The 231,946-nt window shown below is 33.3% G+C and overlaps 15 protein-coding genes and 4 non-coding genes across 28 annotated transcripts; 9 read left to right on the top strand and 10 right to left on the bottom strand.

Annotated features, from left to right (window-relative positions):
- Window positions 1-5,866: 5,866 nt before the first annotated feature.
- Window positions 5,867-37,453, bottom strand: LOC144853696 (sorting nexin-27-like). The gene is made up of 12 exons (XM_078711473.1): window positions 37,201-37,453; window positions 31,217-31,448; window positions 30,174-30,366; window positions 28,080-28,156; window positions 23,353-23,460; window positions 22,392-22,467; window positions 17,796-17,956; window positions 12,970-13,059; window positions 12,066-12,215; window positions 9,462-9,590; window positions 7,208-7,314; window positions 5,867-6,677 (listed from the first exon to the last, which is right to left on the bottom strand). Exons 1-11 carry the CDS (start codon window positions 37,428-37,430, stop codon window positions 7,213-7,215), a joined length of 1,548 nt encoding a protein of 515 aa, XP_078567599.1. The 5' UTR covers window positions 37,431-37,453; the 3' UTR covers window positions 5,867-6,677; window positions 7,208-7,212.
- Window positions 37,454-38,883: 1,430 nt separating this feature from the next.
- Window positions 38,884-43,077, top strand: LOC144854895 (uncharacterized). Of its 2 annotated transcripts, none has more exons than XM_078712910.1 (7): window positions 38,884-39,006; window positions 39,588-39,803; window positions 39,933-40,001; window positions 40,403-40,487; window positions 40,711-40,811; window positions 41,738-41,867; window positions 42,281-43,077. In XM_078712910.1, the coding sequence occupies exons 1-7, from the start codon at window positions 38,995-38,997 to the stop codon at window positions 42,385-42,387; spliced, it is 720 nt and encodes a 239-aa protein (XP_078569036.1). In that variant the 5' UTR covers window positions 38,884-38,994; the 3' UTR covers window positions 42,388-43,077. The 2 variants fall into 2 exon arrangements, with proteins under 2 accessions (XP_078569036.1, XP_078569035.1); XM_078712909.1 differs by having other exon boundaries at window positions 38,945-39,042.
- Window positions 43,078-43,083: 6 nt separating this feature from the next.
- On the bottom strand, window positions 43,084-46,186 carry LOC144854902 (ARL14 effector protein-like). The gene is made up of 4 exons (XM_078712918.1): window positions 46,055-46,186; window positions 44,930-45,063; window positions 43,923-44,358; window positions 43,084-43,509 (listed from the first exon to the last, which is right to left on the bottom strand). Exons 1-3 carry the CDS (start codon window positions 46,184-46,186, stop codon window positions 44,142-44,144), a joined length of 483 nt encoding a protein of 160 aa, XP_078569044.1. The 3' UTR covers window positions 43,084-43,509; window positions 43,923-44,141.
- Window positions 46,187-46,395: 209 nt separating this feature from the next.
- Window positions 46,396-52,008, top strand: LOC144853649 (ATP synthase F(1) complex subunit alpha, mitochondrial-like). Its single transcript, XM_078711394.1, has 11 exons — window positions 46,396-46,518; window positions 47,633-47,714; window positions 48,038-48,207; window positions 48,425-48,598; window positions 48,705-48,871; window positions 49,174-49,322; window positions 49,542-49,693; window positions 49,999-50,223; window positions 50,447-50,554; window positions 50,978-51,122; window positions 51,432-52,008. Exons 1-11 carry the CDS (start codon window positions 46,459-46,461, stop codon window positions 51,662-51,664), a joined length of 1,665 nt encoding a protein of 554 aa, XP_078567520.1. The 5' UTR covers window positions 46,396-46,458; the 3' UTR covers window positions 51,665-52,008.
- A 1,049-nt stretch (window positions 52,009-53,057) lies between these two features.
- On the bottom strand, window positions 53,058-65,202 carry LOC144854886 (putative ATP-dependent RNA helicase DDX59). The gene is made up of 15 exons (XM_078712892.1): window positions 65,101-65,202; window positions 61,820-62,342; window positions 60,883-61,065; window positions 60,180-60,255; window positions 59,666-59,785; window positions 59,041-59,187; window positions 58,442-58,524; window positions 58,158-58,206; window positions 57,894-57,970; window positions 57,398-57,526; window positions 57,109-57,212; window positions 56,908-56,974; window positions 54,501-54,698; window positions 53,608-53,828; window positions 53,058-53,203 (listed from the first exon to the last, which is right to left on the bottom strand). Exons 2-15 carry the CDS (start codon window positions 62,333-62,335, stop codon window positions 53,152-53,154), a joined length of 2,022 nt encoding a protein of 673 aa, XP_078569018.1. The 5' UTR covers window positions 62,336-62,342; window positions 65,101-65,202; the 3' UTR covers window positions 53,058-53,151.
- A 1,278-nt stretch (window positions 65,203-66,480) lies between these two features.
- Window positions 66,481-80,216, top strand: LOC144854888 (uncharacterized). 7 transcript variants are annotated; one of them, XM_078712899.1, is made up of 10 exons: window positions 66,481-66,884; window positions 69,060-69,114; window positions 69,575-69,786; window positions 69,859-70,124; window positions 70,284-70,333; window positions 70,426-70,728; window positions 71,358-71,404; window positions 74,119-74,164; window positions 74,678-74,710; window positions 78,045-80,216. In XM_078712899.1, exons 1-10 carry the CDS (start codon window positions 66,510-66,512, stop codon window positions 78,230-78,232), a joined length of 1,575 nt encoding a protein of 524 aa, XP_078569025.1. In that variant the 5' UTR covers window positions 66,481-66,509; the 3' UTR covers window positions 78,233-80,216. The 7 variants fall into 7 exon arrangements, with proteins under 7 accessions (XP_078569025.1, XP_078569024.1, XP_078569023.1 ...); XM_078712898.1 differs by having other exon boundaries at window positions 69,841-70,124; XM_078712897.1 differs by having other exon boundaries at window positions 69,823-70,124.
- A 574-nt stretch (window positions 80,217-80,790) lies between these two features.
- Window positions 80,791-85,614, bottom strand: LOC144853708 (5-taurinomethyluridine-[tRNA] synthase subunit GTPB3, mitochondrial-like). Its single transcript, XM_078711487.1, has 8 exons — window positions 85,291-85,614; window positions 84,830-84,965; window positions 84,391-84,544; window positions 83,951-84,023; window positions 83,399-83,542; window positions 82,639-82,804; window positions 81,754-82,101; window positions 80,791-81,297 (listed from the first exon to the last, which is right to left on the bottom strand). Exons 1-8 carry the CDS (start codon window positions 85,535-85,537, stop codon window positions 81,072-81,074), a joined length of 1,494 nt encoding a protein of 497 aa, XP_078567613.1. The 5' UTR covers window positions 85,538-85,614; the 3' UTR covers window positions 80,791-81,071.
- Window positions 85,615-86,997: 1,383 nt separating this feature from the next.
- Window positions 86,998-89,290, top strand: LOC144854897 (uncharacterized). The gene is made up of 2 exons (XM_078712912.1): window positions 86,998-87,632; window positions 87,922-89,290. Exons 1-2 carry the CDS (start codon window positions 87,218-87,220, stop codon window positions 88,203-88,205), a joined length of 699 nt encoding a protein of 232 aa, XP_078569038.1. The 5' UTR covers window positions 86,998-87,217; the 3' UTR covers window positions 88,206-89,290.
- A 2,067-nt stretch (window positions 89,291-91,357) lies between these two features.
- LOC144853650 (uncharacterized) lies at window positions 91,358-103,732 on the top strand. Of its 2 annotated transcripts, none has more exons than XM_078711395.1 (10): window positions 91,358-91,492; window positions 92,385-92,426; window positions 93,669-93,866; window positions 94,285-94,350; window positions 94,813-95,346; window positions 95,858-95,923; window positions 96,309-96,350; window positions 97,994-98,047; window positions 98,384-98,425; window positions 99,606-103,732. In XM_078711395.1, exons 2-10 carry the CDS (start codon window positions 92,408-92,410, stop codon window positions 102,845-102,847), a joined length of 4,263 nt encoding a protein of 1,420 aa, XP_078567521.1. In that variant the 5' UTR covers window positions 91,358-91,492; window positions 92,385-92,407; the 3' UTR covers window positions 102,848-103,732. The 2 variants fall into 2 exon arrangements, with proteins under 2 accessions (XP_078567521.1, XP_078567522.1); XM_078711396.1 differs by lacking the exon at window positions 91,358-91,492 and having other exon boundaries at window positions 92,208-92,426; window positions 99,606-102,223; window positions 102,764-103,732.
- Window positions 103,733-104,487: 755 nt separating this feature from the next.
- Trnap-cgg (transfer RNA proline (anticodon CGG)) lies at window positions 104,488-104,559 on the bottom strand. The gene has a single exon. It is a non-coding gene; the product is annotated as a tRNA-Pro (tRNA).
- A 349-nt stretch (window positions 104,560-104,908) lies between these two features.
- On the bottom strand, window positions 104,909-104,986 carry Trnap-cgg (transfer RNA proline (anticodon CGG)). Its single transcript has one exon. It is a non-coding gene; the product is annotated as a tRNA-Pro (tRNA).
- Window positions 104,987-110,584: 5,598 nt separating this feature from the next.
- Window positions 110,585-111,913, bottom strand: LOC144853488 (uncharacterized protein F54H12.2-like). Its single transcript, XM_078711184.1, has one exon. It carries the CDS (start codon window positions 111,911-111,913, stop codon window positions 110,585-110,587), a length of 1,329 nt encoding a protein of 442 aa, XP_078567310.1.
- Window positions 111,914-124,045: 12,132 nt separating this feature from the next.
- Window positions 124,046-131,316, top strand: LOC144854887 (programmed cell death protein 7-like). Its single transcript, XM_078712893.1, has 10 exons — window positions 124,046-124,189; window positions 124,871-125,820; window positions 126,217-126,357; window positions 126,882-126,971; window positions 127,131-127,262; window positions 127,834-127,972; window positions 128,356-128,468; window positions 128,558-128,678; window positions 130,080-130,164; window positions 130,255-131,316. The coding sequence occupies exons 1-10, from the start codon at window positions 124,186-124,188 to the stop codon at window positions 130,376-130,378; spliced, it is 1,899 nt and encodes a 632-aa protein (XP_078569019.1). The 5' UTR covers window positions 124,046-124,185; the 3' UTR covers window positions 130,379-131,316.
- LOC144854891 (DDB1- and CUL4-associated factor 12-like) lies at window positions 131,117-139,603 on the bottom strand. The gene is made up of 8 exons (XM_078712905.1): window positions 139,404-139,603; window positions 138,552-138,656; window positions 137,809-138,047; window positions 136,331-136,649; window positions 135,511-135,668; window positions 133,921-134,143; window positions 133,491-133,648; window positions 131,117-132,319 (listed from the first exon to the last, which is right to left on the bottom strand). The coding sequence occupies exons 3-8, from the start codon at window positions 138,007-138,009 to the stop codon at window positions 132,164-132,166; spliced, it is 1,215 nt and encodes a 404-aa protein (XP_078569031.1). The 5' UTR covers window positions 138,010-138,047; window positions 138,552-138,656; window positions 139,404-139,603; the 3' UTR covers window positions 131,117-132,163.
- Window positions 139,604-140,717: 1,114 nt separating this feature from the next.
- LOC144854446 (polyubiquitin-C) lies at window positions 140,718-146,290 on the top strand. Its single transcript, XM_078712408.1, has 2 exons — window positions 140,718-140,843; window positions 143,789-146,290. The coding sequence occupies exon 2, from the start codon at window positions 143,799-143,801 to the stop codon at window positions 146,082-146,084; it is 2,286 nt and encodes a 761-aa protein (XP_078568534.1). The 5' UTR covers window positions 140,718-140,843; window positions 143,789-143,798; the 3' UTR covers window positions 146,085-146,290.
- An 896-nt stretch (window positions 146,291-147,186) lies between these two features.
- Window positions 147,187-147,259, bottom strand: Trnav-cac (transfer RNA valine (anticodon CAC)). The gene has a single exon. It is a non-coding gene; the product is annotated as a tRNA-Val (tRNA).
- Window positions 147,260-147,339: 80 nt separating this feature from the next.
- LOC144854877 (chromodomain-helicase-DNA-binding protein 1-like) lies at window positions 147,340-184,202 on the top strand. 2 transcript variants are annotated; one of them, XM_078712879.1, is made up of 38 exons: window positions 147,340-147,418; window positions 148,138-148,511; window positions 155,000-155,390; window positions 155,876-155,959; window positions 156,377-156,447; window positions 156,926-157,047; window positions 158,083-158,209; window positions 159,124-159,251; window positions 159,584-159,809; window positions 160,473-160,573; window positions 161,164-161,336; window positions 161,861-161,985; window positions 162,587-162,803; window positions 163,521-163,607; window positions 163,863-164,053; window positions 164,626-164,814; window positions 165,097-165,241; window positions 165,512-165,664; window positions 166,354-166,425; window positions 167,687-167,836; window positions 168,287-168,435; window positions 168,909-169,005; window positions 169,758-169,847; window positions 170,096-170,263; window positions 170,634-170,818; window positions 171,050-171,091; window positions 171,565-171,707; window positions 172,664-172,790; window positions 173,392-173,542; window positions 173,812-173,925; window positions 174,042-174,338; window positions 174,784-174,918; window positions 175,566-175,744; window positions 176,023-176,134; window positions 176,640-176,761; window positions 177,185-177,307; window positions 179,118-179,219; window positions 179,622-184,202. In XM_078712879.1, exons 2-38 carry the CDS (start codon window positions 148,441-148,443, stop codon window positions 179,905-179,907), a joined length of 5,445 nt encoding a protein of 1,814 aa, XP_078569005.1. In that variant the 5' UTR covers window positions 147,340-147,418; window positions 148,138-148,440; the 3' UTR covers window positions 179,908-184,202. The 2 variants fall into 2 exon arrangements, with proteins under 2 accessions (XP_078569005.1, XP_078569006.1); XM_078712880.1 differs by lacking the exon at window positions 177,185-177,307.
- Window positions 184,203-208,912: 24,710 nt separating this feature from the next.
- On the bottom strand, window positions 208,913-212,976 carry LOC144854903 (centromere protein X-like). Its single transcript, XM_078712919.1, has 5 exons — window positions 212,919-212,976; window positions 212,228-212,279; window positions 211,145-211,198; window positions 210,750-210,838; window positions 208,913-210,338 (listed from the first exon to the last, which is right to left on the bottom strand). Exons 1-5 carry the CDS (start codon window positions 212,955-212,957, stop codon window positions 210,324-210,326), a joined length of 249 nt encoding a protein of 82 aa, XP_078569045.1. The 5' UTR covers window positions 212,958-212,976; the 3' UTR covers window positions 208,913-210,323.
- Window positions 212,977-213,285: 309 nt separating this feature from the next.
- Trnas-aga (transfer RNA serine (anticodon AGA)) lies at window positions 213,286-213,367 on the top strand. Its single transcript has one exon. It is a non-coding gene; the product is annotated as a tRNA-Ser (tRNA).
- The last annotated feature ends 18,579 nt before the right edge of the window (window positions 213,368-231,946 follow it).

Here is a 231,946-nt window from a genome sequence, read left to right as displayed (position 1 = left end):
AAATATATACATCGATCACACCCCTATCAAACAAGTTGAAAGCACATCATTTCTTGGTGTTCAAATAGACAACAAATTAAACTGGAAGCTTCATATAGCTAAAATCTCCAATAATATCTCCAAAACCATTGGTGTACTAAATAAACTGAAATCTACATTACCTCCTAAAATCATCACTTCTTTGTACAACACACTCATCTTGCCTCACCTCTTCTATTGTAACACTGTCTGGGCAGCAACAGATTCAAAGCATCAAACTCTTTGTCCATGGCTTAGTACTGAAACAACTAAACTTGACAGACTATTCAAACTCCAAAAGAAGGCAGTCCGTATATGTACCCAATCAAATTATCTCTCTCATACTAAACCACTTTTCCATGATCTAAACACCCTAAATATCTTTGACATAAACAAATTACAGACAGCCCTTTTCATGTATCGACTTTCCAATAACACACTTCCTAATACCTTAAAAAGATTTTTTCAAAAATATAACGAGCTTCACAAATATAATACCCGAAATTCAAACAAATACGTCCAATCTAACCTAAATCGAAACTCTTCCCGAAATTCAATTATCCACACAGGCCCCTTAATATGGAACTCCCTTAACAAGTCTTTATTTGATTATAGTTTCATCATATTTAAATCAAAATACAAAAAATACCTAATATCAAAATACAAACCAACTTAATATTTCACCTAAATTTTGACCTATTTCAAACACCTCTTTTACCCTTATTTATTTGTTTGTTTGTCTTGTCTTCGTCCATACTTGGTCTCTTGCGTAGTGTATGTACTGTCTGTAACCCCTGTTTGTCTCTGTCTATGAACATTGATCCAAATTTTTTTATACAACTTTTTTCCTGGTGGAACCTGTCGTAAAGCTCTTGGAGCTTATTTGTGTTTTCTCCAGATACAATGCATTTATATTAACTTGATTCATATTTTGTCAACATATTTTGAAATTTGCTTTGTATAAATAAAATGAATGAATGAATGAAAAAACAACAAAACTAGCTTTAATCCATGGCAATTTCCGACTCTTTCCAATAAATGGCTCTGTGATTGCAGTGCTACGCGTGCGCGTTTAGTTTGTACTGCGATTCTCTATAGTAATGCATTGTTTTTACATTTTGTTGTTTAAAATCATGTTCGCAGTAACTTTATAGTTTCGTTATTATCTTAACAAAAACCTTTAAACAAATTGATTGTTTTGATATTAAATTCGATATTTAAAGCCTTGTGAAAGTTATACATTTTTTTAAAGAAAATGACTCGACTCCATACTCTACATAAGCATAGTTGGACACAAACATGGCCGGCGTGCACCCCATATGTGACTTACTAAAATCCGTGAACGCAATGCCGTAATTCTTTAATATGGCTCTGTGACGACTGACGGTATTTCTAGAGAACAACACAGTACTGTGCTGTACTTTATATAAAGAAAAACACTAACTTTCAACTCCTCAAAATTTATGTGACAATTATTTGCTTTTATTATCACTATTGGGCTGTTGATCCTAATCAACTGATATAATCACGGTATACATACCTCTTTACAGAATAATAATAAAATATACAGTAGTTAGTTTATAATGAACATACATTTCTACCAAACTGAATGTGCAACTTTATTTTATCTTCACTGCTCAACCAAGGCAGTCTAACAGGATACTGAGCTCTGGAGATCAAAGGGTTCAACTTTGGCTGCGAATGATCAGTTCAACGATCAACGTCCCCGTAAATTAACAGACATTGCCACCGCGGAGAATGTGTACATAGTATAACCAGAGAGTTATTAACTTCCTGGTATAACAGTACTGTGGAATTTGTCGCAGCCAGACATACTGTAAAGGACTGTTACGAGTTCCAATCTTGGCAAGGCGAGCTATAGTGTCCTGTCTGTAGTATTAGATTGCCTTGGCAAGGCGAGCTTAGTGTCCTGTAGTATTAGATTGCCTTGGCTCACCTAAACTCGTATCTCATAAGTCATACTGTACCCACTTTTCTGTAAATAAACAGTTTGTTTTTAATTATTTTGAATTAATTACAAAATATAAATGCAATCAAGAATGTGTTATTACACAATACATGGCTGAATATTCTACGCTGCATTATCGCAAAGGTGCAGCACAAAATAGGTAACAAGCACTGCACGGATAAATTGGCATATCTACACATCCAACCCATATGTTAATTAAAAAGTCTTCGTCTTTTTTTAGTCCACCCGTTGGGCTCACAAAAATATTTGTGAGCTCAAGTATTATACGTATGAAACGCTATATGTCCCAAAATTAATTAATATGAACCATGTGAAATATTAACTTTACATGAGAAAATTCAAAGTACAGCTACTAAAAAACCACTATATTTTGTTTAATAAGTTGCTTATACTGAGAAAGGTATCAAACATAACAATTTATTTGTTTCGATTTTGTTGACACCATTTCTTTTTATTTTCATATATTCATGTGCAAATTCAAAGTTACGTTATATTTGTTACAGTACACATAACTTTGAATATTTAGTATAATTATGAATTTTAAAATTGTCAATGCGTGAATGTGACCCACACAATTAACTCTACAGGGGTGAGAAAACATTTTTAAATAATACTACAAAAGTTATTTTCGATTTTCTTCAATTGAGTATTTGAAAGATACAATACAAAATATGCCTGTTCCACATAATAAATGTTTACTTAAAATAATTTGAAAAACAATATAGTAATCTATCTTAACTATAATAATACAATATACAACAATTAAATCTAATATATATGCATTTTAATATTTGGGATTACTATCTATGAAGGAATGTGAAAATATTTACTATTTACAAAAAAAATGTTTCATTTTGAGAGAAAAAAAAAACATTTTACAACCACAACAATGATGAAGTATTTTGAGGTAAAGTACTAATTTTGTACTTAACAAACAAGCTAACTTTAATTACGGTAATGTTAATTAATGTTAATTAATCTATATTATTCAAATTCATTTTCTGTAGAGCACAACGGTTTCCAAAGCGAATACGCCAAACAAATCAAATTCTAAAGCTCTGTCTACAGTATCAAACTTTATGTGACAAAAAAATATATGGACATGATGTCATATCACTACCATATTTGGGCATATCACTACCATATCTGGGCACATCACATTTGTTTTTGTCTAACTAGTTTGATAGTGTAGACAGTGTTTTAGATGCTAATGTTTTCAAATAGCATTGCGATATTTGTTGTTGTTTAGAAAACAAGATGGCGTCTGCTGTTTAGAAACAAGATGGCGTCTGTTGTTTAGAAACAAGATGGCGTCTGTTGTTTAGAAACAAGATGGCTCCTGTTGTTTAGAAACAAGATGGCGCCTGCAAGACATTTGGCCAAACTCTATTATCAATCTGAATCAAACAAGGTTCATCTGATTCAAAACATATTAGCACCCACTTTAAAAAGCATCAAAATATGTATTACTGTTCAACTTAACATTATATGTACGATTATTTAAAAATTATTTAATGAATATTACCTCAAAGGAACACTGAACAGTCAAAGAATACATCAAGTACATATTTGTAAATAGTAATTTTCTATAAACCAATTGTTTCTATAGTAGAAATTATCATTTCCAAATTATCAATAGATCTATATTATAACATGAAAGAAATAGGAATACTATAAAAAATATGACTTTAACACTGATTAAAGCTCTGTCTACACTATCAAATTTTATGTGAAAAAAAAAGGGATGTCCATATATGGACTTGTTGAGGTCATATCACTACCATATTTGGGCACATCATAATTTTTTTGTCGAACTAGTTTGATAGTGTACAGAGCTTACACTTATGCATATTCAGCTATTTATTAGTAAATGTGTATGCATTCACCAATCTTAAATCTTCTAATTTGTAAATAATTTTAAAATTCCTAATTGATAAATATCCACAAAGTAAAAAAAAAACCTGCCTGCAGTCTTTTTCAAAGCAGAATCAATCAATCAGAATCACAGAATTTATCGTGATTACAATGATTAGAAATATTAAGCTCTGTCTACACTTTATGTGGCAAAAAAAAGTGATGTGCCCATACCGTATATAGACATGATGATGTCATATCACTATTACATATTTGGGTATATCACTACCATATTTGGGTACATCACACTTTTTTTGTCTAGTTTGATAGTGTAGACAAAGCTTAATTAAAAGCACAAAATACATCACAAATGCAAATATAACTATACATAAAAAATTATGAGTTGAATAAACACCATTGGTGTTTATAAATATATTATAGTTATGCGTATATTGTTTGGCGCCCTCTATTCTGTAGAAATCCTAACAGCCAAATAATATTATAAATATTTAATTGTTGGGAGTACTTGAGCAGTTTAATTAATAAGCTACACATTAAAAGTTCAATGATGGTGTTTTTTTGATATGCAAACGCTTTATCGTATTACCACTAGGTATTAAGTCGTTTTCACCATCAACATCATACAGTGGAACAAATTGCGAACATTCAACATCGACCAAGTTTCCAGTTAAGCTTGAGGACAAATATAAATACCTTTACCTTTAAGCATAATTTCAGAATGTAAGATCTCCATTGAGATACAACTATACATAAAATATAGTTTCTATCAGAATATATATTAATTAGTTTACTGCAGTAGGTATATAACTATATTTGAATTTAGTATGATCCTCTACTTCGCCAAAGTAAGAATATGTGAGATCAGCATTTTGAAATATATATGATATGATAGATTGAGGTTCTTTGCTAGAAGTATTAATTGAATAATCAGTTACATACCACCTTAGTGGGTAAATAAAACACATTTGTTGTTTTAAAATCTTCAAATAAATTTGTTAATATTCCTGTTACCCCGCGTGACATATCCAACATGTTTCAGAATTTTAGCAGTCCGGTATTCAATGACAGCCATGTACATTATGACTGTTCATGAAAAATGTGTGGCCTAGGCTATACATGATTATATGAATATAGTCTAAAATTAAGAAGGTGGTATAATGCTACCTGATCCGATACAGCAAAAGGCTATAACTACTGCATAATGACAACACACATATATTTAATCACTGCAATGCCTTTAAACAGAATAACATATAAAATACAATTCGTATCATTTATAAGGGAATCTATTATAGGTACTTGGAATGGCAGTCAATCTTACAGGGTGAATATATCATATATTATGTATCTAACTGAAAATATAATCTATTTCTAACTAATAAAGATTTCTATAAATGTACAAGAATTATGAAGATGATTTCAACATAGTTTAAAATTTACAAATTTTACTAAAGTATATACTTAAGGCAATTGATACATTCAACTGTACCCTCAATAGAAGCATACTGCTTTAAAAAAAAATTATTATTTCAAAACGCAAAAGCTACGCCCAATTTGAGTTGTTGTTATTAGGTGTTTCATATGCTAATAAAGTGATTATTTATAAAGCTGTGTTTACAGAAGGGATGTAATTGTTACAGACTTTTCCCTAAAGCTTCCCATAAAATAGTACCAAGAGGAAATAAGACATGGTATATAATATGAAACAAACTATCACCAATGGCAAAGATCACTTAAGCCTGTTTTCCTAACGTCGACGCTATCGTTAACAATAATCGGCGATCTTCTACGTAAACATTGAAATGTTAACGATTTACAGGAAAAGGTACTCGCTATCATTATCATTTCAACTTGATAGTTTTCAAACGATCGTCGTTGGACTGTTAACGATCAACGACGATAGCGTCGACAGGAAGACAGGCTTTATATAATGGCGGTATACTGTACAATTTAGACTGATTGATTAATGACTATAAAAATTCACCTGCATTTAAAGATGTATTGTCCCTTTGACCAATTCCAAAAAAATAAAAAATAACAGATTTCGAAAAAAGGTGGGTCATTTTGAAGTATCATAATAGTTATTAACTCTCACCAAAAATTTGTCGAAAAAAAAATCATTTAACTGAAATACAGACGTTTTTTTGTTAAAAAAATAACTCTGACTTCCAGTCAAAGTTTTCGATCAAAACATACCCCATAATTAAACGCGCTTGTTTGGCTACTCTGTATGCATAATCATAAAACTTCCTCACAATCTGTGTGAAAATACCTTCTCAACTGTGACGAGTTGTAAACAATCCTAATTAGCATATGCATAATGCGTACTCGTGGTTTGAAATCTTTGTTTACTTTCGCTCGCGACGATTTTCCAGACGAAAAGTAATCAAACTAATTTACCTGTTAATTACGTAAACTTGTTGCTTTTGGCTCGAATTTTCGACTTAAAGTGAATAATTTTAATATTACTTTGATATGGCCAATTTAAATTTAGAATATTTTGACCTTCATTTTTTTGTGTTTCAAGGGACAATACATCTTTAAATTATAAAATTAACATTAATAAAACCTCAATAATAAAAATTAGTCTAAATGACGATTTAAATGGTGATCTAAATAACCGTCATGTCAGCTTTAGCGAAACCTCAATTCCCCCAGCATCACAATACTTAAATGTGCATGTGTGTGTAGTGGAACAAACTTGTGCACTCAAGCAGAACATCTTCTTGATGTATGCCGTATACCACAGGTACTTGGTAGCAATACAAGATGGTTACAAATTGTATGGCTTTAACTGAAAAAAATTGAAACATAATGGTGATATCCCAGACATGGTATTGAATCTTTTAACATTCAAAGCACAGATCAAAGTTTCACAATAATTGAGTGACCTCCCAGATCCTGCTAAAGGTCTTTTCTTCTGATTATTTTTGATAAAAATGCATAATATTCCAAGTTTAGGTTCTATTACAAAACAGTCACCAGCATATGTCACACTTGGACTGTGACTGACAAACACATTGTTTTCTATAGATGCTGATGCCCAAGATTTTCAAATAGAAACTGTTTAAGAGGCATATTGATAAAACTACAGTACCCTCTATGGTTTGGGCTTTTCTCAACATTTTTTCAACCCCAGTAAAATATTCTTTATTGAAGATTATTGTGGTGACCAAGCTGTAAGTGTTATAGTGGTAATACATTAGTAAATTTGCTACTAAAAACCCAGAATTAGGTCACACTGGGTCAGGTCAATCTATGAACACAAGAAGACGTATATTAAAAACAAAAATCAATGGAAAATATAACATCAATTTATCTTACCTGTTTTAATCATTTTCATGCCCATTTTCCGAATGGTTATTAGTACCTTGATTTGAGATTTTTCGTTCCTTTAGCACCCGCTCAAAACATTCTTGCATAAACATAAACTGAAAGGATAGAAAGTATCATCATTTATATCATAAAATTATTATATCATTTTTATATTTTTCCAGGAGCATTAGACAGTAGGGCAAAACAGCAATTTTAAATTTAGAGAATAACAAGTTGATATGCGCTGTGCTACAGTTATAAAGTCCTCTCGTCCGCTTGCTTATGACCAGTAAAATAAAACAGAGGGCGCACCTGCAAATCTCTCACAATTTCTGACTGGTTTTATCCAGTCAATAATTCAGACAATTACAGATAATATAGCCCTTCTTGGTGCCAGTAAAATTAAACAATAACATTAAAGAGAGCTCTTTTGTCTTATTTCTGGTTATATTTCATGCAGCATCCTAATGATACACTACATGCATATTGTATTGCATTGGGTGATAAGGCGCTGGAGTATGTTGATCATTTTACGTACTTAGGCCATATTTTAACTTTGAATCTAAGAGATGAGGCAGATATAAAACGCCAATATAGATCTCTATGTATTAGAGGTAATGTTTTATGTAGGAAATTTTCATACTGCTCCTTCAGGTCATATTGTATTAACATGTACTGTTCTCCTTTATGGTCTAATCATTTTTAAAAAGATATCAACCGACTTAAAGTTTGTTATAATGATGCTTTCCGTTGTTGAGACAACCCAGATTTGTTAGTGCGAGGAATTTGTTTGTGGAAAACAATATTCCATCATTTTATGAATATTTGAGGATTTCGACTTACCGATTTCTTACAAGAATAATGAAAAGCGAAAACAGAATATTAATTTGTATTATAAATATTTGTTGATGGATTCAAACATGTACTACAAATGGAGAGAGGCATTATATACCAATAGATAAAAGTTTTGGTCCTCTCTCCTTCATCTTTTTTTTTGTAATTTATTATACCATATGGAAAATTGTCTGAAATAAAAGTTGAATTGAATTGAATTGAATAATACATAAATGACTGAAGTTGAAATATTCCTTCATGTGAGCATGTGGAGCTCCCCTTGGTCTATATTGCGCTTCCAAGCACAGAGACATATAAATGTGACAAAATCTGATATATGATATCATAGTGCTGGAAATGTATAACTGAAGTTGTTATACATAAATTACATTTAAATTACTTATATAAAATGTGTCAGATTTTGACTATTGCTAATTACTTTAACACTCTCTTATTTCTGTCTAAAACTGTTTCCAATTAATAATTTTGATACTGTGAAATTAGCTATATTAAATGAACAAATGAGCTTGTTATTCATATTTGCATTGCTGAAATTGGTTGTAGAAATTGCAAAAAAAAGAACACATCCAACCAAAACATGGTTTTATAATTATTATATTTAGTTCAGTTGGCTAAAGGCCAATTCAGACAGCATCGTACAACAAAGCTCGACAAAACGTCTTGACTCGTCAATGCTGTCTGAGTTGAATCACGACGAGACGAGTCTTCTTGAGATGTAGTTTTTAGGTTGTCGTTTTTTAAACTTGTTTAATTTTCTCCTGACAAAGTTGCCCTTAAAACAGCATATAACCTATCAACTCCACTTATAGAAATTATAGACTAATTCAAATAATAATAATTATAAAAATTGTATTAAAAATCTTTTAAATTTCATTTTTGCAGTATAAATAAACCAATTAATCAAAAACACCATACTCATATGATTCAAAAGCTTTATCACTGAAACAATAAATGTCAAAATAAATCAAACATCCCAATAAAAAGCTGGGTATTTGAAAATTGAATCATAAGCCCGGATTTCTTTTAATGTTCTATAAAACAAATTGTTGTAAGCACAATATCGTGGCGCAGTGTGTTGGATGTTGGATTACTGATCGTGAGATGAGATCTTGGTTCGAGTTCAACTCTTGCCGCATTGCTTCCAAGTTTCAAGTATCCTTAGGCAAGAAGAAACTTTACTTACTCTCCACCCAGGTGTTATAAAATGGGTACCCAGCTAGGTCAAGACACAAATTTGCTAGCTGCATGGGAGGTATATGTTTTGTACATGTCTGATCCAAAAAAATTACCAGGGTAGTAATGTGAAGCACTTAGAAGCATTGTGCAATCAGTGCTATATAAGAACAAATATTATTATTATTTAGTTTTAACATTTTCATTCAATTTATTCATATTCGAGTGCACTTACATATTGTGTGTGAACTCTGACCCATCTTGGCTTCTTTCCTTTCTTCTCATATTCAAATAAAAAAGCCATACCTTCCTCATCATTCTCAAACTGTTTTATTTCATCCCATTTGAATGTTGGTACTTGCTCCTAACAAGAATAAGTAAAATATATTGTTTAAAACATGAACAATCTTTATCTGTATTATTATATTTTTGTGCAAAGAAGCCTATTATTAATGATCAATGTCTGTATTAACCATTCACAACAGGCTAAGTGAATACGACTTAATGGAAATTCTTAAATCTTTATTGACTAAGTAATATTAGTCAAATACTTAATTTAAGGGAAATATCTCAATTAACTGTGATTAGTGAATAACTGTGATTAGTGAACCAGAGAATAAATTCAGATATATAATAAAATCATGGTACAGTAGGTGAACTAAATCTTCAAAACTTTTGCAAATACACAGATAGTGAAAAAAGATACAGTTGCTTGAATATAAGTGGTAAAGACTGAAAAAGAAATATGATTGAATTTGAATTGAACATTATTATAAGTTGAATAAACAACATAGTGTAGAATAAGTGTCAGTGTTGACCAACTGATACAATTGAACAACGTTTCAGTACTACAGTAAAGTATACGAAAGTCAAATTGTTATTGTTACTCATGTAACAATACCTAAATACACCCTTAGTAAAATGAATTCGTCCAAAAATATGGAACAGTTTACCAATTAATATTAAATCGGCACCAACTATGTCCTTTAAGGTTAGATACAAATCTCATTTCTTTTCATAAAAACTGTATTATATTTAATTAAGTTTCTCTTTTGCATATTTTGATTAAGACAGGACCACAATGTAAAACAGATGCACTGTTATCTGATTGTTTTATCCTGTATAAATATATTATTATTATTATTATTATTATTATTATTATTATTATTATTATTGTAATTTATAACTTAAAGACATTTAAAACGCAAGCAAACCATTGTTGTTTTTAAACACTAAATTTTAGTCTTACATTTATATTAATTACCCACTTACGTATTTCTCAGTAGCGTTAGATTTTAATAACCTCCTAAATCCGACTTATGCCAAAGGGAATACATAAAGAAATAATCCAGAGATTTGCATGCAATTCTCAAGAAACAGTAAATCACTATTAAATAAGCAGCTTATGAAGAAGCATGGCTGCATGGATGTGTATTCTGTTGATATGTAAGCAGCACTCGTGAATAAGCATGTTCTATTCAATATGCAGCACTGGTGAATAAGCAGGTTCTATTCAATAAGCAGCACTGGTGAATAAGCATGTTCTATTTAATATGCAGCACTGGTGAATAAGCATGTTCTATTCAATGAGCAGCACTGGTGAATAAGCATGTTCTATTCAATAAGCAGGACTGGTGAAAAAATTCTATTCAATATGCAGCACTTGTTAATAAACATGTTCTATTCAATGAGTAGCACTGGTGAATAAACATGTTCTATTCAATAAGCAGCACTGGTGAATAAGCATGTTCTATTCAATGAGCAGCACTGGTGAATAAGCATGTTCTATTCAATATGCAGCACTGGTGAATAAGCATATTCTATTCAATATGCAGCACTGGTGAATAAGAATGTTCTATTCAATATGCAGCACTGGTCAATAAGCATGTTCTATTCAATATGCAGCACTGGTAAATAAGCATGTTCTATTCAATAAGCAGCACTGGTGAATAAGCATGTTCTATTCAATAAGCAGCACTGGTGAATAAGAATGTTCTATTCAATATGCAGCACTGGTAAATAAGCATGTTCTATTCAATAAGCAGCACTGGTGAATGAGCATGTTCTATTCAATATGCAGCACTGGTAAATAAGCATGTTCTATTCAATATGCAGCACTGGTAAATAAGCAGGTTCTATTCAATAAGCAGCACTGGTGAATGAGCATGTTCTATTCAATATGCAGCACTGGTCAATAAGCATGTTCTATTCAATATGCAGCACTGGTCAATAAGGCATGTTCTATTCAATATACAGCACTGGTGAATAAGCATGTTCTATTCAATAAGCAGCACTGGTGAATGAGCATGTTCTATTCAATATGCAGCACTGGTCAATAAGCATGTTCTATTCAATATGCACTTTTTCATAGTAGATTTTATAAGTAATTAGATGATTTGCCCTACTCTGACGTAATTTGTACTTTATACTAAGTACATTTGAGAATACTTGCGAAAAAATTAACAAGTAGTTCTCGGGTGGAACTCGAACCCACGACCTCCAGATCACTAGCCTGGCATAGTATCTTAGTATAAAGTACAAATTACGTCAGAGTAGGGCAAAACATCTAATTACTCAACTCCCTGACGCAAAACTACAAAAGATTTTATAAGGTTTTTTTATATTGGTTTTCTTGTTAATATTCTTTCATCATTAATCATTTATATTTTTTGGCAGTACGTAACTAATAAAACGGCTATGTTGACTGTATATGATTTTACGCTCTAGCAAACACAGGATATTCGTCGTCCTCCCCAAATCGTTGTGTTTCGTAAAGTCCCTATTAGGTGATGGAAAAAGACTAGAAAGGTATTGTAGTATCCTCTAGATATGTACTTACTTCAATAACACCTTCTTCAGTACAAGCCTGTAACCGGAATGTTTCAAGGTTGATAATCGGTACAACATGTCCACTCTTACGGGCATCACATGGGCAATGCGGGAATGCCAGATCCCCATAGCCTTTACATTGCCTCACAACTTTTAAATACTAATAAAAACATCAAAAATGGTTTCACTATTAATTATTTGTATACAATGTGAAAGGAAAGTACCATGGGTTGAGTGTGGAATCTACACTATCGTATGTTTCATTTCATTAATTGTTGACAAAAATGTCTGAGGCTTCTAAAGAATTAAAAACAACTCTATAGCTTGCAAGCCAGAAGTCCCAGCTTAAAATTTATGACAGTACATAGTTTAAAAATAAGGTAAGCGTTTCGATCTTTATTTAATCATCATCAGGAATCAACAATAATTCTAAAGACAGACAATTATTACAGTACTGCACATACAATATAGTATACATGAGATTAAACAATTAGATAAATTTCAAATAATTCAATTAGGTAAATAGAAACAATTAAATCTCACACATAACTATACATGATGTTGAGGACAAAAAGCTTGTTCAGTAATTTAAATTGGTTTTAAATTATATGTATTATTATTCAAGTTCAGCAATGTTCTGAAACATTGGGAAAATTTCTTGCGTGGTATGGAATTGTGGAAAACATTTACAACAAGAGACATGACAATTTAAAATTGGAAGGTTATACAATCAATTACTATAATTTAGATATTTTGCAAAATCTAACACAGAAAAGACAATGCTTGAGGGTGTTATACTTTAGAGTTGCTTCAAGGGGTCATTTACTAAATAGAAATTATTCTACTTTACTATAAATCTGACAAAATAAGAACAAAAATATGACAATTGACACTTACTTTAATTACACACATACCTGTAGTTTTTGATCTTTTTCTTGAAATTGTTTTAGTTCACTTAACCTATCTTCTGGATCAATTCTTTCTTTACTAACATCATCTATGGCCTTTAAAGATAAAATAAAATATCATTAAAGATCATATATTACCTGTCTAATTGGCTGTCTAATTTATTTGCAGAAAAAAAGCCATGTTATGAATTTGTCAGATCTAGAACAACAACATCTATTTATTAATTAATATTGGCTTGGTGGTTTAACAAGCTTGCAAGCAAGTTCAATAGTTCAAACTATCGCATCACGATTTTTCTTTCAAACCAACACTATATGCCAATTAAAGTCTATTAATATTCATATTATATAGGCCTACAATTTATTTGTTTTTGCTTTTAACTGCCTACAGTATCTCTGTTGAATGAGGTAAATAAAATACAGTAAAATTAACCCAACAAAGCGCTGCCTTAAAAGGGGTGTTCCCTCCATAATGTATTTCCCCTCGATCATTTCACAAGTTTCCCCCAAATATGATGGGGGGGAGAGGTTTCTACTGTAATGAAGATTTCAATATTATACTGTCCAGTAGGTGTTGAAGTAATAAAATAAAATAAATTTAAATTATTACTAAATATGTCAGCATATCTGAAATTTCAAATAAAATAAATGATTATTTAATATGCAGTGTTTAAATTAATAATGTATTATTAAAAAGGTTTTAACGATTATCTTTCAGGTCACAAGGTGACCTACCTCCATACTTAAATACTGTGTTTCATTTCGTCTCATTAAGATTACGTCAAGTTGTTATGTTCGCGGCCTAATTGTACGTGATACGTGCACAGACATGATGCACGGTAGATCTTCATTACATAGCACGTAAAGAGACAGGCAGGAGAAGCCATTAATATTTCAGAAAATTGTGTGTAGCAGGCAATTCACACTAAATAACACTGTACATGCCTAAACTCTATTCTATGCTAAAAACCCATTGATTACGCTTCATTTTAGTAACATAATAAATGTGTTTATGATTAAATTTTGAAGATGTAAAGGTCAACTTCTTGATCGTTAGTTTTTATCACTATTTAAGTAAAAGTAAAAACCCTGTATTAACAATAAACTACAGATGAATATTTTTTTCAGTGATATTTGTAATTATTGAATATTACTAATAGTCAGTGAATGAATATCAATACTGAATTATATATTTGATGTAATCATCAGGTTAAACAAATATTTTTGGTAATTCCCATTTTACTATATAATAGTAATATAATTAAATACATAATGTGCAATTAAATAAATAATGTACAACCAGTTATATATGAAACTGAGATGATGAGTTTGGAATAAGTACTATTTTGATTTATTTGATCATTATTGAATTGAATATGTGGTGTAGAAAAATACATATTTAATTTCCTCTGACAATGAATTGATATTTTACACATTGCTTATTAATATTAATAAACAATATATTCATATTAAAAAAGCCGATACACTGTAGATCAGAACATTTTTAATAGTATCCGTGTAATTTTATATAATATTAATCATTTTTGTACAAATTCAGAATTTTTCATGGTGCAATGTATTTTTTTATATGATTGAATAAAAAATATACCAAATATATCCACTTACAAATATCTATTGCATTCTCTTAAGATTGATTGCATAGGAATAGTAATATTATTCTAAATGCCAAGGTCCAAAAACATAAGACGGACAAAATAATGAGACGTTCTCAGAGGAAATGAGAAAGGCTATAGAAGTATATAAAAAATAATGAAGACATCTTTTTATTAGTCATATATTATGATTCCTTTTCAAATCTTTTTATGCCCAAATGATTTTACACAATGAATATCAGTACATCACTATTCAAAAAGAGTCTCCCTCCTAGTGTTCTGCAATGTGACCGACACACTTTTAAATCGAGAACCCTTAAATATAATATATTTTTACTAACCCTACTCTAAATCTTCATGACAGAGTCTATTCTTTAGATAAATATTACCAGTTTGATAAGGGTCCTCATTTATTTTATCCCTTTTTTAATATCTTAAGTCGAGCAAAGACAATGATAAATGCCAGTCCAGCTCATACAGTAGCAACAAGCTATTTTAAAATGCGCAGAATTTTAGTAGGCTAGTAAAACCAACTAGCACAAATCTTTTTCCAATACTCACTGAAATTCGTAATTATTGCTTTAATATAGTACACATACAAAGAGGCCTACCTAGTGTACCCTTGCGTTTGATTGATTTTGAAACTATCACATGTCATTATTTTCTCTTTTTTTTAATGATGCTCAACTTATTGTAAATATTTTGAAAATGTTGTTTAGGCTCATGGACGAGGCTTTCGCGTGTTTGGTTCATTGACGAGGCTTTCGCGTGTTAGGCTCATGGACAAGGCGCAATGAAAGATTAACCTCTAGTGTGTGCCTGCTCTACCATGCAGCTAAATTCTGAGCCATTTTAATGGGCCTAACCTTCAAGATGGAAGTAGCAGTCTAATTAAATTAATTAAAAAATAAATTCTTTAATATCCTAGCCAACTATTTTATTTAACTTGGCTGTCTCATAGAATAGAACAATGTATTAAACTTGACTTATGATTCAGGTCCAGGGGCCTATGTCAATAACTTTCATGTAACAGACGATAAAAGAATCATGAAATATTCTCCCCATTCAACTCATTATGTACATGCGTAGTGTATAACATTTATGGTCCCTCTTCTCAATGTGAATAATTTTTTTTACTTGTATTTGAATTGAAATATTTTATTTATACTGGGCGACGTCTTCAGTCAAAGACTGGTCTCCCAGAGGGTAAAGTTATGATCAGTGGCTGTGATGTACTAATACACCGGGGTAATCCCCTACTCGTCTCGAAAGATATACTAGGTTCTTTAAAGTGCACACGAGCTAGTGGACCTACGGTTTATAGTCCTTATCCGGGAAGACTCATTCTACTACCAGAACCATGGAGTGAGTGAGCCTCGAACCCCTGCCGATGTTATGGCTACGTAATTACGGTTCCACTATCTTAACCGCTCAGCCACTCCCACAATAATGTTTAGTAAATTGTCCTTTAATGTAAAGCACTCATATAATTCAGCATCAGCTGCCAATTGCTACTTTCTATACCAGAATAAAATAAAATAAATAAACCATCTTTTATAAAAATGTGAACGATCGACCTGTTTTTTTTCGGGCTTAGAATCTAATTATACAACTAAAAAACTTTACATGGTCAATGTGTGAATTAGATATTAAAAATGCTCAAATTATAAAACTAGCAAAAGAAAGGAAATAGATACTTAGCTGATCATGATTTTTATACTTTCCTATACTTTAAAGATGAACATAAAACGGTTCAAATGTTTCTGTATCTATAAATATACAACATAATTAAGTTTTTGCAAATCCTAGCTTTAAGCTAAGATTAAGAACGACTTAGCTGTCTTAATTCTAAGTAGGAAAGAAGATATTATGGAGTAATGTAATCTAAATCCTATCAGATTTTTCAAAGTATGACGTAAACTTTAACCTTATTATCAAACATCATACTTGCAAACTATAGCCCTACTATAACGTGAAAATGGTTTTAATAAATGCATGCAATATTTCAAACATATTTTAAAACCAGTATCTGCAGTCCCCATTATGCAGTTCAGGATGGAATACGAAAACTTTTAAGAATCTGATTCTACCCTGAGCGGAATTCCGCTCAATCGACCGCTCCTCGTTCTGTGTACACAGTCATAATAGAAATAACATAGATTCTATTTTTTTGGTTTTTACTTACCATTACCACTTGTCTGTGTAAATTGGCCTTAAGAGTAATATCAATAATAATAAGTTGGATATTTGAGAAATAATTTTAAATAATTGTGCAAAATAAGGTGAAAGGTCACCGACATGTACCGAGATGAAACAAAACACTGGGGTAACTCACTACTCTAGGAAGATGGACTGGATGGCTATCTGTTTTTCACCTTAATTGATATTATCAAAGAATATATATCACAAGAATGAGTATTCTGCGATTTTTGCATTAGAAATTTATAACAGACAGTGATGAGCGCGGATGTATACAGACTAAATAAGACTTGATTTATTAGATATTATACTATGTATTATATATGTCACATTAAATAGAATTATGATAATATATTTTGCAATTGTAAAACATTTTATAATACATATTTAATAACAAACTAGTGTACATTCACTTTACAGAAAATTATTTACTACCATGCTAAATTAGTTCACAAAAAAGAATTACTCAGCACGGCCTATTCTTTACCATTGCCGCGTACTAATCTACGCCCGTTAAATTAAGTATTGTTTTTATGATATAAATTAGTATAAAATACATGTTATTAATAGGATACAATGTTAAATTTCATTAACATTTATTTGTTTCACCAGAAACAAGTTAAATATAGAAATATTAATAAACTATCCTTCGTGGAAACGCGTAAACACCAACACGCCCGGTAGCGCTATCGTAGCGCCCGGTTGACGAAGCGAACTGTTTATACAACAGTTTTTACTACATAAATTGCATGAAACGAACAAGTAAATATCCAAACGGCATTTAACATGATGTTGGCATGAAAATACTACCGGTGGTCCAACCTTATATTAGTGTAACCGTCACAAAAAGTTGTATACATCCTCACTTATGGCGGCACCCTACCACATGGACAATATTACTGTTAAAGGGAAAATCGCGGATTACTCATTCTTGTGATATATATTCTTTGATATTTAAACAATGCTAGTTGACAAAATGATGCGTGAGCAGCTAGGCTTGAGGTTATTGTAGAAACTTACCTGCCAATATAGGAAATCCATTGCTATTGCATCGTGATTAAGAAACAGTTCTTGTTGAGGAGAGAATACCCACTTTCTAAGGCATATTCCAACCGAGCTTGTCGATGAATAGTTCTGGATCTGAATATTGTGGGGGAATTCTGTCGGACTTAACTTGCGTTCTGAAAACGAAAACAAATTGCATAGGATTATCATAACAATAACATCTAAAAGCCACAAGGAATTATGTAATTATTATAAGCCATCATTTATAAGTAAATACCACAGACATTTCACCACAAAGGTATTAATCATGCCTACGTAATACAATATTTTGTTGCCTTTGCTTTCTCTTTTAGAAATTGTTAATACTGTTATATTATAACAAATAACCTACTTGGCTGGGAATGACATGTTTAATTTGGCTTGTACCAACGTTTTTAGACCTGTTTTGCCCTAATTACCTAATTAAAGCTTGTTAAAATTTCCATTTTTTATTTGGCAATACCTATACATATATCGTCAGAAAGGGATATAATTAAAACCAACTAAAAATTGCCATACATATGCTACATTATAATATAGAATTATATTTTTTTCTGCACTAAAAAAATGACATAAGATAAAATTTATACAATACAATACGTACATGAATTGTGAAAATTGTGATACGACACTTAACGATAAAATGCAATCTACTTGTGTAGCTAGTAATTTATGATCTTTGACAAAAGTAGTTATTACTTTGTTGAAATAATTGTTGAATAAGGGAAACAAAAAACCTTACTATTATAGTAAATAGTAAATTTTATTTTTATATATCATTTCCAAAAACACAAAAGGCCACCAGCTGTGGCTACAATACAAAAAAAGGTTCTCAAAATGTATCATTGTTCAAAGAACAAAAATTACGAAGGAGGTTGTAATTAATTATTGTTTATATTAAATGTTTCCTTCTAATATAATTGCAAAAGAAGACAGAATATTAAATCAAGTAGTGCATAGCAAGTTGGTTTCTATTATCTATAATTCATACAATGTATTACCATTTCAGTAACATTCATTTATCTGCATGATTTGACTACTGTATATTATTATTATGTAGCATGACACACTGTATTCATTCAATGACAGATAAAAGACTCTGTGTAACTAAAGCATAAGTATACTACCACAGTTTAATAAAAAAAATGTAAAACAATACACAAGGCATACATGATAGAATACAGTCTTAGGTACTGTAGCTCTCATTCTCAATGTGTAGAGCTCTTCATTCAGACATGTTACCTCTACCATGTATCAAAAAGAAATGATGATGGCAGGGTTCATGTACTATTATCTGATAGGGGTGTTTGATAAAATTGTTTTAGCTATCTTCTCGGAGAGAATAGGCTAATGTCGGTTTATCCAGGTAAGCTAGGCACGAATTAGACGATAGGACAGTCAACATACTTGTAGTAACAGACTTGTACAAAAAACATTGGTACTGTACTTACGTACTTACAGGGAAACATACGTTTAATTATACTGGCTGTTCACATTAATTGTTCAGTAAGTAGTCAGTACAAATTAATGCATTAATTCCTCATACATTTTTAAGGAACTTATATTAAAGGAAATTAGCATTACCATTCAATATATATTACCAATTACAAAGATAGAACATATAGTGACACTTGTAATAGTCTGTATGTTCTCTTCTATTAAGAAGTGTACAAAGCTGGATTATCAAGCCTACGGTACATTTCTTTCCACTGGCCTATTAAAAAATACATTTTTAGCTCTCACTATGACATTCTGATTGTTTGTATACAGTATATCTTAAAGATATATTGTACCTATAATGTAATATTTTGTTTAAATGTTTTTGTTGAATATGCCATTTTAATGTCACAACAAAATTGGATCAAAAAAAAAATTATTTATCTGAAAAACTGTAATTTAAAACAAAAAATAGTGACATTGGCTGGAATTTATTTTGTCTTTTTAAGTATTAAAAACATTTTTTTTAGTTCTTAGTAATTAACTTTACTAAAAGTGTGAAATGGCCTAGTTAAAGTCTTTATTTATTAATCTTCATTTTTCATGTGTTTTGGGGACACTTACAATAAATTAAATTCTTTTGCAAATAACAAATGTTCGCTTGGATCTCTAAACTGTGTCCTATACAGTAAGTGTGTATACAATAATGATGTAATGACTTTACACGTAATCAATTCATTTTGTCATAACATATTAAAGGAGGCAGAATATGTTGATTAGCTACTTTAAACACCTTTTTGTCAGTTCACATATTTTGAATCTATTAATAATGTAAATTTCACTTTAAAATATTAATACAAAATATTCATAATTTTTTACAGCATTTGGCAACTACCATTGCTACGCTCGCGCTAACCGCTCGCCAATTCGCCAATGGCGACTGGAGTCTCCATTTGGCGAAAATAATTATTGCCTCGTTCGCCAAATTGGCGAAAATACATTTCCAAGCCTAGGCCTAGCCTGGTCAGCGTGACTTCTTATGCGAGTGAGAATTCGCCACACTTCGGTACTTTCTGACTCGGGTACACTTTTTACCACCACAGCATTTTATGTGACGACGTCACGATCGCCGTGTTTATTTTTTTAGTTCTGTTTAAACATGCGCAGAGCGTGCCTCGATGACGTTTTAATGACACACAGTTAATGTGATTGGTTCGTGGCCGGCCTTCGTCGACGTGATGATGAGCGAATAAAAGGGGAAGTCCCTATTCTTCGACGTAGAAAATGAACTTCGAGAAGAAAAATGTAAACAGAAACATGTGGACGAATACTTCCGTAAACGAGGCTGTTCTGTTATTTAAAAAGTAAAAGTAATTACCTCAATTGTATAATGTTAACATGTTTAATTTTATTTCCCTTTCGATTATTCTAACCGAAAGTTGCGCTTAAATTGAATAGCTAAGAAACAGCGTATACTACAACGGCAACCCTGGCCAAAGCGCGTTTCGGCCGCCTACATAGAATGGGTTACGGCCGCTGCATAGCAAATTCAAAGCTTCTTAAATTTCTGCGGTACATTTCTTCCTAACGTACTTGTTTTATATAATAGATTGATAAATATTCCACTTATTAAATAATTTAATAAATCGGTAAAATTGACGTTTCGAAGCAAATATTCCATGATGAGAGGCGACATTTTTCGACATGCCTCGTGTGCGGCGAAGACTAGTTCAGAAAATGGAACAGTCCACTGCGGGGGTTATCCAATCATTAATTAACGCGCTAATACATGCATACCATGCACATTGCCTGGGCGACGGTAATTTAGTAATAAGCGGAGAACTGAATCCCCCGTAAGGAAAATGGTAAACACTGATAGTTATGGTAGGGATTATTTTTTTCAGTGGTTGGTCTTGTTGGCTTCTTCGCACGAGGTCCACGCAAAGTCAAATAAAACGATGTGGTTTATCAAACAGAAATATAAATTAGCTTTAATTCAATACTAAATTAGCCAGATTTTGATAATGAGAAAGACTCAAAAATTCAATTTTTATCGTTAAAATTGACATATGAGGCGGATGAACATAATAATAATAACCGATTTACATATCAAAATAAAGAGTATTTAAAGCCTGATAACATGCAACAAAAATTACTCCACCACCTATTATGGACCTCGTGCGATCGGGTGCGAAAATGGGTAGGTGTTTTCCAAAGTTATTTTTAGCGCGCGGATTTCGGCTCGCCGGCTTTTGTACCTCATTTTTAACTCGCGTTTTCTATTAAAATATTTAATAAACATAGATTAAAAATATATAAAAATAATCCCTTAAACAAGATCTTTCCAGGCATATAATTTTTATTCTCATGGGTACATAAGAAATAGTATATTTTTAACTTCAAAGACACGTCACTTTTTGAAATTTCACGAACGTGTTAAAATCGCGGTAACGAAAATTGGGATACCTAATAATAATATAAATGTAAAAGAAGTCACAAATAACAAACAAATACATGCATTATTTATTAAATAAACATTTTTGCGAATTTTTATGTTTTTTTTTAATTTGGCTAAAGGATTTTCAATTTGGCTAATGTTTTTCAAAACCTTTCGCCATTTTGGCGAACGAAAATTTGACCTTAGCGCGAGCGTAGCATTGTTTAATTCAAAAGTTGGTAAAGGTGGCTACTGAATTCATTCTGAATGTAGGGAATGAACTGTAAGGAGCTCATTGTATTAAGCATCAACATTTTGTGGTAGGGTGGCCAGTTCCATGCCGCCTTATCCTCCTCGGTGTTTTTCAACCAGGTATGCATTTACAGCCAAGTGGACTGGCCAGGGTTGTTTTTATCAGGAACGGTTCTTTCTGTGTCCTAACCACTTGGCTACCCAGTCCATAAATAGTTTTTTAAAAAATGGGAGAAATGTTGGTCTTTAAAACCATGCAAATAGTCATTAAAATAGTTTCACAATTTTGTCATCCAGGTAAGCATAATACAGTGCACAACCAAACGCCCCCCCCCCCACGAATTTTCCAGTTTTGTGTGTTTTCAGAGCAGTTAACAGGTGAACACGCCTTCAACAAAAATTCCTGTAAAAATAAATCTAGAAATATACACAAGGAATCCACTTACCAAAGTCATCTTTGACAACGTACAAGGCAAAATAATTGGCAGCTTCTTCACTCATTTCTAGTTGAAAAACAACCATCTGAAATATTATATATAAAAAATGTTTATAAATACAGTCAACATAAACAGAAACCATCAAGCATATATATTGTTGTGTATCAAAATGTTTCAAAAGTTAAAGGGTGTCCTTTAATGACATACACATTATGCAATGGCCAAAAGGTTTTGCCAATTGTGGGATATGCCTATACCATTACCAAATCAGAAATGTTAACAGCTCACACCCATTAGACCTTGGATGGGCACAATCTGAAAACATACACATTCGTGGAAACTTATACAGTACTTTTTTTATAAAAAAAAAAATAGCAGAATACAATAATTATATCAAGCGTTATATAAAAATCATAACTTTCATCTAATAATCTAATCATGGAATTATGAAGAGCTTTCCATCTGTAGTGCTAATACATAATCACTTGAATTATTCTTTGGCAGAATTTCATCAACATTTTTGTAATGTGTATTTTAATACATACTTAGAGTTCAGAACATTCCTATGTAGTAATTTTGAATCTCATTTGTGATACTCATAAATTTATTTTGTTACTCAATTGTGACATTCCTATGTCACTCATGACACTCATCTGTGACACTCATTTGTGACACCCCTTTGTGACACCCATTTGTGACACTTAAAATTTATTTTCTCACTTATTTGTGACATTTCTTTGTCACTCATTTGTGACACTCATTTGTGACACTTAAAATTTATTTTCTCAGTCATTTGTGACATTCCTTTGTCACTCATTTGTGACATTCCTTTGTCACTCATTTGTGACACTCAATTGCGACACTCAATTACGACACTCAATTGCGACACTCAATTGCGGCACTCAATTTAACACTCATTTGTGTATGGTACTTACATAAATCACATTCATTATCAATTTCTGATTCTCACCTGATAAACATCCTCTGTGGTATTATTTTTTCTAATTTTCACGATTATGCTTTTACGATTTGGAAGAAGAATCCTCATGTCCACTTCGCTAACTGGTTGCTTTTTACTCTATAATAAAAATCATAAATTATAAACCACTCAAATGTTAAATGTTCTTTTACACTATCAAACTTTATGTGACAAAAAAATGTGATGTGCCCATATATGGACATGATGCTGTAATATCACTACCATATTTTGTCATATCACTTTTTTCAAACTAGTCTGGTAGAGTGTAACTGGTACTGGGCAATTCCATGCAAACCTGACATGACACCAACATTTTCATATTCATTCTATCTTCACAATTTTGGTGTCTAATTAAAGCTGAAAATCTATATTTTCAAGATCTAAATTCAGATTTTAAAATTTCAAATAATATCCTCAATAAATATTGATTAAAATCATAAATATATTTTTTCACAGAATTTGATAAAAATTTACAATTAAGAATCACAAAAATAAAATAGCCATAAGCTTGTAATTATAATAAAATCTAGTTTAATATGGTCACATGGGTTACTATGAACATATATTTACCATTCAAATTTTCTTTTGCCTCATTTCATATTCATTAATATGCGAAAATATGAATGCTAATATTACATCAATTAGTTACCGGAAAACATAAAAAAGTTAGGTTTTCAGAAAAAATTGAGATGTTTAAAAAACAAAACTTTACATTTCTAGCAAGTTTTAGTAGGGGTAGCTAGTGAGGTTATTTTAATTTTTTTATTTACGTTTATTAATAAGTTATTGCCATATTAAATATATCAATTAGTTACCCAACCAGTAACTAATTGACAGTAACATGTTGACAAGTGTTAATTTGTATTTGTTCAACACTAGTAAGTTGTAATAAACTATTTATTGAAAGAATGTTTTAGATAATACACTCTCAAAGTTGTTTATATAATTCTATGCCTTTTCATTGCACATGCTATTATTATGCAAATGATCAGTTTCTTATTTGGCACTCATTACCCATCCCGTTATCGGGATTTTCATCGGGATTCACGAAAAATCAGGATTTTTGGTCGGGAATTTCGGTCGAAAATATTGGGATCCCGGACGTCCCAATCTTTTGAAAATCCTGATTACCCATCCCGTAACGCGATTTTCATCGGGATTCACAAAAATTCGGTATTCCCGGGATAATGCTAAATAATGATACAAAACGAACAGGATTTTTAACCGGGATATCGGTCGAGATCCCGCCAAGAATCCCGATCGATATCCCAGCCATCAACATCCACACCTTCATTTGAACTGAAACATCCTCCCAAGTGTGATGACTTTATCCTAATCGAGTACGAGACAGATAGCAATAGAATTTTAAAATATGTTGCGCTGATAACTGAGATGCACAATCATGAGATATATGTTACACATCTGCGCAAAAGCGATCGTGCAGGGAAAGTATTTATTGCTAAAGATGTAACAGACAAATTTACCAGCACCATTTATGGATAACAGAGAAAAATACCACTTTGACAATGCTATCCCTGAAGCAAACTAAGCAAAAACAATAACAATCCATTGACAATTTAGATTACGTAAAGATCGACTTTTAAATATTGCTGTCATGTTTTATGCTATAGTGTACTCACTTGTTAGGTAACATTGAGTCTGACATGACAAAATTGAGTATAATGTAAACTTAATTTGTTTGTATACCTACAGTACTCTTTAATGGTGCATATACAAATAAAATATAATTAAATATTTTCTCATAATTACAGATAAATATATTTCTTTTCTCGAAAAAATATTTGTCAATTAATTACCGTCAATTAGTTACCATAATATTTTGTCATAATATCATCATATTTTTTTAATTAAATCAATTATTTTGAAAGAAAACATATCTAATGAATACCATAACCATTGGTTAAACTTAAAATTTTCAGACTTTCAGATTTTTTACGAATTTATAATATTGTCTTATATGAAATTGGTAAAATTTAATATCATTTTAGACGTGTTTCAGTTCATTTACTATATATTGTTGTATGTTATAGTTTGATATACTTTTGTTTTGATATATTTTTTAAGTTATCTTTAAAATATGTATTTAGACATTAAAAAAATGCCTAAATCAGTTACACATTACTTCAACTTTTCCAGTCTCAATTAGTTACCATCAATTAGTTACCGGAATCATGTCTATAAATATCATCATATTTTTATGACAACTCAATTTTTTTTCAAATCAAAGGTATTGCATTCATTGTTATACCCTATGGATTCAAATCAATACCATATTAATAACATTAGGCCTCTAAATTCACAGAGTTTTTATAAAATGTACAATAGCTACAAATGCAATGTCGGATTTGCCTCAATTAGTTACCGCACATATTAATATCATTTTTTTAATAATAGAAATTGTTAAAAAAGAAAAAAAGTCACTCTGTATACTTATAATGCTATTTGTTATCACAATATTATATTTGTTTGAGGATATTTATAAAAGTACTGATGGTACATGTGTTTGAAAATTCAAATTTGTGTCAGAATATCAATTAGTTACCGTGGAATTGCCCTACTACATACAGTAATGTAGTATTATTGTACTTTAAACAGTAACCTGTATTGCTACAGTAATTGGTTCAATTCCATGACAGTGTTCTTACTGTATTTGCTCAGTCAACTTTCATATAATGCAAACTATACACAACGGTATAACTCATATTACATCTACATGTGTCAGGGCATCATTTATAAGGAGCGCCTGCGCGACCGCGCTCCTCAACAGGCTTCGAGGAGAGCAATTTATCGTGCTCCTTAATTTTCAAAATAGAGCCTAGCTTTTGACAGTGTTGATTTTTCTGTCAAGAGGCCTAAAAACACGTGGATTTTTAAAAGTTAAAACCAATCTAGGCCTAGGCTAATAATATATAAGCTAAGTTATAAAGCTACAAGCCTAATGGCAGTCCCTCGTTTTTAAGGATCGCGAGCGCGATCGCAATCAACAACCTTCGAAAAGGAGAGCAATTCATCGCGCTCCATCTCACAGTGCGAGGTACCAACAAAGGGGATTCCCCTGCCTGCGCGCATTCAAGGGCGAGTTTACTTCATCGCCTCATAGTGCAACCAGTACGGTGTCATAGAAACACCTCCTTTACAGGAAGATCATGTCCCAACCAATAATTTTTCCCTTTATGTTTTTATGGAACGAGTTAATAAAATATATTTAATTTTAAAAGGAAACATTAATATAGGAGGCCTAAATATAATGTTTATTATTTAAAAAAGCTTAGCTGCTGGTTGCTTTAATTATGTCATTTTGAAGATGGATTATTTCTTCGAAAGTTCTAACCAATTTTGGTCACTCAAATCCTCCTCAAAACACGTGCTGATGTGTGACGTCAGCATCTTCTAGAAGCTCTCTCAGCCCTCCCCTATTGTGCGTGCGCCCATGTGTGACACATGTAAACACGATCAAATATCTTTCTTAATTATTTTAAAATGACACTTTGTAACTTATTATCAATATTTTAATGGCTGTTGCATGTTAGAATTGTATAATTTATGAATTGCAGGTAAATACTTTTCAGGTTTTCTGTCTGATTTCTAGGCCAACAAGCTAGGCTAGAAAAGCTAGGCTAAAGGCATATAGTTGGCCAGGACAGGATTCTCCAGGCTCCTGAAACCCAATCTACCCAGGCAGGCCATAAAAAAAAAATTGGCTTGAGTTTTTTGTACTGTAGAATAATACGATCCCCACGGAAAATATTGTGTGTAAAGGTGGGTGTGGGGAATTTTGTTGTGCCCGGCAAGGGGGGGGGGGGGGGGGGTTATCCCCTGTCGGGCCAAAAAATGTGTACAAAAAATTAATAAGGGCCAGCCATTTTTAATAAGGGCGACCATCCTTCAACTTCAACATAAATATTTGAGGAGAGCGATTTAAAATTTTTGCAAGGAGAGCGAATTGCTCTCCTCGGTGATTTGAGGAGAGCGATTTGTTGCTCTCCTGGGTTTTGCATACGTGATGCCCTGATGTGTTCAATAGGATGTTGTGATATGTACCATGTAGTAAGGGTAATTCACTTTAATAATAAATTTATACATTATCGGGATGTGTTTTTTTCCATACCAAAGATATTTGAAAATAATTGCACCTTAGAGAGAGGGGGGGAGGATAAATCAAAGTATCAGGATGGGGGAGGGGGTATATAAACTCCTAAATACATAGTGCATAACACTGTAGACATACAATTTGCATAGGATGATTCACAAAAACTGAAAACAAGGTTTTTAAAACAGGTTTAAAATAATTATAAGAGAGTAGATTGGATACTTCACTATGGTATGTTTAATTGAATCTAAACTATTTCAACCGAACAGAAATATTAATGAAAAATGCAATTGTTATATGTATATATTCAACAGTATAATAAGATGTTTTCTACATGCAAGTCTGTACTTAACCTTAAGTTGGCATAATATTCAAGACTGAAGTAGTCTACTTGTGAATGTGGAGAAGTAAGGAAGTCAATGACCAGAGAAAGACCAAATTAAAAACATGATGTTTTCAATACCAAGCACCACAACAAGAACTGACAAACAGTATGCCTGGGTTTGGTCACAGATCAGGACCCTTTTCAGATAATGTATTTTCAGCATTTATCGACTATCATTCACTTTTTTTTGCCTTTAAAAACATTTAAAATGTACATACGTACCTCCTCATATTTACTTTCACTTGACTTCAAGAACTCCTGGATATAGTCGGACTCTGATATTATTCTTACCGAACAAACTGAAAATTACAAACAAATATTTAAATGCCTTTTGTAATAATTAGATTGGAATAAAAAATCCCATATTAATATTAAGAAAAGTAAACATTATTTTTGGACATTGGTAATATAAAATGTATTACTTTGTGTTTTGTAATATATAGTTTATGAGACACTGACAATATGAAACCCAAAAAACATTGGCATATACTGTAAATCGGTTTAAATACTGTAATTACAAAATGTAGTTAATGCAGTAATTGCCTGAGAATAAGTTGACATGTTGTCTATTATTTATTAACCAATAACAACATAATGATGATCCTATTTAAAAAATTATGAAATTAGTAATTCATAATTTTCTATAGATTTTATACTGACTGACTATACTGTAGTACATTTATTAAAAATGTCAGCATCATACACAGCGATAACCAAAGATAATACTGAAATGAAGATTGTATATTGTTTTTATGTTTTTTCAAAGCCACAAATGACAATACTTCAGAGTAACAATGCAACGTCGGTTGTACAGTACATTAAACAGACATACAGCACACAGGTACCCGGCATTGTTAGTACTGTAGTATAATAATTCATAATCATAATTTATCATATTATTATTAGGGAACTTCCTCTACCAAACCAAACACTATTAAGCTCTGTCTACACTATAAAACTTTATTATGTGACAAAAAATGTAATGTGCCCATAGACATGATGATGTCATATCACTGCCATTTAAGCATACAGTATCACTACCAAGTTGGGCACATCACACTTTTTTGTCAAACGACAGTAGTTAGATAGTGTAAATAGAACTTTAGAAGATCTCCATGATGTTGCTATTAAATTGTGACTTTTCCTTTTAATGGCTCAGGGGTCTATACTATAGAATTAATTTAGACATCTGTTAATAAGTATAAATGTATGTTACTTAAATTATATATCAACTAGGGGTTAAATATTTGATAACGTCACACTGAAGTGTCGAAAAGCACAGTAACATGAAAAGATCAGAGGTCACAGATTATAAAATTTACATTTTTCGATACAATACTGTTTTGACAAGTATCATGATTGAAAAGTAAACAAACAAAGGCCATATTGCCAATGTTAAAATAAACAGTTGCATTTTTTAACATTTGAAACTGTTAATGTTTAACTAATCAGATACATTAAAACCAGGCATCTCATTTTGTGGTTTTACATTCTGTGGCCAAGCCATGCTAAAGGTTGGTTTCCATTAGGACACAACACAAGAAATTTGACCATGATAAGCAGTGGCTCAGATTAGCTTGATGAGCAGTTTTTTGTACTAATGGAAACCTATCTTAAAATGTAATTGGGCCTACAAGTTAGGTTTATCATTACACAAAAAGATTTTGTTTTTACATTCATTATTCAACTTTTCATTGACATAAGTAACATTTTTTTATTAACATTGTTAATAGGATTAAGAAGGAAATTATAAAATCAGAGAAGAACTCATCTACTCTATTTAATATACAGTAATGTGACTAGGGACTGTCTATGGTTGTTAATGACCTTACAGAGAAATTCCCCTAACGCAAAAACACATTTAAATGTTTTGTCTGTTATTAATGGTAATTAAATTATCTTTAATGTATTTTTTCTAAGAATTTAATTCAATGAATTTAATATGGGTGACTACGTCGCTACAAAATATTCAAGTGGTCAGTGATCGTCTCACCCTGCTTGCATATAAACAGTAAGGAGTAGGATTTATACAACTTTATATGTTTCATCTAAATAAACTCATGTCATTTGATTGGATGATTGTGAGTTACATGGCATGTAATAGTATACAAATAATGAATGTTAATGCAATGGTACATATAATTTCATGAAGTGAAATGTGAAATTCTATTTTTGTGAGACAAAGCCCGAGTGAAAATATAAATTCATTATCAACAAAAATGAAATTATTTGTACCATTGCACTAATATACATTCATTATAATTGTACAATAATTACACTTGAAAAAAAATTTCTGTTACTATTAGTATTACTAACCTTTTTCTAGGTAATGCTGTAATTCTCTCCTTCTCGTGTCCAATTGTTTCTCTGATAATGAAAAAGGCCATTTGCTTGGGAATTTAGGAAACTGAAAGTCCGCAAACTCTCTTTTCAGGTTTGAATGCAAAGTTGCAAATTCACTGAATCTGTGTGAACACACCAATACACCAGCATTGTAAATATTATAAGCCTACCAAAAAAAAAAAAAAAAATTATCTAAATCAATTTTGTTGGTAACACTGTGTAAATGTGGATTTACAAAGAGTACATATTGATAGTCTAATCAGAAACAACAAACATGATATAATTCAACGAAATGTTCAATTTAAAAATTTGCATATTATGATGAAATTTCTTTCCTCTGGCCAAACAAGCGACCTCTTGGTTATACAGAGCAAGCATAGACAAAAATTAGCTGGTTTGCAATAAAATAGTGTGCATTTTGTCAGTCTATCTAGGTTACTGTAATTGGTTAAATAAGCAACTAAATTATACATTAGCAGTAGCTGCTCACACAACAAACTGATCTTTCGTATAAATCCAATCCAACGGCAAGGCTCTAGGCTCAGTATAGTACAATATTATAGGCTATATCCTAATACAATACAATAGGTTCTATTGTTCTCTCTCTTGTCGGAACGTGTATACGTTTCGACGTCTCGAAAAGAAATTCACAATTAGCGGTGATTTTGTATTTTAAATCTCTTTTAATATTTTGTATTTGTAATATTGTACCAGTACACTGAGATTTTATTATTTAATGTTTTTATTTTCTAAGAATAAATGAATTAAATTAATTAATCAAATGTATTGTAGAAAGTATTATAGTCATTATGAGGAACAGTTCATCTTATGTTACATAAAGCTCCGTTTCCACTATCAAAATAGTTCTGACAAAAAAGTGTGATGTGCCCAAATATGCTAGTGATATGATGTCATCATGTCCATATATGAGCACATCATATTTTGTTGTCACATAAAGTTTGATAGTGTAAACAGAGCTTTAAGCCAATTACATAAAGTGGCACCAATTTTCTCACCACAAATTTTTCTCCATTTTTACTATCTTGCCTATAGTCTGGTATTGTAATTGAAACTTGTCTTTTTTCACTGTAGTCATAGTTCGAATAGCCGGACGATTCGTCACTTGGTTCTCCTCGTTCCTCTCGTAAATTTGGAACCGAGATGATTGTTAACGTTAACGAGGATCCTCCTTGTTTTATCAAGTCCACAACATGCTTATGAGTAGCACCTTCTACATTTTCACCATTTCTGAAAAAAAGAAATATTTGTAAGTGTATAGTATATTTTTGATATCCCTATGGATTTCTTTGTATTTAAAGATGTAGGCCTATTGTCCCCCAAAAACATGAAAAATGAAGATTAATAAAATCAGACTTTAAATAGGCCATTTTGCAGTTTTACTTAAAAAAAAAAAATTATTTCACTTATTATAAAAAGAAAAAAAAAACAGTTCAATTACATTTTTTTCAGGTAAACATTTTTTCTTTTCTTCAGTTTTTGGTCAAAGTGAATAACTATTACGTAGCAATAAAATGGTATATTCAACAAAAAATATCAAAAGGTTTTGTCCCCCAAAAACGTGAAAAATGAAGATTAATTAAATCAGATTTTGAATATGTTATTTTGTAGGGTTTAATGAAGTTACAGTAATCACTTCCGTAGAAAAAAAAACGGAAAAAAATGTTTTCACTTATAAAATGAAAAATAAATGGTTAAATTCAAGCCAAATTGAACATTTTTTCATTAAAATAGTTTTTTTAATCAAAATTTTGGTCAAAGTGGATAACTATTATGTAGCAATAAAATGGCTTATTCAACAACAAATTTGAAAAAATATTTTTTAGGGGGACAATATATCTATAAGATAAGCAACAACATACAGTACTGTTCAATTTCTTCAATAAAAATAATAAATCGGTATCCTCTGTAAATTCATTAAGAATATTTTTTCTTGATTTAATAAATATATCAGATGTGTGTATTTATATCATGCCCCCAAATAAGTTACAAATTATGCAATTTGATAGCAAACACAATCACTAATTCCATACATTATAATTTCAATGCTTGAGGATAAACGTCACAAGATATTAATTTACTTGACAATGATGGCTATTCTATTTTTGCCATTTTCAAATTATATCATTTAGGTTTCCAAAAATAAAATGATATAAATTATTATTAATAGAATTAGAAATAATTTTTTTTTTTTTGCTTCAATTGTCACTTTTTTGACTGAATATTCTCCCAATTCAACTTATAAACATTCATTATTTATACATTGTATTAAGCCTGTTTTCCTGTCGACGTTAGTCAACGCTATCGTCGTTGATCGTTAACAGTTCAACGACGATCGTTTGAAAACGATCAAGTTGAAATGATAACGATAGCTAATACCTTTTCCTGTAAATAGTTAACATTTCAATGTTTAGGCCTATGTAGAAGATCGCTGATTATTGTTAACGATAGCGTCGAATAACGTCGACAGGAAAACAGGTTTTGGTATTGTACTATTTTATTTTACAAAAATTTCTTGGGCTTGACATTAATTTATTAAATGACTGTATGGTCATTAGAAAAGAAATCAATTTCAATTTTAAAATGGTATTCTTACAAAAATGCTCTGAGAATTCAGTACATTTCATGATAGCTTTGGCAAAAACTCATCAGAAGTAATCTCACAATTCTGAAAATTCTTGTCATATTATTAGACATGAGGAGCATTATACAATTATGGAAGAATTTCATTACATGTTATAATACAATGCATTACTCCCATTGGGGATGGCGGATAATGCTGTCAGTAGCTGCTAAGCATGATTGTGTATGTTGCTAATCATTAGGGCTCATATAATGCAGCATATGGTGCAGAAGTTATCACCATTAAAATCTATTTTTAGCATCTCTTTATTAATATTATCCACCATAAATAGAAAATCTATATTCACAAAAACGAACAAAATATGTTAATATTTATTTCATTCCTTGTTTCAGACATTTGAGATAATTATTATCTAATTATCTTAAAAAATATATTATTTTATATTCATTAAAACTATGATTGATATAGTAGACATTCATTTTAAGTTAAGCCAAACCAGATCACAATTGGCGTATTACATTAAATGCCAATGCCCTAGAATATTATCCTATGTAATCCAAAATTAAAAGCATTGTATGAAAGTTGGTTGTAGTAACCCTGATAGGAATAGAAAAAGGCAAATATTTATGCATTTTTTACAGTGGAAAATTCAGTATAAATTGTATTGTTTCTCAAGTGGACATGTCATTGGAAAATAAAATTGGTGATTTATTTTAATAATTGTGAACTGATAGTGGAAATGTTGTTGGCTTTTGCCAGTTAAGTATTAACTGAAGGTTTTTGTTTACTAAGCTTGGTTCCGAGCCAATGGAAGGATTTAAGCACAGCGCCAGTGATTTGATCAGGTACAAACGACTGTTCGGGAGATTCATCACATCATGATTGGTTGCTTTTACGTCCTTGCTTTAGTCCAAGAGATGCCATAATACAGAAGGCTAATTTAAAAAATAAGGCTAGAAAAAAGGTAGCCATAGTGACAGAACCATCTAATATGGCTACAGCAGTAGTTCAATCAGATTACATCAGTTTAAAATTATTATTCCTACTCAGTCACAGACTACTATGCCTGCACAAGGTTTCTCAAATAGCGTGTGCAATGCATGATGGGAAGGGTTTGGGAGCAAAACGCGTATGTTTGTGATTTGTTCTTTGTGACGTTTGCTCCCAAACCCTTACCATCATGCACTGTGCAATGACGTTCCTCGCGAAATCAAGCTATTTTCAATCAACTTCTCCAAACGTGACCAAAGCAAATTACGATCATTATGATAAACAATCCCCTCATAATTATACAACTTTTTTTTAAATTATTTATGTTTGTTTGTAGTATGTTTGTTTGTTCGTTAATATATTTAGGCAAATTACCAATGGGTAACCATAAGCGAATTCATTCACTATCTTTCGTAAAGGTTATATATACATATTAGACTAAATTTATTTTTAAAAACTGTTTGTTTATACATGGAGGAAAAAATAATACATTTTTTTCCTCCATGGTTTATATCATTAGCAACATTTTTTTTCACATTATCGATTGTAAGCCGATTTCCTCAGTTGCAAAAAAATATGATTGATGATGGAAAAGCAAGCAACGCTTTCTAATCTATTAGTACAGTGAATGAACTTAACCTTTTCACGCCTCTAACCTTAATCAAATTCTTGTTCACAAGTACTCTTTAACCTTCGATGTTTTATATTTCAAGATTTTTTTTATTAATTAGTACTCAGTTGAAATAACAACCATGACAAAACACAATGGCATTTTCATTGGAAATAAATGGTTCTTTTTTATTTAAAATTTGCAGTATTCAGATTCTGCAATTTAAACAATTTAGTGATGATGTTGAATTTTAAAATGATTAAATAGAAAAACACTTCTTTTATTAAGTGTTATATATATTTTTTTTAGTTATTGATATCTTGTTGGGCGAGGATTAGTATGACCCGATTTTTTTCGCAATTTGAATCAAGATACTTAATTCAAATTGGGAAGGAAATTTCAAATTGTGCAAAGTATTTTCAGTATTTGATCATAACCAAAGCATGATAACCGTACTGTAAATATATATCCTACATAATTTATAAATAATGCAAGTGATTAAATTATTAACTTAACAGAATAAAATAAAATGTTATAATTAGTAATTATGAATGAAACTATTTTGGCTATGTTTTAATAATATTAATAATAAGAGAGGAAAAAAACTGAATGGCAAATCAGGGCCAACTTAATAATAAGTAGCTTACTTACTAACTATAGCAAGACTCAGAGTAGTCTCTTTCACAATTTCAAAGCGCATAGATAGAGGCTGATATAGTGATAGATAGGCTAGGTCTAGGCCTAACTTTTGTACTAACTAACTATAAGTAGGTAGGCCTACTAGCTAGGCTAGTTAGTCTAGTGTCCTATCTAGGCTAGGTTACTTCCTAAATTTTTTAATTTAATTTACAGTCTGTTAAACAATATTACATTATAGAGGTAAGTGAAAGAATCATTTTAAAACAAAAATTATGAAATTTGGCCAATTATCACCAAAGATATTGCAATTTTAGTGTCGACCTTTTGTAACCCGATATCCCTATTATATAATGCATTAATTATTGTTTCCCTTGTGTGTAACCAGTGTGTATTTAGCCTATGTAAACAAATACACAACAGAAAATTCAAGTACCATTGTATGAATATTTTTTTAATAAACTTCTTACGAAACATTAGTACGGCAACACCAACAATTAAGTAAGTACTTAAATTTTGCAACGAGGTCAAACGTCATCACATATGAGGTCAAAGGTCAATTTGTAATAAACACTAATAAATATATATTTACCATCCAAAAACCCAAATTTTTTAAAGAAAACATACTTTAAAAGGTTAATTTATATAATGATGATATATTTGTATGTTTATTATCATAAGATATCATTGAATATCTACATAAATCCAAGATTTTATGTTGGTTAGCAGTTAAGTTCATACGCTAAGTACAGTAAATTTAGAATATGGAATAAAATATTAACATTTTTCAATGCCGCAAGACCTTTCATGGTTTAAGTAAATGTTTAGATAATTTGTATGTGCTAATTTGGAAATCAAATAATCAAAGTGGAGTTTAATATGAAACTAATTTTATTTAATTTCTTTTCCAGGCTATAAGAAATACAGTTCATTAAACATTTGAATAGAGTTGTTTCTTCTTTAGTCAATTGGTTTCAATGGACTTCTTTACTGTACATCATCCAGAAACTGCAGAAATATTTATTCTAGAATGTAAAGAAAGAAAAGAAAACCAAGTTAATATTAGTGTTCAAATGAACAATATAGTAAAAAACTACTTTTCTTGAGTAATGAGGAATACAAATAAAAACAATATTCAAGGTTGACCACGTCTATATTAATTAATTAATTAGTCTTGCTGAGCATAAGTCTAGTTCACATTATATATACTGTATAAGCCTAGGAAAATCAATAAAAACATTTAAATAAAGTTAAAACAAAAAAAAATTATTTTAGTTACAGTACTAATTAATAATATAAAAAAGGCCTATTTACTGTATTATAGACTAGCCTAGAGGGCCTAGGAATAGGAGGAAAAAAACCCAAAATCATTTAATGGTTTGCTAGGCCTAAAAATATAAATTTCACTTTTGGTGGTGTTTTTATGGATATAACATAAAATAAAGGTAAATTTAATACAAAAAAAGTAAAATCAGACAAGTTAACTATCTTTAATAGTCTAGGCCAACAAGGTGACGCCATCTGTTTACTTTGCCTGCCTTGGAAAATCTCTCAATCAGCCTAGGCGAAATGTAGTGCGCCCTCTATAATGGCCTAGCCTAATCAATTTTTAAATAGGGTCACTTTTCGCACTTTCTCATTTTTTTGCGCTAAGGAATATAATAATCTAACAAACTTACCTTTATATTTCAAAATCCAAGGAAAACAGAGATGCGATCAAAAAACTTAATCTTTAATGTTTTCCGTAAGTAAAATCCGATCAAAAACTTGTTACCATCGTAAAATACGCTAAAAATTATATTTCGCGGTCAAAGGTTACTTTATATTTTTTGGCAAATATTCAAGACGTCATATCCGAAAGTAGTTCCAGCAAAACTACAATAAGTCCGCCGAAAAACAAAAACAAACATAGGTATTCCCCCGTCGCGGAGGGACACATGTTTTGTATTTAAATTGTTGGTTCCCTTATACACAGCGCCCTCTAGCGATATTGAATACGACTATCTAGGCCTAACACTCGTATTCTAGCCTGAGATGTATTAGTCTAGGTCTAGCATATAAGCTTGGGCTATTCCAGGAACTAGCTAGGCTAGGCCTACATGTTGTGTTGACTGTTGACACTGACAGTTAGCTAGACTAGCTAGGCTGCTAGGCCTACTCACACTTCCAGTATGCGGTCTCCCTTCAGGATCCCAGCCTTTTCTGCAGCTCCACCTTCCAAAACTGCGCTAACATGTTGAAGAGGTGCATACAACTCTCCATTTATACTCTTCAGTTGACCACCTTCACTGACTTGTCCACGAACGTTAAATCCAAAACCAGTTTCACTTTTATGAATTTTAACAACCCGAGGTTCAATTTCTTCACTTCCCTGAATGTTTGCCTCCGCCATGATTACCACCCTGGATTCTCTGATAAAGTCATGTGACTCGTTGTGTTGTTTACATATTTTAGAGGGCGGTATAATATTTACGCCAATTTATTTTCTTACTGTTGGGTGAATAAGTGCAACATTTTAATAACCTAATCGCCTAATTGCACATCAAAAGTTGAGAGATAATAATATGATATCATCACGGACGTGACTATAAACTAACTTTCCGCCAATCCGAAACCAGCATCTTGGGAAATAGACTGACAATCAGAATTCGCCAGGGAGAGAGCAAAAATACATAAATTATTTGATTAAAAAATAAAATTATAACAAAATATAACAAAATATAAAATATGTATTCACATATAGACGAAAATATATTGTTTAGAATTACCCAAGCATTTCATAGTGCGTTTTTCTTTATTTAACTTTGATACATTTTGGAGCCATATAAAGTAGTGCCGCCTTTAGAATTCTAACATATTGAAATAATAACATATAAAATGATTTTTAAAAATAAGATACGGTAAATTCACAAGTTACACGCACGCAGGCCTATAATTATTTTAATATCAGGCCTATAGATTTATTAATTTATGAAGTTCGAGTTATTTAGATTTACTAAACAAATTTGTTTTAAAATCTCTGTCTACACTATCAAACTAGTTTGACAAAAAAAAGTGTGATGTGCTCAAATATGGTATTGATATGCCCAAATATGTTAGTGATATGACATCATCAAATCCATATGGGCATATCACATTTTTTGTCACATAAAGTTTGATAGTGTAGACAGAGCTTTAGATAAGTAATACTAATATGGTATAATATAATTTATTATTTAGATTACTGGATAATACTTCTGTTCAGACACTGTGACACGTCAACCACAATGTTGCAGGACTTCAGATTCCTGTTATAGCTTTTGTTCCTAGATTTCCAATTACCCTTTCCTTCTCCATGCATTCCCATTTAGAATAGAATATATTATGTTTTCTAATGCATATTTCTTGATAAATAAAATGTATTGTATATTTTACTATGTTTTTCATTAAATTAATGCTACTGTCCTCGCTGTGCCCTCAACCTTAGTGGCGAGGCTTGTTTCCAAAGGACCAAAAGAAAGCCAGAATAATAATGATCTTAATAATTATAATACTCATGATAAAAACATTAAATTATTAATAGTTGGAAAAGTATTTACTATTAAATCGTTTGCATATCTACTTATATGACATTCATGCTAACACATTGCGTTCCATTGGTGCCACAATTGGAACCAGAGAACACAAAGTTATAAAAATGATAAAATTCTTTACCCACACTCACATCTAATTTTAAATTTTTGGCCACACGATATTATATTTAGCAGCAGATCACAATTATTATTCATAACCAACCACAAATAAATATAAAATGCTGTATGATTGGTCATACTTTTTCGACTCCCTAGCGCCGGGAAAAAAATCACTTTTTTAAGGAGGCTAGAGGAGCTAGCTATGAGATAAGATACTACTCTCGTCGTCGACGAACAGCAAGTCAGTAGTGAAGTCATTGGATACAAAAAGTCAACCAATTAATTATGAATAATAAGGTTAATTTTTGGTATTTTGTAAAATGTTGTGGAATGGTACAAAAATGTTTCGCTCTTTTCAATCTAAACATAATAAATGTACTAAAATAAAAACATAATGTACAGTGTTATCGCCTCTCTCTATACCTAGGCTAGGCTTTTTAGGGCCTTCTTTGCTAGCTAGCTAGCTAGGAGAGGCCTAAAGAAGGGTAGGATGTAGTATCTGGGAGTTGTAGGGTCGTTTCGCTCCTTTTGCGAAATTGTACAACAGGCTATCTATAGCAATATAAAAAAAGAGCGAAACGACCAACCTTAAATTACCAATTTCCTTTTTGTATTGTATTTGATTTGATTTTTTTTTATATATTTTTAATTTATTTCACTGGTACTGCTGTTTATATTTATGTGAATTGTGATTCAAATTACGCAAGAAATCCTTGCACAATTCCAATTTGTTCAAATCGTTCAAATTACTAACAGCCGTATTCACAAGTGAAATAAACCTTGCTTATGATTGGTGTAAATACAGCCACAATAAATCCACCATTTTGTTTGCCATCATTTTGTTTTACATATTCCTTTTTTAACAATTTCATTTATAGCAAAAAGCTGAAGAAGAGAAGGAACTGGGAAATGAGTGTATGAAATCCCACAATCCCACAGAAGCTATTCTACATTATACAACCGGCATTAAACTAGACAAAAAAGAGCACCGCCTCTATAGTAATCGCTGTGTTGCTTTCTTACAAATTCAACAATTTTACCTTGCATTACAAGATGCTGAAACAGTCATAAAGCTTAACCCTGATTGGCCAAAAGTAAGTAAGTTATTTTTAGTGTTCAATAAAAATTGAGGAGGCAGATTTGTATATTTGTGAGGTTTTTTTGGCACTGAAATTATAATACAGTAAAATAGTGGGATATTATTATAATATGTTTTTTTATAGGGTTACTACAGAAAAGGTGAAGTTCAATTCTGCACAGAGAATTATGAGGAAGCAATTAGGTCTTATGAAGTGAGAAAATTGTATTTTTTTATTAAGATAATTTAATAGAAAAAAAAACATTCATTGTTGTACTTAAATACTAGGGTACTTATTTAGAACTATTAGTTCAACACAGCCCTTAAAAGCATTATGATTGTTACTTACAAATAATCCCTTTTATCTAAAGCTCTGTCTACACTATCAAACTAGTTTAACAAAAAAAATGTGATGTGCCCAAATAGGGTATTGATTTGACATCACCATGTCCATATATAGGCACATCACATTTTTTGTCACATACAGTACAGTTTGATAGTGTAGACAGAGCATAAGAGAATCATCTACTTTACAGGCTGATTTTAAATTTTAATTTTAACAATTTTTCTGTACACTAATTATTTAAGTATTGCAAAATACTTTCTTATTTTAAGACTGGACTTGCATTAGACAATGGAAATGAAGGAATACAACAAGCTATTAAAAAATCCAAGCAAAAGCTAGAGGAATATATAAAAGGTAAGATGTTATTTTAAATCTGTTAGCTGGAGCACTTTTAGTAGATTTTATAAAACATTTTTTATATTTTCATTCCAGAGAGGCTCTACAGATATAAGTTATTTGCTATACATAAAAATATTATTTCATAGGTAAGGTAATATAGCTTGTGTAAGCCATAGCGCCACAGCCAGCAGAATGGCAATGTCTATTACTTCATTATACAGTATTTTTATATTAACAGCAAAGCGGCGACTGCCTTGGATGGGCCTAGCTTTTGGTGTGCTTGTTGGTATTACACTTGTTCTTGCTGATCACTTTGTTGCAGAAAATCCAATGTTAGAGGTAACAGCCTGTCAACATTTTTTTATCTTATCCACTGTATTATGTTACTGTATTGTAATATTAATTATACAAGGGTAATATGAAGTGATTAAAGTCATTGTATTGGGGAAGGAGGATCGCTACGTTTGTTTCTGTAGTCCCAACTGCATATTCTTTTTTCACTAGGCAGGTACAGAGAGATTTATTTCTAAATCATAGTACATACTAGGTATATTAAAGCCTAGGTAATGCATCATAGCTGTATATTGCCCCTTTCGCACCAAAACTCTGCAGTGATCTCTGAAGGCACCCTGGGGTTTGTGACTATTCAAAACGTTGAGAAACTCCGGAGTGATTCACACTAACCTAGCAACACAGGGATTTTTAAAATAAAATCATAAATATCGCCCTCTATTTTGTTTGTTTACATAGCGACTATCATTAGAATAATTTTAATTCAATATTTTTATTCTAATAATTATTTTCCAAAGTCTCAGAAGTCATATAATGCTTTATTTATACTACTTATTATTTAGACCCGCTATATATTTTTTACAAATATTTGAAGTATTTAAAAATAAAACTAAAGCAATGATTGATCATGTGAGGATGACCTTTTGACCTAAAAACTCTGGAGTTTGATGTTGGTACCTTTCACACCAAAACACTGGAGAGTCAACTCCGGAGAACGTTCAGCTTTTCAACTCTGGTGTTTTGAACTCCGGAATTGTTTGATTATACCTTTCACACCAAAACACCAGGCCGTCAAATCCGGGGTGTCTCCAGAGTTTTGCTTTTGGTGTGAAAGTTAACTTTTCTTGTACCTTGCTAGAAAAATATGCACCCAACCATGGTGAGGTGAGGGCTCATCAACAGCACATTTACAAACCATCATACACTGTGGGTCAATAACCAATGATAATAATATATTACTTTTCACTGTTCAGTCTATGGTTTTAAGATGTCTAGTTGTATCTGTATTTGCGTCACTTGGTCTGCTAGCTACATGGCTGTACAGCTACATGTTACAACTGCAACAGTCATCACTACTTGACCCTCCGGCTGATTTAGGATTTGGTAAGACATTTCTATTCTATAATCTTGAATTTTCACAAATGTTAAGAGGTTAACACTTAGTATGTGATCCAATATTCAGGCCAATATTTATCAAAGTAAAATACATGTAGTTCGCACAGTATTGCATTGTACTCAAAATGTATGGATTCTAGGTATGTAATAAAAAAAAATTCGCATTAAAAATATTTTCTCGTCACCGGAACCAATTAATAAACCGCTTAACATTCAAACAGCACTAACTCAAACTCTCTTTTCTGTTTTCTTTTTACCATAATTTTAAATTGTTGTTATATAATGTATTTCAGAAAAACAACTGCTTGGCCTAGAAAAGGTGGACATTCAATTGAGTCTCCAATTAGAAATAAAGTGTGACTTTAATAATAATAATAATAATAATGTTTTTTTCGATCTAGGATCTACGGAACCTAAATGTAATGGTACTACAGAAAAAACAACAAATTGTAAAAAGAGCCCATCTGCTGAAAGAAGACGATATCAGAGAAAGTGTACAAAAACTTGAGGTAGTCATGATATCGCCAAATTTGACGGTCTTCTGCACAGCAAAACAACAGATTTCTTTTTCTAACTTTACTAGCGTTTATTCGGCATGCAAACATGTCTACAATTTGAACTATGTTTCCAGAGCTGAACACACCATTCCATAATGATTGATTTTTCTGTATTTTTTACTCGGAAATATTTTATATGCTTAATTCTATTATTAAATTAGACTTGTACAACATTATTCAGGATTAACAGTTAATTAACAGTCAGGGGGAAAATGGCAAAAGTTTTCCTACTTTCTAGTATTTTTATCATATAATCTATATTGTTTTGACAACTCTTGTAACATGACCACAGCTGCTGATTTTGCCATTTTTCCTCTAACTGTAAAGGCAATTTACATATATTTTGCATTTTTAGAAAAAGTATCAACAATGTTTAAGGTGCAGTGGTACTGATAAAAATGATGTGCAATTATTTAGTAGGCTTAAAAACATGGCATATAATATTGAATATTTGGGAAGAAACAATTCTTTAAAATACATACAAAATAATAATCTGATCTGTTCTCTGTTTTAACATTTTTATTTTACATCATATTTACAGTATTGACAAATGTTTCCTTATAATATTCCATGAATAATAAATAAATAAAATAGTCACTGTTATAAACAAAGCTACACTTTGTATAAACGTTTTAAGCACCGTAATTGTTTAATTTTCATATTTACAGTATTGAAAAATGTTTTCTTATTATATTCCATGAATTATAAAATAATATAAAACATACAGTTACTATATTGTACAAGTTTTAAGTACCATTGTATTGTTAATATGGTGTTACTGAATTAGTATCCGTTAATATTTAAGTAAAATTTTATGAAAAATAAAGAACAAATTGTTTTAAAAAAACAAAGCAGTATTTTTATACCATTGCCTTTAGTACAGATTGAATTTTATCAAAAATGTCAGAACGTCATGTTGGAAAAATCGATGTTACTTTTTCTAATGCTATAAACATTGACCAACATAACAGGACTGGTGGTGGTCTAGTGGTTTAGGTGCTCGTCCAAGGTAGAAGCGATGACATGTTCAAATCCTGCCTGGATATTTATCATACAGAAGTTGCCATCAAACCCTATCATCAAAATGAAATCAATTTGTTATACTTATGTATTTGATTAAATAATAAAACGACTGTAATTTATGATGCATGGCAGTTTAATTATCAAGTTATTGGATAAATGATTTATTATTTTCAACATTCAGATTCAGACTAAAGCTCTGTCTACACTATAAAACTTTATGTGACAACAAAATGTGATGTGCATATATGGACATGATGATGTCATATCAATCTTTTTTTTCAAACTAGTTTGATAGTGTAGACAGAGCTCAATATTTCATCACCTACCATACACTGTAGTTTTTTCTTTACAGTCTATACTTGGCAAATTAAAATTTTGCCAAGTTTCTGAGTGCTTTCATTTAAACTATCACTTATTATGAGGCTTGCTACTGGGTTGGGTAGATATAATAATAATTTTTTACCTTTGAAGAGCACTGTGGCAACAAAATTCAAATTGACCTTTTTCTGCTGTACATGCCATGTAGATCCAACTAAAGTTAACCTTTAATTTGGGTTAGGTTTAAAATAAATAAGCATTTAAAATAATATTAAAATATTCACAACAATTTGTCCAGTTTAAAAAAATATTTTGTAGTCCACATTGTTTATAAAGAAGCAATTAATGTGTTTAATGTTATCTGTCATCTTTTGAACTTGTGAACTGTGCCTAATCCCTCTACTTCCACCTGTTCATACAACCATTTACGGTTACAGCGACATTCTCCGCCACATTTTGTTGACTGGCATGAGGGACATGGATAATGGCAGCCAGGACACTTTTGATCCAGGCAATCGCAAAGATTTCTACCCGATTCCTGTAGTAAGCCATGTTCGTTGTATACAATTTTTTTCTTTGCCCTACAAGAAATGAGTAAATAATCAAATACAGTGGAGCTGCCCCTATTTGGAAGACATCTTAAATCATCAATTTTCGAATAAATATTATTATTATTAAGTGATGACAAACAATATGCTCGGCAGGAAAAGTGTAACCAACAGAAAAAACATGGCGCGGAAACCCTGCGCGGAAAGCATATTTTTGGAGGACAAGTTACTTAAATTACTAAATTTGTAACTCCTTAATGGACAGTCATATGGACAACATTTTTACTTTAATGTTCTTAAAATGTTAGCCTACGTAAGTAACTATGTGATTGAAAAAAATGTTTTTCACCGCTTAAAATCCACCCAAAAAAACACTAGAGTGTATAAGCATAGGCGCAAACAATTTTATATTTTTAGCGGCGAAAACAGTTTTTCTAATTTTTTTCAATCTTTTAAGAACATTTTACAATAATTTTTTTTTCTCATACGACCCTCCATTCAAGAGTTACACAATTTTTTAATTAACATGGTGCCCGGAAATCCCCTGAAAACGCTAAGTTATTTCTGTTGGTTAAAGTGAAAGGTTGTAGATATCTGTACTCACTTTCCTATAGCTGCAGATGTTCTCATTACTTTTCTCATCTCACGATTACTTTTATTCGGGTCAAAAACCTCTTTTGGTCCAGGATTACGAAATTGTAAACTTTTTATGAGTTTTGTTGCTGCCGGAGTTTTTATCTGGAATAAATACACATATTATAATTTTTTAAAGATGTATTGTCCCTTGAAACACAAAAAAAGAAGGTCAAAATATTCTGAATTTAAATTGGCCATATCAAAGTAATATTAAATTTATTCACTTTAAGTCGAAAATTTGAGCCAAAAACAAAACAAAAAGTTTACGTAATTAACAGGTAAATTAATTTGATTACATTTCGTCTGGAAAATCGTCACGAGCGAAAGTGAAGATTTCAAACCACGAGTACGCATTATGCATGATGCTAATTAGGATTGTTTACAACTCATCACGGTTGAGAAGGTGTTTTCACACAAATCGCGAGGAAGTTTTATGATTATGCATACAGAGTAGCCAAATAAGCGTGTTGCATTATGAGATATGTTTTGATCGAAAACTTTGACTGGAAGTCAAAGTTATTTTTTGAACAAACAAATGTCTGTATTTCAGTTAAATATTTTTTTTTCCGACTAATTTTTAATAATAACTATGATACTTCAAAATGACCCACTCTTTTTCGAAATCTTTTTCTTTTCTTTTTTTTTGGAATTAGTCAAAGGGACAATACATCTTTAATCTAAAATATCAACAAATAAGTGATGACAAGAACACAATATTTCACAAGATGAATGAGGAAAGTACCCAGCAGACCCAGGAGTTTTAATTTTATTTTTAATATTTTTTATTTGTGCTCAATCAATTTGAAATTTTGCTGTTGTGCAACAAAATCCTTGCCAAATTATAAATAATTGGCGCACAAATGGTTAAAATCGCACATAATAATAATAATAACACCGATATATTCTCAATCATCAATAATACCACTTCAGGTCTAGGCTGACTCAAAACTGTACAATACCAAAAAATACCGCCTGAAAAGTGGCCTCCTTTCCGCGGAGTGGCTTGCGACGAGAAGGTCACATTTTTAAAGTTAGGCCTACAAACATTATTTCAATAACAAACCAAAACAAATAATCATAAAAGTCAACAAACCTCTTCCTCTTGACTTTCATTACTAATTGAGACCGTTTCGATAGATTTACATACACCTTCAGTTTCTACATCACCTAGAGAACTAGATTTTTTTTTTGCACGCAACTTTTGTTTTCCCGAGGAAGCTGCCATTTTGTTGACATATGGCCCTTCTTTTCAAAGATTGATTGATTTGAAACAAAACAATCTAAATAAATGGTAGATTTATAAAAAATACAATTTAATAAATATATCAATAGGTTTTTTATTTACTTTTAAAAGTATTTTTGCTTAATACAATTAAATTCTAATTTCTAAATTAATAAGTTCTGACTATTTCTGTGTTTCGGGTTTCATTTTAATATTTCAGGGGTTTTCTACCGGTAACCGGCCATTTTCCTCCAAAACTTCAATCAATTGTGAAAATGTTGTCTGCACGTGTGGCTGCTGGTGTTGCTCGTAGCCTAGCACGACAAGCACCAAAGGTACATATTTATTGAGAGAATGTATTGAACATAATTAAAATGAAACATGTTATGGTATTTTTGTTTTTGCAGCTCAATTTACCGGCACGATACCTGCCATACCGGCGTCGGGGGTTGTGATTTGCCGGGTCTGGAGGAGGTTTTCTGATTGGCCCTGCTGGAATGTTGCTTGCAAGAAACCTAATTGAAGGGCCTGGATAAACTCATTGTTATACTACAGGCCTACTAGCCTAAAATGTTGCCTCAGCCTTACTAAGACCTATTTATTATTAATATTATTTATTATTATTACACTCAAAAAGTAGGTGCCAAGATGTTGAGTGGAGTGATTTGTGACCCAATTCTTTTTTTTGGTTTAAATAAAGACCCATTATCCCTACGTTTTTCAGATCTAATTTACAATCACAAACTACATTAATGTAAAAATAAATACTATATGGTCCTATTGAGATAACTTTTTCGTCTTTAAATGGTTAAAAATATGAAAAATAAGGAGATTCTAGGCCTAATAAGTAATATTAATAATTTTAGCGGCCCACTATAAATCCCAACATGCATTGCACGCGGATTGATATTTTTGTTTTTCTAATGTAATTCACCCACTTTTCGATCGATCGTGAGGCCAAAACAAATAGAAGACTCTCTTCAGCGAAAATACTGGGTTTCCCCCAATTTGTATCAACGGAGTCGGTCAAAAACAGAAAGATAATTAATGCAGCAACTATACAATGTCAGACTAGGCCTATAGCTAGCGTAATGTGTTTGTACGTTACCGATGTTTCAATACCCATCATTCAATTAACGTTTTCATTAATGCAAGTGCATTCATCTATAGGCTATCTATAGTATGACTAAGAAGTTGTATGCCCCAGAATACTTAATTTTATTTTTAATGGAATTTAGTAACTGAAATATTTTCCAGGCCTGAAAATATGCATTTCATTATTTTGCTACGAAATTCTAATAACACGCTCATGTCTTCTAATTTAATGCAAACTTCAGACTTGAAGGCTAAAGCACTGAGAAAGTGTATAACCACCTTAGTGCGGACAATCCCAATCAGAGTATTATCCTTATTTTCAGTCAAACATTCCATGCCATTTTTGTCTTGTAGGTATGTCGTAACAGTGTTGGTGCTACGCTAGTTGCTCACAGGAATCTATCTACATCATTAACACAACATGCAGCTGGTGGTGGTAAGGGTTACATTATTGTAATAAATGCTCTTTTGTATGTATTTGATCATAGGCATGCATGTAGAATATAAAGGTGTATAGTATTCTTCCCAGTGTAGCAATAAGTGGTTTTGTGTAGAATTAGGCTGTTACACTGGCAAAATGTTCCCGGCGGCGGTTTTATCTTAAAAAGGTGGACGTGATATTTTTTATTTTTAATAAACCATTACATTTAACATTGGTTTTTTGTATCCTTTTTTTTTTAATTACAGTATAACATTTTCATATTTAAATAGAATTGCAAGATAAGCAATTAAAGGCTCTGCATTTTATGTTTTGAATAGGAACTGCTGAGGTGTCCTCCATTCTTGAAGATAGAATTCTTGGCTACACATCAAAAGACAACTTGGAAGAAACAGGGCGTGTGTTGTCAATTGGTGATGGTATTGCCCGTGTCTATGGTCTAAAAAACATCCAGGCTGAAGAAATGGTTGAATTTTCAAGTGGTTTAAAGGTGAGTTTATGCATAATTGGTTCAGTAAAATGAAATGTATAGTGTTGCTTGCTTAAATGGAAAAATGTACATTTGGTAGAGATATTTTCTAGTTTACATTTGATTGAGATAACGCTCACATTTGTACAACATGGTGGGAATCGAAACAAAAATATACACCCCTCTCAGTTTTCACAAAATGCATACTAATACTGTATATTTTATTCTGTCTTTGTAGGGTATGGCCTTGAATTTAGAACCTGACAATGTAGGTATTGTAGTGTTTGGTAATGATAAACTAATCAAAGAAGGTGATGTAGTAAAGAGGACAGGAGCTATTGTGGATGTGCCTGTTGGAGAAGAACTTCTAGGACGCGTTGTTGACGCTTTAGGAACACCAATTGATGGAAAGGTAAACATTTAATTCCACCTTATTTTTAGTTATTTTGTTTATAATATTTACAGTACATCTTTACACAGTGTAACTGTAATTTTGTATACATTGTTATTTTCTGTAGGGCCCAATAAATGCCAAACAGAGACAGAGGACAGGATTGAAGGCTCCTGGTATTATCCCAAGAATTTCAGTAAGTGAGCCTATGCAGACGGGTATCAAAGCTGTAGACAGTCTTGTACCAATTGGTAGAGGTCAGAGAGAACTTATTATCGGTGATAGGCAGACAGGGTAGGTAGTTTATATAAAATGGATGATATATAACACCTAAATAAAATCCCCTCATTTGATTGGACGATTGTGCAATAGTACATACTATTTAACGATAGTTTAATTTTTTATTTTTTTTTTCATTTAAGGTGAAATATAAAATTCTATTTTGACTAGGGCTTCACCTCATGAAATTATTTGTACCATCGCACTCGTAGACACTCATTATTTGTATAATAGCTGACAATTATTTTTATATTTCTATATAATGCAGTTAAACCATTCTTATATAACGATTAAATTCTATTATTTATTACCTTCAGAAAAACCGCTGTAGCACTTGACACAATGATTAACCAGAAGCGATTCAACGACTCTTCTGACGAAAAATCAAAATTATACTGTATCTATGTTGCTATCGGACAGAAGAGAAGTACAGTAGCTCAAATTGTCAAAAGGCTTGCAGATGCTGGTAAGAATATGTTATTGTCATAGTTTTCTGTGTATTCTGTCTCCATACAGAGACCTGGCAGTATTTATAATCGCTCAAGCAAATTAAAAAGCATTTTTTTCTCTACCATTACCTTTGTCACAGCTAAGAACTTCTGTAAGCAACAACCAGAAATTGCTAACCATGTGATATACCTGAATTACTTCAGTGTTTCTAAACATGTTTGCTTTTCTTTGCCAGGTGCCCTGAAGTACACCATCATTGTGTCAGCTACTGCCTCTGATGCTGCTCCATTGCAGTACCTTGCACCATACTCTGGATGTGCTATGGGAGAGTACTTCAGAGATAATGGCAAGCATGCCGTCATCATCTACGATGATTTGTCCAAACAGGCAAGTGGACAATTAGAAAACATTTTTAAGTGGTTTTTGGCGAGAGCAATGAAATTCCTTTATTGTCCAGAAAATTGAAATAATGTTGCCACAAATAAATATTTTGCAAAGTGCAGAGTGACAAGTGCTATTTAATATATTTTAATTGATATAGCTTAAACATTTATCATCTAGCAATTGGTTGAAATAGCATCACATGATTATTTTATTCCAGCATTAACTATTAAATCTGAATCATTATTATTATCACAATATTTTTAAAGAATAATTTTATTGAGTTAAAATCTATTTTTCATTAATTCCAGGCTGTAGCTTATCGTCAGATGTCCCTGTTGCTTCGTCGTCCACCAGGTCGTGAAGCCTACCCCGGTGATGTGTTCTACCTTCACTCGCGTCTACTTGAACGTGCCGCTAAAATGAACAACAACTTTGGAGGTGGATCTTTGACTGCTCTCCCTGTTATTGAGACACAAGCTGGTGATGTGTCTGCCTACATCCCAACCAATGTCATCTCCATCACTGACGGACAGGTATGTTTTGGGTTTTTATGTTTTTATTAGTGATATTGGTAAACTACCCACCTACCTACAAGCGGTTTACTTCTGTATTGTATATTCATATATAAATATATACTCAAATTAAACTTTTATAGAGACTTCCTTTAGAAAACATGAGTTCTTGCTTTAATATTTGCTGTAGAAAAAACATTAAAGTATTGCAAAAAGTATAAAGTTCATTTTGTATTCAATATAGATTTTCTTGGAGACTGAGCTGTTCTTCAAAGGTATTCGACCAGCCATCAATGTAGGTCTATCTGTAAGTCGTGTAGGATCAGCTGCCCAGACAAAATCCATGAAACAGGTAAGACAAGGGGCTTAGAAAAATAGTTCTGCTCATCCAGTGCCATTGATTTTAAGCTTATAAAAGCAATACCGATATTACAAGTGTTTGTACTTGCACAACCTTTATTTATTTTTTGTTTACCCCTGTTTATACAGGGTGAGCCTAAACAACATATTCTGACAAAACAAAATCGCAACAAAACAGAAACGATAAGTAAATATGTGAGGCATATTTCCCACTGTTTAGCTTCCTTATACTTTTGGCTAGCTCTGCCTAAAATAAATCCTGCACCTAGAGTTTTTACAGCTCATGAAAATGCATATGTAGTGTTGGTGTAAATAGCACTATGCTTGTGCAGGGCATTGAAAACTGTTCTTGTCAAATATCTAGCTCCACAAACTGGATTATTTACCACTATGCCATTTTATTGTCTTGCTGTAGGTGTCTGGCTCCATGAAGCTAGAGTTGGCCTTGTACCGTGAGGTAGCTGCCTTTGCCCAGTTTGGCTCTGATCTTGATGCTGCTACACAAAACCAATTGAATAGAGGTGTACGTCTTACAGAATTGCTCAAGCAAGGACAATATGGTAAGCAAAATAAATACAGTTTTTAGAATGTTGGTAAATTTAGTTAACTTTCTATCTAATATATTATAAAAACAGATATATTGTTGTAATAACAGATAAATCTTATTATATTGTCTCCCAAATTAAAAGTGTTATATGAATGATTGCATTTCATCATTAAATATGGAAAATGTAGTTGGTTGATATTGACGACTTTTATTAAGCAAAAATGTGTAATACCCATCAACATCGGCGTACAGTCACCATTGTTTTCTTCAACAAATAAAATAGTTTCGGTTCAGTTCTTAATGCATAACATTCTCTTAACAGTACCAATGGCCATCGAAGAACAAGTATCTGTAATCTATGCTGGTGTACGAGGTCTTCTAGACAAGGTTGAACCAAACAAAATCACAGCCTTCGAGAAAGCATTCTTGCAACATATCCGCAGTCAACATCAAGACCTTCTTTCAACGATAGCAAAAGAGGGCGCCATCTCGGAAACGTCGGATGCCAAGCTCAAAGAAGTAGTTCTCAAATTCTTGGAAACTTTCCAAGGATAATGTAATAATAAAGAATAAATTTAGTAGGAATGTTATAAATTGCCAGGTTACCAGTTGATCTGACCGCCAGAGTAAAATTTGAGTAGGCCTAAAGAACCGGCTGGCCTTGGTAACTTAAAAAGAAGTATATCAGAAATGTTGAACTTTTTAGAATACACACGACAATGTTGTACCCTGTACCATCTTATCTATATATAAAATGTTAAAATTAAATTTAATTGTTATTGCAGTGTTGGAATAATAATGTCACTTGAAATATTCCATAATAATTATAAAATGTAATACTGGTCACACAGATGACGATACAACTCTTTAATTTGCAATAAAGAAATTGTGATGATAAATTATTTGTTTGTGTTCTGTTGTACACATGTGTTCATAGTGGTGTATGTCACGTATTCTATTTAAACCTGTTCCTACTGAGTGAAAGCAAATTGGCAGCAGTAATAGTAAAGCTCCGTCTACACTATGAAATGCCCTATTAAAATATGGTATTTAAAACTAGTTTGACAAAAAAGTGTGATGTGCCCAAATAGGGCAGTTATATGCTTAAATATGGTAATGTCCATATATGGGTACATCACATTTTTTTGTTACATAAAGTTTGATAGTGTAGACAGAGCTTAAGGTATACCTTCATATCAAAGTAAACATGTTCTAGAACAAAATGGAAAGAGGAAGGATGTTTGATAAGTCAATGATTCTGAATCTTGAACACGCATAACTTAGGATTTCTAAATATTATTTTTAATTTAACAGGAATTTATTTCATCTGTAGTTAAAAATTGTTTCATTTTGGATTTTTATTCAATTAAAACCAACTGATATATAAACTTGATATATTGCAAGTGTAGCTTAAAAAGCAACTGCATCACAGATTTTATCTGCAGTTTTGGCCCAATTAAAAGTAATGAAGTATTTAGACACTACAATAATTACACAGCACCAATGTTTACTACTGTACACTACTTTAATTAAGTATAAATAGTAAAAAAGCGAAACAAGGTTTAGAAAATATACAGCATGATTGATTTCAATCCTTTTGTGCCACGTAAGTAAACATCAATTTTTAAATGTCAGCAGGAATTGTAAAATTTGAGTGGAAGAATGTTAGGTGGAACTCTTGCAGCTGTTAATTATTTTTTGCAATTTCTATAATACAGCATAAAAATTAGAATGTAAACTAAATTCTTTGGATCATTTAATTGAGCTTAAATACATAGCCTAGAGGTAGTATATTTTGAAAAATTAAACTATTTCTGTTAACTTTCCTAAACTTTTAACAATTGCTTTTTTTTCTCATTATTATTAAAAGAAGCATTAGTGTATATATAGTATAACTTCAGTATACCTTAAAAGTATGTGTCTATTTTGGAAGATATCTTTCTTCATATAAAAAAAAAATCCTAATACATTTTGGCACCACGTTCTCAGTAATTTCCTATTTCAGATATTGTAATTTTCTTTTTTTGGCACAACGGTTCTGCCTAAAATTTCACTTTCCAGTTTCGTTTCTGAAGGACATCCTTTACGCCTTCCCTGAAAACAAGCAAATAGAATCAGTTGGGCTACTGATTGTAAGGTCAAGACACAACTTTTCGCTGATTACTAGATGCATTATGGGAGTATGTTTCCATACATGTTTGATCCAGAAATAACCAGGGTAATAATATGTACAGTGCTTAGAGGTTTCACAACATTAGGCACTTTATAAATTTGGGATATTATTATTATTATTATTTCAAAGAAATTAAATACTTATTAAGGCCAATTTACAGAGACGAGTTCGGCCCATGTGGAATCAGTATCTATTCTGAGCGGAAACCCCCCAGTCCTCTCTGCATTATGTATAAATGGTCATAAGGAGTAACATAGATTCTATATTTTTATTACCGTTACCACTTGTCTGTGTAAATTGGCCTTTATTGCATTGTTTATCTCACCTGCTTTTTCGTTTTCGTGAGAAGACAGCTTTTGATTTTGATGATTTACGTTCATGTTTTTCACGTTGAAGGTGTAAATGCGGTGAGTTGCATAATTCAATTGGTAGGTGAATGCCTAACGGCTCCAGTGCAGTTACAAACTCCAGAAAAATGTGTTTACTGGCGTTATTAATAAAGGTAATAGCAGTCCCTTTCCCACCGAGTCGGCCTGTTCTTCCAATCTATCAAACAATATAGTAAGTTCATAAAGCTCTGTTTACACTATCACACTTTATGTGACAAACAAGTGTGATGTCATGGACAAATATGCACATGATGTCATATCACTACCATATTTAAGCATATCACTATCATATATGGGCACATCACACTTTTTTTGTCAAACTAGTTTGATAGTGTACACAGAGCTTTATACCTTGGTAACTGTATACAGTAGTGCATATGTACAATTGTTGATATAAAGTTTGCAGTACACCACGTATATTAACAGTTCTTTTCAGAGAAACTCAACAGTTCTTTTCAGAACTAATATACGTGGTGTACTGCAAACTTTATATCACCATTTGATTTCGTCATGCAAACCTTCAAAATATATATGTTTCTGTATAACTAAAGGAACACAAACCAAGGCAATCTAACCCAAGAATGCTGAGCTCCGGAAAAGGGTTTATCTGTGGCTGCGACACAATCAGTTCCACGCCCGTGGAGAATACAGTATGTACATAGTACAGCCAGACATAAGATTAAAGGAGTGTGACAAGTTCCTATCTTGGCAAGGAAGCTCAGTGTTCTGTTGTTAGATTGCCTTGTTCAAACTAACTTTAATTATAAAAAAAAAATGTATTTGATTAATTTCAACATCATTTGCAATACAGTAAAGATCACAAACTAACCTGATGAATATACTCCTCAACAGTGTTTGGCATGTCAAAGTTGATAACAAGTTTGACCCCTACAAGGTCAATCCCTCGTCCAAGTACAGATGTACACACCATGATTGGAAATGCTGACTCTAGGAAATGCTGTAAAGTCTGAGATCTTTCAACCTGAGTTTTATCGCCATGCAAAGTGGCTACTTTATATCCACATATCTAAGGGAAAGAAACAAAATAAATTGTGTTTCATTTAAATGCCAGGTAAGTCATTATAGTACATGACAAAATCACTTTCTTTTGCTGTATCGATATAGTCTGTTATGGTTTATGAAAACCCTGCTATTATTAAGACAGATTCCCAAATTTCCCTAAAGCTCTGTCTACACTATCAAACTTTATAAGACAAAAAAATGTGATGTGCCCATATATGGACATGATGATGTCATATCACTGTCATATTTGGGCATATCACTGCCATATTTAGGCGCATCACACTTTTTTTTTCAAACTAGTTTGATAGTATAGACAGAGCTTTAGACATAATAGACAATTCAAGGGATACATTTGTAAAACCAATCATTATATCTAATAGTTCAAAAAAAATCAACATTTATTTCCAAAAAGGTGGCGTCACCAAAAAAGCGAAAGCTTGTGTCAGGGACGCCAAAACAAAACATTCAAAAGCAGAACATATAATATAAGATACAGAAATGAAAATAACAATAAAACGAAAAGCGGTACATATCAATTGCAGTATAAATCATATTAATGCATTTTTACTATTGCTAAAGGTAAATGTATTAACAAAAAAAACCAAAAAACATGGCCTCTAAGTATTGTTTGATAATAAATAATATTTAGCAATCTTTTTGAAACTATTTACATTTTGTATGTTTTGTAGCGAAAGAGGCAAAACATTCCAAAGTTTTGCACCAGAGTATCTAATACTTTGGTGAAATATGGTAGTCCTGTGTTTTGGGAGATGAATATAAGAGGATGACCTAGTGTTGTAGTTATAGAAATTAACATTAAATTTAAACATATCGTAAAATCTATGAGGATAATTATGATTAACACAGTTATGAACAAAAATATATTGCTGATAAGTATTTATATCTTTAAGTGTCATTATATTAAGTTCCTTAAATAGAGGACCCGTATTAGCTGTAAAAGAAGATTTTGAAATTATTCGTATAATTCTTTTTTGGAGCAATGTTAATTTATTAAGATTAGATTGAAAAGTATTACCCCAGACCACATTACAATATGAAAAATAAGGAAGAACAAGAGAATTATATAAGGTACGGAGGATATTTACAGGAACTAACCGTTTAATTCTGTTGATTACTCCTATACTTTTAGATATTTTAGTCATTAATTCGTTGATATGGTATTTCCAAGTCAACTGCTCATCAATTAAGACACCGAGAAATTTTGTTTGTTCTACTCTTTGAATGTCATCATTGTTAAGTACAATTTTTAAATTATCTACATCATCAGCCTTCTTTTTCTTATTACTAAAAATAATATAATTACATTTCTTTGAATTTAATGATAATCTATTAGCCTTGAACCATTCACAAATATAATGTAGTTGGTTGTTTGCAGTACGATATAATTCATAGATGTCATCATTACTGTAAAATATATTTGTATCATCGGCATATAGTATAAATGAAAAAAGATCCGATGTCTTAAAAATGTCATTAACATATAAAATAAATAATAGTGGTCCAAGTAGCGATCCTTGTGGTACTCCACATGTTATATTTTTCAGTTCCGACAGCAAAGATTCATATTTTGTACACTGGGATCGATTTTCAAGGTAACTTTTGAACCATTGTAAAGCAACACCACGAATTCCATAATAACTTAACTTATATAATAAAATGTTATGGTTTATCGTATCAAATGCTTTGGATAGATCCAAAAAAATACCTATTGCATGTGATTTGTTCTCAAAAGCACTAATAATTCTATCTGTAAGATCCACCAGAGCCATTGAAGAAGAAAATTTGCTACGAAAACCATATTGACCATTATGAAGAATATCGTACTTATCTAGAAAAGAAACAGTTCTAACAAAGGCAATACGTTCTAAAATTTTGGAGAAGCATGATAAAATAGAAATTGGTCTATAATTACTAATGTCTCCTTTGTCTCCAGATTTGTAAACGGGTGTAATCTTAGCTATTTTTAGTTCCTTTACATCACACGATTACTTAAAGATAAAATTGTTTAATTTTATGCTTTTTATTCTTTTTTTATGTCATTTTAATATATGTATTTGATATTTGATTTTTTTTACTGTGAAAATGCAATTTAGCCTTTGGCTGGAAATGTATTTTACTTTTATAAGTATTAAATAATAAAGATACCAACATATATATATATATTCAGTAATTTCAATTTTTAATAATCTTACCTTTCTTATTGTTTGTGAAAGCATCTCACAGCCAAGTTTGGAGTCCACAAAGATTACTAAAGGTGGTCTAGTAAAAGAAAAATACGCAATTAATTCTATAAAACAATGGGATACACACAAGATCAAATATTTTACTTTTGTCATTATTAATTAAATTGTTTCTGTTTTTCGAAAATTGATATCGGTCATTTTACAACATACTTGTAGTGTTTTGGGTCCTGCAAGAGCCCAAATAACTTCTTTTTCTTTGATGGGTCTTCAACCCATAAGATTGTATGCTTCACTGAACTGCTAGGGGTGCTTGGCTAAATAAAAAGTAAAAGACAAGATAAGACAAATAACAACAAAATATTTTATGCTAATCAATATGTATTTTCATCCCGTCTTAGTCTAAATTGTTGTCACCCTCTATTTACTGCCATGTAGCATAAAATACTTTTATATAATATTGAAAGGATTGGATTTACTGTGTAGACAAAGATTAACTTACGGTTCCAATTGAGATATAAATAGGATTATGTAGCAATGAAGATGCCAGTGTTTCTGTTGCTTTAGGTATTGTAGCTGAGAACAACATGGTCTGGTGAACATCTTCAAGCTCCTTCATTATATTCATCACCTTTTATGAAAATACATTTACATATACATATTCTTTTATATATTCTATATAAGGTAAATTACTGAAAACAACAATACTTTGGTGGGTAACAGTGACTGGATCTCAATAGATAAAAAAATAATTAAAAAGCAAATCAGAAAAACAAAAGCTTAGCTCAGGTGAAATACAAAGTTTTTAGAAAACTGTTTCTTTGTCATATTTACTGATCACAACACATTATTTCTTTAAGCATTATTGCTGGGTAGTTCTGTTACATTTATTGTTTTACTTTGGTTTCAATTTTATTTCCGATCTGATTTTCAGAATGTTTTTCAATTTCCAGTTTTTAGAGTTTTTACTATTATTGTAGTAATAATTAACCTCTGACCTGATCTTGAAAGCCCATCTGTAACATGGAGTCTACTTCATCAACCACCAATAACTTAATGTGATCTAAGCATATCTCTGAAATGAGTAACAACAATTCTACAATAATATCGAACACCGATTTAGTTTATTATGTAATTCATCAGATATTTGTCCATTGTGCTTTATGTTAAGTACATATCAGGAGTATTTGTTCGTTCTCAATATACATTTAGCATAAAGTACAATTTGTACCAAACAGTAGGTGAAAAGTGTTTTGCTATACCTTCTTTCGCTATGAGATCCAACAGCCTTCCTGGTGTGGCTATAACCAGCTAAATAGAAATGAAAACAAAAAATGATCAACAAATATTCAAATAATTTCTCAATTTGGAATCAGGAAGATTTTGAAATAGGTCGGGGTGTGCAGTGCCCAAAAATGGTCAAGTTTTTAACTTAACCTAATGTCCTATCTTATGGATAGATCCGCCTATGAGAGGGTTGGGGATGTAATACTTATTTGCATGAAAAGTTCATTCATGTGCTGATAATTTGCATATTATACATTACCTGAACACCTTGTTGGAGTCTATGAATCTGAGGAGGCATGGGTAATCCACCAACAATAAGGGCAGTCTTCATGTTCTGTAGTCCTAAAGCATTGTAAAAAAGGTAAAGTTGATATTTATTATCTTAACTGGAAACTAAGGTTGGATGAGGCACATAACAGTGCAACACCTACCCATATCAGCACACCGGGAGATGATCTCCTCTATCTTCAAAATCATATACTAGTTGTACATATTATATGGTATTGAGGATTGGCAAAGCATCTATAGCATTAAGCTCTGTCTACACTATCAAACTGTATGTGAAAAAAAATGTGATGTGCCCATATATGGACATGATGATGTCATATCACTACCATATTTGATCACATCACACTTTTTTTGGTCAAACTAGTTAGAGAGTGTAGACAGCTGCTTAAGATAGACATTGTGTGTCTTACATTGAATATCACAATACATGTTGTTGAGTCGAGTAGTAAAGTGGTCAATGCAGGGGTGCCACAAATAAACCATATAATTGCCACTGGTTCAAGCCTTTTCTCAAGCATTTTTCTGATGGTAGAACAAGTCTTCTCGGAAAAGTTACAAAATACTAAGTACCTTTCATAATTTGTTTAGCCTGCGACTCAATCTGCATAGCCAGTTCTCTCGTTGGGGTCAAGATGATAACAATCGGTTTATACTTTTGTTCTTTTTCATGAACTTCATTGTAGATAAGTAGTGTGGATGGAATCAGAAACGAGGCAGCTGCACAAAAAAAGTAATTATTTTTATGATTTATCCTGTCCATAACAAATGATCTTATCTTATGTATTTAGGAACATGTGGCCAAGGATTACCATAATAGTAAATTAATCAATGTCTTATCAAATAGGTGGTAATCCCCCTGATACAGGAGCTATTTTGTGAACCAGTTCACTGGGGTAACCCCATATTCGTTTCAAATAATAAACTACGGTTTATAGTCCTTATCTGAGAAAAAGCTGTCACAAAGGCAAATGTGTGCATTGGTGGCTCACTATAAAGTATTATGAGAAAGTGTGACAATGACATCATTGCAAAAAAAAGTACATTGATACTACTAAATATGGAAAATTCAACCTTCTCACAATTACCAGTAAAAAAACAAAGAAGTTAAAATAGTTGCTGGGTTGCAAAATGTGAGTATTTCATTGTAGCATTGAAGTTATAGCAATAGACAAACATTTTTTAAAGTAAAACCTACTTTTTCCTGAGCTTGTTTGTGCACAAACCATGAGATCATGGTTTAGAAGAGCAGCTGGTATGACCTGCATTTGAACTGGTGTTGGACTCTTGTATCCAGACTTCTTAAGGTTATGTGCCACTGTAATGGAATTTAAAATGGCAACTAGAGACAGTATAAAAGACTAACAACTTTACCAGACTAAGATTGTTGCTAAGATGTGTTTTTTTTTTAAACAATGACTACATGCATGCACTATTGGGAACAACTATCATATTCAAGTAAATTTTCTTTTGGATGATCCAAAGTCAAATAAAAATCGTAAAACTTACGTTTTTTACTCTAGCTTTCGCTGGTCAACGACGCAGCTTAATCATTAAGTTTTACGATTTTTATTTGACTTTGGATCATCCAAAAGAAAATTTACTTGAATACTATACAGTGATCCAGATGAACCTTTTTACTAACAACTATCATCATGTTATATTTTTGTTTTTCTTTACATGAGCATGCAGTACGAAAGGTACAAACTTACTTGTTTTAGGCAAACTCAAATGGGAAAACTCAGTGATTGGTTTTGGAATGTTCAGGCCTTCAACAAAAATTGAAACCTTGGAAAACAAAATCAGATATTATGTAAGTTTACTTTTAATATTTAAATTAGAAATAGAATGTGGCTCAACAAATACCCAAAGCCACCTGAGGTTGAGGGTGAAATAATAAATAGAATGTTTAATTATGCATTTCGTATTGTACTGGAAGCAATTTCTTTTCAACCAAATAACTCTAAGTCAATCATAGTATTTTTAAGTAACTTGTTTATATATATATTATTTTTGTTATATTATGTGTTTTCGAAATGCAATACTTTGTAACGTTTATATTTTTTCTTTTAGATTATGAAAGGATCCCAATATGGAAATAAGCTAATAAGCTTTTTGGACTATCCTGAAAAACCTTTTATAAATGTATTTATTTGTAATGTCAGTAATTTATGTTATCACTTTGTACTGTATGTATTTTTTATGATGATTTTCCTAATAAAAAAATCAATCCGGCTAAACAATTGCCTAAACTGTATTGTTTTTTAACCTTGTACATACAGTAGGGCCTATGATATTTGGTTTTATTTTCTAAATGATATGAAAGACCATTACAAAATGTGTACACTTCACTGACACACATAGATTTAATTTATTTATAAGAAATAAATATACAGTAACAAATTTAAAAATAACCTGATTTCTAAGTTCATGAACTTGTTCTTTTGTTAGGCTAGCCAAAGTAGGATGCTCTATATATATGTAGCCAGCTGTGCAGCGTGATGGGCCCATGTCAAGTAGATCTTGGTCACTGTCAGCATCATCATCTTGGTGGTACTGATCACTGGAATTATCTACTGTTAACGATGGCTGTGTATCCTAAAATGTGTGTATAAAATAATGTTATTTTATTTATTGTCACTGTCTATGGTCTTTAATATCTTCATCAATTTATTTTCATAAGATACATCATTGTGAAATAACGTGAGAATTTTTTTTTTTAAGTAGAATGCACTTATGCTGGAGAAACATAAATAAGCCCAAAGGGCTTTAAAGCTAGTTCCACCAGAAAAAAATAATTCAAAAAGTATATATAATAAATGTTTCAAAAGTCAATAAATAAATAAATAAAAAATAAAGCAGATGAGAACATTAATTATATGTTTTGCCATTCTATGAAGTAATTGTAGGCCCTACTGTAGGCCTACTCAGTACAGTGAGATTAGACCACTTTGCACACCAGGCTATTACGTTTTCGCAGTGTCCTCAATATACTGAGTACACAGAACAATCATCAGAGTAAAGCCGCAAAACATCAACTTAGCTCTATGACACATTTGTAGATGACTTTAACGAATATTTATCAGAAGAGAAAATTGTCGGTAATGTTTCAAGATTAAATAATTGTTGGTAAAAATTAAATTATAAGTTATTCAAAAACTTGGATGGACACAAAGCAAATGCTATTGCATATTTATGGGACTGCTTATTCTAAAATAAATCAAAAATAAATTGAAACATTGTTTATAAATGTTAAAATTAGCTTTCGGATATTTATTTTTTGTACCCTTTCAAGATAATGGTTTAGTCCATACACTATTCCAAAATGTACAATAATCAAATGAATAAATACCTCATCAATTGATTGCTTAGTTCGTGCTAAATTCCTTGCTTTACACTCAAGACTACAAACATCCGCATCCGTCTGATCACAAATGTACTCGCCATATCGACCGCAAATAACGCATACCGGTTCACCTGGCGCTGGAAATCTCTGTTCTTTACTGTATGACTTTATCGATGGCCTACACTTTACAGTAGTATTAGTATCTTCCTGGCTCTCATAGTGAATTGTATTGTTAGTCATATCATTATCCTCAGATGGTATAGTTGTAGAAAGGTGATCAAATGAATCTTGGTTATGATCCTTCAACGTTATTTTCATTTCATTTTTATCTGAATTGGTATTGGTCGTCGTATTGTTATCGTCGTTTATACTACATTTAGATTGCTCTACTGCATCCCTTTTAGCTTCAGAATGTACTAATGTATTATATGATTGTAAATTTGCTGTGTTCGATACTTGTTTTCGGAAAGATGGCTTTGTAATCCTGGTGGAAGCAACTTTAAGTGAACGTGGAACAAACATGTTGAAACTGAAAACAAATATTTATTAATATTAAATGCGTCTGTCAATTGTATGACCAACTATACGACCGGGAGAAGTGCGTTATTTGTCCGTCATACCTTATGAATACCATGATGCAGTCATGCATCAAAAATATGACTTACCTTTAGGTGACCATGACGTACCCGTTTTGACACACTGTGACCATGTTGTCTATGATATTTTGAGTGGTAAAGTGACGGACATTGACACACCATCATTCATTAATGTGACATACCTTTTAGGTTTTTTGACGCACCGCTGCTTCAGTAATTATTTGTAAATGACGCACCTATGACGCACATCTCCCGGGGGTCGTATCAGGCCTAGCGTGGGTCATACAATTGACGGTGTCAGATGAAATTGGTCGCGCTTGAAATCGGTCGTGTTTGAAATCGGTCGCGATAAAATCAACTTCCGGTATTTTGTATGGCGCGTCACTAGAGCTATACTTTTGATTATATCGGTCGCGTTTGAAATCGGTCGCGCTATTTTGTATGGATCGAGCGGGATGCATGCTAGAGCGGGATATACATTTTTCGTTTATATAGATTTAATTGATATTTTTTAGGAACTAGATTATTTATGTGGATATTTTTTACTTGGTTAATAAATATTTATTATCAATCATTAAATTAATTTTTTTTTTGTATTTCACAGGTCTCGGAGAAGGACTGTGTCTTTTCAAAATGGCCATTTCTAAACACGTTTAAATATTATATTGGGCATATAATAATTTACCTCTATTTATATGTACTGTAATTAATATATTATATAGAGAATATACGTCTGTCGTATCTATTATTATGCAAACAATTACGTATGGTTTTAGGATATTAATAAAATATATAGATAATATGCTGTTATAAATCAATCTACCGGCCTACAGTAGGACTATGATGTACAATGATAGATATGAGAATAATAATGTATGGATAATAAAGGTGGACACGATTCTCAAAGAGGTAATCTGCACTGATTTTTAAACATTTAGATTTACGAACGGCGTACGAATGTGAGACACTGAGTTGCACTTACTTATTTACATTAAATGATTATTATAAATGAAGAAATAAAAGATATTCAAATTAAAATCTATAGTATCGCCGACGTATATACGTAAATTATAGAAAAAGTGCTTTATTCGGAATTATTATGGATAAGCAAGCCTGTGAGCTACAGCGACTTTAATTGCTTTTGCTTATCCTTGCCTCCTTATATTTCCACGTGTCTTGATTTGGTTCGATTTTAAAGGCTAAATAAAGAATGAATTAATGAATGAACATGATCTCATAATCGCGTCGAGCATCTATAGCTCATTGGATCGTTTCACAAAAACACGTGCAGGAGGCCTATAGACGTTTCAAACGTATGGTTATTAGTAATAGACATCATCTTTACTCGCCATGGACAACGATCGGACGTGTTTTGTCCATGGTTTGACACACTAACAAGTGCGTGTTTTTGAAAAAGGGGAAACCCCGTCAGCAAAATAACGTATTGTTAGAGGAAACAGCTGCACGATCATAGAAGGCGCATCACCGATATGGCTTGTTCGGGGGTTTATTTCAGTATTCTCGCCTTTTAACCATCCGCATATAATGATCATTTTACTAAAACTATTTTAAACATCAGAAATAAAAATATACACGTGATTTGCCTCAACAATAATCATTATACACCTAATAATATCCTACATAACGGAAATTAATAAAATAGAAATAAAAATAAGGTGATCGAATAGTATGTTGTTAACGACATGGATATATAATCTGCCACAGTATGCATAAGTATAAAAATAGATACGCTGGCTTTACGGGCTATATTGTAAACATTATTGTTTTTAAATAAATTGTTCTCTTTTACGTAATTGTTTGCATAATAAAAGACACGACAGACGTATATTCTCTATATAATATATTAATTACAGTACATATAAATAGAGGTAAATTATTATATGCCTAATATAACATTATGCCTAATTAATATATAATATTTAAACGTGTTTAGAAATGGCCATTTTGAAAAGACACAATCCTTCTCCGAGACCTGTGAAATACAAAAAAAAATTATTTAATGATTGATAATAAATATTTATTAACCAAGTAAAAAATATCCACATAAATAATCTAGTTCCTAAAAAATATCAATTAAATCTATATAAACGAAAAATGTATATCCCGCTCTAGCATGCATCCCGCTCGATCCATACAAAATAGCGCGACCGATTTCAAACGCGACCGATTTCAAACGCGACCGATATCATCAAAAGTATAGCTCTAGCGGCGCGCCATATAAAATACCGGAAGTTGATTTTATCGACCGATTTCAAACGCGACCGATTTCAAACGCAACCGATTTCAGACGCGACCGATTTCATCGTAAACCCAATTGACAAGTCAAGTGCATTATCATTATCATTTTCTAAATTATGCAATATTAAAACATATCATATCATATAATTTCAAATGTGATAATTTGTACGAATAATAACTTTTGAAAGAGGTTTAGCCAAAATATTGCGGCCGAAATTACACGGGCGGCCGATATACGCCATGACCCTCTGCTCTATTATATTATAGGCCTAGCTTTTAGGCCTAGGGCGGCGCCTAGCTACGCCTACCCTAGTCTACCCCTTTTTTAGAGTTGGCCTAGGCCTAGCCTAGCCTTTTAGTGTTTACTTCACAATTCACGCACTTTGCTAATTTTATTTTTTTAAAAAGCTTTATAATATCAATAACACTCACCTCACACCTTACCGTTAATCTTCCTCACATTTTACTTTTAAAAAGACATTCTTTTAGCAGCAGCAGATTTCCTTTTCCTCATCATGTTGTTTTGTCTTTTTCATTTTACGAATGTTTGTATTTATCACGTCGCCCTCTAGAGTCTTTGATACTACCCGCGCGTATCATCTAAAAAAAGTTATAATTAAAATTCATGGGTAGAATTTAGAAGTTAGTTAACAGATTCTATTTTATGTATAGGGCCTATTTTACTTGATGAATATTTCATATTAAGTAATATGCTTTATTATTACAATCCAATACAAAAATATTTGTATTTTTTATATATTAACATATTAGCAAAGCAAATCATTTATCATATTATATAAAGACCTACGTAGTCTCTTTTATTCATAAAAAGACGTATGTGAGGCAAATGTTTTATGCCTAAAAAATCACTACACTTTAAAAAAATGTTTATACACAAAATTACAAATCGTGCATATTTCTTTTCAAAATGGTAATTAATTCCGATGACCTATTAAAATACAGTACTTACTTTAGAATTTTTTTTTTAAACAGCTCTCTCGTAAATCTTTCTTCGATAAAATTGAGATAAAAAAAGAGTAAGTTTAATTTGGAAACTATAAAAAAATACACGTTTTTACCTTGTACCAATACTATAGAGAAAAATTTCTCAATGGTTATACTTCAACCTGAAATAATGCAAATCTTTAAAGATTGAATGAAATTGAATCAATATTAATAAATTCAGACTTTAATTGGCCCTGAAATTTATTCAGAGGTTGATGCTTATCAAGTGTATTTTTCATTTGTATCTCATAGTTTGACTTATCTTACGTCGTCAAAAATTGTTAATGGATAGCTTCGAGAAATTCACTACATAATAGGCCGATATACCCGCAAGACTCTAATTCATTTATAAAAACAAGATCCTTCATCCGTTTTGGGTCCAATATTGGAATGATCTGACCTCTCGTAAATCTTTCTTCGATAAAATTGAGATAAAAAAGGGTAAGTTTAATTCGGAAACTATAAAAAAAATACACGTTTTACCTTGTACCAATAGCCTACTATTAAAAAAATTCTCCATGGTTGTACTTCAACCTGAAATATTACTATAGGCCTATTACTGTACTAGTGTATCTGCCATGCAAATCCTTAAAGATTGAATGATTAAATTGAATGAATATTAATAAATTGAGACTTTAATTGGCCATTTTGCGGTTTTAATAGAGTTATTCTCTTTCATAGAAAAAAACTCAAATGATATTTTATTACTCAAATAAACCAAAACACCACTGACAATAATGAGAACATCTTTTTTCGATAGTGCGACCTCTGTAGTATTAGTTTTACTATGCGCCGCGCCTGCGTTAACATTCGTCGTGTACACATCACCAACAAACATGGGTGGAAATGGAGGGCGAGGGCACATTAGGCCTGGAAAAACTCCACAATTTCTTACAATTGGTTTATTGTTAGTAATATGTATACTTGCTTTCAATTACTGGAATGTCTCATCAAGAGGAAAAGCTCTACAAAAAGAAGTTAAAGAAATGACAGACACGCTAGAAGAGCTAGCCGTCAAGAAGGTCCACCTTGAAAAACGAAGTACGGCCCTCCAAAACCAAATCACCGAAGTGAACCACTTAAACGACGAGTTGCGTTCTTTAAAACTAAGCGCTGACGAGCAAAAAGATAAATTTGAACGAGACTTAGAAACTATGAAAGATGACTTAGATTACACTAGACAAGAAAGAGATACATTCCGAGCTGCAATTGTAAGTAATCCACTAGGCCTAGGCCTAATAATATAGGCCTAGCCTAATTCTAATACTTGATACTAAATAGGCTAAGGCGCGGGAAGACCTGCATAGATTAGCAGATGAATCGAATTATGGGCCGAAACGTCTCACTTTAGATCATATAATACATTTTTTGTGGTATTTTTCAATCCATATTTTTTTTATATTGGCAATGTTGATATAAAATAATATAAAATAAATTACTAAAAAAAGGTAATTTTATATTAAATTAAATGCCGTGGCTAAAGTAAGATACGGTACCGTATCCTAACTTCCGTTTGCTAAACGTACGGTAAAATTGCATTACGTCATAATCAGCCAACGGCAATGGGTTGCTGGATTTTTTTTCATATCGCGAAAACAGTGATCAACCGGAAGTTAGGATACGGTACCGTATCTTTAGCCACAGCGTAAATTTAAAAAACCCCAAAATATTAATGCCATGGCTAAAGATATGGTACCATCCTAACTTCCATTTGCTAAAGGTATGGTAAAATTGCATTAAGTCATAATCAGCCAATGGGGTACTGGTACGTGTGTGATGTCATCGTATAAGGACTTTGGATTTTTTTTTTCATATTGCGTCTGTAGAGAATGCACCAGGCTGCATGGATGTGTGCGCTGATTCTGTGACTCAGCCCCGGGGCTAGACCTAGCAATGTTGAATCCAGAAGTTTAATAACGGGCTACAACGTCGATGCTGTCCTGTAGTAATAGAGCAAGTTCATGTAGTTGGTGGACGTTACATAAAGCATTTAAAACATGCACTCAATCTCAAATATTATTTCATTATACATTATACACTACAGTAGAAATATGTTGATAGCCAAATTAGAAGTAAAGGAATTATAATTCAATGTTGGAAATTGTGTTGCGTCTAGTTCATTCGTCCATAGTTACTATTATATATATATGAGGGTTTTATTTTTATTCCAAATGGCATATTTAGGCCTATATTTTTTATTAAACTTTGTTTACAGATGGTGACCATAAACAACAAGCAAATGCGGACAATAAAGGGGCCCTCAAATACTATGATTTAGACAGTAGCCCCAGGGCTGAGTCACAGAAATCAGCGCACACATGCAGCTGGCCCCATCCTGGCACCGTTTTCCCTACACAAACAAACTCATATAATGAGGCTACAGTATAGGTTATAGTACGTAGTAAGTAGGCCTCTTTTGAAACGGTTTCTGTATTCTAGAATTAGGCCTAGTACTTAGCCTAGGCCTAGCTTATAAATTCTTATTTAGGAACAAAGTGTTATCAGCGTGGCTAACTAAAGATACGGTATCGTATCCTAACTTAATTGCATTCCTAATATAAAACTCGGAAACACGGCATTGGTCATAATATTGAGTTCAAGGGAATTGGAATTGGAACCACTTAATATTTTAATACAGAATCTTTATTGAGTCCAATAGGCAATTTAAGTAAATATTCAATGGAGTAGGACGACAGTTTTCACACTGAAAATCCTTTTAATGAAAAAATGTTGAGCAGAATAACACATGCTAATTTCAGTGTTCAAATATACTTTGTTTGCTTTGCCTTACAGTATTGTTTAGATATCATTGTTCTTGTTGTACATACTGTATTTGATATTGCATTTTCTTTGAGTACTGTACATTAATATTATACCCATGAACACAGACTTAATAGCCACATGATAACTAAAATGTCAAAAGTGCCCTTTTTTCCTGTATAATGTACAGTAAATTAAAACATTTTTTTAAGTGTTTACTTTAATATTATAGACAGACAAATAAGTAGACAAAATTATGAATGATTTAAATAATATTATATATTATAAAATGTAATTAGTTAATTATGTCTCAACCGTAGGTTATAATAGTAAATAACGATTATTTACCTGACGTTTCGCCCACTATCAGTTGGCTTTCTCAAAGTGTAGTGACATGTATGTCACCGTTGACCTCTTGTAAATTATATATTATTAAATTTGAATGAAATATGGTATGGCCTGTATGGTAGTGGTACAGGCTACTGTAGACCACTTCATAGTAGCAAATCCTGCATCCTCCAGCTAGTTTCACTAAAATGTTTTCGTTCTGAAATTGAAAATCATTGTCTGATTTAACACAATGTATGTTTTAGAATATAATTTTTACTTTCTTTTTTTTTATATAGACCACATTACAAGGAAATTACTCAGAAAATATTAGGAAATTTGAAGTTGTAAGAAGTAAGTTAATTAGCCTGCAGATTATACAGTACAATGGGCCTAGAAAATCATCATGAGATCACACGACGAGAAAAATTAACCAATAATTATGTGGTTTGAGAGATAATTATTGGTTAATTTTTCTTGTGTGTGATCTAATGATGATTTTCTATATGAATAGATATATATTTTTTATCCTTTGAGCCGAAAAAAACATTTTTGCGATGTGATTGGGCATCTGGTGGTTTGTTAATGACTGATCATGCGCATTTTAATGGTTAAAAAATTAACCAATAATTTTGTTTTGGCTGCGGAAACACAGCATTGGTCATAATATTCAGTTCAAGGGAATTGGAATTGGAACCACTTAATATTTTAATACAGAATCTTTATTGGTCCAATAGGAAATCTGTTCCAAAAGCTCAAAATAAAAAATAATTACAGACAACAATTAATATTACTAATTTTATTTATTTTAAAGGTGAGTTAGATGATATGCGTCAAGAATATGAAAAGTACCAGGAAATGCATGAGACTCATAAAAAGCAATATAATGAAAATGTTGTGAGAGCTCAAGACGAGCAGGAATCATGTGAAATGCAACGAAAACAGGCCATGGCAGAGAATGGCAACTTACAAGCAGTTTTACAAAAGACCCAATTGGAACTACAACAAATACGAAGCCAAATGGGTGTATCACAGCAACAACAGGCTGCACAGCAACAACAGGCTGCACAGCAACAACAGGCTGCACAGCAACAACAGGCTGCACAGCAACAACAGGCTGCACAGCAGCAGCAGTACAACTATCTAGGCCATACACAGCAACTACCACCAGCACAACAACAGCAATATAATCTTTTGAGGCAACAAACAGGTCTCCAGAATCAACAACAGCAGAACATGTATCCTCAAAATAATAACAATCAGTATAACTTTCATCAAAATGGCATTGAGGGATTGAACCAAAACCCACCGGTTGAAAAGTCAAAGGAAGAACTTGCCAATCAAGAAGCACCAGAAACTCAAGAGTAAGTATAGTCGGTTTACAAAGCCAGACACTAAAAAAAAAGCAATAGGCAATTGGTCAGAATTTGTTTTACTTGTTACTGTAGGCTGCGATACACAGGCACTGTAGGCCAGTTGAGTATTGAATTAAGCTAATATGTTTTCTTTATTTTTTTTAACAGTGAAGAAGGTGAAAAAAATGAGGTAGAGCAACAACAACAAGTAGTAGAGGGTGAGTATTTGATTTGTAGAATAATGTCCTTGTCCAACACACTGCGTCACACACCCTTAATGATAATTATCTATATAACTGTTTTACACTAGACAAGCAAGAAGATCAAAACCCTGGCCCACCAGAGATGGAAGTGAATGATCAGGTGAAAGTTCCCCAGGAAGAAGAAAATGAAGCAGATAAGCAAGTAGATGAGAATAAACAAGAAGATGAAAATCCAGATAAAAAAGAGGAGGAGGTGGAGGAAAAAGAAGAGGAAAAACTGAAGGCCGAACAAGACGGAGTGCATGATTCAGACGGAGATAAGGATGATGGAGCCGTACCAAATGAGGATTTAGCTTACCATGATGCTCAGTTGGCCGCTGAGAATGAAGATCAGAAAGACAGTGTCGAGGGTAATGATTGTTGTAAATTGTTACTTGCGTTTTACCTGGTCATAACAAATTACAACAAGTTACAAATCCACATAGATTCTCTGCAGGAATTAAATTATGTGCAGAAAATGAAACATTTAATATTTACATAACTGTTGTAAATTTTGTACGCTATTTGTGTGTAGCAGGGTGTCTAGTTGTATGAGTGTGTACCAAGACTATATAACTGGATGCTGAGCTCTGGAGATCAAAGGATTTTCTGTGGCTATGACATGATCAGTTCCACGCCCACTAAACTTTCAATTAGCCAATTGGCTTCCTCAAATGTTTTGTTAACAGACACCGTGCTGTGGAGAATATGTAGTACAGTACTGTTGATATTTGTCGCAGCCAGACATAGATCAAAGGACTGTTAAGAGTTCCTATCTTGGCAAGATGAGCTCAACATCCTGTTGTTAGATTGCCTTGTTTGTACCAAAACCTCTAACCTGCCCAGCTTTAATGATGAAGTCATAAAGAGATAAGAATCCCCTTAACTGAAACTTTAACTTTTTCTGAATATTCCTGACAATTATTTAAATTCAATAATTAAATGCTATTTGCAAGTGTGAAACGGCACTAAGACAACAAATTTGATTTATTTGTTTTAGATGGTCAAAAGGATGATGGAGATAAGGAGGCAGAGGAGGACGAGGAGGTAGGTTGCATTAACATGCATGCGTTTCATTTCAAAATTTATAGATATTTTTTTTTACTTTAAATAGTTGCAAATATACATTCACTCACTTATGAACGTTTGTTTGAGAGACCCCAAGATAGTGAATTTTTAAGCAACTTTAGAGTAATTTTTGGTAACTATTAAAAAGGCAGAATATTGAAGTTCAGGTGTATTTACCCTTGTAAGTTGGTGTCTATCCACTTAACAATTATTGGTACATGAAGGTAAAAAACTAAGCCTTCCTCATAAAATAATCCTTGGTATTAGAATATTATCTATTTGAGAATCATAATATTATGAATGTCTCTATTTTGTGTTTTTCTTGTTCTCAATAGCTATCTGGGCTAGATAAAAATGGTGGATATTTTCCTTAATAGCCTACACTAACATAACTAATTACTGATATTCTTTAAATTACTATAAAAGAGCAGATCTTCTGTTGTGGAAACACTGTACTTTTTTACTAGTCCACCAAACTCAAAAAGGAAATTAGATTGGCTGGCCCAGATAGACTAAACTATAAGCAAACCCTGGAATTAGATTGGCTGGCCCAGATAGACTAAACTAAAGCAAACCCTGGAATTAGATTGGCTGGCCCAGATAGACTAAACTAAAGCAAACCCTGGAATTAGATTGGCTGGCCCAGATAGACTAAACTAAAGCAAACCCTTGAATTAGATTGGCAGGCCCAGATAGACTAAACTAAAGCAAACCCTGGAATTAGATTGGCTGGCCCAGATAGACTAAACTAAAGCAAACCCTGGAATTAGATTGGCTGGCCCAGATAGACTAAACTAAAGCAAACCCTGGAATTAGATTGGCTGGCCCAGATAGACTAAACTAAAGCAAACCCTGGAATTAGATTGGTTGGACAAGATAGACTAAACTAAAGCAAACCCTGGAATTAGATTGGCTGGCCCAGATAGACTAAACTAAAGCAAACCCTGGAATTAGATTGGCAAGCCCAGATAGACTAAACTAAAGCAAACCCTGGAATTAGATTGGCTGGCCCAGATAGACTAAACTAAAGCAAACCCTTGAATTAGATTGGCAGGCCCAGATAGACTAAACTAAAGCAAACCCTGGAATTAGATTGGCTGGCCCAGATAGACTAAACTAAAGCAAACCCTGGAATTAGATTGGCTGGCCCAGATAGACTAAACTAAAGCAAACCCTGGAATTAGATTGGCTGGCCCAGATAGACTAAACTAAAGCAAACCCTGGAATTAGATTGGCTGGCCCAGATAGACTAAACTAAAGCAAACCCTGGAATTAGATTGGCTGGCCCAGATAGACTAAACTAAAGCAAACCCTGGAATTAGATTGGTTGGACAAGATAGACTAAACTAAAGCAAACCCTGGAATTAGATTGGCTGGCCCAGATAGACTAAACTATAAGCAAACCCTGGAATTAGATTGGCTGGCCCAGATAGACTAAACTAAAGCAAACCCTGGAATTAGATTGGCTGGCCCAGATAGACTAAACTAAAGCAAACCCTGGAATTAGTTTGGCTGGCCCAGATAGACTAAACTAAAGCAAACCCTGGAATTAGATTGGCTGGCCCAGATAGACTAAACTAAAGCAAACCCTGGAATTAGTTTGGCTGGCCCAGATAGACTAAACTAAAGCAAACCCTGGAATTAGTTTGGCTGGCCCAGATAGACTAAACTAAAGCAAACCCTGGAATTAGATTGGCTGGCCCAGATAGACTAAACTAAAGCAAACCCTGGAATTAGATTGGCTGGCCCAGATAGACTAAACTAAAGCAAACCCTGGAATTAGATTGGCTGGCCCAGATAGACTAAACTAAAGCAAACCCTGGAATTAGATTGGCTGGCCCAGATAGACTAAACTAAAGCAAACCCTTGAATTAGATTGGCTGGCCCAGATAGACTAAACTAAAGCAAACCCTGGAATTAGATTGGCTGGCCCAGATAGACTAAACTAAAGCAAACCCTGGAATTAGATTGGCTGGCCCAGATAGACTAAACTAAAGCAAACCCTGGAATTAGATTGGCTGGCCCAGATAGACTAAACTAAAGCAAACCCTGGAATTAGATTGGCTGGCCCAGATAGACTAAACTAAAGCAAACCCTGGAATTAGATTGGCTGGCCCAGATAGACTAAACTAAAGCAAACCCTGGAATTAGATTGGCTGGCCCAGATAGACTAAACTAAAGCAAACCCTGGAATTAGATTGGCTGGCCCAGATAGACTAAACTAAAGCAAACCCTGGAATTAGATTGGCTGGCCAAGATAGACTAAACTAAAGCAAACCCTGGAATTAGATTGGCTGGCCCAGATAGACTAAACTAAAGCAAACCCTGGAATTAGATTGGCTGGCCCAGATAGACTAAACTAAAGCAAACCCTGGAATTAGATTGGCTGGCCCAGATAGACTAAACTAAAGCAAACCCTGGAATTAGATTGGCTGGCCCAGATAGACTAAACTAAAGCAAACCCTGGAATTAGATTGGCTGGCCCAGATAGACTAAACTAAAGCAAACTCTGGAAGGACATTGACTGGCCCAGAATAAATTGAACTTGAAAGTGGATTGGCTGGCCCAGAATACCAAATAAGTTTTTATCAACTTTCAATTGCTAGAGTTTTAATTGATTTTTCTTGGTTATTTGTGGTTTTTTTTTTTTTTTTCACTAATTAAATTTTGGGGTTTTGTTTTTATGCACTCAGAATTTAGATGTTAATCGGGTGCCTTTGTTGAATGGAGATGGAAAAGGTGAGAATTGTTTTCCAATAAAGCACCTGTCCTATTAGCTTACTATCCACATTCATTCCCATCCAAATATCCCATCTGTTCAGCTATACGATAAATATACAATCATAAAATATGTACATTATAGAAACAATGATGTCATAATATTCTTTCTTTTTTATTTTGGAATACCATGATGACATAATATATCCATAGCAAAAAAGAAACTTAATCTAAGACAATAATAATGTCATAGTTGATCATCAAATCAAGCTTCAGCTTTATTGAAATTTAAAGATAACCTATTTTTATAACTTACATTTTATACTGGTAGAGGGATTGATTATGCTTGGTGGGTATTTAGGAGGACCCTCACGCTATACATCTATCGTCCTCTTTTTTCAATCGCTATCGCTTTTTTATACATCTCTGTCCCTTCTTTATTATTATCTAATTCTATCTTAAATCATTTTTCCATGTGCGTGTGAAACATGCTTTTTAATAAAGGAAACTTCATACAAATATTTCTCAATTTAGATCAGTATTTTGATGATAGCGTAGATGGTGATGGTAATTTTTGGCTTTTTAGATTTACTAACTATTAACTTTATAATTTGCATCTGTAAACAAGTATCACTATCCTAGGAATAAACGGATATATTCAAACAGGGAGGGATTCGGAGGATGGGGTCCAGTGACCGTATTCACCAATCACACTTAAGTGAGATATTTCCCTTAAATCCTAAGAATTTCCCTTAAAATAAATCAAGAAAATATTAAGGGTTTCACTTAAGTGGTATTCACAAAGGGTTTAAGGTTAAGGGAAACCCTTAAAGACCCCTTCCCTGCAATTTTGGACGTTTTTTGGAAAATAATACATATATATCACTTTAAAAACATTAAACCATGTCATTCCTTGTCTTAAATGTACGTTTTATGGTAAATTATGATAAAAAGTGAGAAACAATGCACTACCTAAGTAGCTCGCGGCGATCGACCTCTCGTGGACGGTCTTAGGCCTAGCCTAGCTAGGCTTAGTTTTGTAGGCCTAGCTGGTAAACATCGGTAACGTACGAACATCGTACGCTAGCTATATACCTAGCTTGACGTTGTATAGTTGCTGCATTAATTGTATTTCTATTTTTGCAACACTCCGTTGATATAAATTGGGGAAAGCCCGGTATTTTCGCTGAAAAGTTAGGAGTCTTCCATTTGTTTTGGCCTCACGATCGATCGAAAAGTGGGCGAATTACAGGTGAAAAACAAAAATATCAATCCGCGCGCAATGCATTTTGGGATTTATAGCGGGCCGCTATAATTATTAGAATCGACTTATTTTTCACATTTTTAACCGTTTAAAGACGAAAAAAGTTATCGCAATAGGACCATATAGTATTATTTTTACATTAAATATAGTTTGTGATCTTAAATTAGATCTAAAAAACGTAGGGAATGGGGCTTTAACTTGGTCTATTTTCCCCTTAACTTTTAAGGGACCTCAGAGGTCCCTTAAAAGTTCCCTTAACTATTCAGTACCTTGGTTGTGCTGACGATTCTGTATGTGCGAGTACTATGCCTACTTGTAGATAGCTCCAGTCTAGGCTAGGTAGAGATGCTAGGCCCCCTATTGGTGTGCCCAGTAACCAGCCTAGGATTCATGTTTGGTTTGAGTAGCATCTAGAGTTAGACCTTTTTTGCTGATCCTCACCATACAAATTAGTCTAGGCCTATATATTCATTTATTTGTTTTTATTTTGACTGCCATTATTTTCGTGGAAGATGGCTTCTCATTTCGTTGTAATAGAATTAATTAGCCTCAGTCTAGTAGGCTAGGTAGAGATGCTAGGCCCCCTGTTGGTCTTCCCAGTAACCAGCCTAGGGTGCATATGCCTCAATACAGACAGGTTTAGGCCTGCACAGAATGTTGATTTGTTAGTAGCATCTAGGCTAGACCTATTTTTCTTGATCCTCATACAAATTAGTCTAGGTCTATTCATTTACTTGTTTTTGTTTTGACTGCCATTTTCTTTTTATTGATCATCGTCACGTCCACTCACTTTCTCCCTGTTCCCCGTTCCCCAATCTCCTTACTCTTTTTTTAAATATGCAAATTAGTTTTAGAGAGGAAAGTGATTGGACCATAGGGGAATTAAATCCTCTGTGATTGGACAATGGGACAACTCATGAATATTTATGATTATTTTTACCCTTAAGTTTTACCCTTAAATTAAGGGTTTTCCTTAGGTAAGTGAATCCCTTAACTCATTTGTGAATACCCCTTAAGTGTTTCCCTTTGTTAAGGGAATTCTTAATTTTTCCCTTAGCCTAAGTGAGATTGGTGAATACAGCCACAGGGGCCTAGGGTCCAGGGGCCTGTAATGAAGACATACAGTATTGGGGCCAAAGACAAAGCTACAGCTACTGTATGTCTGAGATCAATCAGTAGTTATATGAAAGTATGTGGATTGTCAGAGGTGGGAGTTGGTAAGGTGGTTTCACTCTAAAATGGAGGTTTGCCCCAAACCTGTTGACCTAGCTGCGTACATATGTATGCATGAGGTTTTTTTTCATGTTTTTCTTTTGAATCTGAGAAATTTGTTTGTATCACTATTGTGCATCTTAACAATTTTGTAATGTCACTCATCACTCATAATGACATATTTTATGAGAGTAATTTATTTGAAGTGCTGTACTGTAGCAATGTATGTTTAATCCATTTATCCATCTAACTGCACTTTTTTAAAGGAACGATTTTAAAGAAAAAACCTGTACTACAGTGGTATGGAACTGAAATAGTGGGCTGGCCCCACAAAATGTGTCTGTTATTGATAACTTGTGCCTGTTTCTACTAATTACTAAAATCCACAATGATACTCATAAAATAATTATTTAATATGGATTAATTATGCACTTGAAATGTTATTAATAATACTGTATTCAGTTTGGAAAAATAAATCTAGTCAACTGGACTTATTACTTGTTTAACAGCGACGTTTAACTTTAACCTACCGTTTAACCTATCCAGGTCCTATCTTCCACGATCTATCCAGGTCCTATCTTTCACGATCTATCCAGGTCCTATCTTTCAAGATCTATGCAGGTCCTATCTTTCACGGTCTATCCAGATCCTATCTTTCACGGTCTATCCAGATCCTATCTTTCACGATCTATGCAGGTCCTATCTTTCACGATCTATCCAGGTCCTATCTGTCACGATCTATCCAGGTCCTATCTGTCACGATCTATCCAGGTCCTATCTTTCACGATCTATCCAGGTCCTATCTTACATGATCTATCCCGGTCCTATCTTTCACGATCTATCCAGGTCCTATCTTTCACTATCTGTCCAGGACCTATCTTTCACGATCTGTCCAGGTCCTATCTTTCACGATCTGTCCAGGACCTATCTTTCACGATCTGTCCAGGTCCTATCTTTCACGATCTGTCCAGGTCCTATCTTTCACGATCTATCCAGGTCCTATCTTTCACGATCTATCCAGGTTGTGTTATCAGGCTGAATGATGAAATTGTGGCGATTGGTCTGTGACCCATGATGAGGCCGAAGAGCTACAGTATTAACCTTCAATTCAGCAATCAAGAAAATCCCCAAACCTTTGGTTAATAGCTCCTCGACCCTGTCACAGGTCACAGACCAATCGATGTATCGATGACCTGGATAGGCCATGAATGAAATGACCTGAATAGGTTGTGAAATGTCGCTTTTAAACCAGCAATTCCAGTTGATTTTTCGACTTACCTGTAATACTACCTGGACGAATGACAATATCCATACCCGTAATATAACTGTATCAAATTATTACAGTCCATATGTTCATTTTGCAGTTTGAATTACTTATTAAACTTGCAACTGTATGTTTGATTCACATTTTTTTTGTGATTTCAGAAAATGATGCAATAAATGAAAAGGATGATGAAAACAAAGCAGAAGAGGTGGAGGATGAAGGGGAGGAGGATGATGATGGAGAAGAAGCTGAAGAGAACAATCAACCTCAATATGGTAACAATGAGCAGAATGACGAGCAAGAACAAAAGGATGAACCCGAGGATGATGACAGTTCTCAGAATGATTAAAATATGGTTGATGATGATGTATAATAATTTTTATTTACTATAAATTTGTATAAATTCTATAGGGTTTCTATTCTGTCTTTCAATAGAAAAAACAATTACAACATTAATTAATTTCATTTCTTAACTGTACATTAAAAATGTAGATAGCTCTGTCTACACTATCAAACTTTGACAAAAAAAAATGTGATGTGCCCATTTATGGACATGATGATGTCATGTCACTACCATATTTGAGCATGTCACACTTTTTTTGTCTACATAAAGTTTGATAGTGTAGACAAAGATTTATGGATTGAAAAGAATTTCCTGAACAAAATATTTAATTAAATCTGATTATAGTAGGTTGGACTTTCAGTGACGGAGTATTTTATTGTGTTTTACATGTGGGTGGACGTTTCAATTCTTTTGTAGTGTTAGCATACAAATATTTAAAATAATATATAACACAAGATACCTTTGCTGTGGAAAACTGTTTGGTAAAAATTGAATATATGGGTTTGCTAATAAAAAGAAATACCATTACGGAAAGGAATATCTACCAACAATTGCATAATGTGTGTATAAAAGTCATTCTTATTTTCTTTCCTCCATTTTATTGCGTCGGGATGAAGATAAGCTATGCTATTTCTATTGTGGAGTATTTTTTACTCTGCCCATGCTATGCTGCCTAAGTTGTTTCTAAGAAATTCTTGTGTTTATTCCTAAATACAGTCAACTTTCCCAATACCAGACTTTGGAAACTCTCCCAAAACCACACTTTTCTTTTGGTCCAAAAGTTAACAAATTATGTGTTGCCATTAAAAATGCATTTGGAATAACATAGTTTCTGGAAAACCAGACATATTAGGCTAGCCCATGGGTGTCCGGTATTGGAAGAGTTGGCTGTTCCAATAAAATAGTATTTAAGTAATAAAGATAAATATTATAATATAATTCAATGAGATTGGGATGTATTCTATTAATAAAGAATCAAATAATCATGTGACATGCTGTAGGTGTACAGTATTTCTATTAGCTATTGATAGGATTAGTTAAAATGCAAACTGTTTTGCAAGAAAAACAATTATTTTGTTTAACTTTGAATTTCAGTACTTTGCTGTTCATTCTCAAATGTGGGCACTGGTTGTAGTATTAATTTTATGATTTTATATTTGTATGTATATATTTATTATATATAATTGTAATCCTTATAAATTCTATATTGGGACATTGATGTACTTATTAATTTATATAAATAATAATAAATTGTTTATGTAGTGGCAGATCGGTTATTTAACAACACGCTTTCTTACCAATTCAAGTCTGTGAAATATTTTTTGCTGTTTGATGTCGTTTAAATTTAATTACAAATACTGTAAAACAGTTGAGTGATGATATGATGGTTCTTTTTAAAATATTAACCAGGCCTTGTACATTGAATCTGATTTTAAATGTTTTTTGTTATTCTAAATTTTCAATAGCAATAATTTAATTTGTTTATTTTTTGAGGCATAACAATTGGTAAAGCTGAATGTTGAAAAAAGCTTCCAATGGAATGTTGAAACCAATTAAGCTTGAATGTTTTCTTTTTTAGAAAGTAAATTTGTGTGTTCATATTTTTTTGTATTTATTTAGGGACAGTTAACTTTTATTGGCCTTCCTATAAGACCCCCCCCCCCCTCCCCATAATATATGGGGGTGGTGATTGATTGTGACCACCTTGTCCTAAAAAAATATAATACATTTATTCTCTTTGCAAATGAATTTCAATGCAAAGTGTCTATGTTGGTAACTATTACTTTTTAGTCCTCGAATATAGGCCCACTCCAAACTTGTTTATCCCTGAAATAGGAAGGTTAATATAATAGTCTATTTATGTTGTTGACATTCCCTATTTTAATTACAAATACTATTGAATTATTTTAGTGTAGTTTGAGTGGAATTAATGGGATTTCTATTGTTTTATTTTAATATGTAATTTGATTAAAAGAGAAACTTTTTTGAAAAAAAAAAAAACATGTTATTGCATTTAATTTGTCTTTCAATTGCTTAAAGAGCATTTTAAACAATTCGTGAGCTATGTAGTAATAGCAAAAAAACAAAAATGTTTAGTTATATTTTGGACAAATCTTCACTCACCGAAACCAATGGTCCCACTAAAAATTTGTACATACATTTTCTCTATGTAAACATTTTATTTCCATACATGTTTTAACTGTATACAGAGTACTGCATATTATATTCTGAAACAGTGATAACTAACAATAGTTTCTATAAGCAATAAAACTTTATTTTTGTATCAATTACGGGGAGCAAACAATTACGGGGAGCAAAACAACTCTATTTTTTTGTATGATGGAATACTAAAAAAAGCCCACACAGAAGAATTGAATCAATTCAATGATTGGATTTTCGACAGCATAAATTAGAAGACTTCAAACATTAAACTGAAAACAAGAGGTTTCGTTGTGAATAATAGATACATTATGTTTCGATGCTCCCAGCAGAAAATAAGTCAAAACACAAATGAACACAACAATATAATACTTGTTCACCTTTTTTAATACCTTTTATTTTGTCTAGAAAATCAGGTTCTGACGTTCAGAGGGTCTGAAAAGGTCAATGTTGCCATTGGTTTTAGACCCTTTAATTTAATTACACAAAATTGAAATATTTAAAGCCATTGCAGAATTTGAATCTCATCAGTTTTTTCAGTATTGCATTTTTCTTATCTATTATGAAGCTTTTCCTTCGTAATGTAGTGGGGATGGATGGGGTGGTGATTGTGACCATCTTGTCCTAAAAAAATCACTAGACGGTGACATACTTAAATATCTCCGCATTTATTAAAGAACTCTCATCATTTACCAATACAAAAGTCTTTAAAGATGACATCCAGAATGTCCTCTGCACCAACTTTACCAGTAATTTTACCAAGCTGTCGAAGGCCTGTCCGCAAGTACTCTGCTGCTATCACCACATCAGACTGGTGAAAGAACTCATCCAGGGCTGCTGTGGCCTGCTCTAAATGATGTCTGTGACGTTGCTGTGTCAGGCTAGGTGCGTGTGACTGTGGATTCATACACCTTGGATAAAATTTAAATGTATTATTATAACCACGAATTTATTTACCAATATTGTCTAATACAGTACAACCCACCAGGCATGGATTTAGGCGGGGTCTTAGCAGGCTTTAGCCCACCCCCCCCCCTTCAATCAATCAGATTCATATAGCGCCAGTATCCATAATAATGTTCAAAGGCGCTTGACAAAGTTAAGCAGGAAATGCCTCTGTGTAAAAATTTAACAGCAAAATAAAGTAATGACTACTTTTATTTTTCTGCAACCCGACAGATCGTTTTTATCATTTATGAAATATTTAGCCCCACTAGTCTATAATGCTTGATCCGCCCTTGCCCACTCAGATGCACTTCTCTGCGCACAATGAATTAACATGACAACATAGTTAAGGTCATAGGTCATCGCAAATCAAACGCTCCTTATTACTATCACTGTTTTAGAATAATTTGCTCCTAACTTACATTTTTTCAACCTTTTCCGCTAGTAAACTCAGAAAATAATCGATTCCTTCACCAGTTTTGCATGATATCAAACAACAATTAACATCTTCAATTTGTTTACCCATTCTATCCTTTCCAAAGTTCACCTTTTCAATTAATTGTTTTAATCTATCAACACTTTCCACAGGTAGTACATCTGACTTGTTGATTACAATTATATAATCTACAGAGTTTATGTCCGCCTGTGTGTCCAGATTTAATGAGGAACGTAGATTGTTCAGGAACGTTATGAACGTTTCTTCACTGGTTGATTGCGCAACAGCTTCAGAAGTATCCGTCATCATGATAACCACATCCGCTTGATGTGCTCTGTAATGATAACAAGTGATGGAGATAATTGATAAAATGTACCATATGATCTGTTCACACGACAAACAATTGATTTTGAAGGGGGAGGAGGGATTTTATGAAAAATCTTAAGAAGAAATAAGAAACGCACCAAATACAAAAATATTCAAAAACAGCTGGATTTTGTTTCCAACTCCTACTTATATTGTAGTTTTATTTAAGTTAATAATGATAATAGTTAATATTATTGTTTATACAGTAATATTAATTAATAATAATGGGAGAGATAACATTTGCTATTTTCAATTCTTGGTAATGTGCCTAAAAACATATATTACAACACAAACAAATTACTGTAAAGTAAACATTGTTTTAAATTAAACAGAAACAACTAAAATGTTAACACACCAAATATGTTTGCCATCATATATATACTGTATATATATACAGATATACAGTATATCAATTTAAAGGTTCCTATCAAAATAATATTTGTTATGACTTCAATCAGAATATAGAAATCTGAAAATGTGAGAAAGGTACATTTTTGGATTTTACCGATCTCTGGCTCTCTTTATGCCTTCAAGCTCCACAGAGTCTACGGAGTGACGCAAACCAGCGGTGTCGCTCAAAATAACAGGATAACCACCGATATTCACCGTTGTCTCAATAACATCACGTGTTGTACCTGCAGTCGGTGATACAATCGCTGCCGGCCTTTGACCTAAAAGATATATGTATTTCATATTCTGTTGATACCAAGCACTCAGTAACTTTAACAACCCAGTTTTAAGCAAGCAAACCATTCTAATTTGAAACACCATTTCTTAAGCTCTGTCTACACTATCAAACTAGTTTGACAAAAAAGTGTGATGTGCCTAAATATGGTTGTGATATGCCCAAATATGGTAGTGATAATATGATGTCATCATGTCCATATTATGGGCACATCACATTTTCTTGTCACATAAAGTTTGATAATGTAGACAGGGCTTTAAGCGCTGTCTGTGATATGATGTCATATCGTGTCCATATATGGACACATCACATTTTCTTGTCCAGTAAAAGTTGAGTAGACAGAGCTTAAGACCATGCAGACATGGAAATTAATATCCCAACAAAATACTATTGTACAATACAGTATCATACATTATTTTGCATGAAAATCATTGGTGGTACAGATGCTTTTTCACATATTCACATGTGTAAACCATATTCCCATTTTCCTATAGAAACACCTCCAAAAAACATTACTACAAATTTGGGAGTGGGAGTTTACTACAGGATGGGCTTAATACAGGAAAATAGAATGACGTACATATATCATTAAGTAAGCTACTCTTTCCTACGTTAGGTTGACCTAGAATCGCAACATGTACACCATCCCGTAGACGTTCACCGCACCGGTTGTCAGAAAGATGATGAATAATCTCGGAATAAATTTTTCGAACTTGAAGACGAGCTGCTGGGCAAGATAAAAACATAACAATGCAGTGCTGTAGTCAGGAGAAATAAAGTGGCGAGGTTGGTGTTGTGTGCTGTAGTCTAAGGCCTCCTTGTGAAAAAAGTGGTCAGGTTGAAACCTTAACTGTAGGCCTACTGTTGGCTTAGACCCTTTAGTCTTTTAGAATTGTACAGTTTCAGTGGAGTAGATATAACTAATAATTATCAAGATTAAATAATATTACTTTCAAGAGCAGTTTTTGTATTCATCCAAAATTAAAAATACATGCATAAAAACAAGATACAATTTATTTAAATAATGAAAAAACGAAGGAGAGAAAAGGCATCCGCATGCCCTTCATTTTACTGTTTATTACTTTCATTATAATACATGCATATAACATACTTGGTTTGGCCATAACGTTACCTGTTTCTAGTACATCTTCTTCAATGTTTTCTTCTTCACTAAAATCAATAAATGCTTCAACATGTGCAATAGACTATAGAAAATCAAATAAAATAATGATATATATATGAAATATGATTTAACATACATGTATCAATCCTATTTAAAACCGCCGTGCTATGCGTACAGCGAGTCATAATCATAATTGACAGTAAAGAAGATGATGGGGAGTAAAAGCAATTCAGCCTTTCGACCAGCTTACAGAGGTGATGTAAAAGTACTGTACCTTCGCTGAATAATAAAAAAAATAAATACGAAAATTAGTTATTTATGTCAAATGTCATTGCGCCTTCTTTGTGGAGATAGATCGTAGTTGACTCATAAGCATAGCCACTGCGATAAAAAAAAACCCATTTTAATAAACAGATTACATAGCAGATCATCCAAATTTATAAGTAAACCTGAAGTATTTTTTCAGTCCATGTTTTGTATAAGCGACTCAGATCTCCCTCCATCTGTCTTAATGCTTGCTTTCGTTGAGCTTCTGTTTCAGCGTGAATAAGATCTCCGAGACCTTCAACTTCTGTCAAGTCAAGTTTACCATTCAGAAATGCTCTTTGTGTAAGAAAATATAATGGGAAAACTTCCGAAAATAAATACATAAACCTTCAATCCATTTATTGAATTTCAATTTCATTACAATATTATCATAATAATATATTACAATAAAAAACATAAATAATAAATGCATTACTATTTTAATTAAATTAAAATAGTTAAATTAATTAAGTTCATTTATTTTTTTTAAATTTTATGTAATTAACCTATGAATCGCATACTTGAATCTGTAAACAACAAACAGTTAACATTCATAGACAATTATGTTTACATTAATCTCACCTCTTTGTGAATTCTCCAGTCTCTGCTGGACGTAGTCCTTCCATCTTTCCCAGGGCAGCATGCACTGCCTGGATGACAGCATGTCCTCCGTGAACATGATACTCAACTGTATCTTCTCCAGTGAAACTTGCTGGTCCTAAAAAAGAGAATAAATCCAGTCTCATACAAAACACAGGTACAAAGTTTTACTTTCTGAAGATCTAATATGCAGATGTACACTTTAGTCCCTTCCTGGGAATCACACTCCAGCATTGAATAAGAATTTAATGAGCAATCCTTTTGGAAATGGCTACAGTAGTACTAGTAGGGCTACCATCAGTATTGGAACTAACTACAGAAGACTTCTTCTTACAGCCATTACTTGATAGAAATTAAAGGTTTTAATTTAGAGGTTTTACAAACTTAGAAAACAGGAATATCAATATGTAATGCCATACTATTACTCCAATTATTTATATTACCTGGAAACCACAAAACAAGCGCTTTATCTAAATGATCCCTATTTATGGGGTCGTATAGGCTGGCTAGGATTGCTTGGCGAGGTCTGGGAAGGTGTGTTTTCCCCGTCAACTTCTTGATGGTTGATCGAACATTCGGGCCTGACACTCTGATCACCGCAACACCGCATTTGCCAAACCCAGACGATAATGCAAATATTGTTCCTTTATACATTTGTGAGAACATTCTGATGTGTGAAACCGAAAGCATAGCTCAACGTGTTTTCACTGTGTTTTATTCCAAAAATATACTGCCTAATGGGAGGCCTAGGCCTAGCCTACACTCGATCTACTCTGTGTCAAAAATTCAAGTCAAACCACCACGTGGTATTGGTTGTGTCTATATTGTAATTGTTATGATCGTCACGCCTGACTGATTGTAATGAAGGAGTTATAAAAATAGGCCTACTCTGTCATATGTTTACTATTTAGAAATTGTCTACTAATATTACTAACACTAATTTAAAAAATGTTATTAGTAAATATTAATCCCAGATAAAATACATTTAATTTGTAATAATATACGCATTTAAAGAAAACACAATGAGCCTAATTTAAAAGGATCATGGATAGATTGTAAATTTACATATTAATTTTGCTTTATAATTGTTATATTTTACTTTAAATTAATTATAGGCCTACTTTTTATTTTTTGACTGAGAAGCCTCATTGTTACAGTCGTTATATACTTTTATGGAGCTACACCCCCATATTTAAAAAGAGACCATGATAGAGTTTCCGAAATAAAAGATTGAATGAATGAATGAATGAATGAATAAAGGAGCTCAGCGATAGGCCTACAGAAAAACAGAAAATGAATTGGTGAGCAGAAGGTGTACTCAATCTGAACAAAAAACCGTCTGCTAGTACAATCTGCTCTTGCGTTGGAGATGCTGCGCATTGCTATAGTAACAGGAACTTGTATTAATTTAACATCATCCTGAATCCGTCCCAATCTCACGTGAGAATAGTATGTCATTTTTCATTTTTGTTACCATAATTATGTCATCTTTAAAGTATACCATATCATAACTGCTCATAATTTGTTCTTTTTGTCATAACAAGTAATCGCTGTTTAGGTTTTTACTAAAGTCACAGAGGTTATTTTTTAACGCCTTACAAATACAGCAAATGGTTCTATGGTAAAGCTTATAATTCGCATTGCCTTATGTAAACAGTAAACATATCTCATTTCATTTGCATTATTTAAAATCTCACTCCCCCTTTTTCCTCTTTTTAAATAATAAATAATTGCCGTTGATGATAAATAGAAGGTTGAAAATAATATTCAAATTGAACTTTCGGGGAATTCCCTGATTAAATTGCATTGTGTATATCTGTTGTTGAAGGAGTCTATTTGCGGTTCGAACAAAAATTCCATAGTTCTAATTTGATCAATCAATGGTACCTTGTCCATTGTTTAATAAAGGGTATACCTGCTGAGTGGGTATTGTATTTGTATGTATTAAAATATATCGCGTCTATTATTATTATTATTCACTTTTTCATAACGATTGTTAATGATCAAAGCAGCACAAAATTGTAGGCCTAATTAATAATGTGGTTGTAGGTCTATTGTAGTCATAATTAGTTCCATCCCCATTTATTTAATAGAATCGTCCACTTTTTTAACAATATATGAAACATTTTCTTTTTATTTGTACGGTTTTTCCTGTGGCAAACAACCGTGTTTATTTACCTACAAACAGGAACTTACTGTAGGCCTAGGCCTGCACTTATTAAAAGACGAGAGAAGAAACTTACAACTCCGAAAAGAGAAGGCCATAGTCGAAGAAGAGACAATAGTTTAGTCTAGGACTACAAAAGAAAATGCCGATGGTATAATGTACAAGTACGCGTTATTTTAGAAGTATTCATTGAGAAGTTCTAGATGGAAGGAGTAGATAACAGTGAAGACACACGTCCGTCCAAAACAGAAGCATCTGATACAATGAGCGCACAGTCAGTAGATTCTGAGGTGGTGGGTTGGGCCAGTGAGGAACAACAGTTACCTAAAGAAAATGTTAATGTTAGGCCTACACTAAGTAATAGAACAGAGACAGACACATCGCCATATGATAAAGCACAGTCACTTGATCGTGAGAGAGAAAGATCGCATTTTACAGTTGTAGATTTTCCCCCACCATCAGAACGTGTAGATATTATAGAGACACTGATGTATTGGTCCCAAGGACCTCCAATTGCGCCTGATGAGTTCAGAAAGATCACTTGGATAACAATGGAGGCAGACTTACAAGATATTATTTCATCTGGTATGATCCCGCAGGATACCTTAGCTTCTGCAGGTAATTTGAATGTTGATTATTTAGTTGTGAAAGTCATAAGGCGGATGCTTGACATGTTTAATAATCAGGAGAGTAAAAGTGTATATAATACATAATAAATACATAATCAATATGAAATAATAAATAATATATTTCATTGTTTAGTGTGGAAATCGTCAATATCATAAACATAATGTATCATTCTGTTTCGTTATCATTGATTTATGTTTCAGTGACAAAATCGTGTCTTTTTTAAATATAGGCCTAGCCTACTAAATATTCCAATGTTCTTTCGGTTTCTTCTATCCAGGAATAGATGAAGAATCATATGACCACTTCGAGAAATGCGTCAACAACATCCGGGAACATCTTTGGGAAGGTGATTTGAAAAGATCGTTGAGTATTCTACGAGGTTCCAGACGCATATTTTCGGCCTCCAACCATCACCTTATGCGGCATGCTTTTCGAGGGCCTCCGCTTGAAGTACTGGCCAATATTTATTTTGGAGGAATGGGGGTCTTACCAAAAGATAGAATGATTTTACAGGACCCATACCACTATTCTGTTAATCCTGATAACTTGGATGATGACTAAATCGACTTGAAATATCGTAATTGTGTATTTATACTATTTCGTTAATCCTGAAGACTTGGGTGATGAATAGTAGATGGACTTAAGTTATCGGTTACTACAAAATGGCAATAGGGCACTGATGGTCAAGAATGGTTTTTGTGTCCGATTTATCCGAGCTAAAAGATTTTATTATTCTTGAAAATGACTTGATAAAAGTTACTGTACATTTTTTTTTATTGTCGGATTTCTCTAATTATTGGCCCCTTTCTGGTGACGCGCGAAGGACTTAAAATTACGTTTGGCCATTTGTATGTTGGATTCATGGGCTGCTAATTAACAAAGGTAAATAATTAGCCTTGGGTCCTAAGGCTTGTAATACTATGGATGAAACCATAGATAGTACGTCAGATTAAATAAGTTTATTAATAAAAACCAGTTAATTACATCAAATAGACATGGCTCTTACGTTCTACAATTAACAAAATGGCTCTGTCAATTGCAACGTAGGCTTTCGGCCCTTATTTCTCCTTATATGCCTTCTACAATGTTTTGTATTTAAAATGTACAGGTATTTTGTTTTGAGCATGAGAAATGAACACACAACTCAATATTGTAATATTACGGTACCCCACTAAGCTACTATGCCATGTAACGGGTTATTATCATTTGAACACGGTATAATTAGTACTGTAGTGTAATTTACATCCAATTTTAGTCGCATGCAACGCGACTCTATAGCTTACTATGTCGGTAGGGCGGTCGGTAAACAATAACTCAAATTTGCGCACGCGAATGCAGCCATGTATATGGCCTTGTTATTTCTGATGTTTTCTTTTTCTCTTTGGAGTGCTCCTTCAGTTTCCATAGTTTATGAATAGCACCGTACTTTATAAACATTGTATTAGTAGAAAAGCACATTGAAAGCTTTAAGATTAGAACATTTCTGCTTTTAAGAAATTCCTTTTTTTAAAGTTGGGAAGTGTTTAGTGAATACGGCTACTAGTTTCTTTCTCTAATTGTAATTTTTTTTCTTACTTTTTAACAATATTGTATTCAAAACATTGCCACTTGTAATAAAGCAGAAATTAAGATTTAATAAATGATTTGTTTTCCAACCGATTCATCTTGATTGCTCTTGTTCTTGCAGAAATCTTCTTTTTTTTCTATTTCAAGTTATAAAGAACAGAAAATTGTATAGGCCCTATAAATAGTTTTACGAGTAAAGTCTATCTATTAACCGCGTATACTCAAAGATGATGAGTAGACCTACCTACTAATGTTTATGTATCTCATCTCAGCCTTCAACCCCATACAACAAAAAACGAAAACAAACGATTTGTTTGAAATATTTATCATGTTGAATCTGGGACACTCTAGTTGCCATATACGTTGCGAACTACCTTCCCACTACACCAGCTGCACAATCATATTTGCATAACAAACGCGGCCTGTTTCTACTGCATGCGCAATATTTGAGTGACTATTCTAATCCATTGATATAGGCCTATACTATCTATCTAAGTTGCCTCCAATTTAGCAATTTTATCTAATCGTATTGCCTAGACTAGAGTTACATATTTTACGCTACAAAGTTTTGTTAAATACGGAACCGTTAAAAGAAAATGGCATGAAAGAATTATCATCGAATACCCACGCTAGATGTATGACATCATCAATCAGTAACAATGTTATGAAGAAGCCATTACCAATGAATGACTCATATAAAAGGGATATACCATAAAACTTCGAACGTTTTGTGCAACGTGGTCTGCAGAAGGCCTAATTGCGCGCCTGTGCTAACTGCTCTTTCTTGCGGCACAAATCTGACTGTCCTATCTAATTCGGCTTCGCTTTTAGCTCATAAACAATCATTCATCTATATATTTTTTACATATTTATTCAAATTCTGTAGGATTTAAGACTACATACATTTTATAAATTTAAGAAAACATTTAGTTAATTAAGCATTGTGAGTGTTCAGTATTACAATTTCAAAGGATCCAAATCTGGGGGTTTGTTCTTAACTCACCTCCATTTACAATGATACAAAAATGGAATATTCATATTCAACGACACCAACCGGAAATGTTTTATTGTTATTAATCGATCCGTTTCGGGGAAGAAGGAAAGACGCCATTTTATTAGTTTATTTCACAAAGGTAAGTTGTTAATGTTTAGGAGGAATATATAGGCCTACGTTTTAGAACAGAATGGTTGCGATCGATATATGTATAGCTGATATTTTTTAGGAAAGGCCTATTCTAACATTATTAGCCTAAAATGCGTTAATTAATTTATTTAATTAGAATTGTACAGTCATTGAGTACGGGTCACTACTAAATTATAGTTTTAAGAGCGATCTCGATCCTCTAATATAATAATATAATTATAGTTACTGTAGCAATTCACACAATTTAAAGCCCCCTCTTTAATTTGTAAAAGTATTCTTGAAAAGAAGCCCATCTCGCAAAGAAGCCCATCTCGAAAAGAAGCCCATCTTGACAGGACGCGAGTACGGTACTAGAATAAGAGCAAGCACATGGGCTTCTTTTCAAGGTTTGACGGTAGTTTTTCGATACTTCCCTGCTGCCATGGTCCATACATAGGCCTACCGTAATTCTTCTAACACGGAACTTGTTGCGTTACAATTTTATTTTGTGTCGTGCATTTTTCCTGGATAAAGATTGAAGATACTATCGGCATTGCACGGTCTGCTTTTTTGTAAACAATTAATTGTGTGCAACGTGGTCTGCAGAAGGCCTATTGCGCGCCTCTGCTAACTCATGCTCTTTTCCTGCTGCAAAATCTGACTGTCCTATCTAATTCGGCTGCGCTTTTAGCTCATAAACAATCATTCATCTATTATACTATTTTCACATATTCATGCAAATTCTGTAGGATTTAAAACAAATCAAAACATACATTATATTCAGACGAATTGATAATTTATTATTATTTTAAATAAATATTTGAAATGCTACGATGCATGTTTTGACCAATCATTTTACAAATTTAAGATTTATTAATTAGCATTATGTGGAATTTCAGAATTTCCAACGATCCAGTAATAGATTAAAATTAAACTGTATGTAACTGTGACAGACAAATTTTTGTGTCGCGATTGGGCACTTGGTTGATCGGTAATACATCTAAAGAGTTTGTTCTTAACTGTTCTCAACTCCATTTACAATGATACAAAAATGGAATATTCATATTCAACGACACCAACCGGAAATGTATTATTGTTATTAATCGATCCGTATCGGAGAAGAAGGAAAGACGCCATTTTATTAGTTTATTTCACAAAGGTAAGTCGCTAATGTTAAAAGTATTTTATTGGCCTACGTTTTAAAACAGAATAATTGCGATCGATATCAAAATAGCTGATATTTTTTGTGGAAAAGACCTTTTCTAACATGGAGCCATGAGGGTAGTAGAATATGTCTATCCTGAGCGGAAACAGCCCGTTGTGTGATGGTCATAATGAATATACATATATTCTATATTATTATTACGTTACCTCTCGTCTGTGTAAATATGCCTTATAGTCATTGTTTAGTATACACTACTAAATCACTATTGGCAACCGCCAGATATTTCGCTATTGGTCCGAGGATTTCCATAGACTAGCGATTCCTAAACTCTTAAAATTCTTCAGTAAGGCGATTTTAAAGACTATTTTCTCTTTTGCATCAACGACATTCTTTTGGGAGTGAACCCAAAAGTATCTCCACCCCTCTTAAACTAATTCTATATAGCGATTAATAAACTACTGAATAACAATTTATAGTAGAAATTGTGAAAAAATGTAAGGTTCTGGTCATTCAAACTAATATCTTATTTATTAACGTTTCTGCCAATTACAAAACAGAGATAAAGCCCACCCAAGGGCCGAAAAGACAAAACAGATGCTAAACAATTCACAGTTAGACAACCCTAGCCTTAGACTTGCCCCACAACTCTGTATTTAGTGTCTTTTTTATGTTAGTCCACCCGTCAACGTTTCGATTTTTGTATTTACAAGCTCAAGTAGTATACAAATAAAATGCCATATGTGCCAATATTTATCTTTTTATTAATATTAAGTAAAAACTCTGTTTGTAACCCAGACTACCCTACCTCAGCCCCACCCACCAATATGTTTGGCATCAATAATTGTTTTGTACGATCGGTTACGGTATATGTTATATTCTCTTTCAGAGTGATTCTTGGACATTGCAAACATGTCTGATGTGGAAGAAGGTAAGTACGAACATTGAATCTGTCCATTTTCTGGTTGCCGGATATATTGTAGGTTACACAGTGCATGTTTGCCACAGTTTATTTAGGTCGCCATACCTTATAATTATGTAAACAAACTTCCTCTAGAAGTAAAGGCAATGGTGAGTAAAGCCAACATAAATACTTGTTCTCAATATTAAAATTAAATGTTTTTTAAAAATGTAATTTCAGTCTGGCTAGTCGGGAGCAAGACCATTTTCTGCAATTTTGTAAATTGATATTGTTTTCAACGAAACCTAATCATAGTCATCATCATAAGTTATAATATTAATAATCAAGAGACAACTTCTTTTTTCATAAACTGTCGTTCACCAAAATTATTTATGTATTTATTACGTATGTTGACAAATTTAGAGCAATTTTGAGCTTTTCAAAATTGCTCCAAGTTTCTTGCGTTGCGCAGAGCTTGTAATTACTGTATTGTAAAAAGACCGTGTTTGCACTTGGTTTTTGTTCTTCATACCAAGATGTTCATACCCTGCGTGATAAATACCTTTTTTTTTCAAGAACTCTCAATGTGAACACATGCTGCACGTTAAACTAATAAATCAATTTATTTATTTATTTATTTGTTGACTCATTCACCTTTGGATCGGTGGCACTCACAACATGCGGTTCGGTCCAAAAACAAAACATAACAATTTGAAAAAGAAACAAAAAGAAGGAAAACATAATGAGGGAAAAAAAAGAAAAAACTAAATGAAAATTAAACTATATACAAGCAACAATACAACAAAAACAGTCATTGGGAATATTTCAACGAAGACCCTTTTTCCCATGACAAGCTTAAATATCTTTTACAGAATTTATCGAATGCGTTGTAAGAATTTTCTAAGACAATACTATTTCATACTGTAATTACCGTACTTTAACTGGTCTAGTTTTTACTGGCAAATACTGTGACAACCAATTAAAAAAGATTTTTAGCAGAAAAAAATGTTTTCCAAAAACGGTGTAGCCCAATTCCCAATATAAATAGAGTGGCACTAGGCTACCACATAATCTGATAATCTATAGACCAAATTCAGCACTATACAAGAATTATTGCACGTCATTTAACGGGGTTTTTTTTGGCACTAAATCTTTTCAGTGGGTTCATTACGTCAAATACCATACCACCTTAACCAATTCTTCAAGTTCAGCATATAGTAACCAAAATTTAGTAATATTTTTTTTTTAAATTATCAACTACTGATTTTGTAGGTAGTGAGGATGATGATGATGAAGATAAGGCGGTATCATCTACCTCAAAACGGCGGCAGACAAATGCCAGTAGCAGGGAGAGTGGAGATAAGATGACATCAACTAGTTCACACTGGCAGCCAAGTCCCATTATCGCTATCAGGAAGGGTGGTGAAGATCAGGGGGCATCAACTAGCTCTAAATGGCGGACAAGTCAAAGTAAACAAGACATTTTAATAGATTAATAATTCATAGCGTAATATAACAAATAAAAGAGAAATAATAGGGTTTTAGTTGGTCAAATGGAGTCACTTCAATTGAAAAAAAAAATGGTAACTAAACTAATTAAAGATATATTGTCCCCCTGAAAATGTGTTTGTTAAATATGTAAAAAATTGTAATGTCACATAATAGGTAAAACTAAAAAATAGCCTATTAAAAGTCTGCTTTTATTAATCTTAATTTTTCATGTTTTTTGGGGACAATACATCTTTAAGATAATTTTATTTTTGTGATTACTCATCCCGCATGTTTTCTCACTGGTCTACAAATGTTGATTTGAAACAGTATGACTTTTTTTCTTAATAATTATTAATTGATGGTTAATAAGGTTGTAACATGTATTCTGGTTTTGTAGGCAATAGCGAGGATGACGAAGATGAGGCTGTACCACTCAGTTCCCAAATGCAACCATGTGAAGAAGGTAAATAAAAACATTTAAAAGGGAGAATTATGATTATGATTGTGACTGGAGGAGAGAGTTATGGTATATATAAATGATTTTATAAAGGTGATGATTAGAAAGATGAGTATTAGATGAAATGATGATTAAGGTGATAATGATGATGATTACGATAATGATGATTAAGATGGTAATGATCATATGATTAAGAGATGAATAAGATGATTAAGCTGATGATCATTAAGATGATCATTAAAATATGATAATGATTTCGATGATTACAGTGATTATACTGATAATATTTATTTGTCCATATGAAAACAGATAATAATTATGGTGTTGGAATATAGTTATGTAATAGTTTTTAATTTCTTGTGGTTTAGAAAAAAATTCATATTGGCAATATTATATGAAACAATATTGCCCACAATAGCTATTTGCAATGTACAATTATAGTTTGTAACTTCTGTTCTTAAACTATAGATTTGTCGCAGGAAGATTTCAGACAATTAATTGAAGACTTTGCACAATGGTTTGATGGATTTAATCTTCTCGGCATGCTACGAGTTGTGTTCAAAGACATTGTGGATAGTACTAATACTTTGGAGAATGCTAATTCTGCAAGGGATTTGTTATCTCATTTAATGACGTCTGGAGAATTGAGTCGAAGAAAGCTTAGTCTGCTGTGGGACACAATTAAAGTAACTAAGCAATTTGGCTTTGAGTCAAAAATTACGGATCAACTTCCTTCCTTCCAAAATATCAAGGAACGTGAGGTGTCATCATTCACAAAGTACAGAATACAACTTGTGAACCTGGGAAAAGTGCTTACTAATGACAACATAGCAACTCTTGATGGAATATACAACTTTCCTCAAGCGAAGAAATACAAAGACAGCTGGAGTTTGATTTTAGATCTAGAACTTCAAGGAAAACTGAGCGAAGACAAATTGAAGTCATTTATAGAAGTATTAAAGGAAAATGGAATGGAGTTGGCTGTGAAGTCATTAATTGATGGTATATTGTAGTATTAAATTACATTGTAGAAATCAAATCTAATTGTAAAAATGATTAATTTACAGAGATGAGAGTTATTTTGATTATTGAAATCAGATGTATGTAAACAAACACACGAAATCTTTATTGTAAAAATATTCTATTTCGGCCATTTGGTAGTATTATGTTGTTAAAATAATAATTTGAATTTTGAATAGTAAAAATATAATCACAGTTATTCGAGCCAGGCTAGCATAGGCCAGATTTTGATTTTTTTCTCTTCGAGTAAATAAAATGAACAGAACCAAGAAGCAGCATTGTAGTTCTCGTTTTAATGCATACTCAATTACTTGGTGTACTATGTAGACATCCATGAGGAATTTACTCAACTCTCATCATGTTAGTATTCTTAGCTTTAATTGATAATAATTAACTAAATGTTTAAAAGAATACACCATTCATTCAATATCTTATTTTTGAATAGTTGTTATAATTTAAGGGGATAACAAATTATTAACTTTTGATTTTGTAGATAATGGTACAGAAGATGATGAGGACACAGCATCGTCAAGCTCCAAATGGCAACGACCAAGTCAAGGTAAATAAAAAAGAACAGAGATGGAACGAACATTTTTATTTTAAATATTGATTAATTACCAGCAAATTCAGATTTCTGTAACTTTGTTATACAGAATTATAAAAGGTTGAATTATACTTTGATTTTTAAAAATAATTATTAGGTTTGCTTTTATTGAAATGGATACTGTATAATGAACTATTTCAACCGAATGTTTTATTCATTAACTAAAATCGATTATTAATCACTTTCTTTTAACAAAACTATATTTGTAATGTGTTTTTAAAATGTACAGTACAGTACTTAATTTTGTTTGTAATTTTACAATACTTTGTGTATAATTTAATTACCAATGGTCAAAATATTTTGTTAATAGTTACTAGCATACTTTTCATTTTGTTTTTAGAAGATGAAACGAAGAAGTCAAAATTAAAAAGAAAAATGCAAGGTGAGTAACTCGATGCACTTGGACATGTCAGTGTAACTCTAATATAACTAGCCATATAGTACGTACAGTATATATACATGTTTGTTAAATCTTGGTAAACATCAAATTTATTTACTAATAGGCTCATGCTATAGGAAATCTGTAACAATAATTTCTAAACAAAATTGTTCTTGAACGTTGAAGTCATAACAACACTATTAATACAGGGTGACCACTATCAATCTTATTTTCATTTTTAGAAGACAAAAGTAAACCATTAAAGACAAAAAGAAAAAAGCTAGCAAACCAATGTAAATAATTAAGTAAATTTTCTATGAAGATTCATTACTAAATTTAAGTGTGTTTTTTATTTATTTTTTTAATGTATTTTTTACTGGTGAACTTTATTCAATCAATCGTACATTTTTTTTGGTATTATAATGGTAACCATAATAACGTATATTTACAGTGATTTTTACATGGAAAAAACAATATAAATATTAATTATAAAATATATACACTAATTATGATAATAATAAAAATTAATTGTTTAAATTGACTATTATTGGAAACAGAAGTTGAATAATAAAATACTGAATAAATACACAGTTTCATTAGATGTTTACAATCAATGGAAAAGATGAATACATATAATATTGTAAGTATCAAAAATAGCAGATAGTGTTTAGGAAGATTACTGTATATTGGCAACGGCCTACAAATGAACATGGTTATAAGCAAAAGTTATAATATTGATTGATTGAATCGGGCATCACTATAAGCAAAGCTTTAAAATGTGATGTCCTATGTAACAATTAAAAATTGGGAAAAAAAATAAATAAATAAAAAAACAAGGCCAACAGCCATAAGTCGCGTGCTCTCCACGCGACTAACGACCGACATATAGTTAAAACTTGTCTGTACATCAAAACAGTTCAAAAAGTACAGAAAAGCGAAAAATTACAATAAAGACAATAACAATAATTAAATATATATGTAAATAATAGAGACAATAAGCAATAATCATAAATGACAGTTGAATAAAAAAAAATATTAATAGATCATTCGTTAAAAAAAATCGATAATGATAAATATTTTGTTCATAATACGTTGTGATTTTAGGTATTAGAATATTTGTTGAGGAGATTTGTATGAATTGTTTTTTAAATAGACCTATACTGTTTATTTCTCTTACTGAGTTTTCAAGGCTATTCCATGTCTTGGCACCCCTATGAGCATATACTCTGTTGTCCTATTTTGGTTCGAGGTTTTTATCACACATTTCTTCCTTTGATTATATTAGGGCTTGGTATTATCGATCATACTACTTGATAGATTGGAAAAGCACATCTTAGGTCTGGTTGTATGTACATGCAGTCTTAGTTGCCAAATAGTTGGCGAGGCTATTACCAAAACCATGTTCTTTTAATCTGTCCCATAAGAATCTATGCTTGGGCCTCAGTTGTTCGTAATTTATATCTTTCCTATTTTCTATACTGTACTGTAAAAGAGAGCACCTTTACGCTATATAATGTTTTGCTATATTGCACACTTCCATATACACGGGGTATCAAAATAACTGGAATGGTACTGGTTATCTTTCCTATTCATAGTTTAAGGTGATAACAAATTATTAACTTTTGATTTTGTAAATAATGGTACAGAAGATGATGAGGATACAGCATCGTCAAGCTCCAAATGGCAACGACCAATTCAAGGTAAATAAAAAAGAACAATAGGATTGGACATTTTTAATTTAAATATTGATTAATTACCAGTAAATGAAGATTTCTGTAACTTTATTGTACAGAATTATAAAACGTGTACTGTAAAATGAACAACTATTTCAACCGAATATTTTATTGATTAACTAAAGTAGATTATTAATCACTTTCTTTTAACAAAACTATATTTGTAATGTGTTTTTAAAATGTACAGTACAGTATAGTACTTATTTATGTTTGTAATGTTACAGTACTTTGTGTATACAATGTACCAATGGTCTGAATAATATTTGGTAATAATTACTAGCATACCTTTTGTTTTGTTTTTAGAAGATGAAACGAAGAAGTCGAAATTAAAAAGAAAAATGCAAGGTGAGTATCGTGTAACTGTCAGTGTAACTGTAATATAACTACACACACCTTGGTAGACATCAATTTTATTTTCTCATAAGCGTATGCTAGTCGTGAATCAATTTGGGGATAATTTGTCCTCATCACCAAATTGATGAATGCAAGTTTTAAATTTCTAAAATAATTGTAAAAATAATATATGAATATGGTAATATATGTAATAGTAATACTAAGGTAATGAGGTATTTGAAAAGAAAAATATTATTAATTCATTTTAACAAATCCCCATTTCAGACACCTCACAACTGACATCCATCCACAACACAACGTGTTTACAATTATTACATTATAAACTCATTTATTTACATAGTGTAACTTCCAACATGCCCGTAGTCACATTTTAAAAATAATTCAGTCGTGGTGTGCCACGACCACCAACCAAAACGACAAATTGGTTTAATAAACCGTGTTTACACGACCGTCTATTAAACAATTCAAGGCGGACTATCGCACCCCAACCATCACTAGTTCCGTTTACTAGGTAGGAGTTCAGGGTCGTAATGTGGTGGTTATGGATGGTTAACATTCAAATGATCATAATAAAATGTACAACTGATAGTACTTTTTTATCGGATGTGTGAGCTTTACAAATATTATTATGATTAAATACTGCTTTTGTAGATCATAGTGAGGAAGAGCAACTAAGTCCAGGTAAATTAAACAAGGCCAACAGCCATAAGTCGCGTGCTAAAACGCATAGTGATACCGGACCGACAGACAGACAGACCGACCGACCGACATAGTGAACTATAGAGTCGCGTCCACGCGACTAAAAATACATTAATGAAAAAAAGAAATTGTTTATGAATAGATAAACATAATATTTCAAAATGTTGTATTCTTTTTTTGCAATGTTATTGATGTGTGACTTGGTGACTGACTCATTTAATAAAATCTATCCCATCCAAACAGTACATTTGATTTGACAGTTTGACACATTTTACATAAACTTTTCATATTATATAACTATACAAATGATGAATGATCATTATAAGAATAAGGATGATCATTTTCTTTGAATTTAAGTTGACCAGTGCTCATTTCTAATATTATTGAAAACTAATGTTTTTATGCTAATCAATTTATTTTCTTTTGTATATTGTATTATTGTAAATTTTAGTGTTCAATTTCTACTTTTTAGATGATAAAATTAGGAAGTATCTCTGTGATCAACAAATCAACACTTGCAGTAAAGCCAATCTGATTGAAACCGAAATTATGCATTCACGATATAGAGTAGACATTGCACACATGTTTACTGATCTTAACCTAATGAAAGAAAACCAAAACAAGATTCCAGATCCAAAACCAATAGGTTTAGATGAAGTTTTAGCTATTGTCAAGTCAACACCTGCGTGTAAACTACTCATCGAGGGCGAAGGTGGAATTGGAAAGTCAACTTTACTTAGATATTTCTCTTACAGGTGGGCTAACAAAACAGACAACACATTTAAAGGTAAAATATTATTTCTTGTCAATATAAGAGACATAGAAAAGGGCAAAGGTGTTCTAGATTTAATCGTAGAAGAAATAGAATTGCAGGATTTTAGTTTGAGAACTGATCTTCCAGACGATCCCAAGTTAATCAAAAGATTTATTACACATCATGATAAAGATATTGTTTTATTATTGGATGGATTAGATGAAATACAATCTGGAGTTGATAATCCAAAAAAGCTCTTCACAGGAAAAGTACTACAAAATTGCATAGTAATACTCACATCACGACCAGAAAACATAGACGAATTTATTCATGAAAGCAATGTGCATGTAAAAGTAAAAGGGTTTAATTCCGAAAACATGGAGAAATACATAAGGAAACACTTTGAATATATTAAAGTACCTGAATTAGGAGAGGCTCTTATTAAAGAGCTTGAGCTTGATGAACCATTCGACGGAGGCAAACATCAGGATGTATATTCAATGTGTAAGAATCCTATGTTACTTTTGTTGATTTGTATTATGTGGCAAAAAAAACAATATCTTCCAACTGATATATCCGTTTTATTTGAAGAAGTATTTCGATGTATTTTAAATCAGTATAATAAAGAAAAGAAAGATGAAAAGATAGATGAATTTAAAGATACACCAAAACCATTAATTGATGCCATGCTTGTGTTAGGAAGAGGACTGTATGAAAGCCTCAAAATCAACCAGCTCTATATCGAAAGAAAAAACCTAAGAGGAAATAAAGACATGGTTACTTTAGCTTTAAGCTTAGGTTTTCTGTATAAAGATGAACCACATTCAAATTCTAGTTTCAAAACAATATTTACAGCTCCTCACAAGCTATTAGTAGAGGCACTGATAGGATTTTATCTCTACAAATCAATTAACCAGTTAGATGAAGAAGAATGGGATAATATTAGACAAAATGATAATTTGAATGTAGCAAGGGAGTTTGTAATTGGCTTTCTAGGTTCTAGGGCTGATCAATTCTTGAATCATTGGGTAACAAATAGTGTAACAGATTATCGCAGTTTAATCAATCTCTTTAGATTTGTGAAAAAGGAGCACATAATTAAAGTAGAGAATGCCCTTAATGCCTATTTGTGGAACTCAAATTTATCAATAAAGCCACGCCTAAATGAAATATGTACATCATTAAAGAAATGCCTTCATTATATACACCATAGTGACAAAGATGCCAATTTTATGAAACTTCTAAGAGTTATAAATAGTCTAAGTACTGAAAAACTTTTTCGATGTATTTGTAATGAAAAGTTGTCTAAAGAAAAAGGCATTATGCTTGCTCACATTCTGATTGCTGTACCAAAACAGGAATGTTTGTTGAATAAAATGTCATCATTGGATGATGTTATTGAACATCTAAATTTAGAATGTCAGAAATTGAATTTTAAGTATGATATGACAAGGTACAATACCAACGGTATAGTTGGTTCATTAACTTCTTCATTTCTAGTTCACTTGTTACGTAATTCACCAAAACTAACTTTATTCGGTATCGTTCAATTTAATGGATGGGTGGGTGGTGATGTGCTCAATCATGTGATAAACAATTTAACGAGACAAAGAGTAAGATTAGAATTAAGCAAAATTGCGTTTAATGGTAGTACCCTAAGCGAAGTTAGTGGATGTTCACTTGCTGCATTATTAGCTATTACTCCTAAACTGCAAATGTTAGGCATGATGCATTGCAGTCTATCAAGTGTTACCGATATGATCACAGAATGCGAAAAAAGAAGTGTAAAAATGGAATGTATGCACACCCTTAATATCTGTGATAATGATCTAAGTAAAAGTAGTGGAAGTTTACTTACTTCATTGTTTGCTATATTTCCTAAACTGGAAGAATTACACCTCTCTTCTTGCCGTATACCAGGTGTTATTATCAATAGCATGATCCAAGAGTGTATTGATAAAGGAGTAAAGATGGAATGTATGAAAAACTTTTATTTCTGTAAAAATGATCTGAACAAAATTAGTGGATGTTTACTTACTTCATTATTTGCTATATTTCCTAAACTACAAGAATTGTACCTCAGTTTTTGCGGTCTATCGTGTGTTATTATCAATAGCATGATAGATAGTGGAGTAAAGATGGAATGTATGATAATCCTTTCAATCTATGATAATGATCTAAGCAAAATTAGTGGATGTTCACTTGCTTCGTTATTTGCTATCACTCCTAAACTGCAAGTATTAGACCTCGGTAATTGCAGTCTATCAGGTGTTATTATCAATGATATGATGAAAGAGTGTATTAAAAGAGGAGTAAAGATGGAATGTATGAAAGTCCTTGGTATCATTGGTAATGACCTAAGCAACATTAGTGAATGTTCACTTGCTTCATTATTTGCTATTACTCCTAAACTGGAAAAATTATACCTCAATGATTGCAGTCTGTCAGGTGTTATTATCAATGATATGACCAAAGAGTGTATTAAAAGAGGAGTAAAGAGGGGATGTATGGAATTACTTGATATCGGTGATAATGATCTAAGCAAAATGAGTGGATGTTCACTAGCTTCATTATTCGATATTACTCCTAAACTGCAAGTATTAGCCCTCGGTAATTGCAGTCTATCAGGTGTTATTATCAATGATATGATGAAAGAGTGTATTAAAAGAGGAGTAAAGATTGAATGTATGATATCCCTTGATATCAGTGGTAATGATCTAAGTAAAATTAGAGGATGTTCACTTGCTTCATTATTTTCTATTACTCCTAAAATGCAAAAATTACACCTCAGTAATTGCAGTCTATCAGGTGTTGTTATCAATAATATGATCAAAGAGTGTATTAATAGAAGAGTAAATATGGAATGTATAAAATACCTTGACATCAAAAGTAATGGTATTAATCGTAATCAATTACTTTCTTTAAAGGATGTCTTTCCAAATGCTACTGTAGTGGATTAACTTCCCGATTTCTTTTGGAGAAGGTTTAATTCTACTCACAAGATTGATGGCAATTGAGACTTTTTAATTAAGGCTTTTCAGATCTTAAATTACCTTTCTTTTCAGATAGGATAATACAGTAATTGAATGACATTACCTACTGGTTTGATTATTTTTTAATTCCAAAATCAATAATCAAATAGTTTTTTCTATTTACAATTCTTTTTTTAAATAATCTAATTTAACGTTTAGGTATATCTCTGCATATAATATGTATGTTAATTTGGTGGTTTTTAATATTATTATTACAGTACTACTGTTATATTATATTACTTTTACTAAAATTCACTTTTACTATTACAATTGTTGTATGGTGAGCCATTGAATTATATCACAGCAGTAATACTGTACATTGTTATATTCAAGTATATTGTTATACTGCACCATTATGTGTTATGACATTCAACGTCTGTACGGGTGTTTTCTTTGTGTGATCATTTTTACTGGAGCATTTGCTATAAAACTAATTTAACAGTTCTGGATTACTATTACATTAGAATTGTTCTTTCTCAATGTGTATGTTTATTTAGTTTCAGTGTGAATTTTGATTAGCAAATATGATTGAATAAACATAATATGTATCGAGATCGCTGTACAATATAATCTATGGGTGATATAAATACTGCATCTTAAAATCACAAATATTTTGTTATTCATTGTAAATGATTTAATAACATGTATCGAGATTGCTGTTCAATTGTATGTACAGTGATTTAAATACTCTTGCATTTTAAAATCAGTGTTACGTTAAATAATTATAAATACAGATTATAGAATTCAAGTGTTATTGATTGATTTTAATTTTTGTCCGATGGACAATCAATCGCCACAAAACGTTGTTGAATAAATATAAAAAAGAAACCACTGTTTTATTTTAAAATTTTGTTTGCATTTTTATAAATAGTACTGTAGGCCTCTGACTAACGGGTTTATAACGAAATTCAAATGATATTGATGATAAGAAAAATTGTGCATATTGTTTAATATTACGAAGATGATGATTGTGGTGAAAATGACAAGGAATGTGATTATACGATGATGATTGGGATATAAGTATTGTAGGTGGGGCCTGGGGAGAACAAAGGAAATCTATTGTGTGAAAGGTTAACAAAGGTTAACAAAGAAGGGACGCTAGGCTGTCCAAAATCGTTCAACCGTGACCCCTCATAGACTCTCTTTTCCCAGACGTTTTTTTTGATTCAGCAGCTAGGACCTATCAATTAGTCGAGTTTATTTCCTAATGCTTGTTTTTCTTGAAACATTTTCATATATAGAGGTTTCTCATACATTGAACTGCTGCCGGCCATACATTATTACGTGGTCATAGATGACAATATTGAGTGCTTGGTTCAGTTGCTTGGTTAATCTTCAAATGCTAACATTGACTGCCATTGTTATATATCGCCAAGCCAAGGAACCAATTTAAGGAGTGGGATTGTTAGAAGTGACCAAGACTTTGCTCACAAACTCCTTTTTTATCATCTCTGTTTAATAAATATTTCTTGACTTCATTTGAAATTATTACTAAGACATATGATGCAATCAGTGTAAGAGAAAAACACTTTGGTACAATTAATGGTCAATTTTAACGAAACAAAAAAGGGCTCGTCCGGGAGTTGAACCCGGGACCTCTCGCACCCGAAGCGAGAATCATACCACTAGACCAACGAGCCAATTATATCGAGAAGAGCCTACACACCACGCCCATCTATGTAGGTGCTTTGAAGTAAGACAGTCCAGATAGACAACTTGACCTGCCTCCAGTTACTGTTTAGACAGAAATTACAAACTTCTCCCAAACAGTGGCAAACTCAGCGGTAAGGTTATGTAGGCCTACAGTATAAAACGTTAACAAAGATAATAAGATGGAAAAGACAATGAAATACTTAAAATTAGGAAGATAAGAGTCGTTTACAACTCGACTTACTTCTATTCCGTTAGTTGCAGACGCTGTTAGAATGAAAAAATACTTTGTTACAATTCTGTTCTCTTTTAACAAAACAATAAGGATACGTACACAACGGGCTCGTCCGGGAGTTGAACCCGGGACCTCTCGCACCCGAAGCGAGAATCATACCACTAGACCAACATACCGAAGCCTTCAAAATTTCCGTCTAAAGGATAATCATTAATCAGAGTTCACATTGTTGCAACTTTGTATTTGATGTGATTTGGTTCAATAAAACAATGTTTGAACCTATGGTTATTGGCCGAATTATGCTAGATTCGGGCAAAATTATGCTAGATTTCTTTGAAAATATGATAGAAAAAATGCTAGATCGTTGTAAATATGCTTCAGAGAATTGGTTTTTTTTTAATTATGCCAGATTATTCTAGATTTTCTTAAATTATGCCTAGCATAAATGTCAAAATTATGCTAGATATTATTATGGCCACTATGGATCGGTTAATAACAATAATACGTTTCCAGTTGGTGTCGTTGAATAGGAATATTCCATTTTTGTATCATTGTAAATGTAGGTGAGCAAAAGCGGTCAGTATAATTACCGAAAACAACCGAAAATAACCGAAAACAACCAAAAACAACCGAAAAGAAACCGAAAACAAATCGAAAACAAAATAAAATAATCTAAATACCGAAAACAAATTTTTATATATGAATATTTAATGTCGCCCTCTACTGATGGGTGTTTCTAGAGCTAAGACCATGACAGAGAGAAGACCGCGTGCGCAAAAGCCAAGGAAGACCCTACGAAATGGTAGTGTGCAAAATACAACTAAAAATCGATCAATGATAACATCGCATTTACTTACAGAATCTATAAAAATATTTTAATTTTAGTCTTTCGATTTTTGATCCAGAAACCAACACATTTACTCCTCACAATAATTGTGAACACGTTACTCAATGCCATAGTATAGAAAGTAAATTCACTATGGTTAATCATGATCAATTTAATTATAGATTGTCAAAGATAATAATACAAAAATGATATGTTTAAGAATATTGATAATATTAGGGAAAAGTATACCTAAACCAAGCTCACGATAAAGGATTCACAATAAAATCTATTCAGTAAAATTACCGTAGTCGAGTAACGTTTTTATCCTTAATCACTTCAGTATTAACTTCAGTGACGAAAACGCAAAATTAGGTAAAATCATGCTTTGTTTTTGAAAATCTAAGACTAAAAACGAAATTTATATATTTTGTAAGTAAATGTCACTTTGCAGTGTGCAGTTAGCCTATTTACACTTAAAACTAATAAAAAAAATGAAAAAAAAAATATATCTTCCGGGGTCATTTTATGTAGGGGAATTTTACAATAGGCGGAGGTTTGTACTCTCGGAGTACCCTCTAGTTTTGTTTTGGGTTGTTTTTGGTTGTTTTCGGTTATTTTCGGTTGTTTTCGGTAATTAGACAGACTCGAGAAAAAATAAGAACAAAATCAATTCTCGGAGGCTGCATACTGAAAAACTACATTGCAAAATGTCTAATAACTGATAAACTATAATATTGCATTATTATAACTTTTTATTCGTGTGACATGATGAAAATGAAAGATGTCTGACGGGTACATGGGTATCAACGGAGTTAGAGAAAGCTGTTGAAGTTGGCTATATAATTAGGAATGTTACTGCTGCATGGAATTTTAAACAGAAGTGTGAGTACAACTCAGATGATCCTTCTTCCGGACTTTTCTCTGGATATATTAACACTTTTCTTAAATTAAAACAAGAAGCTTCTGGATGGCCTGAATGGTGTGTAACGGATGAGCAGAAAGATAAGTACATTAAAGATTATGAAACAAATGAAAATATTAAACTCGATAAGGACTCTATTGCCTACAATGCTGGTCTACGATCATTGGCAAAACTTATGCTAAATTCCTTCTGGGGAAAATTTGGACAGAGGGAAAATTTGACAAGAACTTTATTTACATCTGAACCAAATGACATTTATGATAAGATTTCGGACCCAAAGGTTATTGTGCATGATGTGAACTTTATAAATGATGATTTAGCAGAAATGAAATATGAAGACGAACAACAATTTGTAAAGGTTAACAAGAAAGTGAATGTTGTTATTGCGGCATTTACTACTGCTACAGCAAGGCTAAAGCTCTACGACTTATTGGAAAAGTTGCAAGACCGTGTGCTGTACTACGACACCGATTCTTGTGTATTTACATCTAAACCTGGAGAATGGCGACCACCACTTATATCTCCACTTTTGTTTCCGGGGGACCAAAAAATTATGCTTACAGCTTAGACACAGGTACAACGGTCTGTAAGGTAAAGGGTTTTACCTTAAACTATCAAAATTCAAAATTAATTAATTTTAAAACAGTGAGTGAAATGGTACGTGGGGTTGGTCCCCAAAAGTTAACCACATTTGATCCCAACAGAATAACGAGGAAAGCAAAAGAACGAAAAATTGTAACGGAAGAAAGTAGTAAAGATTATCGTATCGTGTATAACAAAAGAATAATAATCGATGATTTTAGAACAGTTCCATATGGTTATGTAATGTAAGTATCTGTACGTTTCTTAACAAATTTCCTAAGTTGTTTTTCAGCACACATTTTTTTTTGTGTAAACATTTTTTTTAACATAAAAAAAAAAAATGTGTAAACATTTTAGAACATAAAAAAAATTGTGTAAACATTTTTTGAACATAAAAAAAAAAATGTGTAAACTTTTTAAACTTAAAAAAAAATGTAAACAATTTAAAAAAAAAAAAAAAAAATTGTAAATTTGTTCATCAAAAAAAAAAAAAATGTGTAAAAATTTGTGTTAGCAATTGAGCATTTTGTATGTAATAATATACGTTTTTAATGAGTTTACTGTATTAAATAAATAAAATAAAATGTATAAATGTTAATTAAAAAAAAAAAAGATGTCAAACTATATTTTTGAAAAAGAAAAAAAATGTATATATTTATATAGCTTTTATTATTTTTGTAATAGTGTTGTTAGGTTTTTGTTTGTGTTTTCATTTATTTAATTTTTTTTTTTACAAAAGGTATCATTCTACTGAATAGTCACTTACTAATTATTTATTTTGATGTTTAATTTTAATTAATAACAGTTTGTTTTTTGTTTTTTTTTGTTTTTTTTTTTTATTTAGGTAAAAAGAGAAATAAATATTTATATGTATTATTACAAATCTAATAAGGTGTTTAAAAATAATGTGTGTCCTAATAAAATGTTAACGAAAACTAATGATCTTGTAGGTGTTTATTATGTAAGTATTTATAATAAATGTTTCAGTTTTAAAAGTAACACATTGATTATGGAGGGCAGTTTAGTAACACCTTTCACGGCTGTGATCAGCGGTCCAACTTCCTGTGGTAAATCAGTATTTGTAAAACAACTATTACAAAATAATTACTTTGACAAACCGTTTGATGATATTACATGGTGCTATGGTGAATATCAACATATGTTTACTGAACTAAGTAATTCAATATCTAACATAAGTTTTATGGAGGGTATACCTGTTGAAACATTAGATGCTTTCGATTCTAGTAAAAATCATTTGGTGATTATAGATGACTTAATGACTGAATGTAGCAGCGATAAACGAGTAGTTAATTTATTTACTAAAAGTTCTCATCATCGAAACATTTCGGTAATATTTATAATGCAAAATTTTTTTTATGGGTCAAAAGAAATTCGTACTATAACTTTAAATGCTCATTATATAGTCTTATTTAAAAACCCACGTGATAAATCTCAAATATCAAATTTATCTAAACAAATGTACCCTGGTAAAGGCAAATTCCTACAGGAGGCATTTGAAGATGCTACACGCAAACCATATGGTTATTTGTTAATCGACCTTAAACCAAATACTATGGAAGAGATGCGGATTCGTACAAACATATTTTCACTAGATAAACATTATGCATACGTACCTAAAGTATAAGTATTAATTACTTTGTTTGTTCTGCTCATTCTAATAATAGCAAACATCATGTCAAAACGTATAAAGAAAAACGCTGAAACCATACGTTTCCTTGCTAAGTGTACTCCACGACAGAGAAAAACACTATTGGAGAATGCCGACGATCAATTAGTAACAGCAATATGTGAGTGTGCTATGAACGTGTTAAAGGGGAGAGTACCGTTATCCAGCTCTCATAAGAAGAAGTTGTCACGGTATCGAAAGCACTTGCGTGATATTTCTAATAAGTCTATCCCTTCATTTAAACGAAAACGCTTACTACTTCAAAAAGGAGGATTTCTTGGACTTATACTGAAACCTGTACTTCAAACCCTGGGTAGTTTACTATTAAAATAAAAATGCAGCACACCAAGAAATTGGTTTTGGTACCTCAGGAGTTGGCCAATACAATGATGCATAGTAAACGTTTTGAACAGAAACATGAAGCAATCACCAATGATTTAGATGGTTCTATGCAAGATATACTCAAGAGACAGGATATCAGCGACCACGATAAAATTACAATGTACAATCAAATACTACAACGCTTTCTTCAAAAAGAAAAATCGGTCAACAACCCGTCACCTACGAATATCGATATCCATGAATCCAAAATTGTTGAGAAAGAGGAGAAACCAACAATTCAAACAACAGACGTTGATACAGAATCGATGACACAAGAGGTATTGCAAAGTGTACCCGTATCTTTAAAATCTAAAACCAAGACATTTTTGGACAGACTAAATAGATACCGAAATATGGGTGTTATAGACTGGACAAATTACGGGGAAATCATCATAGAAGGGGAGTTGATTAAAGGAAGTAATTTTCTTGATTTAACTAAAGATGTAATACATGAAAAACGTGGGTTTGAACCTATTGGTTGGAAGGAATTTATTTCTGTACTAGCAAAGTTAAATACCCCTGAAAGTTTAATCGGTAATCCAACAAGACGTCGACTTTTACAACGTATAAAATCTAGTGGAACTACACCGTTTTTAGAAACTAAAAAATCTAAACGGAAAGAGAGGGACGTCGAAGAAGATAGTGATGAAGATAATTATGGACAATTCACCCCTACGCCGAAGAAACGTACACCAAAATCTAAACCTAAATGGCTTAATTACTAAATGTTATTTTCTTCTTATTAATTTTTTACTAGAACATAATAAAACAAAATAAACAAATAAAGCAGTGTTTTCTTCTTTTTTATAGTTTTACTTTTTATTTAAAAATATATACGCATTCAATCTCACTACAAACATTAATAAAAATTGTTAGTTAACATTTTCACAAATTGGATTTTTATATAATCCTTATCATAAACTGGAAAATTCACATCGTATCTACGTTTAACAAAATCATTAACATAGTCATCATTAGTATATCTATTGTTAGTAAACATATTAATAATAGTTGACGCATCAATACCTCTACAACTATGAAGAATAAAAAAGATACAATATTGACCACACACGGTCGACAAAGGTGCCTGTAACACTCTTTCGTTAAAGGTCCAATCATTAGCAGAACTGTCAAGAAATCTTACAAAGTTACGACTGTAATAACCTGGGTGGTTACCAAAAGAATCAAAAAATTCTCCTTCGTTACAATTATTCATAAAGAAAGCCACCCAGTGGGAACCATTTTCACTACTATCATCAACATTAGCTATATAAGCTCTCGGGTAACCCCTATGACGTTTTGGTAATAGATCAGAAGGATACACACCCCGAAAATTAATGGATCAGAGTTTACTAATCTTAACAGTTGTATGGTATCCATGCCTAAAAGTCCAAAATTACGTTACGAGACTTATCAATTTCAATTATTGAATCGAATTCTGAATAAATTATTACATTAATAGTTTCACCTAAAGCGGCTGAAAACTGAATTTCAAGGCGTATATTTCCTTGTCTAATTAAATTGAAATGTCCACTACTTGATAAATCTGGGGTAAGATCGAATGCAAACAACGTGTATCCCCTGGCGTAGTCTTCTCTGGATATCTGATTTCCTGTGTCGTCAAATAAAGTGTTCAATCCTGAAAATAAACTTTGATACGATAAGATGTAACTTCCTTCGCCGTTATTGTTAAAGTTTGGTTTCAACGGTTTCCACGGTACTTGTTCACCGTCTAGATATAATGCCAAGAAATTTGTGTTGAAATGTTGAAAATTGTATGGGTTTTTAGCGTAGGTACCATTGAAAGCGTCCGTGCTCACTAAACCAACAACTAAGCGTTTTGGTAGGTTTCCGTTGTACAGCGATTCTCTGGTGAATGACAAATTCCCTCGCGGTATTGATAGTGTTTTAACCTCGACGCGCCGCAGGGGGTACTTCGCCGATCCGCGCTCCAACGCCTTTGCGTGAGCCAACGCTATAGACGGATTTAACTTCACCTTGCGTACGTATACAGATGCTTCTTCTAATTGGATCTTGTAGTTAGCTTGAGCTTCAGAAGACATGAGACAAAATGAATTTTTACCACGATGTAACTTTATTTTAACATCGACTCCATTTAACATCATACGGTCCTGGAAGAAAATATCACAATGAATTGGTCCCATCAAATCAACCACTTTACTCTCCCTTACATATTCAGATCGTTTTTTAAGTCCACGGTTCACTACATCATCATTTTCGGTAGGATTCACTACATCCATTCTCCCCGCTGTATCCTTATAAAACAATCCACCTGTAAGATGAGTCTCCTTTGCATCTCCACCATAAGTTAGCAATGTTTCGATCATAGCCCGATAGGCGTAAGTGTTGTTGGAGGGGGTAATCACTCTTTCGTTCAAAGATACATCAACTTCGCTGAATAGAGATTGTAGTAATAAATTTGTAGGTCCAACTGGATCGTTTGCTTGTAAATTTGCACCATCAGCTTTGGTGATTTTTGCTTTGACGCGTAACATTGTTTGCGATAAGTCTACATATTCCTCGCTTGAACCTTGAATATTAAATTGAATAGGACCCGTATCGGTAATACTATTAAAAGGGTGATACTGAATCCATTGGCCTTTTGTAATACTAGTTTGAGTCGGAGGAACAGAAAACAAATCCAATTCGGATTTAAGACATTCGCATGAGTGTTTGTGTACGTACGCCATTGTAAAAGTGATTAATCAAATATATCGGGAGTTCTTCTCGCTCTCTTAGCCCTTGTTCGACTGACTCCGTTATTATTACGTTTTCTTTTTTTATTCACTCTACCACGACCCCGACCACGACCTGTCTGAGAAATAATTCGTTTACCGGCTTCTGTAATTCTACGTTTAGCTGCAGAACCAATGCTTCTTCCACTGATTGCGTCTCCAACTATTTCTGCACCGGTGCGTAATGCTTGTTTTCCAAACGTCTTAGCCCCCTTTTTTAACAATGGTACAGCTTTTTTAAATAGACCGGACATCATTCCTCCTAATCCATACCCTCTTTGATTAGATGATCCATGAAAAACCGGTATTGAACCACCAGCCTGACTAACATAGTAATCTTCATATACACTAGGCATTATTAAAGGAAAAAAGATGATTTGCTCTGACGAAAATGAAGCTTCACCAAAACCTTCCCACGTTGAAATGATACTTTTTCACCTGTGTCATTCCTTATATCAATTAGAATCGTATCTATGTCCTTTTTCACTACTCGTTTATAATGTGGCATCGCATATTCGTGAGAAACTTCTTTCCTCATATGACTCTCTTTCGTTTGCGTAATTCTCAATAAAGGAGCGCTTACATCTCCAACTCTCTGATGTTCAATTATATCGCTATACACATACAATGAAGGGACACGATGATGTAGATTAATAGGTCTATCACCTGTAATATTTGAATTCATAAGAATCGAAGACAAGTCGAATCCCAACAATGTTTGCATACCCCCGAGCGACGTTATAGATGTCAGAATATCTGTTGAAACATTTACTTTTTCGGATACAGCATTGAATTTAAACCTTACGTTGTCGTCCAACTTCTTTTTTCTTAAAACAGAGTTTATTGTATCGACCAGTTTCGAACCTGAACTATAATATCCGCTAGTAATTTCGATTTTGTAATCCACGGTTTCTGTTTCTATTTGAGAGATGTTTAACCGTATCCATATTTTATTGTTTGTATCATCCACATTGTACCACGTATGTGGATATTGAATTTCAGTCAAACCAACTTCCCATTCTCCACTCAGACGTATCGATTCCGATAATTTTGTAGTGTAACTTGTAAGTACATTTTCAGGAAAATAATTCATCGAACTATTACTCGGTAATGTAACGTGAAATTGAGAAGCCATGATGTTTATCTGACTAGATCACTAACCCAACTGTTGAATTTCGCTGGGTAACCCAACCACTTAACGTAATACTCTGTCTTTCCTCCACGTTTTTGTTTTTTAATTACTTTTTCGACGCGGTATACATCTTTATCAGATTTGGATACTTTTTGTAATTCTTTTTCATAGAAATGTCCTTCAATTACCTCACCACTCAAATCTTTTACTTGATACGTTGGTTCATGCGTACCTTTACGTTTAAATACTATAAATATTTCCTCCGTCCAATTGGCTAAATAACCTTTTTCAAAAATCATTTTATATCTACTGATACAAGCCTTTGTGTCGAACGGACGTGCTTTTTACCGAGCTCCGCTAGGCTTTTCATTCATTTTAAGTTTGAGGCTAATTCCGATGTTATAATTTGACTTTTATCGCTTATCTGGTCGCTAAGTAACATATTATACTGATACATATAAGTTTTGGAGCATTTAAGGTACTTTTACTACTGTTTTTTAGTCTCAACTCTGTGCCTATTCGAGCTAGCCTCATGGCTACCAACACAAAGGAAGCTCCCGCCACTAACGCAGGCAAGGCAACAAGACATTCCAAGGCATTGTCTGACGTGATAAGTAGTCCGGATCTAGCCAGATTTATTGAGGACAGCGTTAGGAAGGCATTCGAAGGCCCATTAATAGCTGATCTTATAAGCAAACAAGTATCCGTAGCCCTCGAAAGTCATAATTTCGCCGATGCAATAGGTCTGTAAACAAGATCATGGCGAAAACAATGGATAGGCTCGACCACCTGGAAAGTCAAATTTTCGATTGTGAGAATAAAATGGCTGATATGTCATGCAACATTGCGTCTGAAAATTCCTTTATGGATGAAATACAGAGGCAGATAAAAAAACAAGGTGAACTTATTGACGACTTAGAACAATACTCAAGGCGAAATTGTTTGAGAGTGTTTGGAATACCTGAAACTAAACAAGAAGATACAGACCAAATCGTACTTGACCTAGCAAGCAGTAAACTGGGAGTTAATATTACCAATCTAGATATTGACAGGTCCCATAGAACCGGACCCAGGAATGGAAATGCACGCAGACCCAGACCCATCATTGTAAAATTTACATCCTACAGGAGTAGGAAGAAAGTTATATCTGCACGCAGGAAGCTCAAAGGATGTGGTATCTCAATACAAGAGGACCTGACTCTGATGAAGCGTAACCTACTTGCTAAGGCCAAACAACACCCAAAAATAAAAAATGTTTGGTCAATAGATGGGAGAATTTCGGCAACAGTGGACAAGAACGACAGGGAAGTAATTATTTCTATTTCTTCACTAACTGAACTTGACAAAATCTGAACTTCTTCAAATTAAATACTAACTTTTTTACTTTACAGACGTTTTTTTTTTTATTTTTTATTACATTACAGCACTGGTTCCCGTTACTGTATCCCGAACAATGTTTTATCTTGCTTGAACAATTGATTTATTTCACCTCACTATTAATGCTGGTGTACTCCATTGACACCGGTTTTGATGATTTGTTGAACTTAATATAAATGTAAATCTCTCTATGACTCAGTTATTATTATTACTACGAGTACTGTTTCCAATTTTTCACATTTTAAAGTGACCTCTAAAGATAATTTTTTTGTTTACATCGCTAGTCTACTCCATGTTTCGACCTTCCTGTTTAGTTTTGTGTGTGTCTGTGTAAACAAAACCAAATGAACCTACCTACTGGAAATAACAATGATAAACAAAACCGATTAGATAATCAAATTTTTAATCCTTATTCATCATATGATAAACATGAACAAAATCTCAACCCAGATTCCTATTTTTTTTCTTCCAGCCAAACAAATTGTGAATACTACCAACCTGAACAAATCGCCTGTCTAAGTGAAAGTGACAATCATAAACAAATATTTTCTTCCCTCCATATCAATGCCCGAAGCTTACTACATAATATAAATAACATTCAAATATTATTAAAATCCCTTAACCATAACTTTGATGTAATTGGTATTACAGAAACTTGGTTAAAGGATGATAATCCCCTAGCACAAATTGAACACTATTCCTTTATTCATAAGAACAGACCTGGGAGGGCTGGTGGAGGTGTTGGCTTTTATATCCGAAATGGTATTAAATTTAAAGAAAGGGTCGATCTACTATCTGATAGTTCCGTATACGAATCACTTTTTATCGAAATTGAAAGAAAATCTGGGAAAAGTATTATTGTTGGTGTCATCTACAAGGCCCCCTCTTTAGATGCAAATAACTTTATTGAATCGTTTGACGCCTTATTAAACAACTTGTCCAGTGAAAACAAACATATTTATTTATTGGGGGATTTTAATATTGACATTTTAAAACATCAGTCCAATAATCAGTCAAGACACTTTGTCAATTTACTATTTAGTAATTTCTTCCTTCCTTTAATCCACAGACCCACCCGTATTACACAAACCTCCTCAACGTTAATTGATAACATAATTACCAACAATATTGAATTCCCTAATATTAATGGACTGATCTACAGCGATATTAGTGACCACCTACCAATTTTTAATATTACATCACTTTCTACCAATTCACACGACAAATGCCTAAATTCCCCAAAATCATTTCGTAAGATCAATAACACCACCATAAATAACTTTAGAGAAGAACTTGAGAGAGTGTCTTGGACCGATATTTATTTAACTGACGATCCTACCCCTGCATTTTCCTCCTTTGAAACAAAATTTAAACAGTTATTTAATAAGCATTTTCCATTTGAAGATCGGGTTAATAAACATAAAAAACTTAAGACTTGGATGACCAATGGACTCATTACTTCCGTCAAACATAAACATAAACTGTACTCTAAATCTCTAAAATTCCCAACTAATAGAAATATAATTGAATACAAAAAATTTCGAAATAAACTAAATTCTGTAATAAAAAAAGCTAAAAAGGATTATTATGAAGATCAATTTTACCAAAAAAGAGATGACATTAAAGGTACTTGGAAAATTATAAACACCTTAATTAAAAAACGTGTAGTGAGTGATCACGGTGAATCTGTAATTGACTGCGGGGGTAATCTTACAGATGACCCTACTACCATTTCCAACCACTTTAATAATTATTTCGTAAATATTGGGCCTAATCTCGCATCAAACATTAATACTTCTAATGTAAACTATAAAACTTATCTTCCCCCTCCTATCCTTAATTCTATATTTCTCAGTCCTGTTATCAGCGATGAGATAATCGACTTAGTTAAAAATTTCAAAAATGACAAATCCCCTGGCATTGATGATATAAGTCCATCTATTATCAAACAAGTTATTCATCAAATATCAGATCCCCTATGCTATATTTTTAACTTATGTTTATCAAACGGTTTCTTTCCCGATAGTCTCAAGTTAGCAAAAGTTACCCCGATCTTCAAATCCGGTGATAAACACGACCCTGGAAATTACCGCCCCATTTCAGTACTGCCAATCTTCTCCAAAATTCTTGAACGTCTTATTTATGACAGAACATATACATTTCTTCAGCAGAATAACATATTATACAAAAATCAATTTGGCTTCCGTAAGGATCATAACACATCTATTGCACTTCTTAAATTAACAAACGAGATTGTACAAGCATTTGAAAAAAACAAATTAGCAATTGGCCTTTTTATCGATCTTTCCAAAGCATTTGACACAATAGACCATGATATCCTAATGACAAAATTATTTAATTATGGAATCCGTGGCCCTGCGTATAATCTTTATAAAAGTTATCTGACCAACCGTTACCAATGCACTAAATTTAAACAATCCATATCCGATCTCCAACCCATTACATGTGGAGTCCCTCAAGGATCCCTGTTAGGCCCTCTACTGTTCTTGCTATATATAAATGATATTTACCGATCCTCAAATTTACTTTCATTCCTTTTATATGCAGACGATACCACCCTCCTATATACTGACACAAATTTAGACTCGCTTCTTAAAGTTACCATTGATAGTATACCCAGCATCCTTGATTACTTTTCTGCAAACAAGCTCTCCGTAAATTTTAAGAAGTGCAATTTTATGATTTTTCGGAATTCGCCCAAACCACTAGTAGGATGCCCAAACCAACTCCAGTTTGGCACTTACCAAATACCATTAGTGAATAAAACAAAATTTCTTGGGGTCTATTTAGATAGTAGATTGACCTGGAAAGCCCATATTAACGAAATCGAAAACAAAATATCTAAAAGTTCTGGTATTATTTTTAGACTTTCAGCATTTATTCCTCAAAACATCCTTCGTACTATATATTGCTCCCTTATTCTTCCTTATCTCCACTATTGCAATATTGTCTGGGGGAACACTTATCCGTCGTACCTAAACAAACTTCTTTTACTACAAAAAAAATGTATTAGAAACATTTCAAACTCGCCTCCAAGAGCCCACTCAGATCCGTTGTTTGCATCCCTTTCCCTTTTAAAAATTTACGATATAAATTGCCTTCAACAATGTATTTTTGTATACTCTTGGTTAAATTCCCTAATCCCCGCTCAATTTCAACCCCTGTTCAAATTCAATTTCAACTATCATAGTCATAACACAAGAACCTCAAATAAAATACATATTCCATTACACAAAACACTATCTTTCCAACATAACATTCAGTTTTCAGGGCCAAAATATTGGAACAACTTACCCAAACACATAACTGAATCGCCAACAAAAAAACATTTCACTTTTAAGCTAAAAAGGCATCTATTATCCACATATAATCACTGAATCCTAAATAATATTAATTCAAATTTCATTGATATTTTCAATCGGTTTTTTTTGTTTACTTTGGTTTTTTTTATGATTTTTTGATATTTTTTATTTTTTGGCAGCCCACCACAAGTTTACACTTTCTGGGGTTCGCCTCTCTTATTTAAAATTGTTTTTTTTACAAACACTGTTTATAGAAAAGAGAAGAGAAATAAATGTTCTGAAATGAAAAATACGAACTTGATCTCCTAGTTTAAACTTGAAGCGCTTCGGTTCATTCTTTCTACCGTATAGAGTTTGCCATACCTCATGCTCATTATTTTTTGTAACTTCAACCGGCGCCATACCAATAGATCTATGTTTTGATTTGTTGTAACCCAATACTAGTTTAGAGAATACATTGATATACGTATTGGTACCCTTAGGCGTGAAATATTTCCACATTCTAGTTTTTAAAGTTCTATTGAATCTCTCAACTACACTTGCCTTCGTTTCGTTATTTGTTGTAAAGAAATGTATATCCTTTGATTTTAAATACGCCTGAACTTTTTTGTTTATGAATTCTGTTCCTCTGTCCGTATGTATCTGAATCGGTTTTCTTTTACCCGATAATAGTTTTTTCATAGCATTTAGTATTGTATCTGAAGTCTTATTCTTTATCGGTAACACCCATGCATATTTAGATAATACATCAATACATGTTAAAAGAAACCTGTTTTGTCTATTATAACGCTTTAAAGACGCTAAATCTACGAGATCCATTTCCCACTGTTCATCTATAGCAGTAACGAACACTCTGTTTCTAGTAAAATGTCTCTGAATAGGTTTATGTAGAGTATACGTATCTTGTTTTCTCAGCCAATCTTGAACTTGTTTTCTTGTTATTTTAACGTCGTCTTTTACGTTTAGGTACAATTTTTCAACACCTCCAAAGCTACCTGGATGTTTAGGATCGTAATACACCTTTCGTAATATTTCATCCATAGTCAACTCTCTCACTTATTTTAATGAAACGTTTACATATAACACACACAATTTTAAAAACAATATACACAAAAGGCGTAATTTCCGTTTTTTCATTCTAAATTTATTCAAATTCAAACAACATTTTTATCATTACATAACGTATACAATTACATTAGACGTAAGATTATACAATATTAACTTTATACATAGTCATAGTCATAGTCATATATACTTTATTGTCCATTTAAAAAACAGAAATGTGATTTGAAAACTGGCAAAATACAAAAATATAAAATACAATTTACAAAAACACACACAAAAAGTTAAGAGGCTAAAAATTGTTAAAATTAGATAAAAATTATTATTATTTAATTATATTATATGATTTATTATTATATTGCACTAACGATGACTTAAAGTTTATATAAAAGCATTAAAAATACATGCGTGAGCTATAAAAATAAACAAAAGCGGTTACATTTTATCTTTGTACTCTGGAGTTATATAAGTGTATAGCATTAGGTACAAACGAGCACCTAAACCGTTTTGTTTTGGTATTAAGTGCACGTAGTCTTATGCCAGAATTCATTCATTTATACGTTACAACTACCAATTACTACCATACATTCTTATTGCTGAAATTAGATACACTACTGTTTTAAACAATTTAGCTACAGTTCATTTCAAGAGCCATGGAGTCCTGCATGGAGTATCCACCATTATCATTTTCGTCAATTCCACAGTCAGTGGTACCATTAAGTTCATTTAACATATGATCAACGTAACCAGCATTTTTAACTAGAATGCGCCATTTTGCACTACTAAGGTTAAGACCTTTTATGCCTGGTTTTAAATCACCTTCTTCGGTTGTATAGTATTCTCTAATGCATACGAGAGCCTGTGATCCCCAACGTTGAACAACGACATGTCTCTTCTCACTCAGCATTATACGATACATCTTTGAAATTGTCGGTGTAGTACCATCAGCTTCTACTTCATCGTCAAGTTCCTTCAACATTCGATCAATATCATCTACATTTTTCATTAATTCATACCATTGTGACATGGTAAGATTAATCCCAGTCTTACTTGGCTTGTATTCACCACTTTCTGTTTGGTAGTATTCTCGAAGGCAAACGTAGTTTTCTTCGCGCCAACGTTGAGCAACTATATGCCGTTTTTCTGTCAGGAATATACGATGATTAGCCACAATAGTTTTGTTTTCAGTAGACTTCATATTTTCCTCCTGTCCATCCTTTGTCTTATGCATTGAATTATTCACATAGAAGTAACTATTTGGAACAGGTTCAGGCTTCGATGAAAATGATGCAGACATATTTGGTTGAGACTCAGCTTTACGTTTCTTTACACCAGACTGCATAACACGGTTCATTGTAGCTTTAGCTTTACGCATGATCTTACAATCGACGGAATCAGTGGGTTCGTTGTAGAAGTTCATCTTGTTAATTTAACCTGTTTTCGTGTCTGTAGATAGATGTTAACCAGCTAAGAGCTTTATAAAACTGATATACTCTAACTAATTTTGTTGCTGATTTATATACCTTGCCAAGGGATTATAACACCATTAACAATTTTTTAGGCTGAATAGAGAGATAAGATGTGATTGTCTTCACTTAGCGTCAGTACTTAATATTGGATTAAACCTTTGTAGATAGATTAATATTATTCTAAGATGCGTTTGTCTTAATGTAGCATCGGTACTTATCGAACACTTTGGTGTGAAAGATTATGCTTAAATCAATTGTCTTTACTTAGCGTCGGTGATTAAAAAATAAAGTCGAACACTTTGGTCTGAAAGATTAAGATTAAGTCAATTGTCTTCACTTAGCGTCGGTGATTAAAAAATAAAGTCGAACACTTTGGTCTGAAAAGATTAAGTCAATTGTCTTTACTTAGCGTCCGTGATTTTGTTTGAAAGTTAGACTCACAATTACACACTCTTACTGCAACACTTTCATTCCAGTGACAACAACAAAAAAATAAAAAAACAAAAAATTCACATGAATTACTTTTCATTTTATTTTTCTAACCAAATATCGACAAAACGAATTATATAATACATAATAATTTCACTAAAAGCAGAAATACTAAAACTAATAAATATGAAATGATAATTAACAACATACAATACGATCACAGATATTACATATATCGTAAAATTTTGTTTCCGAGATCTCTATCAGAGGTAATGATGTTTAAAATTGTATAAAATGAATGTCTATCGAACAACATTTTTGATAGTTTACCGGAATACCGGCTAGCTGCTTTACAATACATGGACCAAACATCCAGGTTATTAGAGTACAAGATTTCTTCTAAAAATCTATCTAGAAGTTCTTCTTGGGTTGCCATGCAACAAAGGTCGTGGTCATTCTGCCCTGGTCTATCAAACACACATCCATAGCAATGTGCTACAGATTGCTTTGCTATTTCATTAGCGAACTCCTCACAGAAAATGTCTGACACGCCTTCTATATAAATTCGCCATTCTGTTACATTCACTTCTGATGTTAGTTGTGCCTCAGAATTAAAAAGATCCTATCCCACCAGTCATCACATCCACTTCTAGCCTGCCCCGGTTCGATTATTGGGTGATCCACTGTGTCACTTGGTGTATCAGCTCGAAGCATGGCTTCAATATTTTCATCATCTGTGTTTCCGTCTTCTTCGACATCATCTGGGTTTTCGTCTTCATGATTTAGTTTAATTACGGGTATTGGTGTATCGGTTTCGTCCGTTACAAATATGGTTAACGGTTTGTTAACATCCAAGACATGATCTTCGTCCTTCGTCAAATCTATGACTTCTATGGTTGGTACCTCTTCGTCTTCTTCAGTAGTTAAGTCAATGAATTCCATTACTTTGTTGCTACACATTTTGACTTGTAAAGTAAAGTAACTTTTAAGTAAAATTTAAAACGTAGTTTTGCTGGTTCTTGTGAGTAAGCTTGGTACAGATCAGTTGCTGATATACCCTCAAGGTACCATGCAGCACCTTATATGCTAGTTCACATAAGTACCCATTAATAATTTCTATAGAGGTACTTACTTTATTGACCAATAAGAACAAGCTATGGTAGCGTCATCATTATCTTTCGACCAATAGGAACACACTAAGTTAAAACAATGGTCACTGCTGTTTCTCTGTTGACCAATGGTGACCAACTTATAACGAGATGACGCTACTTATCTTCGAATAAAGACCATGATATCCTCTGTTGTTTAAATTTCACACCTTACCTTTGTTTTGTATGCGTCCCTCTTTATTAAGATTCGCACCTTCAATTGTTCTCTTAGCGTCCCTTCTTTGTTTACTTATAGTGTCATCATTGTTAACAATCACCCCTCTATTGTTAACATTTCACACATTCTATTGTTCTCTTAGCGTCCCTTCTTTGTTAACAATCACCCCTCTATTGTTAACATTTCACACATTCTATTGTTCTCTTAGCGTCCCTTCTTTGTTTACTTATAGCGTCATCATTGTTAACAATCACCCCTCTATTGTTAACATTTCACACATTCTATTGTTCTCTTAGCATCCCTTCTTTGTTAACAATCACCCCTCTATTGTTACCCTTTCACACATTCTATTGTTCTCTTAGCGTCCCTTCTTTGTTTACTTATAGCGTCCCTTCTTTGTTAACAATCACCCATCTATTGTTAACATTTCACACATTCTATTGTTCTCTTAGCGTCCCTTCTTTGTTTACTTATAGCGTCCCTTCTTTGTTAACAATCACCCCTCTATTGTTAACATTTCACACATTCTATTGTTCTCTTAGCGTCCCTTCTTTGTTTACTTATAGCGTCATCATTGTTAACAATCACCCCTCTATTGTTAACATTTCACACATTCTATTGTTCTCTTAGCGTCCCTTCTTTGTTAACAATCACCCCTCTATTGTTACCCTTTCACACATTCTATTGTTCTCTTAGCGTCCCTTCTTTGTTTACTTATAGCGTCATCATTGTTAACAATCACCCCTCTATTGTTAACATTTCACACATTCTATTGTTCTCTTAGCGTCCCTTCTTTGTTTACTTATAGCGTCATCATTGTTAACAATCACCCCTCTATTGTTAACATTTCACACATTCTATTGTTCTCTTAGCATCCCTTCTTTGTTAACAATCACCCCTCTATTGTTACCCTTTCACACATTCTATTGTTCTCTTAGCGTCCCTTCTTTGTTTACTTAGCGTCCTTCTAGTTAACAATCACACCAATCACACCCTCTATTGTTAACATTTCACACATTCTATTGTTCTCTTAGCATCCCTTCTTTGTTAACAATCACCCCTCTATTGTTAACATTTCACACATTCTATTGTTCTCTTAGCGTCCCTTCTTTGTTAACCTTTGTTAACCTTTCACACAATAGATTTCCTTTGTTCTCCCCAGGCCCCACCTACACTACTGATATATGTGACAATTACGTGATGGTGTTAATAATCATAACGACTATAATAAAACGTTGGTGATGATGATGATCAACGATTATGATGATAGCGATGCTGATTGATGACAAATCAACGATTCCAGAGAGACAAAATAATAATGTCTGAGTGATTCTTATTCTTTTATTGCCAAATATAAAATACATGAAAAACACGACATACAAAAAAAACAATTGAGTGAGCTGGCATGGGACACAAAAGCGAATATAATAACTATGACTTAAAGCCTGTGTTCCCAATTCACCCAAGTTTCACAAGCAATGATTATACCATCTTAAAATATAATATATCAAAATTCCAAAGCTAAGTTTAGATCATAAAATAAAAAATATATATAAAAAGAATTTTAAATTATATACATAGGCCTAATTATTATCGGAGAACAAATTTATTTTAAGTTTAGCAAGGAATGTAGGGAAATAATCCAATAGCAGGGAATCTTTCACTTCATCGTGGATGTCTTCCCACAGTCGCGGGATACTACTTATGTTGGCTTTAAGGTTTTATGTCGTCACGGTCCAACAATTGTTGGTTTTATATAGTACTTCCATTGTATTGTAATCCAAAACCTTATCACATTTGTGTATGCAAAAAATTAAATAAATATTGATACTGATAATAAAGCTTGTGTCTACTTCTGATCTGATGAGACGTGACACAGGCATTATTCGTACTTTAAACTGTTATAGAGGGCGCTAATTTAAATTAAATAGAGTACTGTTCAGTGTTCATTGGCTGCTTGGTAGCAGGATAAAAGTGTGATATTATATTATTCTTTGGTTGTAGTAGAGAATGTTCGTCTAACGGTGTCTGCGTGGTGTTGCGAAGGTTTACATTTCTAGGCCTAGCCTAGAATATAAAACTATCGATTTCATTCGTAGACGACAACCCATGAGTATGTTGAACGAAGTATTTACTATAGGCCTAGTTAGGCCTAGTAGGTGTATAAATATATTAGCCTAGCTACCTACCTACTAGGACTACTAGGCCTAGGCCCCTAGGCCTAGCCTAGCCTAGGCCTACCTAGGTAGTAGGCCTACACTAGGCCTAGCCTAAGTAGGGCCGCCTAGCCTCTACCCTAGGCCTAGTAGTAGGCCTGCTGGCCCTACCTAGGCCTAATTATAGCTAGGCTAGGAACAGGCCTACTATGCCTCCAGGCTCCTCTCCTCATTCCCTACCTAGGTAGGCGCGCCTAGAGTAGGCTAGTAGTAGTAGGCCTGCCTAATTAATAATAATAATTCTCGTAGTAAGTTGGCCATAAATTAGACAGCAAAATGGCTAGGGCCTACAGTAGTAGTAGTAGAGTAGGGGCATAGGCTAGTTAGCCTAAAAAACTTAAGAGAACTTAAGGCGCGATCCTCCAGCCAGCCGCCACATTGATGGTTGTTATGATGAGCTGACGTTGCCAAGGTAGTGCGACTGAATCGAGTGGCAATATGAGTGAATACAGGGCTTTCACTTTTATGCCTCTCTATGTTTATTTTGTGTTCAACAAGATCAAGAATGTTGCACTAATGCACTAACCTTCAAATTATTTTTTTGGAATGTTGATCCATGAAACTATTTTCTATTATAGATATGGAGGAGTATAACCAGAGACAAAGTCATACTAAACGACGACAATCTAATCAACAAGCTTGGCAACAGAAACAGCAGCCCAATGTACACAATCAATGGACAAGGCAAGAAAATCAGCATGTTAGCCAGTCGAACCAACAACTGCATCAACATCAAAACCAGTTTGAGCAAACCTACCAAATAAACAAACCTCAGCAATATACAAATCAATCTCAGCCACCGCCATTTGTACCTTCAAGTCATAATTATAGACCACATTTTTCAGCACAACCTGTAAACGCCTCACCAAATCAACCATCATACCCACCAGCGGCATACACTCCATCAAATCAACCTCAGCCAAATCAACCTCAGAAGCGTAAGACTCTACATGCTCCAAAAACTCAGCCTCCATATGTCCTACAAAACCCAATAGCTAATTACCATCAACCACCAATTAATTCTTTTCAAAATGTTGGAAAATGTTCAAATAATACATCATTTAGTTCATTTGGCAATGGAGCTGGGCCCCCACCTTCATGGCCACATCCTCCTTTATCTAATACCAGCCAGGTTCCAACAAACCATTTAGAGAACCCAGCAGCCGGTAACCACAGTACTAATTTGAAACCATCACCAATACCAAATGCAAGTCAATTTGAAAGTGGTCAACAGAGCCAACCATTTATCCCATCATCAATGATGCAAAGCTCTTTCCAACAACCTAAGCTAGGAATACATGGCAAGAACCAGCAAACACCAGGTCAACGCAGCCACAGAAACTGGCCGCAAAATGCTCAAAATGTTAATTATCCTTGGCCTAGTGGTATGCCTCTGCCAATCCCTCCACCACTAAATACAGTAGTGACAGAAAAAGAGAAAGACCAGAACTGGATTGATAATTTTGTATCGAAAAGAACTCATGTGGAACAACCAAGAAATAAAACGTCAAATCATGGACAAATTAAGGTAAGTGAAGCTGTTTCAGGATTGAATCCTAGCAAGTAAAATGGCCAGGGGCAGGGGCGTTGTTTACCATACCTAATGAGCCAACAATAGAGGCCGACTCGTTCCTAGTTTTAGTGGTGGAAGTCAGTGTCAGGTCCACTGTACACAGTTATAACCCTGTACACCCAGTTCATCATTCGAGACGAGTAGGGGGTTACCCCAGTGAACTGGTTCATAAAATAGCCCCTGTATCAGGGGGATTACCACCTATCTGATAGGACAGTGATTAATTTACTATTAGTAATCCTTGGCCACATGTGCCTAAAGACATAACATTTTAAAAAATAAATCAAACTATGAATAGGATGTGAATGTCAGATGTACTCACAAATTTAAATATAAATCTTATTTTGACAGATTCCACAAGCTAAAGGTATGATCAAGAATTACAAGCAGCTTCTGGATGATTTAAAACTTCAGCGAGATTTACTGGTTGAGAACCTTGACATAGATGCAGAGAGTTGGCAACTTGCTCTTCAACAAGTTGCAGAAATCAAGGTACTAAACAAATTGCTGTTGACAACATGCAACCATGCATGACACAAGGCTGTTTACTTATCACATTCCATAATCCACCTGCGGTGTACGCCATTTTTATTTGTTCTACTCCGTGTCCAAAATTGGAGTGGTGCCTTTTTGATTGGTTTAGGCCTCGATCGGCCTCTTGTTAAATGTAGGTGTGTTATAAAACAAATAATAAATGTTTTATATTTTGTACAACGTTGCACTTATAAACATATATGTATATTGACAAATTAATTACCACCACAAAAACCCCTCCTTCCTTGTTTTCCACGACCAGCAAATTAATTATAAGTTGAGAACTCTGACAATGTAAATTCTTAAAATTTAATATCAAATTAACCACCAATATCTGTACTATTGTTAGTAAAAATGCGTTATTGAAAAAAATTTATTATAACACTGATTCTAATTTTTACAGGTGATAAATGAGGAAAATGTATTTTGATTATTGAATGTATTGTAATGATGATGTTTATTTCCTTTATACATTTTTATAGAGTAAATTGGAAGAAGTTTCTGTTGTGTTGTCTAATCCAGAATTTATATGCAAACTGACAGAAAAACTAAAGTTACGGCACAAAAAGACAGTAAGTTGATAATTAAGTTAATAATGTTTTTTTTTCTTTACCATCTGTATTTAAATATAAAATAAGATTGCATTATTAGTAATTTCGGGAATAATCCCACCCTTCTGTGGTGGGCTTATAACTGAGTTAGTGAGAAAGACATTACAATTTTTTTTTCAGCAAAACTTAAAAAGACGACGACAAATGAAAATTGAAAATCAACAAGAGTACTTGAAAAATATTGAGGAAGTTAATAAGAAAATTGATGAAAACATTGTAAAAGCAGAGAAAGAGAGATTGGAAAAAGTAAAGGTACGTCAGTAACATTTAAAAGCTTGACTTCCTAAGTTGAGAAATAAAGTGGTTTTGCTGTAAAGCCCAAATATGGTAGTGATATGACATCATCATGTCCACATATCGGCACATCACATTTTTTTGTCACATAAAGTTTAATAGTGTAGACAGAGCTTAAGGAGTGACATACATACATATAATCTCTTATTTTTATATAAATATTGTAGTTAACAATGTATGTACGAGTAGCCCATTTTGAGAAAGATTTATCCCATTCACACGATCGTGTAATTTAGGCTGTATCTTTGTGCAGAATATATAAAGCCATGATCTCGGTAAAAAAAAAAAGTCCAATCCAAACGTGCGACTAGTGTAAACTCCAGGAGTTCTTGACCTTTGCACTTCAATTGTTTTTAATGTCGTTAAATATTAGTACACTAAATGAAATTATCCAAGCGTAAACCATGGTAAAATTCACCAATGGCCTTGGGTGAAGGTAACATTTTTCAATTCCAATGTGCGAATAAGGCTTAAAATATCTCTGTGATTTGGTTATGATATTTTTTTATCATTTTATAATTTATTTCAGGAAAAACAATTGCAAAAAGATATCGACAAAACACTGTTTGAAGTTCGTAAGAAAAAGAAAGAAGCAGACAAGACATTGGAAGTGCTACGTGGTCTTCGTAAACTACGTCACGTTAGAAAGGCATCCTCACTACAAAAAGGTAAAACTACTTCAATTGAAACATTTGGTGAAAACTGTAAAAACCCAGGGAAAACTATACATTCCAACCCATTGACTTTTAAATCATGCACAAAGTATGTATAGTATTATTTAAAAAAAAATGTGATGTGCCCATATATGGACATGATGATGTCATATCACTACCATTTAAGCATACCACTACCATATTTGGGCACATCAAACTTTTTTTGTCAGACTAGTTTGATATTGTAGACAGAGCTTTAAATTTGTTGGTATAATTATCTTTGGGGAAATGGTTAGGATCTCCAAGACTACTATGACTATTCGCATAAAATGAATCAATATTTGCATAATCAATAAGTTAATTTGAATAAAGCATTAGGTTGATTCCTTATATTGTAGGTGTATTGTTGCCAGTATCATCAGAAACTATATTTGAGCAACGTATCGGAAAAATGGAGCAGTTTATGAACAGGCAGAGGGCAGTTTACACGGCTGAAGAACAAGCTATGCAGGTAACATGTCTTCAACACATTACTGTAATTCCTATCTTTTTTTTTAAGCTATCTTTGACAATAACTACTTTGTTTTTGCTTCATTGTAGGTAATGCTAGAGGAGGAACAGGAAGAAAATAAAGAAAAGGAAAGACAGATACTACAACAAAAACTAAGAGATAAGGAACATAAGCAACTACAGCTTAGGAGAAAGCAACTATTTGGAGATGGTTAGTTTAATTAACTGTGTGTATCAATGAAAAAATTGTACTTATTATTTTATTGAAATACCATACACTAGACTAAATCAATATAACTTAACAGATATATGTGCATGCTCATAAATCAAAGCAATTTACTGTTGTGTTACCTTCTGCAACTACCCCAAGTCATCTCATTTGACTTCTTTCACACACAGACAATATATAGTTTGTGAAAGAAATATGTACTTCTAATTTTGTATCACTAACTGTAATACATAGGTTCGGTATGCATTAGCGTTATGGTTTAAATGTGAACTTCCTCTCCAACAATTCATGTATTTTTAATAAACCTATTGTTGATCAACTAAAGGCCAAAGGTCGTACGACGAGGCCCAACAATTCATCTCGTCCGGAGAAAGTTAAACAGATTTAAAGTTCATGGCGACCTAAAAACCACGCCCAACACTAACTCGTCTCGTCGGGATTCAACTCAGACAGCACCAAAAGCACCAACTCGTCTGGCCTCATTGTACGATGCTGTCTCAGTTGGCCTTTAAAGCCTGGTTTCCATAAAATTGCTACACCGTATCGCTACACCGTGTCGCCGACTGCTGTCGCTGACAGGGCGTAGCGATTCTATGGAAACTCTAGAATTTATCGGGGATCTAGTACGCGAGCGCTAAATATTCTTTGGTACACGCGTATACGATTCATCGCCGACAAAATCGGCAAAGTTGAACATGGTTGAACTTTGCCGATTTGTCTGCGATGAATCGGGGAGACCTCCCCGATGCGCGTCGGCGACATCTGCACGTGTAGCGATTTCAATGGAAACGGTGTAGCGATTTTATGGAAACCAGGCTTAAAGAACAAACCAATATTTCAAACAGTTAATTTTTGATATTTTGTAAAAATAATGCATATATATAACTTTCAAAACATTAAACCAGGTCATTTCTTGTCTTAAATGTGTGTTCTAAGATTAATTATGATAATAAGAGAAAACAATGTGCTACCTACAGTAAGTAGCTCGTGTCAAAAGTTCTCTGGTAGACATTTCTAGACCTAGCTTATTTAGGCTTAGTTTTGAAGGCCTAGCTGGTAAAGAGCGCTAGCGTACGCTAGCTATATGCCTAGCTTGAAGTTGTCTAGTTGTTGAATTAATTGTCTTTCCTTTTTTGGCAGAATCCGTCAATACAAATTTTGGATCGGAATACCTGGTATTTTTTCCTGAAAATTATGAGAATATCAATCCGTGCGTGATGCATGTTGGGATTTATAGCGGGCCGCTAAAATTATTAGAAGTGACTTATTTTTCACATTTTAACCGTTTAAAATCAGAAAAAGTCATCGTAATAGGTTCATATAGTATTTATTTTTACATAAAATGTGTAGTGTCTTTTGCAGTCCATCTTTTTTTTTTTGTAGGAACACTGCATGATCCACAGCTGAGACCATTCAATGAGTTCTATAAACAAACTGAAGTAAACATAGATGCTTTTCTACATGTCAGGTAGGTGGTCTTTTTAAGCACTTTACATTCAATAAAAAGAAAATAATATAACATTTTTATAATTTACTTATTTAATGATTATTACTGCAGATACACTTGGGATCAATGTCTCGTACTTCCTCATACTGATGGTGCCTCATCAATACCAGTAGCATGGGTCAAACCTGAACCTCCATCAAGCCATATATGGAAGACTGCTCTAGCTGATGGATAACATCAGAACTTCCATCACGTCATATATGGAAGACTGCTTTAGCTAATGGATAACATCAGAACCTCCATCAAGCCATATATGGAAGAAGACTGCTCTAGCTGATGGATAACATCAGAACATCCATCAAGCATATGTGGAAGACTGCTCTAGCTGATGGATAACATCAGAACATCCATCAAGCCATATGTGGAAGACTGCTTTAGCTAATGGATAACATCAGAACCTCCATCAAGCTATATATGGAAGAATGATCTAGCTGATGGACCGCCTGTTGAGTTGAAAACCCTTATCTTAGTAGATCAGTACTATCTGTGATACAACATTTCTTGATGAACTTCATCAGTGGAAAATTACTTCCATTTATTTTCATTTGCATATAAAATATACATAATGTAGAATTTATCAATGAAAAAATATCTGTGAAACAGCATTCAATACAGCAAAACTGTATTTATTTTGCATTTTTAAACCATATAATGTTCAATAAAAATAAAACAATGTTATGTCACTTGTGTCTTTTTTAAATGAAAATATTATATTTCAACAAAAAAACAAATACACTTATAGAAATAATTAAAAACCACTGTTAATGTAAATTAAATTTACTGTACATTGAAAATAAAACTATTTACATACCTACATATGGAAAATTAGGAACTAAAAAGTACTGTATCATAATTAATAAAACTAAAGAATGACTGCAATCAGTCTTTCCACTTCCAAATGATTTATTTATTAATATTAACTAACACACCTGAGTGTATACTAACCAATCAAATGACAAGTATACACTAAGACGTTATAAATATCGCACAATAAGCAATTGAATGGATACAATACATGAAAGTAAAAACAGTTAAATGTGAATACAAAATTTCCTGCAAACCACTGGATGTTTCCGTGTGATTTGCACTGTGCAACCATCATGAAGTTGAACATGACAAAAACAAACAACCATTCACATAGCAATTTATATCGTTATTTATGCTAATCAGGTGTCTTGCATGGAAGCTGAACTGAAACACTAAAACCTTATGAATTAATTTAGTTATTGTCAGCAGAGCATAATAGTTCTTTAAGAGTATATTAGCAAGAATTCTGAATGTAAACCTAGGTATGATTAAATAACAACTATACTAATTTGTTTTGCTGTCTATACATTTTAATATACAGTATTTAAGAGAAATTAACATTTGGTTACCTAGCATCCTAGATCTACAGCGGACTTGCTACTTGCTGATATAGCTCACCGAAAAAACAAACATTTTAAGAAACTACTAATTTAAAATAATAAAATTGTTTACAAAAACTTAAAAAATTGTTCCCAAAATATATCAACTCAACATACTGTACACCCCACCAAAAAAAGAGTGTTGAGGTGAGAACATCATTTTAAAATTGAAAGAGAACATAACTACACTTAGGTCTACATTTTTATACTTATTTATATTTAGAAATTTAAACTTGCATTTATTATTAGCATATAATGTGTGTTACGTATGTGTGCGTGTATTACGTAATTATGAACACAATACTGTATGCCTTTTATGCATTATATTACATTACTGTATAATTGAAGTTTATAAAATAGTTTTTATCTTGTTTATTTTTAAAAAGCAGACACTGCAGATATGGTACATCTATCGTTCAGCATTTGATATCAAAGAAGATTCAGTAACATAAAAATAGGAAATATTTGAAATTTCTTTCATCTCTTCTATAACTGATATAACATCATCACACATCGCTGTTGGGTGTTTGTTGTCAACATTGATAAAAATTCTATTATTCCCATACTGCAGCATAGTTTCCAGTTAGACCTGAAGGCAACGGTCCACCGGCTGTAAATAGCTTTGTCCTTGTGTTATTGTAACAGTGTGTGTAAACAGAGTTTGGGAAGCATTCATTGAAGAAGTACTCTACATACATCTCATCTTTAGACTGCAAGTTAAAAAGAATTAAAACATGTTATTAATATACTTCTACAGTACAGTTTTTGGTCTTCTATGTAAACATGGTCAAATTGAGTGTTCAACCTGTCTGTGCATGGACATTGATATAATAGGCCGGATAATAGGCCTACTGTAGGCCTAGTGAAAATATTTCCTATAGAGAGGCGAGTGGCGATGCCTTCGCCAGCAGCCCAAGCAATGCAGGGACCAAAAATCCAGGTTTAGGGCCCCCTGAAATACTGGAAGACGACCTGACTATTTTATCATCATGTATAGGTGGAACCCTCAATATATGTAAATAGAGTTTCATATTTTACGACTTTCTCCATTAAAAGTACCATGTCATTTATGTATATTTGGCAGCTACAGTGTAAACTAGAGGGTACTCCGAGAGTACAAACCTCCGCCTACTGTAAAATTCCCTACATAAAATGCCCCCTGAATATTTTTTTTTAACATTTTTTTTTATTAGTTCTAAGTGTAAATATGTTAACTGCACACTACAAAGTTGTGGATGACAGTGTGGTGTAATGGTTATGTATCCAGCCTCTCACAGTTGAGATCACTGGTTCAAGTCCCACTGAGATTTTTTTTTTTTTATTATTTTTTTATTTCTTTTTTTTAATTTTTTTGTGGACCTTGATCTTTGACCCTGACCCTTCAAAATTTAACCACAATTATATGATGTGTCATTGATCATTGTGGCTAAGTTTGGTGAGAATCGGATAAAAACTGTGGTCTCTAGGCAGTAAAATAGTTTTTTGTTAGTTGTGACCTTGACCTATGACCTTTTCCCATCAAATTCGAACTCGTCCGAGCTTTTGGGGCATAGATCATTGTTGCCAAATTTGGTGAGAATCGGATAAAAACTGTGGCCTCCAGGCTGTTCACAGACACACAAACACACACACAAACATACAGGGGTGAAAACATAACCTCCTTGGCGGAGGTAATTACAATAATCTGGCTTAACTTTAGAACACACTGGAAACCAAACTTTGTACACAATTTTTAAATGCCCAGAGGGTTTGTTGTATGTATTGAACACATGTTTAATTGTAGTAACACTGTTTAGTGCCCAGCCAGCCCTTGAAAGAGTTGGCTTTAAAACTAAAAATTGCATATAGCAATATTAAACATAATTTTAAGTGAATACTCACCAACCAACCTTCTCCGGTCCTAAGCCTCAGCGTTGTTTGTTCTCCTGAACAACAACCACACTGTAGGTACTTTTTATTTCTGATGTCGTAGAACAGAATTGCACCATTTCCCGTTCCCACCGTCAATAATTCATTGTTGAAGGACAACGAACGGACACCTGTAAAAATGTATACATTACCTGTTAATTATTATTAGCTAATACCATAGATACTATACTAAGCAACTAGAGAGTAAAACAGGCAACATAGAAGTGGGAAGGACTCCTCAAAATGGCCGCTGTATATTTACTCAACAATAATCATTAGTATAAAAATAATAAACCTACCAACAAAATCAATATGTTTTACTTCAGCTGTTATAATATTTCAACAGCTGAACTGCATCTAATAAAATAATTTTTTAAATCAATTTTTAAGGAAAAAAACTCACCGCTATCTCTCTCAGCAGATGATATAACACAAACTGATTTCAGAATACGTGGATCAAGAAATGTAATGTGAGACTGTGAACCAACTACGTAGACAGAACTGTCTTCAGAGAGACTCATACACACATTCTCTTCGCACTGATCAAGACGTTGCGTAAATGACTTTTCAAACCGGTGCATATCCCATGTCTGGAACAGGCCATCAGGCGATAGAACTGCAAGATCCTGCAAAATTAAACACATTTAATCTTAGGGTAATTAAATTGTTTGTAATGTATGAATGTGAGATCTATGCAATACCTTTTTTGTTCGGTCTTGCTAAACACCACATGCAACACAATGCTATATATATAATTGTACCACACATGTGTGGGCGATGATATTTTAATGAGTTATTATTTATGGTTATTTAGTAGGGGTTTTGTTTTGTAGTATGCATTTGGTTTAGCTTGTGGTACTATTATGTAGCATTGTGTAGCGTGTGGTGTTTAGAATGACACAACATTCTCCATGGAATAATGATTTTTTTGTGATGCTTTTTTAATGTCTGTCTAGGCCTGAATTGACAAAAAAGATAAATGTAGGCCTGAACACTTTCATAAGGCTTAATACTGTAAACAAATATTTTAATATAGCTATTGGTATTTTATTTTATTGACTGTTCTTTTGTAATTTACAGTATTGTGGCAAACATTTATTCAGTTGTTGATTCTGTGATGAAAAAAGGAAAGGAATTCTCAGACACACATCTATTCAACAAAATAATTGTCCTCATAGATTACTCTAATCCATTTTCTTTAATAGGATTGTCCAGTACAATACAATCTATTATTACACGCTTTGCTTCCCATGTAATGGAATATTACAGTATTATTCCATTCTACATGCATGTGCAATTGAGGAGATATACATCAACAAATAACAACAGTCAATGGATTAACCACATACCAGTATATTATTACAGTTTGTAAACAAATAACAGACTGTTTATGATGGTAAAAAAACTATCAATGGAACAGCTGAGTAATAAACCAAAGTAAATAATGGCATAAATAAGGAGGATTTTGATTTGACAATTTTTAAGTTTTCTGACCCAATTTCATCAATTCTAGGTCCAGGTGACAGCCTTGGATTCTGTTATCACATACAGTACATAGGCATTTTAGCCTTTTTTGGTGTACATACAGTTGTCGCAGAAAAATCAATTTACACTTGGACAAATGACGTAATAGTTAATTGTTATAAGTCGTAGAAAATCCCTCATCAAATGGACAGTGACCGTAGAATGCATCACTAAGTTGTTAACTAATTTAAAACATTATTCAGTCCAACTCTCCCAATACTGGACACTCTTGGGCTATATGCTAATATAGTATGGCTGGTATTTTGAATGTTATTTTTAACAATGGTAAAAAAAGAATTGAGAACATTTTTTACCTCAAGAAAAGTCTGGTTTTGGGAGAGTTTCCGGTTTTTAAAGAGTCCAGCATTGGGAGAGTTGACTATAATTAATTTGTTTTTCTATAATTATACAGTATAATATTTTACCGAATACATCGATTAGAAAGGTTATAAATAAAAATATTACTTACATTGGTGTCCTTGTTAAATTTAATGGCCCGTACTTTCTTACAGTCATCGCATTTCTTTTTCTCATGGGGTGACAGGAAAGAATGACTGTCAAATTGACCAATACTTTCTTGCAGATCGTTTTTGACTTGAAACAATCCTAAATAGCCATCCCGACCACCTATGGACAAACATTTTCACATAAAGATTTAACAGAACGAAACTTTGAAGGCAGCATAGCAAAATGTAAAAAAATTGTGCAAACATTATGTAAAATCATTGTGTCTCGTCTCAGATACCTGAAAGAAAACATTTACCCCATTACTAAAGCGTGGTTCCCACTAGCATGCAAAGTAAGAAAATGCTTTTCCAATAATTGTGTTTGCCCCCACCTGCGTGAAATCAAACCTGTTAGTTGCGCGTCAATATTAGTTGCCATAGACTTTGACCTGGTTCACCCTGCATACTTTTGAGTTCGCGCTGTACTATGTTTTCCAGTGTTCTTTTGATGTTGCGTGAAATCAAACTGATTTGATTACCCATAGCGATGTCTGTAGCACTGTTGCATCGTCAGTTCCTACTTGTGATTACGCAATACAGCACTTTGCGTCGATACGCGTTCTAGTGGGAACCATGCTTAACCATGAAGTGAAGTGCACACACATATGCACTACTGTTAGACCACCAGAAAGCAGAGAGGTACTGAGAAGACTTGTCCTACAGTACAGTACTATGGTCGAGGAGTGCCTTGAACCTGTGCCGATTGTATTGTTATGGTTTGTGTCAGAACTGCCATGTAACATTATTATCTTAAATTAATAATAAGTAACAATTATAACAAACCTGTTACAAGAAACTCATCGTCCAACCAAACAATGTCAAAAATCCAATCGCTGTGACAGTTTTCTCCGACACAGACAGGATCAAAACTCGGTAGTTTGTACACGGCTAATTCATTTGGATTATCACCACCAGTCGCTAATAATGTCCCACTGGGGTTAATGTCTATACTATGTATACCACATGAATTAGAATTAAAAGTATTGTAATAGTAAGAGAAGAAATTTCCAAAGTCAAAACTACGGGTAGGTTGAGATGAACTCCTTCCCTTTAACGACGGGATTTGAACTTTCTCTCCTGTAACCAGATCAAGTTTAACGACCTGAAATTATAAGAAAAATGAGCAATTATATTTTTGAAGAAAATATTGAAATGACCTACTATCAAAAACAATATCAATGTAGTGACATTTGATAGAACACTTTTACCTCATCTCAATTTTTTTGTTAACCAAATAAATCAAATTAATTTATTGTATATTTCTGCATAGAGTCAACTAGCCAACAGCCAATTCTTTTAAAATCTACAACACATCTAGTTTTGCATTTTTCATCTTTTTTAGTTTTGGTTTTTCTCCCACCTTTGTAAACAGATCCAAAATTTTAACAAGTAATTAATTATTCATCATGATGTCCCAAAGGTTAGATATTTTGTTTTGATAATTAAAACCAGATTTAAGCCTACTGCACTTATAAACTACTGTATCATACAAAGAGAGTGATTCTAAACCCTACTCAGTCATATTGCAAAATATTGTGAAGATTACATACATAAAAGTTTGCATGCATTTTACATTGAATAGCTGAAGAAAAAACAAGCAGGGGAGAAGAAAGAAAAAATAATGTACAGGGAACAGTAGTCGGTTATGGTAGATTGAATAAAAATAAGTATAGGTACTGCAAAGTAAATAACAAACAAACTTTTGAGTGCTGTACTGTGACTGATACCTAATTGAACCAAATACAACAACAAAATCGTTCAGTCATAACTTTTGTAAGGCCAAGCCTATACATAAAATGATTCACACAGTCTAGTAAGCATTGATGATCAGCATGAACATTTTTCCCAAAAAATACCTGACCTCACTAGATTATTAATTAGATTTCAAACCATTGTGATCTGGATATTTGAATGAATGAATGAACAAACAAGGAAGTCAACAAAAAACCATAATAGATAGATGCTATTATTTTATTATACTGTAGACATATTTATTTATCTGAGACACTAAAGCTCTGTCTACACTATCAAACTAGTTTGACAAAAAAAGTGATGTGCCCAAATATGGTAGATGTGCTCAAATATGGTAGTGATATGACATCATCATGTCCATATGGGCACATTACATTTTTTTGTCACATAAAGTAGACGGAGCTTTAGAAAAGTGGAGGTAAAAAATTAACATGAAAAAACAAAACAAAAAGCATATAAAACAATGCAACATTGTGACGTTAAAATATATTCATAATAAATTCACAAACCTTGTTACACTTTGTACCAAGAACTACCTCTCTAGAAGAAAGCCATTTTGAAGCAAATACTTTATTTAGACTATCTAGATTGATTTCAGCTTCACGAAATAAAGACGGAATCCGGCGATAAGCAAGCCGATACATGACTTGCTCTGAGAGTCCGTCAGTGAAGCCATAGCTACGATCTTGTAAGAAGCTGTAGATGGACATTATCAGGATTATATGAACTTCGCATTTATTCAATTAACCTTTTATGTAAAAACAAATGAAACAAAATCATAGTATCAAACATAATAGTTGATTGCAGTATTTAAGAAAATATTTTTTATACTAGGCAGACAAATGATGATGATCTAAAGGGTCTTTCAGCACGGTTCTGGACTTACCAGAACAGATGTGAAAGACCCTTATTAAGGGGCATTCTCTCATGAAAGGAGGGGAAAATAATAATACAGTCTTTTAACACTAAGCCCATATTCAATTTTAGACAACTTTGTTGTGTCCCAAAGATGTCCCAAAGGAGAGCTAGGTATATACTGTTTTAACAATCAACAAGCATAAATACATTTTTGATTTAATAACACAAGACCAAGTTTGAATGGTTTATGTTTAAATTTGTTATAAGCACCGCTAATAATAATAATATTTCCGTTTTTTTACACTCAGTTTTTAAAATATTAATTAAAAATTTAATTAATTTCTTATTCACATTAATATTATTTTTTGTGTATAATATTACTATTTTAACCTACCTTATGCCAAGTTATCATTTCAGTCGTAATTTCATTTCAGTTGAATGTCAATTGATTTTGAGGTCAATATCCTCTAACCTACTTTAACAGTTGTAGTGCTGTAGTCTGTATGGAAAGAAAAAAAATTCAATCATAACAGTAATTATTAATTTTATAACAGTTGGCTGAGTTGTGATACACAGTGGCTATGCCTACGACGAGCCTGAATGTTGGAAATAGAGTTCTTTTTTCCGCAAAAAGCGCAAGCGTAAGCAACTGAAGAAATGATATATTATATGAAAAGAATTTGCTTGCTAGCTATGTGAAGTCATAGGATTGAGTTAGCCTATTTACTAGAATTTTCACTGCCGGTCTCTTGTTTGAATAGGGCACTTCTAGGGGTATTTCGAGCCCTGACTACAATCTTTGAGTTGTAAGCATTATCAATCGATAAATTAATGGTGATGACTTAAATACCGTATTTATTTGTATAAACTCCGCGGGGCTAATATCAAAAACTGATAAAATACAGTAAAAAATGTTGATCATGGTACTGGTAGTCAATTCTTTTAATAGTCGAGTCGAAATACTACAAAAAAAAGGTGGGTTGAAACAGCAGTAACGAACGCCAAATATATTACAGTAGGCTAGCTAGACTACCAACGAATTCTTGTTTACAACTAGTCTCGGCCTACCTAGATAGAGACCCAGGCCTAGGCTTGCTAGCCTAGGAGACTACTAGCCTGCTAAGAGAAGGCCTGGCCATATGATGCTTAGCTAGGCCTAGGCCTATAGGTAGCTAGGAATAGACATTCAATATATATTCTAGCCAGTTTCTATCTTGCTAAAAACATAGAAAATATTTTTACTTACCTGACTAATCTAAGCCGAAATGACTGATGATTCCAAACAAATATTTTGTCATTCTGACGTGAAGGAACGGATCTCTGTTTTTCGGAAGTAATGTTTACTTTTTGTATTCAACCGCGCGCGCTCAGGTGACGCGCTTCCGATTGACAAAAATTGGAAGAGGAACGTTGTTTTTTTCCACACACTCTCGGTGTGGCATGGTACGTACGCGCGGCGGGCGGCGGTCAATTCCGCGACGATCGACGATTCGCGCGTACACAAAGTACTATGACGTCATAGTAAAATATTTCGTCACAGGGAATAAATAGAAGCTCATGTATATTCATTTTTTATAAGGACGATTTTATTTTCTGTACATTTATAGCCTACCAAGGTGTTCGTTAAGAATTTTCTTCGATTGTGTAATGGCTTAATTGGCTTGCCTGATTTCCATACTTTTGAATACATTCTTTTTCTCAGTTTCTCAGTTTCGTTATTACGAGAATTCAGTAATTCAGAATAAAGCTTCATCCTAAAGAACATGACAGTCATTCATGCATTGTGTTTTGTTTTGTTTTTTTATTTTAATTTTAAACATAGTTTGAGCGAAGTCTTTTACCAGTGATAAGTTGGCTCTTTGACAATTCTTGGTATTTTATCTAGTTTGTATTTAATTATTATATATTTTATATACTTAAAATTATACTTATTATTATTGAATAATTTGCAGCACAGAATATCAAGATCAAGAAGGGGGACCCAACAAATTGAATTGACTCCGGAGTACTGTATGGTACCAAAAAAACAACAGCTTCCTCTTCATCATAGGAGTTTTCTAAAAATTGCCACATAGTACTAGTAGTAGTTAGCTGTTCCCCTCCGTTTTAATAGGGATCCCCCCCCCCCCCACCCCCGAATAAGGGACTTCTGTCCCGGGTAGTACTGTCCCAAAAAAGGAGGGTTCTACCATGGGATGGTTCTACGTTGATCATGACCTACTGCTAACTAAAACTAGTATTAATCGTAACTGTATCCTATAAATTTATTATTCGTACTTCTACGCCTCTAAACATTCACGGAGACTGTTTCTGAAAACTGAATCAGAACCCTGGATCTTTACTTTTTACAGTACAGTATTGTATTTGTATTTAAAAAATGATTAGATTCATTCGGGATTCATTAAAATGATGACTGTGCACGTTCAAATTCCGGCTTATATATCTAGCTGTTGTGCAACAAGAGAACGTCGCAACAGAATCTATAAATAGCTGTCCAATTGTTTTCAAGCATTTTGTTCACGTGGTAAATATTGTCCAATCGTCTTGTACTGTAAGCATGTGACGAGTCGGAAGATGTATCAAGCACAAAAAACGTGATTTTCTAGCATAGCGCATTCGAAGAATTAGCGTCATTGAGGAAGCATCGTTAAATAAGAAAACCTGTTCTGTAATAGTATAACAAAAGGTAAGTTCATTTCAAAATCAAATTTTCCATTAGTTATTTATTACAAGATGTGTATAACTGTACAGGTTTTAAGATTATTATGAATGGTTTCCTCTTAGCTACTACTGTAGGCTGCTGGTCCACACATCTTTTCACAGCCGACTGAGCTGGGGGAGAGGGATGGCCGGGGAGAGGACGGACTATCCCAAAAAATCCGTCATTTGCGGGCTCTCTAGGCCCTAGCTGATAGCATCGCTGCTGGGTAGACTATTGTTAATGACTAGATAATTTTGTATATTCAAAAACCTGCTAGCCTAACAAACTGGTTTACCGCCTAGCTTTTCCTTAAAAATAAGGAAATGGCGCGCCTAGTTAGGGAGTATGGTCGAAGCGGCCGCCAACCAAAGCGGCCGCCAGTTTAATATCGTCATTTGTATGGAACGCCGTGTGCGCTTTAATCTTGGATTGATGTTGTCAACGCCATGGCCTATAGCGAGTTGAGTTACAGCTCTTCTTTATATTTCTATAACAAGTTGTATAATAAGTTTGCCGGCCGTTAAATCAATGTATATTTTATATGTATTTTAATATTAACTTACATGCTATCGAATCTTATATTCTATTTTTAATATTTACATACTATCGAATCATTTAATAATTTACGTACTTTGTATATCTCATTATATTGGTAGTGAAGGGAAAATATAACGTTGAACTGACACGACGTTTCTCGACCCTCTCCTATCGAATCTATACATTAATAATTTACGTACGGTATTGTCGAATCTTTATATCTCATTTACATACTACCGGTATTGAATCGTTATACAGTATTGCATTAATAATTTACGTACGGTATTGCCGAATCTTTATATCTCATTTACATACTATCGAATCGTTATACAGTATTGAATTAATAATTTACGTACGGTATTGCCGAATCTTTATACCTCATTTACATACTATCGAATCGTTATACAGTATTGAATTAATAATTTACGTACGGTATTGCCGAATCTTTATATCTCATTTACATACTATTGAATCGTTATACAGTAGGCCTATTGCATTAATAATTTACGTACGGTATTGCCGAATCTTTATATCTCATTTACATACTATCGAATCGTTATACAGTAGGCCTATTGCATTAATAATTTACGTACGGTATTGCCGAATCTTTATACCTCATTTACATACTATCGAATCGTTATACAGTATTGAATTAATAATTTACGTACGGTATTGCCGAATCTTTATATCTCATTTACATACTATTGAATCGTTATACAGTATTGCATTACTAATTTACGTACGGTATTGTCGAATCTTTATATATCATTTACATACTATTGAATCGTTATTATACAATATTGCATTAATAGTTTGCGTACGGTATTGCCGAATCTTTGTATCTCATTTAGGCCTACCTACTATCGAATCGTTATACAGTATTACGTTAATAATTTACGTACGGTATTGTCGAATCTTGGTTTTTTTTTATTAGTAATAGGGTGTGTTCTACATTAAGTGTTATTCCATTGTAATACATTGTTTGTGTTTTCAATAAAGCCACGTGGGGACGAAAACGCCAGAGAAACGCGCACCTTCTACAGCACTATTGCTGGCCGCCAGTCGAGTTATTAGCAAAAATTCGCGTAATTAATTACCGTACCGTACAGACACTTGCATCTTATATTAGTATTTAAAACTCATTTTAAATTGATTTATATATCTGAAGGTATAAAATCATGTATATTGTAAAAAAAATTAGAAAGAAGAAGAAACTACTAAAGTAGGCCTATAGTTACTTTACTGATTAATTAATATAGGCTACAATAACAAAACTATATATTGTGATATACTTTATTGAAAAAATGTATATAATTCTTAATAATTGGCTTATTATATATTATATTAATATACAATACAAACACCACAATGAATGTTATTGACTTTATTATTAAACATATATATCATTTATTTAAAATCATTTAGTTAAAATAAGTAGGCTAATCATCGATTCGCCATTTCGTTTAAAAGAACGTATCACATTCAATCTGTAAAATAAAGAGAATAAATTACATTACAATAATGTAGATTGTTATTTACGTCCGAGTAAAGAAAACCTGTCGAAACAATGACAATCAAAGATTACATTACAAACCAACAACAATCAAAGAGCACACGGCGTTCCATACAAATTACCGTTATTGAACTAGCGGCCGCTTTGGTTGGCGGCCGCTTCGACCGTAATCCCTAGTTAGGCCGTGCTAATTTAAGGTTTAATTCCAATAATACCAGTGATTTGTAATAACCGAAGGCTGGATGGCAATCTATAGTGTTATCGCAGTTCAAGAAGTAATTCTCCATGGAGAGGGAACCAACAAGATGGCGGCTGCTATTGATCAATCGGATATGCCCTACGCAGTACGCTCTACTACGCCTGTGTTGAGCCTATCTGCGTGAGAACGATACGCAGCGCGTTAAGCGTATAAATGTGAACGCATTCTATATGATCCTCGCCGTATACAAAAAATGCTAGATTACCAAGAAATTATTCATTCTATTGTGATTAACTATTATATTTAATTTTATAAAAACTTTACTGTGCTTTGACAAGAATATGTGTTGTAATTTATGTGGTCTTAATGTATTATATTAGATTTTATTTTTTATATTAAATAATGTTTTTGAACACATTTACGGCCGCCATCTTGTTGGTTCCCCCCTTTTGGAATCACTTTTCAGTCTGGAGTATGCCCTCTAGCCTTCTGTTTACAGCTCACTGAATAATACAGATCTACACCTAAATAGAGGGTGTTATATGATTGATAGAGCAATATTTGAAAACATCAAATTACCCTAGAAGCCATAGATGGGTTGTTTCACGTTAATGATAGGCCTTGTGTCTGCCATGGTATAAATTCTTTAAAATATTAATTAACCTTTTTTTTATTTTACAGATATATAATCATGCAGATCTTTGTCAAAACTCTTACTGGCAAAACAATCACACTAGAGGTGGAGTCATCTGACACTATTGAAAATGTTAAAGCCAAAATTCAAGACAAGGAAGGTATCCCTCCAGATCAGCAACGTTTGATCTTCGCTGGAAAGCAGCTGGAAGATGGACGTACTCTGGCTGATTACAACATCCAGAAGGAATCTACTCTTCATCTTGTGTTGCGTCTCCGTGGTGGTATGCAGATCTTTGTCAAAACTCTTACTGGCAAAACAATCACCTTGGAAGTTGAGCCATCCGACACCATTGAAAATGTTAAGGCCAAAATTCAAGACAAGGAAGGTATCCCACCAGATCAGCAACGTTTGATCTTCGCTGGAAAGCAGCTGGAAGATGGACGCACTCTGTCCGATTACAACATCCAGAAGGAATCTACTCTTCATCTTGTGTTGCGTCTCCGTGGTGGTATGCAGATCTTTGTCAAAACTCTTACTGGCAAAACAATCACCCTGGAAGTTGAGTCATCTGACACCATTGAAAATGTTAAAGCCAAAATTCAAGACAAGGAAGGTATCCCTCCAGATCAGCAACGTTTGATCTTCGCTGGAAAGCAGCTGGAAGATGGACGCACTCTGGCTGATTACAACATCCAGAAGGAGTCGACTCTTCATCTTGTGTTGCGTCTCCGTGGTGGTATGCAGATCTTTGTCAAAACTCTTACTGGCAAAACAATCACCCTGGAAGTTGAGCCATCTGACACCATTGAAAATGTTAAGGCCAAAATTCAAGACAAGGAAGGTATCCCACCAGATCAGCAACGTTTGATCTTCGCTGGAAAGCAGCTGGAAGATGGACGCACTCTGTCCGATTACAACATTCAGAAGGAGTCTACTCTCCATCTTGTCTTGCGTCTCCGTGGTGGTATGCAGATCTTTGTCAAAACTCTTACTGGCAAAACAATCACCCTGGAAGTTGAGCCATCTGACACCATTGAAAATGTTAAGGCCAAAATTCAGGACAAGGAAGGTATCCCACCAGATCAGCAACGTTTGATCTTCGCTGGAAAGCAGCTGGAAGATGGACGTACTCTGTCTGATTACAACATCCAGAAAGAGTCTACTCTCCATCTTGTTTTGCGTCTCCGTGGCGGTATGCAGATCTTTGTCAAAACTCTTACTGGCAAAACAATCACCCTGGAAGTTGAGCCATCTGACACCATTGAAAATGTTAAGGCCAAAATTCAAGACAAGGAAGGTATCCCTCCAGATCAGCAACGTTTGATCTTCGCTGGAAAGCAGCTGGAAGATGGACGTACTCTGTCCGATTACAACATCCAGAAGGAATCTACTCTCCATCTTGTCTTGCGTCTCCGTGGTGGTATGCAGATCTTTGTCAAAACTCTTACTGGCAAAACAATCACCCTGGAAGTTGAGTCATCGGACACCATTGAAAATGTTAAAGCCAAAATTCAGGACAAGGAAGGTATCCCTCCAGATCAGCAACGTTTGATCTTCGCTGGAAAGCAGCTGGAAGATGGACGCACTCTGGCTGATTACAACATCCAGAAGGAATCTACTCTTCATCTTGTGTTGCGTCTCCGTGGTGGTATGCAGATCTTTGTCAAAACTCTTACAGGAAAAACAATCACCCTGGAAGTTGAGCCATCTGACACCATTGAAAATGTTAAGGCCAAAATTCAAGACAAGGAAGGTATCCCACCAGATCAGCAACGTTTGATCTTCGCTGGAAAGCAGCTGGAAGATGGACGCACTCTGTCCGATTACAACATTCAGAAGGAGTCTACTCTCCATCTTGTCTTACGTCTCCGTGGTGGTATGCAGATCTTTGTCAAAACTCTTACTGGCAAAACAATCACCCTGGAAGTTGAGCCATCTGACACCATTGAAAATGTTAAGGCCAAAATTCAAGACAAGGAAGGTATCCCACCAGATCAGCAACGTTTGATCTTCGCTGGAAAGCAGCTGGAAGATGGACGTACTCTGTCCGATTACAACATCCAGAAGGAATCTACTCTCCATCTTGTCTTGCGTCTCCGTGGTGGTATGCAGATCTTTGTCAAAACTCTTACTGGCAAAACAATCACCCTGGAAGTTGAGCCATCCGACACCATTGAAAATGTTAAGGCCAAAATTCAAGACAAGGAAGGTATCCCTCCAGATCAGCAACGTTTGATCTTCGCTGGAAAGCAGCTGGAAGATGGACGGACTCTGTCCGATTACAACATCCAGAAGGAATCTACTCTCCATCTTGTCTTGCGTCTCCGTGGTGGTTATTAAATATGTAATTTAAAACAAAAGCAGTTAAAAACCTTGTCGAAAAAAGAAAATTTAAAAAAAATGTTAATACTTTATACATTAACTATCCTAAATCGTATTATTGAATTATAGGGATTGTGCTTTACTTTTATTGTGTATTTGATTTAAAGAAAAAGTAATTTTGAATATTGAATAAATATCTGTTGAATGAATGAAACAAAAGTTGATTGATTGTAATTTTTATGACTGCTACTACAGTATTAATATATTACTGCAGGTCACATTATTTTTTAATCAAGGCGTGGCAGTATACAGTAAGCAATGGGTCCACTAACACATATATAAATTAGAGTACTCTACACAATTGTGAATCAATTTTTATTGCCTAAATCAGGGATTACAGCCACTCTTTCAATGACAGAGATATACACTGTATGCCACCCTTTGATTTAAATAATAATTTTGCATTTGACGGTTAACTGACTTGTACTATAAAATACATTATAAAAAAATTAAAATCGGACAAAAAGAAAATATGACCATATTGAAAATAGTCCATGTGTATGAAAACAAGCTGATGAGAACAAGATGAAGTGTACTGTTTTGTATGAAGTTTCTTGACGACCCACCTGTGAAAGACATTGAGGAAAAAAATTAAGCAACACTGCCACCAAAGTAATTCCAGCTTAAAATGAATGTGTTTGAGGATTGAAAGCTTATATGCATGCGTATTCCTATTTTTCACTTTAGCAAAGTTTGTAGTTCGTTGTTTTTGCGAAGCGCAAAATTGTGCAACCATCAAAGCCAATCACTCTTGTAGTGGATTGGATTTATATACAGTATTCCGTAATTCAGTAGATTGATTGGTTGCATATTTTTTCACGTAAAAAAAATCGCTTTCAATTTGCACAAATAAATTACTGAATGGAATGAGCTTCACATCTTATCTATTTATCTACACTATTAATACAGTTCAGTTGTATTGTCTATTTATAACCAACATTATTTAGAAAATCATTTCTAAGATTAGGAATAATGATGCTACAATACCTAAAAAGATAAAAAAAATTAATACAGTACATTAATGTCTATTTAACAAAATATTAAAATGGAATAAAAAATATGTTTTCGCCCGGGATCGAACCGGGGACCTTGTGCGTGTGAAGCACACGTGATAACCGCTACACCACGAAAACACAACGGTTTGTTCACTGCTTTCTTTGTACAAGAATAATTGACCAAGCCCGAACTATCCCACAATTCAATTTTATTTCGTGAATTTTGCAGATGAATGGCGGTAGCCGTCGAGTAAAATACTAATTTCTGGTTGTGGGTTTCATCTCTGGGTTACGGATGTGAGTCCCTTTAGCATTGTTCTATGTTTCCATTATTGTGTCTTTGAGTTCTTTAGAATAGGATATTTTAGAAATTTATAGAATATTTGAGAAAATAAGTGTAAAATTGCATGATTTTTCGAAGCGGTTTCGGAATTTACGAAGTGATTACGAGCCACCTCCATTTTTGTTTGGGTTGAAAACAACAAATCATAAATATAACAAGGGAATTCAATATTTTACCCTTTATTATATGTAATTTTAAATCTATTTAAGCACAATACATTTCTAAATGTATTGTATTTTAAAGAAATAATGACAAACGTCTTATTTATATCGAGTTAATGGTAGAAATACCACTTCATGTCATGTCACACGTACACTAAATGAAAAAATCAAACATTTCCATTTGTCACGTCTCCGAAGAAATGTTTTTATTTAGTTCGGTTTTTGCATAAGAAAGACTTTTAAATTATCTTAGCATTTGCTTTAAATGTCTAAATTTAATATGCACCTATTTTTAAACAACTTCGCATAATAATCAAGTTAAAAATTGTAACCTTGTAAACTACTTTATCTCATTGCGAGGGTCTAGGCCATCTAACGTAATGTGTGTACGAGCAACAGATCACACTGACGCCGACTTCAACCCCTTCATCCCGTGTGGAAGTAGCAACAAAAAACGGATATCCTTAGGCCTAGATTATTTTAATGTCAGTTTGCTTCTTTTTTTCTTGCAGGTGATTACATTTTAGTTTATTATATCAATATTTGACCAGCTTTTGGACCAGTTTGAAAAGGGTTTCTAGAAAAACTCATCAAAAACATTGATTTAATCAACATATTGAAATTTGGTCTAGGCCGAAAATAGATAGGGCCTACATACAAGGCCTAGTAGAACCCATCTACCAAGTAATGTAGGTCCTTGGAAATAAAGAAAACTATTGAAAGTGTATGTTACTTCATTGAAGTTCTTACTGGGCTTTCATCAAGATTTATTGTGTGCTATTTAACTGGTGTTAACTGGGAAAATCCAATAAAAAATGGATTCAGAGGAGGAGGAAAATGTTCAAGGAGGAGGGGACAATTCTTCGGATGAAAGTCACTCTGACAGGTATCTTGAAATAAAACATTTATCTTCATTAACTTCAATATTTAGTGTACCACACTTTTTGAAATAATCGATTAATTCTTTTATTTAGCACTTCATTTTATTTTAAAAACAATTTTATATGCTATTTACCTGGTTATTGTTTTCCAAGGGGTGTTTTAAAACAATATTTTTTTAACGGTTCTGAGTTTTTTACAGAAAAATCCAAATAGGACATTTTGTTGCTAAATATTTGTTATTCACTTTTACATTGGATTTTAAACTTTTAATTCATATTATATTTATTTTTCACCTTGTTTTAGCTATAAATTTTAACTTTAATATTATTCACGAGCTCTGTTTATCTCTTTGTGAAGATGAGGCATTGATTAAAGATTAGCATGTAGTTATTTGTATTACTACTAAATTTCTTTCCACAAACACACACAGTAACAAGTACTTGATGACAGTACACTTTTAATATTGATATTTTTCTTGTCTTTCCTCTATTCATTTGGACTTAGAAAAAGTACACTTACAATACATTATTATTTTTAAATGCATTTATAATGCTAATATTTTGTATTTTTTAAATACATGTATAGTAATTCAAACTTAAATAGTAGGTATTTTGCTAAACATTTGATATTTAATTGTGTTTCTTTTCACCTTTCTATGAACTTAAAAATTAAAAGAAATGTGCATGACATGCTTCTCTTAGTGGTGATTTCTTTTCCACTGCATAATAGAATTTTTATGGAAAATCTACCTATAATAATAGATGTTGTACAGTAACTGTAGTTATAACATTTCAACATGTTTTATTCTAACTCATAGGTTTTGTACTATTTTTGGGCTGTTTTTATACTCCACATACTTTACTAATTATTTTTTTTAAATCTATAAAAATTATTTTCCAGTTCCACAATCTTAAACTGTAGAAACTGAATAGTATAATCATTGACATTATTGCGCAGATGTGCATATTTAACTTAAGGACATCATTCTAGATTATTATATTTTTTGTTCTTTATACTTGAAGTCAACTCATTGAATAAAATGGATACTTTGTCAGGCCCTTGAGAGAGGAATCCACAGTGGTTTCAATAGACTGCCTTACTTTTTCATGCCCTTCAATATGTCTGGATGTACAAGTGCCATTATTTCCAAGCATCTTGCCTATTTTTTTTTAACTTCACCCACACTCGTAGCTGTGCTGCTGATGTTTTTTTTAAACCACACCCAACCGCTTTATTTTAATTCCAACTGCTTTATTTTAATACTGGCGCTGGGGACCTCGACGACCCCCATTCAGTGCTACTGATGTTTTTCTTTTTAAAACCACACCCAACCACTTTATTTTAATACCAGCCCTGAGGACCTTGACGAACCCATTCAGTGCTACTGATGTTTGTCTTTTTAAAACCACACCCAACCACTTTATTTTAATACCAGCCCTGGGGACCTTGACGACCCCATGCAGTGCTACTGATGTTTGTCTTTTTAAAACCACACCCAACCACTTTATTTTAATACCAGCCCTGAGGACCTTGACGAACCCATTCAGTGCTACTGATGTTTGTCTTTTTAAAACCACACCCAACTGCTTTATTTTAATACCAGCACTGGGAACCTTGACGACCCCATTTAGTGCTGCTGATGTTTGTCTTTTTAAAACCACACCCAACCGCTTTATTTTAATACCAGCACTGGGAACCTTGACAACCCCATTCAGTGCTTCTGATGTTTGTCTTTTTAAAACCACACCCAACCGCTTTATTTTAATACCAGCCCTGGGGACCTTGACGACCCCATTCAGTGCTGTTGATGTTTGTGTTTTTTTAAACCACACAAACCGCTTTATTTTAATACCGGTGCTGGGGACCTTGACGACCCCATGCAGTGCTGCTGATGTTTGTCTTTTTAAAACCACACCCAACCGCTTTATTTTAATACTGGCGCTGGGGACCTTGACGACCCCATGCAGTGCTGCTGATGTTTGTGTTTTTAAACCACACCCAACCGCTTTATTTTAATACTGGCGCTGGGGACCTTGACGACCCCATGCAGTGCTGCTGATGTTTGTTTTTTTAAACCACACCCAACCGCTTTATTTTAATACTGGCGCTGGGGACCTTGACGACCCCATGCAGTGCTGCTGATGTTTGTGTTTTTTTAAATCACACCCAACCGCTTTATTTTAATACCAGCCCTGAGGACTTTGACGACCCCATGCAGTGCTGCTGATGTTTGTCTTTTTAAAACCACACCCAACCGCTTTATTTTAATACCAGCCCTGAGGACTTTGACGACCCCATGCAGTGCTGCTGATGTTTGTCTTTTTAAAACCACACCCAACCACTTTATTTTAATACTGGCGCTGGGGACCTTGACGACCCCCGCTGGGGACCTTGACGACCCCATTCAGTGCTGCTGATGTTTGTGTATTTTTAAACCACACCCAACTGCTTTATTTTAATACCAGCCCTGAGGACCTTGACAAACCCATTCAGTGCTTCTGATGTTTGTGTTTTTTTAAACCACACCCAACCGCTTTATTTTAATACCGGTGCTGGGGACCTTGACGATCCCATTTATAGACACAAAGGCCCACACTCCCTTTACTGGTGGGTGGTTAAGAACGAACACCTTACAGTACCTTTTGAAAATCCTATCTACCCAGGCTTTCTTTAAATTTTAACCGTTTCAAAACTATGTTTTAATACTTCAATAAAAAAACTTTAAAATGTCATAATCCGCACATGAACGGTTACTTTTGCAGAATGGCGAGAGGTTATGTGATTGATGTGTGTGTGTGTTTGTTTATTTGTTTCTTTCTAACTTGTTTGTTTAGCAGGATTACTCAAAAAGTTATTGCCCAATTTTCATAAGATTTTAAAGGATGGTTTCATAGCTGTGTGGGAATATGCTAAATTATTTTCAATTGTAATAGGGACAATGTGTCTGCTAATTTATAATTGACAAATTAGGGATGATTTTTAGCTAATTTTTTTAGCACTGTAGTGATATTTTCAACACAAAAACAAATTTGTCCTGGTTACATCTTCTTATCTTATCTTACCTCTACTGTTTATTACAATCAGGGTTCGAAACTTTGTTTTATCCACTAGTAGTAAACTATTGCAAGTAAACATATTTTTGCATTAATTAAATTCTACACAAATTTGAAATTTACAGTCTACCAAAACCTTTGTAAATATATCTAGTTCTGAAATTTCAACTAGGAACTGCACTGCTGGTTGCTGTGGGTCCGTAGAGGACCTAATCGGAATTTTTTTTCCAGTTAAGCTTGAGGACTATTATACCTTTACCTTTGTGCATCAATTACATTTGATGCTTTCTTTCTTTACCATCTTTACTGATCCATCTTTTACATGGGCTATTCCACAGTAACTCGCATTACATTTCATGGGTAGTTGAATTAGTGTTTGTGACTGTTAGTGTTATTTCCATATACAATCTTGAGGGTAAATGTTTACTGTAAAGGTAGTTTGAAAGTGTATGAACTATATTAGAAAAAAACCAAAAATAATCATTTGTTCAACTTTGATAGAACGAAGAATATTGGTAACTCTTGTTACAAAACAGGGACATGACCAAAAAGAGGGACATGTTAATTGAAATTCTCCTCATACTAGTAAGTTATGGTTGAAAAGTTATTGCTACAAAATGGCACCCATATGTAATGTAATGTCAAGAATACTTCGAAATAAATGTCCGTCCATTAAATTTTAAATGGTATGTTGGTGACTCGTGTGTTATGGTAACTCACATCACATTTTGTCCAGGATATAATAATGTCTAATTATAGAAACAATTTGTTCACAAGATTAATTAAACTTTCTAAAACATCACCTAACAATGCAGTACTGTATTTAGAAAACTAAAAGTCTTCATTTTAACCCAAAAAATAAATTTATAGAGAGAAAATCTTTATACTTGGGTAACTCGTGTTACATAGGTAAAATAGTGCTTTTATTCAAATCACGTCGTTATTTTCTGCATATTTCCAGAAATATTAAAGAAATTACAATAATTCTTTTTGTTCATAAAGTACAGTAACTTATAAAATGTAATGCAGGAAAGGTATAGAATGTATGATATTTTGAGAATGAAGTTTTCACATCATGTCCATTTCTGTCCATTTCTCATGGAAATGCCAACATGTCCTATTATACAGTATCTCAGTTTTAAGCCCTGATCTTAATAATTATACTGCAAATCTTAAAAATGAATAGCAACTTCCATGATTGTTTTTATCAGACCCAGGCATTCACTGAGCATTGTTCAGCTATACAAAAATGTTTACAAAGAACAAAACTGTAATTAGTCTATCATAAAACCTTATTTTAATATAATAGAAATTTGTTATTTCATCTAAAAAGTCAAATCAGTATTAAGAAACTTTTGTCTCGTCTTTAGTAAAGATACAAAATATAAAGTCTTTTAGTATAATTTGCTTGACGGTGAGTGAGTGAATATTGAATGTCATTGCAGCAAAATACAGGGTTGGCATAATATAATTCATTCTTATGGGCACACACAAATGTTTAATGATTAACCAATCAAATGCTAGCAGATTTGATGCAGATGTTTTCTATTTGGACGGATGCCAAGATATGGAATCTTCCAATTGTAACTTCTATATTATTTTATCCTACTGTATGTATACCTTTATTAAAAATACAAGTATTAGCTATTATACACAGAATATTTTTTCAACAACTCATTTTAATCTGTAGTATACTTTGATAGATTGAATTGTATATAAATACAGATTATTTACAGTATATTATATTATCAATAACAAATCATAATTCCTTCAAAAATGTACTTAACATTTAAAAATCACAATACTGACAAACAGCTCTCTAATACCTTAGGGGTATAATAGTAGGCTTAAATACCACTTAGTATTATGGTATACTTTTTCCATACTAGAATAAATTGTAATTTATTGTATATAAAATGCATACATAATGTTCTTCATTTTTGTCCTCTTGTACTGTAAGTCCAACGTGTCCGATATAGGTTGTCCCATTTTATTTTGGTCAAAGCCCAACTTGTCTGGTATTGATTGGTCTACTTCATTTTAGTCCTCTGGCAAGTTGAACGTGTCCGATATAGCTTGTCCCATTTTATTTTGGTCAAAGCCCAACGTGTCTGATATAGCTTGTCCCATTTTATTTTGGTCAAAGCCCAATGTGTCCGATATAGGTTTTCCCATTTTATTTTGGTCAAAGCCCAACTGGTTGTCCCATTTTATTTTGGTCAAAGCCCAATGTGTCCGATATAGGTTTTCCCATTTTATTTTTGTCAAAGCCTAACTTGTCTGGTACAGGTTGTCCCATTTTATTTTGGTCAAAGCCCAACGTGTCCGATATAGGTTGTCCCATTTTATCTTGGTCAAAGCCCAACTTGTCCAGTATAGGTTGTCCCATTTTATCTTTGTCAAAGCCCAATTTGTCTGGTATAGGTTGTCGCATTTTATCTTGGTCAATCAAAGCCCAACGTGTCCGATAGTTTGTCTCATTTTATCTTGGTCAAAGCCCAACTTGACTGGTATAGGTTGTCTTATTTTATTTTGGTCAAAGCCCAACATGTCCGGTATAGTTTGTCCCATTTTAATTTGGTCAAAGCCCAACTTGTCCGGTATAGTTTGTCCCATTTTATTTTGGTCAAAGCCCAACGTTTCCGGTATAGTTTGTCCCATTTTATTAAGATCAAAGCTCAACTTAACTAGTATATGTGTTGTCCCAAGTCAATTATTTTGCTCCTCTCATAGTGGCCAAATTTAGCATAATCATGCCTTCTAGCATAATTTTGACCCATCTGGCATCTAGCATTTATGCTAGGAATAATTTTAGAAAATATAGCATAATCTGGAAAAATTAGGAAAAACCAATTTTCAAGGTTGTATCCTATGATCTAGCATTTTCTCTAGTATTATACTATTATTTAATAAAAAATCATAAATATAACCAAATCTAGCACAATTTGGCCAAAAACCTGACAACCTTTTTTTTTTTTTTTGCTTTTGTGTAGGGCCAGAGAGTTTTTTTAACATATTCAAAAACCACCCTCTTAGATCTCATTTTGCTATAATTGTGCCTAGCATAATCTGACATAATTTTGTGACTGCCACCTACAGTAGCATCATTTTGTTTTCATCACTGGCCACACTGGCTCCTCTGGTATTGGCCTGACATGCCTGTGCAATAGGTAGTCCACTTCATTTTTATCTTATCAGCCCAATGTGCCTTGTGTATGTTGTCTCAACAAACTGTAGGTCACACCCTAATGTTATATTACAGCAAACTCCTCTGGTTTAAGAAAATTTTTTAATTTCATCATGTTCATTTTGTATACAGAATTTATACTAATAATCTAAATTACTCCAATGAAGAGTTTTACTATAGAAATGAGCAAACAAAAACATGTCCAAACAATTACGAAATATTGAACATATTTTTTTTCAAATTTACATTTAGCGACAACAATAGCTCCGATTCTGGCTCCGATGTACAAGAAGCAGTAGCAGACCAGCATGAAGAGGACGAGGGAGAGGATGAAGGGCATTCAGAAAACGACAACTCTGAAAATGCTTCGCATTCCGATTCTGACGACTCCAAAAAATCTGACAATGATTCAAATGACGAATCTAATGAAGATGTTGAGAATAATAATGTACACTCCGATGACGAGGATGAACAAGATGGAGGGGATGAGGAGGATGATGCAAAAGAAGACAATGAAGATGATTCAGAAGATGATGATGACGACGATGAGAGTAGTAGTCCAACCAAATCAAAATATGAGGATGATGAAACGAAGGAACAACGATGGTTTACCAAAGTCACCACTGCCAAAGACATCAAAGAGGTATTCACATTGTTCATTTCATTCCCCACATCCCCTAGAGTAAATACCAAATCGTATTAAACCCATGTTTAAAAAAAAGTTGAGTGTTTTATTTAATAACATCAAGGAAAATCCTATTACTGTGGCAAAAAACAGGATTTGACCCCAGAATTCTGTTAAAGGCATGATTTCCAGATTCAGAATAGAAACTGTTCATTTCTTTTGAAATGTTTTCGTTTTTTATATACAGCCCAGTCCGGCCCAAATAAAGTGATTTAAACATATTAAGCAGAGATTATTATTTTGCAAAAACTATTAAACCTGTTTTTTTATTTGACCAGCCATCCAAACAAGTCAATATGCTTGTGTTTTTTAATGTAGAAAAAACACATTAACACAGATTCTAAAAATAAAACTATATTAACTAATTACACTTGAATGACAAATCAGTATTGTAACACAATGGAAGAGTCATAATTGGTTATTTTTTACTATTATTTTTTAAGATGATGGAAGAATTTCCGGATGTGTATGGAATCAGGAGGTCCAGTCGTTGCAAGACAAAGGTAGCACGATATCAAGGAACATCGGTACGTATAAACAATCATTTGGCACGCTGTATCTACAACAACCCACTTTAGATAATTGTATAAAACATACATTTATACAAGAAAAAGCCAACAAGTACTACTCTACAGTAGATGCAATATTGTATCACATTCATTGGACTTGATCGTACAATGTTCAGCATTTGTACAGGTTTTGGAACGAAATTCAGTGTTTTTAAGTCTTGGAAAATTAGTTTGGTTTTGAGAAAGAAATGAATAACTTTTTGTTTTGTCAATGTCTGCAAAAGGCTAAAGTTAATTGTTAAGTTGTGTGCAAAATTGGTTTTGGAAATTTACATTTTTTTGCACTGGAAAAGTCTAGGAAGTCTAAATGTGTTTTGTGTTATAACATGTTATTTTGATAATTGCGGATTATTAAATGTTTGCATCCATCCACAGACTGACGAACCAGAAGGCGGTAGAGGACGAAGAAAATCATCAGGGTCGTCGAAAGGAAGAATGTCCAAAAGGTAATTAATGCTGTACAAAGCTTGTTGTTTGCATGAGTCGTTGCCATCCACTTGTATGCATACATAATTAATACCTTTTCATATTCCAAATTCCTTTCTGTGATAATTTCTAGTTTCTCTAGTTTTCGCTTCAGCAAAATTAGTAGTTTGAGTAGTTTCTACTTTTTGCAAAAATTGAGAAACCAATCAGAGTTCAGGAACTGAGGTATGGTGCATTCATGAGAACCTCATATGAATTGAAAAGCTCAGTAGACAAGCGATGGAAATGAAAATCTCAGCTATTAATTAGCACTTTGGGCGAAGGGTATCGCAATCAAAACGTTGGATTTGCCTACTAAAAAACAGGCTTAAAGGCAGTATGATCTGCAAGATGCCTGCATAAAAATTAAAAATTTCTTACAATGCACCTGAATAAATAGTGTAATTGTTTACAAATTGGATACACTCTTATAATAATATTATAATGAATTTTTGTTAGTGATGGGTGGCACAGTGGTAGTCGTTTAAGTGACTCATCAAGTGAGGAAAGTGGTTCAGACTTTGAACCAGCATCAAGAGGAAAATCACGAGCTAACGCAAGGTCTACTGCTAAAAATCGTGGTAAGATACTTTCAAATTAGAATCTGCATTGTAAAAGCAGTGGGAATCTGGGATTTGCAAAACAAGATGTTGGAACAATGTCTCTCTGGACTGACTCAATAAAGGTCGTGGAGTGGTCAGGTCGGGGGTAGGGAGTGGTCAGGTCGGGGGTAGGGAGTGGTCAGGTCGGGGGTAGGGAGTAGTCAGGTCGGGAGTAGGAAATGGTCAGGTCGGGAGTAGGAAATGGTCAGGTCGGGGGTAGGGAGTGGTCCGAGTAGGGAGTGGTCAGGTTGGGGTAGGAAGTGGTCAGGTCGGGTAGGGAGTGGTAAGGTCGGGTAGGGAGTGGTCAGGGCGGGGTAGGGAGTGGTCAGGGCGGGGGTAGGGAGTGGTCAGGGCGGGGGTAGGGAGTGGTCAGGGCGGGGGTAGGGAGTGGTCAGGGCGGGGGTAGGGAGTGGTCAGGGCGGGGGTAGGGAGTGGTCAGGGCGGGGGTAGGGAGTGGTCAGGGCGGGGGTAGGGAGTGGTCAGGGCGGGGGTAGGGAGTGGTCAGGGCGGGGTAGGGAGTGGTTAGGTCGGGAGTGGTCCAGGTCAGAGTAGGAAGTGGTCAGGTCGGGTTAGGGAGTGGTAAGGTCGGGGGTAGGGAGTGGTAAGGTCGGGAGTAGGGAATGGTCAGATCGGTGTATGGACTGGTCAGGTCAGGTCGCCGGTCTGCGGTGGGGAGCGGTCAGGTCGGGGGTTGGGAGCAGTATTTTACTGCAGTGTATTTAAAGGACAGAGGTTAATGTTAGCTACACTTTACACAATACTGTAAGTAACAGGACATGTCTTAGTTTAGAAGTTGTTTTTACTCTCTTTTTTGGTTTTAAGTTGTATTTCTTTTTAAAAAGATCTGACACTAAATGATTATTTTTGTTTTAATTGTATTTAATTCAAGTATTATAATGCCCTCTTTCAATGCCAATTGAGTTTGGAGGCAACAATACTATAGCTTACTCAAGACTAGAGCCAAGATAAATAACCACACAGATCAATTAAATTCTGATGTATGTTTTATTGCAGCAAGAGGCAATGCAAAAAAGAAGAAAGTAGTGAATCGTAAACATGCATCCAGCTCAGGAGATACCGACAGTGACAGTGACTGTCCACGAATATCGCGCAGTCAACGGTTTCGTGCAGGTGCAGTTAGGTACGCATTAAATAGATTTCATTCTGTTTATTGATGATTCAATGTAAATTTTAAAAAACCAATTATGAATTTGATTTATCATTTGGATCTAATATTATTTTTATAATTATATAATCTAAATTTACGTAAGGGCAAAATTCCAATCTTTCAGTTCCCCAGTATAAGTATTTGGTATAACACAAGTAGGTAAAATTTATGGGCCCTTGGGGATAAACTTAAAACCTTTGACAATAAATACATAAACCATTTTTTGTCGCCATTTGAAGAACACATTACTTACTGTGAGTGTGGGTACTGTTTAAGCACATAATTATATATAAACTATATTACTGACAGTTTCCTATCAATGTTAATTGTATTAATTAATTAATAATTACAAAAAATATAAACGTTGTAGTGGTGTATTGTAACATCCATGTACTATTTCAATTGACTATAACAGTGACAGCTTCAACAAAGTATTAAATTGATAAAGTTTTACTGTGTTTAGTGCAGTATATTATTTATAAAACATAATAAACAAATATGTTGTTATGGATAAAGGATATATTTAAAAATGGTTCCTCTTTGTACCCATCCTCTTCACAATCCCTCAACCCTAATGTTACATAAAAAACACAAATTGGGTTTGTTTAAATTCTCAGGGTGCTAATTTTAGTTCTACTGCATAAATCACTGTGTCTATTTATTCGTTCCTTCAAACGAAATGTATTATAGTTCGCGGTACGTACATTTGAAATCGCAAGTTTTATTTATGCTGAAATTACTGTGTATTCGAGAACCATCTGTGGGCACGAACTAATAATAATAATAATTCAAATTAAGAACATAAATATTTGAATTGAAATTATACTGTATTTCTACAAACAACATTAAACACTGTTCAATTTGTAATTTATTTCAATGTTTTGCAGTTACCGTGAGGAAGATGAGAATACCACTGATTCAGATGACATAATTGAAAACCCTACGCAGACAGATGAACAAGATGATTCTGAAGTCATTGAAAAAATTTTAAACCATAGAATTGGTCGTAAAGGGAGTAAGTTCATTCATATTCTTGTTGGGAACCTCTGATCTACATAAAATAGTTTAAAGTTTGAACATGGCCCCATAAGCCCCATTTTATTCATTCACTCTATATATATATATTTTCTTTTCTGTTCATATATTTTGAAAAACAAGACCGTAGACCTAACTGCATTTCGGCATAGCGGCAGGGATTACACTTATAACCTTGTTGACCAAAAAAGAGAACTTTACAATGTCTTTCCCAGGCCTTACAATGAATGATGATCTATTATAACTTAGTTTCTAAACAACTTTTGTCAATAAAATGATACCATTTTTTGCATAACTGTGTTTTATTTTTAGAAACTGGTGCAATAACTACTGTCTATTACGTAGAAGCCAATGGAGATCCTAACCAAGATATTGACCTTGACACTGAAGAGACAGAGACACAGTACCTAATAAAATGGAGAAGTTGGGCTCATATACACAACACATGGGAGTCGGAAGAATCTCTGAAAACACAGAAAGCAAAAGGAATGAAAAAGCTAGAAAACTATATTAAGAGGGAGGAGGAAGTAAGCGAATGGTAAGAGCATAATTTTGTCATTTTGGGGCGGCTCTGTAGTTTAGTGGTAAACATACTTGCGCAACCAATGGATCCCGGTTCAAATCCTGCGACAGTACCATGTTTTTGTCATGGTCATCTCATCTGTTAGGATTGTTTAATCGTCATGGTTAATACTGTTTTTTCGAGCCATTTCTTCCTGGTGCATTCATTATTAGTCGTGCTTAGATTCCAATAGACTTTATTTGACTGACTTGAAACCAACCCATTAGAAAATGTACTAAATGCACTTGCATATTAAAACTAAACTGTGTTTACACACACTAGAGTTAAGATTTAAGCTGATTCAAATTATATCAGGGTTACATCCATGACACATGTGCTTGTGTGTAATACTCTCTTCATGTTTAACTGCAATATAACAGAGGTATATCTGGTGTAATGTTATACCACACACGTTTTAAGCTCTGTGTACACTAAACAAGGTGTGATGGGCCCAAATATGTAGTAGTGATATGACATCATCATGTCCATATATGGGCACATCACATATTTTTAAGGTTTAATAGTGTAGACAGAGCTTAAGCACAGAACAAGTAATTGAAACAAAAGTGTGTGTAAACTTAACTTAAATCTGTTATGTAATCTAATCAAATTGTATATTTTTTTCATATGTTTATATAGGAAAAAGGTAGCAAATCCAGAAGATGTTGAATATTACGAATGCCAGCATGCGATGTCGCTGCAGCTGGTTGAACAATACCAAAAAGTTGAGCGTATCATAGGTATGTATAGCCCAAAAGTAACTCAATCTGGTCCTATTCATAATACATGTAAGTAAGTACATGACTAGACAGCAACAATGTGTTTTGACATGAGGGAAATCATAGTAGAGTAGAGCTCCTCCTTTGGGACACCCATTCAGGTGACACATTCCAATAAAACGAGCAAGAATTATATATATTTCCCCTATTCAGAGGACATATATATTAAGGGCACACTTTGACAGGAGTATAATACTGTAGTGACACTAGCAGGATTTTAGGTCCCTGGGAATTGTAGACAAGCATGTTTATCAACAAATGTTATCCATTGTTCAAGGCCAAAGCTTGGCTTGAATTATTATTTTTTTTATACTAACGCCTAAAGGTCTGTCTACACTATCAAACTAGTTTGACAAAAAAAGTGAGTGCCCAAAAATGGTAGTGATATGCCCAAATATTGTAGTGATATGACATATCCATATATGGGCACATCACATACAGTTTGATAGTGTAGACAAGGCTTAAATATGATCTGTTTAAATACATTATTTTCCAACAAGAGATTTGTACAAAATACAAACATATATCAATATTTTTCTTTTCGTTTTTAGCCCATCAAGAGGCGTCATCTGATTATCCAGATTACTTTTGTAAGTGGCAAGGTTACCCATATTCAGAGTGTACTATGGAGGATGGCAACCTGATTGCTAAGAATAATCAAGAATGCATTGATGCATATCATAGGAGAAACAAATGCTCAAGAATACCTTCCAAAATCACCAGGGTAAGGGTTTTAAGCTCTGTCTACACTATCAAACTTTATGTGACAAAAAATTTGATGTCATATCACTACCATATCAGTTTTAATAGACATAATGAAACCTTTTGTAGCTAGTAAATTATTACACCTGAGTAATCTAAAAAAACAACAATAATGCCATGTAAATTTAAGTCTCGTATTCATTTCTAAACGTAGTGGTGAGCTGTTTGTACTAAGCCTCTGCATTATGTGGTAGGGTGGCCAGTTCCTTTCCATTCCCCCTTATCCTCCCCACTATTGTAAACCAGGTACTCATTTACAGCTGAGTAGACTAGGAGTTTTTGGGAATTGAACCAGAGTTTCTCTGTATGACAGTCAAGCGTCCTAACTACCCAACTCCAGATGCCATGTATCAGATGTCATAACAGATGAGATAATTTAGGTCAAATCATTTATGTTTCGTTTATGTTTATTAAAAACTGAAATGGACATAATTTTATTGGTATACCCCCTTTTAAACATTTTTCTTTTTAAAAATCTATGGATAGGTTTTAAAGATGCGTCCAAGGTTCGTGCAACTGAAAGCGCAGCCATCGTATATTGGCGGGGATGACCTTGAACTTCGAGACTACCAATTGGACGGCTTGAACTGGCTAGCGCATTCCTGGTGCAAGTAAGATTATACACTTTTGCTTTAATTGAATAATAAGATATACATCATCATATTTTATTTGAGTCAGCTTCTTCCAAGGAAGACTCGTTCGTGCTACACCATCTCTCCACTTCTCCCTGTCTTGCGCATCATGTTCCTCCAAACCTCCTTGCTTTCTTCCATATCTTTCCACGTCACCTCTTCTAAATGCCAAGCTCTCTTTACTAGTTCATCTTCGTCGTTTCTTAGAATATGTCCTGTTAATCTTAAGCTACACCCTAATAACGACTTCCCTGATTATTTCACTTAGACCTTCTTGGCAGAAGTGAAAATATATGTATAATATTAAATAGTTTAAACAAACTAGCTTTTTTAAACCATATAATCTAGTTATATATCAACATGTATGAACTTTCACCCATATATTTATATAGCCAAGCACCTGAAGATTGAGGTACTCATGGAACAGCCTGTACAGGTGCATTAAAATGTTCTAGTTATAAGTAGCATCTTTGACTGTTTCTATTCCGCTCTACTTGGCATCATTACTACATGACCTGGTTCAAGTTTACAACCTATTTTATGTACAATAATCATATATTTTATAATTAATTTAATTTAGAGAAAACAGTATAATCCTTGCTGATGAGATGGGACTTGGAAAGACTATTCAGACCATATCATTTCTTTCATATCTTCACCACGCCCACCAGCTGTACGGACCGTTTCTTGTGGTCGTACCATTATCGACAATGACGTCTTGGCAACGAGAGTTCCAGATGTGGGCGCCAGAACTAAATGTTGTTATGTATATAGGAGATGTGAAAAGCAGAAATATAGTATGTATTGTTGAATTAATAGGCACTTTGACTTGTACATCACTATGTTGATCAATACCTTATGGCATCATTTTGATGATTTGCGCATACGTAATTTAAACTGCTAAATGGCAGAACATGTTCAGTGGCATTTTGTCGTAAAGCCTGTCTTCCTGTCGACGCAATCGTCGTTGATCGTTAACAGTTCAATGACGATCGTTTTAAAATGATCAAGTTGAAATGATAACGATAGCGAGTACCTTTTCCTGTAAATCGTTAACATTTCAATGTTTATGTAGAACGATAGCGTCGAATAACATCAACAGGAAAACAGGCTTTAGAACTGAGTAGTAGTAATATTACGTCATATAACACTACTGAAATTTACCAACATATGGCGGAGAACGATCTCGCGATGATTTTCTGGGAATGTAGTAAAAGGGTTAAAATTTAAAAATTTCAGTTAAATTATATTTACAAAAACTGTGAATTATTGATTGCCATTGGTTATTGTAAATAAAGATTCAATACATGTTAGGAACTGTCCCAGCGTGTGTACAGCATTTGTAGCTACGACAATGCCATGTCGACATAGCGCTCACTCGTTGGATCTTTCGAAGTCTCAACTAGTTAATTTTAACTTACATGATTTGCTGTCAGTTCCAGGTGCCAACTTATAATAAAAAGCATCTAATACAAAGTTAATATAACATTAACAAAAATGTACTGTTTTTATAGATTCGAGAATATGAATGGTGTCATCATAAGAACAGGTTAAAATTCAATGTTATTGTCACCACCTATGAAATCCTCTTGAAAGATAAGGTGAGTTTGGTTCATACCATTTTAGATAATGTAATAAAATTTGTGCATAAAGCTCTGTCTACACTATCAAACTAGTTTGACAAAAATAGGGTGATGTGCCCAAATATGGTAGTGATATGACATCATCTTGTCCATATATGGATACATCACATTTTTTGTCACAAAGTTTGATAGTGTAGACAGAGCTTTACTCTTTCCTGCAATCATTGCCTTTTTTTATGCTAACATCTTTTAATGTCCTTTGCTTTTTGACAGTCCTTCCTTGGAATTATTAGCTGGGCTAATCTAGTAGTTGATGAGGCCCACCGATTGAAGAATGATGATTCATTACTCTACAAGACTCTGATGAACTTCAACACTAACCACCGATTATTAATTACTGGCACACCTTTACAAAATTCCCTCAAGGAACTCTGGTCACTGCTGCATTTTATTATGCCAGATGAGTAAGTACTGCCGACCTCCGACCTCTGCCAATAATCATGGGAGTCTTCCAATATTTCAAGTCAGTCAGTGAAGTCTCCCAATCTCCTGCTAAAATGAAATCCATGGATTTGGATATACAAAACAACATCTCGATAATGTATAAATTTATTATTAGGCTCTACTACAAAGGTCTTACTTTGTTAACAAAAGCCAAAAATACATTCCCCGCCACAATTCACACCTTTACCACACTTACAAACTACCTGGCATACCCATTAATTTTTATATCGCCCTCTCTTAAAAATGCTTGTTTTTCCATGTTGGGACCCTTGGTACTTTAAAGTAAAATGACCTAGCATAGCTTCTTCCCAGTTTAAATTGTAACTAATTTGTGAACTACATATTCATTAAATATGCATTAATTCATATATATTCATTTATGAAGAATAATAAATTATTCCCAAACATTTTTTTTTTAATATACTGTATTTTTACATTTATGGTAATGTATCAATTGTAAAATAATTGTTATTTTTATCAGTTTTATAAAATATATTTTGTTAAAATTAAACCATCCTGATCTTATTTTCAGGTTTATGACGTGGGAAGATTTTGAGGATCAACACCAATGTGCTGACAAGAATGGCTATGCTAGTTTGCACCAAGAGCTTGAGCCATTCCTGTTAAGGAGAATTAAGAAAGACGTGGAGAAGTCACTACCAGCCAAAGTTGAAAGAATCCTCCGAGTTGAGATGAGTGCCACTCAGAAGCAGTATTATAAGTAAAGATCTATACTATCAAACTAGTTTGACTAAAAAAGTGTGATGTGCCCAAATATAGTATTGATATACTCAAATATGGTAGTGATATGACATCATTTCCATATATGGGCACATCACATTTTTGTGTCACTTAATATTAGACAGAGCTCTATTGTGATTGAATATCTGAGTAGACAGAGAGCTTCAGCCTTTTGAGGACTTGGCTGCCTTATAGCCTACTGAAGAATAGAACTGGCAGGCATGGACAAAAACCAAAGACTAATCTTTTGTTTTATTTATAGGTGGATTCTTACAAAAAACTTCCAGGCATTGAGTAAAGGTGTAAAGGGAAGTATAACTGGCTTTATTAATCTGGTGATGGAACTTAAAAAATGCTGTAATCATCCATTACTGGTGAGACAGGAAGAAACTGCATTTGACCCACAGGTAAGTGGTTATAAATAAGAATACTTGGAGAGAGAATTAACAATTTCAGCCCAATTAAAGATAAGAATAACTAGAATCAAAATTCCATGGTATGTAACTAGCGACTGTTTCTACTACACTCCCTAACCCTCAAATATGATTTTATAAGCATGATATAGTTTATTTATCTTGTTATTTTCGAGTTACTTGCTATTGGATATAATGTAACAACCAACACACAACTTATTTTGCATTAGCAAGTTAATTAATTACTATATTACTATATTTCAGAGAATTATTCGTGGCAGTGGTAAGCTTGTACTGTTAGACAAGTTATTAACACGTTTACATGAACGTGGAAACCGTGTACTTATTTTCTCACAAATGGTTCGCATGTTGGACATCCTCGCAGATTATCTTCGCCATAAACATTGGCCATTTCAGGTGAGAAAAATATCACTTTTACAATTTATATTTTAGGTAACAAATCTTGTCTGTTATCTACAATAGTCATCTATATTGCAAAATTATACTCATCCCATGCATAATGTATTTGAGGTGTTACGTAGCGGTAGACGTTACCGGTCCATCATCTCTCGTACAAACAGCTTTTATCCAGCTGCCATTCGGGCACTGAATACGTATACCGTACAAGAGGGATGTGACACTTTGTAATTGTGTTTGTTAGTTTTTCAAATTTTCTGTTCTTGTATATCTCAGAGCAAACATAATTTCTATTTATATTTTATATGGAAATGACAATAAATGGAAGTAATTTTCCACTGATGAATAAATCTTCTAAATTGGTTATTTCATAATCCATCTACAATGATCATTTAATCAGTGCAACAAACTTTGTTTTTAGCATGATACAGTCAACGTGATTTTGGTGTATGAGTACTCTTACTGTAAGCATCACAGTGCCTGCTCTAAAAGGGCAGAAGGTTAATCATAATGTACTGTAAAAACATTTATGTTTATATCACTAGATTTATTGAAATTAGAACATTCCAATTTGTAAATAACCTTTGCAGTCAAATGAGCAGTGCACAAATTTCTTATCTTATTCTTTTTATTTAAATGCATATATGTTAATACTGTGGTGTTGATTGTTTCTTTTTCTTTATTTGCAGAGGTTAGATGGATCAGTGAGTAGTGACCTAAGGAAACAGGCTTTAGATCACTTCAATGCTGACAAGTCACCTGTAAGTACCAATGTAGTGTAGTATAGGAACAATAGTGAATCTATAAACATTCACATATACAAGTTATTGTCCAAATTTGAATTTTTAAGAGGGTGAACTTGAATATAAACATTTTACAATCTCTTCAAAAACAACCTTCATTTCTGTCTACACTATCAAATTAGTTTGTCTTTTTTGTTTTTTTTAACTTTTTTTTTTTCCTTATGTATTTCTCTGTATGAAATATGAATAATGTGATGTGCCCAAATATGGTAGTGATATGACATCATCATGTCCATATATGGGCACATCACATTTATTTTTTTCACATAAAGTTTGATAGTGTAGACAGAGTTTTAGAATACAGATCAAATATTAAAATTCCAACCAAAAATATACTTTTTAAAACTTACTATCTTTAAAACAATCTCATGAATATACTTTTAAAATTAAGTAGTGTGCTTCTTTTGTCTATAATTTTTACTTTTCTTATCTTAAAGATGTATTGTCCCTTGAAACACAAAAAAATGAAGGTCAAAATATTCTAAATTTAAATTGGCCATATCAAAGTAATATTAAAGTTATTCACTTTAAGTCGAAAATTCGAGTCAAAAACAACAATTTTACGTAATTAAAAGCTAAATTAATTTGATTACATTTCGTCTGGAAAATCGTCGCGAGCGAAAGTAAACAAAGATTTCAAACCACGAGTATACATTATGCATGATGCTAATTAGGATTGTTTACAACTCTTCACGGTTGAGAAGGTGTTTTCACACAGATCGCGAGGAAGTTTTATGAGTATGCATACATAGTAGCCAAATAAGCGCGTTGCATTATGAGATATGTTTTGATCGAAAACTTTGACTGGAAGTCAAAGTTATTTTTTTAACTAAAAAACGTCTGTATTTCAGTTAAATGATTTTTTTTCGACTAATTTTTGGTGAAAGTTAATAACTATTATGATACTTCAAAATGACCCACTTTTTTTCGAAATCTTTTATTTTTTTGGAATTTGACAAAGGGACAATACATCTTTAACAAAGGCACCTTTAAGTTGGTTTATTTATTGCCCCAATCATGTTATGCAATGCCTTTTATAATCCACATGTTTGTACTTTTGACTACATTACTAGTTTGACAAAAAAGGTGTGATGTACCCCAACATGGTAGTGATATGCCCAAATATGGTAGTGATATGACATCATCATGTCCATATATGGTTACATCACAAGTTTGATAGTGTAGACAGAGCTTAACATTGTGTGAAATGTTCTTGTAGGATTTCTGCTTCTTGTTGTCAACAAGGGCAGGTGGTCTTGGTCTGAATCTAGCAACAGCTGACACTGTCATCATTTTCGATTCTGATTGGAATCCTCAAAATGACCTTCAAGCCATGTCAAGGGCACATAGAATAGGTCAACGAAAGCAGGTATGTATTTTTATGGTTCTAAATTTTGTCCAACCTAAAGTGTACAGAATTCACTCATACTTCTATAGTAATGTCTGGTAGTGAGGGTAGTGAGACTCGAACCAAAGATCTCCAGATATATACTTCTAAAACCACTAAGCATGTGCTTGATTGTTAAGGTTAAGATTTGAGTCCAAATAAGAAGTTGGTTTTGAAAAGTAATTTATAGATGGAATTTTGCATCTGGGAAATTAAGTACAGTAGTAACTCATCTTTGAGACACTCCTATAAGGGGACACATTCCTGTGAAATAAACAATGAGCAGTTTGTAACACTATGACCAACCTCTACTCAGTATTATTTAATTTAGGTGTTTTACTGTATGTTTTTTGCCCAAAATTGACATGAAATTATGGAGTGTATTATCATAATTGATCTCTATTTTGTTTTGTTTTCAATTATTTTTTACAGGTGAATATTTATAGGTTAGTGACAAAAGTAAGTGTAGAGGAAGAGATAATTGAAAGGGCCAAAAAGAAGATGGTATTAGATCACCTGGTTATCCAAAGAATGGACACATCTGGCAGGACAGTTCTCTCAAAGTCATCGGCTCCTGCTAGGTAAGAACCATCTCACATCTGTGAGGAATACACTATGGCAAGATTTTACAACTTGTGTCAATATCAGTTGGTTTATGTTTCCATGAATTTGTATATTGAGCGAGTCAAATTGCCAAGCATTTAAAATAGGGGCGTCGTTTATCGTATCTAAAAAAGCCAACAATATCGGCATTGGTTCGAGGACGACTCGCTCCTAGTTCTGGTGGTGGAACAAGTATTCTTGGATAAGAACAATAAACCGTAGGTCCAGTGTACATAGTTATAACCTGTGTGCAGTTTAAAGAACTCAGTTTATCATTCAAACTGAGTAGGGGGTTACCCCTGTGAACTGGTTCACAAAATAGGTCCTGTATCAGGGGGATTACCACCTATCTGATAGGACAGTGATTAATTTACTATTGGTAAACCTTGGCCACATTGCCTAAAGATAAAAATAAATATACTGAATGTTTCCATAAATGTTTGTTTTACAGTAACACGCCGTTTACTAAAGAAGAATTGTCCCACATTCTTAAGTTTGGAGCTGAAGAATTATTCAAAGAGGCAGATGGGGAAGAATCAGAGTTACAGGCAAGTATAGATACCGCCCTCTGTCTGGTGACTATGGACAGTGAAAATAGAATTAATATTAACCTACTACTACTTTAGGTTCTGAATTATTGTAGGGCCTTCTGTCCAGCTTATTAGGGACTTTACGAAACACGTCAGTCAGGGAAGGACGGCGAATATCCTGTGTTTGCTAGAGCATAAAATCAGAAAGAGTTTTTATTAGTTACGCACCATTGCGCGAAGACGACGACCGGCAGTATATCTCTCTTGTCTCTGGTGATACAGCATAGGCCTAGCCTAATTCCTAGCTAGGGGCCTCGCATTCAAACGCTGCTTTTAACACAGCCATTTTAACCCAATAAAAATGTTATTTCATTAAACAATAAAAGTTCAAATATTATTAGTTTTTAAAATTCCATGTTTAAGTGTAATTTGAATGAACTGTATATTTAAGGTTATATATAATAGTCGTTCTCCATAAACAGGAAAATGGCAACTTTATCGTCCTCAACAAGTTAAGACTACGGAATTTCACGCTAAGCTCCGCCCACTTTGTTAAAGCTCACGCATAAATTATTCATGAGCACCTTCCTGTGGCTTCCCGTCGTGTTTCGTAAAGTCCCTATTGTCACCTCTGCACCCTGGCCTAGAGAGTCCTCTTTTTACAAATGTAATAAATAGAAATATCGAGAAACATGAACCTGCCAAATGTTAGACAAGATTGTTATTATTGTTCCTACTAACCTTTTCATATTTATTGTTTTTGTTTTCAGGAGTTTGATATTGACTCAATCTTAGAACGAGCAGAAACGCATGAATCAGAAAACGCTGTTGCTGGAGTGGAATTCCTTTCTCAATTCAAGGTTGGTTTTCTGCACTTCTTTTGTCCATTTGTTCATTGACCTATGGTTTTGCTATCCACGTATTGTGTACAGATATAAAATCACAGTCTTTTTGAAAAACTTCAACAAGTTAAGATGCTTGGGAAACAGAAATAAAGAGAACCATGGAGAAACCATGTGGAGAAATAAATAACAAATTCAAATGGAGCGAATGAGTTCCACTGTCCTAACCGCTCAGCCACTCACTCATTACAATTGTATTCTTACAGGTTGCCAATTTCTCAACGGTAGAAGAGGAAGAAGTGTCGTCTGAAATGGGTGCAAATTGGGAAGACATCATTCCGGTGGAAGCGAGGAGTAAAGTTGAAGAGGAAGAAAAACAAAAAGAAAAAATGGATTTCTATCTCCCACCTAGAGTGAGAAAACAAGTGCAAAATGTAAATTGCATGATCTTGTTAAAAAAGACTTCAGAAGAAGCATTAAATTAAATATGTTAACATAACAATATTGATAATAATGCTTTAGCTTAGTATAATAAATATAATAGCACTGCCGTTTCAAACCATTTGGAGAATTTGTCATGTTGCAACATTCCCTTTCACGTCACTTTGTTTCGTAACCCTTTGTCTGTCTGTTTGTTTTCCTTCTATGGAAGAAAATAGTTACATATTTGTATAGGAATAAAAATTATGTCTATAATACAATATATATTAATAAGTGTAAACAAAATTGTGTATTGATTGTGCAAAATAGGTTTAAAAGGTTATTAAATACATGTAATTCATCGTCTTTGACCTTTATTGACAGATGTCATATCGTGACAACAGTGATTCTGAAGGGTCATCAAAGAAACGTAAAGGACGGCGTTACTCGGGAACGAGTAGCGAATCAGAAGACAGCGATACTGGAAAGAAGACTAAACGACCTCGTGGACGGCCTCGAACTGTTCCACGAGATACAATTACAGGGTTTACAGATGCGGAAATTCGACGGTAAGTAAAAACATATTTTCGCCCTACATGCACTTACCTCAATTTGTTGTTGTCTTGTGTTACCAATCTGGAGTGCAAAGAAGTCATAAGAATGATAATTGCACAAACTTCATGAATATTCATCAGAATATTTTGTTTTTGTTTTAACTATTCTTCATCTACGTACAATATAAAATGCTATTTCTACTGTTTTAAACTTTATGTATTTAATAAACGTATGTTTCACAACAGATTTGTGAAAAGTTATAAGAAATTTGGAAGGCCACTTACAAGGTAAGAATTAATACTGATTTGCTTTAAAACCATAGACATAACCTGCTCCATATTTGGGCACCTAGTACACTAAGTAGTGGTCCACATAACCCCTTAAATGAGATATTTACCTCAAGGGGTAATAACTTAAATATGATTATTTAAAAATTCTTTGCCTTCTCTCCCACAATCGCAATGAGTTCTTTGCCTGCTCTCCTGCCATGTATAATATATTTGACTTTGCCTAAGCCTCATACATTTCCTCCTCCAAGAACTGACATTTGGCTTCTACTTGCTAGTTTCACGTCAAGCTCCCTACTCTCTCCTTGTCCTTTCTATACCACAACTCTATGATTTGCATCATAATACAGTTCGGCACTTGTACGCATAAAATGCATCACTGTCACAACTTCATGTGACATACAATAAATGTTGTTTAAAAATTGCATAAAACCATTGCATTTGATAATAAATAACTGTACTCTACAATTCAGACTTGAGGAAATTGCCGGTGATGCTGAACTGCAAGAAAAATCACAAGCGGATTTAAAAAGACTTGGTGACACGTTACACAATGGGTGTAGGCGAGTCATACAGGAATATGAAGAAAGGTTAAAACAGGATGCTGAGTTTGATGGTAAGAACCGTCTAAACAAAAAAGTGTGGTGTGCCCAAATATGTAGTGATATGCTCAAATATGGTAGTGATATGACATCATAATGTCCATATATGGGCACATCACATTTTTTTGTCAGATAAAGTTTAATAGTGTAGACAGAGCTTAAAACCGTAACAGATTGAAACTTATAAATGCAATACAATATCCAAAGATTAAAGCTCAGGTGCAGGCATGAATTTGAAATATAATATCTGGTTAAATGTACATAAAACAAATATGTGTAACTGAAATCAAGACTAAAATAACAATAATTTCCCTTAAAATGGCCAAATACAAAATTTGACAAAATTCTGGTATAAAAGCCAGACAGACTTTTTTTTCAGTAGTTAGGTAGTTTAACCAATGTATTACCATATCCGATGACTCCCTAGAAAGTGCAAAAACGTTGGTGGGTACACAGTGGATAATTTTTCTACTATAGCATGAAAATAAATAATAATAAAACACCAGAAACCTATATTTAGGTATCTGGGATATTTTTTACCATGCACACTGTTTACTTTTCCTATATTGTTTTAAAAAATGCCTCTCTATTTACAACTTTTGTGCACAAAAGAATAGGGATTTTACTGTGTAATTGAACTATCTAGTCCTGCTTTTTAGCAATTGCTTATCATTTATGCTTTCTATTTTGAGGTAGCCCTCTTGCTAATTGTGCTGTTCCAACATGGCACTCCAGCCTTACTGAACATAACACAAATGTACTTGAATGCATACAAAAGATAGCCTGTAGAATAATCTTGGATGTTAGGTATATTATCTCATATTTAGATGCTTTGAAAAATGTAAATTATTATTACCCTAAAAGCTTTTCGAGAAAGCATTGTCTCCCAATTTTGCTCCTTCTACTTTATTTGAATTACTCCCTAGTTCCCTCATGATTCTGTTACAAACTTACAAATTGTTTTTAACAGGAAAGAAACGAGGAGCAACATTAAAGTTATCAAATGCAATCATCAATGCACCGTCAGTTATGAAGCATGAGGAAGAGTTGGAACCACTGGCTGTCATGATTCCAGCAGATCCAGCACAAAGAAAAAAGTAAATTAATAAAACTAACTTTATTTTGTTGTTGTTATTTAATTAATTTCACTTTCTCTGCTTTATACGGCCATACTGCATTGAAACACCGGTTTTCATCGGATCACCGAAGTTAGGCAATGTTGTGCCCAGTTGTGTTCTGGATGGGAGACTGTCTGGGATCGCGGCGAGTGCTGTATATACTGAGAGTGATGGTGTAATGATAATATCGGACTAGCATGTGATAGGCATGGGTTCAAGGTTATCTGTACCATACTAATTGCCTCGTCCTTCGGATGGGACATAAGGTCTTTGATCCCATGTACATAGTGCCTGTTAAAGAACTTGGTACACTATTTGAAAAGAGTAGGAAATCATCTCCTGGTGTGCTAATCTGGTAGGCGCTGCACTGCTGGCTGCTGTGGGTCCGTGTAGGACTTAATCTGAATTTCTAGCTAAGCGTGAGGACCAGTATAAATACCTTTACCTTTTACCTTATGGTAACGGAATGGTTAGGGACCCTCAAATATGTCTGCATACTCAATTGCCCTATCATACAGTATGACGTCACCACTACACCTGCGCTAAATTCATAAACTAATTTAATTGATAAAACTTACAGATATCAACTTAGCTGTAAGGTAAAAGGAACCAATTGGAATGTGGATTGGGGACCAGAAGATGACTCTAATTTGATAAAGGGGGTGTATGAATATGGTCTAGGCAGCTGGGAAGCAATCAAAATGGATCCACAGTTACATTTAGATAAAAAGGTAAGAATGTTTAATATTTTTATTTATTCAAAGCAAAATAGCAAATTAATCATAATTTAGTTTAGTGTATACGTCTATTTACTTATTTATTAATCTAATCGAGTTAAATGGCTGAGTGGGGCGCCATTTACTGTACCTAAAAGAGCCAACAACATCGGCATGAGTTTTACTACTACTATTGGTAATCCTTGCCATAACAGACATACTTATAATAAAATAAATAATTATAATAAAATAAATACTTATGTTAACTTTCTTTCTATTTATAGATTCTTCTTGATGATCCTGGTAAAAAACCACAAGCTAAACAACTTCAACAACGTTCAGATTACCTTATAAAACTGTTAAAAAAAGAAATGATATCTGAGCAAGAATTAAAACAAGTAAGTTTAATAGTTTATTAAATTAAAATTTATAAATTTATCTTCTGATTTTATTTGTCCAAAATCTGATTTATTTGTTAAAGAAAAAATTTAAAATAAACTGATTTTTCCTTTAGACAAAGAAAAGTGTAAAAGATAAAGAGAAAAATAAAACAAACCGTGCAAAAGACAATACAGTTCCATCCAAACCAATCAAAGGAAAAATACCAAAGAAAAATCGGAAAGGCTCTGGAAAAGTTGTCGATGAAGACGAAGAACGAAAACGAAAGGAGAACTTAGAAGAAGGAGAAATCGATGACGACATGGAGGATGACGGTCCAGTTGTAAAACCCAAGAAAGGACGCCCAAAGGGAAAGAAAGGGAAGGAGAATAAAGAAATTAAAGAGGAAGACGAAGATAAAGATAAGAAGTCTGTAAGTAACTGAATTGATGATAAGTAAATGAAAAAAGAAAATTGTGTTTTCAAAATATTGCATAACTAAACACCCCTCCCCCATTAACATCAGATTATTACCAGGTTGTGAGTACTTGATAAACGGATCATTTCAACTAGTTTTTTTTAATGGCCAAATACCCCCAGGGTGGGCCTAATTGTGGGTCAGTACATTGCATAAACCCCCAACCCCATGAACTTACATCAGATTATTACCGAGTTGTGATTACCTGATAAACAGATCATTTCAACTTATTCTTATGACAAGTATATATTCACTAAAAATATCCACATCTCCCAGGGTGGGCTTAATTGTAAGTCAGTATATTGCATGATAAAAACAAAATAGTTTGTTATATTTCAATTTGTTTCATGTAGGTTGTGTTATTATGTATAAATACAGCCTATTTGTTTGTTCACTATAGATAAAACAAAAAGGTGGTTCTAGAGGTAAAGGTGGACAGTCAGCTCCTATGCATTTCACTGCACATAGTAATCCAGTACCACTGGTAGAGTTCATTGAACCTGATGGAGACTTAGATGAGACAACATTCAGTGCGGTATGTTATATTAGGGAACTTTCAATTTGCGATGACCAAGGAACTAGTTAAAACTATTCGTGGCATGAAACTTTTGTGAATTTCAATCAGTACATTACGTTAATTCACTGTACACATGTAGAGAGACAGTTGTGGTGGATTCTAGGGCCAGTGACACAATATGCATAGGTCCTAGGTTGTCGGAAATCAAAAAAGGGCCATATTTTATTTGTGTTCATAATAAATTAAAATATACATCATTATAAACTAGACATTTCTGTTTTGAAAATTTGTTTTGACAAAAATGTTTTAAAAGAACAATTTGTATTTTCCCAGGCTAACATTGCAAAGGTAGATACTATGTCTTTTACCAATAGTAAATTAATCACTGTTCTATCAGATAGGTGGTAATCCCCCTGGTACAGGGGCTGTTTTGTGAACCAGTTCACTGGGGTAACTCCCTACTCATCTCAAATGATGAACTGGGTTCTTTAAAGTGCATATGGGAGCAAACTGTACATTGGACCTATGGTTTATAGTCCTTATCCGAGAAGAATTATTCCACACCCAGAACTAGGAACGAGTTGGCCTCGAACTCATGCCGATATTGTCATTGTCATATTGTTTCTATAAAACTAGAAATTGGATTCACCTCATTTTTTTTTTAGTGTAAGGAAAGAATGCGTCCAGTAAAACGAGCTCTCAAACTGTTAGACAACCCACCGGAAGATGTGTCGGAAAGCGATCAGCTTAATCACACACGTCAATGCTTACTCAAGATTGGTGATCGAATCAACGAATGTATTGCAGAGTTCACAGGAGCTGAAAAAATGTCTGAATGGAAGGGGTAAATAAACAAAGTTAAAAATGGTTCTGGGGGATTCACCTTTGACCCCACCTTTGATGGCATGCAAGATTATTTGTAAATACAATCAGGCCCACTGTCATAGAGAAACTAGACTGCATTTATCAATCCTATAGTTTGAGAAGCTATCTTGTGCCTTTGTTATTTTATTTTTGTTAATTTGCAAACTGTATTTTGTTTTTAAATTTGTTGCAACTTTCACATCGCATTGAAAATTTCTTTAAGCACTTTTAATCATAGAGGAAATTATTATCTTGTAGATACTTGTGGACTTTTGTAGCGAAATTTACAGAATTTGACGCCAAGAAACTGTATAAATTATACAAGCATGCAAATAAGAAAAGGGCTGATGAAAGAAACAAAGATCTAGAGGTAAGCTGTTTATATTTATTCCTTTAGTGATATATAAAATGGGAGCACTGAGAAGAGACAACAGCTGTCAAAGACAACTATCGCCAAAAGGCAAGTCTCTCTCCAGTAACTCCAGACAATCAAATCAAATCAGAAAAGATTAAGAATTACATGTACATACATTATGTACTATGAAAATCAAATTTGTAACAATAAATGTATGAATAAAAGAATTATTGTTGGTTTTCTTTCTGCATACATCACAATATTTTTTAGTAAAAGATAATAGAAGTGACTAGTATCAAATAGTCAATAGTACATAATGTATGTACATGTAAATGCTGTTTTGTTGCTATTTCTATCAAACTTGAATATGTTGTGTAAGAGTCATCCAGAAATTATGTCTCCTGAAAATTGATTTTGAGTCATGCTAGAGACTTCATTGTGGCATGAAAATTAAAGATTCCATCTTCTAATCATCTTTGTTTCTTATTATGTTAAAAAGTGTTCTTTATTCTATATGTAGACTAAGCAACCTAAGCCTACATCAGGGGCTGCAACAAAGAAAAGACAAGGAGAAATACACCCAAACGGTCCAGGGACCAAACGAATACATTCCAGTGGTGACTCCAGTCGAGATCGTGACAGGTAAGGCCTTTTAGGAAAATTAGGCGATTTCTTATTGATTTTGGATATAATATTCTGCACTACAAATTCAGTTGGTTTCAGCAGTTAAAACTTAGTCTATGTTGCACTTGTCTTCCTTTAGAGTAGAATGCTCACATGTTTTTGTATGTATTTTTGTATTATTATTTTGGTTGTGTGTTTGATGTGTGTGTTTACTGTGGTTTCATCACCACAAAATATTTGAAAATTACAATGCAAAAGACGGGATATAAAGTTCAGCACTTAATTTTACAATTGTTAGGTCCTGGGTTCATCATTGAAATGCCACTGTTAATGTATTTTTATTTAAGTAGTTTAAAATATTTTGACTACACAATCTTAGAAATAGATTTTCAGGTTTATTGTTTAAATAACATGTGTTTTCTTACACGGCTCATGCTTTAGACACATACCAGTGTCCACTGGTAATACTGGTCATTATCACCCCTTCCGACCAACAGCGCCTCCCTTCAGGAGACCACCCCATAATGAGTATGGGGAGAATCAGGACCAATCCAGCAGGGATAGGTAACCCAACTACTTTTCTATTGCAAAAGAAAAAAAAATGCAAATAATTCATTTATTATGATTTCTTCCTTTGCTTTGAACTGAAATAAATAATTTAGTAATAGAAAACTACAACTAGAAGGTATTTCATTAGATGTCATTCATATTAAATTGCTTTAATTTAATATGTCAAAACAATATATATATATAAATACAGGTTTGTTCAGCATATAGAGCAAGATACATTTATTAGAAGGAATTATGTATTGATGAAGAAAATAACTTGACGACGACATTCAAGCTAGATGATAAACATGCCATGTAATTTTAGTGTCCGGTGGTGATAACTGGTCACAAATACTCCAATCAGATTAAAACAATTTTGGCCGTTTTGAAAAATCAACTAACACAATTTTTTCAGTTATCTCGACCTGTTTAATCCATTAGTACTCTCTTAACATTCAACTAGATTATCTAGTTCATCTCGCCATAACTTGATATGAACTGTTAGCAATTTGTCATAGTTTATTACATAATCAGCTTTAGTTAGCAGCACAAGTATATAATGGTTTTTTATATACTCCTGAAAACTTAAATAAATGTCTTAATCCAGGTGGTACAGGTGCATTACATTTACATAATTGGCAATATGATAATTAGCTAAAATACAGCTTTTCATTTGGTTTATAGTTTACCAGCATTTTCCTGCTAATGCAATCCATTTTATCTAATTGCTTATAGTAGTTTATAATCAATTTAGTTTGCTTTGACTTGAAATATATAACTTATTAATCCAGGTGTTACAGGTGCATTATTTGCATATTCTAATGAGTCATACTTTATTGAACAGATATTAGCTAAATGCACTTTCTATAAATAATAGGGTAAATTCTGGTTTCAAAATAATATTGCTAAGGAAATACAAATGTGGTTTTAAAACGTAAATTTCAGGTTTTGGATATAAATATATACATTTTTGTTGTTTTTCTCCAATAAAAATTTTATGTTTGTTAATTTGTAATGTCTATGTAATGTTCACAATTAATAAGATAGACATTATTTTCAGCAAATATCAGTTCATCAGTTCATGTATATTAAATTTGCTTTTTTCTGTAGTATTAAGGGAGTGGTTTTTTTTATCAATGTTGCTTTGTAAAATTTGTTTTATTGCATGAAAATCTTGTAAGTTGTTGGCAGTATGATGTACTAACAATATATTTACAATCAAATTTATTTACACAATGTTCACATTTACATTTACTTTTGGCTTGAATCGTCTTAGAAATTAAAGCTGAATATGTCCAGTTTGTATACTGTAAATGATGAAATAAGCTCTAACGAAGTATACCACATTTGGTACTAATGGCAGTGCATTTATACAGAGTCCCATATCAACAGCTTTCCAATTGTCTGAGACAGCTAAAAATGGGTATTTACATGCTGCTCTAGTGTGCATGAACAAGACATTTTAAAAATGAATGATTTTGTACATGCCATGCACTGGCATTATAGACCATAATTTAGATCATACTTGGATGCCCTAGTTTGAAATGTATAGAACCAAAACTGCTTAGGCAAGGTAAATTTGGTAAAGTAAATTACAATATCAGCCTACCTTGCCCTGCTGTCCACTAAGAAAAAATCCCTCTCCTGTATTAGTTAGCTTCCGGCCCTACTGTAAGTAAGCAGCTAATTTGTGGTGCTTTTTTGTTTTACTTTATTTCATGCATGGTTATAAAAGCTGTTAGTATGCAGTATTTATAGGCCATTGAACAACGTTGTTGTTGATAATCAATTATTTTAACACTAGCTATTTCTCTCTTTCTTTTAGGTCGGACTTTCACTCAAATCGTTCTCATCACCATGACAACCACTGGTATGACCGGGAAAGGGTGGGGAATTATGGAAGAGATCGGGATAGGGAGGACAGTAGGTATGTGATGAAGAATTTACATATTATTTTGAATCTCAGAGCATATTTATTAATTTTCTGGATTTTTGTACTTAATCAGAAGACCAGGAATAGAACATCTACCCTTTTATTGTTGTTTACTGTGTAAATTGAGTCAAGTGATTTGGTGGTTTAAGGCAGGGGCACCGCAAACCACAGCCATAATATAGGCACAGTTTCAAGGCAATCCTTTGTCATAGTTCTGGTAGAACAAATCTCTTCGGATAAGGACTGGAGGTCCAGTGTATATATCTCAGTGTGTACTTAATAGAAACTAGTGCATCATTCGGAAAGAATAGATGTTCCATTTCAGCCACAGTTGTTAATCTGGAAACCACAAGAGATAAAAGAGGTTTACCAAATTTAAAACATTTATTCCACTAGGTATAACACAGATCATAAAAGAAGTGCTACTGGGTCGGGAGCTTCCAATTCAGGTCGTCACCAACCATATTTCCGGGATGAGCGTCACCATGGCGATAAGTCTGAATATCTATCACACAGTCAACATCAAGCAGGCAGTCGAGATGAGCGGTTTCATCACTCCCATGCAGACACTAAACGTAGAAAAATTGAACGTTCTGAGAAACGGAGGTCGTCGAGTTCAGGGGACCATTGGGGAGGAGGAGATGCAAGTTCACCAAATAAAGCTAAAGGTCACCATCATTGAACGATAATACCAAGGTAACAATTGTTACATTGTCCAGTTATGGTAAAAAGACTTGTTGTTCAAAGCCAATTGTGTTACTATAATTGTATGAAGTTAATTATATGTGGTTACATTGTAGTAATAAACAAATTGTGTTACTATAGTAACATAATATTGTTCCATAGCAACATCATACATCAAAGCAAGAATATTGTTACTATGGTGATATAGTGGAGCTACATGTCCATGATTGCTAGAAAATAAAACGTCTCAGCTCCGAGGAAGCTGGCGGAAGCTACACCAAAATATAGTCATGAGCAGAAGGTGACCATGCTGAAATTGAATAAAGAAATTTGTTTAGATGACGACAACGTAAAGATCATGGTGAACCCTTATGTAATACTAGAATGTAAATGATTAAAACTTGATTCACATAAAAATCATAAATACTAGAAATGAATTGCAAAGCGTGTTGGTTCACAACATCATGTTTGGTCACACCACCGTGCTGGTTCACAACACCATGTTGGTTCACACCACCGTGTTGGTTCACACCACTGTGTTGGTTCACAACACCATGTTGGTTCACACCATCGTGCTGGTTCACACCACCGTGTTGGTTCACACCACCGTGTTGGTTCACACCACCGTGTTGGTTCACACCACCGTGTTGGTTCACACCACCGTGTTGGTTCACACCACCGTGTTGGTTCACACCACCGTGTTGGTTCACACCACCGTGCTGGTTCACACCATCGTGTTGGTTCACACCACCGTGCTGGTTCACACCATCGTGTTGGTTCATCCTGTAATTCTAAAATCTATATTGCCTTGTGCTTGTCAATTTTATTTGTAAATGTTTTTTTATTTCTGTGTGTGTTTTTTATTGATTGGCATGTAATTGTGGCTTCTGATTGTCAGCAATATAACAAATGGATTGTTATTAATTTTTCTATAAAAAAAATGTTAATATATAAAAAAAGGGTGTGGACTACACCTAGTTAAATAATCATGCTATTCAAATTTGTAATCATGAACTTACAGAATGAAATTATCATTGTAAAAACAATGCATAAGGCTGCTTTCACACTAGGAAAATGTTTGCAACCTGTACATATACGCTGTTCACACTTGGAAAATGTTTGAGAACTTACATACAGTATGCTGTTTGAAGTCAATCCACATGCAGCAATATGTCAGGCATGGGTGTGGTCAGTTCCCCAATCATATTATGTTTTCAGGAAAGCTTCACTTCATTTTTTATGCTACAATTTGTTTTGTGTCCGCAAAATTATTCACCTATTGTAAAGCCAGCATCAGGTGGTATTTTACCGTAAAAATTAATTATATTAGACCATGCATTTTCTACACAGTATAGTTCTATAATGTCAAAAATCTGGTTTCCAACCGCATTTTAAATAAGAGGAAATAATTTTGAACTATTGGCTGTGAATTCTGGCTTTCTTTGCAGACAGTTAAAAGCGGTATTCAAACATTAAGCTTTCATTTTAATCACAGTATGTGAATAAGTTATCAAGTGTTACAAAGAAAGTATATTTTTGTTAATCGATATATTTATTGCTTGTTAACAATCATTGCCAAACCATTTTCACGATCATGATAAATTCCAAAAATAACATATATAATAATTAATATAAATATTTTGTCAGGTCAATCTGAATAAAAATGTATTTTTTATCTGTCACTGGTTTCACAGTGCAAGTCCCATTGATTTCTGCTCATAATTAGGTTTATATATCATTTTAAATATAGTGTATATTTTGCATACCTGCAATAAACTCCACCTGAATAGAATTTATATCTTATTATTGTGAATGAGATGTTATTGAAATGTGTATGATGGTTGAATATTGTAATCATGAAAAAATGTGAGAAATTTTACACAGTGCTGGAAGACAGTGTCATATTAAGAGCCTCTACAAAATTAACATCTCTAATAAAAAAACAATTCTAGTGCTGGGTATTTCAACATTTCTTTTAGTTTATATTTACATCAATGTCAAATAATATTAATGTAATTAATTATAAATTTGTATTGTCACTTAATAAATATTATTTGTCATGGTGCTTGATGAAAATGACATTTTTGTAATATTTATTTTTGTTTTTGCATTTCCTTTTAATCCTAAATCTAAACCTCGCACTGTCTTCCATGTATCTTCCAATATCAAGCTTTGATAATGTCAAAGAAAATTAAATGAAACAATAGATATGAACATTCTCATACAGTAGTATTCATATCATGATTAATCTATATTATTGTAAATTATTTAATAATTTGTATTCCAAACAATTTATGTAATTGAGTTTAAATTCCTCAGTTTGCAGTTAACCTTGAGGACCAGAATATATACCTTAATCTTAATACAATGCTCTGTTTAACAGACAAATTTGACGGTCCTGGAGTAGGCAAATGAAATACTGTTATTGTACAATAATAGAATTTATAGGTTATTTCATTCGTCCCAACAACTACTACAATTGTTAAATGTAGCTTTTCATCATGTAGTTTTGAATTTACTATATTATTATTTGCAGCATTTAATTAGATTAAATATTTTATTTTTTATTGAAATCTATTGTACACCGATATAGTTTGTTTAATTTTGATTGCATTTCTGTTTATTGTGTATGGAATTGGAATCATGAGATGATTTAATTATTTTGTTTATGCATTATATTTTCTGGACTGAAAGAACTGAGATTATTATTATTATTAAATAATATTTAATAATCATATTTAATTATTATTATTGAATAATAATCACATTTAAACATGTGTTGTCCCCCAAATTACACAAACTTTGAATAAGCCATTTCGCACTTTTTATAAAGTTGATGACTTCAGTAGAACAAAGAAATTTAATACGATAATGTTTTCTCTAAAAAGACAAATAAATGGTTAAATTCAAGCAAAACCACACCGATTTGAATTACAGTTTTTTCAGGTAAATCATTTTTTTTTTCAATCCAATTTTTGGTCAAAGTGAATAACTATTATGTGACATTAAAATGGCACATTCATCATTTAAAAAACTAATTTGTTTCAGGGGGACAATATATCTTTATTTGTAGTACAGTTTATACCATTATTGTGAGTGAAAATGAATGTGTGTAACCCAAAGACTAAACTGTTTAAAAGTTTTTTTTACATCTTTATTTTTAAGGACAAGATAGTTCTTAAAGAACAGTATATGCACTGATTATGTTTAACTAATATAGTATATAACTTACTTCAACTTCCCTCTCATTATTTGGAGTAAGTACTGTGCTGTAGAATTCTTAAATTAACAAGCATTTTCACCTTTGACATCATATTGACATATATCCAATTTTATTTTTTTCCTATTTGTAAAGAGAACAATTGTTCAAATCTAACATTGAATGTCGCAATGTATCATCATTTATGAAATGAATCGTGAAAATAATTAAAAGTAAAACGCTTTTTAACTTAAATATGAGAAATATATTTAATATGTAATGAGGTATAAAAAGTTATTTATTTGGAATAATTTTACTTCTCTTTCAACTGTAGTAAAATATTCAAATCATGTGCTATTGACTAAAACATTGGTAATGGTGGGGTTTGCTGTTTTATTTTTATCAATTTGTGTTTAAAAAAATGTAAAGTTTGGTGTTATGTAAATATGTTTCTGAACAGATTTCTTTTGTATGGATGTTTCTTGAGGTCAGAATCATGATTCTGACTAAATTACACTATATTGTGTATCTGCATGTTAATGCACCTCTTTGTATAAACCTGATTTCTGTCACAAAGCTAGCCGATCAAGAAGGTTACATTACAAACAAATAATTGTGTTGTTTATGAATGTTGTGTACTGTACTATTAATCCAAGTCATGCCTATTCAAGGGCTGACTCAAATTTGTGTTTGGAGGAGAATCATGCTTCTAATTCAACTAGTAGGGTTCGGACATAAATATTAAAACATTAAATATTGTATTAATAAACATTCATGAATTACGTATACTCCAGTAAGTTATCTAATCAATTATTGGATTATGTTTCCCGATTAATTATGGCTTATTGGCATTTTAGGTTATTTTTTTAAATGAATTAAAAACATTTGTAAAATGTTTCAATCCAGAATGTTATTATTACATTGGTTTAGATTTCGGTATTGTTTTCCAAGGGGATAGATTGCAACACAAAATACTGTAATTGTATAATTAATTGTTTTTCTTTTCTTGTTTCAATGTGTCCAGCAACAATGTTGGCACTTCTGTACAATAGTCTGTACATTTACGCAGTGAAAATAAAAGGCAACATTTGTAAGAGAAATACTTTTTTCAGTTAAGTTTCTTTCCCAAGTACTATAGTACAGGGATTTTTTTTTATATATATATAATAATTTCAGACATGCACAGAACACGTAATTTGACTGCGCATGTTAATTATTATATAGTAACCAGTTATGTAAAAAATATAAGGGTCGAAAATGTGCTTTTTTTCGAAAATTTCCCTGTACTAGTACTTGCCAAATTCTGACCTTACTATTTTTCGATATAACTAGTTACTATAGCATAATTGACATGCGCAGAACATATTATTTTACTCTGCGCATGTTAATTGTGATATAGTTACAAGTTATGTCAAAAAATATAAGGGTCGAAAATGTGCTCTTTTTCGAAAATTTCCCTGTACTATAGTACAGGGATTTTTTTCAAAAACTTGCCAAATTCCGACCTTACAATTTTTCGATATAATTGGTTACTATATCAAAATTGACATGCGCAGAACATATTATTTTAATCTGCGCATGTTAATTTTGATATAGTTACAAGTTATGTCGAATATAAGGGTCGAAAATGTGCTATTTTTCGAAGATTTTTCAAAAACTTGCCAAATTCCGACCTTAATATTTTTCGATATAATTGGTTACTATAGCATAATTGACATGCGCAGAACATGTTATTTTACTCTGCGCATGTTAATTATGATATAGTTACAAGTTATGTAAAAAAATATAAGCGTCGAAAATGTGCTCTTTTTCGAAAATTTTCCTGTACTATAGTACAGGGATTTTTTTCAAAAACTTGCCAAATTTTGACCTTACTATTTTTCGATATAACTAGTTACTATAGCATAATTAACATGCGAAGAACATATTTTTACTCTGCGCATGTTAATTATGATATAGTTACAAGTTATGTCAAAAAATATAAGGGTCGAAAATTTCCCTGTACTATAGTACAGGGATTTTTTTCAAAAACTTGCCAAATTCTGACCTTACTATTTTTCGATATAACTAGTTACTATAGCATAATTAACATGCGAAGAACATATTATTTTACTCTGCGCATGTTAATTATGATATAGTTACAAGTTATGTCAAAAAATATAAGGGTCGAAAATTTCTCTGTACTATAGTACAGGGATTTTTTTCAAAAACTTGCCAAATTCCGACCTTACAATTTTTCGATATAATTGGTTACTATAGCATAATTGACATGCGCAGAACATATTATTTTACTCTGCGCATGTTAATTATGATATATAGTTACAAGTTATGTCGAATATAAGGGTAGAAAATGTTCTATTTTTCAAAAACTTGCCAAATTCCGAGCTTACTATTTTTCGATATAACTAGTTACTATATCATAATTGGCATGCGCAGAACATATTATTTTACTCTGCGCATGTTAATTATGATATAGTTTTAAGTTATGTCGAATATAAGGGTCGAAAATGTGCTAGTTTTCGAAGATTTTTACAAAAACTTGGCAAATTCCGACCTTACTATTTTTCGATATAACTGGTTACTATAGCATAATTGACATGCGCAGAACATGTTATTTTACTCTGCGTATGTTAATTATGATATAGTAACCAGTTATGTAAAAAAATATAAGGATCGAAATTGTGATATTTTTCGAAAATTTTCCTGTACTATAGTACAGGGATTTTTTCAAAAACTTGCCAAATTCTGACCTTACTATTTTTCGATATAACTAGTTACTATAGGATAATTAACATGCGCAGAACATATTATTTTACTCTGCGCATGTTAATTATGATATATAGTTACAAGTTATGTCGAATATAAGGGTCGAAAATGTTCTATTTTTCGAAAATTTTCCTGTACTAGTACAGGGATTTTTTCAAAAACTTGCCAAATTCCGACCTTATAATTTTTGGATATATCTGGTTACTATAGCATAATTGACGTGCGCAGAACATTTTATTTTACTCTGCGCATGAAAATTATGATATATATGATAGTTACAAGTTATGTCAATATAAGGGTCGAAAATGTGATATTTTTCGAAAATTTCCCTGTACTATAGTACAAGAATTTTTACAAAAACTTGGCAAATTCCGACCTTACTATTTTTCGATATAACTGGTTACTATAGCATAATTAACATGTGCAGAACATATTATTTTACTCTGCGCATGTTAATTATGATATAGTTACAAGTTTATGTCACAAAATACGCATCCTTTGCATGCGTATTAAAACAACTCGATTTAGGAATTCCTTTCTACCTTCAGCAGTCAGTGTATTTAATAAAAACAAACTTAGATAAGATTATTAGTATATAAATTGTTGATAACAAGAAGACACATTTCATACTGTACTATTTTGGTTTGTATGACAATAAAAGATCTGTATCTGTATCCTTAAATACAAGGATCGAAAATTATTTTTTAAATGGTTAAATTCCGACCATACTATTTTTCTATATAACTGGTTGCTATGGTATAATGGACATGCGCAGAACATGTTATTTTACTCTGCGCATGTCGATATAGTAACCAGTTATGTCAAAAAATATAAGGGTTGAAAATGTGATATTTTTCGAAAAATTTCCCTGTACTAGGGACTTGTCAAATTCCTATTTCAAGTTCCTATACCATAAATGGCAGAACACATTATTTTTTTCTCTGCTCATGTTAATTATTATTATATAGTATTTGTTCGAAACATTTACTTTCTATTTACCCCAAATACAGCTTGCCTTGCATATAGAATGCTAAAGGCTAAACGCAGACTAAATTAGTTTATAATGTTTCATACATCCAATTTGACAGGCCTAAATAGTATCAGAATTAGTAATTGATCATCATTAGTCTGGCCTCTAAATTGGAAACACATAAGCCTCACTACCACGTCAAGGTTGATGATCAGAGCGAGGGCAGGTAACACTTTTTAGTGATGCTCCTTGTTAAGAAAAGACATAGAAAAAATACAATACATTTTATCAAGAAATATGCATAAGAAAACATAAAATATTCTAAATAGGAATGCATAGAGAAGGAAAGGGTAATTAGAATCTAGGAACAAAGCTAGGAATAGGGGATCTGGAGTCCACTGCAATTACATATGTCAGAGGGTCTGAAAATATTAACCTACATAGATAACACCTTAGACATTATATATACCTACAAAACAATAAATAATAAGAGAAAGAAACCTGTTAATCATTATCAATTTAAATTAATAAAATAAAACAATCAATGTGTTAAAATTAGGGAAAGAATCATGTAAATTATTATCATATAATAAAATATAAAGAAAAACAAGAGAAACCTTTTAATCATTACCATCATTTTGCTAATAAGGAAAAGAAATATGTAAATCATTAGTATATTATGCTTATTATGCTAATAAGGGAAAGAATAATAATAATTAATGAAATACCTACATAAACAATAATATTATGGTAATAAGGGAAAGAAACCTGTAAATCATTAGCATATTATAATAATAAAATACCTACAAAAACAATCAATATTATGCTAATATGGGAAAGAAACCTGTAAATCATTAGCATATTAATTAATAAAATACATAAGAAAAACAATCAATATTATGCTAATAAGGTTAAGAAACCTGTAAATAATTAGCATAGTAATTAATTAAATACCTACAAAAACAATCAATATTATGCTAATAAGGGAAAGAAACCTGTAAATCATTAGCATATTAATTAATAAAATACATAGAAAACAATCAATGTTATGCTAATAAGGGAAAGAAACCTGTAAATCATTAGGATAATAATTAATAAAATACATAGAAAAACAATCAATATTATGTTAATAAGGGAAAGAAACCTGTAAATCATTAGCAAATTAATTAATAAAATACATAGAAAACAATCAATATTATGCTAATAAGGGAAAGAAACCTTTAAATCATTAGCATAATAATTAATAAAATACATAAGAAAAACAATCAATATTATGCTAAAAAAGGAAAGGAGAAACCTGTAAATAATGAGCATATTAATTAATAAAATACTGTAGAAAACAATCAATATTATGCTAATAAGGGAAAGAAACCTGTAAATCATTAGCATAGTAATTAATCAAATACCTAGAAATACAATCAATATTATGTTAATAAGGGAAAGAAACCTGTAAATCATTAGGATAATAATTAATAAAAAACCTACAAATACAATCAATATTATGCTAATAAGGGAAAGAAAACTGTAAATCATTAGCATAATAATTAATAAAATACATAGAAAAACAATCAATATTATGTTAATAAGGGAAAGAAACCTGTAAATCATTAGCAAATTAATTAATAAAATACCTAGAAAAACAATCAATATTATGCTAATAAGGGAAAGAAACCTGTAAACCATTAGCATATTAAATAATAAAATACATAGAAAAACAATCAATATTAAGTTAATAAGGGAAAGAAACCTGTAAATCATTAGCATATTATAATAATAAAATACCTACAAAAACAATCAATATTATGTTAATAAGGGAAAGAAACCTGTAAATCATTAGCATAATAATTAATAAAATACCTAGAAATACAATCAATATTATGTTAATAAGGGAAAGAAACCTGTAAATCATTAGGATAATAATTAATAAAAAACCTACAAATACAATCAATATTATGCTAATAAGGGAAAGAAAACTGTAAATCATTAGCATAATAATTAATAAAATACATAGAAAAACAATCAATATTATGTTAATAAGGGAAAGAAACCTGTAAATCATTAGCAAATTAATTAATAAAATACCTAGAAAAACAATCAATATTATGCTAATAAGGGAAAGAAACCTGTAAACCATTAGCATATTAAATAATAAAATACATAGAAAAACAATCAATATTAAGTTAATAAGGGAAAGAAACCTGTAAATCATTAGCATATTATAATAATAAAATACCTACAAAAACAATCAATATTAAGTTAATAAGGGAAAGAAACCTGTAAATCATTAGCATATTATAATAATAAAATACCTACAAAAACAATCAATATTATGTTAATAAGGGAAAGAAACCTGTAAATCATTAGCATATTATAATAATAAAATACCTAGAAATACAATCAATATTATGCTAATAAGGGAAAGAAACCTGTAAATCATTAGTATATTAATTAATAAAATACATAGAAAAACAATCAATATTATGCTAATATGGGAATGAAACCTGTAAATCATTAGCATAATAATTAATCAAATACATAGAAAAACAATCAATATTATGCTAATAAGGGAAAGAAACCTGTAAATCAGTAGCATAATAATTAATCAAATACATTGAAAAACAATCAATATTATGCTAATAAGGAAAAGAAACCTTTAAATCAGTAGCATAATAATTAATCAAATACATAGAAAAACAATCAATATTATGCTAATAAGGGAAAGAAACCTGTAAATCAGTAGCATAATAATTAATCAAATACATTGAAAAACAATCAATATTATGCTAATAAGGAAAAGAAACCTTTAAATCAGTAGCATAATAATTAATCAAATACATTGAAAAACAATCAATATTATGCTAATAAGGAAAAGAAACCTTTAAATCAGTAGCATAATAATTAATCAAATACATAGAAAAACAATCAATATTATGCTAATAAGGAAAAGAAACCTTTAAATCAGTAGCATAATAATTAATCAAATACATAGAAAAACAATCAATATTATGCTAATAAGGGAAAGAAACCTTTAAATCATTAGCATAGTAATTAATCAAATACCTAGAAAAACAATCAATATTATGCTAATAAGGGAAAGAAACCTGTAAATCATTAGGCTAATAATTATTAAAAAACCTAGAAATACAATCAATATTATGTTAATAAGGGAAAGAAACCTGTAAATCATTAGCATATTAATTAATAAAATACCTAGAAAAACAATCAATATTAAGTTAATAAGGGAAAGAAACTTGTAAATCATTAGCAAATTAATTAATGAAATACATAGAAAACAATCAATATCATGCTAATAAGGGAAAGAAACCTTTAAATCATTAGTATATTAATTAATAAAATACATAGAAAAACAATCAATATTATGCTAATATGGGAATGAAACCTGTAAATCATTAGCATAATAATTAATCAAATACATAGAAAAACAATCAATATTATGCTAATAAGGGAAAGAAACCTTTAAATCGTTAGTATAATTAATAAAGTACATAAGAAAAACAATCAATATTATGCTAATAAGGGAAAGAAACCTTTAAATCGTTAGTATAATTAATAAAGTACATAAGAAAAACAATCAATATTATGCTAAAAAAGGAAAGGAGAAACCTGTAAATAATGAGCATATTAATTAATAAAATACCGTAAAAAACAATCAATATTATGCTAATAAGGGAAAGAAACCTGTAAATCATTAGCATAGTAATTAATTAAATACCTAGAAATACAATCAATATTATGTTAATAAGGGAAAGAAACCTGTAAATCATTAGGCTAATAATTATTAAAAAACCTAGAAATACAATCAATATTATGCTAATAAGGGAAAGAAACCTGTAAATCATTAGCATATTAATTAATAAAATACATAGAAAAACAATCAATATTATGCTAATATGGGAAAGAAACCTTTAAATCATTAGGATAATAATTAATAAAATACATAGAAAAACAATCAATATTATGCTAATATGGGAAAGAAACCTGTAAATCATTAGGATAATAATTAATAAAATACCTAGAAATACAATCAATATTATGCTAATAAGGGAAAGAAACCTGTAAACCATTAGCATATTAATTAATAAAATACATAGAAAAACAATCAATATTAAGTTAATAAGGGAAAGAAACTTGTAAATCATTAGCAAATTAATTAATGAAATACCTAGAAAAACAATCAATATTATGCTAATAAGGGAAAGAAACCTTTAAATCATTAGCATATTAATTAATAAAATACATAGAAAAACTATTTATATTATGGTAATAAGAGAAAGAAACCTGTAAATCATTAACATATTAATTAATGAAATACCTTAAAAAACAATCAATATTATGCTAATAAGGGAAAGAAACCTTTAAATCATTAGCATATTAATTTATAAAATACATTAGAAAAACAATCATTATTATGCTAATAAGGGAAAGAAACCTTTAAATCATTAGCATATAATTAATAAAATACATAAGAAAAACAATCAATATTATGTTAAAAAGGGAAAGAAACCTGTAAATCATTAGCATATTATAATAATAAAATACCTACAAAAACATTCAATATTATGCTAATAAGGGAAAGAAACCTGTAAATCATTAGCATATTATAATAATAAAATACATAGAAAAACAATCAATATTATGCTAATAAGAGAAAGAAACCTGTAAATTATTAGCATATTTTAGTAATAAAATACCTACAATCAATATTATGCTAATTTATTTTTAAAAATACCTAGAAAATAGTTTATACTAGTACTAGAAAAATCAATATGCTTTTTTTTATGCAAATATATATCTATACAACAAAATCAACATTAATGTTTGCCATTTACAGTTCACCATTTACAGTTCACCATTTACTTACAGCGAGCTGTTACAATCCTGAAATCTGCTCTAAATGTGGTGGAGGATGAAAGACATCTATGCTCTCAGTTTATCCAAGTGGACCAACAAGCAACCTATATCATCAAGATCTAAAAAGAACACTGGAGAAGAAAAATAGTATATCGTGCGTACCTTAATCATACTTACCCCAACTGCAATGTTAACGCATACATCATGGACATCCCATAATACAGACAGCCTATAAGAACTTTGTCATCTGTGGTCCATTTGTCCGTCTCTCCTACAAAGTATAGAAACCATGTGCTCGCTAAGTGAGAGAGAATGTATCATAAAAACATGTACCGTGTCAATAGGGAGCCAAGAATTTTAGTTTGTTGTTAAGGATATTCGTCTGGTGACACATTTATTGTGTTGAATTAATTGATGGATTATTTTTAGGTTATTCAATTCAAAAAATAATACATTTCTTTTGTGTATATAAAATATGGATGGAACATCATACTTACCCAACATAAATACTTACGAAATAGTTTCCATTAGGGACTGTTTACAAAACAAACCATAGCTATTCGGCAAAAACTGTACAGAAAGAAACCATATGTCTACTGGATGAGTTGAATGTTGAATACACCACTTGTCTTGTTATGAGGTGTACATCTTGACTGGATGAATTGAATGTTGAATACACCACTTGTCTTATTATTGGGTGTACATCTTGACTGGATGAATTGAATGTTGAATACACCACTTGTCTTGTTAGGGGGTGTACATCTTGACTGGATGAATTGAATGTTGAATACATCAATTTTCTTGTTATGAGGTGTACATCTTTACTGGATGAGATGAATGTTGAATACATCAATTGTCTTGTTAGGGGGTGTACATCTTTACTGGATGAGTTGAATGTTGAATACATAAATTGTCTTGTTAGTGGGTGTACATCTTGACTGGATGAGTTGAATGTTGAATACATCAATTGTCTTGTTATTGGGTGTACATCTTTACTGGATGAGATGAATGTTGAATACATCAATTGTCTTGTTAGGGGGTGTACATCTTAACTGGATGAGTTGAATGTTGAAACATCAATTGTCTTGTTTATGAGGTGTACATCTATACTGGATGAGTTGAATGTTGAATGCATCACTTTTCTTGTTATGGGTTGTACATCTTTACTGGATGAGTTGAATGTTGAATGCATCAATTGTATTGTTATAGGGTGTACATCTTTACTGGATGAGTTGAATGTTGAATACATCAGTTGTCTTTTTATGGGGTGAACATCTTGACTGGATGAGTTGAATGTTGAATACATCACTTTTCTTGTTATGGGTTGTACATCTATACTGGATGAGTTGAATGTTGAATGCATCACTTTTCTTGTTATGGGTTGTACATCTTGACTGGATGAGTTGAATGTTGAATACATCAATTGTCTTGTTATGAGGTGTACATCTTGACTGGATGAGATGAATGTTGAATGCATCACTTGTCTTGTTATGGGTTGTACATCTTTACTGGATGAGTTGAATGTTGAATACATCAATTGTCTTGTTGTTAGGTGTACATCTTTACTGGATGAGATGAATGTTGAATACATCAATTGTCTTGTTATTGGGTGTACATCTTTACTGGATGAGTTAAATGTTGAATGCATCAATTGTATTGTTATTAGGTGTACATCTACTGGATGAGTTGAATGTTGAATGCATCAATTGTCTTGTTATTGGGTGTACATCTTTACTGGATGAGATGAATGTTGAATACATCAATTGCCTTGCTATTGGGTGTACATCTTGACTGGATGAGATGAATGTTAAATACATCAATTGTCTTATTATTGGGTGTACATCTTGACTGGATGAGTTGAATGTTGAATACATCACTTGTCTTGTTATGGGGTGAACATCTTGACTGGATGAGTTGAATGTTGAATACATCAATTGTCTTGTTGTTAGGTGTACATCTTTACTGGATGAGATGAATGTTGAATACATCAATTGTCTTGTTATTGGGTGTACATCTTTACTGGATGAGTTAAATGTTGAATGCATCAATTGTATTGTTATTAGGTGTACATCTACTGGATGAGTTGAATGTTGAATGCATCAATTGTCTTATTATTGGGTGTACATCTTGACTGGATGAGATGAATGTTGAATACATCAATTGTCTTGTTATTGGGTGTACATCTTTACTGGATGAGATGAATATTGAATACATCAGTTGTCTTGTTATTGGGTGTACATCTATACTGGATGAGTTGAATGTTGAATACATCAATTGTCTTGTTATTAGGTGTACATCTTGACTGGATGAGTTGAATGTTGAATGCATCAATTGTATTGTTATGAGGTGTACATCTTTACTGGATGAGATGAATGTTGAATACATCAATTGTCTTGTTAGGGGGTGTACATCTTAACTGGATGAGTTGAATGTTGAAACATCAATTGTCTTGTTATTGGGTGTACATCTTTACTGGATGAGTTAAATGTTGAATGCATCAATTGTATTGTTATTAGGTGTACATCTACTGGATGAGTTGAATGTTGAATGCATCAATTGTCTTGTTATTGGGTGTACATCTTTACTGGATGAGATGAATGTTGAATACATCAATTGCCTTGCTATTGGGTGTACATCTTGACTGGATGAGATGAATGTTAAATACATCAATTGTCTTATTATTGGGTGTACATCTTGACTGGATGAGTTGAATGTTGAATACATCACTTGTCTTATTATTGGGTGTACATCTTGACTGGATGAGATGAATGTTGAATACATCAATTGTCTTGTTATTGGGTGTACATCTTTACTGGATGAGATGAATATTGAATACATCAGTTGTCTTGTTATTGGGTGTACATCTATACTGGATGAGTTGAATGTTGAATACATCAATTGTCTTGTTATTAGGTGTACATCTTGACTGGATGAGTTGAATGTTGAATGCATCAATTGTATTGTTATGAGGTGTACATCTTTACTGGATGAGATGAATGTTGAATACATCAATTGTCTTGTTAGGGGGTGTACATCTTAACTGGATGAGTTGAATGTTGAAACATCAATTGTCTTGTTATGAGGTGTACATCTATACTGGATGAGTTGAATGTTGAATGCATCACTTTTCTTGTTATGGGTTGTACATCTTTACTGGATGAGTTGAATGTTGAATACATCAATTGTCTTGTTATGAGGTGTACATCTTGACTGGATGAGATGAATGTTGAATACATCAATTGTCTTGTTAGGGGGTGTACATCTTAACTGGATGAGTTGAATGTTGAAACATCAATTGTCTTGTTATTGGGTGTACATCTATACTGGATGAGTTGAATGTTGAATGCATCAATTGTCTTGTTATTGGGTGTACATCTTGACTGGATGAGTTGAATGTTGAAACATCAATTGTCTTGTTTATGAGGTGTACATCTATACTGGATGAGTTAAATGTTGAATGCATCACTTTTCTTGTTATGGGTTGTACATCTTTACTGGATGAGTTGAATGTTGAATACATCAATTGTCTTGTTATGAGGTGTACATCTTGACTGGATGAGATGAATGTTGAATACATCAATTGTCTTGTTATTGGGTGTACATCTATACTGGATGAGTTGAATGTTGAATGCATCACTTTTCTTGTTATGGGGTGTACATCTTAACTGGATGAGTTGAATGTTGAAACATCAATTGTCTTGTTATGAGGTGTACATCTATACTGGATGAGTTGAATGTTGAATGCATCACTTTTCTTGTTATGGGTTGTACATCTTGACTGGATGAGTTGAATGTTGAATTCATCAATTGTCTTGTTATGAGGTGTACATCTTGACTGGATGAGTTGAATGTTGAATTCATCAATTGTCTTGTTATGAGGTGTACATCTTGACTGGATGAGATGAATGTTGAATGCATCAGTTGTCTTGTTATGGGTTGTACATCTTTACTGGATGAGTTGAATGTTGAATACATCAATTGTCTTGTTGTTAGGTGTACATCTTTACTGGATGAGATGAATGTTGAATACATCAATTGTCTTGTTATTGGGTGTACATCTTTACTGGATGAGTTAAATGTTGAATGCATCAATTGTATTGTTATTAGGTGTACATCTACTGGATGAGTTAAATGTTGAATGCATCAATTGTCTTGTTATTGGGTGTACATCTTTACTGGATGAGATGAATGTTGAATACATCAATTGCCTTGCTATTGGGTGTACATCTTGACTGGATGAGATGAATGTTAAATACATCAATTGTCTTATTATTGGGTGTACATCTTGACTGGATGAGTTGAATGTTGAATACATCACTTGTCTTGTTATGGGGTGAACATCTTGACTGGATGAGTTGAATGTTGAATACATCAATTGTCTTGTTGTTAGGTGTACATCTTTACTGGATGAGATGAATGTTGAATACATCAATTGTCTTGTTATTGGGTGTACATCTTTACTGGATGAGTTAAATGTTGAATGCATCAATTGTATTGTTATTAGGTGTACATCTACTGGATGAGTTGAATGTTGAATGCATCAATTGTCTTATTATTGGGTGTACATCTTGACTGGATGAGATGAATGTTGAATACATCAATTGTCTTGTTATTGGGTGTACATCTTGACTGGATGAGTTGAATGTTGAATACATCAAATGTCTTGTTATTGGGTGTATATCTTTACTGGATGAGATGAATGTTGAATACATCAGTTGTCTTGTTATTGGGTGTACATCTATACTGGATGAGTTGAATGTTGAATACATCAATTGTCTTGTTATTAGGTGTACATCTATACTGGATGAGATGAATGTTGAATACATCAATTGTCTTGTTAGGGGGTGTACATCTTAACTGGATGAGTTGAATGTTGAAACATCAATTGTCTTGTTATTGGGTGTACATCTTTACTGGATGAGTTAAATGTTGAATGCATCAATTGTATTGTTATTAGGTGTACATCTACTGGATGAGTTGAATGTTGAATGCATCAATTGTCTTGTTATTGGGTGTACATCTTTACTGGATGAGATGAATGTTGAATACATCAATTGCCTTGCTATTGGGTGTACATCTTGACTGGATGAGATGAATGTTAAATACATCAATTGTCTTATTATTGGGTGTACATCTTGACTGGATGAGTTGAATGTTGAATACATCACTTGTCTTATTATTGGGTGTACATCTTGACTGGATGAGATGAATGTTGAATACATCAATTGTCTTGTTATTGGGTGTACATCTTTACTGGATGAGATGAATATTGAATACATCAGTTGTCTTGTTATTGGGTGTACATCTATACTGGATGAGTTGAATGTTGAATACATCAATTGTCTTGTTATTAGGTGTACATCTTGACTGGATGAGTTGAATGTTGAATGCATCAATTGTATTGTTATGAGGTGTACATCTTTACTGGATGAGATGAATGTTGAATACATCAATTGTCTTGTTAGGGGGTGTACATCTTAACTGGATGAGTTGAATGTTGAAACATCAATTGTCTTGTTATGAGGTGTACATCTATACTGGATGAGTTGAATGTTGAATGCATCACTTTTCTTGTTATGGGTTGTACATCTTTACTGGATGAGTTGAATGTTGAATACATCAATTGTCTTGTTATGAGGTGTACATCTTGACTGGATGAGATGAATGTTGAATACATCAATTGTCTTGTTAGGGGGTGTACATCTTAACTGGATGAGTTGAATGTTGAAACATCAATTGTCTTGTTATTGGGTGTACATCTATACTGGATGAGTTGAATGTTGAATGCATCAATTGTCTTGTTATTGGGTGTACATCTTGACTGGATGAGTTGAATGTTGAAACATCAATTGTCTTGTTTATGAGGTGTACATCTATACTGGATGAGTTAAATGTTGAATGCATCACTTTTCTTGTTATGGGTTGTACATCTTTACTGGATGAGTTGAATGTTGAATACATCAATTGTCTTGTTATGAGGTGTACATCTTGACTGGATGAGATGAATGTTGAATACATCAATTGTCTTGTTATTGGGTGTACATCTATACTGGATGAGTTGAATGTTGAATGCATCACTTTTCTTGTTATGGGGTGTACATCTTAACTGGATGAGTTGAATGTTGAAACATCAATTGTCTTGTTATGAGGTGTACATCTATACTGGATGAGTTGAATGTTGAATGCATCACTTTTCTTGTTATGGGTTGTACATCTTGACTGGATGAGTTGAATGTTGAATTCATCAATTGTCTTGTTATGAGGTGTACATCTTGACTGGATGAGTTGAATGTTGAATTCATCAATTGTCTTGTTATGAGGTGTACATCTTGACTGGATGAGATGAATGTTGAATGCATCACTTGTCTTGTTATGGGTTGTACATCTTTACTGGATGAGTTGAATGTTGAATACATCAATTGTCTTGTTGTTAGGTGTACATCTTTACTGGATGAGATGAATGTTGAATACATCAATTGTCTTGTTATTGGGTGTACATCTTTACTGGATGAGTTAAATGTTGAATGCATCAATTGTATTGTTATTAGGTGTACATCTACTGGATGAGTTAAATGTTGAATGCATCAATTGTCTTGTTATTGGGTGTACATCTTTACTGGATGAGATGAATGTTGAATACATCAATTGCCTTGCTATTGGGTGTACATCTTGACTGGATGAGATGAATGTTAAATACATCAATTGTCTTATTATTGGGTGTACATCTTGACTGGATGAGTTGAATGTTGAATACATCACTTGTCTTGTTATGGGGTGAACATCTTGACTGGATGAGTTGAATGTTGAATACATCAATTGTCTTGTTGTTAGGTGTACATCTTTACTGGATGAGATGAATGTTGAATACATCAATTGTCTTGTTATTGGGTGTACATCTTTACTGGATGAGTTAAATGTTGAATGCATCAATTGTATTGTTATTAGGTGTACATCTACTGGATGAGTTGAATGTTGAATGCATCAATTGTCTTATTATTGGGTGTACATCTTGACTGGATGAGATGAATGTTGAATACATCAATTGTATTGTTATTAGGTGTACATCTACTGGATGAGTTAAATGTTGAATGCATCAATTGTCTTGTTATTGGGTGTACATCTTTACTGGATGAGATGAATGTTGAATACATCAATTGCCTTGCTATTGGGTGTACATCTTGACTGGATGAGTTAAATGTTGAATGCATCAATTGTATTGTTATTAGGTGTACATCTACTGGATGAGTTAAATGTTGAATGCATCAATTGTCTTGTTATTGGGTGTACATCTTTACTGGATGAGATGAATGTTGAATACATCAATTGCCTTGCTATTGGGTGTACATCTTGACTGGATGAGATGAATGTTAAATACATCAATTGTCTTATTATTGGGTGTACATCTTGACTGGATGAGTTGAATGTTGAATACATCACTTGTCTTGTTATGGGGTGAACATCTTGACTGGATGAGTTGAATGTTGAATACATCAATTGTCTTGTTGTTAGGTGTACATCTTTACTGGATGAGATGAATGTTGAATACATCAATTGTCTTGTTATTGGGTTGTACATCTTTACTGGATGAGTTGAATGTTGAATACATCAATTGTCTTGTTGTTAGGTGTACATCTTTACTGGATGAGATGAATGTTGAATGCATCAATTGTCTTATTATTGGGTGTACATCTTTACTGGATGAGTTAAATGTTGAATGCATCAATTGTATTGTTATTAGGTGTACATCTACTGGATGAGTTAAATGTTGAATGCATCAATTGTCTTGTTATTGGGTGTACATCTTTACTGGATGAGATGAATGTTGAATACATCAATTGCCTTGCTATTGGGTGTACATCTTGACTGGATGAGATGAATGTTAAATACATCAATTGTCTTATTATTGGGTGTACATCTTGACTGGATGAGTTGAATGTTGAATACATCACTTGTCTTGTTATGGGGTGAACATCTTGACTGGATGAGTTGAATGTTGAATACATCAATTGTCTTGTTGTTAGGTGTACATCTTTACTGGATGAGATGAATGTTGAATACATCAATTGTCTTGTTATTGGGTGTACATCTTTACTGGATGAGTTAAATGTTGAATGCATCAATTGTATTGTTATTAGGTGTACATCTACTGGATGAGTTGAATGTTGAATGCATCAATTGTCTTATTATTGGGTGTACATCTTGACTGGATGAGATGAATGTTGAATACATCAATTGTCTTGTTATTGGGTGTACATCTTTACTGGATGAGATGAATATTGAATACATCAGTTGTCTTGTTATTGGGTGTACATCTATACTGGATGAGTTGAATGTTGAATACATCAATTGTCTTGTTATTAGGTGTACATCTTGACTGGATGAGTTGAATGTTGAATGCATCAATTGTATTGTTATGAGGTGTACATCTTTACTGGATGAGATGAATGTTGAATACATCAATTGTCTTGTTAGGGGGTGTACATCTTAACTGGATGAGTTGAATGTTGAAACATCAATTGTCTTGTTATTGGGTGTACATCTTTACTGGATGAGTTAAATGTTGAATGCATCAATTGTATTGTTATTAGGTGTACATCTACTGGATGAGTTGAATGTTGAATGCATCAATTGTCTTGTTATTGGGTGTACATCTTTACTGGATGAGATGAATGTTGAATACATCAATTGCCTTGTTATTGGGTGTACATCTTGACTGGATGAGATGAATGTTGAATACATCACTTGTCTTATTATTGGGTGTACATCTTGACTGGATGAGATGAATGTTGAATACATCAATTGTCTTGTTATTGGGTGTACATCTTTACTGGATGAGATGAATATTGAATACATCAGTTGTCTTGTTATTGGGTGTACATCTATACTGGATGAGTTGAATGTTGAATACATCAATTGTCTTGTTATTAGGTGTACATCTTGACTGGATGAGTTGAATGTTGAATGCATCAATTGTATTGTTATGAGGTGTACATCTTTACTGGATGAGATGAATGTTGAATACATCAATTGTCTTGTTAGGGGGTGTACATCTTAACTGGATGAGTTGAATGTTGAAACATCAATTGTCTTGTTATGAGGTGTACATCTATACTGGATGAGTTGAATGTTGAATGCATCACTTTTCTTGTTATGGGTTGTACATCTTTACTGGATGAGTTGAATGTTGAATACATCAATTGTCTTGTTATGAGGTGTACATCTTGACTGGATGAGATGAATGTTGAATACATCAATTGTCTTGTTAGGGGGTGTACATCTTAACTGGATGAGTTGAATGTTGAAACATCAATTGTCTTGTTATTGGGTGTACATCTATACTGGATGAGTTGAATGTTGAATGCATCAATTGTCTTGTTATTGGGTGTACATCTTGACTGGATGAGTTGAATGTTGAAACATCAATTGTCTTGTTTATGAGGTGTACATCTATACTGGATGAGTTAAATGTTGAATGCATCACTTTTCTTGTTATGGGTTGTACATCTTTACTGGATGAGTTGAATGTTGAATACATCAATTGTCTTGTTATGAGGTGTACATCTTGACTGGATGAGATGAATGTTGAATACATCAATTGTCTTGTTATTGGGTGTACATCTATACTGGATGAGTTGAATGTTGAATGCATCACTTTTCTTGTTATGGGGTGTACATCTTAACTGGATGAGTTGAATGTTGAAACATCAATTGTCTTGTTATGAGGTGTACATCTATACTGGATGAGTTGAATGTTGAATGCATCACTTTTCTTGTTATGGGTTGTACATCTTGACTGGATGAATTGAATGTTGAATTCATCAATTGTCTTGTTATGAGGTGTACATCTTGACTGGATGAGTTGAATGTTGAATTCATCAATTGTCTTGTTATGAGGTGTACATCTTGACTGGATGAGATGAATGTTGAATGCATCACTTGTCTTGTTATGGGTTGTACATCTTTACTGGATGAGTTGAATGTTGAATACATCAATTGTCTTGTTGTTAGGTGTACATCTTTACTGGATGAGATGAATGTTGAATACATCAATTGTCTTGTTATTGGGTGTACATCTTTACTGGATGAGTTAAATGTTGAATGCATCAATTGTATTGTTATTAGGTGTACATCTACTGGATGAGTTAAATGTTGAATGCATCAATTGTCTTGTTATTGGGTGTACATCTTTACTGGATGAGATGAATGTTGAATACATCAATTGCCTTGCTATTGGGTGTACATCTTGACTGGATGAGATGAATGTTAAATACATCAATTGTCTTATTATTGGGTGTACATCTTGACTGGATGAGTTGAATGTTGAATACATCACTTGTCTTGTTATGGGGTGAACATCTTGACTGGATGAGTTGAATGTTGAATACATCAATTGTCTTGTTGTTAGGTGTACATCTTTACTGGATGAGATGAATGTTGAATACATCAATTGTCTTGTTATTGGGTGTACATCTTTACTGGATGAGTTAAATGTTGAATGCATCAATTGTATTGTTATTAGGTGTACATCTACTGGATGAGTTGAATGTTGAATGCATCAATTGTCTTATTATTGGGTGTACATCTTGACTGGATGAGATGAATGTTGAATACATCAATTGTCTTGTTATTGGGTGTACATCTTGACTGGATGAGTTGAATGTTGAATACATCAAATGTCTTGTTATGAGGTGTATATCTTTACTGGATGAGATGAATGTTGAATACATCAGTTGTCTTGTTATTGGGTGTACATCTATACTGGATGAGTTGAATGTTGAATACATCAATTGTCTTGTTATTAGGTGTACATCTTGACTGGATGAGTTGAATGTTGAATGCATCAATTGTATTGTTATGAGGTGTACATCTTGACTGGATGAGTTGAATGTTGAATACATCAATTGTCTTGTTATTGGGTGTACATCTTTACTGGATGAGATGAATGTTGAATACATCAATTGTCTTGTTAGGGGGTGTACATCTTAACTGGATGAGTTGAATGTTGAAACATCAATTGTCTTGTTATGAGGTGTACATCTATACTGGATGAGTTGAATGTTGAATGCATCACTTTTCTTGTTATGGGGTGTATATCTTAACTGGATGAGTTGAATGTTGAAACATCAATTGTCTTGTTATGAGGTGTACATCTATACTGGATGAGTTGAATGTTGAATGCATCACTTTTCTTGTTATGGGTTGTACATCTTGACTGGATGAGTTGAATGTTGAATTCATCAATTGTCTTGTTATGAGGTGTACATCTTGACTGGATGAGATGAATGTTGAATGCATCACTTGTCTTGTTGTTAGGTGTACATCTTTACTGGATGAGATGAATGTTGAATACATCAATTGTCTTGTTATTGGGTGTACATCTTTACTGGATGAGTTAAATGTTGAATGCATCAATTGTATTGTTATTAGGTGTACATCTACTGCATGAGTTGAATGTTGAATGCATCAATTGTCTTGTTATTGGGTGTACATATTTACTGGATGAGATGAATGTTAAATACATCAATTGCCTTGCTATTGGATGTACATCTTGACTGGATGAGATGAATGTTAAATACATCAATTGTCTTATTATTGGGTGTACATCTTGACTGGATGAGTTTAATGTTGAATACATCACTTGTCTTGTTGTGGGGTGAACATCTTGACTGGAGGAGTTGAATGTTGAATGCATCAATTGTCTTGTCATTGGGTGTACATCTTTACTGGATGAGTTGAGTGCAGCAATGGTCTTGTTATGGGGTGTACATCTTTACTGGAGGAGTTGAATGTTGAATACATCAATTGTCTTGTTATGGGGTGTACATCTTTACTGGATGAGTTGAATGTTTAATACATCAATTGTCTTGTTATTGGGTGTACATCTTTACTGGATGAGATGAATGTTGAATACATCAATTGCCTTGTTATTGGGTGTACATCTTGACTGGATGAGATGAATGTTGAATGCATCAATTGTCTTGTTATCGAGTGTACATCTTTACTGGATGAGTTGAATGCTGAATACATCAGTTTTCTAGTTTCCGGTAGTGTACATCATTACTAGATGAGTTGAATGTTTATCACTAACAACCTGAAATAATAAAGATCTTGCCCAAAGGGTGTTAGTTACATAGCTACAACTTGTTAGGGTGTGGGGTGGGGGTGTTTGGTAATTGATTATTCACTTCTTATGGAAATTCCCAAATAAAATAGCAAAATAATTAAAATAGAAATAAGGTAGAATTGCATATTAAATTTATTGATCCGATAAAACAGACAATCATTTCAAAATAAATTCGCGCTTTTGTAAACAAAATTAGGAAGAGTTTGATTAAATAAAAGACACAGACAACCATTTAGAAACATTTATTTCAAAATAAACCTGCAATCCTGTGAAAGAAATTAGACAGTTTGATCAAACAAAAGACACAGACAACCATTTAAAACAAAATTTATTTCAAAATAATCCCACATTCTGTGAAATTGTGAAGAGTTTGATAAAATAAAAGACACAGACAACCATTTAAACAAATTTATTTCAAAATAAACCTGCGATTCTGTTTAAGAAATTAGGTAGTTTGATCAAATAAAAGACACAGACAACCATTTAAAATAATTTATTTCAAAATAAACACGCGATCATGTGAAAGAAATTGGGAAGAGTTTGATCATAAAAAAGACACAGACAACCATTTAAAATAATTTATTTCAAAATAAATGTGTGATCCTGTGAAAGAAATTATGAGTTTGATAAAATAAAAGACACAGACAATCATTTTAAAAAATTTATTTCAAAATAAACCTGCAATTCTGTGAAATTGGGAAGAGTTTGATAAAATAAAAGACACAGACAACCATTTAAAAAAATTTATTTCAAAATAAACCTGCAATCCTGTGAAAGAAATTAGGTAGAGTTTGATCAAATAAGACAGAGACAACCATTTAAAAAAATTTATTTCAAAATAAACCCGCGATCATGTGAAAGAAATTGGTTATAGTTTGATCAAATAAAAGACACAGACAACCATTTAAAATAATTTATTTCAAAATAAACCCGCGATCATGTGAAAGAAATTGGGAAGAGTTTGATCAAATAAAAGACACAGACAACCATTTAAAAAAATTTATTTCAAAATAAACCCGCGATGATGTGAAATAAATTGGGAAGAGTTTGATCAAATAAAAGACACAGACAACCATTTCAAATAATTTATTTCAAAATAAATGTGTGCTCCTGTGAAAGAAATTATGAGTTTGATAAAATAAGAGACACAGACAACCATTTAAACAAATTTATTTCAAAATAAAACAGACGATCCAGTGTGAAAGAAATTAGGCAGAGCTTGATAAAATAAGACACAGACAACCATTAAAAAAAAATGTATTCCAAAAATGTTTTTGCGATCCAATGTAAAAATTAAACAACTCTTGAAAACATGAAAGAAAGAAAGACCAAAAATATATGCCGCAAGATGCCACGAGGCATCATGGCAATTTTAACCATTAGTAGCTGGGGCTACATTTGAAACCGCGAAAATCATGAGTCAGACAGTCCCTAACAGCTAGTTACAAAATCTTACTTGGTTTGATGCTTGGATGCTCAAAGCGATGTCTTGCTGTGTTAATGACCTACCTTTGTGATTCCATTTCCATTGGGTAAAAACCAGTGTGCAAGAGAATAGGGGGGATGCACAACTGGTGTTGTATCATGCATTATCTAAGTGTTAGTTATAATCATTATAATCAATTATATACATTATGTAATATTTTAGTATGTCTTAACTACAGTACTTACAATTGTAAAAACAATGTGTATATGATGGTGTTTCAATAAACATACTCTTACAATTGTTTAATAACTTTGCTGAACATGATGTGATGTTTGTAACTTAATGTTTACTGACTTACAATTGTGTATAATGAGTGAAGCTGATGTTATTTAAACAATATCTTTAATTAATCATAAAATTATGCATGAAAATAGAATTAAATTAAGACTGTCATACAGGTGAGTCATACAGGTGACACAGGTGGTATCCTCAGCTCAATCTGTTGATGTGTTAGTTACTGAAACAAATACAAGCTTATATATTGTATAATATAAAATATGATAAATATTGTATGAATAATAATATAAAAAATGTTATATATTATAACATGTTTATATTATTATACAATACTATATATTAACATGCATGTACTGAATACAAACTGAATATATAAGTAAATTAAGTATAAACACTTCAAAAATATAACCAACTAGATACTATAGATGTATATACATATAGTTCATTTTAAGCTTATAAATAATATATAATGTTGTAACTGAATAACAAGAAGTATAAAACAAATATTTCTTTATAATTTAATTTTATAAAATCATCTGTAACATTTTAAATAATTAAAATTTCTAAACCTATCAATGCATGATACAACATTAGGCGACACATATAAATATATTGTTTATATTATAATAGATTATAATATATAACATATTATTTGTGTGTGGATGGGAGGAGGGGTAAAGCAGGATAGCATCAACCTGTGAATAAACTTACTCTTATAGTGTTAGTAATCTGTAAAGGAATAACCACAAATTAACACATAGATATGAATATTTGCAATATCTATATGTTAGTTTTGGATTATTGGTTAGGTCTTACTTTAATGTCTTCATACAAACATCTAGGCCGGAACACAAACAAATAACAACATCTAGGCCGGAACACATAAAATAAACATCTAGGTCAAAAAATCACACAATTAAACATCTAGGCCGGAACATGCAAAACGTCTTGACTGAAAAACTTTTTTAATGAATAGCATAACAACTTTAGAAGCCGTGCAGTGCTGTATGTCTTCACATCGCCGGAGAACCAATTAAGAGACTACCATAGGTCAACAAAGAATGCACAAAAGTTTTTATAACGTAATACTGTTGTTTAAATTTGAAGTTGGACCTGCAAAAGAACACCAAAGAGTCAGATTCAACTTCCCTATCCTAGTGTAAACATTCTAAAAATGTACACAAATACAAATAATAATACAGTGTATAAAATAATATAAATGTTGTGTATTTAAAACATTCACTCAACAATCACTGAAGCAGATTAAACATCCTACAGTACGCCCGTAATGGTACCAAGGAGGGCTCTTAGAAGTGACCATATTAGGCCTACTGTTAGCCTACCAATGGTAAACTTCGGCCTAAAGAAAACGATAAACAAAACACTAAACTACAAAATGTTACTGCTTGTAAAAGATCCAAAATAAAATTGAAAGTAACGAACTATCATGGTAACGCAAAGTCTTCTACATTTAAACAATAAATCATGATGTTCCTCTCATACGATGTGAGATGGACAAGTATGTGTGTAGGCCTACGTATGCTGAGCAGGATCGCAGTATAGATGAGGAAACAATTTAGCTCGTTTTAAACTGCATTACTCTGTTGAATTCGAGTGTTTTAAGAACTAAATCATGTTACAAAATGTGTGTGTAATACTATGTTTGTATTAAAGCTGCCAAAAGAAAACAATTATGCTTAACTAGTGTATATCTACCTATTGCTGTCTCTTTTTCGTCGGGCATTCTCTTCCTATCTTCTCTCCGCCGTCTTCTTCCAAAATGGCCAAAGTTGGCAACTAAGTATGCTAATTAGCAAATAGTTAGTGCTGATTGGCTAATCTAGTCGTCTGCATTACCCGCGTATTCTAAACCGGATCTAACCGGTGTTATACCAAAGCATATTCTTTGCATACATAGCTTGAAAAGTTTGCTGTTGGATCTAACTAACTTCACCCCCTCCCTCTGTTATAGGGCCTAGTTAGTCCATTTATTATTTTGTTATTTGCTTACACCATATGCAATTGAGTTCAAGATAGGTAACAGCGCCGGCTCCATGTAACAACCGTAGAAATACACCCTGAATGCTTATTTCAATGTTTATTCAGGGATTTGTCCATTACCACTGTTAGAACATCGTAATTTACTACGCATATTTAATAAAAAGGTAATGTTTAATAATGGTATTCTGTATATATATATATTTGGTTTATTGCAAAAAGCAATGTAAAAAACATTGATAATTGTATTAACTTCATATATCATTTATGGTGTAAATGTGATAATGCTGAAGTATGTGGTCATACGAAGATTAGAGAAGATTAATATAATAGTAATACTGATGGTTTTTTTTATTTAGCCTACTGCCGTATTTATTCGAATAAACGCCCCAGTTTATTGTTCAGGAAGTTTCAGTTTATTTTTAGATGGAGGCGTTTATTTTTGGGTGTAATAATGATAACATGGATGTATAATTAAATAAATAACCCCTAGATATGAAAAATAAAACCCAATTAATATCAAGAAGTGAAGCAAAATACGGTAAAAATTGTATCAAAATATTTGGTAAATTGTAGATCATGTCAATCAATGAATTCTACTACAAATGGAAATGTGTTGTAGTGAAAAAAAATATTGTGTATAGTGTAATATGAATGTGGCGGGTGCCGAATAAATACGGTATTTAGAACATATAATAATATATCAGTAGATTGTAATTACGGCCTTACATATAGGCCGTAGTCTCATGTAAACTACGATATTGTATGCGTCATGAATAATTCAATAGTTTTGGTGATTACAAATGATGAAGAAAAACGTTTTTTGTAAGTCTATTTCTTGCCATAAAAGAATGCGATTTAATCTTCCTTGGTATCAATATTAATCATTAACGACTGATAAAATGAATCTTTACTCCGGCCATTATTATAATTCGGAATTATTTATAAATAAATAATTCTTCTATGTAATATTTAACAATGCCCCGTGTATCTATAGACCAGAGGGAAGAGTGAACATTATAGACTAACAAAAAACTTTAAAAAAAACTCAAAATAGAGGGCGCTAGACGTGTTTTAATGTTTATCACAGACGTAAGCAGCTGTAGATTTAATTTTGTTTTAAAGGTTTATTTTGAAATTTCTATTATTAACAAATACACAAAGCAATTAAACTAACTTTTTGTTTTGCATTCTTTTAATAAATGTTACTATTCACAAGAAAATAGTAACATCAATAACACAATCAAGACAAAAACTAAATAATAATTATTCAAAATAATATTGTTTTTGATAATTTTCGCAAACTACAATAAAAATGTAAAACCTCAACACAAAGATTCCTGATTATCAATTCAATTCAATTTCTTTTTATTTTAGAAATATCATCCATATTAATAAACTTATAAACAGAAAAAGAAAAATCGTAAACTCTAAACTTAAGTATATAGAATGCTTCTCCACCTACAATACATTTTGGAGTTATGGAGCATATGTTTGCAAACACAAGCAACAAGGATGTTATCCACTATTCAACATACGTTGCATGAAACCATAGGTAGATTTTCGCATGTACTCATTAAAGGAAGGGACACCATGATCAATAAACATTGCACTGGCACTACTACTTCTAGAGACATTAAGTATACGGCGCAGAGCATTATTGTAGCATACATTAAGAGATCTAATAGTCTTCATACGATAGTTACACCAAAGGGCTGCACAATACATATTAATACAGTAAGATCTAAAGAGACAACATTTAACATTGGTAGAGCATTTCATAAATTTGCGATTGAGTGAGTTGCTTCTAATACACAAAGATCTGTACTGACTTTGAATGTCGGTCTCATCACTGCAATCACACATAAGAATTATCAATTGACTCACTTTTTTTCAGTTTTATATTATCTTATGTGCTTGGGTAACATAACACTTTTGAGGCTAAATCAAGAGCCATTGAGGATTTGATCTGGTACCCATTATTAGAATATGTAACACAAAATGAAGTTATGATCTAATTTTTTATTTTAATAACAAATCCTAAAACATTATCAGAATTGCTTGGATCTGGTAGCCTACCCACAGAAAAGATAATGTTTTCATAAATGCAAGAATAATGTGTTTTGTTTAAGATTTGAATAAGACTAATATACTAATAAGATGAATAAATGACAATAAACACTTTAAATTGAATAGGAACATATAATGAAAAAGTTGGTATTTTGGCAAGTATCACATAAACATTCGATATTTGTATAATATTGCATTGTTATCCTATACTAGTGGTATAGAACCAAATTTCCCCCAAAAGTGTCACTGCCAGTGCCATATATATATGTACATACTATGTGCAAATAAAAGAAGCAAATTAGTCACACAGATACCCATCTAAAGTGTTTTCTTTTTATATATATATACATTATATACTACATTTGACGAGCCTTGTGATACAAAATAGATAAGCTAAACCTCATGAAAAAATGTTTTAATAGACTCCTTCACTAATGGCTAGAGGGTACTTTGAATAGTAAATACTAGACTGTTGTTCCATACAGTTGCTTAGGATATCTTACTACAAATTGTTTAATACACAGCATTGCAGAATATTATATTATGGATTTATACCAAGAAAGTGTGTTGTTCATGTTTCAATTAACAATTTGTAGCCCCTACTTGCCATGATAATATGCTGTACTGTTGTATGGGTTCTGCCATTTTTCAGTCAACTTATGTTCTTCATCTAATTATCCTTTAGGAACTGGTTAAAAATCTAGAAGCTAAAATATTAATCAACAAAGGTGAAAGTTAGAAACATATAACACAAACAAATATTGAATTTAATTTAAATTGTTGTGTACTTTGATACAGTTAGATAGTACATTATTTAGATAACAGTAAGTACCGTATACCCCCTGGTATAACCCCACCCCTTAGAACACGAATTGAGCCAACTTTAGGGGGGACTATCCTGGGGAAAGACTGGTTCAGAAAAAAAAAATATTGGTAAGCATTTCTTGTAAAAACTTATCAGAACTGTTTATAGAGAGGCCTACATCCAGATCAAAAGTCAATACTGGGACTATACCAGGGGATATGCCGGTTTGTGAAATCAGACATACAGTAGGGGGTGGGATTAAACCTGAAGCGGGATAATAACTTGAGGATATAATGGGTATGGTTGTACTCACTAACTGTGGTAAGATCTTCTCCATGTGTTGTATGTCAACTACTGCTGCTCCTTCAGAACTAGCTTGTTCTGCACTTCTCCCAGCACCCTCTGTTCAATAATCACAATAATTACTCAAAACTCAAACATTTATTCATCGTACAACAAGAGGAAATTACAGTGCGTGCACTGCACAAAATACAATGTAATAAAATGTCAAAAAAGACACCAAAAATCATTCACCATTTAAAATTAAATTTTAATAATATACCTTGGTTTGTCTACACAATCAGACTTTATGTGACAAAAAAAAAGTGGTCATATTACTAACATATTTGGGCATATCACACTTTTTTGTCAAACTTTGGATAGTGCAGACAGAGCTTTATAGTGTATAAATAAATGAGTTAATTTTACCTTTTGAAAATATTCTGAGAAATTCAACACATAATTTAACAGCATCATTACTCACTATAATGAAGAAAGAAAATGTGCAATCTATTATGAAGTAGTAGAATATTAGATAAGATATTAAAGATAAGATAACTTTTATTGATCCTCAAAAAGGAAATTCATTGCTCGTCAACACTAAATACAAAAAAATGGTAGAACAACCATTCATATAAAAACATCTAAAAAATACAAAATAAGTTAAGTTATTATCTTCTTGACTTCCTGTTGTACTGGATGATACCGGAGGGGATAGCCATGGCTAATTCAAAAAATCTTAGGGTATGTTCAGACCTACAACTTTATGGTCTTATATCATCTTGGGATAAAGTGAGTTCTCATTTTAATTAGCATTGCAGTGTTCAGACTGGTAAACTTTTACGGCTATGTTTCAACAAATTTGATTGGTTGGTTATTATATTTTACTTTTGTATCTTGTAACATGAGCTTCCATATTGAACTCAATGTTCACAGGCAGTTTCAGACCTACAATGTTATGGTCTTATATCATCATGGGATAAAGTGAGTTCTCATTTTAATTAGCATTGCAGTGTTCAGACTGGAAAACTTTTACGGCTCTGTTTCAATAAATTTGATTGGTTAGTTATTGTATTTTACTTTTGTATCTTGTAACATGAGCTTCCATATTGAACTCAATGTTCACAGGCAGTTTCAGACCTCAGATGAGTTGTACACTCTATATGATACAAAACCATACATTTATAGGTCTGAACAGTATTCACCAATCACACTTTAGTGAGATATTTCCCTTAAATATTAAGTATTTCACTTAACTCGATAAATATGTAAGTACTTCCCTTAAATTATTCACTTATATAGGAGACTTATTTAATTTTAAGTGTATGGTATGGTGAATGGTGAATACGGCCACAAGACTTTTCAAATGGGGTGGGTGGGTGGAGGTGTGGACATTTTTTAAATGCCTTTTGTGTTTTTGATACATTCCATATGCAAAAAACAAGAAAGTTCATTTATAATTTCAATGGCCTTAGTTGGTTGGTGGCATTTTATGGTATAGGCCCTACTTACATTTTGTTTTTCCATCTGTAAAGTGCATTCGTAGAATTTTATCAATTGTTGACTGCAAAAAAAATATAAACTGTCAGAGATATTTAGATCTCTGGTATTATAATATAGGAGATGGCTTTGGCCTAGCCTTAGCCTATTAAATAAGAATCAATTTATAACATCATTTGGCTTAAGTATGTTGGTTTCCTGAAATTGCAACAGAGGGTAATAATTTCCACATGATCTGAACCAGGATAACCTAACTAGGGTAGCCTACTACTAGTAGGCTACTAGGTACTACTGTACTAGTACTAGTTAGGTTCGAAACTGGCTGTGTGCCTATAAATACACCTAGGGCCTAGCCTAGGCCTGTCTTTACGTACAATTTAAGTCGCCTCGTCTAGCTAGGCCCTCTTAGTCTTATGCCTTGCTAGACCTGGCCCTTAGCAGTAGGCAGGCCTAGAGTATAGTAGTACCAGGCCTAGGCCTATACTACACTACTAGCTAGGGCCTACTAACTAGCTAGAGGCCCACTATTATAGCTAGCTAAGCTAGGCTGGAAATGCTAGCCTACTAGGCCTAGGCTAGTACTACTCTACTAACAATATACAAAGTAACAAAGCACAGCTGCTTTAATAGGCCTAGAAAATACATAACGAAATTAGAAATATAAGAAGGTACACTATATGTTACATACATATATGTTACATACCAATTTGAATGTTGCACCCTGCTCTTCTTCGTCTGCCATTTTTGTTTTGTTTTCAAAGTTTCGCGCACTCTCTCAATGTAGTTGACTTCCGGCCTCGTGTCAAAGGATGTCACTCTCCGACCTTCTACCTCATGATCGACGTTCGATGATTGGTCAGACACAGCGGAGAGTGGCTTTTGTCGTAATATTCATTATTTTTTTATAAGATGCCGAATAATATATGATTTATTAACCCTAATATGTCTTTATTATGTTAATAAAATATAATATATAGTATATAGTATAAAATACTCTAAATTCTAACTAAAAAATCATACAAAAGCCGTCAACACTACAATAACAAACAATGATGAGCAAATTATGATGAGTAGTCGTGGCCGAGTGGTTAAGGCGATAGACTAGAAATCTATTGGGGTCTCCCCGCGCAGGTTCGAATCCTGCCGACTACGAACTTTTTTTAAATCATTTTTTTATATTTATACATTAATACATTAGTTGTGTTTATATTTTTTCTATGTGCAATCCATTTCATTTCTCTTTCAAAATTTACCTCTAACTGAACGGTACAAACAATGCTTTTATTTTGCCATTTTTTAACAGTTGTTTATTTTATGATGTGTGAGCCTTTATAATATCATGTTACGATTTGGTTTCCTGAAGATTTCGTTTTATATATGAAAACACTAGTATTATAAGTCATCTAAATGAGTTTTGCATTTTTCTATTTTATTAAAATATTAATTATTATGTCATTATGACTTTTTGGTTAAATCGTCGTAGTCTGGTATGATATGGGTGTACATATCTAGTATAGTATATAATAGAGGTGAACTAAAAGTCGGGGGTGGTGGACATGTGATCACAAGCCGAAGGAACACAAAATAAAGATTACTTTACTATGAAGACACGGTTCTCTGGGGAAAAATACCTATTTCTATATGAAGACAATATTATACTTATCTGAAGAAATAATTATTTATTTATATGGAGAAATATAGGTACTTCATGTAAGATACATACATGATTTTAATCTTCAGATCGTCGTCAAGCTCACTCGTGATGAAGGACACTTTGTCTTAATTTGGTATCTTTATATAAAGGGCTAGTGTTGCCCGAAAGCTAGCTCTGAAAATGTTTCTGGCTGTTTATTTATCGTTTTGTACTTTAGCTACATTTTTGCTTATTTTATTTTGTATCTCCATTGAGATCCAGCCACATACCCACATCACTGAAATTTTTTCAGTTGCCTTTTGATTTAAATATAATAATTATATTTATATTTATTATTCAGCATATATAATACAATAGATTTTCAACGCACATCACTATATTATATGATTTGACAGACAGGTTTATTCACACAGGTGCTATTATTCCAATTAGGCCTTTACAGACCAGTAAAATACATTATGAAAGCATTGATCTCCAGTGGGGAGACCTCACCCCAGTGCTAATATATAATTATACAGTATTGAGTTCCGTGGACGTCTAACTATTGCGTTCGTTGTACATTTGGCTATTGCGTTCGTTGTACTTCTGACTATTGCGTTCGTTGGATGTCTGACTATTGAGTTGGTTTTACGTACGTCTGAATATTGCGTTCGTTGTTCGTCTGACTATTGCGTTCGTTTTGTACGTTTGACTAACTATTGCGTTCGTTGTTCGTCTGACTATTGCGATCGTTGACGTCTGGCTATTGAGTTCGTTGTACGTACGTCTGATTATTGCGTTCGTTGTTCGTCTGACTATTGCGCTCGTTGACGTCTGGCTATTGAGTTCGTTGTACGTACGTCTTACTAATATTGCGTTCGTTGTTCGTCTGGCTATTGAGTTCGTTGTTCGTCTGGCTATTGAGTTCGTTGTTCGTCTGACTATTGTGTTCGTTGGACGTCTGTTGACTATTGCGTTCGTTGTACGTCTGGCTATTACGTTCGTTGGACGTCTGACTATTGAGTTCGTTGTTCGTCTGGCTATTGAGTTCGTTGTTCGTCTGACTATTGTGTTCGTTGGACGTCTGTTGACTATTGCGTTCGTTGTACGTCTGGCTATTACGTTCGTTGGACGTCTGACTATTGCGTTCGTTGTACGTCTAGCTATTGCGTTCGTTGTACGTCTGGCTATTACGTTCGTTGTACGTCTGGCTATTGCGTTCGTTGTACGTCTGGCTATTACGTTCGTTGTACGTCTGGCTATTACGTTCGTTGTACGTCTGGCTATTGCGTTCGTTGTACGTCTGGCTATTGCGTTCGTTGTACGTCTGGCTATTACGTTCGTTGTACGTCTAGCTATTGCGTTCGTTGTACGTCTAGCTATTGCGTTACTTGTGTACCTCTGGCTATTACGTTCGTTGTACGTCTGGCTATTGCGTTCGTTGTACGTCTAGCTATTGCGTTCGTATTGCGCCTGGCTATTGCGTTCGTTGTACGTCTGGCTATTACGTTCGTTGGACGTCTGACTATTGCGTTCGTGCAATATAACTCAATTCATTCACTTTCTCTTTTAGAAAAGGTTACTCTCTGCGTAGTTAAACTGTCTATTCTAGTTCTTCAACCTCCATTATTGGTTCCATGATTCTTGCAACTCTACTAACATTTCGAAGTTTATGTTTATTTCTAATTACAAAGGTTTTTTGACCGCTTCCACTTGGTTTATTTTCTTTCACAACAGGAGGTCGTCTGTACTCGACCGTCATACCACAAATGTTCTGTAGTCTTCGCATATAGCACTCCTGATCAAATCGAACGTCGTCAATTTGGTCTTGAACCGTGTTAATTTTCTGCAGGTTGTACGAAACCATTTCCATCCGTCGACTGGATTCACGCCTAAGCTTTGAGGCGATTAAATCAAGAACTTCGCCTCGATGCAAGCCATGGCAATCAGGAACCGGATTCTGACAAATTCTAGCCCAGTCTGATCTTGCTCTATCAACCTGTTGGATCAAACATTTGCTGAGAGTGACGATGGAATTAAGTTGTTGATCAACGTTGGTTAGAGGACTTGCATCTACATCATACGCTTCACTTGGATCCTCTTGATCTTCCAGAAAGTGTACTACAGCGTCTTTATCCTCCTTGGTGACGTCATCACAATACATTCTTACATTGTCCCAATATGTGGAATATTCCAGCTCATTCATGCCTTTCTTTATTTCGAAAGAGTCAAACGATTCCTCTTTTTCGTCATCATTGGAATCCAGTGTGTTGGTGTGCACTGTCAAATTTTCGTGGTCTTCCGTTTTCTCTGTATTAACTGTCAATGTTGCTGACACGTGGTCAATGCTGTTGAAGGCTCGTACGTCACGTTCTGCCTGTACACATTTGCTCAACATTTTCACTTCCTTGGTGTTTACTGATTTGTCTGCCATTTCAAATGAACGTGTTATTGTCCCGCTCTCTGTCAACTCTTTTTTTAGTGTCTGTGTCTCATCATCCACCATTTTTGGTTTAACCTTTTGACTCCTGGCTTTTTTGGTGAGACGTGCCAATCTAAAAGCTTCTCTTAGCTTTCCCCTCTTTTTCTTCTTTGGCTTCTCTTCTTCATTGGAAGTGGCTGCATCAGTTGCTGTTGATGTCTGTGATACTGTGCTGTCCATCTCCTCCTCCAAAGAAGTCTCCGAAGCAGTTGATAGTTCAGGGCTTTTGGCAGCATCAACTGATGCAGCTTTGGCGGATGGTGGGCGTTTAGATGACGCAATACCAATTGAGAAATCATCATCTTCTCCCATTACGTTTCTAATTTCGACTTGAAGGGCATCCCATTTTCTGACTTCTCTTTCTCGTTTCAGTTCTTCCCTTCGACGGCGTCGAGCAGTCGGGCTCTCACAGCCAGGAATATTTTCTTCCACTCTACTGAATGATTTAACACCAGACTTAGTAATTCTTCCAACTGTAGTATATCTAGCTGCTGACGATGTACTTGCAACAACTTGACCAGTAGTAGGCCTACTGGTGGTAGCGGCATTCGAATCTTCATTGGAAACAACCTCCTGGATAACAAACAAATATATATTTATATATTTAAAAACAAATAATTATGTATTGGTATGGCTAAATTACAATATGATCGGGAATAAACGGTTAGCTTACCTGCTGTTGTCGTCTATTGCGACGGTTAAAGAATCTACGGAACCGTGAAAAGCGACGCCACCATGGAGAGGATGGACGTGCCTATCAATAAATAAGATAAACATCGTAAACAACAGCTTCTTAATAAACCATAAAATGATTAAATAGTGTTAGGACTGACATGATTAATACAAATTTTACATTTGTGTCGGTCGATTAAAATATTGACATAATTAAAATACACCCTGACTATAGGCTACAACTCGTTCGCACAACAAGACGATCGAACACTCCTTTTTCACGCAGTACCTTCTTAAAAGTTATCGCTTAAAATTAAGCATTCGTTACTCACGTTTTCTTTCCGATATTCTTCATTTTGCTGTTGTAGTTTATCAACTGATTGTTTATTTTCAGCCATCGTAATGAAATAAAATCTTTTCGAGTATAATTTATCGAATATTGAACTAAAAAATCACTGAGATAAGTTACTTTCCAGCGTGCTTAGAAAGAATGATAAGGTTTGTTGACACCATACCTCCTTGGTAACTTTGTGTACGAGCCTATGGTAACGTTACGCGCGCGTAGTTTAGGCATGGAAACTGTGACGCGTTATAAAAGTAAGTCCACGAGAAACAGCGCCGCACCAAGTTTTTCAATATAAATACCGTAATAATAATTTTTAAAAGCCATTATTCTTTTTAAAAGAAATTATATAAGGCGATGCTATATAAAATAACTATATGAATCAAAATAATTATATTGCATGCACAACACTAATAATTTTAATAATCCCTTAGTAGTGTTAACAAGTTACGGATCAGATAATCTGGATAAACAACTGTTTTATTATCTTCTGTATTGTACCTTTTACATTACTACTTACACAAGAGGTACAAAATATATAATGTATCAATTAGCTTTGTGTATTATCGACGCTGATTAAGTGTGTCCAAGCTTAAACTTTCTTCTAGTCTTGTTCGTAAATGATTTATGACTATCTCGTCTGACTCGTATGAAATGTGTATTTGTTCAAACACATGAAACAGTGTGCTGCCAAAATTAACATGAACATTAAAAGACTTTCAGGTAAATAAAACTCATGATACATTATATATACATTTCAATATTTATTATGTCGTATTGGACGGTTAAATTGCTAATAGTAATTGATAAGAATCCGTTTGGTAGTAGTTGTGATTTCAAATCACAGTATACGAATAGAAAGTGTTAAAAACATCGGTTATTGCACTGAAATTGAGTTCGTTCGTCTGTCACCAGTGTACGCCCTTCATAGGTCTTGTTGTGCAATACTTTATTTAGTTCGTTGTAGGTCTAACTACAGTATTGCGTTCGTTGTACGTCTGGCTATTGTGTTCGTCTGCTGGCTATTGAGTTCGTTATACGTCTGACTAATTGCGTTCGTTGTATATCTGGCTATTGCATTAGTTGTACGTCTGGCTATTGCGTTCGTTGTTCGTCTAGCTATTGCGTTCGTTGTACGTCTGACTGACTATTGCGTTCGTTGTACGTCTGGCTATTGCGTTCGTTCCCGCGTTCGTTATACATCTGACTATTGCGTTCCTTGTGTACGTCTGGCTATTGCGTTCGTTGTACGTCTGGCCATTGCGTTCATTGTACGTCTGCATATTGGATTATTGCGTTCTTTGTGTACGTAATACGCAATACTTTATTGAGTTCGTTGTAGGTCTAACAACAGTATTGCGTTCGTTGAACGTCTGGCTATTGTGTTCGTTGTTCGTCTGGCTATTGAGTTCGTTGTACGTCTGACTAATTGCGTTCGTTGTATATCTGGCTATTGCATTAGTTGTACGTCTGGCTATTGCGTTCGTTGTTCGTCTAGCTATTGCGTTCGTTGTACGTCTGACTGACTATTGCGTTCGTTGTACGTCTGGCTATTGCGTTCGTTATACATCTGACTATTGCGTTCGTTGTGTACGTCTGGCTATTGCGTTCGTTGTACGTCTGGCCATTGCGTTCGTTGTACGTCTGCATATTGCGTTCTTTGTGTACGTCTGGCTATTGCGTTCGTTTTACGTCTGACTATTGCGTTCCTTGTGTACCTCTGGCTATTGCGTTACTTGTGTACCTCTGGCTATTGCGTTACTTGTGTACCTCTGGCTATTGCGTTCGTTTTACGTCTGGCTATTGCGTTCGTTGTACGTCTGGCTATTGCGTTCGTATTGCGTCATAATAGTTCAAATTGCTGGTCACTGCTGGACATTGTGTTTAGCATTAAGTTATTATGATGCAATAAAACTCAATTCATGTTTTTCAATCACTTTTAGAAAAGGTTACTCTCTGCGTAGTTAAACTGTCTATTCTAGCTCTTCAACCTCCATTATTGGTTCCATGATTCTTGCAACTCTACTAACATTTCGCAATTTATGTTTATTTCTAATTACAAAGGTTTTTTGACCGCTTCCACTTGGTTTATTTTCTATCACAACAGGAGGTCGTCTGTACTCGACCGTCATACCACAAATGTTCTGTAGTCTTCGCATATAGCACTCCTGATCAAATCGAACGTCGTCAATTTGGTCTTGAACCGTGTTCATTTTCTGCAGGTTGTACGAAACCATTTCCATCCGTCGACTGGATTCACGCCTAAGCTTTGAGGCGATTAAATCAAGAACTTCGCCTCGATGCAATCCATGGCAATCAGGAACCGGATTCTGACAAATTCTAGCCCAGTCTGATCTTGCTCGCTCAACCTGTTGGATCAAACATTTGCTGAGAGTGACGATGGAATTAAGTTGTTGATCAACGTTGGTTAGAGGACTTGCATCTACATCATACTCTTCACTTGGATCCTCTTGATCTTCCAGAAAGTGTACTACAGCGTCTTTATCCTCCTTGGTGACGTCATCACAATACATTCTTACATTGTCCCAATATGTGGAATATTCCAGCTCATTGATGTCTTTCTTTATTTCGGAAGAGTCAAACGATTCCTCTTTTTCGTCATCATTGGAATCCAGTGTGTTGGTGTGCACTGTCAAATTTTCGTGGTCTTCCGTTTTCTCTGTATTAACTGTCAATTTTGCTGATACGTGGTCAATGCTGTTGAAGGCTCGCACTTCACGTTCTGCCTGTACACATTTGCTCAACATTTTCACTTCCTTGGTGTTTACTGATTTGTCTGCCATTTCAAATGAACGTGTCATTGTGCCGCTCTCTGTCAATTTTTTTTTGAGTGTCTGTGTCTCATCATCCACCATTTTTGGTTTAACCTTTTTACTTCTGGCTTTTTTGGTGAGACGTGCCAATCTAAAAGCTTCACTTAGCTTTCCTCTCTTTTTCTTCTTTGGCTTGTCTTCTTCATTGGAAGTGGCTGCATCAGTTCCTGTTGATGTCTGTGATACTGTGCTGTCCATCTCCTCCTCCAAAGAAGTCTCCGAAGCAGTTGATAGTTCAGGGCTTTTGACAGCATCAACATTTGCAGCTTTGGCGGATGGTGGGCGTTTAGATGACGCAATACCAATTGAGAAATCATCATCTTCTCCCATTACGTTTCTAATTTCGACCTGAAGCGCATCCCATTTTCTGACTTCTCTTTCTCGTTTCAGTTCTTCCCTTCGACGGCGTCGAGCAGTCGGGCTCTCACAGCCAGGAATATTTTCTTCCACTCTACTGAATGATTTAACACCAGACTTAGTAATTCTTCCAACTGTAGTATATCTAGCTGCTGACGATGTACTTGCAACAGCTTGACCATTAGTAGGCCTACTGGTGGTAGCGGCATTCGAATCTTCATTGGAAACAACCTCCTGGATAACAAACAAATATATATTTATATATTAAAAAAATAATAATTATGTATTGGTATGGCTAAATTACAATATGATCGGGAATAAACGGTTAGCTTACCTGCTGTTGTCGTCTATTGCGACGGTTAAAGAATCTACGGAACCGTGAAAAGCGACGCCACCATGGAGAGGATGGACGTGCCTATCAATAAATAAGATAAACATCGTAAACAACAGCTTCTTAATAAACCATAAAATGATTAAATAGTGTTAGGACTGACATGATTAATACAAATTTTACATTTGTGTCGATCGATTAAAATATTGACATAATTAAAATACACCCTGACTATAGGCTACAACTCGTTCGCACAACAAGACGATCGAACACTCCTTTTTCACGCAGTACCTTCTTAAAAGTTATCGCTTAAAATTAAGCATTCGTTACTCACGTTTTCTTTCCGATATTCTTCATTTTGCTGTTGTAGTTTATCAACTGATTGTTTATTTTCAGCCATCGTAATGAAATAAAATCTTTTCGAGTATAATTTATCGAATATTGAACTAAAAAATCACTGAGATAAGTTACTTTCCAGCGTGCTTAGAAAGAATGATAAGGTTTGTTGACACCATACCTCCTTGGTAACTTTGTGTACGAGCCTATGGTAACGTTACGCGCGCGTAGTTTAGGCATGGAAACTGTGACGCGTTATAAAAGTAAGTCCACGAGAAACAGCGCCGCACCAAGTTTTTCAATATAAATACCGTAATAATAATTTTTAAAAGCCATTATTCTTTTTAAAAGAAATTATATAAGGCGATGCTATATAAAATAACTATATGAATCAAAATAATTATATTGCATGCACAACACTAATAATTTTAATAATCCCTTAGTAGTGTTAACAAGTTACGGATCAGATAATCTGGATAAACAACTGTTTTATTATCTTCTGTATTGTACCTTTTAAATTACTACTTACACAAGAGGTACAAAATATATAATGTATCAATTAGCTTTGTGTATTCTCGACGCTGATTAAGTGTGTCCAAGCTTAAACTTTCTTCTAGTCTTGTTCGTAAATGATTTATGACTATCTCGTCTGACTCGTATGAAATGTGTATTTGTTCAAACACATGAAACAGTGTGCTGCCAAAATTAATATGAACATTAAAAGACTTTTAGGTAAATAAAACACATGATACATTATATATACATTTCAATATTTATTATGTCGTATTGGACGGTTAAATTGCTAATAGTAATTGATAAGAATCCGTTTGGTAGTAGTTGTGATTTCAAATCACAGTATACGAATAGATAGTGTTAAAAACATCGGTTATTGCACTGAAATTGAGTTCGTTCGTCTGTCACCAGTGTACGCCCTTCATAGGTCTTGTTGTGCAATACTTTATTTAGTTCGTTGTAGGTCTAACTACAGTATTGCGTTCGTTGTACGTCTGGCTATTGTGTTCGTTGTTCGTCTGCTGGCTATTGAGTTCGTTGTACGTCTGACTAATTGCGTTCGTTGTATATCTGGCTATTGCATTAGTTGTACGTCTGGCTATATTGCGTTCGTTGTTCGTCTAGCTATTGCGTTCGTTGTACGTCTGACTGACTATTGCGTTCGTTGTACGTCTGGCTATTGCGTTCGTTATACATCTGACTATTGCGTTCGTTGTGTACGTCTGGCTATTGCGTTCGTTGTACGTCTGGCCATTGCGTTCGTTGTACGTCTGCATATTGCGTTCTTTGTGTACGTAATACGCAATACTTTATTGAGTTCGTTGTAGGTCTAACTACAGTATTGCGTTCGTTGTACGTCTGGCTATTGTGTTCGTTGTTCGTCTGGCTATTGAGTTCGTTGTACGTCTGACTAATTGCGTAGTTAAACTGTCTATTCTAGCTCTTCAACCTCCATTATTGGTTCCATGATTCTTGCAACTCTACTAACATTTCGCAATTTATGTTTATTTCTAATTACAAAGGTTTTTTGACCGCTTCCACTTGGTTTATTTTCTTTCACAACAGGAGGTCGTCTGTACTCGACCGTCATACCACAAATGTTCTGTAGTCTTCGCATATAACACTCCTGATCAAATCGAACGTCGTCAATTTGGTCTTGAACCGTGTTCATTTTCTGCAGGTTGTACGAAACCATTTCCATCCGTCGACTGGATTCGTGCCTAAGCTTTGAGGCGATTAAATCAAGAACTTCGCCTCGATGCAATCCATGGCAATCAGGAACCGGATTCTGACAAATTCGAGCCCAGTCTGATCTTGCTCGCTCAACCTGTTGGATCAAACATTTGCTGAGAGTGACGATGGAATTAAGTTGTTGATCAACGTTGGTTAGAGGACTTGCATCTACATCATACTCTTCACTTGGATCCTCTTGATCTTCCAGAAAGTGTACTACAGCGTCTTTATCCTCCTTGGTGACGTCATCACAATACATTCTTACATTGTCCCAATATGTGGAATATTCCAGCTCATTTATGTCTTTCTTTATTTCGGAAGAGTCAAACAATTCCTCTTTTTCGTCATCATTGGAATCCAGTGTGTTGGTGTGCACTGTCAAATTTTCGTGGTCTTCCGTTTTCTCTGTATTAACTGTCAATTTTGCTGATACGTGGTCAATGCTGTTGAAGGCTCGCACTTCACGTTCTGCCTGTACACATTTGCTCAACATTTTCACTTCCTTGGTGTTTACTGATTTGTCTGCCATTTCAAATGAACGTGTCATTGTGCCGCTCTCTGTCAATTTTTTTTTGAGTGTCTGTGTCTCATCATCCACCATTTTTGGTTTAACCTTTTTACTTCTGGCTTTTTTGGTGAGACGTGCCAATCTAAAAGCTTCACTTAGCTTTCCCCTCTTTTTCTTCTTTGGCTTGTCTTCTTCATTGGAAGTGGCTGCATCAGTTCCTGTTGATGTCTGTGATACTGTGCTGTCCATCTCCTCCTCCAAAGAAGTCTCCGAAGCAGTTGATAGTTCAGGGCTTTTGGCAGCATCAACATTTGCAGCTTTGGCGGATGGTGGGCGTTTAGATGACGCAATACCAATTGAGAAATCATCATCTTCTCCCATTACGTTTCTAATTTCGACTTGAAGGGCATCCCATTTTCTGACTTCTCTTTCTCGTTTCAGTTCTTCCCTTCGACGGCGTCGAGCAGTCGGGCTCTCACAGCCAGGAATATTTTCTTCCACTCTACTGAATGATTTAACACCAGACTTAGTAATTCTACCAACTGTAGTATATCTAGCTGCTGACGATGTACTTGCAACAACTTGACCATTAGTAGGCCTACTGGTGGTAGCGGCATTCGAATCTTCATTGGAAACAACCTCCTGGATAACAAACAAATATATATTTATATATTTAAAAACAAATAATTATGTATTGGTATGGCTAAATTACAATATGATCGGGAATAAACGGTTAGCTTACCTGCTGTTGTCGTCTATTGCGACGGTTAAAGAATCTACGGAACCGTGAAAAGCGACGCCACCATGGAGTGGATGGACGTGCCTATCAATAAATAAGATAAACATCGTAAGCAACAGCTTCTTAATAAACCATAAAATGCCTAAGATTAAATAGTATTAGGACTGACATGATTAATACAAATTTTACATTTGTGTCGATCGATTAAAATATTGACATAATTAAAATACACCCTGACTATTATAGGCTACAACTCGTTCGCACAACAAGACGATATAACACTCCTTTTTCACGCAGTACCTTCTTAAAAGTTATCGCTTAAAATTAAGCATTCGTTACTCACGTTTTCTTTCCGATATTCTTCATTTTGCTGTTGTAGTTTATCAACTGATTGTTTATTTTCAGCCATCGTAATGAAATAAAATCTTTTCAAATAAATTAATCGAATATTGAACTAAAAAATCACTGAGATAAGTTACTTTCCAGCGTGCTTAGAAAGAATGATAAGGTTTGTTGACACCATACCTCCTTGGTAACTTTGTGTACGAGCCTATGGTAACGTTACGCGCGCGTAGTTTAGGCATGGAAACTGTGACGCGTTATAAAAGTAAGTCCACGAGAAACAGCGCCGCACCAAGTTTTTCAATATAAATACCGTAATAATAATTTTAAAAAGCCATTATTCTTTTTAAAAGAAATTATATAAGGCGATGCTATATAAAATAATTATATGAATCAAAATAATTATATTGCATGCACAACACTAATAATTTTAATAATCCCTTAGTAGTGTTAACAAGTTACGGATCAGATAATCTGGATAAACAACTGTTTTATTATCTTCTGTATTGTACCTTTTACATTACTACTTATACAAGAGGTACAAAATATATAATTAGCTTTGTGTATTCTCGACGCTGATTAAGTGTGTCCAAGCTTAAACTTTCTTCTAGTCTTGTTCGTAAATGATTTATGACTATCTCGTCTGACTCGTATGAAATGTGTATTTGTTCAAACACATGAAACAGTGTGCTGCCAAAATTAACATGAACATTAAAAGACTTTCAGGTAAATAAAACTCATGATACATTATATATACATTTCAATATTTATTATGTCGTATTGGACGGTTAAATTGCTAATAGTAATTGATAAGAATCCGTTTGGTAGTAGTTGTGATTTCAAATCACAGTATACGAATAGAAAGTGTTAAAAACATCGGTTATTGCACTGAAATTGAGTTCGTTCGTCTGTCACCAGTGTACGCCCTTCATAGGTCTTGTTGTGCAATACTTTATTTAGTTCGTTGTAGGTCTAACTACAGTATTGCGTTCGTTGTACGTCTGGCTATTGTGTTCGTCTGCTGGCTATTGAGTTCGTTATACGTCTGACTAATTGCGTTCGTTGTATATCTGGCTATTGCATTAGTTGTACGTCTGGCTATTGCGTTCGTTGTTCGTCTAGCTATTGCGTTCGTTGTACGTCTGACTGACTATTGCGTTCGTTGTACGTCTGGCTATTGCGTTCGTTCCCGCGTTCGTTATACATCTGACTATTGCGTTCCTTGTGTACGTCTGGCTATTGCGTTCGTTGTACGTCTGGCCATTGCGTTCATTGTACGTCTGCATATTGGATTATTGCGTTCTTTGTGTACGTAATACGCAATACTTTATTGAGTTCGTTGTAGGTCTAACTACGTTGAACGTCTGGCTATTGTGTTCGTTGTTCGTCTGGCTATTGAGTTCGTTGTACGTCTGACTAATTGCGTTCGTTGTATATCTGGCTATTGCATTAGTTGTACGTCTGGCTATTGCGTTCGTTGTTCGTCTAGCTATTGCGTTCGTTGTACGTCTGACTGACTATTGCGTTCGTTGTACGTCTGGCTATTGCGTTCGTTATACATCTGACTATTGCGTTCGTTGTGTACGTCTGGCTATTGCGTTCGTTGTACGTCTGGCCATTGCGTTCGTTGTACGTCTGCATATTGCGTTCTTTGTGTACGTCTGGCTATTGCGTTCGTTTTACGTCTGACTATTGCGTTCCTTGTGTACCTCTGGCTTGCGTTACTTGTGTACCTCTGGCTATTGCGTTACTTGTGTACCTCTGGCTATTGCGTTCGTTTTACGTCTGGCTATTGCGTTCGTTGTACGTCTGGCTATTGCGTTCGTATTGCGTCATAATAGTTCAAATTGCTGGTCACTTATCATTATCAAATTAGCATTGTGTTTAGCATTAAGTTATTATGATGCAATAAAACTCAATTCATGTTTTTCAATCACTTTTAGAAAAGGTTACTCTCTGCGTAGTTAAACTGTCTATTCTAGCTCTTCAACCTCCATTATTGGTTCCATGATTCTTGCAACTCTACTAACATTTCGCAATTTATGTTTATTTCTAATTACAAAGGTTTTTTGACCGCTTCCACTTGGTTTATTTTCTATCACAACAGGAGGTCGTCTGTACTCGACCGTCATACCACAAATGTTCTGTAGTCTTCGCATATAGCACTCCTGATCAAATCGAACGTCGTCAATTTGGTCTTGAACCGTGTTCATTTTCTGCAGGTTGTACGAAACCATTTCCATCCGTCGACTGGATTCACGCCTAAGCTTTGAGGCGATTAAATCAAGAACTTCGCCTCGATGCAAGCCATGACAATCAGGAACCGGATTCTGACAAATTCTAGCCCAGTCTGATCTTGCTCGCTCAACCTGTTGGATCAAACATTTGCTGAGAGTGACGATGGAATTAAGTTGTTGATCAACGTTGGTTAGAGGACTTGCATCTACATCATACTCTTCACTTGGATCCTCTTGATCTTCCAGAAAGTGTACTACAGCGTCTTTATCCTCCTTGGTGACGTCATCACAATACATTCTTACATTGTCCCAATATGTGGAATATTCCAGCTCATTTATGTCTTTCTTTATTTCGGAAGAGTCAAACGATTCCTCTTTTTCGTCATCATTGGAATCCAGTGTGTTGGTGTGCACTGTCAAATTTTCGTGGTCTTCCGTTTTCTCTGTATTAACTGTCAATTTTGCTGATACGTGGTCAATGCTGTTGAAGGCTCGCACTTCACGTTCTGCCTGTACACATTTGCTCAACATTTTCACTTCCTTGGTGTTTACTGATTTGTCTGCCATTTCAAATGAACGTGTCATTGTGCCGCTCTCTGTCAATTTTTTTTTGAGTGTCTGTGTCTCATCATCCACCATTTTTGGTTTAACCTTTTTACTTCTGGCTTTTTTGGTGAGACGTGCCAATCTAAAAGCTTCTCTTAGCTTTCCTCTCTTTTTCTTCTTTGGCTTGTCTTCTTCATTGGAAGTGGCTGCATCAGTTCCTGTTGATGTCTGTGATACTGTGCTGTCCATCTCCTCCTCCAAAGAAGTCTCCGAAGCAGTTGATAGTTCAGGGCTTTTGGCAGCATCAACATTTGCAGCTTTGGCGGATGGTGGGCGTTTAGATGACGCAATACCAATTGAGAAATCATCATCTTCTCCCATTACGTTTCTAATTTCGACTTGAAGGGCATCCCATTTTCTGACTTCTCTTTCTCGTTTCAGTTCTTCCCTTCGACGGCGTCGAGCAGTCGGGCTCTCACAGCCAGGAATATTTTCTTCCACTCTACTGAATGATTTAACACCAGACTTAGTAATTCTACCAACTGTTGTATATCTAGCTGCTGACGATGTACTTGCAACAACTTGACCAGTAGTAGGCCTACTGGTGGTAGCGGCATTCGAATCTTCATTGGAAACAACCTCCTGGATAACAAACAAATATATATATATATTTAAAAACAAATAATTATGTATTGGTATGGCTAAATTACAATATGATCGGGAATAAACGGTTAGCTTACCTGCTGTTGTCGTCTATTGCGACGGTTAAAGAATCTACGGAACCGCGAAAAGCGACGCCACCATGGAGAGGATGGACGTGCCTATCAATAAATAAGATAAACATCGTAAGCAACAGCTTCTTAATAAACCATAAAATGCCTAAGATTAAATAGTGTTAGGACTGACATGATTAATACAAATTTTACATTTGTGTCGATCGATTAAAATATTGACATAATTAAAATACACCCTGACTATAGGCTACAACTCGTTCGCACAACAGAACAATCGAACACTCCTTCTGCGCACTCTTGTCTCCTATCACATTTCACGCAGTACCTTCTTAAAAGTATCGCTTAAAATCAAGCAGTCTTTACTCACGTTTTCTTTCCGATATTCTTCATTTTGCTGTTGTAGTTTATCAACTGATTGTTTATTTTCAGCCATCTTAATGAAATAAAATCTTTTCGAGTATAATTATCGAATATTTAACTAAGAAATCACTGAGGTAAGTTACTTTCCAGCGTGCTTAGAAAGAACGATAAGGTTTGTTGACACCGTACCTCCTTGGTAACTTTGTGTACGAGCCTATGGTAACGTGACGCGCGCGTAGGTTAGGCATGGAAACTGTGACGCGTTGTAAAAGTAAGTCCACACGAGAAACAGCGCTCACCAAGTTTTTCATTATAAATACCGTAATAATAATTTCCATTATTCTTTTTAAAAGAATTTTTTTTTTTTTTAAGAATTATATAAGGCGATGCTATATAAAATAATTATATGAATCAAAATAATTATGTATTGTACCTGTTAAATTACTACTTACACAAGAGGTACAAAATATAAACAACACCATTTAAAATTGGTATCAATTAGCTTTGTGTATTCTCGACGCTCATTGGTCCATTGAAATTCATTCCATTAATACTGCGCCCTCTATGTGTCCAATCTTAAACTTTCATGTAGTCTTGTTTGTAAATGATTGATATGACTGTCTCGTCTGACTCGTATGAAATGTGTATTTGTTCAAACACATGAAACAGTGTGCTGCCATAATTAACATGAACATTAAAAGACTTTTAGGTAAATAAAACTCATGATACATTATATATACATTTCAATATTTATTATGTCGTATTGGACGGTTAAATTGCTAATAGTAATTGATAAGAATCCGTTTGGTAGTAGTTGTGATTTCAAATCACAGTATACGAATAGAAAGTGTTAAAAACATCGGTTATTGCACTGAAATTGAGTTCGTTCGTCTGTCACCACGGTGTACGCCCTTCATATGTCTTGTTGTGCAATACTTTAAATGCACAAGGGCGAATCATGTACAACAGTTCAATCTCATAAATGGTCATAGGTGTAAAATCAGTCCCATCGTGTTCTCATAAGCAGTTAACATGACTTTGTTAATCATTCAAATAAACAAACAAACTAAAATATTAATTAATTTAATTTTCAATAACATTTAGTCCCCCCGCCCCCCGCCCCCCGCCCCTACCAAATTCATACATAGACATAATAAGATATCGTAGGCCCAACATTTGACATAAAATTTCAAAGAAGGAGGCGACTCTGGCTTTGTTGCCAGTATTCAACACATAGGCCTAATGTATTCGAATGTTATTATAAAAAAATACACCATGAATTATTAATTTAAACATTTAAAAAGGCACTATACAGCATAAAACAATTAGCGCCCCCAAACGGTTTATTATGATTTCATACCAAACTCTCGATTGCCAACGTTTTCGCCACCCCCTCTTTTTATTATTAGGGAGGTTTCGCAAAGCTACGAATACGATAACGAAAACGGATACGTCCCACATTTTTTGACGTATCCGTATTCGTCGTTTCAGAAACCCTGGATTCGACACAACACACCAAACTCGGGAGGCCTATCCTATTGGACCATATTAACATCATGTACATGCAATAAACATGATTTATCGCGGTTAACAATCACGCCCTCAGTGTTTTGGAGTGCAAATTGTAAGATGAACCTGTTTTCCGGCCCATGAATACGCATGGATGTATCATCGACTATCACTCAGTACCATCCATTTATCATCAACATTCACAAGTAAAATCGTACCAAGGAAGAGTGAAATTGCAAAATTGTAATTTCATGTCTTCCCTGATCATACAAACACAAACAAAAGAACCAGAATACTCTATTATTTTAAATTTGTGGCGATCATATATTTAATACAATACATTTTGCAGTTATAATAAAATCTGTAGAGAGAAATTAAAGTTTTAAACAATTTGTGAGTTCCACAGTTTAATATATACATTATATCAATACACACAATTATATAAAGATGCACCTCAGATTATAAATAAATATATTATATGCATCTGTAATAAATATTGTGTATATAAATATTGTATGATAATCTGTAGCAATAAAATTACAGATAAGTATGGCGCATTAATTTAACTTTAATGTTGTCAATTTGCTATCAAATTAATAATGTATTTCATAGGCAACTATGCGAATTACTGTAGATGAAAATAAATACTGTTTATGTACTCAACACGTGACATATGTGCGTCACATTGGACATTAAAATGAATCTGACAAAATCTGTAGGAACTTTCTGATGCTCTTAAATAAACAATAACATACTGGTCCATTGAGACTAACAAATCTCGATGTATATGAGAATAAAGTACGGCTAGGACGGCTGATTTAATATTTCCATGGTGATATCCCTATTCGTGACAAATAGTAGGTTACGTCACGTCACTCGATTTCTTCATGGTTAAACAGACTGAATTTAATTTCCGCTTACAACTACTGTACCTCAATTCCATGGAACGTCACTTACATTCATAAATACTTTACTTCGATCACAATTGGGGGTCGAGGGTTGGACGAATGATAAAAAGTGTAGAAAACAAACAAGCTTGGATGTAATTGAAATTAAGTATATTTGCCTATCATTATTACTTTTTGCATAAAAGGCGTACCATACAGTAGTACCAGTTCTTAGGCCTAAAACATGAATACTTTATTATCGCTCATAAATACACATTATATGGCTACACTGACACGTTTACGTCTCATGTTGCGGTTGATTAGGTGGTGTGTATTATAAAGGAAAGGTTTATTTCGTTATTTTGACGAAGAAAAGTCTCCGTATCGAATCGATACATAGTTCTGGAACAGGACTCTAATTGTAATTTAATGTGCTTACAGTTTAGGATACAGTATTTCTAAAGTCATTTACTTAAAGCTTGGTTACACAAGGACGTCGGCGCAAGTTATTTGACCAATCAGAGTGACGGGTCATCCGAGTTGTTTGTGATTGGTCAATTTACTTGCGTTGCGCTTACGTACTTTGCGTTGCGTCCACGTGAGAACCAAGCTTTGGAAAGAGTAACGTGGGCCCAATTTCTTAATCATTTCTCTTCTCTTCTTTTTTTTTCACTGTAAGTTTGTAATTATGTTAAAAGAAACGTTGTCGTTGGTGAACTATGAACTTTTGTTTTTATGTATAACGTTTATCTTTGAATGTCTTATTTGAGCTGTTGAAGAAAGAAGTAAAAATCTCACTTTTCTGTAACCGAAAAACTGAAAATCACACGATCAGATGAACAAATGGTTTAACCTAAATTCAACACTACAGTATTTTTAAGATTATGGATCAAGATATGACTTGATAGCATTATACCGGACTATAATATAGTTAAAATCTGTCTGGGTAAATTCTTATCGTACCTCTAGATCTTAAGTCGCACTGGGACTCGCATGAATTCAATTTAGTTGTAAACAGAGTCTCTCACACATGAATCTCACAACAAGTTCGTCCTCCATACAATTAAGTGGTCTAATACATAACACACTAAAGTTTTTTAAAATGTATACTGCTCAATGTAAAACAGGTATTCAA

The sequence above is a fragment of the Antedon bifida genome, chromosome 10 (assembly GCF_963402885.1).
Source record: "Antedon bifida chromosome 10, ecAntBifi1.1, whole genome shotgun sequence".
Classification (NCBI taxonomy): Eukaryota; Metazoa; Echinodermata; class Crinoidea; order Comatulida; family Antedonidae; genus Antedon; species Antedon bifida.
This window is presented reverse-complemented; position numbering and strand designations above follow the sequence as displayed.

Excerpts from the sequence above, each read along its gene's own strand:
- LOC144853696 (XM_078711473.1), bottom strand. The coding sequence starts at position 37,430 with ATGGCGGAGGCAAACATTCAGGGAAGTGAAGAAATTGAACCTCGGGTT. Across the intron at positions 17,957-22,391 it reads CGTTGTCAAAGATGACTTTG|AACGCAAGTTAAGTCCGACA; the intron begins GTAAGTGGATTC and ends TTTCGTTTTCAG. Across the intron at positions 9,591-12,065 it reads CTGAAGAAGGTGTTATTGAA|GAGCAAGTACCAACATTCAA; the intron begins GTAAGTACATAT and ends TATTCTTGTTAG.
- LOC144854895 (XM_078712909.1), top strand. The coding sequence starts at position 38,995 with ATGAATAATAAGGTTAATTTTTGGTATTTTGTAAAATGTTGTGGAATG. Across the intron at positions 39,043-39,587 it reads TTGTAAAATGTTGTGGAATG|CAAAAAGCTGAAGAAGAGAA; the intron begins GTACAAAAATGT and ends TTTCATTTATAG. Across the intron at positions 40,812-41,737 it reads CAGAAAATCCAATGTTAGAG|TCTATGGTTTTAAGATGTCT; the intron begins GTAACAGCCTGT and ends TTCACTGTTCAG.
- LOC144854902 (XM_078712918.1), bottom strand. The coding sequence starts at position 46,186 with ATGGCAGCTTCCTCGGGAAAACAAAAGTTGCGTGCAAAAAAAAAATCT. Across the intron at positions 45,064-46,054 it reads ATGAAAGTCAAGAGGAAGAG|ATAAAAACTCCGGCAGCAAC; the intron begins GTTTGTTGACTT and ends TATTTATTCCAG. Across the intron at positions 44,359-44,929 it reads ACATCTGCAGCTATAGGAAA|GGCAAAGAAAAAAATTGTAT; the intron begins GTGAGTACAGAT and ends CATTTCTTGTAG.
- LOC144853649 (XM_078711394.1), top strand. The coding sequence starts at position 46,459 with ATGTTGTCTGCACGTGTGGCTGCTGGTGTTGCTCGTAGCCTAGCACGA. Across the intron at positions 46,519-47,632 it reads TAGCACGACAAGCACCAAAG|GTATGTCGTAACAGTGTTGG; the intron begins GTACATATTTAT and ends TTTGTCTTGTAG. Across the intron at positions 48,872-49,173 it reads ATCGGTGATAGGCAGACAGG|AAAAACCGCTGTAGCACTTG; the intron begins GTAGGTAGTTTA and ends TATTACCTTCAG.
- LOC144854886 (XM_078712892.1), bottom strand. The coding sequence starts at position 62,335 with ATGTTTGTTCCACGTTCACTTAAAGTTGCTTCCACCAGGATTACAAAG. Across the intron at positions 59,188-59,665 it reads ACAAACAAGCTCAGGAAAAA|CTGCCTCGTTTCTGATTCCA; the intron begins GTAGGTTTTACT and ends TTTTTTGTGCAG. Across the intron at positions 53,204-53,607 it reads TCACGAAAACGAAAAAGCAG|GGAAGGCGTAAAGGATGTCC; the intron begins GTGAGATAAACA and ends GCTTGTTTTCAG.
- LOC144854888 (XM_078712894.1), top strand. The coding sequence starts at position 66,510 with ATGGGTGGAAATGGAGGGCGAGGGCACATTAGGCCTGGAAAAACTCCA. Across the intron at positions 70,125-70,283 it reads GAAGCACCAGAAACTCAAGA|TGAAGAAGGTGAAAAAAATG; the intron begins GTAAGTATAGTC and ends TTTTTTTAACAG. Across the intron at positions 71,405-74,118 it reads AGGCAGAGGAGGACGAGGAG|AATTTAGATGTTAATCGGGT; the intron begins GTAGGTTGCATT and ends TTATGCACTCAG.
- LOC144853708 (XM_078711487.1), bottom strand. The coding sequence starts at position 85,537 with ATGCTTTCGGTTTCACACATCAGAATGTTCTCACAAATGTATAAAGGA. Across the intron at positions 83,543-83,950 it reads AGAAGATGTACTAGAAACAG|CTCGTCTTCAAGTTCGAAAA; the intron begins GTAACGTTATGG and ends CTTGCCCAGCAG. Across the intron at positions 81,298-81,753 it reads GCGGAAAAGGTTGAAAAAAT|GTGTATGAATCCACAGTCAC; the intron begins GTAAGTTAGGAG and ends ATTTTATCCAAG.
- LOC144854897 (XM_078712912.1), top strand. The coding sequence starts at position 87,218 with ATGGAAGGAGTAGATAACAGTGAAGACACACGTCCGTCCAAAACAGAA. Across the intron at positions 87,633-87,921 it reads GGATACCTTAGCTTCTGCAG|GAATAGATGAAGAATCATAT; the intron begins GTAATTTGAATG and ends TCTTCTATCCAG.
- LOC144853650 (XM_078711395.1), top strand. Across the intron at positions 95,924-96,308 it reads ATGGCAACGACCAAGTCAAG|AAGATGAAACGAAGAAGTCA; the intron begins GTAAATAAAAAA and ends TTTTGTTTTTAG. Across the intron at positions 96,351-97,993 it reads ATTAAAAAGAAAAATGCAAG|AAGATGATGAGGATACAGCA; the intron begins GTGAGTAACTCG and ends ATAATGGTACAG.
- LOC144853488 (XM_078711184.1), bottom strand. The coding sequence starts at position 111,913 with ATGGCGTACGTACACAAACACTCATGCGAATGTCTTAAATCCGAATTG.
- LOC144854887 (XM_078712893.1), top strand. Across the intron at positions 126,358-126,881 it reads AACAAGTTGCAGAAATCAAG|AGTAAATTGGAAGAAGTTTC; the intron begins GTACTAAACAAA and ends ACATTTTTATAG. Across the intron at positions 126,972-127,130 it reads AGTTACGGCACAAAAAGACA|CAAAACTTAAAAAGACGACG; the intron begins GTAAGTTGATAA and ends TTTTTTTTTCAG.
- LOC144854891 (XM_078712905.1), bottom strand. The coding sequence starts at position 138,009 with ATGTCCATCTACAGCTTCTTACAAGATCGTAGCTATGGCTTCACTGAC. Across the intron at positions 135,669-136,330 it reads CGATGAGTTTCTTGTAACAG|GTGGTCGGGATGGCTATTTA; the intron begins GTTTGTTATAAT and ends GTTTGTCCATAG. Across the intron at positions 134,144-135,510 it reads AATTTAACAAGGACACCAAT|GATCTTGCAGTTCTATCGCC; the intron begins GTAAGTAATATT and ends TTAATTTTGCAG.
- LOC144854446 (XM_078712408.1), top strand. The coding sequence starts at position 143,799 with ATGCAGATCTTTGTCAAAACTCTTACTGGCAAAACAATCACACTAGAG.
- LOC144854877 (XM_078712879.1), top strand. The coding sequence starts at position 148,441 with ATGGATTCAGAGGAGGAGGAAAATGTTCAAGGAGGAGGGGACAATTCT. Across the intron at positions 163,608-163,862 it reads AAATCCTCTTGAAAGATAAG|TCCTTCCTTGGAATTATTAG; the intron begins GTGAGTTTGGTT and ends GCTTTTTGACAG. Across the intron at positions 176,135-176,639 it reads AAAGAAACAAAGATCTAGAG|ACTAAGCAACCTAAGCCTAC; the intron begins GTAAGCTGTTTA and ends TTCTATATGTAG.
- LOC144854903 (XM_078712919.1), bottom strand. The coding sequence starts at position 212,957 with ATGGCAGACGAAGAAGAGCAGGGTGCAACATTCAAATTG. Across the intron at positions 212,280-212,918 it reads AGGGTGCAACATTCAAATTG|TCAACAATTGATAAAATTCT; the intron begins GTATGTAACATA and ends TTTTTTTTGCAG. Across the intron at positions 210,839-211,144 it reads TCTCAGAATATTTTCAAAAG|AGGGTGCTGGGAGAAGTGCA; the intron begins GTAAAATTAACT and ends ATTATTGAACAG.